Source organism: Kogia breviceps, chromosome 3 (assembly GCF_026419965.1).
Source record: "Kogia breviceps isolate mKogBre1 chromosome 3, mKogBre1 haplotype 1, whole genome shotgun sequence".
Lineage (NCBI taxonomy): Eukaryota > Metazoa > Chordata > Mammalia > Artiodactyla > Physeteridae > Kogia > Kogia breviceps.
In genome coordinates, this window is record NC_081312.1 from 31,947,147 (window position 1) to 32,165,870 (window position 218,724).

The window sequence follows — 218,724 nt, forward strand, 5'->3', positions numbered from 1 at the left end:
GTTATGAATAAGCCACCCAGTGTATGGTGTTCTGTAATAGCAGCCAGAATGGACTAAATCAATTACCAATTTTGAAAGTGATGGCTGAGATGCTGAGAGAGTACAGCACATATGACATTGTTGCAGGTATTGTATAAGAACAAAAAAGTTGAAATCCAGGGCCCACCAAAAGGAGAACCTAGTAAACTCTCATGGCTTTGGATTGGAAAGCCAGAGAGCTGCACTGACTGACACAGGAACTTCAGCCCAGAATCCATTCACTTCGAAAACAGGTTGGTAGTTCCTTAAAATATTAAACATAGAGTTGCCATATGACCCAGCAATTCGTATACCCAAGAGAAATTAAAACATAAAACCTAGTAGGCACATATTCATAGCAGCAATATTTATAATAACCAAAAAGTGGAGATAATCCAAATGGCCATCAACTGATGAATGGATAAACAAAAGTGGTATATCCATTCAATGGATATTCTTCAGCAATAAGAAAGAATGAAGTACTGACACATGCTACAACATGGATGAACTTCGAAAACATTATGCTAAATGAAAGAATCTAGTCACAAAAGACCACATACTGTGTGATTCTTTTTATGAAATGTCGAGAAAAAGCAAAGCTATGGAAAACAAAAGTGTATTAGTTGTTCCCTAGAGTTGGGCAAGGAATGAATAGTGAGTACTAATTGGTATAGTGTTCCATTTTGGCATGATAAGATTGTTCTAAAATTAGATTATGGTGAAGGTTGCAGAACTCTATGAGTATACTAAAGGCTCTTGAATTATATGTACACTTTAAACAAGTGAATTTTATGACATGTAATTATATCTCACTGTTTAAAAAAAATCCAGTTATCTCAATCCCTGAATTTGGATCAAGGTATTTTGGATTGCTGTTGCCTCTGGGCACTGGCAGAAGAAAAAAAAGTGAAATCCTCTCTGGAGAATGAAAATGTCCTCTTGGGCCACAAATTAATTCTGATTTTGCAAATACAGTGTTAAACAAAAACTTTTTAAATGGCTAGGCACACAAAGAAATAAGATAACATAAACAAGAACCAGCAGAAACAACAAATATTAGATCCATGAGGACTCCAGCTATTTGAGTTATCAATCACAGACTTAGAAAACTGTGCTTAATAGATTTATGATGATAAAAGACAAGATTTTAAGTTTTGGCAAAGAACTAGAAACTATAAAAGACATAGTAAGTTTGAAAAAGAACCAAATAGAATTCCAATATGAAAAATATACTAACCAGTGTTTAAAACTCAGTAGGTAAAAATAATAAGAAATGAAACACAACTGAATAGACAATTACTGTAACTGAAAGAAAGCTCTGAAAAAAAAATCCAGAATAGAACATGGAGACATGAAAGGATTAAAAACAGTGATGAGAGGGTAAAATAAAAAGAAGATGCTGTGAGAAGATCTAAGTTGCATATAATTGAAGTTCTAGAACACAGATAAAAAAATGAATGGAACAGAAGAAACATTTGAACAAAACAATGGTGAGAATTTGCCAAATCTCATGAAAGATAACAATCTGCAAATTCAAGAAATGTTACAAACCACATGCAGAATAGCCATAGCAGTAGTAATAACAACAACGACAGCAACAACAACAATAAATGCACATCATAGAAAATCTGCCAGAAAGCAATGACAAGGAAAATAACCATGAAAGCAGTCAGGGGGAAGTTTTTTAGGTCATCTAGCATAGCAATACTACTAAAAATGGAGGGGAAATTTTTTATTCTGATTCAAGAATATCTATAGAAAACCTACAAAAAACTGTCAGGCTTAATGGTGAAATGTTGAAATCATTCCCCTTGAGATCAGATTAAGGATTCCCACAGTATTCTCACTATTACTACTTTTATTCAACAGTGTACTAGAAATCCTAGCCAATCCAGTAAGGCAAGAAAGTGAAAACAATTGGTGAAAGATTGGGAAAAAAATTTTACATGTCATGTTTTGAATGTGATTGTTTGTCTGAAAAATCCAAAAAGCTTCACAGATGAGTTACCAGAATTAATAAATTAGTTTGACAAGTTTGTAAGATATAAGATCAATAGACAAAAGTCAGTTGTATTTCTCTATACCAGTGTAAAAAAATTGAAAGTTTCAGAAACAATACCATTTATAATAGCATAAAAGTACCCAATATTTTACATTGAATAAAGGTATTCACAAATATTTCACAGAAAAATAAAAAATATTACTGAGGTGAAACAGTGACCAAAAATAAACGAAATGATATTCCATGTCATGGGTTAGAGGATTCAAAATCATAAAGATATCCTCTTGCTCCAGCATGGTGTAAAAATTTAACACAATCCAATCAAAATTCCAACAGCTATTTTGTGAAACTTGAGGTGATTCTAAAGTTTATGTTGGAATTTTAAGGGCCAAGATTTGCCCAAGACTATAATTAAGGAATGTGTGCAAGGATAATAGCCAAAATTTTAAATAATAGAAAGTCCAGAAAAAAAGATGTATAGAGATCAACACCTAATTTACCCCCCCTAAAAACAAATAAATAAAATAGAAAGGCAGAGAGCACAAGGTAAATGAAGACCTTATAAATATGTAGTGCTGGGACAAAGAAATACTCACATGGCAAAAAAATAAAATCTTGACTCCTATCCCACACATACAAAATCAATATTTCATTAACTGTATGTCTACATGTAAAATACTTTTTATCGTTTTAGATAATTCAGAGCAGAAAAATAATTCTTAGGTGGGACATAAAAAATCATTAAATAAAGGAAAATATTGATAAATTGGACAGTATTAAAATTAAGAACCTATGTTCACTTAAGATAACATTAAGAAAGAGAAAAGACAAGCTTTAAACTAGGAGAAGATATTTGCCACACATAATGAAGGGCTTGTGTCCAAAATATAAAACAAACTTCTTATAAATCAGTAAGTAAAAGGGCAAAGCCTTCACAATGGAGGATATGAAAATGGCTAATACAAATGTGACAAGGGCTCAGCTTCATTAATCGGAGAAGGAAATGCAAAAATAAAACCACAATGAGATACTGTTGCACATCTAGCAGAATGACTGAAATTAAAATTTTTAAAAAATGAGAAGGAGAGCAATATCAGGAATTGGCAAGAATGTGGAACAATAAATCTCACACACTGCTGGTGGGGTACAAATTGGTACAATTAATTCAGAAACAGAAATGTGTGCCTGTGCATTAAGATACATGTATAAGATTTTTCATAGCCAGGAAATAGCATAATTCATAGTACTGAAATCAACCAAAGTATTCATTCTCAGTACTAGATTGAAAAAAATAAATTCATACAATGGAATACTCTACAACAATGAAAATCAACAAACTACAGCCATATGCAGTAACATGGATGAATTTCACAAATGTCATATTGAGTGAAAGAAGTCAAATATAAAAGAATACATAGTATAGACTTCCATTTATATAAATATCAAAAATAAGAAATTAAACTCCTCTGTTTAGGGATTCATGCTTAAATGGTAAAATTATGAAGAAGAGTAGAAATTACTATATATGTCACAATAGTGTTTATCTTTTGGGAGAGGTAGGAGATAGTCATTGACTATGGGTTATATGGGAATTAATCTAGGTCAGGGGTCCGTACGTCACAGCCTAGAGGCCAAATTCAGCTTCCTTCTGTTTTTGTCCATAAAGTTTTATTAGAACACATCTATATCCTTTTGTTTACAGTTGTCTATCAGTGCTTTCACTACAACAGATTTTAAGTAGTTGTGACAGAGTCCATATGTCTGCAAAGCCTGAAACGTTTACATCTGGCCCTCTACAGAAGGGGGAGTTTGCTAAACTTCGTTCTGGGTGATTGTTCCATGAGTGTGTTCATTGAGCTTTATGGTTTTTGCTTGTATTTTATATATGTATTACAGTTTTTAAGTTAAAAAGATAAGCAGTGGAATGTAGTAATTGTTCTAATGCAAACATTAACAAATCACTGGAAACCAGCAAGGGGTTCAGAACTCTTGAGTTGTGAGAGTATAAGAAGGAGTGTCATGGGGCTTCCCTGGTGGCGCAGTGGTTGAGAGTCCGCCTGCCGATGCAGGGGACACGGGTTTGTGCCCCGGTCCGGGAGGATCCCACATGCCGCAGAGCGGCTGGGCCCGTGAGCCATGGCCACTGAGCCTGCGCGTCTGGAGCCTGTGCTCCGCAACGGGAGAGGCCACGACAGTGAGAGCCTGCGTACCGAAAAAAAAAAAAAAAAAAAAAAAGGATTGTCAGAGTAAGTGATCTTGAATCTTGTTTCTTGAGTCAAGAAACACGAATAAGATTGTCCCAGCTGCCTGAAATGGAGAAGGACATTAGCAGCACAGGTACCAACGTGTGCGAAGGCAAGAGGTGTGAGAGAAGAGGGCACATTTGGGAGAACAGATATAGTTTGGTGAGGTGGCATGGGAAGAGTGCTAAGAAATGAGGCTGAGGAGGTAGCTGGGATCTTGACAAAAAATGATAGGGGATGTCATGGTTACAGCTTTAGAACTGACTTTGCAGAGGTGGTGACTAAAGGGCATCAAGCAGAGATGTGAAAAACTCAAACTTGCAAAATAAAATATTAAGATGATTTTGGCAACAGTACAGAGGATGAGTAGGAAGAGGACGAGACCTGAGGGGGGAAAAGACAGCTAGAAGACTGTTGTGTTGCCGGGAAAGGAGCAATTTCAGCAGGCCCCTGCAGCATATGCCAAGCTCATTTAAAAGCCATTTTTGCCTCCTGCGATTTCTGTGTTCACTGGTGCCGTCCTGAACTTATCTCAATCTGTCCCTCACATCTTGCTCAGTTTGCATCTTAACACATTCAGCAGGTAATCTTTACTTTGCCTCTCAGATTTGAGACATGATCTTGACTCTAAATAAAACACAGGAACAAGCTTGTGTTCCAAGCCAGGGTTACAGGGTAGCTGACAGGCAGTGCCCACTAGCCATCTGTATGATCAGGTCACCCAAGGTGGCTGTTCTCTTGTTCTCTGTACCTCCCCTGCTTGACCAGTCCCTGCCTCACCTACACCCTACTCACCTGAATGACCTTCTCTCTTAATCATAGAGCCTAATCAGTAAATGCCTATGTATTAATGCTTGCCTCTGGCCCCAGCTACTGATTGTTCTAATCTTTGGATCAGAACTGTCTCTACTATGACAGTTTACCAAAGGGGCAATGAGGGACATGCTCCTCTGCTGGTTTCCCTGGTAACCCATGAGCCAACCTGATGTCAATTCCCTCTGTAACTGGTAATCTCCCTCTTCCCCTGGGAGCAAAGACTGCTGCCACATCCTGCCCTCTGTCTGCCTCACACGGTGGAGTGTTGCTCCAGGACCTTGCTTCAGACATGTAAGACCCCTCATCTATTAAACCATTGATGTGTCTGTTGCCGACGCTGGTCTCTCTCTTTGGTCTTGAGGCTGGACAAGTGCCAGGCTTGCAGGCCTGCAGGGTGCAGCCCAACACCAGCTTTCCCTTTCCATGGCTGACTTCAGTAGCAGCCACCATCAACTTCTCATGCAGCTCCTCCTGGCCTAGTCCGTTCAAGCCTTCACTCGGCTATTTCCCATGTATTACTTGGATGGCTACTAAGTGGTGGACATTGAGCTTTGTGTCAGATCAGAAAAAGTCAGACACATTCTATGCCCTCCAGGAACTCTCATTCTTGTAGATAAAGACAGATATATCAGCCAGTGAGTGAAATGGAGGGTTTGGGGCTTTGAGAGACATAAAGACATGGCACAGGGGGCACAGAGGAGGAAGTGGTCCATTCTCTTGGGATTCAATTTTGAAAAGGGATGTTACTTTTAGAAGGACTGTTGAGCAGATATTCAGGAGAAGCAACAGCTTGAACCAAGCTACAGAGCCGAAAAAAGGTCTGTTGTGCTAGGGGAAACTTTCTGAGACCTTGCTGTTTGCATGGTTGTATTAGTAAGCAGCTGACCATGTTCATATAGAAGGCAAAATTAATATCTATTCTTAAGATGAAGATAGTCTGAAGAAGATATAAGAAAAGTGAATAGGTGCTCCAGAGGAGGCTAGGTACAAATCAAAGTAAAAACAAAAACAGAACCCAAAACCCACACAGACAGGTTTTGTCATGGAATGACATGGTACATGGGAGTTAAGGGAAGAATATTTTGCAAGAAGGAGAGAGTGTCCACATGTGTTAAATGCTTGAGACTTTGTGTGAGAATAGAGAACTGATTCTTGAGTTTGGCGACGTGAAGTTCATCTATGAAAGTCATTTCAGAGGAGGAGTAGGGATAAAGCCAAACTGGAGTGGATTGAAGAGAGAATGGCAAGGAAGTGAAAACAGCTAATACAGAAAACTTCTGAGGAATATTTTGCAGTTGAGGGAGGTACAGAAATGGAGTGGTAACTAACTGGAGAGAGAAGACTAAGTTGGTTAAAGTCATACTTTGGAGAACATTTTTCACATTGGCAGTGGGAACCCCTGAAGATTTCAGAATCAGAAAATTCGTTGACAGTGTAGGGTTGAGAAGAGGAATGGGGCAGTAATGACTGGAGGGAGGGGTGAAATTGAGAGACCGGTGAGCAGATAGTCCAGGAATAAGGGGGAAAAGATATGAACCTGGGGGGTGGCCAGCAGGATGGGAATTACCAAACAGAAATGAGGGCCGTTATAGAAGAATAGTGATCTTTGCTGAAAGATTTTCAGCAAAATACCCAAATCACTTACTCAGACAAAACAGTAGAGCTGAAAGGAATCAAAGTATGATCTGACTTTAAAGAAGAAGAAACTGAGACCCAAGAAAGGAAGGCATTAAAGCATATATCTTACATGGAAAGAAGTTATGTTATATGTACACACATACATGTGTGTGCATCCAGAACATAAATATACCTGAGGACATCCCAGTTAGGGGTCCTGGATATGATCATCTGAGCAGTTGGCTCCTTGGTCTTCAACAGCCCCCATCTGGCAAATGGCAGGATCATAGGCTTTCCTCATTCGTGTCTCTTAGGTGTTCCCCAAAGGGCAGGGCCATGGTACACATCATCAGAACTCGCCGTCTGCTCTGGAGGATGTCAGCTTAGAAGCTGGGTTCCTAGGGCCTCTTCTGCATTTCTGTTCTGTGGTCATCTTGAGTCTGTCAGCTCTCACTCTCTGTCCTCTGCACATCTACCATCCTGGGTTGACCAACTCTCCTGACACTCCCAGTGTGGCGGTGCTACCTTGCTGTGCTCCAACTCCAGTTAGGATTTGGGTACCTGCTCTCCATCTTGCTGCCACCCGGAGCTACTCACCTCTGAATCAGCTGTTGGTAAGGAGGCACTTCCTTTTGTATTCAACTGTTTTGGAAGGGGAGTTGCTTAGGCCCTGGTGGCACAGTGCTTTAATGTAGTGTCCACTCTTCCCCCTGGGTTTACACATGCTTGCTTAAAGGAGTGGGGGTTGCTGGCTGAAGGCATGTTCAAGGGTAGACTCATTGCCATTGCCATTCAGGCATCGCTGCTGACTCCAATGCAGGGTGTCTGGTTCCTTCATCACTTATGGGGTCCTTCTTTCCCTCCCAATGGCTTGGCTACCCCAACCACTAGGTAGGTATGGCTATATCCCAACTCCAAGTAGAAATCCCAATAAAGTTATTTCCTGTAGATCTTTAAGCTACACATGAAGCCAAGGATGTGGTTAAGCCTGTGTTATGTATCCTCATCTATTCCATGACAATAAAGGAAGCTTTGTTGGGAAGTCTCCTCTAACTTGACACTAGACTCCACCTAGGGCAAGTTACTAGACCAGTCTGGGTCTCATTTTCCTTATCTGGGAGGGTGAAAAATGTAAATATAGATAAGGCCCTTAGAATAACACATCTCATTCACAGCTGGCATCTCAGCTCTGATCCAAATAAGGGTTGTGTGTATAATCACATGTTTACATATCAACCATTTACATACATGCATAGCCACTTCAATTGCAGGAGACTTACAGAAGCGAAAGTAGAGTTTAAGTGAAAATGTTCCCAGATACTGCCTTTCCTTTCTTTTAGTTTTCTCTTCCTCGAAGCCCAGAGTATGACTGCTGCCTATAGGAAGATTCCACGCTCCTCTTAACCAGGAAAGAGAAAGCAAGGGACATTGAGAAGGAGAGGCAGGGGAAAGTTGAATGCTTAGAGCCTAGGATTGACCTGTTTGAGATCTCCATCTCCATTTTGACTTTATCTGCAAGGTTGCTTTGTGCACATGGACATGGTATGGTGGGAGTATTTAGGCCTTTGATAGGTGGGCTGATGTCTATGGCAGACAGCAAGAGACCCTATGAGGCAGAGACTGAGCAAAAAACATCAGTATGTAAAACAGCATCAAATAGACTCATCTGGAGCTTACTTAGCAGGAGGAAGATGGATACAGTCAGAGCTCTAGGTAGAATGGAGAAGTGTTTATAAAGTACAGACACTCAGCTTTGTATTTATTAACCCTCAGAGGGATGAAGATCAAGAAATTCAAAATTGGACCAGTTGTGTGTGTGTGTGTGTGTGTGTGTGAGAGAGAGAGAGAGAGAGAGAGAGAGAGAGAGAGAGAGAGGGAGAGAGGGGTGGGGGGCAGCGGAGACAAGCTGAACAAGCTGGGGTGATCCCATTCTTTAAGATATGGCTAAGACAGATAAAAAGCACCATATCTAATTGTGGATATTCTAAATCACTCCCTAAGATTTCTGTAAATTTCTAGAAGGGTGTGTGTCTCCCAGGACCCCCACTGACCACAGTTCTACTTCCACTGAATGCATTCAGTTTATAGATCTTCTCCATACCCTGTTTACCAACCTGCCTAAGCTGGAATTTGGTTTTGCCTCTTAGCTGCTGCATGACTTTGGACAAATTACTTAACCTCTCTGTGCTTTTGATGCCTCACTTACAAAATGGTGAAAACACTACTGCTTATCGGTTTGCCTTGAGTTTATTAAATTAATGCATTACCATAAAGCACGTAAATACATTAATGTATGTAAAGAGCTTAGAACACCACTTGGCATACAACAAGTATTTTTACAATATTGTAATTATGCTGACCTGATATTAGGCATCAACCCAGATTTTGAGCTCAGGGTCTCTTCTTTCTTTTTACCCAAAACAGCCCTACTCAAAAGGTTGTGTGTATGCATGTGTGTGCAGAAGACTTTACAAAAGACTGGGGAGATGAAGGAATTTGCATTTCATTTGTAACAACTTACAAACCAACAACTTACAAGTTCAGAGTATACAGTTCCGCTCCTCAAAGTTCCTCACACATTTCCAGTTTGATCTTATTCCTCTCAGTCTCCACTCATCCCACATTTCTAATCTTAATGAATGTGAGTAAGTTTGCTGTCTGTTTTTTCATCTTTAGCTCTACTGACCTATGCTCTCAGGGTCTCCTCATCCACCCTCAACCTGTTTATCAAGAATCTTCTTAAGCGTGAGTATTTCCTTCTTCTATAAGCATATATCAGGCAGTAGATACAGTTTCTAATGGTTCTCATGAATTCTTAGATATTGAAATATGTTGAAAGCAATCTGATTAATTATTTTATCATTTGAGGCATCAGTGGGGCTGTAGGTTTTCTGTAAATCTACATTTTCACACCTCAGGCTGCAAAACTAATACAAGAGACTCTGAGCTCCTAGAGAGAAGAGATTGAATCTGTCATCTTTTTATCTGCAGCAAACCCCAATAGGTGGCTCAAAAATTGATGGACACTTGTAATTCACTGTCTATATCTTTTCAGTAGGAATGAAATAACCTTCTTCTGGGAGAAGGCTTCAAGCCTGGTATTGCAGTTACTGGGTGTAAAGTTGTGGAATTTCTTCTCTACCATCATCGTAAATCAAATGGGCTCAGCTAGGTACCAAAGAGACCCAAATGATATTTATTCCATGGCATAATCCCAGGATCTTTTAAACACCATGAGTAATTCCCATTCTCCTCACTCCACAGAACTTGACATCTAACTTTCTGTTATTGCAATAATTCCTATTGGTATTCTGTTTCTTCTGTGGAATAGTAAATAATTTTAAATTGCTACCAAATTTAACAGTTTGACCACAGTTATTCCTCTAGTGGGATATTCCTAGCAGAAGAAAGGATTGGGAGAAGTGGTTTCTAAAAGGGAGAGGTGACATTCTTTTCTGTACAGACATTATCTTCCAAAAGACAGATATTCCTTCTGTTTCCTGTACAATTTTGTTTAAAGTATATTTGTAATAAAGACAGTTACTTTGTTTTTTTATGTTTGACTGATATCTTTTACGGTCCACCTCTCTCTTCCCTCTCTGTCCCATATATGGACAAGCTGGTAAGAAAGCCCAGGTAGTCTTTCTTTTGTGCCTGTGACAGTTCAAATCATGCACAGGAACCCTTGCTCTAGCCACCCTCCCTGAAGCAGGCTGGGCCTGGGACCCTTTGCTGCAGTGCTGCAATGCTTGCACGTGGACAAACATCTCCTCAAGCTACAAAATACAAAGAAACTATAAGGGACTAAAAATAACTGCATGAATGTGCAGTTGGGGCAAATTATGGACAACAAGATACAAAAGGACCAGAAAAACCCAACTGCCACTTCTGAAGAGCTGGAAGCAAAAACAGGGTGTCAGGAGCAAAAGCAGGGTACTGTGCAAGCCCCCTGCACTCAACACCACAAAGGGGTGGGCAGAACACTTAAGCCACCCTCCAGCCTGACCCCTGGACACACCCCTACGCTTACCCCATACATGGAATCAACTCGAGCCCTCCCTCCCCCCACCAGGGAGTGAGCAAGGGAACCTGTTACTTATTTTCCAGCCTTGCCTGAATTTATCTGGCCTCTGATCAATTTCTGTTGATTGAGGAAGACCAAGAACCCTGGTCAGTATCATCCCTAGTCACCATAAAAACCCCAAGTCAATCTTCTTTTCCTGCTCTCTCAAGCCATTTTGGGGCCTGCTTGGGAGCCACCCTGCTCTCCTCAGAAAGTCTCATTTTGTGAGTAATAAATCTTCTCATACTTTCTTGGGGTGTGTGTGCGCGCGCGCATGTGTGTGTACGTCCAAACCAGACTTTGAATAGGTGTCCATCCTACCCCTATAGTGTGTCTGCAGCAATTTTATTAAATATTTAATGCATATGAGAGAATATTTATATGTTTAAAGTATCAAAGCAGCAATTTAAAAAAGTTCTAGACCTGTCATTTAACCTCAAAAATAGAACATTATCCATATATTTGAAGTGCTTTTGTCTGATTTCATGCCTCACCCTCTAGAAACCAATCCCCACCCCAACTCACCAGGGTATTAATTATCCCGGATATTTGATTGTTTACCACTCCCCTTATTGTATTTTTACATTTTAACCACAGATATAAGTATTCCTAAATTATATATTTTTGTTTTACATGTTTATCTACTCAATATAGACAAAGTCATACTGTATATACTATTTAGGTATTTTTTTCCTCAATATTATATTTGAAAGTTTTATTTATATTGATTCATGTAGCTGTATGCATTCATTTTCTCTACTATGTTGCATGTCCATTGTATGACTATATTACAAGTGATTTATGGATTCTTCTTTCAGTGGACATTTGGATTTTTCCCCTATATTTTGAACTTATATGTAATATTGCTGTGAACATTCTTGTACATAAGCTCTGGTAAAAATGTGCAAGAGTTTCTGCAGCATGTATGCCCAGGAGTGGAATGTCTGGGTCATACAATATCCAGTTTTAACTCTGTTTGAGGATGACAAACTGATTTCCAAAGTGGCTGTAAAAATTTACCTTCCAATTTCAAATTTTCGTTCAATTTCCAAATATAACTATTTGGACAAACAATTTTCCCAGCAACATTTATTGGAAGGTTCTTAACCCACTGATCCATATTGTCACCTCTGTCATAAATCAAGTTTGCATATATAAGTTGTCTGTTTCTGAGTTCTCTATTCTGATCTATTTATTAGTCTCTTTTTGTCTGTTTCTGTATAATTTGGGCTTATGAATATAGCTTAGTCATAAGCCTTGATATCTAATAGAACAAGACTCCCACTTTATTCTTTTTCTTCAGGAGTTTCCAAACTATTCTTGCTCCTTTGTTCTTACATAGAAATTTTAGAAACAGCTTATTGAACCACCAACCAGAACAAAACAAACAAAACTTCTTAGGCTTTTGAGGATTGAATTGAATCTATAAATCAATTTGTGGAGAACTGACGTCTTTGCAGTATTGAGTCTACCTGTATATGCGCATGGCATAACTCCTCATTTACAGAAGTCTTCTTCAGCATCCTTTGAGAAACTATTACAGTTTTCCCCAGGAAGGGCTTGCCAGGAAGTACTTGGCCCAAGATTTCTCGTGTAGTTATGTAATTTCTCCCCTAATAAAAAACTTGATTATCTCCTTTCTGCTTTTGTAAAATTTATTCTGTATTTTTCCGCTAATGTCTAAAGTTAGAACGCTTAGTTCATTAATTTTGAGCCTCTTTTGTGCTTAGTTAGGAATATACAATTATCCATTTCCCTCAAAGTAAGACTTTAGCAGTATCTCACAAGTATTGAATATGAAATTCTTTATCATTCAGTTCTAAGAAATTTTCTGATTTCTATTATGACTTTTTTGGCCTGCATATACGTTTTTAAATTTCTAAACACATGGAAGTATTTCTATTTGTCTTTTTGTTATTGATTTTTAACTTAATTTTATGGTTGTCAAGTAAGTATTCTGTATACCAGTTTTTTGAAAGTTCAGGGGACCTGTTTTATGCAGTATCATAAAGATTTTGTGCTTGAAAAGAACGTATATGCTGTAGCTGTTGACTGCAGTGTCCTGTATATGTCCTTTTCACTGAGCTTGTTAATTGTGTCTCTCAGAGTTTTTATATCGCCCCTTTTTTTGGTCTGTTTAATTTACTCTGAAAAATTAGTTAAAATCCTCCCTTTTGCTGGTGGATTTGTCCATAGATTTTGAGGCTATGTTATCAAGTGCATAAAGTTTAGAATTATATTTTCCTGATGAATCGAAGCTTTTACCATTATGCATTGACCATCTTTATTTCTAGAAATGCTTTTTGCTTTGAAGTCTATTTTGTATAATATCAGTATGGCTCCATCAGATTTCTTTCTTTATTTTTTTTACCAAATTTATTTGTGTAGTGTTTTCCCTATACTTTGACTTTCACACTTTCTCTGTCCCTGTTTTTGATGAGGCACTTATGAAGAGCATAGAGTTGGATTGTTTTTGTTGTAGGCTGACAATATTTGACTACTAATTGCGTAGACAATTTCCATTTATTGGAATCAGTTTTTTTTAATTAATTAATTTATTTTTGGCTGCATTGGGTCTTTGTGGCTGCATGTGGGCTTCTCATTGTGCTGGCTTCTCTTGTTGCAGAGCACGGGCTCTAGGCACGCGGGCTTCAGTAGCTGTGGCACACGTGCTCAGTAGTTGTGGCTTGCGGGCTCTAGAGCACAGGCTCAGAAGTTGTGGCACACGGGCTTAGTTGCTCTGCGGCATGCGGGATCTTCCCGGACCAGGGATTGAACCCATGTCTGCTGCATTGGCAGGCAGATTCTTAACCACTGTGCCACCAGGGAAGCCCTGAATCAGTTTTATATTTGGTATGGTAGATTATTTTATTATCAAAATATTCACTGACCCTTCCTAACAGCTCCTCCTTACAAGGCCCCTCTCTTCCAGGCCTATCCCTGTTAAAGTATTATACTTCTAAGGCCATTAACATCTAAGCCCATTAACAGGCTTGACCATGTGATTTTATGTATTTATTTATTTATTTTAATTGTATTTATTTTTTATACAGCAGGTTCTTATTAGTTATCCATTTTATACCTATTAGTGTATGTATGTCAATCCTAATCTCCCAATTCATCCCATCACAAAGCGTCCCCGCCCCTTTCCCCCCTTGCTGTTGATATATTTGTTCTCCACATCTGTGTCTCTATTTCTGCCTTGCAAACCGGTTCATCTGTACCATTTTTCTAGATTCCACATATATGCGTTAATATTAGGGAATGTTCTAATTTCATTCTTTTACATGTAGCTGTCCAGTTTTCCCAGCACCACTTATTGAAGAGACTGTCTTTTCTCCATTGTATATCTTTGCTTCCTTTGTCATAGATTAGTTGACCATAGGTGTGTGGGTTTATCTCTTGGCTTTCTATCCTGTTCCATCAATCTATATTTCTGTTTTTGTGCCCATACCATACTGTCTTGATTACTGTAGCTTTGTAGTATAGTCTGAAGACAGGGAGTCTGATTTCTCCAGCTTCGTTTTTTTTCCTTCAAGACTGCTTTGGCTATTCAGGGTCTTTTGTGTCTCCATACAAATTTTAAGATGTTTTGTTCTACTTCTGTAAAAAATGCAGTTGGTAATTTGACAGAGATTGCACTGAATCTGTAGATTGCTTTGGGTAGTATAGTCATTTTCACAATATTGATTCTTCCAATCCAAGAACATGGTATATCTCTCCATCTGTTTGTGTCATCTTTGATTTCTTTCATTAGTGTCTTATAGCTTTCTGAGTACAGGTCTTTTACCTCCTTATGTTGGTTTATTCCTAGGTATTTTATTCTTTTTGTTGCAATGGTTAATGGGATTGTTTCCTTAATTTCTCTTTCTGATCTTTCATTGTTAGTGTATAGAAATGCAAGAGATTTCTGTGCATTAATTTTGTGTCCTGCAACTTTACCACATTCATTCATTAACTTTACTAGTTTTCTGGTGGCATCTTTAGGATTATCTATGTATAGTGCCATGTCATCTCAAACAGTGACAGTTTTACTTCTTATTTTCCAATTTGTATTCCTTTTATTTCTTTTTCTTCTCTGATTGCCATGGCTAGGACTTCCAAAAATATGTGGAATAATAGTGGCAAGAGTGGACATCCTTGTCTAGTTCCTGATCTTAGAGGAAATGCTTTCAGTTTTTCACCATTGAGAATGATATTTGCTGTGGGTTTGTCGTATATGGCCTTTATTATGTTGAGGTAGTTCCCCTCTGTGCCTCCTTTCTGGAGAGTTTTTAATCATGAATGGGTGGTGAATTTTGTCAAAAGCTTTTTCTGCATCTGTTGAGATGATCATATGGTTTTTATTCTTAATTTGTTAATATGGTGTATCACATTGATTGATTTTCATATATTGAAGAATCCTTGCATCCCTGAGATGAATCCCACTTGATCATGGTGTATGATCCTTTTAATGTGTTGTTGGTATTTTGTTGAGGGTTTTTGCATCTATATTCATCAGTGATATTGGTCTCTAATTTTCTTTTTTTGTAGTATCTTTGTCTTGTTTTGGTATCAGGGTGATGGTGGCCTCGTAGAATGAGTTTGGGAGTGTTCCTGACTCTGCAGTTTTTTGGAAGAGTTTGAGAAGGATGGGGGTTAGGTCTCCTCTAAATGTTTGATACAATTCACCTGTGAAGCCATCTGGTCCTGGACTTTTGTTTGTTGGGAGATTTTTAATCACAATTTCAATTTCATTACTTGTGATTGGTCTGTTCATGTTTTCTATTTGTTCCTGGTTCAATCTTGGAAGGTTATACCATTCTAAAAATTTGTCCATTTCTTCCAGGTTGTCCATTTTATTGGTATAGAGTTGCTTGTAGTAGTCTCTTAGGATGCTTTGTATTTCTGTGGTGTCTGTTGTAACTTCTCCTTTTTCATTTCTAATTTTATTGATTTGAGTCCTCTCCCTTTTTCTTTTTTTTTTTTTTTTTTTTTTGTGGTACGTGGGCCTCTCACTGTTGTGGCCTCTCCCGTTGCAGAGCACAGGCTCCGGACGCGCAGGCTCTGCGGCCATGGCTCACGGTCCCAGCCACTCCGCAGCATATGGGATCCTCCCAGACCGGGGCATGAACCCGTGTCCCCTGCATCGGCAGGCGGACTCTCAACCACTGCGCCACCAGGGAAGCCCCTCTCCCTTTTTCTTGATGAGTCTGGCTAAAGGTTTATCAATTTTGTTTATCTTCTCAAAGAACCAGCTTTTAGTTTTCTTGATCTTTGCTTTTGTTTTCTTTATTTCTATTTCATTTATTTCTGCTCTGATATTTTTGATTTCTTTCCTTCTACTAACTTTGGGTTTTGTTTGTTCTTCTTTCTCTAGTTCTTTTAGGTGTAAGGTTAGATTGTTTATTTGAGATTTTTCTTGTTTCTTGAGGTAGGATTTTATTGCTATAAACTTCCCTCTTAGACCTGCTTTTGCTGCATCCCATAGGTTTTGGATGGTCATGTTTTCATTGTCATTTGTCTCTAGGTATTTTTTTTAGCATCTTTATTGGAGTATATTTTTTTGAACTTTTGAAGTTTATTATATTTATTTTTTTATACAGCAGGTTCTTATTGGTTATCCATTTTATAGGTATTAGTGTATATTTGTCAATCCCAATCTCCCAATTCATCATACCAACCCCCCACCACTTCCCCCCTTGGTGTCCATATGTTTGTTCTCTGTATCTGTGGCTCTATTTCTGCCCTGCAAACCGTTTCTCTGTCCCATTTTTCTAGGTTCCACATATATGCATTAATATACGATATTTGTTTTTCTCTTTCTGACTTACTTCTCTGTATGACAGTCTCAAGATCCATCCACGTCTCTACAAATGACCCCATTTTTTTCCTTTTTATGGCTGAGTAATATTCCATGTATATATGTACCACATCTTCTTTATCCTTTCTTCTGTGGATGGGCATTTAGGTTGCTTCCGTGACCTGGCTATGGTAAATAGTGCTGCAGTGAACATTGGGGTGCATGTGTCTTTCTGAATTATGGTTTTCTCTGGATATATGCCCAGTAGTAGGATTGCTGGGTCATATGGTAATTCTGATTTTAGTTTTTTAAGGAACCTCCAAACTGTTCTCCATAGTGGCTGTATCAATTTACATTGCCACCAACAGTGCAAGAAAGTTCCCTTTTCTCCACACCCTCTCCAGCATTTGTTGTTTGTAGATTTTCTGATGATGCCCTTTCTAACTGGTGTGAGGTGATACCTCATTGTAGTTTTGATTTGCATTTCTCTAATAATTAGTGATGTTGAGTAGCTTTTCATGTGCTTCTTGGCCATCTGTATCTCTTCTTTGGAGAAATGTCTATTTAGGTCTTCTTCCCATTTTTTGATTGGGTTGTTTGTTTGTTTGTTTGTTTTCTGCAGTACACGGGCCTCTCTCTGTTGTGGCCTCTCCCATTGCGGAGCACAGGCTCTGGACGCACAGGCTCAGCGGCCATGGCTCACGGGCCCAGCCACTCCGTGGCATGTGGGATCTTCCTGGACTGGGGCATGAACCCATGTTCCCTGCATCGGCAGGTGGACTCTCAATCACTGTGCTGCCAGGGAAGCCCAACAGTCTTTATTTTAAAGTCTGTTTTATCTGATATGAGTTTTGCTACTCCAGCTTTCTTTTGATTTCCATTTGCATGGAAAATCTTTTTCCAACCCCTCACTTTCAGTCTGTATGTGTCCCCAGAATTGAAGTGGGTCTCTTGTCAACAGCATTTAGATGGGTCTTGGTTTTGTATCCATTCAGTGAGGCTGTGTCTTTTGGCTGGAGCATTTATTCCATTCACATTTAAGGTAATTATCGATATGTATGTTCCTATTACCATTTTCTTAATTGTTTGTGTTGTTTTTGTAGGTCCTTTTCTTCTCTTGTGCTTCCCACTTAGAGAAGTTCCTTTAGCATTTGTTGTACAGCTGGTTTGGTGGTGCTGAATTCTCTTAGCTTTTGCTTGTCTGTAAAGCTTTTGATTTCTCCATAGAATCTGAATGAGATCCTTGCTGGGTAGGGTAATCTTGGTTGTAGGTCCTTCCCTTTCATCACTTTAAATATATCGTGCCACTCCTTTCTGGCTTGTGGAGTTTCTGCTGAGAAATCAGCTGTTAACCTTATGGGAGTTCCCTTGTATGTTGTCGTTTTTCCCTTGTTGCTTTTAATAATTTTTCTTTGTCTTTAATTTTCATCAATTTGATTACTATGTGTCTCGGCATGTTTCTCCTTGGGTTTTTCCTACCTGGGACTCTCTGCACTTCCTGGACTTGGGTGGCTATTTCCTTTTCCATGTTAGGGAAATTTTCAACTATAATCTCTTCAAATATTTTCTCAGGTCCTTTCTCTCTTGTTCTTCTGGGACCCCTATAATGTGAATGTTGTTGCGTTTACTTTTGTCCCAGAGGTCTCATAGGCTGTCTTCATTTCTTTTCATTCTTTTTTCTTTATTCTGTTCCATGGCAGTGAATTTTTCTGCCTCCGTTACTCTGCTATTGATTCCTTCCAGTGTATTTTTCATTTCAATTATTGTCTGTTCATCTCTGTTTGTTTGTTCTTTAATTCTTCTAGGTATTTGTTCTTTAATTCTTCTAAGTGTTTGTTAAACATTTCTTGCATCTTCTCGATCTTTGCCTCCATTCTTTTCCCAAGGTCCTGGATCATCTTCACTATTATTCTGAATTCTATTTCTAGAAGGTTGCCTATCCCACTTCATTCAGTTGTTTTCTGGGGTTTTATCTTGTCCTTCATCTGGTACATAGTCCTCTGCCTTTTCATTTTTTCTATCTTTCTCTGAATGTGTTTTTTGCTCCAAAGGCTGCAGGATTGTAATTCTTGCTTCTGCTGTCTGCCATCTGGTCAATGAGGCTATCTAAGGGGCTTGTGCTAGCTTCCTGATGGGAGGGAATGGTGGTGGGTAGAGCTGGCTCTTGCTCTGGTGGGCAGAGCTCAGTAAAACTTTAATCTGCTTGTCTGCTGATGGGTGGGGCTGAGTTCCCTGCCTGTTGGTTGTTTTCCCTGAGGCAATCCAGCACTGGAGCCTACAGGCTCTTTGGTGGGGCTCATGTCGGACTTCGGCAGGGCTCATGCCAAGGAGTACTTCCCAGAACTTCTGCTGCCAGTGTCCTTGTCCATGCAATGAGCCACAGCCACCCTCTGCCTCTGCAGGAGACCCTCCAACACTAGGAGGTAAGTCTGGTTCAGGAGGTAGGTCTGGTTTAGTCTCCTGTGGGGTCACTGCTCCTTCCTCCTCAGTCCTGATATGCACACTACTTTTTGTGTGCCCTCCAAGAGTGGAGTGTCTGTTTCCCCCAGTCCTTTTGAAGTCCTGTAGTCAAATCCCCCTTGCCTTCAAAGTCTGATTCTTTGGGAATTCCTTCTCCTGTTGCTGGACCCGCAGGCTGGGAACCCTGATGTGGGGCTCAGAACCTTCACTCCATTGGGTGGACTTCTGTGGTATAAATGTTCTCCAGTTTGTGAGTCACCCACCCAGCAGTTATGGGATTTGATTTTATTGTGATTGCACCCCCTCCTACCCTCTCATTGTGGCTTCTCCTTTGTCTTTGGATGTGGGGTATATTTTTTGGTGAGTTCCAGTATCTTCCTGTTGATGATGTTTCAGCAATTAGTTGTGATTCCGGTGCTCTCGCATGAGGGAGTGAGCACGTGTCCTTCTACTTCGCCATCTTGAACCAGTCTCTTCCATGTGATTTTATTTATTTACTTATTTGCTTATTTATTTATACCAGTTAAAAGTGAGTGGAAGTAAATGTGCCACTTCTGAGTAGAAGGTTTTAGAGCCACCATGTTGTTCTGAGTTTTTCTCTGCCATAATACATGTGGTGTTTCAGAGTGAAGCTTTTCCTTCAGTCTGTGTCACAGATTGAATAGCTAAAGCCTTCTGAAGACTGGCATATAATATGAGTGAGAAATAAACCTTAGATTCTGTAAGTCACTGAGATTTGGGGGTGACTTATTAATGCAGGATAACCTTACAAGATCTGTTTAATACATTTAAATTTATTTCTACCATATTATTTTTGCCCACTGTTGCTCTCTCTCCATTCCTTTTTTCTTTCCTATTGTGCTTTCTTCTTGATTGATTTTAAAATTTTTTCATTCCTTTTCTCCCTTAACAGTTTGGAATTATATTATTTTATGTTAGGTCTCTATATATTTTAATTTATACATCAATATCCATTAAGATAGACTATATTATGTAGTAGGAATGAACAATTCCAAATTCTTAGTGGCTTAGAACAATAAATATTTTCATGCTTCCTCTGCAATGTAGGCTGACAGAGAATCCAGCATTTGGAAACATCAGTTGTAGTAACAAGGCAAGAGAATGGATAGTTTGCAGTGGTGCTTAAATGCATCTGCCTTGGATCCCTTCTCATATTCCATTGGACAACAGTCACATTACCATACCCAAATTCATGGGGACAGGGAAGTACAATCCTCCTATGAGAGGGGAAGGAGAGAAAAATTTGAAATATTGGTGAGGAGATATAATGCCTACTACAGTTTGCCCTCTGCTCACCAAATATTTGGGTCACTCTTTTTTCCATGTAGATTACACTTACTTCCACCTGAAAGGAGACAACTCAAAAAGTTGTCTCAGAGTTAGAAAGTTTACCTCAGAGTCTATGTTATGGGGTAGGGTGGATGCATAACAATCGCTACAAACAGATCTTGATGTGGTTACTCTTGATATAAACCCTTCAAGCCAAAAAGACAAATTGTGTTCATTACATGTTCCCAATATACAATGATGAGACAGGCACAGCATAACCAGAAAAGTACTTCTTCTTGGAAAAGAAAAATTCCATGTTATATAGCAATCACTGGTCCATAGCAGTTTTGAAATTCTAGTAGGCAAATATTAGTGAAGCCCTGTGTCTTTGGGGTGGGACATGTTCCTTGATTAAATTTACTCCTGAGAGAGTGGAGGGACTTTTTTTCCCATTGTTCTTTGTGGCCTTGACTCTACCTCTGGAAATCTCTTCCTTTTCAATTATCCTTCTGGAGCACATCTGAAATAGAGGGCAACAGAACTTCCTTGTGGACCATGCAGTTTTCTCAGCCCCTTTTTTCTCCCACTTCCTCTGACAGTAAAACTTCCCAAAACTTAATAGGCTTCCTATCTGTTTGATTCCAGTCAGTTATGTGTGCCAGTATTCATATCCACAGATCTTTATAAGGTGGGCTGTCTTAGAGTGTTATAGTTCTCTTTTCCCACACACATATATCCCTACATCCTCACTCTCTTTAATATCAGGTAACTTGAGTGGTTAGTTGTCACTGGGAAAGATGCGTACTTTAGCTCTTTACTCTGAGTTATTTTATCTAAATGAAGCGGTTGGTTGGATAGTACACCCTTAATTGGCCTTTTGCCCTGAAGTTAGTCCATCTAATGTTTTTCACAGAGTTATAATGGGCATACCTTTAATTTGACTGCTGTCTCAAAGCTAAGCTTTAATTAGCCTTTGTTGCTCAAATATTTTCTTGCATTGAACCTTTACATTTTAGGGTGGTGAGGTAGTTTTCTTTTTTATCTCTGAAAGTCCATGAACTTATATTCTCTCTACTCCCTTTATTTTATTATTAATTTTTATTAAGGTACAGTTGCTTTACAATGTTGTGTTAGTTTCTGCTGTACAGCAAAGTGAATCAGCTATACATATACATATATCCCCCCTTTTTTGGATTTCCTTTTCATCTAGGTCACCACAGAGCACTGAGTAGAGTTCCCTGTGCTATATATAGGTTCTATTAGTTATGTATTTTATACATAGTAGTGTATATATGTCAGTCCCAATCTCCCAATTCATCCTACCTCCCCTTCACCCCTTGGTATCCATATGTTTGTTCTCTACATCTGTGTCTTTATTTCTGCTTTGCAGATAAGTTCATTTGTACCATTTTTCTAGATTCCACATATAAGTGATATTATACAATATTTGTTTTTCTCTGTATGGTAGTCTGTAGGTCCTTCCATGTCTCTGCAAATGGCACAATTTCATTCCTTTTTGTGTCTGAGTAATATTCCATTGTATGTATGTACCACATCTTTATCCATTCCTTTGCTGATGGACATTTTATTCCTGTTGGGGAACATACAAATGCTTTCCTGAACTCAGGAAATGGTCAAATGCGGCTAACTATTACCAAGACTCACTGGTAAAGTTTTGTCTTCCAACTTCCTCCCCTAGAGCTACATTTAACTTTATGTTATATGATATGTCTCACAACTTATGGAGGATGGCATTTTACCAAATGTTTTGACGTTACATCTTTCTCACCTTCAATATGCATTTCCCTACTGCTTCCCATACCAGTGCTTGTTTCTGTTGGGATAAAATAATTTATACTATTATACAGACAACCTTGTGTAAGAAAATCTTCAGAAAGAAGCAAGATTTCATCCTTACTCTGGGTTATAGCCTGTTGAAGTTTCAACAGGAATAGTACTAGTCACTTGTCACAGTAGCAGAGGAAAGAGAGAATGGATACTCAAACTAATTCTTAAATACTTCCTCTTGGAAGTGATACCTTCATTCATATTTCATTGTTCAAACTACTTTTGTGGCCAAGGCTAACTTCCAATAGGCAAGGAGATCCAGGCCCCCAAAGTTCCCCAAAGGAGAGTAGAATGATAAATACTAAAGAGTAGCATTAATTTCTACAACAAAATACAAAGCTTATACCTTAAGCCTCTTCTAAAATAATATAAAGACATTAGAAAACTTTAAATCGAATTTCCCCCAAGCAATATAATATTTCCCAGTATATTAGTCTTTTTTAAATTTTTGGTTGCATCTCTATTAATTTATTAATTTAATTAATGATTGCATCTCTATTAATCCCCTCCCCCCTTTGTGGTTTAGGCAGCCAGCCTAGACCTTGACCTTCAGTACCTAACGCGTAGCTTCGCCACCAGTTCCCTATAAACTTAACAGTTTCTACTCCTTCCCCAGCCCAATTACATTTCTTGGGATCTTCTCTTCTCTAACTCACCATAAGGTACAGGAGGCCTAAGCAATGGTGAGTCTAAAGAAGAGAGACCAGGTGAAGCAGCAAGTTGATTAGTCCAAGCTGACCTTGATTCAGTTTACCAATCCTACCACATGGGGGCAGTAGGAAACAAGAGAGAGGGAGCTACACATGTGCCCTTTTAATGAACAGTGGCTGCCAGTCTGTAACTGTGGCCCAAACAGTATGCCAGAATTTGACAAAACTAAACGTTGTCTTACTGTACAACTCAACAATCACACTCCTTGTATTTACCCAAAGGAGATGAAAACTTCTGTTCATTAAAAAAACTGCCAATGAATGTTTATAGCAGCTTTATTCATAATTGCGAAAATATGGAAGCAAACAAGATGTTCTTCAGTAGGTGAATGGATAAATTAACTGTGGTATAGCCAGACAATAGAATTATGTTCAGTATAGAACATATAGAGCTATCAAGCCATGAAAAAACATGGAGGAAACTTAAATGCCTATTACTAAGTGAAAAAAGCCAATCTACAAAGGCTACATATCATATTAATCCAACTTTATGACATCTGGAAAAGGCAAATCTGTAAAGACAGTAGAATGATTAGTGATTGCCAGGGGCTAGGAGAGAGGGAGGGATGAATAGGTGGAAGGCAGAGGATTTTTAGGTAGTGAAACTATTCTATATGGCACTCTAACGTGGAAACATGTCATTTCACATTTGTCAAAGCCCACAGAGTATACAATACCAAGAGTGAAACCTAATGTAAACTACGGTCTTTGTGTAGTAATGATGTGTCAATGTAGGTTCATTGATGTTAACAATTATACTACCCTGGAGCCAGATATTCATAGTGGGGAAGCTGTGTGTGTGTGTTGGGAGTGGGGGTGGAACAGAGGGTATATGGGAACTCTGTACTTTATGTTCAATTTTACCATGAACCTAAAACTGCTCTAAAAAGTAAAAATAAAAATTTTAAATAAAGTCTATTGAAACAATTTTTTTAAGTCTTTCTGATAGGATCCACAGTTAAATGATAGGATCCACAGAGGCCAAAAACAATACTATAGGAGAAACTCCAAGAAGTAAGAGAGCACCCAAGTCTGCTTTCTCCCTAATGGTTTCTCCTGATCCCTGGAGACTGATTTTTGGGGACCTGATTGCCTATATTATGCAGGGGAACAGGGGGTAAAGTCCTTAGAAGTCTGGACCTTAGAAGTCTGACAGAAGACCTCTTTATAGACCTGGAACCCCAAAAGGAAAATGAGAAACAAACCTGCTACAAAAAGGAAGAGAGTGAGGAAAATTATTACTTGCCTCAAACTTGGCACAAAGGAGAGATGGGTAATCTCCCATGAGAAATTATAACAACAGGCATCCCCAAAGCAGGTTTGAGGTCAAATTCACACAATCTATGTGACCCAAAAACTTTCTATGGAGAATTTAAAGTCATCTAGGTTGGTAGTGCTCTTAGGCAACTAGTAGAAGCAAAAGCAAGATCTTCTTTGCAGGAATGCAAATTCAGCCAAATCCCAAAGCAATCCCAAAGGTTCCAAAGAAAATAAACAGCTCCGAGAAAACAAATTACAGAGCAGAAATAAGGCACCATAAGTGACAGCCAAAGAAACCCAGCAATATCAGGAACAAAAAGGCTTAAAATATTCAAATTATCAGACACAGATTATAAAATAACATATTTAATATATTTAAATAAATTTTTATAAGCTTAAAAAATGTTCAAAGAATAAAATAATTTGAAGAGAAACCACTAAAATTTAGAATATAATCAGCTAGAACTTCTAGAAATGAAAAATATAAATGATAAAACTCAATGGAGCAAGTTAGAACAGTTGGGAGAAAATTAGTGCATTGAACAATACATTCCAAAAAATTACCCAGAATGCAAATTATCCAGAAAATAGAAAAATGAAAGAAATATTAAGAGACAAGGAGGATAGAATGACAAGTCCTAACAAGTATCTATTCAGTCTATACAACAGAAATAACAGGGAAAAATGGGGAAGAGGCAATCTTCAAAGAGCTAATGGCAGAGAATTTTCCAGATTTTATGAGAAACACAAAGCCCAATACATTACAAATAAAAGAAAATTTATACCTTGACAAGTCATGGTGAAATTGTAGACAACAAAGAGATAAGCTTTACAACAAGCAGAGAGAAGCAACTCAAATATTTGAGCTCAAGGACATATATCAACCATTGCACTCAAATTTGGAGAATTCAAATTCCTTTCAAGTTCACATGAACTTAGATGAAAATTAGCCATACTGCACATTCCCTAACCACAATACAATTTAGTTAGAAGTTTTTAACATAGCAAGAAAAAAAAAACTATATATTTAAGTATTTGAAAATATACACACATACTTCTAAACAACTCATTAGTCAAAGACGAAGGCATAATGGTAAAAATATATATATTTAGAAATAAGCTATAATAATAGTATTATGTGCAATAAAGAGCCAATTTTTTATATTTGACCGCTGACAACTTTTAGGCCCCACCACTCTTTCTTCCCCTTCTTATCTGCTCCTGGGCAAGCTGATAAGAAAGATTGGCTGCTCCCTTCCTCCTCTGGTGCTGGTGAGAAGTTCAAACCATATAAACCCCAGCCTACAAGAGGGAACCCTAACCTCAGTCCTACCCCCTAACCACTGTGAAATCCCAAGCTGGTTGCCCCTTCCTGCTCTCTCCAGCCATCTTTGGAGTTGCTTTGAAGCTTGTCTTACTCCCCAGAAAGCCTCATTATGTGAGTAATAAACCTTTTCATACTCTCTTGGTGCACATGTGATGTCATGACTTAATATCCAAACCAAAATTTGGATGAGGGTTGCATCCCTCCTCTGTGGGGGCCACAATGTTACATATCAAAACTTTCTATTTTAGTATTGCTAGCTTACAGGGATATTTATAGTCTTAAATAAATGCATATATTAGAAAAAAAGAAAGGCTGAAAATTAATAAGCTAAGTATAATTTAAGATGTTATGAAAAAATTGCAGAACAAGCCCAAAGAAAGGCAGAATGGAGGAAGTTAATAAATGAATATAAAACTGAGACTCATCAAAGGTGAAAGTTAGTTATTCAAAAAGACATAAAATAGGTTAACTCTAGCAAAGCTTACCAAGGGAAAAAGAGAATAAACAAATTAAGAAATATGAGTTATAACTACAGGGATCAAAAAGACAATAAAATGAAAAATTTTTGACAACAAATTTGAAAACTTAGATGAAACTAATAAATTCCTAGAAAATTTAATTTACCAAAACTGACTGAAGAATAAAGAGAAAACCTGAATAGTCCCACAAATGATGATAAAACTTAATGAGTAAATAACTTCCAATTCAGATAAGATGATTAGACTTGTTTCTCCCTGTGCCTCCACACTAATATAAATATACCTTGGAAATAACAAAAGAGATAAGGAAAGGAGGACTCTGAAAGGTTGTAGAAAGAAGGCAAACTGGTTTGGGATCCCAATACACAGCAGCAGGGTACTTTCATAACATCTCACCCAAAGAAAGAAGGCAACTTAGATCCAGTGTTTTCTAACCCCAAAGCTAGTAACAGAAGGTCAGGCTTACTCCCTCCCACCCCCCGCCCAATCAAACAGGAAGAATCCACCAGAGGAGCCTGGCACTACTGGCAAGGAGAACTGCTAATGATTAGTGGGTAGGAATAGCACTTTTCTAGGCCTAAGATCCACTTCTCCCACCAAGAGATACTGAGACTGCCGGGCAGCACTGGACCACTGGCTCCCACCACAATAAGCATCTCAGGCAGGAAAGTCTCTGTCCTCATGGGCCTGAGACTCCCTTCTACTGAGAGACCATAGGGTGATCACATGATGTGAACAAGACACCATACACCACCACAACACCAGCAAGGCATGGCAGGCCACTTGGTCTCCATGGGCCTGAGATTTCCCTTCCCCATCCAGAGACACTATGGTGGCCAGGGTAGAAGGTGGGGAGAGATGTGATCAGCAAGAGGGACCCCATGACAACAAGCTGCCCAGCTAGGGAAGTTTCAATGTCCTTGCAGACCTAAGATTCCCCTCTTCACTGGGGGACACTGCATGGGCCAGTCTGCAGAAATCCTTCTGCTCCCTCAGGCAGCAACAGCAGGAACAAGTGGGAATCTCAGTGCCACCAGATAAATCAAGCAGACCAAAGTAATGCCAGAAAGAGAAAATTAGACTGTTGTTGGAAATACAGTCCACAAAAGTTGGCCAGGACTTGCATGCTTTATAAACCTAAACAAGATAAATGCCTGCTAAAATAAAGTAGACAAATAAATAGAGCCCAGAGTCTCCTAACATAATAGACAAAATATCCAAGATATAATAAAAAGTCATCCATAATGCCAAGAACCAAGAAAATCACAACTTGAGTGAGAAAAGTAGATCATCTAACACCAACATGGAAATGAATCAGATGTTGGAATTATCTGACAAGGATTTTTAAAGGAGCCATCAAAAATGCTTTAACAATTATTACAAATTCTCTTCAAACAAAAGAAAAAAACCCCCAAAAATCTCAGCAAAGAAATAGAAGTTATAAAAAAGAACCAAATTGAAATTATAGAACTGAAAAATACAGTAAAAGAATTCTTGTAAATTGCTGGATGGATTCAACAGCAGAAAGGAGATGACAGAGGTTGGAATCAGTGAACTTTAACACAAATCAATAGTATTTACCCAGCATAAACAACAGAGGTGAAATAGACAAGGAAAAAAAAAAAGCCTCAGGGACGCGGACCTGTGGGACAATGCAAACATTCATATCATCAGAGTCTCAGAAGAATGGGAAAGTGGAACTCACAGAGTAATCAAAGAAATAATAGCTGAAAATGTCCCAAACTTAGTGAAAGACACAAACCTACTTACTCAAGAAGCTAAGAAAACTCAAACAGGACAAACCTAAAGAAGTCTACTCCAACACACAACATAATTAAACTTCTGAAAACTAAATAAAAAGAAAAAGAAATCTTGAAAACAACCAGAGGGAAATGATGTATTACTATAAAGGACACAAATTCTAATGACAGCAGATTTTTCATAGAAAACATACAAGTCAGAAGGAAGTGGCACATTTTTCCAGTGGTGAAAGAAAAGAACTGTCAACCATCAATTCTATGCCCTGTGAAACTATCCTTCAGGAATGAAGAGGAAATAAAGACATTCCCAAAAGAAGGAAAACCAAGAATTTGTCTCTAGCAGATCTACCCTTAAAGATTAGCTAAAAGAAATTCTCAGAGAAAAGAAATGATAGAAGAAGGAATCTTGGAGCATCAGGAAGGAAGAAAGAACTGTGGAAAGAACAGAAATATGGATACATACAATAGACTATCCTTCTCTTCATGAGTTTTAGAAATAGTATTTGATGATTGAAATAAGAACTAACACTGTGTGATACTCAAGAAAATGATATTTAAAAGTGGGGAAGGCAAAAGGACTTAAATAGCAGTAAGGTTTTAAAATTTCACTAGAAGTGCTAAAATGTTGATACCAGTAAAGTATAATGTCACATATTTATACTTGTAATACTTAGATCAACCACTATGAAAATTATACAAAGATATTTACTCAAAAACACTATACATAAGTAAGATAGAATCCTTAAAAATGTTCAAATAATGCACAGAAAGGCAAAAAAAGGAAAAACATGAATGAGAGCTAGAGGAAAAATACAGAAATAAATAATAAAATGGCAGATTTAAGCAATAACAATAATCACCTTAAAAGTTAATGACCTAAATATACCAATTAAAAGACAGAGATAAGCAGAGTGAATAAACATGACTCAAAAAAATATGCTGTGTACAGGAAACTTACTTCAAATCCAATGAAATAGTTTGAAAATAAAATGATTGGAAAAGATTAACCATGCAAACATTGATCAGACACCAGGAGTGCTACATTAATGTCTGATAAAGTAGATTTCAAAGCAAAGAATATTACTAGAGACAGAGGAATATTACACAGTAATAAAGGATCAGTTCACTAGTAAGAAGTATTAGTTTCCTGGGATGGCTGTAACGAAGTACCACAAACTAGTGGCTTAAAACAATGTAAATTATCTCACAATTCTGGAGGGTGGAAGACTGAAATTAAGGTGTCATCAGGACTATGCTCTCTCTGAAAACTGTTGGGGAAAATCCTTGCTTTCTTCTTCTAGCTTCTGGTGTTTGCCAACAATCTTTGGTGCTCCTTGGCTTGTAGATGCATCACTCCAATCTCTGCCTCTGTCATCACATGGCTATCTTTTCCCTGTGCCTGTCTATGTCCAAATTTATCTCTTCTTGTAAGACCCACCCTAATCCAGCATGACCTCATTATCTTCTGATTGCATCTATTTCCAAATGAGGTAACATACACAGGTACCAGTGTTAGAATTTCAACATCCTTCCCCCGCACCCCGGGGGCACAATCTAGAGAAATCTTAGCTGAAGATATAATTATCCTAAATGTGTATGTACTCAACAACAGAGCCTCAAATTACATGAAGCAAAACTGATCTAGCTGAAAGGAGAAATAACAAACCAGATTACAATTGGGGACATCAACACCCCCCTCTTGGCAACTAATAGAACTACTAGACAGAAAATCAGCAAGATCCTATTGATTGATTGTGTTGAATTCAACCAAGCAATCAAGAAATAAATAAGATATTGGGCAGAATTCCCTATGCTGTAGAGTAAATCCTTGTTGCTTACCTATTTTATGTATAGTAGTTTGTATCTGTTAATCCTATACTCCTAATTTGTCCCTCCCCTCTCCCTCATCCCATTGGGAACCATAAATTTGTTTTCTATGTTTGTGGGTATGTTTCTGTTTTGTATATAGATTCATTTGTATTATTTTTTAGAGTCCACATATGAGAAAATAACACAATATTGTAAATCAACTCTACTTCAATAAAAAAAGAAGTAAATACTCCCAATCTTTACCCAATTTTTCCAGAAACTTACAGAAGAGAGAACACTCTCCAATTTAGCTTAAGAGATTGGTATAATCATAATACTTAAACCTAAAAAGGAGAATACAGGAAAGAAAATTATAGGTAATGTTCAATAATTAGCATGGATTTTAAAATCCTAAACAAAATATTAGCAAACTAAATTTAGCAACATATAAAAAAGATAGTATGTTATGACCAAGTTGAATTTATTCCAGTAAAGCAGCATTGGTTCCACATTTGAAAATAATTGATATAATTCACTACATTAACAGATTAAAGAAGAAAGACCATGTAACCGGGTTAAGTTCTAGAGTTACTTGGTTTAACTTCAACACCCATTCATGACTTTAAAAAAAAAACACTGTTAGCAAATGAAAAATAGAAAGAAATTTCCTTCTATAACAAAAATAAACTTACAACAAATGTCATACTTACCTCCAAAACAAGGAAGACTTCTCCTTAAGATTTATTACAAGTCACAGGTTATCTATGACCACTTCCATTAATCGTTGTTCTCGAGTCCCAGGCCAGCACAGTAAGGCAAAGAAAGAAATAAATGTGTAAGTATTGGAAAGAAGTAAATAAAACTGTTATAATTCATAAATGACATAATTTTTGTAAAAAATCCAAACTAAATTACTAGATTAAATGCACTTAGCAAGTCTTAGATAAAATGTAATTACACAAAATAATTACATTTTTATTTATCAAGAAGAAACAGTAGAAATTATAAAATAAAAATAATATTTACAGAAACTTCAAAAATACCTAAGAAAAGTTAACAAAATACACATGACACCTTCACTGAGGAAATTATAAATCTTTACTGAATTAAAGTTACCCAAATAAAAGAAGAGATACACCATGTTCATGGATTGGAAGACAATATCAAAATAGATGTCAGTTCTCTCCCAAATTGATGTATTTATTCAATGTAATTCCAATCAAAATTCTAATAAATGTTTTGCTGATCTTAAAAGCTAACTCTAAGATGTTTATGGAAGAGCAAAGGGCCAAGAATAGCCAAGACACTTGAAGAAAAACTTCACGATGGGGAGGCATACCTACCAGATATGAAGAGTCTTTTTCTTTTTTATAAATTTATTTATTTATTTTTGGCTGCATTGGGTCTTCGTTGCTCTTTGAGGTTTTCTCTAGTTGCGGCGAGTGGAGGCTACTCTTTGTTGTGACGCACAGGCTTCTCATTGTGGTGGCTTCTCTTGTTGTGGAGCATGGGCTCTTGGCTCGTGGGCTTCAGTAGTTGTGGTACACAGGCTCAGTAGTTGTGGCGCACAGGCTTAGTTGCTCCATGGCATCTTCCCGGACCAGGATTCGAACTCGTGTCCCCTGCATTGTCAGGCGGATTCTTAACCACTGTGCCACCAGGGAAGTCCATGAAGAGTCTTTATACAGCTCCAATAACATTTATGTAACAGATAATAATACAGAATTATATATAATTCCAATAAACACTTATTTTTCATATATTTCTTAAAGTAATAAAACAATTATGTTAATTATAATTATAAATGGTATATAATAAATGTATTACATACCTACAACATTGTATATTTATTTATTATTTATGTTTTAGTCTGGTATGGCTGTGTTCCAAGTTGACACTTTAAAAAGTTGGTTGCCTGAGTTAACCCCACATAAGCCCTACGTGATAATACTATTATCCCCACCAATTTATAGATGAGAAAAAAAGAGGTTCAGAGACATTAACTTACTTAAACCACAACATAAGAAACAATGGAGTTTTTTTCCTCCCTTCCATCTAAGGTTCATCTACTAGGTTATCTCCACTTTTTAGGACAATTGAACATAGAAATCCACCCCCCGCCCTTCTTTTTTTTTGGCTGTATCAGGCAGCATGCAGGATCTTAGTTCCCTGACCAGGGATCGAACCTGAGCCCTCTGCAGTGGAAGCCTGGAGTCTTAACCACTGGACCGCCAGGGAAGTCCCAAAATGTCCATTCTTTTTAATATAGGGTTCAGAAATTAGTCATCCATGGTAGTGTGTGTGTGTGTGTGCATATATGTGTGTGTGTGCATGTATGTGTGTGCTTTGGTCAGCAGTGTATTTTTAAATTAGGAATTTCACATAAAAATCCAGATTTCTGTTTTCTCTTGAAAACTCAGATGATCTGGAAACACTGGGCTTATATTCCTCCACAGCAGCAGTTGCTTGCTAATAGCTGTTTCTTTAGTCAGGACATTCATCTCTAGTTTGCCCAACTCCCCCTTCTCCCTTTTCTTTACATCCTGCCAGCTTCACTCAAGGACATTAGGCTTACTACAGAGGTAGCAGACCATAATCGTTAAGAATCAGGCTCTGCTGCCAGACTGGAGTTCAAATCCCATCTCTGCTACTTACTGGCTCTATAACTTTGGACAAGTTACTTAACCTCTCTGTGCATAGGTTTCTTCAGTTTGTAAAATTGGACTAATAAGAGTATCTTCTTCACAGGCCTTTTGAGGATTTAGGGTAATAATTCAAGTAAAAACCTTAGAATGTTCTTTAGCGTGTATAAGTGTTCCCTATGAGTATCATTACTACCTGTCACAGTGTAAGCACTTCAGTTTGCATCCCCTGTTGTAGATGAAACTCCACCTCTTCACCCTCAGAGGTATGGCTGTAGCCAGACAATGAGCTCAGACCACAACAGTCCAGCAACTGTGCTTTCTGGGTTATTCTGTCCTAAGTAATTCCACACATGGACTTCAATCATCCAGCCCATGTAGAGCTAAACCATGGCCAGTCCAATTACTTTTTATAGTCTCTGTTCTAAAGGGAATATACTGCTTCACATCCTTCATGCAGTTTTCAGTTTCCCAGCTTCAGATATCCTGCACATCATTAACCAAAAAACAACAAGCAACACTTGGCAAGTCAGCGCTCTCTAAATTCACAGGCAAGCAAGAGCATTTTTTCCACCTTTACTTTGAACCCTACCCCAAAGAAGTTACAGTCTCAGAGACAGCTCTGATTCAAACATACCTGAGAAGGCTTATTACCAAACAGAATTCTGGCCACTCAATATAAATCATCTGAATCAGGTTAAAGGTGACTCCCACCCCCCAAAAGCTGAAATTAACTCTCTACCTCTTTTAGGACTGAAAAAAGCGGGCAATTTATAAAAGATCCCAGAAGAATCTTAAGGGTCTGGCTTTAAATAATTATATCTAGATATAAATTTAGATTATACATATAATTTTAGCAAAATAGATTCTACTCTCCATAATATCTTAAAATCTGCTTTTTTCATTTAGTACTACATTACTAAAATATTTGATGTAAATACATTTACTTTTACAATATTATATTTAGTGGCTTTTTGGTATTCAGTTCTGTGGATGTAATAATTTCCTGTACTTGGACATCTGGATTATTTCCTGATGGTACTCAAGACAACAATGTTGTGATAAACACTCATGTAAATTAAATTTGGAGAGCGGATTTATTTGTTTACCCTTGGATTCCTTCTTAGAGGTGGTTCCCCTAAGTCCTGCCCACCTTTGGAAATAATCCATTTTTAAGGAAAAAAACCTTAAAATATCCTAATTTGAATATTCTATCTATTTCCTGTTAGACCTTAATTGACACAGAAGTTATTACTTATCAATATCTACTATGTGTCCAATAGTTTACATTCTTTACTTAAACCACCCAGTAGTCTTTTGTGATGGGCATTATTATCCTCTGTTAAGAAATGAGGCTCAAAGACATAAAGTAATATGTCCAAGGTCACGGCTAATTAATAGCAGGAAATTTTAATACTTGTTGGTCTGACTTCAAAGTTAAGGAACTTTCCTTAATAGTATGTTCCTGAAGAGATTCCATAATTCAGTTTTTAAATAGATCCAACAACATTTTAGATACTGTGAGGAAGATGACCATTTAAAGCTGTCAGTAATGATTTGCAAAACAAATAATCACTCACTAAAAATTGATGGAAATTAAAATGTTACCTTAGTTATAAGGTAGCTGAAATCAAGAGGTATTTCTAATTTCCCTTTTGTTCTGAAAACACATAATTAGTACCATCTGCTCTGAGATGGATGCACGTGCCAGCTAAACTCTCTTCCTTAGTGCCTTACAGAGCTCTCTATTCATGACACTTAACTCCCTTTTCTTATACTATATAGGTTAACTTTTCTCTGTTAGGTGTTGTCAAAACATACGTACTAATGACAACATGTTTTAGACTTAACAGAGAGCATGTTTAAAGAATATGCTACATACCTGTACTCAGAGTATTGTGGGATATAGATTCTGGTTGGTTCCTTTTTGCCCACTGGCTGATCTAAATCTACCCATCTTTTGTAAAGATCAGCTTCCACCAGTTAAAAGACAAATGCATCCTGTTCAAGCAGCTGGTCAACTCCTGAAATTGAAATTGAATTTGTTGGTTTGTAGTTTGCAGTTACTACAATATTAAAGGTGCCCTTCAGAAAAGCTTAACCTCTCACTCTTTGACCATTCTTTGTGTCAATTAGGATAGGTTCACTTGCAAGAAAAGTGTCTTAAACCATAAGACATTTTCTTGTTTCTTAAGAAAAATTCCCAAAGTGGGCAGTTCCAGAGTTGACTGGCAACTCAAACATGTCATCAGGGATCCAGCCACGTTTCATCCTTGAGTTTCAGCATCCTGAGCACGCTGCCTCACGCTTGTCACCTCACCATCACAAGGTGGCTACCGAAGCTCCAGGCATTAGGTCTTCACACGACATTCAAAGATGAGAAAAGAGGGCAAAGGAAAAACACTTTTTCTGTTCATCAAGAAGGAAATATTTTCCAGATTTTCTCCTATGCCCATGATGGGAACTGGATCACACAGCCATCTCTGACTGCAACACAGGCTGAAAAATGAGTATCTGGCAAAGGGGTTTAAAATTCCCCTGATTGGCTTAGACCAGTCACGATTTCATGCTTATTCAGCCTTTCTATTCCTACCTCTTCAGTGTGTTTTTTGATCTTTCACTCTCATTGTGGCCAAGGCTGAAGAAAGGGGAAATGAGCTAATTGTGGCTGCTGCTCATGTGATGTAGTGTGTCATGGGATCCTCTGTGCTCTGAAAAGAAAGGACAATAAAGTTACCTATATGCTATGATTAGAGCTGGTCAAGAAGTGGGTTTGGTTTATGTTTGGCTCCTGCTTTTAGCCTTGGCCACAATCAGAATAAAAAAAATAACAAAGACACCAAAATTGTAGGAAGACAAAAGCCAGCTAAAATCTTCCAGAGGCTGAATTGGGAGTATGGGATTAACAGATACACACCACTATATACAAAATAGGTAAACAGCAAGGGGTTATTGTATAGCACAGGGAACTATATTCAATGTCTTGTAATAACCTATAATGGAAAAGAATCTGAAAAAATATACGTATGTATAACTGAATCACTTTGCTATATACCTGAAACTAACACAATATTGTAAATCAACTATACTTCAATTTAAAAAAGTCTTCCGTAGGCTGAACTCATTATACATACCACTAAGATGCTCACCTGGGCCAAAAATAAGGAGGCAACTGTTATTTCCAAGTCAGGCAGAGAGCAGTTAATCTCTGATAGTATCTCTGCCGAAGACAGCGCCCCTTATCTCTTAAGACTAAGAATAAGCCAATTTCCCCGGTTAGAAAGGCCCCCTTTTTAGGGTAAAGGTCAGGATGTGTGTGCCATGGTAGGGGCAGTCAAAAAAATATATAATGCCATTTGTGTGGGTGTGTATGTGTATGTTCCTTAGCAGTGTACTGTGCATTGAAATGAGTCTTATTGACAGCTACACACTAAATAAAATAATTGGCTAGGGGCTTCCCTGGTGGCGCAGTGGTTGAGAATCCACCTGCCGATGCAGGGGACACGGTTTCGTGCCCCGGTCCGGGAAGATCCCACATGCCGCGGAGCGGCTGGGCCCGTGAGCCATGGCCGCTGAGCCTGCGCGTCCGGAGCCTGTGCTCCGCAACGGGAGAGGCCGCAACAGTGAGAGGCCCGCGTACCGAAAAAAAAAAAAAAAATTGGCCAAATAAAAACCAGTCCCCAGGTCTCTGAATCTCCTCTCTTCTCTTTGTATAGTACACACTTGTGAATTGTAGAGGAGAGTCAAAGAGTTGACAATGTTGTAGCACAATGATGTTTACCTCAGAAAACAACCACATGGGACATAATCTTGGCTTTCACCAACCTCAACCTCTCCCTGCACTAGTTCCCTTGGTATTGCTAGAGCCTAGAGCCCAGTTTGTGGAATTAAAAGGCAGTATCAATGGAAAGCTGATTACTAAATAATGCTTAATTTAAAATTAAGATACAAAATTGTAGCTACCAAATGCTCAGTTATATTCAAATACATATTAACTGTATAATTGTATGAAATTACATATGTTATAATACTTACGTCCAGGTGGTGACATTTGGATGATTTTTCTTTATACTTCTCTGCATGTCTAATTTCCCAACAATAAATATGCATTGCTTCATAATTAGGTAAATATTATTGTTTTCTTTTTTTCTCTCTTTAAAATCAGCATCACAGAGTAAGATACTGTTACAACAGCTGGTGCTGTTCACCACCTCGGGAAGAAGCAAACCTTTCAAGAGCTGTTTTCTTTTCATCAAGAAGTGCATTTCTCACTGGTGAAAGGGAGACTCATCAATAGATCAAGACCAGAAGTTTTGCGATGATTTCTCAGGGAAGAGACTGCCCAGGGTGCTTGGAGCTTGTGCTGTCTGGTTCCCTGTTGCCTCTGGCTCTCTGCAGAATTTAGCAGATTCATCACTGTGTTCCAGCGAGACTTTGTTATTTTTAGCTCTGTTGACTTCTAAACTGTAGCATATAGACATACAATAGACAAAGTACCTTGCAGATGGACAACCAAGCCATGCAGATGGGAAGCAGCCTTCCATTAGGAAGAGGACTACGTCCACCAAGAGGAAGAATGATATGATATCTTACGTAGAAAGAATTTAGGGATGAGGAAATCAAGCTAAAAACCTCAGAGATTTCAGGCTGTCTGACTTCAGCAGCAGCCAGAGCTGCAAGTCTCTCGTTGTCTCCTGCTGCCCCCGCCCCCAGCCCCCATCATTCACTAGGCTCTAGTGGATGCTGCCTACTCCTCAAACACAGCACTGGTCATCTGCCCCCAAATCTGCACATGCCTCACTCCTTCACTTCACTGCAGCTGCTGCTCAAACGTGACCTTTCCTGAGAGACCTTCTCTGAGCATTCAATCTAAATTGCCACCAAACTATCCTCACCACAGCCCCTCTCTAACCTTTCACCTGGCCTGAGTTTTCTTCATACCACTTATGTTCATCTGAAGCTTCATAAAAATGCACTCTAGTTTATTTGCTGAGAGAAACAGACCCAATATGGAGTCAGGTTTGTTCTTCCCTATTACAATTTCCCACTGTAAATGTCCATTGGACAAGCTTGTGGGAAAAGGGTGATGACTGCCCTGGCTACTTCCTGCTGAACGGGGGCAGTGAGGGGGTGATCGTGGGATGGAATTGGATCAACTTGGGACTGGAAGGATTCCTGAGTCCCTGGTTGGGCATACACGATTCCCCTGTTTATGGCCCTGTCACAATACTTGAACATATACATACATTCCAGCACTTGGAATAAGGATATCCAGCATGCTGTGCTCTGTGTTATCTTTAGATCCTGCCAAACATTTAGTAGAAGGGGTAGAGTCATTTCCCCTCTTTGGTCCTTTCCAACAAGAAGCAGTTACCGGTGTAAGGAAACAAAAGAGCAGAGCAAAACGTCATCATTACTTATCTGATAGGAAGCTTGGTTCAAAATAGTATCTTAAGCCCTTCTAACGGCTCATAAGACCCAGTCTCATTTTCTTCATTCCATCCAGTTTCTGGAAAAGTGAGTAATACTCAGGTGTGGTGAATCCATGGCCTTATCCCCACTAATTTTTTTTTTTTTTTTTTTTTTTCGGTACGCGGGCCTCTCACTGTTGTGGCCTCTCCCGTCGCGGAGCCCAGGCTCCGGACGCGCAGGCTCAGCGGCCACGGCTCACGGGCCCAGCCGCTCCGCGGCATGTGGGATCTTCCCGGACCGGGGCACGAACCCACGTCCCCTGCATCGGCAGGCGGACTCCCAACCACTGTGCCACCAGGGAAGCCCCCCCACTAATTTAAAGAGGAGTCAGTGTTCAACAGTACCCGTATGGTCCTCTCCACTTAGTGGCAAATTGATGTTCAGGTCCTTGTTCTCTCTGGGTTTTGGGGAAGACTCAATCCCCACGCAGGAAGGGGTGCAGGACTTCCTCATTTGGGAAGGCAGACCTATTGGAAGCAGACTCATGAATGGAAGTTAGTATAGTGATAAAGTGTTAACATAGTTGGTGACTGTCAAGTCCTTTAAGACATCTACAGATTCTCCTGCCCAGACAGACACCTGGAATGTCCTACCATACAATATTTCAAAAGGGTTTAATTTAAGCTTGCTTCTAGGAGCCACACTAATCCATAGCAGGGCAACTGGCAAGACCTTATCTCAAGTTAAATTAGTCTCTTGACATATTTTAGCAATGCTCCTTTTTAATGTATGATTCATTTTTTTGGTTTCTCCTGTGATTGTGGTCTCCAGGATGAAGACATTTCAAATTAAAGTGCAGTGTTTTAGACACTTCTTGGATTATGCTAGAGACAAAAGCAGGCCTGTTATCACTTTGAAGGGTGCTAGACCATCCAAATTGGAGAATAATTTCCTTAAGGAGGGCTTTAACCATTTTAGAGGCTTTTTTTCTGTCTGGGTGGGATATGCTTCTACCCATCCTGAAAAAGTGTCCACAGGCACTATCAGGTATCTGAAATTTCCTGCAGCTCGAGGAATTTGAGTGAAGTCTATTTGCCAGTTCTTGGTGGGGCAGGTTCCTCTGTGTTGAGGCCCTATCTGGAGAGGTCTAACAGCAGTCTTTGGGTTATATTTAGCACAAATTAAGCAGTTCTGAGTGACTCGCTGGATGGTCTTTTGTAGGTTAGGCCCCATAATATACTTTTGAATCCATTTAAGGTAGCATCTCTCCCATAATGAGTTCTATTATGAATGTGCTGCAGCACAGTGTCCACGAACACCTCAGGGATCAAAACAATTCCTTGTGCGCTACATTTCCAGCCACGCGATCAAGAGTGAAACCCTACTCTTTGACCCTTTCTCTGTCCCTTTCTGAATACAATGGCTTGTATTCTGACAAGTCAGTCTGTTGGAGAAGTGATCCTATCATGGCTTGATAATCGCCCTAACGAATTGTCCACAAATTGAGTAAAAGTCCTTCACCCAATATTAAGTTTCTAAGGTCCCTAGCCAACATTTCCCCAAACAAGTTAGGGGAATTTTTAAATCCTCTAGGCAGGACTGTCCAACAATGGTGTTGGACCACCTGTGTTTCTGGGTCCTGCCATTCAAAAGCAACTAGCTGCTGTGATTCTTCTGTAAATAGGAATGCAGAAAAAAAGTATCTTTTAAGTCCAAAAATTGAGAAACAGCTGTATTCTCCCAGAATAGTTGTGAGCAGAGCATACAAAGGGTGCAAATCTTGGACTGCTTCATTAATAGCCCTCAAATCTTGGACAAAGTGATCCTCTGCTGAGTTTGACTTTTTGACCAGGAGAATATGGGGTTTTATATGGGGACCTGCAGGGTTTAATCAGTCCTGTTTTCAAAAACTTTTTGAGAATTGGCTGAATTTCGTTTTGCCTCAGAGGATATTGTTTTAGATTAGGTGTCCCATCATCCCTTTTTAATGGGATCCGTATTGCTCATGCATTTTTGGCCTTCCCCGGGGTGCTGTCTGCCCACGCTTTTGGTCTTACCTTTCCATAGACCTCCATGCGGGAAGAGCTCTGTCTCCTTATCTGCGGTTTCTATGAGCATCATCTGTAGGTTTAAAGTGTGTTCTGGTGGGACTCTGATGTTAAGCTGTTCTGACAACAAAAAAAAGTTACCTGAGCATTTAACTTTACAAGGGAGATATCCACCCAGAAGAGGGATTGGACACTCTGGCATATGTAAGAAACTATGTTTCAGGGTGAGGTCCCCTAGTTGGCATTCTAGAGGTTGGAAGAACAAACGATTTTGTACTTCTCCAGAGACTTCCGTGACTGGGATGGACTGAGATGTTTTCTGTGCCACCTCGGTGTTTACCACAGAGTATGTTGTCCCCGTATCTATCAGAAAGTCAATCAGCTTATTCCCCACTGTTGAGGAGCTCCTGTGGTGAAATTGGAATTGGGTGCCTCAAGCCCTAGGGAGCCTCTGGGCCTCTTCATTTATCATCAGAATGTTGCTCTCTGTCTACCATATGAGAGGCTCTCATCTTTCTTTTATTGTTTTCCTTCTCATGTTTTAGCCTAGGGCAATCTTCTTTCCAAAGCCCCTCCTCCTTACAGTAGCTCATTTTTCCTCCCTTAATGGTGGCTTACCTCTCTTTGGGTTACTCTGGGAATCCAATGCCATGACAGAAGAGTGGCATTCCATTTTGCATCTTCTGTCATCGTTCCCCATTGTTGAACACTTTAAAAGCAACATCTACCGATTGAGAAGGGTTTGTTCCAAATGCACCATCTAATTTTTGCAATTTTCTCATATTTACCATTGCAGCATTTTCAGGGGGCTTGGGATCTGCTGTAGACCTGATAAATCCTTTCCAAAAATTCAGAGGGGTCTTCATTTGGTTTTTGCTGAATTTCGTTACCTGCTGGCTGTTTGCATGTAGGCCACCATGGAATAGTGGCATAGGGGAAATTGCCCTGCAAAGGGAGTGGCTTCTGGTCTGAACGGGGTGTCCTGTCAGGTCTTAGATGGCAATGCCAAACCAGGACCCTGTGCCCCAGGAACTAACACAGTATTTTCCAATTGATCTGTATAAGGAAGGGGAGCCAGTCCCATCACTACCCGAGCCCCAGCATTGGGAGTAGGGTGGGCTGAATAGAAGCAGGAAGTGGTGGAAGGGGTGGATACATTAGCATAGTGGCTGAGTGGCTGGGGCAGCCAGCTCAGCCAGAGAAGTTAAGGTTTGAAGCAATATATTGTCACTCTTGTTCCCTTGCTTTTCTTATTTTCCCTGATGTTATAGCACAAATGCTTGCACAAAGGGGATTTTATCATTCTTCCCCACTTTTTCAAAGAATAGCTCTAATGGTAGGATTATATAGAGCCATTTGAAGACCACCATTCCTCAGCGTTTTATTGTAAAACCGTAACTAGCAACTGATCCTCTCTAACCATTTTACCCTGGCATCAACCAACCCAGCTGAATTCTGGGCTGGGGCTTTTGGTGATTTTAGAAACCAAGTGCAACCTTTTCCTTCTCCCTGGAAGTGTCCCACTCTCAGACAAGAACAGACAGTGGTGTGTGTGTGTGTGTGTGTTTTCTGTTCCTTTCCTCCATTTGACATCAGTAAAAGTTTTAAATAGCACAAAACTGATTTGGCGGTAAATGGAGAAATGGTACCAAAACAAATTGAAGTGAAAAACCCAAAGAACAAACCCTCAAGTTTGGTCTTGTGGTTTTACACATCACAAGAACCATCAATTCAACCTCCATGCAATGTGACTTCCTGGCTAGACCAATGACACAGGAGACTGCAAACAACGATGTAATTAACAAAGCAAGGGTGATAGTACATGGTACTCAGGGTCCCAAGATAACCCTGCATAAACCCTTTGTGGAGATCCTAACAGGTACTGTGGCCACCACATTGCTACAATAAAATATTATCTTTCTCTTAATCATGGGTTCATAGCTATAATCAGACCACTTATCCAAAATGCACCCCGGAGGACTTTCTTTAGGGATAGTTGAAACATTCTGCAGTTTTTAAAGACAGCAAAACAAGACAAAACACAAATGGCACACACAAATGCTAGCATTCAGAGAAACAAACGAACTAGTTCACAGATCGGGTAAAAAAGTTCAGCAACTATTTCCTCTCTCCAACACGGTACCCACTCAAATACAAAATAAACTGGTTTATTCTGGAGGAAAAAAACCCAAATGGAAAGGAATAAAATTTCTGGCTCTATACACCAAAGCAACTTGCCCTACTGTATTGAGTCAGTCAGCGCCCAGATTTCGATTCCTTGCTCCCAACAGCCAAGCACTGGGGCAGCTGGTGCCACTTCAGGGAATTTTGAAGGGAAGATCCTGAGGACAAGTGCTCCCAGCAGCTGCTAGGGCCTTACCCGAAAATTCCTCAACCAGGCCAGCGAGCTGGCCACTAGCAGCAAGGCTGCTGGCTGCCTTTGCCAAAATTTGTTACCAAGACCAAGCTCGTACTACTCACTGCAGGACAGGCCAACAAATGGAGAGATGAGGTGTTGGGTCAAAATATAGCAATTTTATTTGGAAAACCAGCAGACCAAGAAGACGGTGCACTAGTGTCCCAAAGAACCATTTTAGGGCTTCCCTGGTGGGGCAGTGGTTGAGAGCCTGCCTGCCGATGTAGGGGACGCGGGTTCGTGCCCCGGTCTGGGAAGATCCTACGTGCCGCAGAGCGGCTGGGCCCATGAGCCGTGGCCGCTGAGCCTGCGCGTCCGGAGCCTGTGCTCCGCAACGGGAGAGACCACAGCACTGAGAGGCCAACGTACCACACACACACAAAAAAAAACCCCAAAACCCCCAAAACCAAAGAACCATTTTACACAAGTTAGAATTCAGGCTTTTGTTATATGAAAAAGGGATGGGGTGTGGTTGGTTGTTGCAAACTTCTTGATGTCCAAATCCTTTGTTCTTGCAGCCCTCCACATAGGTTGGGTAACAATATTCCCATAAACCTCCAACAAGACAAATGTTATTTTCTGTTCTGCAAATTTTTCTCTCTATATATATGGGAAAGTGATGTACCTTCAGAGGTCAGAGACTTGAGAATGGGCTATCTTGTATATTTCAGACTCTCGGCAACATTCTTAACTTGTAGCAAAAGCAATAGAATACAAAGGTTAAAGTAAAAGAAACAGACCCAGTATGGAGTCAGATTTTTCTTCCCTATCACAGTTAAGTAGAAATTACAGAAAGGTCTTGCATCCTTGATGACATTACTGAGCTGCTGAATTACCCTGAAATCACTTTCCTTTCGACTTCTTCTTATGGTTTAAACCGCTCTTGGTTGGGCACTCTATTACTTACAGAGGGAAGAAATCTTAACAGGGCTGTGGGATTGAGCAAAGATTTCTTTCTTTTCTTTTTTTTTTTTTTTTTTGCAGTACGTGGGCCTCTCACTGTTGTGGCCTCTCCCGTTGCGGAGCACAGGCTCCAGACGCGCAGGCTCAGCGGCCATGGCTCACGGGCCCAGCCGCTCCGCGGCATGTGAGATCCTCCCGGACCAGGGCACGAACCCATGTCCCCTGCATCAGCAGGCGGACTCTCAACCACTGCGCCACCAGGGAAGCCCGAGCAAGAATTTCTTTAAGGATGGAAGATACTTTCACAAATGGAAGATACTTGCACATATAAATCTCTTTATTTTTTCTTTGCTCCCTAATAATAATAATAATTGTTATTATTATTATATCATTATTTGAAAACATATAGTTCCTTATCAAATTACCAGGGTACATTTGGGTTTACCTATAATTTCTATTTATAATAGTTCTATTAAAATAAGAAAAAAAGACAAAAATGTGTATTATTTCTCCTGTTATTCAACATTGTTTTTCAAGTTTTAGCCAATACAATAAGATCAAAAAATTATCAGAAATATGGCTAAATAGTAGAATTTTCATTTTCAGATTAGAAGATTGTTTTCCAAGAAAGACTAAGAAATTCTACTTTATGTCTCAGTTTCCTCATCTATAGAACTGATATAATAGTATCTACCTTATAGAGATATTATGAGGATTAAATGAGTTAACGCATTAAAATGCTTGAAGCAATGTGTAACCCATTGTTAGTTCTCCATAAATGTTATTGTTTTTAAAATAATTGAATAAAGTGACTGGATACAAAATTAAAATACAAAAGTTAATAGTTTTAATAAACAGAAATTTAAATTTCTGGGGGAAGAAATCCCATTTATAATAAAACCTCAAACTATAAAATACCTAGAAATAAAGTTCACAAGAAAGGCAAAAGACCTAAATAAGTAGAACGATAAAACTCTTATTAAAATGTATAAAAAGATATCTAAATGGAGTGACAACTTCCTAAGATAGAATGAGATAATGTCATAACAATATCTACCCTTCCCAAAGGAATTTATATATTTAATGAAATTTCAACCAGAATCCTAGTTTGATATTTTTTACACTGGATATGATGATTTTAAAGGTCAATGGAGGAATAGCTGAGAATAGTCAAGTAAATTTTTACAGAAAGATGAAAGCCTTGGCTATGGGCTTGGCACAATAATAGACAAATAGATCAATGAAACAGAATCCAAAATTGGTTCAAGTAGAATATGAGTCTTAGTTTTTGACCAAGTGGGAAAGGGTAGTGTATTTAGTAAATTATGTTGATGAAGTTAGCATCTGAAGGAAAACAAGTTGACCCCATGCATCATACTACATACAAAAAAAATTAGATAAATTATATATATAAATATAAAATATAAAAATTTAGGAAATCAATTTTAGGAAAACATTTTTATAAGCTTGAAGTGAGAAAGCCTGTAAGAAAAACACAGAATCCAGAAGTCATAATGAAAAAATGGGCGTTTTATGCATATAAAATGTTTACATGAGAAAAGATACCATAAGTAACATCTTAAAAGGCAAATAGACTTTGGAAAAGTATTTACAACACACGTGGCAAATGAGGGGTTCCTATCATGAATTATATTGAAAACTCCTACAAATCGATAACATTAGAAATGGAAAATGGGCAAAGGATATAAACAAGAATTTTCAAAGGAGTATATGCAACAATTTTCAAAGGAGTATATGCAAATACTCAATAAACATTTTTAAAATTCTTTAAATATTTTGGGGTACATTGAAATACCATTTTTCACCTATTAGATTGGCAAGAATCGAGAAAGTAGTAATAACCTGCAGTATTTATGTGGTTGGAAAAAGAAAGAAACAATCTGAATGTCCTTCAACGGGAATGATTTAATAAATATGACATTATATGTGGAATATTAGGCAGTTATTTTTAAATACATTTTTATACATTGATAAAAATTTGTTGCAAATTACAACATCACGTGTATGTGTGATCCCATTTTTTAAAATGAACCCAAACTAATCGTCTTCAACAATCTCTACATTTACATATATGAGCATAAAGAAATGGAAGGATACTCATTAGACTTTAACATTAGTTACTTCAATAAAGGAGACATATTGGGGAAGGGGAATTATTAAACTCTTCCTTATATATATTTGTATTATTTGATTTGATAGAGCCAGCATACATTTCTTTTGTATTAAAAAAATGTGGGGCTTCCCTGGTGGCGCAGTGGTTGAGAGTCCGCCTGCCGATGCAGGGGACACGGGTTCGTGCCCTGGTCCGGGAGTATCCCACACGCCGTGGAGCGGCTGGGCCCGTGAGCCGTGGCTGCTGAGCCTGCGCATCCGGAGCCTGTGCTCCGCAACGGGAGAGGCCACAACAGTGAGAGGCCCGCATACCGCTAAAAAAAAAAAAGTGATTTCCACTTCTAGCTATGAGTTGAAGATCGTAGAGAGCTACTAAGGCGTTAAGGCCCTGAAGAGTCAAAAAAACATGAGGGAAGGGAGACACCGAGAAGAGAGCTAAAATTCTTTAGTGCTTTTCTTCATGAAGCGCTGCATAACCACAAAGCTGGTCTACTGAAAAGCTAAACAGAATGTGACAACTACAAGACTGAGAGATGAAGGAGAATTCTGAGCAGTCTAACCCATGTGGAGACAAAAACTTCCAAGTCCCTGGCTCACCATGGAAGTGACCCTTGAGCAATAAAAGTGACCAGAAATAGACCAATCCTCATGCAGTATGGAACTCAGCCTCAACTAAACTCAAATACAAACTGGATTGAGATGATTCATCCTGATCCTAACAGCCTACCCACAGCCCCCACACACCCTCAAATAAAGCGATACCTCTCTCAAAAAACTAACATAATCCAGAGACTCACCTTAACTCTATAATTTTTCACACATAATGTTAGCTTTCGGTCAAAAAATACCAGGCATGGGCTTCCCTGGTGGCGCAGTGGTTGAGAATCCGCCTGCCGATGTAGGAGACACGGGTTCGTGCCCTGGTCCGGGAAGATCCCACATGCCACGGAGCAACTAAGCCCGTGAGCCATGGCCGCTAGGCCTGCGCGTCCGGAGCCTGTGCTCCGCAACGGGAGAGGCCACAACAGTGAGAGGCCCGCATACCGCAAAAAAAAAAAAAAAAAAAAAAAAAAAAAAAAAAATACCAGGCATACCAGGAGACAAGAAAAACTGATAAATATGTCTATATATATCTATGTGTATATCTATATATACATATACATATAGATATCTCATTCTCTCTATATATGTACAGAGAGAGAGAGAGAGAGGAACAAAATCTAGAAATAGACTTAGAAGAAATCTAGGTGTTGGAGATATCATACAAAGACTTTAAAATAGCTGTGATTAATAGATAATAAGATGGAATCTATAAAAAATGGAAATTTAATTGAAAGATAAATCAGTATAAAATATCTAGACTAAAACATAGAGATAAAAAAGAACAGAAAAGAGTATAGGAGAAATATGGGGCATACTGAAAAAGTTTAACACACCTGTAATTGGACTTCTGAAAGAAGAGAAGAGAGACAATAGGACAGAAGAATTAAGAGGATAATAACTAAACATTCTCCAAGATCATTTAAAGACATTAAATTCAAGAAGTCCTATAAGATCCAAATAAGATAAATAAAGTGAAAGCTACACCCAGGCACACCCAGTTTTACTGTAAGGCACATCACAGTAAAACTTTTAGGAACCAAAGACAGAAAAACTTAAGAGCAACAAGGAGATCCATTTACTGCAAAAGAGCAGCAATAAACTTACGACTGGATTCTCAACGGCCTCATTTGTATTACATATAGTAAAGCAAGGGTGCTTGTTGTAGTCTCTAGGTCAGCAAACTTTTCTGTAAAAGGCTAGATAGTAAATATTTCCCACTTTGTAGGTCATATGGTCTCTGCTGCAGCTACTGGACTCTGCTGTTGTGATGTGAAGCAATCATAGACAAGACACAAACAAACAGGCAGGTGTTGCTGTGCTCCAGTTCAATTTTACTTACAAAAACAGCCACAGGCCATAGTTTGCTAATCCCTGCTCTGGGATAAGCACTAAAAATGGAGTAAAAGAGTGTGTAACTAACTCTACACACTCTTTCTGGGGGTCTCATCTGTTCCCATGGCCTCAATGACCACCTATATGCTGATGGTTCCCAAATCTGTGTCTGCAGCCAAACCTGTCTCCTGAGCTTGAGACACCCATCTCCAACTGCCTCTGAGATTGCCCATTTGAACATCACGCAGGTTCATCAGGTCCAAAATGACCCTTGTTCTCCAAACATGTTTTTCCTCCTTGTTCTCCAAACATGTTTTTCCTCCCATGTTTCCTAAGTCAGTGCTGCCATCCCTTGAGTTTCTCTCAAGCCAGACAGCTGGAAGTCATGCCAGACTGCTCCTTCCCCCTCATCCTTTAGCCATCAGCAAACAGATTGGGTTATTCTACTGTGGAAAGAGGTTCTCTCAAAGAACTCACAGTCTAGTGACAAAAATCTTCATAAACCAATGTAGAAATTGTGTGAGAGGTAAAAGGATGTGCTGAATGTTAGGTGAAGGGGCTTATATCTTTTAAAGAAGATCACTAAATATCAAGAAAATGATTGCAATCTATGATGAGAAAAGAAACTGTATGTGAGAGGGCCAAGAGGATGCTTTAATACTGACATGCCATTCATTCTTTTATTCCATGACAATCATCATCTACCTGCCATCGGCAGAAACACAGACTCCAAGAGCAGCCCTTTCCACCTAGCTGACATCTCCCATAGACATGTAGGGAGGCCCATTGGGGTTGGAAGAACACAGCAAGGAGAGTCTTCAAAGGCATGAAATTCAGGGGCTCCTCTTAAAGAGACCTGTTTGCTTCCATAGCAGATGAACAAAGTTCTATCCCTTCGAGTATTCTCAAGGTCACGGTGCACAGAGAGGGAAGGGAGAGGATGTGAGGGCTGAATTGAGACAAAGGAACCTGGATGAATAGGGAACCTAGTGACCAAGAATATTCTGTATATTTTGTGTGTATGTGGAAAAACAAATTTGTGAAAAAAAATTTTTGTGAACGAATTTGTGAAAAGACAAACCTTTTCATTGTTCCAAAATGGAGGCAAGCTTCTTTCTGATTTTGTGTGATTTTACTTAGAACATATATTAATTATTTGACATTTATATAGCATTTATGATTTTTAATTATACCCATAGATCTGATCACCTTAATATTTGACAGATAAGGAAACAGAGGCCCATAAATGATTAAGCAATTTACTTATGGGGATATTATAGTAGGAGTGTTGAGACCAGAACCCACAGCCTCTGAGTTTCAGCTCAGGGTCCTTTCTTCTATTATACGTTTCTTTCCGTAGAAGAGCTGTTAGGTTTCTGGTATTCTTTTTGGTTGACAAAAAAAAAAAGTAGTCCCATTAAAAAGACCATAAAAACACTAACCAACAGATGAAAGATATAGCTACAGTAATATCAGACAAACACTTTAAAAGGAAGGAGCATTACTAGCAATAAAAGGGAAGATAATAGCAATTCTAAATATGGGTACATTTTATAGTATAGTCTTAAAAACATACAATGCACAAATTGTCAGACCTCACCCACAATCTTAGTGAGAGATTTGAACATATTTCTCTTAGAAGCTAAGAGAACATGCAGATTAAACGTAAATAGAAAAATAGATTTGAACAATCTGAAAATTAACAAACTTGACCTAATTGAAACATAGAACACTGTAATCCAGTAGTTGCAGAATACATATTTTTTTCCCCAAAGGCATATGGAACATATGGACATATGCTGGGTTATAAAGCACGTTTCAATACAGTTGAAAGACTTAAGTCACACAGAGAATGTTTTTTAAACACAGTGGAATTAAGTTTGATATCAACAACAAGAAGATAAAATTTCTAGATATTAGACATTTAAAAGTACACTCCAAAATAACCCATGGGTTAAAGAAAAAAAAAAATCACAGTGGAAATTATAACATGTTTTAAACTGAATGATAAATAAAATTTCAACCTATAAAATGTTATGAAATAAAGCTAAAACTGCTTACAGTGAAATTTAAAGCTCTATAAGCATGGACTCAAAATGAAGAAAGATGGAAATTCAGTGGTAACGTATCTATCTGAAGAAATTAGGGAAAGACAAATTACCCATGACGTTTTTCATAGAACTAGGACAAATAATCCTAAAATGTATATGGAACCATAAAAGACCCAGAATTGCCAAAGCAATCCTTAGGAAAAAGAACAAAGCAGGAGGCATAACCCTCCCAGACTTCAGACAATACTACAAAGCTACAGTAATAAAAACAGTGTGGTACTGGCACAAAAACAGATATATGGATCAATGGAACAGAATAGAGATCCCAGAAATAAACCCACACACCTATGGACAATTAATCTTCGACAAAGGAGGCAAGAATATACAATGGGGAAAAGACAGTCTCTTCAGCAAGTGGTGCTGGGAAAGTTGGACAGCCACAGGTAAATCAGTGACATTAGAACACTCCCTCACACCATACACAAAAATAAACTCAAAATGGCTTAAAAATTTAAATATGACATGATACCATAAAACTCTTAGAAGAGAACATAGGCAAAACATTCTCTGACATAAATTTTACCAATGTTTCAGGTCAGTCTCCCAAGGCAATAAAAATAAAAGCAAAAATAAACAAATGGGACCTAATCAAACTTATAAGATTTTGCACAGCAAAGGGAACCATAAACAAAACGAAAAGACAACCTACTTACTAGGAGAAAATATTTGCAAATGATGTGACCAAAAGGGCTTAATTTCCAAAATATACAAACAGCTCATACAACTCAATAACCAAAAAACACCAACCCAATCAAAAAATGGGCAGAATAGACATTTCTCCAAAGAAGACATACAGATAGCCAGTGGACACATGAAAAGATGCTCAACATCACTAACTATCAGAGAAATGCAAGTCAAAACTACAATGAGGTACCATTTCACACTGGTCAGAATGGCCATCATCAAAAAGTCTACAAATAATAAATGCTGAAGAGGGTGTGGAGAAAAGGGAACCCTCTTACACTGTTGGTGGAGAATGTAAATTGGTGCAGTCATTATGGAAAACAGTATGGAGGCTCCCAAAAAACTAAAAATAGAGTTGCCATATGATCCAGTAATCCCACTCCTGGGCATATACTGAGATGGAACTATAATTCAAAAAGATACATGCACCCCTATGTTCATAGCAGCACTATTTACAATAGCCAAGACATGGAACCAACCTAAATGTCCATCAACAGAGGAATGGATAAAGAAGATGTGGCACATATATGCAATGGAATATTACTCAGCCATACAAAAGAATGAAATAATGCCATTTGCAGCAATATGGATGGACCTAGAGATTATCATACTAAGCGAAATAAGTCAGAAAGAAAAAGACAATTTCATATGATAGCACGTACATGTGGAATCTAAAATACGACACGAACATATTGACGAAACAGAAACAGACTCACAGACAACCCCCTTGTGGTTGCCAAGGGGGAAGGGGAGTGGTGAAGGACTGGGAGTCTGGGATTAGCAGATGCAAACTAGTATATATAGGATGAATAAACAACAAGGCCCTACTGTATGGCACAGGGATCTACACTCAATATCCTGTGATAAATCATAATGGAAAAGAATATGAAAAAGAATATATATATATAACTGAGTTGCTTTGCTGACAGCAGAATTAACACATTGTAAATCGACTATACTTCAATAAAATTTTTAAAAATGTATTCAAAGAAGAAAAATTGTGACACATTTTGGAAATACAAGTTATAAGAAGGTTAAAAATCACATAACCCATAAAGGAGAATTATGACTATAGGAAGGAGTTTATTATTACTATACTACCCCATTATCAAATATTGCTTATTAAACTTTTATCTCCCCTACAGAGCTGCTCCAGAACTTATTTGAAACTTCCACTTGGTTGTCTGCTTCTGACCCTCCTAGACTGTACAATCCTAGGGCCGGGGAATGCTGGTACCCGGGTACAGCGGGGCCTGTGACAACAACGCTATGGCTTGTGTGATGGAGAGCTAACGGCAGCCAAGGCAGGCAGGGCTGCTCCTTGTGAAGTACCTGAGGCCCCATGTTTGGAGAGGCACCAAGAGGCCCCGACTTGTGGAGTCCTGGGGCATGACGGTAAACAATGGGGCATTACTGAGAAGCCATATGTCCCCTTCTTACAATTCATCCCTTCTGCCCTATCGTGTTGCCAGCCTCTGGAGAAAGAAGGGGCAGTACCTGCTTTGTGTGACCTTGAAAGGAGTCAGTTCACCTGTCTGAGATTTCTTCTTCCCTAGATAAAGGGACAGTATGCACCTCTCAAGGTGGAGTTGAGGTCTAAATAAAGTAACTTTCCCCGAACAAGTCTGATACACTCCTACTTGATTCACGGCCTTGGCGTTAGCTGTTCTGGAACCTTCTTCCCTCAGGCATCAGCATGGCTTCCTCTCCCACTGCCCTCAGGTTCTTACTCAACTGTCACTTTCTCAGTGAAGCTTCCAGGACTCTCTTCAGTTAAAGAGTCTAGAAATTTCTCTCCCTCTCTCAGCCGTCCCTACGCCCCACACCCCCACCCTTGCTATATTTTTCTCCCACAGCACCTACCATTTGACATGCTCTATGTATTTTTTCCCTTTTTTTTAAAAAATCATCTGTCTCTTCCTTTAGAATGTAGATTCCATGAGAGCAGGGATTTTTGTCTTCATTGCTCACAGCTGTATGCCCAGCCCTTAGAATAGTATCTGGTACATAGAAGGTGTTCCACCAATTTTACTGAGTGAAATAATACATATAAAAATGCATAGCACAGTGTCGTAGCAGGTATTTAAATAAAAGTTGGATTCCTTGCTTCCTTTTTGATAAATTGTAAAATCCAGGACGTTTCAAGGTTCCAAATGACCCCAGGTAACTCCTTGAAGTTGGAATATAACAAGGACTCATAGAATCAGCCAGAATACTTGGATTCTGTATTAGTTTGCTTGGGCTGCCGTAACAAAATACCACAGGCTGGGTGGCTTACACAAAAGAAATTTATTTCCTTACTGTCTGGAGTCTGGTCAGCAAGTTTTGGTTTCTTCTGAAGCCTCTCTCCTGGGCTTGCAGATGGCAGCCTTCTTGCTGTGCCTTTGCGTGGTCTTCCCTCTGTCTTTGTCCTCTTCTTATAAGGATACCAGTGATTCCACTAAGGCCCACCCTAACGACCCCATTTTAACCTAATTACCTCTTTGCAGTCACACTGGAGGTCCTAGAGGTCACCACCTCAACATATGCCTTTGGGGGCGAGGAACACCATCCCCCCCAGAGCAGATGCTATCTATTCCTTGCGGAGCTCTGTGACTGGGTCAAATCCCCTCACTTCTTTGGGCCTCAGTTTCCTCCCAACTTGAAAATAAAATCTGTGGCTCTTGCTGCTAATATTGACAATAGACCACTGACCTGCTGTTTTTCCTGTGAAAATCCCCTTGAGTTCTAGCACAGCCAGAAATAAAGGAAGAAACAATGGCAGAAATTAAAGGCAGGTTGTCATCAAATTTACCCTTTTCCAACCCAGTATGCATGTTGGAGAGAGAGAGAGAAAAAAAAAGTGAAACCCTGTCCAGTGTTAAAGGAGAAATTTGGTTGCAGAACTTACAGTGGGAGAGAAGCAGGGCTGGAAGGAGAAAGAAAGAGAATTAAGCTTTACTCTATGCCAGAAACTGTAATCTCACTGAATCCTCAACAATCCCGTGAGAAGAATATTATTGTTATTAATGTTACTTCCATTTTACTGGTGAGGGCATGGAGGCTCAGAATGCAGATTTGGGTTTTGTTATTTCAGTCGACCTAGAACTCAGAGAGTCCACACATGTCACTCTGCCTATAGCAATGGTTGAACATGCTTTGGCACCTCCCTCACCTCCCCGCTTCCTACCCAGCAATGCCCTGCTCCAGGTGACAGGTGATGAAGCTCCGGTTGGTTTTGGGATAGTTCTAAAAAAAATGACAAGACCAATTCTATTTTTATTGTTTCTGATGTTTGTTTTAGTGAATGGGTGATGTTCATTGAAGAAATGTCAACAGATATAAATGACAAAAAGAAGAAAATTCTAGAACAAGCAAAAACGAACCTATAGTGACAGAAAGCAGATCAATGGTTACTTGAGGGGAGGTGGGGGGAAACTGCCAAGGGGCCCGAGAACTTTTGGGAGAGGTGAAAATGTTCTGTACCTTGATTTGGGTTGTTGTTATGTTTGTACGTACTTTTGTCACAACTCATCAACCTGTATATTTAAAACAGGTGAATTTTATTTTATGTAATTATGCCTCATAAAGTTGATTTAAATAGATAAAGAAATCACCAGTAATCTCACCATCCAAAGACAACCATCATTACCATTTTGGTATTTTTCTGCTGCCAGGTCATGCATATTCATTCACTCACACACACACAGTATCACACTCTATGTTCTGTTTTATTTTCCCTCTCTCAATAACATATCATGAAAATCTTTCCATGTCAATGCATAGAATACTGCTTCAGCATTTTTATGGTGGTTGAATACACCATTACGACAATGTAACATGATCTACTCAACCAATTCTCCCTGTTGGAAAATTAAGATGCTTCCAATTTTTCACTCTTATAAATTTCACTACCATGAATATCCTTGTAACTAATATTTGAGCACATCCTTAATTATTGCCACAGCATAAATTTTTACCAGTAAAATTACTGAGGCAAAAGAGGTTCACATTTTTTAAGGAATTTGATATGTCTTTAAAAACTGCCCTCCCTAAAAGCCATACCAATTTATGGGCCCACCAGCCATCTCTTGGTCTTGACTATAGACCTGTCAGCATCATGGGTCTCCACTGAAACAGACACAAGGTAAATCCCACCAGTTGACATAAGCTGAAATCCCACAATGTTAGAAGTTACTGAAGTCTTACAGAGTCAGTGTCTCAGCCCTTAACTGGATTCAAGGCCCCAAAATGCTCAGGGATCTGAGATCACAGTGCTCAGTTAGGACTGAGGATATCCAGGACTCAAACTCAGGACTGAAACCACCATGTGATTTGCTGAAGTAGCATTATTGTTCAAGGGACCAGGACACACACCATTCCAAACTCAGACGCTCTCTAACTCCTATGCCCACTTAATCTCTTTGGACCAAACCTTGTTCCAGAGCAGTTCTCAGGAGAGCCAAGGATCTGGGAATTTGCACATACTGTTGCAGTTATCAGTGAAACTCCAGTTGATTCCACCTTATTCCAATCCTTGGTTCTGCTGCTTGTGGCCTTGGGATGGTTATTTAACCTCTCTAAGGCTCAATTTCCTCAAGAGAAAATGGAGTTTGTAATTGTACCTATCTCGTAAGAGTTTTGTGAGGATGACATGAAATCGGCAATCAAATTCATTAGCAGGGTGCCTGGCCCTAAGGAGGTGCTGACACTTGCTAAGTATATTATTCTCACTTGTTGGCCCATCATATTCGGCTTCAGGCAGCAAAGGCCTGAGAGCAACAATTTCCCTCCCATATGTTCTGTCCCAGAATCTGCACTAGTGTCTCTACAAAAGGCCAGCCACCATGCTTATTTTAGATCTGCCTAATGCCATCCATACACTAAGGATGTGAAACCCCATTCTTAGGAGAGGCCTGCCCACCCCGCATGCCTCCAGGACCAAGCCTGACAAATATAGCAGAAATTATAGGCATCTGATTTAAGGCTACGTGTGTATGCTTTGCGTGGGCCAAGCCCCAAACCCCAGTTGTGTTGCTGCATCAAAGGACCATCTCTCTTCCAGACTCCAGGCCCAGAGGAATCAGCAATTTGGGAGACAGCCCCCTCTTATTTTTAGCCTTAAAAACCCAAAAACCAACATACCAGCGCTCACCCAAGCGTCTGTCACAGCTGTTGTTTGATTTGGGTTGAGAAAATGACAGACTGAGTTCTGCACCAAGTACAGATGAAAAAAAAAAAAAAAAAAGAGGGGAAAAAGGGAGTTTTATTTCCCCTCCACTTGCCACCCTCCATACCCCCTCAACTCCTCCCCTAGTCCTGGGTGGACCCTGCCTGGGTAATCGTCCCCTGCTATATTTAAAAACCACAGATGTGTTTGGTAGAGACTTAATTTCGGGATTGCAGGCGGCGTCTCCTGAGGACAAGGGGAAAGCCGGTGCTGCGCGCCCGCCTGCCCGCCCTCCCCGCTGCTGCCCGGAACTCTGGACTCCACGGAATCCAGGTCAGGACGCGCCGCCGTCCTGGAAGTGCCCCCGGCCGGTAGGCGCCGGGCGCCAGGCTCCAAAGATTGGGTGGGTGGCCGCGGGCTAGGGGTTCCGTCTGCACTCGGTCGTTGGGGCTCTCTGGACGCGAGAGGCGGACTCGGCTTCCTCGCTGCTGGTCGGGAAGCTCTCTGAAAATTACCCCCATCGGCGCGCGAGGATAAATATGCGCGGCTTGTGATTCCGTGCAGCTCTCTCGCTCCCAGCTGATAGGGTGACGTTGGGTTTGGAGGCTTGGAGATTGGCTTTTTGATTTGGCTGCTTCCTGCAGCTTAATGGGCAAAGCTCTCGGCTCGCCCAGAAACCAGACCCTCCGCGCGTTCCCTCCGCGCGACGAGGCCGAGACGAGTCCCGCGGTGACGGCGTGCAAGGCGGTGAGCCAGCGCGCTCCCAGCCCCGGGAAAGCCCCGGCGACGCGACTGCAAGCCCTGGGCCCTCGGAGACGCTAGGGCTCACCGAGCCGCTCGCCTTCTTGCCCCTCCCGGCAGGGATCCCCTCGCTGCCTGCGGCCGGGACTCCGGGCCTCTTCGGGGCTTAGTCCCGAGTCCGCCCCCGGGTCGGGGTTTTCCGGGGGGGTCTACGGAGCAGTTCTCCCTGCTCCTTAAAACAGCGCCGAGGGACCCCTCCCCAGGCCCCCTGCTTTGGCCCCAGCCCTCGCACTCCGAATGCGCTGCCCCGCAGCTCCCTGAAAGCCGCTAGCCCACGAGCCCGGCCGGTGGGCGGCGGCGGCGGACTGACATGCCCCGGACGCGGCTGCGGCCGGCGGGCAGCCCGCGGGGGCGATGAGCCGCTGCGGCCGGTGAGGAGCCCGGCGGCGGGGGCATCGCGCACCTTCCTCACCCCCCTCACTTGCCCACCCCGCACGGGAAATCGACAGGAAACGGTGAGTGACGGGATGAGCCTCCTGCCCTTCCCCCTCAACGGGCGGCCGAGGCTGGGGAGGCAGAAGTCGGGGGGTTGGGGATATGCCCGTGAGGGTTCCTGCTTGTGAATAATGGTGTTAATTAAGTTCTTTCTCAAGATCATTCCTATGAACTGCCCTCCTGCGGGTTGAGTGTCAGAAGAGGTGGGGGGGAGGGTACCCCGGAAAGTGCACTGGGCTGCCTGCGGTGCTGGGGGCGGGGGGGAGGTGGCGTTCTGGCGGAGTGAGCGTCTACCGGGGGTTGCGGGGGGCAGCGCCGAAAGAGATGCTTGGGCTTGTGCATGCAGTTGGGTCGCGGGTTTGTGGGGTTACCGGCGGGGGCGCGTCAGGGAGGCTGAGTGCTGTGCTGCATGAATGTGTGCATGTGTGTGCGGGCTGCGCTAGGGCGTGCTGTGCTCCCGGGGTGGTGAGCACCCGCCGGCTTTGGGGGCCAGGAGGGGAGCGCGTTACCCGCTCGGCGCGCGCCCGTGGTTGCAAACGCACGCGCGCACCCAGCCTCTGGACTCCACCGCCGCGGGTCGGGAGCTGCAGCCCCAAGAGCACCCGCCCGCGGCGGCCAAGGGGGCGGGGAGAAGGAGGGTTTCTCCCGGCCTCTGTTCTCCGGTACGCGGTGGTCTGGGCGGGCCGGGGCCGGGTGGAGAGCGGTGAAGTGTGTAACTACCTCCCCCTAACCCTTACCCCCCTCTCCCCGCCTACACACCCCTTACCACCACACAGACACACGCACGCACGCACACAGCCACAGGCCCTCATTCAGAGTCTAGCCTGCTCCTGCAGACCGTGCCTGACCTGCCCCTAGGACCCGAGCCATTGGAGAAGATGAAGAAAGCAATTTGTTCCGGGGGTGGGGTGGGGTGGGGAAAGCTATCTTTCCTCTTTATTCATTGCGTTTTATTTTTAACCGTGGAGGGAGGGGGTGGGGGCTTTAAATAGAACAAACGCCTTTAATGCAGTGCCATAAATTTCCCCGCTCCCTACCCGCCTGTCTCTCTCTGTCTCTCACTCTCTGGCTCTCTGTCTCCTGGTGATTAAAAGACAAACCCAGAAGGTTTGGTGGTTCGGTCCCCTGGGCAGAAAGACTGAAACTGGGGCTAGTTTAGCAGAAAGGCAGGCCGCAGCTGGGATCACGGCTCCAAGCTCTTAGGTGGTGGAGAAACACCCCAAGCGGAGGGAGTTGTGGGTAAGTGATAGGAGCACATCCGGCCTCCTGGTGAGACACGAAAGGGAAGCCTCTGGGCCTTGGGGCGACCTGGTGCCTCGCAGCCGTGTGTGATTAATCTCCGCAGCTGTTGTGCCCTGTCCACTTGAGCTGAGCTCTTGTTTACCTCGATTTTCAAATATAGCTGCTGCGCCCTGCTCTCCCTGACAGAGGTGATCAGCTCACTCTGTCTGGGCGCCTGTCCACCTGCCAGCCCTTCTTCTTGGTGGCCTCACTGGATCCAAGTTCGAGAGGAACCTGCCCCATCATGCCTTGCAGCTCTCCACCTGAGGATGGTTGAGCGTCAGAGCTGGGGTTGACCAGGTGTGGCCCACCAACCCGTCCCTGCAGTATGCAATTCCTGTCTGCAGTCTGCACGTACAAGGCCACTCCACAGCTTCCTTTTCCTTTAAATAATATACAGATATGGGGATGAAAAGAAGAAGGTGGGACCTGTAGAACTACTGAACTTAGTTGAAGTGGTCCTCGACCTTAATGAAGATGGGAAGGCTGTTCATGCGGTTTCCTCTACCTGGAATGCTTTTTTGCTCTTCCAACACTCCTAAATCCCAACTACATCCTTCTCTAGTGTACTCCTGTTCGTCCTTCAGCCCTTAGATTATTGGTGACTTTCTCAAGGAAGCCTTCCGTACCTTCCCTGACTAGGCCAGATCCCCTTATTTTACACACTCAAAACTTGAACCTAATATTTTGAAGTAATTTAAAGATGCACATTCAATTTATTTATGTGATTGAATAATACCAGTCACACCTCTGGACAGAAAGCTGCTTGAAGGGAGGAAAGCTAGCTGATGTTTATTCACACTGTATCCGCAGGGCCTGGCACTGTGCCTGGCATAGAGGAGCTACTCGGGTGAATGAATGGACTTGAAGGAATAAGTTACCTCTGCTCTCTGCTCCTGCCCTTCTGACCTCTACTTGGGCATCTCTTGCACTGCACCCCAGCGTCTCCTGGTCAGAGAAGGAAGAATAGGGTTAGCAAACTGACCCTGTAAAAAACACGCCCTTCCCCTGGGCTTCTCCCTGGGCTGGGACCCTGAAGCCGAGGGAGTGTCCTTTTGCCCCAGCCCTGCCCTGTCCCTGTGCAAGGCGGTCCCTTGTACAGTCCCTGGCATAGTTGATCCTTTTGTCCATGGGTAGTTATTGTGGGCATTGTTCCTCAGCCTGCATGGTCCAGTCACTGCACACAGTATGGATTTGGGGGGAATGTGTCACACATTTTGGCTTCTCTTCAAGCCACCGAGGTCAGATAAGAAGAGAGAATAACTCCCTTTGCGCTCAAGCCTGGTTGCTTTGCTTAGAAGTTCAAACATTTGATGAGGTTCAGAAATACATAAGACTCCAAAAGAGAAAGCCTTCATTTATTCATTCAATCAGTTATTTATTCAGTAAATATTCAACAACCTCCTCTGCCAGGCATTTGCTAGGTCCTGAGGCAAATAAAATAGAATGGTCCCTTTCCTCTTAAACATACATTCATTCCAGCAGGGATAACCAAGTGGTGAACACATAATTAACATATAAAGTGATTCCTTTCAGTGGAGGGTAAACCCCAGCCAGGTGCAGTCCCTAGGAGAACTTCTAGGGACAGTTAATTCCAGAAAGACAGGGTAGGAAGGAGTTGGCTTTGGTGAAAGCAGTGAGGGGGAGGTGGTAGAGAAAGCGCTTTGAGTGAAGGGATCAGTATGTAGAGGCCTCAAGTGGACAAGAGCTCTTCCAAATGACTGAAGATATTGAGGGTAGAATTCGGGGAGATGAGTTTAGAGAAGCGCTAGGGGCCAAACCTTGAAGGGCTTGTACTCGATGCTAAGGATTTCCACTGGATTTCCAGGGGGGTTAGGAAGGTTTTTAGTACTGTAGTGTGTGGTCAGATTTGCATTTTAGATAGTATGTTGAGACCAGAATGTACAGAGAGGGAGGTAGGGAGTTAGGGGGCTGTTGGAGAAACCGCAGTGCATTGTCATCCTGGTGGCCTGTGAGGGAGAGTTAGGGGGTTCCTCTTTCTGTTTTTTTTTTAAATTAATTAATTAATTTATTTATGACTGTGTTGGGTCTCGTTTCTGTGCGAGGGCTTTCTCTAGTTGTGGCAAGCGGGGGCCACTCTTCATCGCGGTGCGCGGGCCTCTCACTATCGTGGCCTCTCTTGTTGCGGAGCACAGGCTCCAGACGCGCAGGCTCAGTAGTTGTGGATCACGGGCCCAGTTGCCCCGCGGCATGTGGGATCTTTCCGGACCAGGGCTCGCCTCTCTTGTTGCAGAGCACAGGCTCCAGACGCGCAGGCTCAGTAATTGTGGCTCACGGGCCCAGTCGCTCCGCGCGGCACGTGGGATCCTCCCAGACCAGGGTTCAAACCCGTGTCCGCTGCATTGACAGGCAGATTCTCAACCACTGTGCCACCAGGGAAGCCCCCCTCTTTCTGTTTTAGCATACAAACCAGAGCTGTCCTTCTAGGAAGAAGTTTCCCTATTTTCTTTTTTTTTTTCTTTTTTTTTTTTTTTTTTGTGGTACGCGGGCCTCTCTCACTGTTGTGGCCTCTCCCATTGCGGAGCACAGGCTCCGGACGCGCAGGCTCAGTGGCCACGGCTCACGGGCCCAGCCGCTCCGCGGCATGTGGGATCCTCCCGGACCGGGGCACGAACCCGCGTCTCCTGCATCGGCAGGCGGACCCTCAACCACTGCGCCACCAGGGAAGCCCCCTATTTTCTTTAATGAGATTGGTTTATGTTTGGTTGTCTGTTTGTGTTTTGGATGGTACTCTAAACCCAACACTGGGCAGGGAGCCTCAGGGGAAAGGAAAAATGGCTCCAGTAGGTGTAAGTAAGGTGTAAGACACACTTCCTGGTCAACTGAGCTGCCCAGCAAGGCAGACCCCCAAAGATCTGAGGTCTCTGGGGGCTGGGAAAGGTCTCAAGCAGGTGGGTAATGGATTTAGATCCATATTGAAGTCCATAGAGACTATCGAACAAGGCATCTAGATAGGAAGAATCGCATGTGTATGTATATGTTTTATAATATGGAGAGGGAATAAAGGCTAATTCCCGAATCAAGTGTATTCAGATGTGGTGTACAGAGTTGTGTCTATTAAGAAAACAGCTCTTGGAATGGGCCAGGTAGCATTTACTGCCTTGATAGCTGAATGACAAATAGTGCTTTCCTGGTTGTGTACAGGAACGCTGGGTCATGTAGGGACTGGATCCAGAAGTGGGACTGGAAACTGTTTTCCTGCCCTGGCTTGCATGTGGCAATTTCCAAATCACTTGAGGAGAGGACCTCCCAGTCATGCACTGCTTTGTTCATCCTAGAGAATGAAGCCAAACAATATGAGCTTGGTCAACACTCTTCCGTTGCACCCTGATCTCCCAACTTTGTCCCTCATCCTTACTTGTCACTGGTCTCACAGTAAAAAAAAAAAGCTCTCCCTTCCCTTCCGGCACAGTGCCCCTCCTGCCCTACCTTCACAAACTTGCCCTGAGCTCTTTCTTTTTCAGCATTGAATCTCCTCCTTCTAACTGTAAGCATGCTCAACAAACCCCATCCTGACAAGAATATCACTTTGTTCAATTCCTCTCCTGTCATTTTCTCTTCCCACCTCGCTTTCAACAGACTCTTGAAATTTTAGAGTAGTCATCTGTCTCTATTTCCCCATCACTCATTCATTCATTCACTTAACCCCTTGCTTTCTCACTTTTTTCTACCTCCTGCCCAACTATCACCCACCAGGCACTTCTCATTCTCCCCAATATAATAACTTATTCCTGATTCCCCCCAGCCCCCATCAGATAAGAATGATCATTAGCTCCTTGAAACATTCCCCTCTTGGCTTCTATCAACACTGAACTCTCCACTTACTCTCTAGGTGGTCCCTCTTCCACCTCCTCTCCAAGATCCTCTCCTCCCTCCCAGTTTTTCCCTTCTACCTTACCCCTCAGCATCTTCCTTAGTGGTTTGCGCTGTTACTCCTGCGTGGAGAGTTCTCAGTCAAGGACTCTAGCTCTCCAAGCCCAGCAGCTTGTTTCCAGCCACTTGCACAATATCTCCCGCAGGATGTCCTGTCAGCCCCTCAAACTGAATCTTTACCAAACTGACATCTTTGTCCTTAGGAGTTGTTCTTCCTGACTTCCCGCTTTCTATTGATGGCATCAGACAACTTCCGGTCACCCTGGCTGGAAGTCCCTAGGTTTACCTATGACTCCGCCCCCTTGTTATCCGAGTACAGTAGTCCTCCCTTAACCACACTTTCACTCTTCGCGGTTTCAGTTACCCGTGGTCAACTTTGGTCCGAAAATATTGAGTGGAAAATTCCAGAAATAAACAATTCATAAGTCTTAAATTGTGCACTGTTTTGAGTGATGAAATCTGCTGCCATCCTGGGCCATCCTGCCCCGGATGTGAACCATCACTTTGTGCAGCGTGTCCCCGCCCGTTAGTCACCTTGTAGCCGGCTCAGTTATCACATCGACTGTCGCAGAATCGCAGTGCTTGTGTTCAAGGGACCCTTATTTTACTTAATCATGGCCCCAAAGCACAAGAATGGGGATGCTGGCAATTCGGATGTGCCAAAGAGAAGCCGCAAAGTGCTTCCTTTAAGTGAAAAAGCACAAGTTCACCACTTAATGAGGAAAGAAAAATATCCTATGCTGAGGTTGCTAAGATCTATGGTAAGAACCATGAAATTGGGAAGGAAAAAGAAATTCATGCCAGTTGTGCTGTCGCACCTCTGTCACACTACAGAAGTTACAGCCACAGTGAGTGATAAAGTGCTTTGTTAAGATGGAAAAAGCATTACATTTGTACTATAGGATATTCTGAGTGAGAGAGAAAAAGACTACATTCACATAACTTTTATTAAAGTGTATTGTTATAATTATTCTATTTTATTATTAGTTATTGTTAATCTCTTACTGGGCCTAATTTGTAAATTCAACTATAAGCATGTATGTACAGGAATAAAATGTACTATATGTAGAGTTAAGTACTATCTGCAGTTTCAGGCATCCACTGGGGGTCTTGGAATTTATCCCACAAAGATGAAGGGGGACTGTCGTATTGCTAATGTCAGTTAAGTCCATTCCTCTCTTCTCCATCCTTACTACCACTACTTCAGTACAGAATTGATAACCTCTTACATAATAATAATGATAATTATTATTATAGCAGCCAACATTTGTATGTTTGCAACAGAATCTGTTGCAAGGTGACTAACATTGATTTTTCCCATTCAATCCTTACCATACCTGTATGAAGTAACTATTATTATGATACTATAAACAATAACTTTCTAACATCTTCCCAACTTCATTCTCCTGGTCCTTCAAGTCATTTTAGCGACCGTTACGAGATTCCCCTCCTAAAACACCATTCTAGGCTTGTCATTTTCCCACACAAACAAATCCTGAAGGGCCTCCCATTTTTTGCAGCAGTCCATCTCCTGGTATTCAAGGGCCTCCGTGGCCTGGTTCACCACACCGCTTATAGTCTCACTTTTTACAATTCCCACGTAGGCACATAAGTACACTTCTCGTTTCTTCTTCTGTGCCCTTGTTCATGGTTTGCCTTTCACTAAGAATCCTACCCGTTCTTCAGTGTTCAGTTCAAATATCTCTTTCTGATGGGAAGGCTTTGTGGAGAAGCATTCTCTTATTCTGAATATTTATAACACAGCATCTGTTTTTTTTTTTTAACATCTTTATTGGAGTATAATTGTTTTACAATAGTGTGTTAGTTTTTCCTTTACAACAAACTGAATCAGTTATACATATACATATGTTCCCATATCTCTTCCCTCTTGCATCACCCTCTCTCCCACCCTCCCTACAGCATCTGTTTTTCATGAGACCCTTATATTTATTGAAATGCAGATATTTTTAATTATTAAAAAAATTTTTTTCTTTTGTCTTGTGACTTACTTTCCTTCCTGGACCAAGTCCTTTTTCTCTCTCCCATTCCTTGTCGCACGATGCCTGAAACACAGTGGGTGTTCAATGAAAAATGAAGAAGTGAAGAAATGAATAACCTGCCTCACTTTTGAGGCATGTGAAACAAGGTCAAGAAAGGAATCTGTGGTATCACAGAAGATGCGTTGAACGGGTAGCAAGAGCATTATATTCTAGTTATGATCGCTTCTGACAACCACAGGCAAGACCCACTTCTGCTCTCTGGGCCTCACATTCGTTACGCTTAAAAAATGGCCCGAGGTTGGCACTCCTGTGTGGAGTCCCTTCCCACTGCAACACTGGGGCATTCTCAGAATGACTAGTAATGCTCGGTCCCCAAATGCTCCAGACAATTCTGTCTCAATTCCTGTGCTTCTGCTTTTCCTTTTCCATCCAGGAAGGATGTATTGGAATCCGTGTAGACTCTGTTGAGAGTCTACGTGGAATCACTTTGTCCAGAGGCTTTCCAGAGGCTCTGCTCACTGCCTACCATACCACTGTACTCTCTCCCCTAGGATTCGGGAAGAGTCATCTTGAGTCTGTGCCTTCCAGCCTCTCAGAAGGAACTAATGGGGGAGTCAACTTCGGAGAGAATCCTTAGAGGGGTGGGGAGAGAGCACAGCTATCAAGACAGCATCTGGATCTGCTGGGAGTCCTAGGAGTCTGCTCCTAGCACCCTCTTGTGAAAGGAGGCCCCAGAACACCCCTGGAGTTGAGTGTATAAGAAAATCCCCCAGCCATGTGTCAGAGAGCGTACTTTGAGTGCTTGCCCAAGTCCATTTGCTCTTCATTTGGGCAATGAGATGACCTAATCCCATATTTTAACATTTAAAAATTAAGAGAAATTAAATGGCATTAAAATAAATCAGCCTCCTGGAGAATGTGCTGAGGAAAAGGTACATAAAAGCAGCTAATCACCAGCTTCCCCTTGATGGGTAGGCAACAGGGCAGAGGAATGTCAGCCCTCTCTCTGTGGATAATTCCAAAAGGTAGAGCCCCAGTGGTTTTCTCTGGGGAACAGGGAGGGGCAGGAACAATGCCCCCTCAGGCTGTCCTGGGCCCCTGGCCCAGCCCTGATTTCCTTTCAATGACAGGGGATGTTGTCTCTTGGTCTTGCCTGACATGATACTTTTTCAGGCTTGGCGGAAGGAGACCCCTGGCAGCCGGAGGACCAAGGTTTGGTTCTGGCTTCATTCTTTCTTGGCTTGGAAACTCTAAGCAGTGAACTGAGCCTCTGTTTCTTCATCTGTATGAACAACCTCACGAGGATTAAATGAGGTCATGTGAGTGAGAAGGCCTTTGTCAATTGTTGGTACAGACTATCACTGGAGATTTGTTGAGTGAATAGTGTACTATGAATGTTGGTTATCATGAGGCCACACACTCTGGAGGAAAAGTAAGGTGTCCATGAGAGGGCTAAGGTGGAGAGAATGAAATGTGCTTAGAAACATCCTCACAACCACCCTCCAGATACTACTGTGGTCCTGTTGGTGCTTTCAAATGAACAAAACTGGCTGTCCTCTGAGGTCATTGGCTTTAACCATTTACCCTTCTACCCCAAGGCTTCCCAGGAAGCTGGACATCTCCCCTCACGGGTGCATCTTTCCAAAAACACTTATTCCTGCAGAGTGAGCATTGATCTTCTCAAGAAATACTGACACTCACTCTGCCAGGGTCCAGTCAAGGCCCTGAGAATACTGTGGTGAACCAAAAGGCCAAGTTTTCTGCTCCCATGGAGTTTATGTTCTAAGATAAACCAGTGAACAAACAGGAAAAACAATGATGATTTCAGTCACTGTGTGTGCTCTAAAGAAAAGGAAGAGTGGGATTTCCTTGGCGGTCCAGTGGTTAAGATTCCACGCTTCCACTTCAGGGGGCACAGGTTCGATCCTGGTCGGGAAGCCAAGATCCTGCATGCCGCTCGGTGCGCCTCCCCCCCCCCAAAAAAAAAAAAAAAAAAACGAAAAGAGAGAAAAGGAAAAGTGGTGTGACAGAGTGCTGAGGGGGAAGGATAGGATAATATTTAGTTAAGATGAGGGCAGGAAGCCTCTGAGAAGGCGGCACCTGAGACCTGAATGAGACCAAAAAGTGATCTATAGAGGTCTTTAGGGTAGAGGTGTTGCCAGCAGAGGTAACAGTAAATGCGAAGGTCCTAGGGCAGGTGCATGCTTGATGTGTTCTAGAAACTTCAGGGAACTCCACCATAGCTGGAGTGGAGTATAGCGGCAGCAAAAAGAAGTGGTGGGAGGTGAGGGTGGGAAGTTAGAAGTCAGTAGTGGGTGGGGAGTTCTGCAGAAAGAGAAGGTTGCAAAGAATGGCATGATCTGCAGTAAGTCCCCTACATATGAACCTTCAAGTTGCGAACTTTCAAAGATTCGAACATGCGTTCTATCAGTGTCACGCGTGAGTGAAATTGCAGCTTGTCTCCTGTTGCTGACGATCCTTCAGTTCTACCATCTCCCGCCTCCTCTCCCTCCTCCTGTCAGTAACTCTTCTTGCCTGTTCACTCGATGGCAGCCCCTGTGTGCCAGCTGTTGTGCTGTACTACTGTACTTTTCAAGGTACTGCACCGTAAGATCAAAAATGTTGTCTTTATTTTTTGCGTTGTTTGTTTTTTATGCATTATTTGTGTGAAAAGTATTATAAACTTCTTACAGTACAGTGCTATATAGCCGACTGTGTCAGTTGGGTACCTAGGCTAACTTTGTTGGACTTACGAACAAATTGCACTTACGAATGCACTCTCGGAACGGAACTCATTCGTATGTCGGGGACTTACTGTATCTGATTTGCATTTTAAAAAGACACGGTGGCTGTTTTTCTGGAGCGTAGACTGTAAGAGATATGGCGAGACTGGCAGCTTTGCAGTAGTCCAGGTGAGGTAATATTGAACCTCCAGTAGCTAGAAAAGAGTGTGACACGCATTTGGCACCCAATAAACCTGAGAACACATCGAGGCAGAAATGCTCTTCAAAGAACCTACAACTGTGATGGGCACATAGTAAATGCTTGATAAATTTTTTCGTGAATCAATGAGTAGGATCAGGCTTTCTTGTAACCCATGCTAGGATTTGAGTTCATCTCAATATTTTGGATCTTTTAAAAATACTGGGCTTCCCTGGTGGCGCAGTGGTTGAGAGTCCGCCTGCCGATGCAGGGGACACGGGTTCGTGCCCCGGTCCGGGAGGATCCCGCGTGTCGCGGAGCGGCTGGGCCCGTGAGCCACGGCCACTGGGCCTGCGCGTCTGGAGCCTGTGCTCCGCATCGGGAGGAGGCCGCGGCAGTGAGAGTCCCGCGTACCGCAAAAAAAAAAAAAAAAAAAATCTTTTTACTTTTCTGGCTGGCAGTATTTTGGAGGGGCAGTGCATTTTATGAGTTCATTTTCTTCTGTGTAAAACTGCATTCTCCTTTGAAAGAGATGGGAGAAATCTGACTCCACCCCTTCCAGGGTGTTGTGGGGTGGCGGGATGGACATTCTCAGTCAGTGCTGGTAATTCCTAAAACCCTGTGCTCACATCTGGAAACCGATCTTGCGTATTTTTCTGTGCACTTCTCCACGGCAGGGACCAGACCTGTCTCATCACCGCGTCTCCTGAACTTCTCACAGTCAGGACTGTTGAGCCAGCACATGGTTATTACCTTGGCTAGCCTGAGGAGCATTCTGGTGCCTTGGTGGAGCTCTGGGGCCTTCTTGCTGGCTTCCTGGAGAGCCCAGAACTCTCCTGGCCTCATTTGTCTTACAGTCACAGGACATCCCGAAAGCTAAACAGGTATCTAAGTTCGATGGATTTGTGTTGAATTTTTCAGCTCCCCTTTCTTTGGGCCTGGAGGATCCCTGACTCAGGAGAACCCTTGCAGGACCAGTGGAAGGACGAAGGTGCCTGATGTGGTTTGGTCCTGCCTGTGGCTTTTCATCCCCTTTTTGCCACGATCTTCTATTTTCAATGAGTCCTCAACATGTATGGATTCTACTTCTGAAAAAATTCTAAACCCCCGCCTCTCCTCAGCGGGCCCGCTCTCCTTGCCTGTGCTCAGGTTCTGATCATGTCTCACTCACGTACCTCAGGAGTCTCTGAACCGGTCTTCTGGCCCGACTCTTGCCCCACTTTCGTTCACTTATCCCGTTTCCATATTGTTGTCAGTCTAGGGCTCCATACAAAGGAAAAACAATGATCTTGTCCCTCCCGTGATTAAAAAACTTTCAGTGGTTCCTTATTACCTCTAAGATAATGCCCCAACACCTTGGCTGGGCGTACAGGGCCTTTTACAAACTACTCCTCACTTATTTCTGCAGCTTCTCTCAAGTGCCCTGTCCTTCAGACACCCTGTTCACTGTTCTTTCAACAGACACTGCTTGTTGAGGCTGACGTGCTCTTTAGCATGGCTTTCTCTTACCTTTGTTTGAGGTGCACTGGCTTCGACCCATTTAACTCCTATTCATTCTTCAAATCCTAGATCTAAAGTTGCCTGGTCCATGAAGCCGGCCCTGATGATCCCAGGCAGCACTTGACCTTCCTTCCTCTGTACTCTCTTGGCACATTCCACGTGCTTCCAAATCTAGGACTCGTTTTGTTGTAATTTGGTTTTCTGTCACTGTTCTCCAGTGAAGTGTGTGCTCTTCAGGGGGGATTACATTTTGTTCATATAACTCGAATTGGAAAAACCTTGCTCACAGCATCCCTGACAGATGGGATGCTCCGTTTGAACACTGCCAAGAGTGGGAAAAATCACTGGCTATTATGCCTTCTATTTTTGCATATTTATTCATGGATCTATTCATTCACTAAGTATATACTGAACACCCACTCTATGCCAGGCACTGATATAGACACTGGGGATACAGAAATACCAAACAGATAAAAATTTCTACCCTCTAGGAACGTTTATTCTAATTTTTTTGAATGTGCCCCCCCCCCCCAAAAAAAAAGTTGGATACGAAGCAGAGTAACCCCCTCATCATAGCTCTGTGAAAGTTGACCTGTGCCACGGGGACTGGATTTCATACAAGTGCGTGCATGTATAAATGAATAAACAAATCACCAAACAAACAAAGATAGTGTGAGGAAAAAGGGAAAATACTTAGAAACATGTTTGCTGAAAATGGATGAATAGCATCATTTTCCTATGTAGGTAAGGGAACTCTGGGTCTTTTCTACTTCTTTAGTAAAAGTGTAAATTAAGCAGATAGCAAGTTTAGGGGGAGACAAAGGGAAAACCTACTTATATGAATAGGGAGTTGATGCTGACTCTCCTCGGCAAGGTATGAACGGAAGTGAGAGTCCAGGAGGGTGGGATGTTTGTCCAGTGTATAGAAAGGCTTTGTGGTACCCATTTATGAGTCAACTCATGATACACTAAGAGTCCTTTTTTTGGGTCCAAAGAAAGTCCCTAACGGTTGGAATCCCTGAGATGCAAATGTCTTAGTCACGCTATGTTCCTTTTCTCCTCTCCCTTGGCTGCACCTCAAAATCAACTAAGGAACTTTTAAAAAGCCTAAATCTCTAGTCTCCACTCGCAGAGAGTCCAAAACTTAGGTCTGGAGTAAGATCTAGATACCTGTATTTGTGAGAGCTCCACAGTTACTCTAAAGCACAGCCCTGTCTAGCACGTTATCCTAGTTCCATTACTGCCTCCGACGTGGGGAATGACTTACATGCAGATGTAGATCCAGCAGCAGGAGAAGCAGAACTTTAATTAGGTGGGCAAAGCCCTTTCTCTCTGGCCCCCTCTCATGGTTTGTGACTCTCCAGATCTGTCAAGGACTTATGGAGGGCAAAGTCCTCTGGCTTCCACAGAGTCTGGTAAACCTTCGAATAGAATCAACAAGCCTTGGAATCATAGAATTTTAGAGGCAGAGAGGATATTAGAGATCAGGTCCAACCTCTTAGCCCTATCAGCTAAGTGTGATCACTTGCTTAAAAAAAAAAAGTCCCTTAGAGAATCCTTCAGGGAATTTCTCTAAGAGTGTAGGAGATGGACATGTAGACAGATAAGCCCAGATTAACGTGACAATGTGTGACAAGTGCTTCAGTGGTCATCAAAGTGCTAGAGGAAGGCAGGGGAGAAAATGACTCATTTGGAAGGTAGAGGAAGAGGGCATTATCAGGGAAGGCTTCCCAGAGGAGGTAGAGTTTCCTAGGGCTGTAGGTTCTTGACCTAAGGGCTCCAGATTCCTACCCTGTTATTCCACCATCCCTTTTAGATTTGGGCATTTGACATACCAAGTTTCATAGCTCAGCTGTGCCACTTGCTCAGCTAGTGGACCTTCGGTGAATTATTAATCTTTGGGCCCAAGTCTCCTCATTTCTGAAACAGATAATACTACCTGAATCATTGTGGGATACTTAGGTATTAAGCAGCAGCTATAGAAGTACCTAATGCAGTGCCAGCCATAGAGTAAGTACTCAATGAGTAGACATGATGATTGTTGTTGTTGTCGTTATTTTTAGAGTCTTTGGTTTATACACAGCATGAGGAGAAGGAGGCCTGCTGGTGCTTCCTCTTCTTGTGTGGTAGTGCCTGGGAGAGAGCCAGCAGGGTTTTACGAAGTTATCATATGGCTTGGACGTCATTAAGGGTCTGGGGGCTTCAAGGAAGGCAAGATATGACAATTGCATGAGATCAGAGAAGCAAGAACAGTAAAATACCAACCATATCATGTGCTACTGCAACGTTCTTGATATTATAAAGCCGTGCTGCATTGCAGCCACTGTCCGCAAGGTTAGGGCCAGCTCTGCAGCGACCAACTTGAGAGCTTAGAGCAGAACAAGAAAAAGACAGTACTTCCCATGACATCATCGCAGACACTTATGCCCATAACTCCTTGTTTGTCTCTATTCCTCATCAGAAGGTAAATGCTATAAAGTTGGGGATGTATTGTAGCTTGCTCGTGGCAGTACACCCAAGCTCTAGGACAGTGCTTGGTCCAAATTGGGCATTCAAAGAGCAGTTGTTTAAAAAAATGGGTTTGGGCTTCCCTGGTGGCACATGGTTGAGAGTCCGCCTGCCGATGCAGGGGACACAGGTTCGTGCCCCTGTCCGGGAAGATCCCACATGCCGCGGAGCGGCTGGGCCCGTGAGCCATGGCCGCTGAGCCTGTGTGTCCGGGGCCTGTGCTCCACAACGGGAGAGGCCACGACAGTGAGAGGCCCGCGTACCGCAAAAAAAAAAAAAAAAAAAAAAAAAAAGGGATTTGAGCCAAGGTGCTTTTGGTAAATCCAGAATGTAGGCTCTCCTTGCCTTTTTGGGGCCCCCTTTTCCTACCACCCTCCCTTAACTTAATCTCTTATCCCCTGAGGTCTCCTTGGGCCAACCTAACTTCAATGTGTGCCTTCGCTTCTTTGCCTTTCGTGAGAGACGGCCCTGCCTGCCATCAAAGCATTTTTGACTCAGAGGAACTATGGAGATTATCCAACCCAACACAGATTTTCTGGATGAGGAAGCTGATGCCATAAAAGGTTCACTGACTCTTCAAAGTCTCATAGCTTGTTGAGGCAGAGCTGGGAAGAAAGTTCTTGCCTCCTGCTTTCAAATTTGGGGCTCTACCACTGCTCCGGGCTGCCTTGGAGTATGTAGAACCTCCAAGCTCGTAGCAAGGGCTCCATATCCAGAAAGACTCACCATCCCCTCCCCAGACCCTTGCTTTTCAAAGGGGTACCCAAACGTAGGGTATCTATCCGGCACAGTGGTTAATACCATGTGCTCTGGAGTCAGGCTGCCAGAATTCAAGAGCTTATTTTTCACCTTACTGTGATTTGACCTTTATGAACTCAAATTTGCTTATCTGTAAAATAGGCGTGACGATAATATTAACTTTTTCACTCTGAAGATTCAAAGAGATCCTAATGCATGAAAAGCAGCATCATTGTATTTTCCTCCTTGGATCCAAGTTCCAACTGTGGCAGACAAACTACCTAAGCAACCGAGGTCACATCTTTCCTACTCTTTGGGAGTGCTGGGAATTTTGTTCCTGTGTTTCTGGGAGAGCACTGCCACGGAGAGGACTCTGCAGACTCTTATCCCCTGTAGGCAGAGGAAGTACAGAAGACGCGGTGTTCCTGGACTCAGGTGACACTTCAGATCCACTGCAGCCAGGCTGCACTTAAAACTTTAATGTAAATTGGCTGTGAAGCCTTTGCAGGGGACCAGGTTTAGAAGCAGAGAAGGATGAGTCTACCCAGGCTGGTGACAAGCCCGGAGCAGTGTTCCCCATTGGAGAAAGTGGAGGGCGTAGCAGGAGGGAGAATTTGCTCAGTCTGGCCTGGTGGCACTGTTTTATTAATGATCTGGAAGAGCAGAGGAACAGGAACAGTGACTTTCATTAAATATGCCAGTGATATCAAAAGATGTCAGGAGCCACTGCTGAGGACACAGACACCTTGCAGACGGCCCCTGGGGGCATTAGGAAAATAATCCAGGAAAAAGATGACAGGCCATGGGCTGAGCTGAGGGGACAGAGGGTCATCATATGCAAAATATACCCTAGACCCACCCTCTTTATCTGTGTCTGTTCTGTTTCCAATAGATTTCAAACTGATCTTCCTGCTTTGGTTTTGTTCCTCCTACAGCCATCCGAAAACCCTTTAGCCAAATTGGTTTTTCTGAAATACAAATCAGACCATGTCATTCTCCTGTTCAGAATCCTATCGTTGGCTTTTCACTGCCCTTAGGATAAAAAAAATCCCATCGTCTCAGCCTGGCATATAAAACTTGCCATGAATTGGGTCCTCCCTCCGTAACCAGCCTCATCTTCTGCCCCTGCTGCCTTGCACTGAATTCCTTGTAATCCTGTGCACACAGCAGGCTTCTCCATGGCTTTGTGTCTTTGCTTGGGCTGTTCTCTTTGACTCAAGTGCCCTTCCCACTTTCTTTCTGTTTCTTTCTTTCTTCTTCTTCTTCTTCTTCTTTTTTTTTTTAAACTAAAGCTCACTCATGCTTGAAGCCTCATTCCAGGGATCACTTCCTTCAGAACGCCTCCCTGAAACCCCAAGCTGGCCCAGTGCCTTCCTCGCGTATGGCAACATTCTGCCCATACCTTCACTGACGATAGTAGAACTGCCTATGTGTGCAGCTCTCCACCCCTACTAGATGGTACCTTCGAGGGCAAACCCTGTATAATTTTTTATTTTGCCCACTGGCATCTAGTACCAGGCCTGGAGAATCATAGGCGTTTGTTAATGTTTGTCAAACTGAACCGATGGGAAGGAGAATATTCGGGTGGGAGATGGCCTCGGGCAACCGGGACACCCCCAGGAAACCTGAGGACCGGGCAACTCTACCAAATGGTTGGTCTCTCCTGTGAGGGTACGTGGGGCAGTCATATTGCTTCTAAGTCCACAGAAGGCTGGAAGCTGATGGGGGCTCGTGGACATTCTGCAACAAATTGGGACATCCTAGTAAAGTGGACTGGTTAAGACCATAAATTTTATGTCATCTGTGTGTCAGCTCTGGCTCTGCTACTCCTTTGCTTTATGCTTTGAGTAAATGACTCAAATGACTTAACTAAGATTCAGTTTCCCAAAATGTAAAAGAGGGATAAAAATAGTACTAATCTCATAGGGTTGTTATGAAGATGAAATGGGATTATACTTCATGCACACAATAAGCACTTTTAAGTGTTAGTTACAATCATTAATATTTTCCTTATTTGGGGTGGTTCTGGGTGGTCTCAAGCTGAGTCACCTCCCTGACTTAGGGCTGATTAAAAGCCTTCTGGAGCCACCAAATATCACTTGGGTCTCTGAAGGACTGCAGTGGACCCCCCAGGAGGCTGGGATCTGTCTCAGTTGGTGTCTGGGGCTGGGGCAACGGCACAAAAAGATGACTGTTGGCTTGTTCATCAGAGACGTCCCCTCTCCCTCTAACTTCTCAGGCAGGAACCATCTCCTGGCAGGGCCGGAAAGAACAACTGGGCATCCACGGCTCATTTTCCACCTTCAGTTCCAAAAACTTGATGCAGGCAATTCTTAGCCACCTTCTTGCCTTGTTTTCTTTATCCTTTCCTTCAGTTCATTTGTTTTCTCAGGGAACAGCTTGATTCTGACCACATGATAGCATAGTCCCCGTAAAAACCTATTGCCCCAGGTGTCTGTAGGACCAAGGGAAATAAAGACCATGATCCTGCTTAATTCTCCAGGTAGGTAAGATCAGTAGGAGTCCTCGTCCCCCTTTAATCAGGATAACTCTACTATCTCAATGTTACATGTCCCTTGACTGCAGCAGGCCAGCCCTCTTCCCTAACCTGTGGATAGCCCACCCCTGTGGGCTTGGCCAGCCATGCAGCTGCCACCGCCTGTCACCATGTTGGCTCTTGATCAAAGAGCTGCTCCAGCTGTGCCCACCTTTTGTCTCCTCATGTCTGGGGCTTATCAGAATTCATAAAGTGTTGTGTTTTCAGAGGTCAGGGCAAGGAGCCAAGATCTGTCTCTGTCCACATTTCTCTGGCTAGGTGAGTGCCAAACCTATGAATAGGGTCACTGTGTGCATCACAGATTATGAGGGCTTTGAATACGGATGCAGAACACCTTCAGCCTCTCTACTGTTCCATGGTCATTGTCATAGCCTCTTCTCCTCTGAGTGAGGTCAAAGCTCCAAGCACCTTCTGGGATGACCCCCACTACCTGGGCTAATGGGGAATGTGGTCCTCAGCAGTTGGCTCTGTGGATTAACGAAACCAAATTAATCCACAGAGCCCTTTGGGAGGAGGGCCTTCAGGATTACAGTATGCACCAGGGTGTACTGTGTCCCAAAGGGAATTTCTCTTTGACTACAAGCCTTGGGAATTTAAAGAGGTCCTACGTATCCTCTAAAATCTAGTCTGGATTTGTCTATGAGATCTTTTTTTTTTTTTTTTCTAAAACAAATGGCTACAATTCAGATTGTAAAGAAGGCTGATTTCTGAGTTTATTAGTCTTCTCAGGCTACCATAACAAAATACCATGGACTGAGTGGGTTAAACAATAGAAATTTATCAGGAGGCTGGGATTCCAAGATCAAGACACTGGCCAATTTGGTTTCTGGATAGAGGTCTCTTCCTGGCTTGCAGATGACCACTTTCTCCCTATGTCCTCACAAAATGGAGAGCCCTCTCCCTCTCCCTCTCCCTCTCCCTCTCCCTCTCCCTCTCCCTCTCCTTCTCCCTCTCCCTCTCCCTCTCCCTCTCCCTCTCTCTCATCTTCTTAAGGCCACCAGTCCTATTGGATTAGGACCCCACCCTTATGATTTCATTTCACCTTAATTACCTCCTAGAAGTCCTATCTCCAAATGAAGCCACAGTGTGGATTAGGGCTTCAACATAGGAATTTTGGGAGGGGCACAATTCAGTCCATAGCACTGAGGAAGCTTCCCTTAGGGCCATATGTGTTCCCAAACATATGTTTACTGAGCACCTAACTAACTACTTAGGATACCATGATAAACAGAATAGACATAATCTTTGCCTTTATGTCATTCATAGTTTAATGGATGAGTTAGTCATTAATCATATAATCCTACAAATACCTATGTAATTTCAAAATGTTATAAGTGCCACGAAGGAAAATTAAAGAGGGAGTTGACCATTTTTAGGGTGAACATAAGTTTTTCTGAGAGAGTGACACTCAAGCTGAGGTCTAAAGCATTGTTAACAGTGGGGGTACGAAGAAGGAACAGTCATTTTGGTCATGGGTGATGTTACGGGCAAAGGTCCCGAGGTGGAAAATAAGTTGGTGTACTCCAGGACCTGATATGACCATTATTGCAGAAATGCAGTGAGAGGGACAGTGGCAAGAGCTGAGGGGGAAGAGGAGGAAGAAAGTAGCTTGTGCGAGGCTTGGCGGGCCATAGTAAGGGTCCTGGTCTCTATATTAAGAGCGAGGGGAAAATACTGAAGGGCTTCAAATGGGGGAGTGAGAGCATAGGTTTGGGTTTTTTAGAAAAAGATGACTGTGGTTATATGAGAAGATGGAATAGAGAATGGACAGAGTTGGAGTGAGTTCAGTGAGGAGGTGACTGTAGTAGATTCACCTGGTGAGGAGTAAGGGGGCTTTGGCTGTGATGGTGGTGAGAGAGTTGGGGGAGAGTTGGTAGTGTTTAGTGCTGGACTGGAGAAAGAAAGGCTTGCAGACAGGCAGCGATTTTTGAGCATGAGAAACCGGGTGAATGGAAGTGCTATTTTCTGAAATGGGAAACAGCGGAGAAGAAGGAGGAGCAGGTAGGGAAGAGCAGCATTCCTCCATTACTAACAATACCCCTACATGGTTATAGCAGAGGTGGAAAAATGGGCAAATGGCTTTTTTTTAGGTATTGAGTATTTGCTTTCTCATTCCATCTGAATGAGGCAATGAGTAGAAAGATAAGTCTGTAGTTTCAGCTGAATTTCTTCCATTCTTCTGAACTCATGCTCACCTTTTAGTGCTTTGAGACCAGCAGAGGAGGCTGCGTTTCACCCCAAAATCTTGCCTACAGATGAAAGAAAACTTGTTTGAGAGCCACTTGCATGTTATTTATAGTGCTTTCTACCACCTGGCCCTTTCAGTGTTTGGGTTTGGAATTTGAGTGGCTGACTGATCTTCACCTTCCTGTAACTGGATCCCTAAACTCTTTCATAAGCATGTTTTGCTGGAGGGCTAAGGACTGCTGTGGACTGGTCTTGGGCACAGCTTACAGGGCCTCGGTTTAGCTATATGGCAGGTAATATTCACTACAGAACATCTCTTGTTTTCCCAAGTGATCTGAGAATTACAGCTTGCCTCCCTAAATTTTTCATATGGGGAAGGAGTTTTTCCCAACCAGGCTCAACTGCACACAGAGCAAGTTGTTCTATTTGGGGGGAGTAGCCCAGGAAAAAAGTTCAATATGTACTCCTGCAAACCTATGTTATGCAAGATTCTTGAGTATCTTAAGTATGATGACAGTGTGGTAAGGAAGGCTGAAAACTCTAGAAACAGTAGAAGTGAGGATGAAGGTTCATGTTATACTTGGCCAATTTTAAGTTGATTCTTGAGAACTCTCACAGATAACAAAGGGGTTGGGAGACAGGACTAAAAGGGTACCACTTAAGTTTCCAATACCAATATTCCCAGCTATTTTAAGCCATTTTTCAACAGAGTCTACCAGAGGGTCCTGAGGACAGAGCAGCTATTTGTACCTCCCAATGACATCTATTTTTCCAAGTGAGAGACTGCCCAATGTGTCAGTGCAACACGTCACTCAAGGTGAAGCATCAGTTTGTATTGGTGGGAACCTGCCATTTGCTGTCCTCCTTTTCTTCATGCCTTTTTCTGCCCCTCTGATCTCTTCTAGGTCTCTGGACTGTCAGGTGGACCATTGGTGCTGCAGTGGAAGCCAGCGGCTAAGTCTCGTGTATGGCGTGGTTAAGGTTGCAGCCTCTTACCTCTGCCTTCCTCCATTTTGGGCTGATTACCTTTGTGCTCTTCCTGAATGGTCTTCGGGCAGAGGCTGGCGGCTCAGGGGATGTGCCCAGCACAGGGCAGAACAATGAGTCCTGTACAGGGTCATCGGACTGCAAGGAGGGTGTCATCCTGCCAATCTGGTACCCGGAGAACCCTTCCCTTGGAGACAAGGTTGCCAGGGTCATTGTCTATTTTGTGGCCCTGATATACATGTTTCTCGGGGTGTCCATCATTGCTGATCGCTTCATGGCATCTATCGAAGTCATCACGTCTCAAGAGAGAGAGGTGACTATCAAAAAGCCCAATGGAGAGACCAGCACAACCACGATTAGGGTCTGGAACGAAACTGTCTCCAATCTGACCCTTATGGCCCTGGGTTCCTCTGCTCCTGAGATCCTCCTCTCTTTAATTGAGGTGTGTGGTCATGGGTTCATTGCTGGTGATCTGGGACCTTCTACCATTGTAGGCAGCGCAGCCTTCAACATGTTCATTATCATTGGTATCTGCATCTACGTGATCCCCGATGGAGAGACTCGCAAGATAAAGCACCTCCGAGTCTTCTTTGTCACCGCTGCTTGGAGCATCTTTGCCTACATCTGGCTCTATATGATCCTGGCCGTCTTCTCTCCTGGTGTGGTCCAGGTTTGGGAAGGCCTCCTCACTCTCTTCTTCTTTCCAGTGTGTGTCCTTCTCGCCTGGGTGGCAGATAAGCGACTGCTCTTCTACAAATACATGCACAAAAAGTACCGCACAGATAAACACCGAGGAATCATCATAGAGACAGAGGGTGACCACCCCAAGGGCATCGAGATGGATGGGAAAATGATGAATTCCCACTTCCTAGATGGGCATCTGGTGCCCCTGGAAGGGAAGGAAGTGGATGAGTCCCGCAGGGAGATGATCCGGATTCTCAAGGATCTGAAGCAAAAACACCCAGAGAAGGACTTAGATCAGCTGGTAGAGATGGCCAATTACTATGCTCTCTCCCATCAACAGAAGAGCCGCGCCTTCTACCGGATCCAGGCCACCCGTATGATGACTGGCGCAGGCAATATCCTGAAGAAGCATGCAGCAGAACAAGCCAAAAAGGCCTCTAGCATGAGCGAGTTGCACACTGATGAGCCGGAGGACTTTGTCTCCAAGGTCTTCTTTGACCCGTGCTCTTACCAGTGCCTGGAGAACTGTGGGGCTGTGCTCCTGACAGTGGTGAGGAAAGGGGGGGACATGTCCAAGACCCTGTACGTGGACTACAAAACAGAGGATGGTTCTGCCAATGCGGGGGCTGACTATGAGTTCACAGAGGGCACTGTGGTTCTGAAGCCAGGAGAGACCCACAAGGAGTTCTCTGTGGGCATCATTGATGATGACATTTTTGAGGAGGATGAACACTTCTTTGTGAGGTTGAGCAACGTTCGCCTAGAGGAGGAGCAGCCAGAGGAGGGGATGCCTCCCAGAGTACTCAATAGTCTTCCCTTGCCTCGGGCTGTCCTGGTGTCCCCTTGTGTGGCCACAGTCACCATCTTGGATGATGATCATGCGGGCATCTTCACTTTTGAATGTGACACTGTTCATGTCAGTGAAAGTATTGGTGTCATGGAGGTCAAGGTTCTGCGGACATCAGGTGCCCGGGGCACAGTCATCGTACCCTTTAGGACAGTCGAAGGGGCCGCCAAGGGTGGTGGTGAGGATTTTGAAGACGCATATGGGGAGATGGAGTTCAAGAACGATGAAACTATGTAAGTAACCTTTCCACAGTCCATCTGCCTCCGTCCCTTGCCCCCCCCTTCTCTCCTGCACCACGTTTTAAAACTTTCTTGTATTTGTGTTAATGTCAAACTTCGGTTCCATCACAGGTATGCAGGATCAGCAGACCCTCCTGCCAGGTTCTGCTTCCAAAATCTCCTTCAGCTTTCTCACTTTAAACTGTTTTCAGGCAAGGAATTCTGTGGCAGGCTCTAAGGACATAGAACATTTTGTCCACTGAAACTCAAAATGATGGCTGGTGGAGGTGTGGGATGACAGAAGTTCTGGTATCAGATTTGGGGGGTTGCTTGTGAATTCTCCTAGCAAGAGCTAGGAGACTGCTTGGGTCTCTCCTTCCTCCTCTTCTCAGGCCAAGGGCTTACATGAGCTTTGCAGCCAATCCTTTCCATTCTGAGACGGTGGTAGCCCAATCAGGACATCCTCAAGCAAGTGAGTGGCATTGGCTTTTTTTTTTTTTTCTCTGGTACCATATTGCAACTGTATTGTATAAGCAGATTTCAGGCACCTCTCCTTCAATTTGGCAATTGCAAAATTAACTGAAACTTAGCAGTCTCTTTAAACACCAATAGGCTATTTTATGGTGCGAGGCTTGCCCAGTTTAGGTGAAATGAATCAGAATGGCTTGGGTCCTGGAAGTATCTTGGAGAAGCAGAGCTTTCAGGGCAGCGGCCACCTGTCTTCCGTCACAGGTCTAAGCTCCAAAATCTGGCTAAGCAGTGGAGGAGAAGCCTCTTAGGAATTGTGGGGGGAAAAAATACATCTTCTGTGTGGTCGTCTCTTTTCATAGTCCAGAGTTTTCCTAAAATACTTCTCAGGTTACTGCCTCATTTAGTCCTTCAGACGCTGTGGGCCTTTTGCACTTCTATTGCCTTTGTCACTCTGAGGCCTCTCCCCATTGAAACATCTTGTACTGGGTATTCAGTCCTATTCTCGGATGGATATCTTTAAGGAAGATAGCAGACTGACTTGCCCCAGGATTTGCAGCTTATGAGAGGGCAGACTTTCCAAGGTGGCCAAGAAGAAAGGGGATGAGAAAGGGGAACATTGGTCTCCGAACTCCTGCTCACATCCACAAGCAATAAGCAGTAGAGGGGAAGGTGTGAAGAACGAAAGGAGCATATATAGACAGTGGGAGATGTCAAACTGCTCCAAGAACCTGCTAAAAACATTTTCAATGGGGAATGAAAACTCTCATCTGTAAAGTGGGAATAACAATACTTTCCTTGCCTCAAGCCTGGGCTCCTCTCTTTTTGCATTTCCTCCCAGCTGTAGGATTTTCTGAACTATAGACATAGGCTCTCATACCCACAGCAGTCAAAGATGGAAAGGGGGATGTCTTCTGAAGTGAAATGGCCATTGACAAATTGATTTATTGGAGCTCTGTATAGTCATTTTGCTGGGAAGGATAATAACTTGTTAACGTAAGTAAAAACCTGTGCCTTTTAGAGAATGCTATCCATTTATATGTGCTCTCGGGAGAATGCTTATACATACAAATGAAGGCCCTCGCTGGCAGGAAAAACTCCATGAAATTTCACGCGTATTTATGGCAATGTCAGTAGATAAGAAGTTATTGTCAGGCATTAAATGACATCAAGACCACAGCATTGGCCGTAATTGGACAGACTTGGGGTTCCTCCTATTCAGTACCTGTCGACCAAGGGAACTGAAGGGTAGCTTTTGAGAGATCAGAAGTTGAGCTCCCAATTTCTTCACCTCATTAATAATCAATTGTGCACCTAGGATCTCTAAATATGACTAAACCTTCCTCGGACCCGTGTGTATTTTCAGCTTGATTAGTGTCTTGGTGTAAAGGAGCCTCATGAATTATCGCTTCTGGGTGATATTTGTTCTAAATGTATATGCACTTCCACACGTTTGAGATGCCGGTCCAGGGTATTGTAGGGTTTCCCATCTATTCCTTTGCATTATTTTTTAGACTTCAGTAGACTTTAGACTACCCTCTTGGCCTTCTTCATTGCAGAAGAATAAGTCCAAAACCTGCTAGTCTCTTCTCACAAAAGGAGCCCTACCTTTGATAACTTGAAATTGTAATCTTACAACTAGAGGCAGTATGATACAGCCAAAAAACCCCATGGGCTCTAAGTATAGTACTCTGGGTTAGGATTCTGGCTCTACTACTGATTTAACTAGGTAGTTTGGAGAAATTTTATTAACTTAGATTATTTCCTCATTGAAAAAATTGGGATAATAATGTCTCTCGTGAAGGGCTGTTATAATGATTCAAGATAGTATGTGCAGTGTTCCTTGTACATGGTATGTGCTCAGTAAACAAGACCATTAATAGTAATATCAGTGAATTAACAATATTCTTCAGAAGACACCATTGATCCAATCAGGTTACCTGATTGGTTACCATGAAGATTACTAATCTAAACTCATAAAATACTGGAGCCAGAAGGGACCTCAGAATACCTTCTAGGTATCATAGAGTAGTGTTTCTCAAATTTTAATGTGCTAATGAGCCACTCAGGGATCTTGCTAAAATGCAGATTATTATTCCAAAGATCTAGAGTAGGGCTTGAGAGTCTGCATTTCTAACAAGCTCTTAATGCTCCTGGTGCCAAGTTAGAGTTGAAAGGCTCTAAAGCTCTTGACCAAACCATGAAACCCAGGAAGGAAAGTGGCTTTTCAGATGACTTTCATGATTGGATCATGAATGCTTGCTTTCCAGTTCCAATGTTCAACTTCATCTTATCTAGAATCTAGCTCTTACCCTGAGACCCTGCTAATCGCAATACCAATCTGGAAACTGAAATTCAAACCCTCGAGAGGACTTAGACAGAAGCTGTGTGATGCCTGGAACGATTTTACTTTCTAAAGACCTTTTCTCTTTGTGGAGCTTTTTTTGTCCACCAATCCTGGTAGCATTGTCACTTTTGCCCTCACCATACTCCTCTGAATCTATTCAGGGTGAAGCCAGGCCTATGCTCTATCAATAATGGTAGGTCCGTGAATTCACTCATTTGGTTTTGTGCTTTACTTCTTCAAAGGTGTCCTTAGCACCATGGTAGGATGAAAAAACATGAACTTTGGCGTCTGACAAACAGGTGTGAATCCATCACTCACCAGCTGTGTAACTTGTAATGAGTCACTTCAGCCGTCCGAGTCCCAGATATTTTGTTGGAATGATAGGAACAATAATATCTATCCTTCAGGATTGTGATAAGTACTGCATACAAATATGAAGAAAATGCACCTTTAGCACAGTGCCTGCTCATCAAAGGTGTTCATTCATTCAGCAGACAGTTATTAAATATCTGCTACATCCTAGGTACATTACTAGGTACCAGAGAGAAATAAGTGATTAAGATAAGCTGGCATTTCGGTTCCCAAGGATCTTATTCTCCAGTGGAGTGGACACAAGGTATACACACAAATCAAAACACATGGGAGAAGTATGGTTGAGATAAACTCAATAAAAGGGGAATGAAACTCCTCATCGTGTGTGTGACACCACTAAAGTTTTTTTTAAATTTATTTATTTACTTATTTTTGGCTGCGTTGGGTCTGTTGCTGCGTGCGGGCTTTCTCTAGTTGCGGCGAGCGGGGGCTACTCTTCGTTGCGGTGCGCGGGCTTCTCATTGCGGTGGCTTCTCTTGTTGTAGAGCATGGGCTCTAGGCACGTGGGCTTCAGTAGTTGTGGCTCGTGGGCTCTAGAGTGCAGGCTCAGTAGTTGTGGCGCACAGGCTTAGTTGCTCAACGACATGTGGGATCTTTCTGGACCAGGGCTCGAACCTATGTCCCCTGCATTGGCAGGTAGATTCTTAACCACTGTGCCACCAGGGAAGTCTGACTAAAGTTTTTAAAGTCACCTTCATTAAGGACATAGTAGTGAAGTAGATGAAGTGGGGCAGGGGGGTGGGTGGAAACATGATTACTTTAAACCCACGTTACAATAAACTCGTGATATTTGAGAGGGATACTACTGACATCTTCGTACTCCAGAAGAATCCATACCCTTGTGACTACCACTGCAGCACATCCTGGGAATAATAGCCTCTGAGCCTCCTGCGGATAATAATAAAGCCTCACCGAGATACGGGTGCTTGCCAGCACGTTAATCTCACTCACTGAACGTGTGACTGGCTCCTGTATCCCAGGCTCACAGCGCGCCTCTGCAAAAATAAGATTATTGCGGCTCATTGACCTTTGGGGTCTCTGGGAATAGTCAAAGCCACAGATGTCAAGATCTACTGTAATTACATAGCATAGGAGTCCTTCAAAGAAGAATGGAGTATTAGCTGTACCATGCATTTTCCAAGCAAATTAGGACGTTAAAACTGGAAGGTATCTGACCCCTCCCAGTTTTACAAATCACGAAGTTGAGAATCAGAGATGCAAAGTGACTTGTCCAGGATCACACAGGTAGATATGATAGAAAGTTAGACTTTTAGATAGAAAGGACTTTTCAGATGCTAATGATTTAATGTCTCCCCCTCCCGATTTGGACTTTTCCATTTTATTTTTATCCATCAAAATGTCAACTTTGGAAAGAATATGGAAATTCTTGGGTGACAGATGCTCTGGAAGTGCACATCTAGGAGTGTTATGTGACTAATGTCTTAACTAAGAATAATAATATATTATGGACTATTTTTAATCTCTTGGTTCACCTTAAAAGTGTTGAAGGAAAATAGTGAGCCCATAGAAAATTTTTAAAAAGCTTTGTCTTAGTGATCTCTTGCTGAGGGAGACACGCGTAGCTGAGACATCTTTTAGTGATGGTTAACTTCAGGCTAGACCTTGTTGCATGAAATAATGCAGGTTTTTGGGGGTTTTTTTTTTCAGAATGATGCAGGCCATTCTCTTCCAGAGGTGCTTTCTCTGTAAAGTTTCAGCCCAAGGCATCTTCCCATCAAAACCTCTACAAATCTGGAGTTATCCAGGACACAATTTTTACATTCTCCAAGTTGACTGAAACACAGTGGACTTTTCTCTTTTTCTTTGGCTCAGCAGGGTGATAGGATAGTCTATCTGGGCACGGAGGAAGATTATTTGCCTCTAGAATGCCCTTTCTGTGCTTGAGAAAAGTCACAAGCTGCACGCTTAGTGAGGGTGGGCGTGCAGTGGAGGTAGATGTATTTCCCCCTTAGCTGTCATCCCTCCCTTTCTCCTTTCTTCTCCCTGCAGTGCCTGATTTCCAGTAACAAGCTATCTCTGTGGCTTTAGGTAAACAGTCGGTCACCCGGGCCACGGCTTCATGGATCTCACAGTAGAGCTGTGTGTTTGGTTCAGAGTGGTCCTGAAGAAGGGAATCCATGTCTAAGCCAACTGTTTAATGGGGGGACTTAACAGTACAGTGGAACATTTCAGGTAGGGTCGTTCAACTACAATTCTGTCTCTTTTGGGCCCGAAGGAGTGATTAGAGGCTATGTGGACTCTTTAGCAGAAGCTTTGGATGTTGTGCCCTGAAAGGCCCCAGGTCCTGCTAATTTTTTTCGTTTCTTCTTAATTACTGAAATTGCCAAAGAATATGTCAAAGGGTGACATATTCCAACTTCAGGATTCATAAAGCACCCCAAGTATACTTAAGCCGTATATGTCTGTAAAGATCTCCAGGAAGTCCAGAGCCTTCCTGGTTAATTTGTTTTAGGGTCTAAGGGTACAGTATTCCTGGCCATACTGGATCAGGCAACACTCCCTCTACTTGACCTGGTCAGGAACCGTATACAGCAGAGCATTCAGTGTGCCTGCCCTGGGTCTTCTCACTTTGGTCTGCTGTCTGGTATGAGAAAGTTCAGGGTGCAGGGTTAGAGATTCTGCCAGGAAGAATGTCAGTTTGGTTTTGAGGAGAAAGGCACACTGCCATTGGAGATGATCACATGACCAGCCACTCAGAAGGTGAAACAGTCTCAGCCTCAAAGCAGGGTCTCCTGTGCACTGCTTGGAATGATACTAGTTGGGGCGTCAGGCAATAATAAAGGAATGACAGTGGAGATCCTGGTATGGGCCTTGCTTCCTTTGTCTCGACTCTTCTGGCTCTTAAGGTCGAAGTTTCCTCATTCACTCACAAGCACGATGGAAAGGGATACTTGGGCAAAGTGAGGTGGCTGAGTGGGGAGGACTCTTCCTTGTTGTCCAACTTTCCTCAACTTCCCAGGTGTATTTGGGTCATACGTGAGCACTCCTTCCTTCCCCATCCTTTGGCTGTGCCCCTGTCAACTCCACGAGGAATGGCGTAGAATTCAGAGCTGCAGTCTTCGGTTTATTCAAGACGTTGTTTTCTTGCTGTCTTTTTAAAAGAAAAACCAAGTTGTGCTTCCAGGACCCAATCAGGAGTCCTGGCATAGAGCCAGTAGTGTGTAACTGGTAGCTGGAGAGAGAGAACTCCTTGACCTGCAAACAGAGCAAAGTCCCCGTATTTAAATTCTGCACCGTCCAGAAACTCTTGCAGGAATCACATGCGTTGAGAATTTTGCTAAAAGGCCATGAAGGAAAGCACTAGGTAAACATTCTCAGGTGGAGTGATAATCATCATTCATAGGAATTACATTCCCACCCCTGCCGCCTACCACGCACCCAAGTAGGAAGTTACCTGGGTGAGGACAGAAGAAGATAAAATTGAAAGTAAAATTTATTCACTATGGAAAAATTTGTTTTTCTACAATTGAGTCATCACTAGGTGTGTGCATATATTTGAGTTTAGTTGTCAGTGTGGCGCCAACCTGACCCTCTCTAGCAAAGGGTCAGCGTGCATGGACACAGCCTTGTTAACCTCTCCTTGCCTGAGCCCAGTTCACTCACCACTTGGTGGCAAGGGTTCATGAAGAACCAGTTATAGTTATGATACAGACAACACTCTAGATTCTTCAGTTGGTGCTTTCAAAATGAGTGACATCTTGATAGTAACTTCCTACTCAGAATATGGCTGCGGAACAAATTATGGATTACAGATGACGAATTCTGCCATTTCTCCTTAGTAGTCCAGCTTTTTTCAGAGCTCTTGGTCTTGATTTGTCTCCCTTTTGGTTTCCTCCTCGTGTATCCCATGTGATTTCTCCTCAGGACCCCCACTACCACCCGATGCTCTCTTTCTGAGCTGTGGTGATGGAGAGTGTACCCTGAAACCATCCCTAGAGCAAGCCCTGGCCCTGGCTGCAAATCTTCTACGTGTTCACTTTATCTCCCCTCTTGTACCTTCCTTTCTGTTTGGATGCACTTTTCTTACACTTGCTCTCTCTTCTAAACGCCCTCGGCTGCATCCTTTCTTTCTCTACTGTGGATGCTCCAGGCACCGCTGACACTTACGCCGTGGTTTCTACTTCTGCCTGAGCTCAGTGCCTTCCTCCCCGTGTGCTTTAGGCCCATCTCCTCTCTTACTCTTACCCTATTCCCTATGTCCCGTTCCTTCACACTGTTGGCATCTCTATTTGCATTGCCTTCTCTCTACTGTGTGATCTCTGCTTTCTTTGGGGGACCAAGAGGGCACTGTGGGTATCCCTTAAGAAAGCCCGGCATTTGGACAGAAAGAACTAGCCTCCTGATAATACCAAGAAGACTGATATCTCCCAGGAAACAAACCACTTACTCCGGTGCTCTTTTTTTCCCTTCACCACAAAGTGTTTGACTGTTAAGACAAGAAAGTTGAATTGTAAGGATCCAGCATAGATTGGAACTGGTATTGGAAAGGCATCAGAGCTGCGGGAGCCCTAGGGACCACCTTCTCTTTCTGACGCTGTCTCTCTAGGCCATGGGGTCTCTGTCTCCTGGCATCTCTGCTTCTCTCTGTGGCCTTCTCCCTTATTGCTTTGATGATACCTCACAGCCCAACAGTCCTATCTCCTGCTTGGAAAGATCTTTCTGTTCTTCTGGCTCAGATTCTCAAGGGAGGAACTCTGTTGCCCCCTCCCCCTAACCCCCACCTTTTTTTCCACCTTAACTGTGTCAAAGGCCACTGGCCCAATATGTACTGGTTGCCCTGTGTCAAGCCAGGTTTCCACCCACCCCCAACTTGACAGTTCATCTGCCATAATTGGGTGGTGGGGTGGGAAAACAAAATTTCCCAGGGGTTCCCATGGTAAGCTACCTAAGCAGTTGTGTCTCTAAGTGGTGGACAGTGTCGCTTAGAAGGAAGTCCCAAGTGAGACAGTCATCTGTCACCTCAAAACTGACACAGTGTATAAAGGTTTTTTTTTGTTTGTTTGTTTGAAATTTATTTATTTATTTTTGGCTGTGTTGGGTCTTCGTTTCTGTGCGAGGGCTTTCTCCAGTTGTGGCAAGCGGGGGCCACTCTTCATCGCGGTGCGCGGGCCTCTCACTGTCGCGGCCTCTCTCGTTGCGCAGCACAGGCTCCAGATGCGCCGGCTCAGTAATTGTGGCTCACGGGCCCAGTTGCTCCGCGGCATGTGGGATCTTCCCGGATCGGGGCGCGAACCCGCGTCCCCTGCACTGGCAGGCAGACTCTCAACCACTGCGCCACCAGGGAAGCCCCATTACATAAGGTTTGCAGTGCCTCTGAGAGTGTTAATTTTACAGTGATCAGTGCTGGGGCGGTAGGCTGGAGAATGGGAGACATCGCCACCTCTGGAGCCCTCAGCCCTACCGTATTCATCAAGCTGGCCACAGACTCAGCAGCCAAGGTTCAAATGGCCTCTGCCCAGATCAACAGAAAACATTCCTAGTGGGTGATGCTCAGTGACACAAATCTCAAGGTCACTAGGGTCATTCCCCCTCCTTTGCCCTCTTCTGGTCCGTCCTCTCCAGGAGACTAACATCAGAAGATAATCTGCCATCATTTTCAGGTGCACTATTTGGGTACTGAGTCACTGTCAAAGCCTCTTCGTGGATTTGGGTTTCCAGAGCAGCCTGTGTTCCCAACCAGGACAGAAAGCTTCCCTGCCACTCAGGCTTGCCAGGGATAGAATGACAGCCTTTCCCTCCCCACCCCTCCCCCGCTAGACAGCTGGTCTGCTGGACTTAGCCCAAGTCAGCAGGCACCCCCCCCCCACCTCCCTTATCTTTGCAGCTGTAATTTGATGCCTTTCCAGGAACTCCCTGGAAGCCAGAGTATTCTCATCTCCAGGTGGCACAGTATGTGACTCTGTCAAGTGTCCACGTCCCAGGACACAGGGCTGGGTGTAAAATAGGACTCTTTCTGTGTCAGTTCCAGTCAGTCCATCGTGGCTGTCCAGGCAGCGATCTTGGAAAGGATTTTTGAGGCTGTTTCTGGACTCAGCTGTGGATGTGAGAAGAGCCAACTATCTGTCAACTCTAGTCCTGGGATGACAGATGGAAAGACCTTCATGGGATAAAGAAAGTAGGAGTCTCCATTTCACTGAGGTGCGTTAGCATGGAATTGTCACTATCTCTCCAATACTGCACCAGTCCAAATGCAAAAGACCTCATTGGATCACTCTCGTCTTCATCCTGCATAACACAGAACTTTCTTCTAATCCCTGGATGAATCCACAGGGACATAAATCCCCATTGGACGCATGATGCAGATAACTTTCTGATCAGACCAGAATCTTCCAGAAACCTTGCTAACCTAGTGGGCTTCATAAACTAGACCAGTGGTTCCCAACCAGCTCCCCGTCAAAGGCCATTTTAATTATCTACTCCTTCTCATGGATCCCAGGTGTTAGAAGATTCTTAGCTGAAAATTAATTAGATTTCCCTTTTCTCATAAAATATAGCAAAAGATAACTAGTGTTACGACAATGAGTTAATATAGTTCTAGCCAAAGTAGACAGAAGTGACATTTTAATTAACCTGTGTGCTGTTGGAAGAATACATGCTTTCTATTTGGGGGTCTGGGGAGAGAGTAGAATAAACACAGCCACGGGCTGACTTTCAAAGAACAAGTTGATGTAAAATGCTTTGAAAATATTAGGCACTAATTCTTTAAGTTGTTTTGAAGAGGGTGACCTCCTGGGGAGATCCAAATATTCTGGAGAATATATCAGAATACAGGACACAGTATTGGTTATTGAGGCTTCAGCATTGTTTAGACCTTGGAGAAAGATTACCATTGTTGTTGTTTTTCTTCTTACATAATAAAACTTCTAATATTTGTATGAAAATACAAAATTCCACTTTTAACAGTAAAGGATTTGTCATACCTCTAGAGCTAATGTTATCACTGTCTTCAGATGAGGTAACTGAAAGTAAGAAATATTAATTTACCTTAGAACCCAGAGCTTTTAAGGGTCAGTATCCAAACCTAGATCTTCTGCTTATAAATCACATATTCTTTCAACTACGTTACATATTTTGGCCTCAGAATAAGGTAATGAAGCTGAAAGCAGCAGGCTTGCTTCTCATATGGAAGGAGTTAAGAGGACATCTCTTCCTTAACAGCAAGAGTTGGCTGTCCTTTCATTCAGGGGCAACTGGGCCCAGGGAATTTGGCAAAAGGGCCAAATAGACTCCTTAATGCCCAGCTCAGACGCACCCTTGCCCAGGCCGGTACACAGAGGGGCCTCGTTTGTGTCACTTCACCATCAGGAACTATCATCAGATAATGCTTTGGCCTGCTGCCTGGGGAACAGGGCAAGGCTGGCTCAGGACCACGTGTTCAGATCGAGGGGCCTCCTTTGAGGCTGTGACCCTGATGTCGGAGGACATCCCGGACCAAGGGTTAGAGGAGGAGGATGGTAAGAGAGTGCTGGTGGGTTCTACCAGCAACCCCCAGAGAGCCTATGAGAGCCCTCCCCCCAGAGAGGAGGTGGGGAAGCAGGTGCCAGTCGCTCAGGGTACAGTCAGCAGACATTCATGGAGCTCATTTTGTGGGCCGAGCACAGTGAGAAGAGGCACTTTCCCTGTCTTCAGGAAGTTCCCAGGCTGATGGGGAAGGGAGTATGTGTGAGAGTTGCTGTGAAAGAGGGATCGCCGAGCCTCGGCCACACAGGCACTCCCTCCTGCCTTTTGCCGGGATTCCGTTTGGAGTGATTAAAGGTGACTTGTACACCCCCTCCTCCAGTCAACTCAGAAGGCCTTGTTAGAAGGAGGGCTGGTTGGCTTCAGCTTGTGAGACACGCACGGATAGAAGTAGAAGTTGACCTCAGGAGTAAACGGCCCCCGGGCACGGTGCGTCCTCAGATCAGAGCAGCACTTGGTTTATCTCCATCACGCGTCATAGGGACGCAAAAGAGGTCTGTTGAGTGAGTGAATGAATGAATGAACAGAGTGAATTCTTGGCCTGTCCTCTGGCCCTGTACTACCTCCCGGTTGCAGCAAGCTCGGGGGATATGGGATTTGAACACATCTCTTAGGTATGAGGTCCAGGGATGCCCGCCATCCCCCACTCTCCGTGCCTTCCTCCTCTTCTCTCCCAGTGTCAGTGACACCCACAGAGCCCTCTGGCTTCAGGCATCTGAGCTCCTCCCCAGCCTGACCCCTGCCCTGCACCAGCTCTGCAGAAGGTCTGTTCCCGGGGGCTCCCTCTGAGCACAGGCTGCCTTTGATGCTGAGGAGACACCCTGTAATTCAATTAGGAGCTCCCTCCAGGGAGCATGTCATTATGTCCTATCTGGGCCTTGTAATGACAGCCCCTTGCCACCGCGCAGGGAGCTGCCCTGCTCAGCTGCCCAGAACCTTTCCCTGGGAGGGAACTAATCTGCTTAGCCCAGATTGGATGCAGTTCTGCACAGCACCTCCCTGAAGGCCTCAGAAATGAGTCCCCACCTGCAGAAAGGGCTTCCTTAGGGGGACCTGAGGGTTCACTCTGTTCTGCTCTGCTCTTTGCGTGAGCCACCCCCCACCCCCGGGATTGTTGTTGGCTGAGTGGGAGTCATAGAGAGCTCCACTCCCCTCTCAGCCAGAGCCCCTGGGTGTCCCACAGCCCTCCTGGGGGTTAGAGGGGAGAGGAAAGGAGATTGAAGGAATTTGCCTGTTTTCCATGTCCGCTTGGGGAGAGGGGGTCACCCGGCATCCTACCTGGATAATTCTGTTGTTGCCCTTTGACGGGGAAGGGGCCTGGTCTGTTTTGAGCTATGGGGGAAGTTACCTTACTTCTCCGCATGACTTTCTTTGCTCCATTGGACTTGACTTCTGTGACATGTTTTAGATGCACGGGTGCTGCCTCAGTCTGACATGGACGCTGCTGAAGCTGGTTTCTCCCCTCCACCTCCCCGCCTGCATCGAGGTTTACCTGAGCCTTTCTCTTGAGGAACCCAAATCCTCTCTTTGCTCTTATGTGAGATTGGCCAGAAATGCCACTGGCAAGCTGTGTGGGGTTGAATAGAGTCCCCCCACTCCCCACTCCCAAATCCATGTCCACCCACAACCTCTGAACATGACCTTATTTGGAAATAGGGTCTTTGCCGATTTAATTAGTTGCAGTGAGGTTATACTCAATTAGGGTGGGCCTTCATAAGGAGGCCACGTGACAACAGAGGTGAAGTTGCAGAGTGATACAGCTGCAAACCTGGGGATGCCAAGGATCGCTGGCAAACACCAGAAGCTAGGAGAGAAGCATAGAATAGATTCCCCTCAGAACCTCTGAGGAAGGAATCAACTCTGCTGACCCCTTGACTTCAGGCTTCTAGCTTCCAGACCTGTGAAAGAATAAATTTCTGTTGTTTTAAGCCATCAAGTTTGTGGTAATTTGTCACAGCAGCTGCAGGACACTAATACCCAAGCCTTGAGTAATGCCTGCTCTGGATTTCAGTAACATGGTCAAAGGACTGGTGGTGAGAAGAGCATTGCCCATGGGGTTTACTGCCCTCAGGACACTGACACAGCTTCTGAGGTGGGAGGAGGCCAGAGCTCATGTAACAGCTTTGTTATATATGGACTGTAATTGTAAGCCTTTCCATTCCTGTTTGTAGGTTAGATGAGGGTTTAAAAAAATAATCTGGCCACTTTCTCTAAGCCATACTCCCCTATCAGTTTAGTTACTTTATGACAGCTATTTTAATGGCCTCCTTTTTTATCTTCCAGTCTCCTTAGTCCTGGTCCATTGATGGTTCTTTTATATATGTATAAAATATATATATATTTTTTCCCACTGTCAATAATTTTTATTTAAGTATAGTTGATTAAAAATGTTGTGTTAATTTCTGCTGTACAGCAAAGTGATTCAGTTATACATATATATATATATATATATATATACATTCTTTTTTAATATATTCTTTTCCATTATGGTTTATCATAGGATACTGAATATAATTCTTTGTGCTATACAGTAGAAACTTGTTGTTTATCCATTCTATACATAATAGCTTGGATCTGCTAATCCCAAACTCCCAATCCTTCCCTCCCCCAGCCTTCCTCCCTCTTGGCAACCACAAGTCTGTTCTCTATCTCTGTGAGTCTGTTTCCATTTCATTGACATGTTCATTTGTGTGTATTTTAGATTCCACATGTAAGTGATATCGTATGGCAGTTTTCTATCTCTGTCTGATTTACTTCACTTTGGAAGGATAATTTCTAGGTCCATCCATGTTGCTGCAAATGGCATTATTTCATTCTTTTTTATGGCTGAGTAGTATTCCATTGTATATACGTACCACCTCTTTTTTATCCATTTATCTGTCGATGGGCATTTAGATTGTTTCCATGTCTTGGCTATTGTGAATAGCGCTGCTATGAACATGGGGTGCACGTATCTTTTTGGATTAGAGTTTTATCTGGATATATGCCCAGTAGTGGGATTGCTGGATCATATGGCAATCCTATTTTTAGTTTTCTGATGAACCTCCACTGATGGTTCTTAAACAACAGCCTGGAGGTTCCAGCTAATGCTCCATGTACTGCATGCCCATTTCTCCTTTTCCACCCTTCCAATGGCTTACCTCCGGGCCACTGAAAACAGCACCCCACCGTGTAGTTAAGAGTCACTCATCTTGTGACTGGGGAGGCAAAAGAACTACCCATTCTCCAGGCCCTCTTTCCCACTGGTGTTCCCTGATGCTTTGCAGCTGGTCCTGAGATCCAGGCGTGTTACCTGCTCGTCCTGAAATGCAGATGTTACCCGCTTCCCTCTGCAGAGCAAGGTGGGCCTGGCTGGGGAACAAATGGGAAATGCCACGGGCAACCTAAGAGCAAGTGAGCCATGCCTGTCTGTGATGAAAGGAAGGCAGCCCTGATAGGTGAGAAGGGGGCACTGAATGAGTGTCAAGGAGCTGAAGACGGAATTTTGGTTTATTGTTTGCACCATGAATTGTCAATGACAGAAGTGGGAGAGCAGTGATGTAGGTAGAAGCCCATATAGACATGGGGGCGTGTAATAGAGCAGGGTGATGAAATGTGTGGACAAGGCGTCACACGGACCAAACTGGAATCCCAGCTCGGCTATTTATTGACGATGGGATCTAGGGAAAGTTACCTGGCCTTTAACTTTACTCATCTATATTATGTGCATAATAATGGCACCTACCTCCTAGGGTTGTTGTGAGGATTGAATAGGACTATAAAACATTTAACATGGTGCTGAGTCTCAATTACTCATCAGATGCGTTATGTGCCAGTTACTTGTTAAGGAGTTAAAGAATCTCTGCTGTTATCAAAGCCATTCTGACCTGTGGGCCAGCGTTTTGCTCAGCCAGCTTCCCCCATCAGTAATTATATTCCCCACCTGAGCCCAAGGTGAGCTTTTTGGGAAGAGACAGTTGATCTAAAGATAGAAAGTCAAAGAGTTTAGTCTGGAGGAAGGTGGAGGAAAATTTCGTTATCAAGGCTTTCTTTGACGATGTCAGGGAACATGACAGGGTTCTCTCCAGGGAGAGAGCAGCCCCAGGCAGGGGTAGAAAGTGACCTTGGGGTGGATTCCTCTGCATCCTGATGTGGACTTTATTGTGGACTTTATTTCTCTTGGGAGATGAAGAGAAAGAAAGAAAGGGATATGGAGAGAGAATGAAAATAAAAAGAGAGGGAGGAAGGGAGGAAGAAGGGCTGATGCATGTTCTTATCTGGAGGATAATTACATAGGAAATCACTTGCTGGTGGGGCTCTGGGGCTGGCACAACTCTAGTAATTATTGTACAGGCTCCCGAGGGCTCTTGGGCGTGTCTCTGAGCAGCAAGTAGGCGGTGTTGAGATTTCTCTAGTTCGACCCGCTTCCCACGCCACACGGTACACCGTCCCCCTTAGAGCCAACAGAACAGTTACTGTTTCAGAGCAGAGTCCCGTCTATGTGCTCGTGTGATGAAACCCACAAATCTGTCCATCCTGGATGCCTGCTATTGATGGCCACGTGTCTGGAGCAAGAAAGCAACTCTGCCGAAGTGCTGTCCCTTCCCTCACGCCACCCCGCAAGAGGAATTTCAGTGACTAAAGAATTAAATATTTTCCAGCCTGATTCTGGTGCTCCCAGTTGGGGCCTCCTACCTTTCATTTTTGTCCTTGTATTTAGAGGTGACTCGCCCTTACCTTCATCTTACATAATAAGCAAGGCAGTTTTCTGTCATCTGCCGAATACTGATGTTGCCGTTTATTTGGTCCTTACCACGTGACAGGTACTACGTCAGGTGTGTGGCATGTGTTCTTATGATCCTTACACTAATCCTGCAGTGGCATATAACCCCATCCCTGCCCTGGCCACTCTGCCCTGTGCTTCCCCTTTCATAGCACAGCATATCACTAGATCAAAGTCAGAGATCTGAAGATTAAGCTTGGGTTCCTTAGGTGTTCACCCTTCCCACAGTTGTGCAGAGCCCTTAGCTGAAATCTCCATGGTTGAGGCATGAGCGTGGTCACTGACCTTGTTCCTCCTGACTCCGAACACCAAGCTGTTCGATTCTTGCTTTGACAGTGTCCCCATTCACATCTCTTCCCACTCAAGAAGTCCTTCCCCGCAGAACTCCTGGCTTCTTTCTTGCTTCCGGTCTCTGACCTGGCATTTCCTAACGACCGGTTGAATCACGTGGAGTCGCCATCTGAGGATATCAAAAACAATCATATTGTCCTTTTCGTGTGGGTCATCCAACACTAGGGGCCCAGCGTTCTTCGCTTGCCCCTGTGCGAACGCTGCTACCCCCAATTACCTTTACCTAATTCCTGAGAAAGAGGAGAGAAACTGCTTGCCCACTCCCAACACTAAGAGGCTCCTCACTTTCTTACGGGTCACAGTGACTCCCGAGGCTGAAGAGACTCCCTTTGCGTTAAGGCTCAGACCTTAGCCATTGTAACCGAGTGTCTTTCATATCTCCTTCCGCCACCGTCTTCCCCCCATGGCAACCAAACAAGCAGGCAAGCAAACGAAATCCAAACACAGTGTGGTGTTACACAGTATAAAGGACAAAAACATCAGCTTTGGAGGCAGGTGGACCTGTGTTTCAACCCTGACTCTGCCACTTCTTAGCTGTGTGTATTTTCTTTTGCCGCGTAACTAATTACCACGAACAACACTGATTTATTATTGCTCAGTTTCCGTGGATCGAGAGTCTGGGCAAAAGTTAGCTGCAGTCAAGGTGTCATCTGGGACTGCCGTCTTATCTGAGGCTCAGGGTTCTTTTCCAAGTTCAGATGGTTGTTAGCAGAATTCATTTCCCTGCAGCTGTAGAGCTCATGGCTTCTTTCTTCAAGGCCAGCAGGAGAGAGATTCACGCTTTAAAGGACTCCTCTGTTTAGGAGGCGCACACCAGGATAATTTCCTTTGAAGTCATGACTTAAAAGTTAACTAATCAGGGACCCTAATTATATCTGCAAAATCGCTTCACCTCTGCCTTATAACATAATCATGGCATCTAATCATTGCCATGTTCACAGGTCCCATCACACTGTAGGGATGGCATTATATAGGGCATGTACAGTAAGGAGGGGAAAGAATCTTAGGGCCACATTAGAATTCTGCCTACCATGCTGCGTGACCTCAGGTAAATTACCTAATCTCTTTAAGGTTCAGTTTTCTTACCTGGAAAAAAGGGGCAATAAAAGCAGCCACGTAGAGTTATTACAAAGACTAAAGAGACATATTATGTTGAAAAGTCGGAAAGAGAAAAACAAATATCGTATATGAACGCATATATGTGGAACCTAGAAAAATGGTACAGATGAACCGGTTTTCAGGGAAGAAATAGAGACACAGATGTAGAGAACAAGCGTATGGACACCAAGTGGGGAAGGTGGCGGGGGTGTGTGTGCCACGTGATGAATTGGGCAATTGGGATTGACATTTTGTACACTGATGTGTACAAAATTATGACTAATAAGAACCTGCTGTATAAAAAAATAAATAAAATTCTAAAATTCAAAAAAAAAAAGGAAAAGAGTGGCAGACAGTAAGCACAAGTACATAATTTCCTACTTACCCTCCCTTTAGTTGTTCATCTATCCTTCAGTTTCTGTGATTTGAAATACCAAGGAAAACCATTCCAAGTAGTCAAAATTGTGCCCAAAAGTATGGTTGATTCTCATTATTTGTAGTAATGTTCCATAAAGTTGCTGCAAACAATGAATTAGTGAATACTGAAGCATTACTCATGGGGTAATGCAGAGTTAGGTTCCCGTGAGCCCCTGATCACATTTTCACCAAGTGACCCATACGCTATCTTATTTCATGTGTTTCTGTTTAATATATGCTTATTTAATGTATGCTGTTCCTTCCTTAACATTAAACTCAAAGGCAACAGCACTATAATCCGTGCCTGAACGAAGCTTATCTAATACGAGTATTTCCTCCATAACGTGTATATAGCCTTCCTGCACCTAGGAACACTGGACAGCACTTCTGCCCTAGGCTGGGGGCCATTTAAAAGAGAAAACGCCAACAAAACCCCACAAAAATGTAAAACAAAAGTGGCACCAAACAGACTGCAGAAAGGACACTTGTTTACAGCATGAGATGAAACCAGAAGGCAGAGCATCACCTTGTTGGACCACACCTGGGAACATGAAGTCAGGTGACCCAAATATTATATAACATTTTATATATTTTATATAAATATTAAATATGTATATGTATATATATATATACATATAAAACAGGCAGGTTATTTTAAACTTTTATTGAAATATAGTTGATTTACAATGTTGTGTTAATTTCTGCTGCACAGCAAAGTGATTCAGTTATACATATATATACATTCTTTTCCATATTCTTTTCCATTATGATTTATCATAGGATATTGAGTATAGTTCCCTGTGCTATACAGTAAGACCTTGTTGTTTATCCATTCTATATATACTAATTTATACCTGCTAATCCCAAACTCTCAATCCTTCTCTCCCCCACCTCTCTTCCCCTTTGACAGCCACAAGTCTGTTCTCTATGTCTGTGAGTCTGTTTCTGTTTCATTGATATGTTCATTTGTGTCATATTTTAGATTCCACATATAAATATCATATGGTATTTGTCTTTCTCTTTCTGACTTAACTTCGCTTAGCATGATAATCTCTAGGTCCATCCATGTTGCTGCAAATGGCATTATTTCATTCTTTTTTATGGCCGAGTAATATTCCATTGTATATACGTACCACATCTTCTTTATCCATTCATCTGTCGATGGACATTTAGCTTGCTTCTGTGTCTTGGCTGTTGTAAATAGTGCTGCAATGAACAGAGGGATGCATGTATCTTTTTGAATTAGAGTTTTGTCTGGATATATGCCCAGGAGTGGGACTGCTGGATCATATGGCAACTCTATTTTTAGTTTTTTGAGGAACTTCCATACTTAGGTAGGTTATTTTTTCCCCCAAATCTTATTCTAGTGTTTTTTCAATGACTAGAGGCAGGAGCTGGAGTGAGGGTCAGAAGCAAGGACACTCCTTCCTTTTCCCTTGCTGGGCCTCCTCAGAGAGGATTCATCTCCTCAGTACATTTTACAACTCTTCTAAGGCACCATTAAAAAAGAGGAACCAAGTCAATACTGATTTTTAAAAAGCCCATTTGCCCATCACTCCGCACTAAGAGGTGAAATGTTCTAGGGGGGCCTTCTGAAGACAGGGCCTCAGCCCCTGTGGCCTCATTGCAGACCCAGATTCCTGCTAGAGGTACTTCGGTTTGAACTTCCCGGCCATGGCATTGTGGACGTGACAGATCTGCTGCTCAGAGTGGGGAAGACGTGCACGGCAGGCGTTATATTTCAAAGAACGCTGAAGGGGTGATGCCCCAGTGGCTAGAGCTGGGTGTGAGTTGGCCAAACGAGATGCCTCTTCCTTTCTCTCTTCTGCCTGTGGTGACAGATTGCAACCAACTCCAGCGGGCGATGGCTTTGAGACACATTCTCAACGTTCCAGAAGACACCTTAACACCGAGTCTCTAATTCTGATGCTGTCAGACATGCTGTCTTCCAGCTCCACCTTCCTTCCTTAGACTCATCTGCTTTAAAACCGGCTTCGCTGAGCTCTTGTCTTCATGACTCCTCATCAGTGACATCAGAACCCTTCCCTTCCTACCCTGCTAACTGCAGCTCATTAGAACTCAGTAGCAACAGCTGTGTGTGCTGGGCAGCAGCAGCTGTGAGGCCAAAAATGGGGCTGGGGATTTGGTGCTGGGCAACAGGGTGGTGCAGTGATTTTCTGGGGCAGGTGAGCTTATTTGTTTCTTTTGTCCCCTTTCTCTCCCTTCCCCACCCACCTCCCCCAACACACACTTTTACTGCACCAAAAGAAAACAGAAAGCAATGATCTGGCAACGTGGCTGTCATGGATTCCAAGCCTGCCATCTGCGGGGAACACTTCTGTATCATCAGTCAGCAAAACAGAGCAGAACCCTGTGTTTTGTAGCCGGTGAAGCAGGGCAGCCTCTCCACTGAGGGGGCTGGGGCATCTGTTTGCTTCATTAAGAATGAAATAGCAGACCTGATTCCATATTTAGAAATCGCACTTAGGTGCAAGTGTGGCATGCGGGCCCGAATCGACACAGCTGGTACCACTGTCTTTTCTCTGCAGTGACTTGTTGAATTTAATAATGGAGATGTATGAAATCCAGAGTGATTTGAACTGAAGGTTTAGGGGCTTTGTATAAAATTGATATGTAAGGGATTTGGAAGGGGATGAGGGATTCCTCCTGATACTTCTCATTCAATTTTGGAGCCAAATAGCCAAGTATTTACAAAAAGTAAAAGAGAAATTGAAATAGGATTAATCTGGGAATTTCTGTGCCTCATATGTACCACACCTTATATAATAAGTATTATGTTTTTTTTCATTTCATGCCCAGTCAGCAAATATGATTAGTGGGTATCTAGCGAGTTCCGGGCACTGGGCTAAGAGGGGTTACCAAATGTCTTCACTTAACAAAGTCTTGCTGAGTTCCTAAGTTGTGCCAGCACTGTGCCTAGTGCTGCCACGTAAAGAGTAATGTCAGGGAGTGTCAGGCCTCAAGGAGCTTACAGTTTGTCAGGAGACATCAAACAAGTGAGCCAACAAAGTGATCTACCATCTTAGAGATAGTCCCCCAAAGTGTAAAAGAGTTTACACTTTTACAAGGAAAGTAAAACATAAACGTGTGAGCATTCAAAAAACAACCACTGAAGACAGTAACAGACGAATGCAATTGACAACTGAATTATACAGACTGTAAGGACTATAGAAATTCACTGAAAGAGATCATCATGACCTGGGGACAAGTCCAAGAGACTTCCTTTTGGAGGCAAGTTTTGAGCCAAATCTTGAAGGGTCAATTACTTTTGTTTTTTGCTTCCTATAAAAAAATGTCTTGGGCTTCCTTGGTGGTGCAGTGGTTGAGAGTCCGCGTGCCGATGCAGGGGACACGGGTTCGTGCCCCGGTCCGGGAAGATCCCACATGCCGCGGAACAGCTGGGCCGGTGAGCTATGGCCGCTGAGCCTGTGCGTCCGGAGCCTGTGCTCCGTAGCGGGAGAGGCCACAACAGTGAGAGGCCCGCGTACCGAAAAAAAAAAAAAAAAAAAGTCTTTGTGTCAAATGGAGGTGAATGGAAGGAGAGGTTGTGACAACAGAAGGAAAAAGATTTCTCTAAAGAGTTTGCTGATATCAGAATCTAGCTCTTCGGGTTTGAATGTATTCTTTCAACCAATGTTGTTTGAGTCCATCCTCTGTGCCAAGTGCTGCATCACACAGTGGGAATACAGGGTGTGAGATTCTAGAACAGCAGTAGCAAAACTGTTATTGAAGCTGTTAGAGCTCAGCTCAGCTCTGGGATCTCGAATCCAAGCACTCTTTTGGGCATGAGTTCAGTTCCTTCCTGTGGATGAGTGGTTCTCAGCCTGGCTTCTTGTTAAGAGTTACCCAGGGAGCTTAAAAAATACTGATGCCTGGGTCCTATCTCAGAGATTCTGATTTCATTGGGCTCAGGTGGGACCTGGGCATCAGTATATTTTAAAAGCATCCCAGGTGATTGTGATACATAGCTAGGGTTTGAGCCTCTGCTCTAGATTAGCTATCTGAACTCCAGAGGTGCTCCCAGACCCATCTCTCCATGAGTTAACAGGCTTTTTGCAGCAGCAAACGGAGAGAGTTCTGGCCAAGGCTCTGGAACCAAGCACACCTGGGTGTAAGACTTGATGCCACCACTTAGTGACCTTGGCAAGTCACTAAACAGCCTAAGCTTTACAAATTCTTAATTTGTAAAATGGGGACCATGCTAGTACCTCCTCTAGGATTATTGTGAGGTTTACATGGAATAATTCCCAGCTCATAAATAAGCACTCACAGAGGTCCCATGGGCTAGACCCTCAACACTTAATGTTTCAAACCACAGGGACTTATGCCACCAAATCAAAAATCTGTGACCGCTGTTCTGAAGTAAAAAACCTGTCTCCCACAGCTTGCATTCAGGGGACGTGTGAATTGTAGCAGGAAGAATGAGCCCCACGGGGTGACCTGGGAGTAGCTGGGAACAGGATGAAGCTCAGGAGAACACTTGAATGCCACTCTTATTTGTGCTCGATGATGACATAATGAAATGAGGACAGCTAAAACTGGAGTACAACTTTGCTGGTGAAGCAAAGGCAATGAGTTAATTTTGCATCCATTGAGGAACAATTCTAGAGCTGTGACTTCTTTGAAGGGAGGAGAAGAATCTAGATTATATTTAATCCAAGTCAATGCGTAGGACAGAGTCTTGCCCTCTCCACTTGATGGGAAAAAAGTCAAATGAGAGAAAGAACAAAAGGACCCTCCACCAAAATGCTAACAGATTACTGCTTTTGAGTGAGGTCTCCTGGAGTGAAGTTTCCACTCATAAAAGAATGGATTTCTATCCAGTTCAATCATCAGAAGGCAATACTGGACTTAGGTATGATTCCCAAGAGAATATCTAATGTCATTCCTGTGTTTGTCTTTGAGAGAAATCAACCACCCTATGCAAGATTGAGTCCAAGAATGCAACCTTATACTAATTCTAGCAGAGAACTACTCGATGCCTTATTTTACACATATCTGTGAATATTTGTATGGAAGCTCAATCATATTTTGAGGAGCTCTGTGGTCAAATAAAGAATCTTTCAGATAAACTAATGATCAGATGCACCACTGCCCTCATCTGCCCCATCCTACTTTTACACCAATCTGAATGGTCAGTCAGTCCGAGTTTCTGAAGGTTACTAGCTCCTTTTCTGGGATCTGCAAGACCAGGGTACAACATCTCCTAAAGCAAGCCCAGGGTTGACAGATTGGAAGCCTATCTGATCATGGTAATGTGAATCAGTTGAAATATCACCCTACATATCAGACCTTCTTTGAGTCAGCCCAACCGTGGTGACTAGCGCTTCCGATTTTTCTCTCCTGGCTCATGAGGGGCTGCGTTGACCATTAGGTGCTGACCTGGACTTTGTGGGGCTGGGTTCCATGGCAGGACTCTTGTCATTGTTGAGACAGAGGCCACTGGGGCCATTGGGATGGATCTCCAAGACGCAGGGGTAGCAGCTAGGTGAGCACCTTTTCAGAGCAAAGAATGGATTACAAGGTGAAAGAAGTCACACTGTGAGGTAAGCCAGGGAGTAAGAGAGCTGATCTGAGAAAGGTACCAAGTCCTTGGGGGTATAAGAGGAGGGTATCAGGGATGGGTCTCTGCAAGGTAATACCTCTAAAATTATAGCATCTAGCTTCTGGTGGTATATATTAATTGATTTATGACCCATTGAAACTAGGGGGGGTTTCCTTGTCTCATCCCAAGCCTCATTATTCTTTCCACTAAGCCTGGGGAGAGCTTGTTCTGTTGACAAGTACAAGTGGTTGGAAGAGGGACCTATGAACTCTTTTGTCCTATGGAGGAGGGCCACAGATTGAAACAAACAAATGCTGCATTTATGAACTGCTGCTTTGGAGCCTTGCTTCCGCTACCTTACTTTGAACTCACTGAGTTCTAGAACCAAGGGGTTCACATCTCCAAACTCTCATTTATTACCTGCATATACTTTGGCAAGTCACCTATCCTATTAGCACGATAGCACAGGGGTTAAGTCTGTGCTTTGGAGACATGTTTCAAGGACTTGAATCTTAAATCTTTCATTTTCTAGCTACGTGACTTTGAGCACTCTATTTAACCTGTCTTTACCTCTATTTTTCTACCTATAAAGTGGGCATACTAGTATCTATCATACAGCTTTTCAGTAAGGTCTAAGTGGGATAATACACTTTGAACAGTGTCTGTGCATATGGTAAGCTCTTGTTAAGTGTTAGCTGAAGCCAACCAACTGACCTACCAATAAGTAAAACCTTGTAGCCAGGGTTGGTGGAAGGAGTCCATAAGAGAATACATTCAAAGCACGCTCGTACCATGCCTGACACAGGGTCACTGCTCAATAAATTAGTTGTTCTTATTGTCAGTATTGTCATCCTCATCCTCTTTCTCTTCCATAGGCCTCAGGTTCTCCCAGCTTTTTCACAGAGTAATAGTTCAGCCGAAGCATGGATTTAACTGAGCCCCTAGTGTGTGTGTGCCTAGATGCCCTAAAAAAGAAGTGCAGACAGAGAAGTGTGAATTTGGTCCCCTCCCTGACCTTAAGTAGCTTATAGTGTAATTAGGAAGAGATGTAATCAGATGGAAAGGAAATAAGACATATGCAAAGGAGCTTATAGGAAGTGCCGAGTGCTGCAGGTAAAGGGTTCAGTGAGAATATCTAACTGATGCTATAAGACATCAAGGGAGAAGGGTGCACCTTAAACTAGGCTTTCAGGAAAAGGGCTGAAAGCAATGTTCATAGCAACATTATTTACAGTTGCCAAGATGTGGAAGCAACCTAAGTATCCATCAGCAGATGAGTGGATAAAGAAGATAGATCTACCTATCTATACTACATCTATTTTATATATATATATATATATATATATATTTATATTTATTTATGTATATATAATGGAATACTACCCAGCCATAAAGAAGACTGAGATTTTGCCATTTGCAGAAACATGGATGGACTTGGAGGGCATTAGGCTAACTGAAATAAAATCATGCAGAGAAAAACAAATACTATATTGATATCACCTAGAAGGGGAAATCTAAAAAATATAACAAACTAGTGAGTATAACAAGAAAGAAGCAGACTCAGATATAGAGAACAAACCAGTGGTTACCAGTGGGGAGAGGGAAGGGGGGAGGGGAACCATAAGGGTAGGGGGTTAAGAGGTACAAACTATTAGGTACAAAATAAGCTACAAGGATATATTGTACAACACAGGGAATATAGCCAATATTTTATAATAACTATAAATGGAGTATAACCTTTAAAAATTGTGAATCACTATATTGTACACCTGTAACTTATATAACATTGTACATCAACTATACTTCAATTCTTTAAAAAAAGGGGAAAAAAAGGGCTGAAAGAATTGGTTGTTAATGTACATCTGCATTATCTGCCAGGCCCTATGCAAAAGTGTCCTGATCAAATCCTCACAATATCCTGATGGCAGGTACTATATCCACTTTATAGAGGAGGAAGGTAAGGTTCAGACTCATTCAGTCATTTCCTCAGAATGCCAAGGTGTGAGGTGGCAGTGCCATGACATAAATCCACTGGGACCTTGCCCCTATTCCGTGGTCTAGATCCCCCATAGCATTTGCCTGTGAACAGATCTGGAGCTCAGTCCACAGGGAGGAATCAGGGAGGCCATGTCCTGTAAAAGTTCAGAGAACTGATACCTACTTTTGGCAAGTTTTTTTTTTTACCTCCATCACCCTCAGTTCCTCATCCATTCAATGAGGATTGTGTGATCGATCACACCTTACATGGCTGCTGTAAGTATGCAGTGGTATCTTGTATGTGTAACTAGTTTATTAGACAGTCTGAACTCAGAATGTGTAACATGGGACAGTTTTATTTTCCCCCAGTCATTGTCTCCAAAAGCCTTACGTTGAATTGCCCGCCCTCTCTGGGCATGTACCTTAAGCTCATACCTGACTGATGTCTTGGACAGCATCCACGATTTCCTGGCAACTCCTGTTAAAATTATTCCATCCATCTTGTTTAAAGCCATGTCAAATCTAACTTGAAGCTCCCTCCCCCAGGTTCGTGACTCGAGGGGGACTTCAAGTGTGATCCATTGCATGATTCCTCCCTCTCCCCTGGTCCTTGGAGTGGTACTGGGGCTGTGTGGTCTGCCGCTGGGAAGCCTCCACCCTGGCCCCCTTCTAGGCTCGAGCTCCTGTCTTGTTTTGAATCAGGCACAGGGAGTAAGAGAAACATCTGGGGTTGTCACTCACTCTTGCTTCCGCCCTCTATTGACATAGAGGCTATTTGAGGACAGAGTTCAGCTTCACCTTAGCCCCAGGTCACTGTGGACTCTCTAAGTCACTGTGGACTCTCTAAGAGTCAGACAACTATACTTGCCTTAGGTCCGGCCCTTCCCCCAACACCTCTCGTGTGGCGGCACCCCCCGGCTTGATCCAGCAGCTGCCAGGGCAGACTCACAGCTCCTCTTGACCTTCTAGCCTTTACACTCTGCTTTGCGGAGCCATGGGAACCTCTAGCCTCCTCTTTCATACCCTCTGAGACCAGAGGGAACTGGAGGAAGAGGAGGGACATTAGGATATTATAGTGGCTCCACTGGTCCAGCAGGCCTCCTGCGGGGCAAGAAGCAGCAGGCGTGAATCTCTGTGCTCTCGTATGATCCCAACCTCTTGGGATCTCACCCCAGCTCTCTGAAGAACTCTCAGTACTCTGCTTTGCTCATTTTAATGGCAGCACCAAAGAGGGCATGCAGATTATCAGCTGGGAGTGAAATATCCATGTTGTCTTCTTAGAGGCACCTCTAATATTCTGGACACTTTTCTTGGTGCCGCCTTCAGTTGGCTCGGTGGGAGCGAGAGAAAGCACTTCTTTCCTTCCCAAAAGGAGAGGAAGGAGCCCCAAATCTCCCCATTAGTCAGCAACTCAGGCACCCCCTCCTTTTCTCCTTCTCTGTTTCATAGGCTGGGAAGAGGGTTGCTAGAGTGATAGTAGGGGGACAGCGCGAGCAGAGCCAGTTCCGCGGCCTTTTACAGAGTCCTGAGGACGATGTCTGGCCTCAAGTGTTGGCTGCTCTCTTTAAGGCTGGGGAGACTTAAGGCCTCTTCGCCTCATCTCTGCACTCCAGCTGCCAACATTGGGACAGTGAGTCTGACATCCTGTTAAATATTTAATGCATATTAGCACAGTGCCTGGCACCGGGCAGGTGTTTTCTAAGTGAGAGCCGGCAGGAGACCTACTATATTATTTTCCTCTTTGTTTAACCTCCGAGGTAGCTAAGACCATTTGTTTGTCCACACGTAGCCAGATAAACAGAGCACTGAGACCATGGTACTCTTTGCCCTGTGTCCTCATCCCACCTGAGAGTCTGGAACACACTCATTTCACAAATGTTTATTGGAACCTGCTCTATGCAAAGCACTGGACTAGGCCGGAAAGACCATCTTTTCTGCACTCCACATCGGGACCAGTTGGCAAGTTGGATTACTTAAAGCATGGGGAGCGAGGGGGGAGATGGTTATCGTAAAAGCAGAGCTCCAAGTCCCCTGCCTTCCAGGAGCTTACAGCTGGTGCAGTGATGGGAGAGGTTTGAGCCAGAATTCAATCTGCTGGATCTAGGCGGGTGGTACAGTGGACAGAGCTTTGAGCTTAGAGCAGGAGGACACCACGGCTTCAAAGAAGGGTCTGTCACATCTAAGCTGCTTTATGTGGCTGGTGGAAGCATACATGATCATTCATCCTTTCTTTCCTTCAGTCAACAAAGATGTCTGAGTCCCTACTGTGTGCCAGGCACTAGTCTAGGTACTGAAGATGCTTCAGTGAACAAAATAGGTAAGATCCCTGCCCCTTGGAACTTACAGTGTAGAGATGAAAGCCTCTTTTTCAGTGGCCTCTCTCTTTATTTGAGAAACCACAGCCTGGGCTCCTGCAGTCCTGAGGCTGATAGCTCGCTAGAATCACGCAGGCCCTCAGGAAGTTCTGCCATCCACCTACCCCCTCAAGGGCAGGGGCTGCAACCACTGTCAGTGTGAGCAGAGCCACCTGCTGCCCTACCCGGCTGCCTCCCCTCTCCTGAAGGCAAGATCTCGGGGAACATGCCATCCTTTCTCCTTCCTGAAGAGCGCCAGGAAAGGTGTATGAAGGAACTGAGAGGGGTGATGGATCGAGGCACAGTGGACGTGAATCATTGCCCAGCATGGAGAGTGAGGAGACTTGCTTAAAGGACAGGTCATGCCAAGTCATCCATCTTTCTCCCCCCATTTTCCCCAGAGAGTCAAATTAACAAGGTTATGGGAGATTTCTGAATTAGCAAAAAAAAAGTCACCACCAGCTCTCAAATCAGAGAGACTGGTGGGTGGTTTCGTCGACTAGCTCTCATTGTACTTGGCATCCGACACTGCAATGGGGCTGAAGGCAAGGAGTTTGTATTGAAAAGTCATCCACCTCAGTGGATCTAGAGACTGTCATACAGAGTGAAGTAAGTCAGAAAGAGAAAAACAAATATCGTATATTAACGCACATACGTGGAACCTAGAAAAATGGTACAGATGAACCAGTTTGCAGAAATTGAGACACAGATGTAGAGAACAAACGTATGGACACCAAGGGGGGAAAGCGATGAGGGGTGGGGGGTGGGGGTGTGATGAATTGGGCGATTGGGATTGACATGTATACACTGATGTGTATAAAATGGGTGACTAATAAGAACCTGCTGTATAAATAAATAAATAAAATTCTAAAATTCAACAAAAAAATCCTGCAAAGTTTTTAGTGGCCTCTCTCCCCTGAACTAAAATGAATTATTAACAAGGTAAGAAAAAAAAAAGTCATACACCTCAGAGCAGGTGGTACAAATCAGCATCATTGTGTTTTCAGAGGCAGGAATCACGGTTGTGCCTCGATACCAACTACCTCAGTAGCCACAAAGCTGAATTTTCACAGATTAGGAGTTAGGAAATTGTCACTCATTTTACAAATTGGTTTACCTCAGGATTCCTTTTAGGTGTCCAGCTCCCTCACTACTTTAAAATATGACTTAATTTCTAAAAATTTGATATAGAAACAGATTTTCATGATATTCTCAGCGCGAGCTGGTAGAAAAAGCTTGAGTTACAGGTCTTGGAGGCCTGGTTTCCACTTTATTTCTGACTCCAACAAAAGCATGCTATTAGCTCCATTGATCAGCCCTTGCATGCTTCATGGCAGGTGTTCCTTCAGTAAAGAGAGACATAGCAGGATGAGCCTTAAATGTAGTATTCATTCATTTATTCATTCAGAAAATTCACTGAGTGCTTTATGTGTGCTGAGCCCTGTGCAAAATGCCAAGGATATATTAATGAACAAACTCTTTCAAGACACTGATCATGAAACTCAGCTTAGAACAGCAACTCCATTAATGGTCCAGGCACTCACGCGGCTTGTAGGCCAGTGGCAGAATAAATCAAACAAATGGCTGGAAAAATTAAGCAGCCTTAGGTGGAGATGGGTGCTGTGAAGGAAAGAAGCAGGGTGCTTCACACCTATGTAGATAGGATGGTCTGGGGAGGTTCCTCTGAAGTGGTGACATCTAAAGCAAAACCCCAAAATTAAGGAGATGCCAATTACATGAAGAGCTGGAGGAACAGTGTTATATGGAAAAGGACTAGTCCATGCAAAGGCCTTAAAGGCAATAACGAGCTTACTGTGTCCTAGAACGTGTGTTCTAGGACACGAAGAAAATGCCTTACTGGAGTACGGGTGAGATGGCATAAAAGGAGTTTAGTGAAGTAGGCAGAAACCTCACCATACAGGTTCTTAGAAGCTATGTGTATTAGCATCTTGGGACTGCTGTAACAAAGTGCCATAAACCAGATGGCTTCGAGCAGCCAAAATTTATTGTCTCACAGTTGCAGAGGCTAGCAGTCTAAAATTAAGGTGTCAGCAGAGCCACGATTCCACTGTAGGGGAATCCTTCTTTGCCTCTTTCTAGCTTCCGGTGGGTTGCTGGCAGTCTTTGGCATCCCTTGACTTGCAGCTGTGTCACTCCAACCTCCCTCCATCATCACATGGCATTCTCCCTGTGTGTCTGTGTCTTCACTTGGCCATCGTCTAAGGACACCAATCATATTGGATTCGGGGCCCATCCTACTCCACTGTGACCTCATCTTAGCCTAACTAATTACATCTGCAGCAAACCTATTTCCAAATAAGGTCACGTACAGTGGTACTAAGGGGTTAGGACTCCAACACGTAAATTTTAGTGGCACACAATTCAACTCATAACCCCATGGTAAGGAGGCTACCATGATTCTGCATACAAATCCAGAGCGACCTTAAGCAGGTGGATGGCATGATGTGATATATGTTCTAAAGGCTGCTGTGTAAGGATGGACTGGTGGTGGTTGAGAAAGGGTGGTGAGGATAGAAGTAGATGACTAGTAAATCACTTGTAAAGGGCTGGTTCTGGTGAGAGGTGATGGTGGCATGGATTAAGATGATTGTGGAAGTTGGAGAAGTGAGTGGAGTTTAAATACCAAAGAACAGGACGAATGACAAGACGTGTGTGGACTGGATGTGGGATGAGGGAAAGGAAGGACTTGGGGATGGTATCCAGTTTTTTACTTTAATTGTGAGGGGATGATGGTACCATTTACCATGGTACCATTTACAGACTTGGAGAAGACCAGATTTGGGGCTGGAAGTGGTTTAGGTGGAGATCAAGGAATGGTTAAAAATGCAGGGGATGAAAATTAGAAAACCCACCCTTTTCTAATCACCGCCATCTTGCTTTTGTCTGAAATATCATAAACAAAAAAAATTCTTTTGTCAGAAAGCTCAGTCCCCTGTTATAATGGAACGTCCCTGGAGAGGAAACATAATCCATCAGAGGATTTTTCCCAAAAGCAGTTGTTGATTGGGAGATCAGACAAAGCAGCAAACAAGACACCAGAAGAAAGCGTCAGGAAAGAAAGAGCCATGACGCTCCAAGGCAAAGTGCCTGGTGTCACAGTTTTTCCTTAGGCTGGCTGTAAGTGTGTGTGCTTAATTTAATTCTATTGCACTGCTCAAGCTGGACCAGGACCCAAAAGCAAATAGCCCAAAGTGCCAGCAAAATGGGATTGGGGTATAACAAGTTCTCTCCACAGGGACCAGCTGGAAGAAAGTAAGACAGAGGGGAATTTTAGGGGTAGGTTGGGGCATGAAGTAAGAAAAGCACAGAAAACAGAAACAGGGCTTGAAGTAAACAGTGGGCTAAAATCCAGGCTTTTAAAAGAAAACTGTTCCCTGAGCTTGACGCACCATCACCATGGCTTTCTCTTGACTCAGTCATTTTTGATACCCCATCTTCTTCTGCATTTCCAGCAATAGCTCTTCCAAACCCCAGAGTTTTGCTCCTACCAGAGCTGGCTTTTCATCACAGCATCCTCTTAAGCTTGTGTCTCCATTACCTTTTTTGTTAGAATTCCTGTCAGATCAGTTGAATGTGGGCATTCGGAACGATCACCATCAAGAGTGGCATCCTGGCTTTGGTACTTGACACAGCGTGACCTCATTGTTCCCCACCAATTGTGTACTGTCACCCTGTCCTGAGTTCTCCCCGCTGTGCATGGCTTTTGCCAAAAACATGCTCAGTGTAAGCTCCTCTCCAGCGTCGATGCACCTTGCTCTGAAGAGGAGAGTATTAGGACAGTTGCCTATGCTGGAAGGGGTCCCTGGCTCTCTTGTAGCCTTTTCTAGGAGACAGTGAAGAAAGGAGTGGCCACAGATCTACCATCTTTGGACAGACCACCTCCCAGCTTGGCATCAGGACCACCCATCCAATCTGTTGAGTGGAGGTTATTCTGCCCGAGCTGGGAACACAAGAGAGTTTAATCATCACTTATATCCTATTGTCTCTTTTGTCTTCCTTCAAGGCCTCACTTTTTGGCTTAAACAAATGGCAAAGGCTATTCCACTGCAGGTACCAGATGAACCTTGCCTTGGTTTTATTGCCGTGCTAGTGGGGAAGGAAGCTCCCCTTTATGTTGTATAACTTCAGAAGACATCTGTTTGGTTTGGGAGATGGGAGGAGGGGCTGCTTCTGGAGGAAGGAAAGATTTTTCATCCTCGCGTTTTCTCGGCTTTTCCTGAGTGTCAACCTTGGCAGTAAGTTAGAAGCAGAGGGGCCAAGGGGGATACAAGAGGCAGGCAGCGGAGAGAGGTGCATTGCTGGGCGATGCCTGAGGAGGACTGTGATGACCTGAGCTCCTGCCTGCACTGTCTTGTCCCGCCTCCCCTGGGACTGACAAGCAACACACGTTTGCTCACAGAGCCAGGTATTCAGCATCAAAGCAAAGAGCTGAATTTATCCGGTCAATCTAGATGGCCCTCTCTGTACACCACATTGCTAGAATCACTGCTTCCAAAGGCTGCCCTGAGATGCAGCTGGAGGATGGGACAAAGGGCCTCCTGTTTCCTCCACATTTTGCCTCCTGAGCTACTTATAGCAGCAAGTCAAAGCCCCCAGAGCCCCACTTGCTCGCCCACACTTCACACATAAAAGGGCGCTCCTGTGGCCGGAAGTCTGAACACCTCAATTCCAGTCTCAGCTCGGCCTCAGTTCCCTGTGTGCTTGGCAAACTGTTTCCTTCATCTGTAAAACGAGTTGGCTCTTCCATAACTGTGTTTTTTTGTTTTCTGTTTTGTTTTGTTTTAGCACAACCATACTAGGATTTTCACTAATAAACTAAAATAGTATATAAGGCAAGGGGCTGAGCCCCTACGCATTGCAGTGAAGCCTGCAGCATTTCCTGAATTTGCTACTTTCTTTGATGGAGGGTTTTCTTAGTTTCTTAGCTTGGTTTCCTCTTTCCCATCCCAATCCAACAAGAAGTGATCACCCAAACAAGGCAAGCTAACTGTTTCATTTTAATTCTTTTCAAGCAAACAAATGCCATGGAAAGAGCCAAGGCATCCAGGTTCTAGCCCCGAATCTGCTGTTAACTGTGTGTGTAACTTCTGTAAACCAGCTGTTCTGGCTCCAGCTCTTCCTTTGCCTGATGACCGGGCGATCTGGATGATCGCTAACTGCTCTTTCCCCTGCCAGGATGAGAATTTGATCTCTTGGAAACTTTCCCCTGAGGCCTCCTGTCCCTCCTATTTAAAGACAGCCCTTTTTCTATTTTGTAAATAAGTTCGTTTGTATCATTTTTTTTTCAGATTCTGCATATAAGCGATATCATATGATAATTGTCTTTCTCTGTCTGACTTACTTCACATAGTATGATAATCTCCAGGGCCATCCATGTTGCCACAAATGGCATCATTTCATTCTTTTTAATGGCTGAGAAATATTCCATTGTATATATGTACCACAGCCAGCGGGGATGTGTGATGCGGAAGGATAGATTGGTAACCACAGCCAGCAGGGACGTGTGACTGGGAAGGATAGATTGGTAACCACAGCCAGGGGGGATGTGTGCGGGGGAAGGATAGATTAGGAGTTTGGGATTGACACGTACACACTGCTGTATTTAAACTAGATAACCAACAAGGACCTACTATGTAGCACAGGGAACGCTGCTCAATATTCTGGGAAAAGAATTTGAAGAAGAATAGATACTTGTATATGTATAACTGAATCACTTTGCTGTGTCCCTGAAACTAGCACAACATTGTTAATCAACTGTGTTCCAATATAAAATAAATTTTTTTTTAAAAGACAGCCCTTGACCGCCCCCTCCTTCCTTCTCTGTGACCTTGTTTCCTCTGCAACCTCATTTCCATTTCTTCGCTTGTTCTCTCACTGTACTTATCACTTCTGAACTGTCACTGTGATCTTTACCTTCGACTGTCCCTGAACTTCAACCTGATTTTCACACAGACACAGTGCCTTCCTAAACTATGACAGACTCTGTCACATTCGGTTACTGACACATTTCCCAGCATCAAGGGCAATGATCTCGGAAACACCCAATTTCTCCCAGTTTCAGCAAGAAAAATCAGCAGCAATTGAATTATACAATTTGCCATTATGAGGGCCAGTGTCTGAATTTGCCTGTCTTTACCTATCACATCTGTTCTACCTGTCTTTTAAAAACCTCTCCTATGACCCTGTGTCATCCTCCAGCTCCACCGATTGAATAAGGTGGTCTCCATGAGTAGATGGACCCACCCAGGGTAGCCCTGCAGCTAGATTGCAGCCTGGATCCCTATCCCCCTGTGAACCCTGTGGTCTAGCGTTTATGATGTTCGCCTTACTGATGAAGAAACGGGCTTGTTATTTCCACTCGAGGCCACACAGTTGTATGGAAGCTGAGTGGCTCACTAAGCCCTGGTGGACCCCAAAACATTGCAGAAACTCCCCGGCCAACATCGTTTCAACTCCTTCCTTCTCCCACCTTCACTTCCCATCCAGACTTCTCAACCATCTCCCTGTCTCTGTGTCCCCCTTCCTGCCACCCCTCTGCCCCTGCAGTCTGACTTCCCTGAGATCATCAGGGCTTCTCTGCTGTGTATGACAGTGCTGATCACTGGCCTTTGGAAGCTCCCCACTCCCATGTACTCCAGAGCAGAGCATCCTCCTAGCTCTTCTCTTTCTGTCTCTGTCTCTTTCACTGCTAGCCTTTTCTCTATCATACATCAATATTGATGTTCCTCAGGGTTTCACTTTGCTTGGCAGTCTCCTTGATCTATTCATCCACTCAGGTTTTGTCCACAGCTTCTGTACTGACGTGACCCAAATCTCCACCTTCAGCCGTATATTCCATTGCCCGCAGGACATCTGTCCCTGTGAAGGTCTCATAGACGTTCATCACAGCTACGATCCTCACAGGACTGCCTCTTCCTCAGTTGGTAGCATCAGCCTTCACCTCGTCACTGGAGCTAGAGTAACCTGGGATTCTTGCAAGCCACCCTTGATTTGCTCTGCATCCAATTAAATACCACGTCCTTCTTCCTAACAACTGTTTCTCACAGACATATCTCAGGATGGACTCCATCTCCTTTCCATCTACCTATCACTACCTCTCTATCAAGACTTCATCATCTCCATCTTTTTATAGTGCAATAGTATAAATGGTCTCTGTGTCTTTTTGCTTCAAATACCCTCATCCCATTTTTTGCCCGTAAACTCCTACCTACCCTATAAAACTCAGATGTAGGTCACCTCCTCTGGGAAGTCTTCACACACACACACACACACACACACACACACACACACACACACACACTCCACATAACCCAGGCTGCTTTGGGTATCCTTTCTTAGTCTTCCCTAAACTACTTTGTACAGACCTTCAACCCCCCACTCAGACTATGTCAGAACTATCAGTTCATGTGTTTGTCACATCCCCATCCGAATGTGAGGACAATGCCTCATTCACCTACAGTGCCTGACCTGATGCCTGGAACACAGCAGGCACTAAATAAATGTTTAGAGGATAAATGAGTGGGTGCATCAAGTGCAGAGCAAATCTTAAGCTTAGATATCTAGACATAGTTTCCTTTTCCTCTCTCTTGCTACTGTTTAGTCTCTCATTCTAATTAACCAAAACACTTGACTGGACCATACAATCTAGAGATGAAGAGTGCTTTAAAACACATTAGGGCATGGGAAAATATGTCACCTGATTTCCGGACTACGCGAGTGACTTTTCTGCATTTTAGGTTTGCTCCTACTCATGTATAAACAGATGAGACACTCCCCGGGATACAACTTTTTCAAAGTGAGATTAGCCAAGGGTCAGAGAATAGTAACAATGGAGATAACCTTTATATCTAGTGTGGTTACATGTGCCAGGCACTGTTCCAAGCATGTTATATAGTTAATATCATTTGTTTAATCCCCACAACAACCAGATGAGTGAGGTCCCTTTACTCCCCCATTTTGCAGATGAGGAAACTGAGATACAGAGAGATTATGTAGCTTTCCCAAGGAAACATAACCAGTAAGTGGCACACATAGATATCCAAATGTTTAAATAGCATTAAGTGCTGATGAGACCAATTCTGCAGGCCACGTTCTCATGGGCCAGTTAGCCTCACTTCATTCAGAACCACATGGTATCTTGAGTGGGAAGAAAGGGAAAGAGAGGGTAAGAATTGCGATTTTTGAGCACCTATTAAGTGTCAAGAACTGCATCAGGGGTTTTGCAAAGATCGCCCGATTTGTCACAACAGCCTGACAAGATAGATGCTCCTGTTTTACAGATGGAGAAAATGAGACTCACAAAGACTAAGCAACCTGTCTGAAATTGCCTAGTGAGTGGTAGAGCTGGCCTGGAATGCAGGCCTGTCTCATTACATTGGCATTGCTCCACAGTCAGCCCTCAAGGCAGACAGGGCCAATGCATGAGAGCAGAATAGCAACGTGCTACCCAGTACCAGGAAACTCAAGTACGAGGAAGTGGTTTCATTGGTCAGGATAGGCTTGAGTGTACTGCAGTAACAAAGAAACCCTGAAATCTCTCTAGCTTAATAAAACAGTTTTATTTCTTGTTCACTAGAACACAGAGCCCAACGTAGAACACACTGCCTTCCTTCATCTCATGGCTACTCCACCAGGAATGGATGGCCTCCAAGAACACCATGGATGGGTAGAGAGAGAAAGAGATGGGGGGAGGCACACAGGCTTTTAACTGCCTTGACCTTGACATGATACATTTCACTTTCAACTACAGTCTTTTGGCCCAAACTGGTCACATGGCCCCATCCAATGGCAAGGGAGACTGGGAAATTTAGCGGAGGGTGTGGAATTGAGTGAGCGCTAGCTCTGCCACAGCGCTTCAGTGGCACCTACTTCTTATCCCCAATGGCTGTTAAAAGATGTGGAAGGTATGAGCTTGGAGGTCTCCTGGCATGCCTCTAAATCTTTCCAACACAGTTCTCAGGGCTCCTTCCTCCTGTGCAGAAGAGAGATCAGAACAAGTTAGCAGATACCTTTTGAACCCTGTGCCCTCTGGCTCTGGGTCTTGTGAAATTCAACTTGATCTTTTCTCACTCCCAGGAGAGAAAATGCAGTGCTGTGAAACTCACCTCTGAAGGGTACTGCCTTGTCTTCATTGACCGAGAGTCAGGAGGGAGCGGACCTGGAGATGGAGCAGGGAAGCTTTGGGAGGGGAGTGGAAGTGAGGATAGGGGACTCCAGTTGCCCTCACTCCATGGCTGAGTCCAGACTCTGCAGCAGAGAGAGCTCTCTTATTATTAAGGCGTAGCGCCTCTTTCAAAATAATTTACAGCACACGATGAAACCTGCTGTGCGCATTACAATTTGTCATTAAAACTCCATTCCTCTTGCCAGAGTAAATGAGCCATTTACAGCCAGGGCGCCAAGATGGACTGTTGTTATTTTTTCTCCCTTTGTTATTATGAATGTTTACAGGTCTTCTCAGACAAGCCCTTAGGGATTCCCAGAGGATGTGCCTTGACATTCAGGTCAGTTAGCCAGGCTTGGTGTGGTTTCCTGGATATAGGTAACATCCTTGCAGAGGACTGCAGGAAACCAGATGTGGGTTCCCCCAATATGGTTGGTGATCCTGAGAAGTATCACTTGTTCTTACATGTGCTAACACACACACACGAGCTCTCATATGTGTATACACAGGACACAAGCCAACACGGGGAACCCAGCATCTCTGTCGTACCTCCATTAAGGGTGAGAACGTGTGGATCAGCAGGTGAACTTTAGGTGAGTTATTAAGGAAGGTTAGCAAACCTCCTCTGACTTATGTTCATAGATGGGCTCAGAGAGTGACCTGCAAATGTCTTAGGGTGTGAAACTCTTTCCCATGGTCTTCCAGTCTCAGAATCCCAGCCCTACCTAGCTGCTATTCTTGACAGCAGCTCAAACTCTGACCTAGACGAAGCAGGGGGCAGTCAAGTAAACGAGTCCATCAAGTGTTCATTGAGGGAGAGAGAGTGAGGGGCTTCCTTGGGCGGCTGGAGGAGGAGATACTGCTAGTGACTAAGGAAGGAGTTTGTCCAGAGGCCTGAGGTCAACAACTCTGTCTTGTTTATCTTTATACCCCACCCATCCTCATACGCACAGTACCCTGGCAGGTGCATAGAAGATGCTTGATGAAAACCTCTTGCATCTATTGAGATGATCATATGATTTTTATACTTCAATTTGTTAATGTGGTGTATCGCTCTGATCGATTTGCAGATATTGAAAAATCCTTGCATCCCTGGGATAAATCCCGCTTGGTCATGGTGTATGATCCTTTTAATGTGTTGTTGGATTTGGTTTGCTAGTATTTTGTTGAGGATTTTTACATCTATGTTTGTCATTGGCCTGTAATTTTTCGTGTTATCTTTGTTTGGTTTTGGTATCAGGGTGATGCTGGCCTCATAGAATAAGTTCAGAAGTGTTCCCTTGTCTCCAATTTTTTGGAATAGTTTCAGAATGATAGGTGTTAACTCTCCTCTAAATGTTTGGTAGAATTCACCTGTGAAGCCCTCTATCTGGTCCTGGACTTTTGTTTGTTGGGAGTTTTTAAATTACTGATTCAATTTCAGTACTTGTAATTGGTCTGTTCATATTTTCTATTTCTTCCTGGTTCAGTCCTGGGAGATTGCACCTTTCTAAGAATTTTTCCATTTCTTCTAGGTTGCCCATGATAAAAACCTCTTGAATCGAACTATGCATAAAGGATTTGATTCTGCCCTCAAGGGGTTTCCAGTTTAGTTTCCCAGAAAACACATGCCTTCCTATCTCTGCCTTTGGAAGTCTGGTCTACCTTGCAATTCCACTGGCCCAAATCCTTTTCTTTAAGTAAGACCACTGAGTCAATACCACCCTCTCTCTTTCTAGAACAAAATCCGGCTTACTTGAATACTTAACTGTCTCCTCCACTGGCCCGTGAACATCCTGGGTCAGGGAGCATATCTGATTGATCCTTGAATCTCCCACAATATCTAGCACAGTAGCTGGAGTAAAATGTTCAATAAATGCATTAAAACATTAATAAAGCTCGCTAAGTTCTCTGTTTTATGAGTTACAAAATCCAAAGCTCTCTAAACTTTTTTTTCTCTTTAAAATAAGGATAATAATATTAATACCCACACAGAATTGCGAGGAGGGTGCGATGATGTGTATAAACGTCTTAGCACAGTAATATTAGTCACTATGTAATGGTAGCTTCTAGGACAAGTCTTCTCAGCATTATTTACCGCTCCTTTACATCCAGAAGTCCAGATGACAGTGGTCGAATTCCAGGACCCCACGTTTTCTGTAGGTTCTTCCCTAGGAGTATAAATAAGGTGATTTGGGTTCACGCTGTGTTCTGTTGAACTCTCTTTCCCCACTCCCAAGCACTGAGTGTGGCCTTTCCAAGCTTGATCTGAGATGGGCTTGAGTGTAGAGGGGATTTATATTTAGATCTACCCTATATAGGAAAATGTGCCTTCCCAAGGTTCGTCTGGCCTAATGCAGTTACAAGTGAGTATTTTGGCCCAGAGCCCAAGCCAATAATGGGAACCACTTCATACATGCAGCCACCTCCCACTCTCACGACCACCACCTCCTACTTGTACTCATAACTACAACAGAGGCTAATTAACCTTGTGATAACATTGACAAATGTCAAAGCACCATACTTTCAGACTCCTTTGGTGTTCTACATGAGCTTTTAAACCAGTAAGGAAGCAAAACTTTTATACCTACACCTGTCATGAAAGGCAGGTGGTAAGAGCTAAAATAAAGGTACAAAGTACAGTGACAGGGTAGGAGAATTTTAACAGCCTGAGGCCTGACCCATTAATCGGGAGAAAGAGAACACATTAAAAGAGGCCACCGTATGGCCACCTTCTCTGGGTTTCTCATGGTTTTGCTTTTGTACTACTTCTTCTAACATATTATTATCATAGTCTCAATAACCAGCATGTCACCAAATTAACTTTAAAATGATAAAAGTCACCACTCTGGGACAATGTGTAGGATGGGAGATGACTTCATTAAAGAAGTGAGTCTTGGGCTTCCCTGGTGGCACAGTGGTTAAGAGTCCGCCTGCCGATGCAGGGGACACGGTTTCGTGCCCTGGGAAGATCCCACATGCTGCGGAGCGGCTGGGCCCGTGAGCCATGGCCGCTGAGCCTGTGCGTCCGCAACGGGAGAGGCCACAACAGTGAGAGGCCCACATACCGCCAAAAAAAAATTAAAAAAAAAAAAAAATAGGGCTTTGTCAAAGTAATATGGAAGGAAGGACAAGAGAAGGAATTGCAGGGCCTATTGAAGAAAAAATGAGTAGTGAAACGTGGCTAGATCAGGTGCAGAGTGAAAGAACTTCAGAGTATGACCAAATTGTAGATAGTCTTGACAACAACTGGAGAGTTTGGACGATACTCTATAGAAAGCAAAGCAACCACAGAAGCTCATTTTGAGTAAGAGAATGACATAACAGATCTTTGTTTTAGAAAAGCTAATCTGGCAGCAATATTGAGGATGAATAAGGGGCAGATGGGGAGAATCCAGAAAGAGGGCCACCGATTAAGTAAATATCACAGAAATGCAGGTGAGGGGTAATGGGAGGCCTAGGTTATGTCTATTGAAATAGACAGGGAATGGGTAAGAAGGCATTCTATGATGAGAATCAGTAGATTTGGAGCCTGAGTGGCACTGAGTGGAAGGAAAATAAGAGGTCAGGGTCAAAGATGACTACCTAGTTTAATCTAGCAAAGCAGAATGGATAGAATTGCCTTTAGGTAAGATGGAGAATCTAAAAGTAGGGATCAAGTTTGTAAGGTGTTTGGGGGTCCATGATGAGTCCTATTTGGGGCATGTTGGTTTTGAGACAGTAATGGGGCATTATTTACTGCGCCTTTACATCCGGAAGTCCAGATCACGGTGGTCAAATTCCAGGACCCCACGTTTTCTGTAGATTCTTCCCTAGGAGTATAAATAAGGTGATTTGGGTTCACGCTGTGCTCTGTTGAACTCTCTTTCCCCACTCCCAAGCACTGAGTGTGGCCTTTCCAAGCTTGATCTGAGATGGGCTTGAGTGTAGAGGGGATTTATATTTAGATCTACCCTATATAGGAAAATGTGTACCTGCATACCCAAACTTTTTGGTCCAGTAGAAATATGGACCTGGCATTCAGGATAGTTTCAGAGAGAAGGTCATGAGAATGGAGGTGAGATTGAAGTTATGGGGGTAGATGAGATCACTGAATGGGGAGAATTTAGAATGATAAGAGGCCAAAGGCTAACTCTGTCTTTTCTTTACATGTACCCTTCGGACCATCAGAGTATCACGATGCTCACACCGCCTAGTGGGTGACCGTGGGCAAGTCCCTTCTCTAGAAGGGATCGATTTCCTCATCTGTAAAATCAGGGGTTGGATTAGATGATTCATATTCTGTGAAGCCAAATTTGGAGAGAACGTAGCAAACTGGCTGCTATCAGAGAAGGCCATTCTGAGGCAGAACTGAGCAAAGGAAGTCTAGCACAGGGAAGACAGTTTCTGGTGCCGGCCCCAGGGAGTCGGGACTCAGTTTAACCCATTGCCATCACTGTCAGAAGCCTTCAGCCACCACGGATCACACTCACAAGGAGAGAAACTGTTAGAATTGAGGGTTAACCCCTGGGAGATGACCGGAGAACACTGGTCTGCAAGACCTGTTGATAAAGTGCTGTGATGCCTGGGCAGGTTCAGAAAGTCTGCTTGCTCGGCACACAGTGTCCAGGTGTCTGACCTTTACCAAGTGCACATTCACCACGTTCTCTGGATGAACCTGGTCTCAGCACCATCCAGACTGTTTCCAAGGAACAGAACGTGTGGTTCTCAATTGTAAGTGTTTGGGATTCACTTTACTTTCTCTCCCCACCCCCATCCTTTCAGCGTCTTTCTAGTCGAAATTGCTTGTAAATTACTTGGGTATGAATTTGGGAGCCATTACTAGGGGACTAGAAGGCAGGGATGATGGGAAGTGTGGAGGATGTTTCCTGCTACTTCCTGCTATGCTCAGCAATTAGACGGCATCCTGGGAGCCCCTCCCCATGGCCAGGAATTGGTCATGGCATGAATAAGGCTGAAAGTAGGGTCAGGATGATACCAGCACTTTAAGGTTAAAAAGACCTAGCTGGAACTCATGGTAAGAGCATGGGTCTTTCCCTTCCCTGAGTGCTACCTGAACACTTACTGTCAGGGTCCTGTATTTAGTTCTAAATTGTGCGTGTGTGTGTGTGCGTGTGTGTGTGTGAATTTTCTTTCCTCAGTTATAGTCTAAGTTTCCCAGAACAAAATTTTGTGTTTCTTTGTATTCTCCACACAGTCCCTTGCATAATTCTAAACAACAATAAGGACTCATTCAAGTCCTGATTTTAGGCAGCTCCAAATTTCCTACATAAGAGTGGCTTAGAGGCAATAATGTGGTTGCAACAGAGGTTTAGGAACTTTTCTTAAAGCACCTTTTGCCTGTGAGAAAGGGTCAATTGTGCATATCTAAGAATGGGTGGGGCTTAATGACCCCTAAATTACCCTTACCATCATCAGTCGATTGATTGGTTGATTGATTGATTTAAGAAGTAATGTTTCCAATGGCTAGAGCAGGCTGTAATTAAAAGAAGAAAAAAGAAGAATGTACATTGGAAGCTTTTCATTTCTTCCAGTTCTGGGATCATCTGATGAAGGCCTTTAGACCCCTCAATGAGCCAGACTCTGCTGGCAGAGAAACTCTTTAGGAAATAGAAGAGAAAATTGTTAGAACTTAATACACCTTGGATCTAATGTAGTAAAACACTATTTTCTAACAGGTAAAATGGAGCCCCAGTGAAGTAAAGTGATTTGTTCATGATCACACAGCTATTCAGTAAAATCAGAACTTCTGAGATCCACTGCCCTTCTCTTAAACCAGTGGTTCTTGACCTTAGAGAGCTTAAAAAAACTGCTAGTGCTAGATCCTTCCCAGACTAATTAAATCAGAACCCATGGGGATGAGGCCCAGACATCAGCATTTTTTTTAAGTTCTCCAGGGTTGAGAGCCAGTGCTCTATACTACGGGCTTCTGCTTTATTGTAGCTCAAAATGAGTTTCGAAAAAGTTATGGATCAATATAAAAATATTTACTGAGTATCTACTGAGTGCAAGGCACTGTGTTAAATGGCTATAGGGAAATTCTACTGGGGAAGAAACGCAAGATCATGGCCTAGATGAGCTTTACACTAATAGAAAAGACAAGTGATCATGAAATGCCCCCTTCTTCCGTCCCTCCTCCCCGTCCTTTTGACAATGGAAGATATAGCTAATTGATTTTGGCACCCTTTATCTCTGACCCAGATATGGTCTCATAAGCCTTTCAGACCAGGGCTCTAGGCAGACATCACCTTTTGATCTCTCAGGACCTGGGAAGAGACTCATTTACTGTTCTTGGACAGGTCATATATGGCTAGAGCTGAGTGACGAAGTAGAGGAGTAATAAGAATTAAAGCAAGGATTAAAGGTTCAGGAGATAGAGAAGGGTTTTGCCTGTTAGGCAGTGATCTTGAACTTTATTAGTAGGAAATCAAAAGCTATTGAGGTTTTTGCACAAGAGACTATAAATAAGATTAACCTGGTTACCTTGAAGGACAAAGAGGTTGGAGCTAGTGAGTCTAATTGGAAGACAATTGCATAGTTGTGTCATCAGTATATATAGGAGGCAACAAGGGCCTGAACATTAGGGGTCATTGTGGAAACTGAGAAAAAGGGGCGATAGAAGAGACATTGAAAGAGAAGAGTTGACAGGACTTCATGATTGATAAAGTGGTAGAGAAGAGAGTGAGAGAAGTCAGATTCCTGCCAGGTCTGGGCACTGGGTGAGGGAGGAGATGATGATGCCATTACTGAAAAGAGAGAGGCTGGAAGAGTCACTAGATTCAGTGGAGGGGTAATCAACCTGGGGTGTCCAGACATTTTACCCTCTGGGAAGCCTGCTCTGAGGTGGCATCAGCATACTGGGTTCAAATTCCTAGTTCCATCATTTATCTACTGACTGAAGTGTACATGGAATAGGTAATGCCTTTTAATGTGCCTCAGTTGTTTCTTCTGTAAAATGGGGGAGATGATATTCATAATCATATCACAGGGTTATTTTGCAGATTAAGTAAGACAAGTGTGGCAGGGCTGTGTAAACAGTAATAAACCCTGAGCAATTGATTAATGATGGATTCTTCTGGCTCATCCACATGGATGTATGCTGCCCCAGGGGGACCAGAGTCTGGGAGGGAGGCCAGGCCCGGAGATGGAGACTTGGAAATACCCTCTGTGGAAAAAGACAATTAAAATTAGGCAATGTTTAAGACCCATTAAATAGATGTCAAAAAGAGAATAAAGATCACACAGAATGTTGGATAATAACCACTTTTTAAAATATTCTACTTTATTTCTATCGTAAGAGAGAAAAAATCACTCCACATGGTCTCCTACCACCAAACACATTGTTCACATTTTATTGTATTTCTTTCTTCCATGTTCTTTGTGTTTAGCATAAACAATTATTTATAAAGGAGAATAAGAAAAGGAGAGAGTGAATATGACATTAAAAATGGTTGAAATAATTCTAACCATGGAGAATAGTCATAATAAATTTTTTTTTGAAAAGTGGGGATAAAAATCACATACTCCTTTAATTGGGAAAACTGTAAAAGTCATTTAATCTAAACTTTTTTTTTTTTTTTGGTTAAGTCTTCATCCATTAAATACACATTATGATCCAGGTCCTTGGCTAAATGGTATTCATGTACTATATCACGTAATATTCCCAGTAATCCTATGAGGCAGATAGTATTACTATCCATTTTACAGATGAGGAAACTGAGACTGAGCCCTAGTATCCTGATCGAGGTCACAGAGCCAGACCTGTCTGGTGTCGGAGTGCATGCTTTTAACTGCTGTGCCATCAGAGCCCTCCTCACTGTGCTTGGCCTGGTAAAGCTGGAGTTTTCATGAGGGATGAGCTCAGACACGGCCCCCGGGGGCGTGTCTGAGTCAGAAACAGCTGGGAGTGGGCTGAGAAATGAGTCTTCTGTGAAACAGAGTAAAAGAGAAAACAGGTCAGGAGACAGCAATCGTTGTCAGTCTTTGTGGGAACATGTGGTGTGGGGGTGGGGGCCGTAAAGGTTTCCAGAGTCACGTAGAGGTGACGTGTGGCTGCTCACTCCCTCCATTCACACACCTGCCCCCTGCCTAATCTCTGCTGTGGCTCTCTCCTGGCTATCTCTGGCTTCTTTAGACAAGGGATGCCCAGTAATACTGTCCTCGTGGGGCAGGGATGCGGCTGTACCGGTGGAGATGAGGAAAGCTCTCCTCCTCGGTGAGTCTGAATCTTTAAACAGAGAGCCCTACTCCATCGTCGTTTGGAGTGAGCCTTGGGCCATAGCCTCTTTTCTTGCCAGCTGGGCAGTGCTATGAAAAAAAGATGCCTTAGGGCTAGAGGCCTGGGAATCACTCGCAGCCCCCTCAGGAATCAGAAGGGCTGACAGGATTGTTTTTCCACAAACAGCCTTCCTGCCTTATTGGAGAGAAAGCCCTCTCCCCAGCTCTGCTCTAAGGCAGCCTCCTGCAGAGCATCCATGGCAGTGCTGAGCTGTTCCCATGGCAACAGAGGAAGGGGCTTTTTGTTTCCTGCAGAAGGTTGAATCCTTTCAAACAGAAGGTTGGCTGTTGACTCTTCCCCACAATCCACACTCCACCCTCTACCCTTTTCTGGCTGCATGACTAGTTTTGCAGTTATGGAGTTTTAAACATAGTTAAAACAGGTATAATATGTGGAAACTGAGGCTGAAAGGCTTAAGGAGGCAACTAGTCTAGAAGTTTCTCAGCAACTGAATGTTAGAGCTGTGGATGTTAGACCTGATTAGAGCAACACTCACCAGAATCTGCAGGAGTGTCACAAAGAGACTTCGGTTACTTCAAAAGCATCTGCTAAAGAAATCTAGAAGTTTCGAAGCAAGGAATCTAGGTGGGATTGCAGTGGGAAACACTGACCTAGCCACTCTTTGGGGGCATAGAATGGGATGATTTTTCAAATTTCCCTTCCTTTCCCAAGGCCATGAGTCAAGATGACTGGCATAGAGGACCTGGACCTGTCCTCATCTTCAGGTAAGTGACCTCAGATGAGCTATCTAGTCTCTCTGGACCTTAGTTTCACTTGTAAAATGAGGGCATATGAGATAACAGTCTCCTTTTGGGTCCAAAATGCAGTGCTTTGAGTTGCTGGGGGAGTGCGGAAATAAGAGACTTTTCTGAATTGCTGCCATGTATTCTAGACTGTTCCAGAATGAACACCTTGCTTAGAGTTTTTGCCTTGTAAAGTACTCCTTACCTCCTTGGGCTTATATTATGCATCAAGGTATATGAGGCCTATAAGTGGCCATGTAGGAAGAGAACACTGCACTCAGACCGCCTCCATCACGCCTGAGTCCAGAACAGGCAAATCCCCTCTAGACTGTGAGCACCTTAAGGCCAGAGACCATATCTTAAAGATCTTTGTCCCTCCAGCACCCAGCGCAGTGCTCAATAAATGTCTGTTGAATGGAAGAACTTGTAAAAAACCCAGATCATTAGAGCTGAAAGAATCCTTTGAGCTCCTTCAGTCCCTCATTTCATAGATAAGGAAACTAAGGCTTAAGACATTATTTGGCTTGGCCAAGGTTATGCAGCAAGCTAAAGGCAGAGGGAAGACCAGGCCCAGGCTGTCTCAACACCGCACTGCCACCCTTCCTGCAACGTTTCTAATTCTTTTACCATTCTTGCAAGGGATTTTATAGGAGCATAGGACCAGGGCTTAAATCATTTAGAATCCTCTTACCATTCATCAGGAAAGCTATGTCAGCCTCTAGGGAGGACAGAGCTAGCCTGGGCTCTGCCTCTTTGCCCTCTGCTGTTTAATAGCAGGAGAATGTAGGCTTTAGAGCATGAGGATTAGTTTAAGTAGGGATGCTGCAAATACATACCTTTCCTACCTTCAAACCCAGAAGTTGTAGCTAAAGGTCATACCAGCTAAACACTCCAATTTTCCCTTTCATTTTCTCAACATACATCCTACTTTAGTAATAACAGCAATAGCATATTAGTCAGGGTACTTCATGCTAGCTCTCCTAACAACTCCCAGATGTCATTGGTTTCCATGATAACAGTTTACTTCTTACTCTTGCAAAGTCTAATGTCCTGTACAGGCAGTTCTCCACCAAGCCATTACTCGGGGACGCAGGCTGCTTCCATCTTGCAGCTCCACCAGTTTGGGGCTGCAGCGTTGCTCTGGCAAAATCTGATCAACAGAGGAGGGCAGACGTTGTACCTGTTACTTAACCACCTTGGTCCAACAGCAGCACACATCACTATACTTGCACTTCTCTGGTGAGCACTCAGTCATGTGACCCTACCTAGATGTAAGGGGAACTGAGAAATGTAGCCCCAGTCTGGTCAGCCATGTCCCAGTGGCAACTCAACTCTACATTGTGGAAGAGGAGCCCAGATCTGTATTGGTCTCCACCACAAGGAGCTAGCATTTAAGCAACACTAATTATTTGTCAGGCAGTGTGCTAGGTATTAGTTCATTTAATCTTCACAACACTCGTACAAGGTTATTATCATCCTCAGTGTACAGATGAAAAAACTGCTTGTTCTTTTGACAAAATTCAACACGTATTTATGATAAAAACCCTCCAGAAAGTAGGCATAGAGGGAATTTACCTCAACATAATAAAGGCCATATATGACAAACCCACAGCCAACATCGTTCTCAATGGTGTAAAACTGAAACCATTTCAGCTAAGATCAGGAACAAGACAAGATTGTCCACTCTCACCACAGTTATTCAACATTGTTTCAGAAGTTTTAGCCACAGCAATCAGAGAAGAAAAAGAAATAAAAGGAATCCAAACAGCAAAAGAAAAAGTAAAGCTGTCACTGTTTGCAGATGACATACTATACATAGAGAATCCTAAGATGCTACCTGAAAACTACTAGAGCTAATCAATGAATTTGGTAAAGTAGCAGGATACAAAATTAATGCACAGAAATCTCTTGCATTCCTATATCACCAATGATCAAAAATCTGAAAGAGAAAATAAGAAAACACTCCCATTTACCATTGCAACAAAAAGAATAAAATACCTAGGAATAAACCTACCTAAGGAGACAAAAGACCTGTATGCAGAAGACTATAAGACACTGATGAAAGAAATTAAAGATGATACAAACAGATGGAGAGATATACCATGTTCTTGGATTGGAAGAATCAATATTGTGAAAATGACTCTACTACCCAAAGCAAACTACAGATTCAATGCAATCCCTGTCAAATTACCAATGGCATTTTTTACAGAACTAGAACAAAAAATCTTAAAATTTGTATGGAAACACAAAAGACCCTGAATAGCCAATGTGGTCTTGAGGGAAAAAAATGGAGCTGACTCTGTTGAAGTCAGGCTCCCTGACTTCAGACTATACTACAAAGCTACAGTAATCAAGACAGTATGGTACTGGCACAAAAACAGAAATATGGATCAATGGAACAGGATAGAAAGTCCAGAGATAAACCCACACACCTATGGTCAACTAATCTATGACAAAGGAGGAAAGGATATACAATGAAGAAAAGACAGTCCCTTCAATAAGTGGTGCTGGGAAAACTGGACAGCTACATATAAAAGAATGAAATTAGAACACTCCCTGACACCATACACAAAAATAAACTCAAAATGGGTTAAAGACTTAAATGTAAGGCCAGACACTATAAAACTATTAGAGGAAAACATAGGCAGAACACTCTATGACATAAATCACAGCAAGATCCTTTTTGACCCACCTCCTAGAGAAATGGAAATAAAAACAAAAATAAATAAATGGGACCTAATGAAACTTAAAAGCTTTTGCACAGCAAAGGAAACCATAAACTAGACCAAAAGACAACCCACAGAATGGGAGAAAATATTAAAATGTTAAATATTAAATGAAGCAACTGACAAAGGATTAACCTCCAAAATTTACAAGCAGCTCATGCAACTCAATATCAAAAAAACACAACAGCCGAATCCAAAAATGGGCAGAAGACCTAAATAGACATTTCTCCAAAGAAGATATACGGATTGCCAACAAACACATGAAAGAATGCTCAACATCACTAATCATTAGAGAAATGCAAATCAAAACTACAATGAGGTATCACCTCACACTGGTCAGAATAGCCATCATCAAAAAATCTACAAACAGTAAATGCTGGAGCGGTGTGGAGAAAAGGGAACCCTCTTGCCCTGTTGGTGGGAATGTAAATTGATACAGCCACTATGGAGAACAGTATGGAGGTTCCTTAGAAAACTAAAAATAGAACTACCATATAACCCAGCAATCCCATTACTGGGCATATACCCTGAGAAAACCATAATTGAAAAAGAGTCATGTACCACAATGTTCATTGCAGCTCTATTTACAATAGCCAGGACTTGGAAGCAACCTAAGTGTCCATCAACAGATGAATGGATAAAGAAGATGTGGCACATATATACAGTGGAATATTACTCAGCCATAAAAAGAAATGAAACTGAGTTATTTGTAGTGAGCTGGATGGACCTACAGCCTGTCATACAGAGTGAAGTAAGTCAGAAAGAGAAAAACCAAATACTGTATGCTAACACATATATATGGAATCTTAAAAAAAATGGTTCTGAAGAACCTAGGGGCAGGACAGGAATAAAGACACAGATGTAGAGAATAGACTTGAGGACACGGGGAGCGGGAAGGGTAAACCAGGACAAAGTGAGAGAGTGGCATGGACTTATAAATACTACCAAGTGTAAAATAGATAGCTAGTGGGAAGCAGCCGCATAGCACAAGGAGATCAGTTCAGTCCTTTGTGACCATCTAGAGGGGTGGGATAGGGAGGGTGGGAGGGAGACACAAGAGGGAGGAGATATGGGGATATATGTATATGTATAGCTGATTCACTTTGTTATAAAGCAGAAACTAACGCACCAATGTAAAGCAATATACTCCAATAAAGGTGTTAATTTTAAAAAGTAACTGCTTATAGAGATGTAACATAACTAATGCAAGGTTAAGTAGTTTGTGGAAAATCCAAAATTCAAGACTTAACTCCAGAGCCCAGGGTCATAACTGCTCCATTACATCCTTTCGAGACTCTGGGCTGAGAAACTATATCAGCCACTAAGTAGTCTATATAGGCTTCAGCAGTTTACTTTTCCCCTTTGCACCTTGGGTTCATTCTCTGTAAACTGAGAATGTTAAGCTGAATAAGATCTGAGCTAGCCTGACAGCTGGGACTTATATGGTTCTTGAGGTGAACAGATCAGATGTGTGTGGCTCAGTGATCTTGGGCTGATGTAACAAAATACCATAGGCTCGGTGCTTAACAACAGGCATTTATTTTTCACATTTCTGGAGGCTGGGAAGTCCAAGATCAAGGTGCTAACAGATGTGTATCTGGAGAGGGTCTGTTTCCCAAGTTGCAGACAGCTATCTTCTCACTATACCCTCACTTGGTGGAGAGGGAAAACTCTGGTGTTTCCTCCTTTTCTTATAAGGGCACTAATCCCATCATAGGGGCTCCACCCTCATGACCTCATATAAACCTGTTTACCAACCTCTCACTTACTAATACCATCACGTTTGGAGTTAGGGCTTCAACATATGAATTTTGAGAGGGGACATAATTCATTCCATTACAATAAGATCCTCATGGTTGCTTGACTATAGCAAGGCCCTTCTAAAGGTTTCCTAATTCCCTATAGAAACATGAAAACTCAGTGTCCACATAGGGGAAAACAGGTCAAATTATTCCCCTTTCTCTAGTAAAAAAATTAATATACTGAAAAAGGAGTGCTTTTTCCCACAAGGTCTCAGAGTGACTTAGGGGTATCCTTAGAAATAGGACTTTTTATCTACTGCTCTTGTCATTAGAGTGAGGGAAAAAAACACTACTTCTGCACCCAAAATGCTGATTTCCTGAAATTAAAAGATGTCACATGGGCACAAATCATTCCCAACAACAAAAAATACTTGCATTTAAATGCAATTGTGAAGCTGCAGGACTGTAATGAGCAGGGTCCTGTAGGATCCCTGCATTGACATGCCCTTGAAGGGCTCGAGATGGATGAAATATTCAGAATGACTTCTCCTTAGAGATTTCATATAGTAGTGGAGTGAGTTCCAAACTCATTCCAGGTCCAAATATTTAAGGAAAGGACCATCTTTGAATGGCTGTGTACAGCAAAGCTATATTTCACTGTGTATGGAGAAGACCAATTTTATGTTTGTGTGTGTGGTTGTGTTTGTGTACACCTTCATGTGTCTTTTCTATGTCCATCCTCTGATGCTCCCACCCACAGCATTCTAAGCTTCTGGAGACTCCCAAACTTGGAGGTAGGAGAAGCTCCAAAGGCCTCTTACAATGTCTTTTGAAGGCTTTTTTTTTTTTTTGGTGACATGTTGGACAGGTCGTTAAGGAGCAAAGAGATGACCAACAGGATTTCTGTTTTTATGTGGGGATGTATGTGAGGAAGTTAAATGTGGACATCTCTAAGAGTCCATACTTGTGGAGGAAGTGAAGGGAGCATGACTGAGCAGAGGAGAAATTGGGCTGTGATGACAGTCACACAAAGACCTTGGCGATCTTGGTCCACGGGGAGCTTTGGAGCTCAGAGGGTCCTAAAGAGATGTCCTGTATTGGGACAAGGGGTCAGACCAGTCACTGGGTGCAGGCTCTGCATCATGCCCTCAGAGGGGTGTGGTCTTAAATGAGTGAGCTTTCTGTATACAGGTCACTCTAGTGGGGGTTCAGCCACCAACACCCCAGCAGCCAGAGGAGGGAATGCTTTGGTACTGAAGGGGAATCTGGGTGGCACACCTGGGCATCCATTAGAGTAAGGATAGAGAATCCATCTCAAAAATAGGGTAGGGGTTTCTGGGCAGGAATTCCCTGGAAGACAGGGGTCATATTTTATTTTAAATCAAGCTATGTGTCTGAAGCTATGTGGTGAGACATCTTAATTTGCTGCTGAGGGGAAGTCATCAAACTAAACTGGCTTATTCATGTTGAAAAGCTGAGAATAATCCTCAGATTTTGCTGATGATCCTGCTCAGGTAAAACTTATCTATTGGTATGCTTGTGGTATAGTGGTACCATTGCTAAAAATCCCATAAGGAGAATCTAACCCAGGGCATTTTCTTCCTCATGGATTTTTTTTTCAAACTTGTTAATAATATTTTATTTTATTTCTCCAATACTTTGGTATTTTATTTCTCCAAGAGACCTTTTCCCCATAGGAAATATTTCAGTATTTCAAACCCTTCACTTCTCACAAGCAAATGACATCAGAATGTTTCTGAACACTGGCATAGGGACTTCCCCGGTGGTCCAGTGGTTAAGACTTTGCACTTCCACTGCAGTGGGCATGGGTTCAAACCCTGGTCAGGGAACTAAGATCCCACATGCCACACGGTACAGCCAAAACAACAAAATAAAAGAAAACAGTGGCATAATAATAATAGTGAGTAGAAAATTATATTCCCATTATGAAACATAAGATTTAAAACTATAAAGAATACTCAATAATATCTTTCTTCAATTAGATCTATAACCAGCTATTCTAGAATTTGTGTATCAGATCTCAACTGCCTCTTTTTTGTTAGCTATCACTTAAAATCAGTTTATATCATCCACGTATTCAGTTTTTCATTCACCAAATATTTATGAGCACCTGCCATGTGCATGGATTTGTTTTTCAAGATGGAAGTTTACCTGGGGCCCCTCTGGGTCTTACATGGAATTGCTAGCTTTCTCTTTGAAATGCGGAAGAACCAACCCCGCCAGTAAACATGGCTGGAGTGCCCTTTGGGGAGAGGAAGAGTTAGTGGAAATTATTTGTTTTGAGAGCCACAGATGAAGGCACACCATGGCTTTTTCTTTTACCTTCCAGTCCCTGTAGATCACAGACTTACCAGTGTACCTGAGAATCAGGGATGAAGTGGGTACTGTACCTGTCTACCTTAAAGGCCTGGAGCTGTCAGGTAGCACAGCCCCACCGTAGTCATCTGGGTTTTGCTTGGCATGATAATGCGTTCAGTTGAGGGATTATATAATTGCAGAGTCAATGATGATCTCCAGACCAATTTCAAGTCAAAGCTATTTTTAATGGAATTGCCAAAGGAAAGTGGGGTTGGGGGCTGGGAGAAGAGATGTTTACAGAACGCTTTTTAAAGCCAGTACATCTCCCAGAATTTTAGCCTTTGCATTTCTGAACCTGAATTTTCAGGGTGGAGGGGATTGGGGAATGCAGATTAAATCATAGCAGATGTATGTGAGAGCAGGGTTCACTTACCTGCACCTACAGTTTTCTTTTGGATGCTGTTGCCTGTAGTGGGAAGATGACTGGGCTGAGAGTCAAGAGACCTGAGTCCATTCCCAGATGAGTTAAAAGCCCTTCATGTGTCCTTGAGCTGGTTACTTCTCCTATCAGTTGCTTCATCTGCAAAATGAGAAGGCTGAGCTGAAATGATTCTCATGTCCCTTCCAACTCTAAAATCCTAGATGATCCACAGACGTCAGCAGTGCTAAAGCCCCAGAGCTGTGAGATGTTATGTGATCCACGAGGGGTTAGATTCTTTCGGCTTAAATTCTTTCCTCCACCCAAGACTTCTCTCACTTACCTTTATTGATACAACCTGGCCTGTCCTCCTAAGTATCCAAGGACCCAGGGCTTTATTTTATAAGCTTTCTTGGGAAAGAAGGTAAAAGGCTTCTTGGGGTTCTGAACATCATCTAGGAAGAGCATAATCTGAGTTATTTATTCCAGCGCTGGAAGTTCATGAGGCTTAGTATCAAATCAGAGAAGAAATTTCCACCAACACCTAGCAATGTCAGGAAAAAAAAAAGTCCCCTCTGCCACAGTCAGGTTAGGCTGCTGAATTCTGATTTGACCTTGAACTTGAACTGAACTTAACTGAACAATATAGACAAGTGAACTAATGGAATGCTTTAGCATTCCTTTAGCACAGAGGTGGATTTCTGAACCAATTCTAAGCAATCCTGGCTCAATCTGTGCCTGTTGATTTAGCAGTGGTTATAGTCCTAACAGTTTAGTGATTCACCTCATCTTTAATCTCCCTTTCCCTTTAGCAGGATCATTTTCTCTGTCTTAAGGGATTAACATTGAGGTAAGAATGGCTAAATAACCCTTTCTGGAATACAAATGACTTTATAAATAAAGGAATATGAAAGGAAGACATAGGAAGAGTTCTTAGTGCTATTGCAGTTGGCAAATGCCATAGGCCTTCTCCCCTGTGCACTAGCCAGGCCAGGCATGGCATTAAGAGTTCAGTTCTAGACAGTCTCTTTCAAGACCATCCCCATGCTTGAGTCTCCACTGGGCACAAAGACCAGTGTACTTAGTTGAATCATGTGTTCCCCAAAATTTCATGTCCGCCTCCCAATGTAAGCTTAATTAGAAATAGGGTTTTTGCCGATGTAATAAGATGAGATCGTACTGGAGTGGGGTGGTTCTGAATCCAATATGACTTATGTCCTTACAAGAAGAGAAGAGACCCAGATACGCAGACAGATGGGGAGAAGGTCAAGCGATGACAGAGGCAGAGATTGGAGTGATGCTTCTACAAGCCAGGGCAAATGAAGGGTTACTGGCAACCATCAGAAACTGGGAAGAGTTAAGGAAGTATCCTTCCCTAGAGCCAACAGAGACAGGGGGCATCAGAGGGAGCCTGGCCCTCCTGGTACCTTTATTTCAAACTTGTAGCCTCTTGAACTGACAGGCAATAAATTTCTGTTGTTTCAAGCCACCCCGTGTGTAGTACGTTATTACGGCAGCCCTAGGAAACTAATGCAACCAGGCTGGAGAGGCGTCTGGGAGCCACAGGAGAACAAACTGTAAGAGCCAGAAGCCCCCCAGCCTTGGCTTGTCCACTGCCCGTTGCCTTCATTCCCGTTTCCAGGCTTCGAGATGGCAGGGAGTTGTGAGACTTGCTGATGGTCTCCCTGTGGGTCCTGTTCTCTAGTCCTATCCAGGCCACCATGGCTGCGTAGCCAGCCTTTCATCCCTCTCTTGCTGGCTGCCTGTCCCATCCCCTCAATGACCAGTCCAAACCATTTTTGTCTTTCTCAAGTCTCCAAACCCACCCCACCTGCCTCACCCTCAAGGGATGATTTACTCTGAGACAGTGATGAGAACACTCTTCACTTCACACCTCACCTTAGAACCCCTTTCTGTGTCCTATGTCTGAAGGAAGGTGTGCACTTCTTGCTTGCTAAGGAGACTCTCTTCACCCGTGCTCTTTTTTTTAGATATTAAAAATATTAACATTTTATTTATTCATATATTTTATTTGTAAACACAATGAACACTCTAATTTTTCTCAGATTTGTTGCTTAATGTGTTGAATCATCAAACTTCTGCAAGAACAACTTACTGTACATGACAAATGCAGGTTTGAGAAAGAGATTCTTTTAAAGTCTGCCCCTGTGCAGACTCAAAGCAAATAAAATATGTAAAGTTCAAAATAGGGTATATGTATTTAACATTATATGTAGAAATTTTATGTTCAATGTAAAAAAAATTATATGAATAAATGCTTCAAAATGCATATGACAGTCAAGAATCATAAATTAACCAGTTTGGGTTTCTTTTTTAAAAATTAATGAATGAATTAATTAATGTTTGGCTGCATTAGGTCTTGCTTGCTGTGCACGGGCTTTCTCTAGTTGTGGCGAGCAGAGGTTAATCTTCGTTGCAGTGCGTGGGCTTCTCATTGTGGTGGCTTCTCTTGTTGCAGAGCATGGGCTCTAGGCATGTGGGCTTCAGTAGTTGTGGCTCACAGGCTCTAGAGCACAGGCTCAGTAGTTGTGGCACACGGGCTTAGTTGCTCCGCGGCATGTGAGATCTTCGCCGACCAGGGCTCGAACTTGTGCCCCCTGTATTGGCGGGCAGATTCTTAACCACTGCGCCACCAGGGAAGTCCAGTTTGGTTTTCATGTGGTGCTTTCATATGCCTAGGGTGGAATGATCTTGGGGCAACCACACCCAACTGACATGTGGAAAATAGCATGCCTAAGCATTTTATAGAACATAGATGACCTTCTGGGGGTGGGCAAAGGGCCTCTGGGATGTTGGGAGAGATCACTGTGTTAGGATAATTAGGGTACACATAGACATAAGTGTATTGGACAGCCAGGGGTCCACAGAGACAGTCAGTATGCCTTTGTACAGTTCCTTTATTATTATTATTATTTTTGGTTTTTAGTTTATATTGGAGTATCGTTGATTAACAGTGTTGTCTTAGTTTCAGGAGTGATTCAGTTATACATATATAAGTATCTATTCTTTTTCAAATTCTTTTCCCATTTAGGTTATTACAGAATATTGAGCAGAGTTCCCTGGGCTATACAGTAGGTCCTTGCTGGTTATCTAGGGTTTTTTTTTTTTAAGTTTTATTTGATGCGGACCATTTTAAAAATCTTTATTGAATTTGTTACAATATTGCTTCTGTTTTATGTTTTGGGTTTTTGGCCGCAAGGCATGTGGGATCTTAGATCCCTGACAAGAGATCTAACCCACACCCCCTGCATTGGAAGGCGAAGTCTTAACCACTGGACTGCCAGGGAAGTCCCTGGTTATCTATTTTAAATCTAGCATTGTTGTACAGTTCCATTCTTTATAGGTTTTATTGGACTGAGATTGGGGCTCAAGAGCAGCCAAGACCACGGTAGCAGTGGGAGTCAAGATTTCACCTGTACTCTTTTTTTTTTTTTTAACATCTTTATTTGAGTATAACTGTTTTACAATAGTGTGTTAGTTTCTCCTTTACAACAAAGTGAATCAGTTATACATATACATATGTTCCCATAACTCTTCCCTCTTGTGTCACCCTCCCTCCCACCCTCCCTATCCCACCCCTCTAGGAGGTCACAAAGCACAGAGGTGAACTCCCTGTGCTATGCGGCAGCTTCCCACTAGCGATCTAATTTACATTTGGTAGTGTGTATATGTCCCTGCCACTCTCTCACATCGTCACAGCTTACCCTTCCCCCTCCCCATATCCTCAAGTCCATGCTCTAGTAGGTCTGTGTTTTATTCCCATCCTACCACTAATCTCTTCATGACATTTTTTTTTTAGATTCCATATATATGTGTTAGCATACGGTATTTGTTTTTATCTTTCTGACTTACTTCACTCTGTATGACAGACTCCAGGTCTATCCACCTCATTACAAAGAACTCAGTTTCATTGACCGCCTAGCTGCTGGTTTCAATCTCTCCCTCTCTGGTGCTCCCCTCCCTCCCCAGGCTCAGTGCTTTTCTACAAACAGGCCTAGAAGGGTAAGCGGTGACAATGTGAGAGAGTGGCAGGGACATATACACACTACCAGATGTAAATTAGATCGCTAGTGGGAAGCTGCAGCATAGCACAGGGAGATCACCTCTGTGCTTTGTGACCACCTAGAGGGGTGGGATAGGGAGGGTGGGAGGGAGGGTGACGCAAGAGGGAAGAGTTATGGGAACATATGTATATGTATAACTGATTCACTTTGTTGTAAAGGAGAAACTAACACACTATTGTAAAACAGTTATACTCAAATAAAGATGTTAAAAAAAAAAAAAAAAAACAAACCAAACCAACAAATACATTCCTCAGACCACTACTTGATCTTTTCCTTCAAGTTTCTTTATGGAGGTATTCATAGTCACCCTTCTATTTCATCAACCTCTTGTAGACAGACTACTGGCCTCACCCTCTAACATGAAGCCACTAGGGACTTTCCAAATCAATAAATCAAATGGTCATCTCTCTGTTAGCATTAAAGACAACTCAAATATTCATTTTTAAAGCATCACACATAGTCTCACACTGAAACAAAATGTTTTGGTTTTGCAATTTTCCTTTCACACACACACACATGTATTTTTATGTAGTTAACATGATTTGTATGCCCTCTGCAGCATTTCTCACTGTGGCCACTCTCTTCTTGAAGCTCGCAACTCACTTGGTCCCTGGTTTCTTCCTACCTCGCCAACTGTTCCTTCTCAGTATCTTTCTCTGACTCCTCTTCCTCTACCCACTTTCGTTCCTCAGTCTACAAGCTTTCCATGAATAATCTCGTTACTCCTGTCATTTCAATGACCACCTGCAAGCCAATGGTTCAGTTTCCTATCCTCAGCCCGGACCTCCCACTTATCTCCAGACCTTTCTTCAACTTCCTGCAAGGCAGCTCTGTCTTGATGTCTCACAGACACCTCATTTTCAACACATCTACAGCTGAACTCATTATCTTTTCCCAAACGCTGTTTTTCTGTGCTTTTTCTCTCTGCACATGGCAACTTCATCCACGCCGCCACTCTCCTGAGCAGCTGGGAACTATCTTAGGTCTCCTCCTCCTCCATCTCCACTGCAACCCTACTCCTTCTGTGCCCCCCTGCTTCTGTCCATGGTACCACTACTTTCTCTGAAGTCATTATAGAGTCTATCATCTCTAGTTGCTTCTCAAATCTAATCAGTGGTCTACTCCTCTGGATGGTCCTGCAAAATTTGCTGCTTTTTGTATTTTCCCCTCCATTCCTAATACCCCCAATGAGACTTTCATTGCAGTGGATTACTGACTAGTCCTTATGGCTCAGGTTTCTCCATGAGCCAACGCCAACTTAAATACTGCAAGAAAAAAAATGCTCAAAGTATTGTTTGAGGTCTGAGTTGGAGGGAGCCCGACTCCACCCTACTAAAAAAAATTCTTCCGTGGCAGAAGACTTAAGCTGGCCTCCAAATACCTGCACCATGTGGTTTTGTTTATATCTCTCACCATTTCCTGTAGTTACTCTCTTGCTTGCTTGGGATTCCCTGGTGCTTTTAAGCCTCTGTGTCTTGGCTCTGAGTGCCACACCCTCCATCGATATGATTCCGTTCCACCCCACCCTTGCACCATCAAGCACTACCCATCAAAATCCAGGACACACTTTAACATCTATCCCAAATCATCATTGCCATCATCATCACCGTCACCTTATGTTTGAACAGGATTTCACAGTTTACAAAATGTTTTCACATGCGTTTTTGCAGTTGAGCCTCACAAAATCCCTATAGCTCAGAAGGGTAAATATTTATTATTCTTTTGACCAGTGTGGAAACAGATCAGAAAAGGTAAATTGCTAGCTAATATGTCACTGTTTTGGAGGCTTCTATTTATATTTCTCTTGTCTCCCATCATATTCTTCCTCCTATTAGGATTATTTCTACTCTGATCATACCTTTCATTCTATGTTTTAAATCATTTATGATAGCAAATAGTAGTAAGAATGGTTTACTTTTATATCACACTTGATGGTTTGCAAAATGCTGCTTTCAAATTAAGCATGGTCCTTAATCCTCAAAATGTTCATCAGTTAAGAATGATTACCCCCATTTTAACATACAAGTTTGTCACTTGGGCCAAATTTCCTTTTTATAATAGTTGGTACAGGTCCTCATACATAGGATGAATGCAGTATTTGTGGATTGTCATGACAACTTGAAAATCTAGTACTCGAAAATCTGACCATGGAAGAGCAAGAGGTGACAATATATGTGTCCTCATATTGTAAAATTAAAACCGGCCAGTAGACTTCAGAGGAAGGGCATCATGGGCTTGATGTAAAAACAACTTTAAAACACTTGGAGCAGCCGAACACTGAAACTGTCACAAGATGTAGTGAGCTCTTTACCTCTGTGTCAGGCATATTACCGAGGTCATTTCTGCATTGAGAAGAAGGAGGGGAGATGGCCAGGTAGGATAGATTCTTTCTTTATTTATTAAGAAATTTTTTTAAAAATTGAAGAATAGTTGATTTACAATGTTTTGTTAGCTTCTGCTGTACAGCAAAGTGATTCAGTTATATATATATATATATATATGTATATATACACATATATATGTATATATATACTTTGTCAGTTTCTTCCATTAGAATTTATTGCAAAATATTGAATATAGTTCCCTGTGCTATACAGTAGGACCTTGTTGTTTATCTATTTTATATACAGTAGTTTGTATCTGCTAATCCCAAATTCTTTTTTTTGTTTTTTTTTTGTTTTCTTTTTTTCATTTTATTTAATTTTTAAAATTTTACTGTATTTTTTTATATCCAAATTCTTAATTTATCCCTCCCCTGCCCCCATCCCCTGTGGTAATCATAAGTTTACTTTTTTTTTAAACATCTTTATTGGACTATAATTGCTTTACAATGGTGTGTTAGTTTCTGCTTTACAACAAAGTGCATCAGTTATACGTATACATATGTTCCCATATCTCTTCCCTCTTGCGTCTCCCTCCCTCCCACCCTCCCTATCCCACCCCTCTAGGTGGTCACAAACCACCTAGCTGATCTCCCTGTGCCATGCGGCTGCTTCCCACTAGCTATCCACCCTACGATTGGTAGTGTATATATGTCCATGCCACTCTCTCACTTCGTCACAGCTTATCCTTCCCCTTCCCCATATCCTCGAGTCCATGCTCTAGTAGGTCTGTGTTTTATTCCCGTCCTACCCCTAGTCTCTTCATGAGATTTTTTTTTCTTAGATTCCATATATATGTGTTAGCGTATGGTATTTGTTTTTCTCCTTCTGACTTACTTCACTTTGTATGACAGACTCCAGGTCCATCCAGCTCACTACAAACAACTCAGTTTCATTTCTTTTTATGGCTGAGTAATATTCCACTGTATATATGTGCCACATCTTCTTTATCCATTCATCTGTTGATGGACACTTAGGTTGCTTCCATGTCCTGGCTATTGTAAATAGAGCTGCAATGAACATTGTGGTACATGACTCTTTTTCAATTATGGTTTTCTCAGGGTATATGCCCAGTAGTGGGATTGTGGGATCGTATGGTACTTCTATTTGTAGCTTTTTAAGGAACCTCCATACTGTTATCCATAGTGGCTGTATCAATTTACATTCCCACCAGCAGTGCAAGAGCATTCCCTTTTCTCCACACCCTCTCCATCATTTATTGTTTCTAGATTTTTTGATGATGGCCATTCTGACCAGTGTGAGATGATATCTCATTGTGGTTTTGATTTGCATTTCTCTAATGATTAATGATGTTGAGCATTCTTTCATGTGTTTGTTGGCAATCTGTATATCTTCTTTGGAGAAATGTCTATTTAGGTTTTCTGCCCATTTTTGGATTGGGTTGTTTGTTTTTTTGTTATTGAGCTGCATGAGTTGCTTATAAATTTTGGAGATTAATCCTTTGTCAGTTGCTTCATTTGCAAATATTTTCTCCCATTCTGCGGGTTGTCTTTTGGTCTAGTTTATGGTTTCCTTTGCTGTGCAAAAGCTTTTAAGTTTCATTAGGTCCCATTTGTTTATTTTTGTTTTTATTTCCATTTCTCTAGGTGGTGGGTCAAAAAGGATCTTTCTGTGATTTATGTCATAGAGTGTTCTGCCTATGTTTTCCTCTAAGAGTTTGATAGTGTCTGGCCTTACATTTAGGTCTTTAACCCATTTTGAGTTTATTTTTGTGTATGGTGTTAGGGAGTGTTCTAATTTCATACTTTTACATGTACCTGTCCAGTTTTCCCAGCACCACTTATTGAAGGGCTGTCTTTTCTCCACTGTATATTCTTGCCTCCTTTATCAAAGATAATGTGACCATATGTGTGTGGGTTTATCTCTGGGCTTTCTATCCTGTTCCAGTGGTATGTATTTCTGTTTTTGTGGCAGAACCCTACTGTCTTGATTACGGTAGCTTTTGTAGTATAGTCTGAAGTCAGGGAGCCTGATTCCTCCAGCTACATTTTTTGTTTTCAAGATTGCTTTGGCTATTTGGGGTCTTCTGTGTTTCCATACAAATTGTGAAATTTTTTGTTCTAGTTCTGTGAAAAATGCCAGTGGTAGTTTGATACGGATTGCATTGAATCTGTAGATTACTTTGGGTAGTAGAGTCATTTTCATAATGTTGATTCTTCCAATCCAAAAACATGGTATACCTCTCCATCTGTTTGTATCATCTTTAATTTCTTTCATCAGTGTCTTACAATTTTCTGCATACAGGTCTTTTGTCTCCTTAGGTAGGTTTATTCCTAGATATTTTATTCTTTTTGTTGCAATGGTAAATGGGAGTGTTTTCTTAATTTCACTCTCAGATTTTTCTTCATTAGTGTATAAGAATGCCAGAGATTTCTGTGCATTAATTTTGTATCCTGCTACTTTACCAAATTCATTGATTAGCTCTAGTAGTTTTCTGGTAGCATCTTTAGGATTCTTTATGTATAGTATCATGTCATCTGCAACAGTGACAGCTTTACTTCTTTTCTGATCTGGATTCCTTTTATTTCTTTTTCTTCTCTGATTGATGTGGCTAGAACTTCCAAAACTATGTTGAATAAGAGTGGTGAGAGTGGGCAACCTTGTCTTATTCCTGATCTTTGTGGAAATGGTTTCAGTTTTTCACCATTGAGGATGATGTTGGCTGTGGGTTTGTCATATATGGCCTTTATTATGTTGAGGAAAGTTCCCTCTATGCCTACTTTCTGCAGGGTTTTTATCATAAATGGATGTTGAATTTTGTCAAAAGCTTTCTGTGCATCTATTGAGATGGTCATATGGTTTTTCTCCTTCAGTTTGTTGATATGGTGTATCACGTTGATTGATTTGCATATATTGAAGCATCCTTGCATTCCTGGAATAAACCCCACCTGACCATGGTGTATGATCCTTTTAATGTGCTGTTGGATTCTGTTTGCTAGTATTTTGTTGAGGATTTTTGCATCTATGTTCATCAGTGATATTGGCCTGTAGTTTTCTTTCTTTGTGACGTCTTTGTCTGGTTTTGGTATCAGGGTGATGGTGGCCTCGTACAATGAGTTTGGGAGTGTTCCTTCCTCTGCAATGTTTTGGAAGAGTTTGAGAAGGATGGGTGTTAGCTCTTCTCTAAATGTTTGATAGAATTCACCTGTGAAGCAATTGGGTCCTGGACTTTTGTTTGTTGGAAGATTTTTAATCACAGTTTCAATTTCAGTGCTTGTGATTGGTCTGTTCATATTTTCTATTTCTTCCTGGTTCAGTCTCGGCAGGTTGTGCATTTCTAAGAATTTGTCCATTTCTTCCAGGTTGTCCATTTTATTGGCATACAGTTGCTTATAGTAATCTCTAATAATCTTTTGTATTTCTGCAGTGTCCATTGTTACTTCTCCTTTTTCATTTCTAATTCTATTGTTTTGAGTCTTCTCCCTTTTATTCTTGATGAGTCTGGCTAATGGTTTATCAATTTTGTTTATCTTCTCAAAGAACCAGCTTTTAGTTTTATTGATCTTTGCTATCATTTCCTTCATTTCTTTTTCATTTATTTCTGATTTGATCTTTATGATTTCTTTCCTTCTGCTAAATTTGGGGTTTTTTTGTTCTTCTTTCTCTAATCGCTTTAGGTGCAAGCTTAGGTTGTTTATTCGAGATGTTTCTTAAGGTAGTATTGTATTGCTATAAAATTCCCTCTTAGAACTACTTTTGCTGTATCCCATACGTTTCGGGTCATCGTGTCTCCATTGTCATTTGTTTCTAGGTATTTTTTGACTTCCTCTTTGATTTCTTCAGTGATCACTTCGTTATTAAGTAGTGCATTGTTTAGCCTCCATGTGTTTGTATTTTTTATAGATCTTTTCCTTTAATTGGTATCTAGTCTCATAGTGTTGTGGTCGGAAAAGATACTTGATACGATTTCAGTTTTCTTAAATTTACCAAGGCTAGATTTGTGACCCAAGATATGATCTATCCTGGAGAATGTTCCATGACCATTTGAGAAAAATGTGTATTCTGTTGTTTTTGGATGGAATGTCCTATAAATATCAATTAAGTCCATCTTCTGTAATGTATCATTTAAAGCTTGTGTTTCCTTATTTATTTTCACTTTGGATGATCTGTCCATTGGTGAAAGTGGGGTGTTAACAGTCCCCTGCTATGATTGTGTTACTGTCGATTTCCCCTTTTATGGCTGTTAGTATTTGCCTTATGTATTGAGGTGCTCCTATGTTGGGTGCATAAATATTTACAATTGTTATATCTTCTTCATGGATCGATCCCTTGATCATTATGTAGTGTCCTTCTTTGTCTCTTGTAATAGTCATTATTTTAAAGTCTATTTTGTCTGATATTAGAATTGCTACTCCAGCTTTCTTCTGATTTCCATTTGTATGGAATATCTTTTTCCATCCCCTCACTTTCAGTCTGTATGTGTCCCTAGGTCTGAAGTGGGTTTCTTGTAGACAGCATATATATGGGTCTTGTTTTTGTACCCATTCAGCCAGTCTGTGTCTTTTGGTAGGAGCATTTAATCCATTTACATTTAAGTTAATTATTGATATATATATTCCTATTCCCATTTTCTTAATTGTTTCGAGTTTGTTCTTGTAGGTCTTTTCCTTCTCTTGTGTTTCTTGCCTAGAGAAGTTCCTTTTGCATTTGTTGTAAAGCTGATTTGATGGTGCTGAACTCTCTCAGCTTTTGCTTGTCTGGACACAGACAAGCACAGCTTGTAGCTTGCTGGTCATTGAGTGAAGCTGGGTCTTGGTGTTGAGATGGAGATCTCTGGGAGATTTTCCCCATTTTATATTACATGGAGCTGGGAGGTCTCTTGTGGACCAGTGTCCTGAAGTCGGTTCTCCCACCTCAGAGACACAGCCCTGACGCCTGGCTGGAGCACCAAGAGCCTTTAATCCACACAGTTCAGAATAAAAGGGAGAAAAAATAGAAAGGAAAGGAAAGGAAAGAAAGAGAGAGAGAAAGAAAGAGAAAGAAAGAGAGGAAGAAATGGAGGAAGGAAGGGAGGAAGGAAGGAAGGATGAAAGGAAGGAAGGAAGGAAGAAAGAAGATAAAATAAAGTAGGATAAAATTAAGTTATTAAAATAAAAAATAATTATTAAGAAGAAAAATTTTAAAAAGTAAAAAAAAAAAAAAAGGGACGGTCAGAACCCTAGGACAAATGGTGAAAGCAAAGCTATACAGACAAAATCTCACACAGCAGCAAACACATATACACTCACAAAAAGAGAAAAAGGGGGGCTTCCCTGGTGGCGCAGTGGTTGAGAATCCGCCTGCCGATGCAGGGGACACGGGTTTGTGCCCCGGTCTGGGAAGATCCCACATGCCGCGGAGTGGCTGGGCCCGTGAGCCATGGCTGCTGAGCCTGCCCGTCCGGAGCGTGTGCTCCGCAACGGGAGAGGCCACAACAGTGAGAGGCCCGCGTACTGCAAAAAAAAAAAAAAAGAGAGAGAAAAAGGGGAAAATAATAATATATTGCTCCCAAGGTCCACCTCCTCAGCTTGGGATGATTCGCTGTCTATTCAGCTATTCCACAGATGCAGGGCACTTCAAGTTGATTGTGGAGATTTAATCCGCTGCTTCTGAGGCTGCTGGGAGAGACCTCCCCCTCTCCTCTTTGTTCGCACAGCTCCCGGGGTTCAGCTTTGGACTTGGTCCCGCCTCTGCGCGTAGGTCGCCCGAGGGCGTCTGCCCTTCGCTCAGATAGGACGGGGTTAAAGGAGCAGCTGATTCGGGGGCTCTGGCACAGGCCGGGGGGGGGAGGGGCACGGATGCGGGGCGAGCCCGTGGTGGCAGAGGCCGGCGTGATGCTGCACCGGCCCGAGGTGCGCTGCACGTTCTCCCGGGGAAGCTGTCCCTGGATCCCGGGACCCGGCAGTGGCGAGCTGCACAGGCTCCCGGGAGGGGCGATGTGGACAGTGACCTGTGCTCGCACACAGGCTTCTTGGTGGCGGCAGCAGCGGCCTTAGCGTCTCATGCTCGTCTCTGGGGTCCGCGCGGATAGCCGCGGCTCGCGCCCGTCTCTGGAGCTCCTTTAAGCGGCGCTCTTAATCCCCTCTCCTCGCGCACCAGGAAACAAAGAGGCAAGAAAAAGTCTCTTGTCCCTTCGACAGCTCCAGACTTCTCCCGGACTCCCTCCTGGCTAGCCATGGCGCACTAGCCCCTTAGGGCTGTGTTCACACTGCCAACCCCAGTCCTCTCCCTGGGATCCGACCTCCAAAGCCCGAGCCTCAGCTCCCAGCCCCCGCCGCCCCCGGCAGGTGAGCAGACAAGCCCCTCGGGCTGGTGAGTGCTGGTCGGCACCGATCCTCTGTGCGGGAATCTCTCCGCTTTGTCCTCCGCACCCTGTGGCTGCGCTCTCCTCCACGGCCCCGGAGCTTCCCCCCGTCCGTCCCCCGCAGTCTCCGCCCACGAAGGGGCTTCTAGCGTGTGGAAACCTTTCCTCCTTCACAGCTCCCTCCCACTGGTGCAGGTCCCGTCCCTATTCTTTTGTCTCTGTTTATTCTTTTTTCTTTCGCCCTACCCAGGTACGTGGGGTGTTTCTTGCCTTTTGGGAGGTCTGAGGTCTTGTGCCAGCGTTCAGTGGGTGTTCTATAGGAGCAGTTCCACGTGTAGATGTATTTCTGATGTCTCTGTGGGGAGGAAGGTGATCTCCGCGTCTTACTCTTCCGCCATCTTCTCTCGGTCCCCTCCATAAGTTTGCTTTTTATGTCTGTGAGTCTGTTTATGTTTTGTATATAAGTTCATTTGTATCATTTTTTAGATTCCACATATAAGTGATAAGATAGATTCTTTATATAAAAAAATAGTAAGAATCATCTATGTGCCAGTAGCTGTGCTTGGTGATGAGAGTGCAGTCGTAATTCAAAACAAAATCCTTTCCCTTGAGGAATTTTCAGCCCACTGGGAAAGACTGGTTTAAGTAATAAATAAATATAAAAATTACAGGGCTTCCCTGGTGGCACAGTGGTTAAGAATCCGCCTGCCAATGCAGGGTTCGATCCCTGGTCCGGGAAGATCCCACATGCCACAGAGCAACTAAGCCCATGTGCCACAACTACTGAGCCTGTGCTCTAGAGCCCGTGAGCCACAACTACTGAGTCCATGTGCCACAACTACTAAAGCCTGCATGCCTAGAGCCCGTGCTCTGCAACAAGAGAAGCCACCGCAATGAGAAGCCCACGCACCTCAATGAAGAGTAGCTCCCACTCACTGCAACTAGAGAAAGTCCGCGCACAGCAATGAAGACCCAACACAGCCATAAATAAATAAAAATGAATAAATTTTAAAAAATTACAACTTGTGACAGTGCTATAAAGAAAATAAAAGGGTGCTAAGATGAAAATAATGTGTATACTTTGTATTGAGAAGACCCCTTGAAAGCAGCATTTAAGGTGTAGAAGTTAAACAGGCAAGATACTGAGGAAAGAGCAATCCAGGCAGAGGAAGCATTAACTGCAAAGGCCCTGAGATGGAGAAGAGCCTGGAGAAGAAATGAAAATCAAGGAAGGCCAGTGTAGCAGGACCACGGTTATGGTACAGGGCCCCATGGGCCACAGTAAGTAAGTAGTTTAGATTTTCTTCTCAATGCACTAGGAAACTTTGGGAAGTTAGAAGGTAGTTTTGCATTCTAAAATAATATGATTGCTGTTTAAGTGGTAATTTATCTAAGGATGGCAGCTTCTTCAATAAACTCTCATATACTTGGACTACAGCACCAGCAGTGACAGCTGTTCTAATTCAGGGTAGGTCCTCCTGCCAAACACTGTGCGGGACGGGGCTCTGATTCCCAAAGGCGACATTTTTCTCTGGGAGGAACTTAACAGTCTGCCTAGGGAAGTACCTGAGTCTCAGAGAAGACGAGTCAGCAAGGGAAGACAATCAGTTGGGATAGAGATTTGTAAGGATGAGAAGAGAAAAGGAGACCCTGAGCCCTTTTCCCTAATCCACAGCCTTCAGTTGGATACACAGAGGAGCCTGTCTTCAGTGTTTTCATTCAATAGCTGGAGAGAACTTGGAAGAGAATCTCAGAAATAATGCAGGTCGCTCATTCAGTTGCTCAATGAATTTTTTTGAGCCTCTATTATGTGCCAGGCTGTACCAGCAACTGTGGCTATGACAATAAACTGGACAGGCAAAGCTCTTGCCATCAGAGGGCCTACATAGCAGTGGACACACCGGGTGGGAAGCAACCCTTTAGGAAGTCATTGTAAGCACATCCAAGAGAAGGAGGGCTAAGGGCAAACACATTCATTCATGCCAAACATCTATCAGAGGCAAGAGAGAGAGGAATTTTAAGACCTGACCTGAATGATAAAAGGAGACTTTTGGAAAGGAAAATAGAGAGGAAGGACAAGGGAAATTCACCGGGTGGCAGAATTTGTCTGCTCTACTGCCTCACCCTCTCTCTAATCCTTTTCTACCCCAGTCCCAAGTTTGAAAAGATGGCTGGGAGCTCCTGCTGGAGTCATTTCTTGGTTAAGTAAATGTGCAGAAATGAAGACTTCTGGACTGACTTTGCAGACTTCCCCATATTTCATCCCTATCATAGAAAGCAGCTTATATAAAAGGATGTGCTATGGCCCTTTGGACTGCTGTGATCATGTTATGACCCCACTGAAGGGCATTGGTATGAATTAATCTACTGCAGTATCTCTACAAATCAAGTTGTGACTTTTGGAAATGTTTCAAGGTACAGGGCAAGCCAAATGTCTCCCCATACTGAGACTGAAAATGTCTCGGGTACCCTTGCTGATAAGATCTGATGTATAGATGCATGTCTACAAGCACTCAGTGGCTGCTGGCAACATTTATTACAACTCGAGTGTGACATGTTCTATCCTATTCATGGATTCTGATAAAAGTTATCAGTCGTGGTAGATGTATAAGGAACCTGGCTTCACTGTGACTGATTAGAGTTACCTTATTTCCTATTTCCATACCACTTTTAGTATGGGAACTGAGCAGGAAGTTGCTTCCGAATGCTCTCCCTTCTTAGTTATGAAGGCGTGGTTATTTGGTTTTCTGTAGTAAGAGACATAAACCAATCACATTAAAGCATATTCTACTGATGTCAGAACAGTCGGTCCTAACCTACCTTTCCAGTCTCAGCTCCTACCTATTCTTTGTTACTTTTGCTCCTCCAAACTAAACTACTTGTGGGATCCTGAACTTGTCACCTTTATTCAGTCTGGTCATTTTGCCAGGAATGCTGCAGGGGAGATTTTTCTCATCCTTCGTGACCCAGCTGAAATCTGTGTCTCTGAAAATTATTCCTGCCCTGCTGGAGAGCTCCTTTCCTCTGCGTTCCCATAGGTCAGGTCCTGTGTTTAGCATGGGAGATGCAAAGTCAAGTAATATATGTCTGTGCCCTCAAGTCCTCATAACCTGGTGGGGAGGCAAACACCAATAAATACACCAAGTGTAAACTTCCTCTAACAAAGACATAAAAAGAGACACAAACTAAAGAATTAAATCAGATGGAACATGGGCTCCAATTCTGAGCTCTTCCATCATTATGAAATTACCAGTTTGCTCTAGCGATATCACAGTCTCATCCTGGCACTCTTCTGAGTACATTAGCCTCCTTCCTACAAAGGTGATAACCATTCTCATCACAATCAGCAGCAACCTGATAATCAGAAAATTATAAAAACAGAGTTAACAATATGTGAACTTTCCAAATCAACAATGTATGGGATGATTATTCATCTTATAAGGATGATTCTTCATTTTCTTTTTTTAAAATAAATTTATTTATTTTTATTTATTTATTTTTGGTTGTGTTGGGTCTTCATTGCTGCACGCAGGCTTTCTCTAGTTGTGGTGAGCGGGGGCTACTCTTCGTTGCGGTGCTTGGGATTCTCATTGCAGTGGCCTCTCCTTGTGGAGAATGGGCTCTAGGTGCGTGAGCCTCAATAGTTGTGGGCATACGGACTCAGTAGTTGTGGCACACAGGCTTACTCGTTCTGTGGCCTTTGGGATCTTCCCGGGCCGGGGATCAAACCAGTGTCCCCTGCACTGGCAGGTGGATTGCCAACCACTGCGCCACCAGGGAAGTCCCTCTTCATTTTCTGAAGCCATCTCTAAATACCAAGATTCCTGCTACAATAAAACTTACATTCAATTTACAGGTATTGAACATAGTCCATTTTTAAAGAATATTTATTTCATAAAATAAAATAAAAATGCATGTGAGAGTATTAGCACAAAGGAGTTGCAAAATAAATTTTTAGTCAGATATAAAATAAGACGCACATGCTTTGAGAATGGGAACAGTGATCATTGTCATATTCGTAACATTGATATATCTCTAATCAATGTGCCTGTTCTTTGTAGTACTTAGAGTTGCAATTATTGGACAGAGTACCAGTTGCTCAAATACCCTGTATTAGAGGTTTTCTTCTTGTACTTAGGGTAACCTAATTTTCTTTAAAAATTTTTAGGCATAATTTCTTATCTATCAATTTATCTTCCATGGAAATTAGAAACGCACTATTCTGTTACATTGCCAATGCCATACTGGCTTAATTATTGTGGCACTTTAGTAAGTAGTGTGAGTTCCCCAACTTTGTTCTTCTTGTTCAAATATTATTCTAGTTCCTTTGTATCTCCATATACATGTTAGAATCAGCTTATTAATTATAAAAAGCTAGTTGTGATTATCATTAGAAATGTAGTGTTGAATGTATAGGTCAATTTGGGGAGAGTTGAAATCCATATACTATTGAGGCTTCTAATCCATGAACAATCCATGAACATGATATATCTTTCTATTTGTTTATTCTTTAACTTTTCTCAGAAATGTTTTATAGTTTTCAGTGTTGATGTCTTCCATATAATTCCTTAAATTTATCTTAAAGTATCTTTTTTTTTTTTTTTGCGGTACGCGGGCCTCTCACTGCTGTGGCCTCTCCCGTTGCGGAGCACAGACGCGCAGGCTCAGCGGCCATGGCTCACGGGCCCAGCCGCTCCGCAGCATGTGGGATCCTCCTGGACCGGGGCACGAACCCGTGTCCCCTGCATTGGCAGGCAGACTGACTCCCAACCACTGCGCCACCAGGGAAGCCCTATGTTTTTGTTTTTGATGCTAAGTGAATTTTTAAAATATTTTTCAAAATTTCATTTCCAGTTGTTTGCTGTTAGTGTACAGAAATGCAATTGAGTTTTGTATATTAGCCTCTGTCCTATGACCTTGCTAAATTAACTTATTACCAACTAATAGTTGATTTATGTTTTTCTTAGGGTTTTTAATAAAAGCAATCTTGTTATCTACAGTTTTTACTTCTTTCTCTATGCTTTTTATTTCTTTTTTCTTATTTTATTGCACTGGTTATTGTAATGCTGAAGAGGAATGGAAAGAATGGGCATTCTTACTTTATTCCCAGTCTTCTTCAATATTATAACTTTTTCATTGGTGCCATTTATTAAATTGAAGAATTTCCTTCTATTTCTGTTCCCTGTTAATTTTTTATTTGTTTTTTTTTTATCATGAATGGGTTTTTTTTTCCTGTGTCTCTTTAGATAATCATATGGTTTTTCTTTTAAAGCTATTAATATGGTTTAATTACATTGATCAATTTTCAAATGTAAACCAGCTTTATATTACTGGCATAAATTTTACTAGGCCCCTTTTATATACTGAAGGATTCAAACTAATACTATTTTGTTAAGAATTTTTGTGTATGTGTCTACTTTCATGATGGAAATTTGTCTGCAGTTTTTTTCTTGGAAAGTTTTTGCAAGAGTTTAGAGTATCAAGGTTATGAGGTCTCACAAAATGAATTGTGAAGTACTCTCTCCTTCTTAATTTTTCTGAAAGAATTTGTGTGGCATTTGAATTATTTCTTCCTTAGATGGTCAGTAGAATATACCAGTGAAACCATTTGGACTTAACAGTTTCCTGTGGGGAACTTTTTGATAAAGAATTCAATTTCTCTAAAATATAGCACTTATATTTTCTATATCATCTTGTGACAGTTTTGGCGAATTGTGTTTTTCAAGGAATTTTTCCATGTCATCTATGTTGTAAATTTATTACTATAAAATTGTCCATAATAGTCTTTGAATGTCTGTAGGATCTGTAATGTTGTCCCTTCATTTTTTTTCAAGAATGCTTGCTAGAGGATTATCAGTTTTATTAATCTTTTCAAAGAACTACCTTTTGGTTGTTTATTTTTCCTCTTGTTTGTCTATTTTACATTAGACTGATTTCTGTTCTTATCTTTACTATTTTCTTTCTTCTACTTACTTTGGGTTTTAATTTGTTCATTTTTTTCTGGCTTCTTGAGATGGAAGCTAACATTATTGATTTTGAAACTTTCTCCTTTTCTAATATGTGCATTTAAACTTATGTTACCCTTTAAGCACTGCTTTAGCCATGTCTTACAGATTTTGATATTGTATTTTTATAATCATTAAATTCAAAATATTCTAATTTTCCTTAGAATTTCTTGTTTGACCCATGGGCTATTTAGAAATATGCTGTAATTTCCAACTATTTGGGGGCTTTCAAATATATCTTATTATTGTTGATTTCTAATTTAATTCTGTGGGGTCAGAGTACATACTCTATAAGGTTTTAGCCTTCTGAAATGTATTGAGAATTGATTTTTGACCTAGCAGATGGTTTATCTTGGTGAACATTTTATGTGCACTTGAAAAGAAAATATATTCTGTAATTATTGGGTGTAGAATGGGGTGATTGAGAATGTTGTTTAGATCAACTATATCCTCACAGAATTTTAATTGTTTCATGAATAACTAAGACAAGGGAGTTAAAAATCTGTATCTATGATTGTGGATTTGACAGTTTCTCTCCTTAGTGTTGTCAGTTTTGTTTCATGTAATTTAAAACTCTTATTAGACACATATACATTTACAATAGGTGTAGCTTCCTGATGAATTGACTCTTTTTAAAAATCATTTATGAAACGCCTTTCTTTATCTCAGGTAACATCCCTTGCCTTGAAGTCTTTTCCTGATATTAATATAGCCACTTAATCTTTCTTATGATTACTAAGCATAATTTATATTTTTTCTATTATTTTACTTTCACTCTCTGTCTTTATATTTAAAGTGCATGTCTTACAGACAGTATGTAGTTTATTGTATCTTGATTATTTTTACTCCTATCTGACAATTTCTTCCTTTTCATTTAATGTTTACTAGTATAGTTGGATTTAAGTCTACCATTTTGTTATTTTGTTGCATCTCCCATCTTTTGTTGTTGTTCCTTAATATTCCATTTTAATTCCTCTATTGGTTTTAAAGCTATAATTCTTTGCATTATTTTTTATTGATTGCTCTGGGGATAACAATATGCATCTTTGACTTATAGTTAACTTAGAGTTAATATTATACTACTTTACATAAAGAACTTTGCAGCAATCTATGCCTCTTTACACTCATCCATTTTTTGTGATATTGTTACCATACATATGATAGCTACATATGTTTTATATATATATATATATATATATATACCCATAGTACAGTGTTATAACTTTTGCTTGAAACCCTCATGTGAGTTATAACAATTTTATGAGTAGAAAAATATATATAGTATTTTGTTCTTACTTACATATTTACCAATTCTACTGTTTTTAATTATTATCCATAGACCTGTCTCCATTGGTATTATTTCTTTCAGTCTGAAAACTTCCATTAGCATTTCTAGTGCAGGACTGCTGGAAACATATTCTCTGTTTTCATTTCTCTTAAAAGGTGTTTATTTTGCCTTCATTTTTGAAATATATTTTTATTGGACATAGAAATCTAGGTTGACAGGTTTTTTTCCCCTTTCTCTTGGGTTCCGTTGTCTTCTGGCATCTGTTGTTTATGAAAAGAAGTTATCCATTATTTGTTGTTTCCCTGTATGTAATATGTTCTTTTTCTTTGGCTGCTTTTAAGATTTTTCTCCTTATCTATGGTTATCAACACTTTGAATATGATATGCCTAAGTGTTGTTTTTTTGTATTCATCCCACTTGGTGTTCATTGAGCTGCTAGGCTATGTAAGTTAATTTTTACAGCAAATTTGGGGAATTTTAAACCATTATTTTATGTTTCTTCTTTCCTGTTCTCTCTCCTCTCTTCCTGGCACTCCAGTTATACATAGGTTATACTGCTTGATGTTATCCCACAGGTCACTGAGGTTCTGCTTTCTTTCTTCCTTTCTTTTTCAATTTTTTTCCTCTCTGTTCTTCAGATTGGACAATTTATCTTGATCTATCTTAAAGTTAATTTATCTTTTCTTGTCCTGTTTCCAATCTGATATTAAGGCCATCCAGATCTATTGATAGAATTTCTATTAGGTTCTTTTTTATAGTTTCCATTTCTCTGCTGAGATTCTTCATTTGCTCATCACTAAGATACATTTTCCTTTAAGTTCTTAAACATATTTGTAATAGCTATTTTAAAGTTCTTGTCAGCTAATTTCAACATCTGAGTTATCTTGAAGTTATTTTCTATTGAGTGATTTTTCTCTTATCTGTTGGTTACATTTTCCTGTTTCTTTATATGTCTAGTAATAACTCATTGTCTGCTAGGCATTGAGATGAAATATTGTAAAAGGTCTCAATGATGTCATCTTCCTTTAAAGGGTATTGAATTTTGTTCAGAAAGTAACTGCATTGCTATAACTTTTGTTCCTGTCAAGCTTGGTCTTATTCTTTGTAAGGATAAGCCTATTTTTAGTTTTAACCAGTTCTAGAGCATAGTCCTTGCTCTGTGGCATGGTCCTTACTTCTACCAGGCTTATCCTTAATGCCTGAGGTGTGCAGTGAGATCTCACTACTCTGATTGGGCTGGAACTGCAGTATTTCCCATCATGGCCTGAACTCTATTTTCATCATTCAGCTCTCAGGCCTGCAGAAGGATATCTCTTCTGGGCCTTGTGGAATCTTGTCTGCACTTGTACCGTCCAACCCTGAACCGAAGACCTGCAGGGAACCTCTGTGCAGACTTCTGGCCCTCCCCTATATAGCTTCCTCTTCTCAGAGACTCTACTATGAAAATTTCAGCCACCCCAGCAATCCAGAACTCTAATATCTGCCTTCTCAGCTCAGCCAAACTACTACTTTCTTTCAGCTCCATCTTCCTGCTCCACAACAAGAAAAAGGAAAGTATCTCCAGGAAGGAAGGCTGGACAGTTGTGGAGTGACTATGGCTCTTGATTCATGTGTTTTCTTCCTCTCAGAGATCATAGTTCTGGGCTTCCCTGGTGGCGCAGTGGTTGAGAGTCCGCCTGCCGATGCAGGGGACGTGGGTTCATGCCCCGGTCCGGGAGGATCCCACATGCCGCGGAGCGGCTGGGCCCGTGAGCCATGGCCACTGAGTCTGTGCGTCTGGAGCCTGTGCTCCGCAACGGGAGAGGCCACAGCAGTGACAGGCCCACGTACCGCAAAAAAAAAAAAAAGATCACAGTTTTGTCCTGTGTGTTATTCAATACCTGAAGACAGTTTCTTCAAATAATTTTTATTTCAGTTTTATGGTTGTTTTCAATGGGAGGTCATGTCTAGTACCAGTTAACTCTGTCGTGACTAGAGACACAAGTTCAACTTATATCTTGTTTTTTTTTGTTGTTTTTTTTTTTTTTTTTTTGCGGTACGCGGGCCTCTCACTGTTGTGGCCTCTCCCTTTGCGGAGCACAGGCTCCGGACGCGCAGGCCCAGCGGCCATGGCTCACGGGCACAGCCTCTCCGCGGCATGTGGGATCTTCCCGGACCGGGGCACGAACCCATATCCCCTGCCTCGGCAGGCGGATTCTCAACCACTGTGCCACCAGGGAAGCCCTCAACTTATATGTTTTTGAAAATACAAATTGGGTCATATCTCTTCCTTCCTGAAACCCTTTGGTAGCTTTCCATTGCTCCTAGGATATGTTTGTGATCTATAACATCATCTTCAAGGCCCTATATGACATGGACTCTGGCGTACTTCTCTAGTTTCTTATGGCGCCACTTTTCCCCCTCATACACTACGCTCTTGTTAGTCTTCTCACTTTCCATGAACTTCTCCCACTGGGGGCTTCTCACGTGGCATTCCTTCCACCTTAAAAATGCTCCACCATCGCCTTGCCCCATCCACTGCTACTTATCCTCAAGTTTCAACCAAAATGTAATTTCTTGAGGAAGGCCATTCCAGACCCAGCCAGTCTTAGGTTCCATCCCCTGTTATATGCTTTCATTTCACCCTGTATTTTTTCCTTCAAAGCACTTATTAAAACTAAGTATGTGGTTATTTTTTTTCATATCCCTCTGCTCCTCTAGAATGCACAATCCAGCAGCACAGAGATCCTATCCCTTTATTTATTCCACATCCCCAGTATTTATCAGTGCCTGGCATCCAGTAGGTAGTTAATATGTACTTGTTGAATAAATGAATCTACCTCTGTCTTTTAGATCTTCTACTCACTTTATCATTGATAGTAAATATAATATCTTACATTTGTATAGTCTTTCTTACTTTTCAAAGAGGGATTTCCTGCATAACTCCTCTGAGCCTCACAAAACCCTGTAAGGAAGCTTTGTGCCTATTATCAGGTAAAGATTTTTGAGACACAGAAAAGCTGGATAATATGTCAAAGCTCATACTACCAGAAGTAGAAACATGGCTGGAACAGTCTCCTGGCATCTAATCAGAAATTCTCTCCTAAGACCCCCTGGCCTCCCATTCTCTTGGCTTCTTTCTACCCTTATAAGGAAACATGTGTACACCGTATAATCCTCTTTTTGAAACAGGTTTCTAGTTTTTCAGAATGGGATCATGTTGACATTTTAGGCTCTTAAAAAATATCAGTGAGCACAGAGGAGACGTTACGTGGGTTTACACTCATTTTGCTCCTATCCGTTCCCACACTGAGAGGTTTCCCCATTTCCATTCTTGGCCCTGTGGGGCTCTTTGCCATCTGGTTACAATTTTAAAATGCTTGGGCCTTTTTGTTGAAGAACTACATCTCAAACATTCTAATGCCTCTTTGGTTTTTTTAAGCTAATAAACACTGTGCCGAAAATCAGCCATCGGTCTAGAAAGCCTGCAGTCATCTGTGTGCTGTTGCCCCTAAGTAGACATGAATGTTCTGAGCTCTATCCCCTCCCTCTAGCTCCCTTCTGTAACCAGCGTGGATATTCACAGGACAACTGGCTGGGAACACCATCTGGATTTTTGACCACACAAAGCCGTATGACTGATCCAGGTTTAACCTTGACCTCATCAGCACGACCTTCTCAGCACCACTTTGGCTCAGCAGTTCAGTTATTTATTCCAAAGGATGAATAAATGCAGTGTCAGGGTCTCCTTTATCTGTTCAATCTTTTATAAAAGCTGAAGAGGAGAAAAGGTAGGCCAGAGTAGTTTTGTACTATAAAGGTGGTCTGATTTCTCACTACATGTTCTTTGCCACTTTTCTGCTGTTCCACAGTTCTGATGATGTTGATTTTAGTGGGTCTTGTGCGTAACGGGACTAATGATCGCACAAGATGTATATGGTTGTGATTTGGGTGAGCAGCAAATCCTGCCTTTAGGTGTTCATCATCAGAGCCTTTGTCAGACTCCTTGTGGCCCAGAATCCCTGTCTCCATGGAACGCCTTTGAATTCTGGGAATTCTAATTCCTGAACCAATTGTGAGGTGGTGTATCTGATGCTTATCCAAACCGAGGGGCAGAATATTTGCAATTGGCATAATTCTGGAAGAGAATCTAGATCATTATCCTACCATATTTCAAATGTACTTTTCCATCCTTCCCAATGGTAGTGCTAACTACCATTTGTAGAGCATTTATGCAGTGAACACTGTGCTAAGCTGCTATCTTCCTTCTCTATGAGATAGATACCTAGCCTAATTTTACAACTGGGAAAACTGAGATGCAAAGAGAGACAGTAAATTCCATAAATTCATTGAGTTAGTCCATGGAGGCCCTGGGATTTGAACCTCATTATGTCTGTCTGAGTCCGTAGTCTTTGCTCTTAACTAGGGGTTGGCAAACTATTTCTGTAAAGGGCAGGTGGTAAGTATCTCAATCTTTGCAGGGAATATGTGGTCACTGTCACATATTCTTTCCTTCTTTATAACCCTTTATAAAAGCGAAAGCCATTTTGAAATCAAAAGCCACACACACACACACACACACACAAAAAAAAAAACAGATTATGAGCCTGATATGGCCTGGATTTGTCCTGTGGGCTGTAGTTTGCTGACCTCTGCTTTTAATCGGTGCACACACCATTTCTCAGGGTGTGGAAACTCTGTGTTTCCAGTGGAAAATAGTGAGGAAAATGGTGAGTGCCTGGGAGAGGTAGCAGGATTACAGTAGGTGCTATCCCTGCTCTGGTGAGATGAGCCAGGGGTCACTTAACCACTGGCCGCTGTGCCTGGAAGCATTCAGCTTTCCCTCTGCAGTTCTGTCAGGAACCTCATGGCTCCAAAAGGCCAGAGGGAAAGGCCTCGTCGTGGGAGCGGGAAAGCTGCAGGGCAGAAATTGTCTTCACATTTGCCTGCCCCTTCTCAACCTTTCCCCTCTGAACCCTCTTGGTTATAATCAGCACGATCAGGAACCCTTGAGTCAGTGGCTCTTTATTTTTATGTTTTAATTTATTTCCCTTTTCAGTTGCCAAGCATTTGACTATTTAAGGGACTCCTGTGGTGAATATTTAGCTCCCTCCTGGAAGAAGCGAGGTTCCCTTTGCTGAGCTCATACAGTGGGGTTCTTAGGCTGCTGCTGACCAGGACCGCTGACCATCTCTAGGAGGTGAAGTCCCCAGCTGTGGGCTGAACCCTTTCCAGAAAAGGCTGGAGGGCCAAGAAGCTTCCTGTGACTCCCCACTGCCCCCATCTAACCAACATCTCCGTCTCCTCGCCACACACCTCCCTGCCTGCCCCCTTTCCCTGGTGCAGACACATTCTTCTGCCTGGGAAAAGGAACTGTGTTTCCATGGAAGCCTCATTAACTCTGCATCTTGTTCAGTTTGGGTGTGATCACGGCTGCCAGAAGTATTTTTAGCCCATGCAGTTGCGTAATGAGATGGGAATCGGGGAAGGGAGAGGGGACAGCATGGACAGAGAGAAGATTTTAAAAAAGAGGAAGGAAGGGAAGGAAAACCTCAGGAAGAGGGTCCCACCAAAGGAGGGAAGGATGGAGCACTTTTCGGGTGGTGAGGACCGCTGCTCCTGGCCAGCTCCATCCTCCTGGAAGCCTGCGGACATTTGCCATGACAACTGTCCTGGTCACCTGTCAGGGGCGCCTCTGATCTCCCTTTCCATGAGCTCAGTTGGCCCCAGCCAGGGTGTCACTTAAACCAGAGAGTGTGGTGGACTGATGCCTCTGCTCGTGGCTTTCCCTCCCGGGGTGGGGAGGGGGCAGGGAAGGAATAGTAGTGAAGCTGAGGGCTGGGCTTCTCAGGGTCTGCAGCCGTAACAGCCACAGGGTGATGGCAGGGGAGAGAGGGTGTCTTAACACATCGGAGGTTTATACCCAGAGACAGGATTTGGGGGATCCGAAAGGGCATGCCGTGTGATTGTGCCAGAACCTGATACCAAGGCCATCCCCTGGCTGCTGAGGTTCTCGGAACTTTCACGTTGGCCCTTCAGCCAGACTGTGCCCTCACCCTGCCCTTGCATGTGAGAGAGCTCTTGATAACTTGGTTGGTTGTTTGCATTGGAGTTGTTGGAGTGTGTGTGTAGCATACATGCACAGGACCGTGTATCACACCACATAAAAATATAAAAACACAGGCAGGGGGAATAGCTAACGTTCACTGAGCCCTCCCGGTGGCCACACAGCGTTTTAGGCATTGTATATGTGGTAACTCATTTTCCTTTTCCCTAATTCTCTGGACTAGACACTTACCATCCCCATTCTACAGACAGGGAAACTGAGGCACAGAGAAGTTCCGAAACATACTCAAGGCCACTGAGCTGATTAGCAGTGGAGCCAGGTTTTGTACCCAAGCAGCCTGACTTGAGAATCCGCAGTTTGAAATCAGTAACGTTAGCATAGGCCTGTCATACATTTGAAACGATTTTCTGCACAGAACCATTTATAGTAACTTTGGATTGATGAGCTGAAAGGAGTCTGCAGATGTGTGCTGCTGAGATTTCATTCATCCTTAAAGAGGTAGTGTGTTTTTTTTACCTGAAGGTGTTCTGAGGGTGTTATCCAAATTCATAAAAATCTTTACGATCAAGATTTTCGCGAGCGGACATAGAGAATGGACTTGAGGACACGGGGAGGGGGAAGGATAAGCTGGGACGAAGTGAGAGAGCGGCATGGACATATATACACTACCAAATGTAAAATAGGTAGCTAGTGGGAAGCGGCCGCATAGCACAGGGAGATCAGCTTGGTGCTTTGTGTCCACCTGAAGGGGTGGGATAGGGAGGGTGGGAGGGAGACGCAAGAGGGAAGAGATATGGGGATATATGTATACATATAGCTGGTTCAGTTTGTTATGCAGCAGAAACTGACACACCATTGTAAAGCAATTATGCTCCAATAAAGGTGTTAAAAAAAAAAAAGATTTTCACGAGCTTTATTCTGACTCTCCTGCATTGCCTTTCTTCCTGCATTTCCGACTGGTTTTTGTTGCCTCATCTCTCTTGAGCCCCCTTGCTCAGTGGTGGTGTCGGGGTGCGCTCCCCTTCTTATTCTCAGGCAGAGCGAGTTTCTCTCCTTGTTCAGCCTCACGGTCCGGCTTCTTCTTCCTCGGGACAGCGTTTCATTTCTCCAGTTGCATCCCGGAGCGATTGCCCTGAGGCCCTCCTTGAGCCTGGCAAGCTGTTCCTTTCTTTGCCCTTCAGTCTCTCTGATGACCTCTCTTTCAGTCTGCCCCTCTTCAAGGCCTTGGTTTTCTCTGAAGTTACCAGCTTCCCTCCTCAAAACCAAAGTGGAGAGGAAACCAAAATCCTTTCACAGCCCCGCTAGCCTCCTCTCTAAATGCTTTCTCTGTTCTGTTTAGGACATGAAAATCCTAGGGCGTGTGTATTGGGGATTTATTTATTATACCACACAGCTCAATCTTTACAATATCCCTAGGAGCTGAGTACCAGCGATACCTTCCATTTTACAGGTGAGCAAACCGAGGCACATAGAGAGAATAACTTGCTCCAGGTCACACGGCTAGAAAGTGTTTGGAAACGTGATGCAAAACAGGGCAGTCTGGCTCCAGAGCCTGGGCCCTTAATCAGCATTCTATCTCGCCTCCTACTTGAAAACAGCCAAGTAAAAGTTGGAGATAGATCGACGGCCATCTTCTTGCACAATAAAGCAGAGGCCGACTGTCTGGAGCTCACTGGCCTGATTGTTCTTTGCCAAGGCCTTGTGTTCAGCGATAGCCTCTGAAGTTCAAGGTCTTGCCTGGGTGCTGTGACAGCTGGGCACCAGCAAGAAAAACCAATGACTATGATTTCATCAGTGATAGAGCCCATCTAAGGGCGAGGTCGGAAGAGCACACATGTACAATCCGTGTCACTCTCTTTTGGTTACAAGAAGCAGGAACCCATGAAAGCCAGCTTATTTATATATTTTTAAGTTGAATGTATAAGATATAAGGGTATCTTACAGAGTTTGGTTTAGGGCAAACAGGCCTTCTGAGGTGCTGAAAGCAGGAACGGGGATGTTGCTGGTGCCTCCCTGCCTTTTCCTCTGGAACCCAGTGGTTTCTTAGCTGCTTCTCTCTACATCTTTGCCTCATTTCTCTCCATGTCCTCTGACTATCTTTTATTGCCTCATCATGCGTGTGGAAAAACCTGCATCAGCACTTCCAAGTTCACAGATCCTCATTCAGGGCAGCCATAGTATCCTTAAAACTCCACATTCCAGGGAGAAACTTTGGGTCAAGGGCCTGGCTGAAAGGCAGTGAAATGGAGAAAAAGATACAGCTGCCAGGCCCAGGGGCAACAGGGAGGCGGGCAGGCAGCTGTTGTCGTGGTCCACGAGATAGTTTAAAAGGTCAAGGCAGAAGTAAGTCACATCCTTTTCACAGATGGAGAAACTGAGGCACAGAACGAGCCTGGCTGGGGATCCAGATCTCTGGCTTTTGTGTCTATACTGGATCTACCAGACGTGGTATCTGATTCTGAGGGGAAGTGAGGTTTCTCTACTTTGTCTCTCTACCATCAGGAGGTCCTGGGGCCTTCCTAGGATAAATTCAGTTCAGGACCCCCAGGAAAAAAAGCATGCAAAATGAAGTTCTGGAACAACTCAGGTTCTGGAATTGTTACTGACCAGGGTTCTTGACCTCCTTAATCAATAGAAATTGATAAGAGGGCAGACAAGAAATTCAGGCAAGGCTTTATTGGGGCTCTTGCTGCAGCACAGGGGAGTGAAAACAAGTAACAGTTTCCCTTGCTCATTAATTCCCTGAGGTGGGGAGAGCTGTTTCCTTATATGGGGTGAGGGTAGGGGCGGGTATAGGCGTCGGGCCGGAGGCGTGGCTTAGGTGGTCTGCCCCTCCCTCTGGTGGTGGTGGTGGTGTGTGCAGGGGGCATGCGCAGTACCGTGCTTTTGCTCCCGGCTCTTCAGAAGTGGCAGTTAGGTTTTTGGTCTTTTTGTATCTTGTTTTTCATAATTTGCCCCAACTGACATGCATGCAGTTACTTTTAGTTCCTTAAAGTTTCTTTGCGGGCTTACCTGGTGGCGCAGTGGTTGAGAGTCCGCCTGCCGATGTAGGGGACACAGGTTCGTGCCCTGGTCCGGGAAGATCCCACATGCCGCGGAGCGGTTGGGCCCGTGAGCAATGGGTACTGAGCCTGTGCGTCTGGAGCCTGTGCTCCGCAACAGGAGAGGCCACAGCAGTGAGAGGCCCGCGTACCGAAAAAAAAAAAAAAAAAAAAAAAAAAAAATTTCTTTATATTTTGTTGCTTGAGGAGACATTTGTCCAGGTGCAAGCACTGCAGCAAAGGGACCCAGCTCCCAGGTCCCAGCCTGTCTCAGAATGAGGACCCCTGGGTCCTGGGACCAGCTCTTCGCTAATCTGTCATGTGGTGCCCTCATGGAGCTAAAACCTAGCACTCCTGGATTTAAATACAGGTCTTCAAAGCTTCTGTTCCTTCTACCATGTAACAAACCCTCATATACCTCACAACAGCCCACGGGACGGGTGCTTTCAGACCCATATCCCAGGAGAGCCAGTTGGGGCACTGAGGGTAAGCAGCTAGTTCAAGGTCACACAGCTGAGCCAGGGTGTGAGCACAGCCCCGTCTGATTCCCGAGAGCCACTTGCCATACTCCTCCACTCTCTGCTTCATTTCCTCGTCTGTCAGATGGGAACGATAATGCCCGTCTCACTTGGATATTGTGGAGGGAAACACAGACAAAAGAAGAGAAGGTGCTCTGAAAACTTAAGCAGCCCCTGCAGGTGGGAATTATTTTTGTTGGTGTCACATACCGCCAGCCCCCGGAGCTTTGCCGAGCTCTACCCAGCCCCGGGCTCCTCCCCACCAACAGCAGCGGGGGAGAGCCTGTCTTCACCCTGAGCGAGGCTAACAAATCGAGCCCCACTCCCCTCCCACCTCCCCAGGCCTGGAAGGAGTGTAGCTCATGCTGTGTCCTCCCTTGTTGCTGGGAGAATGCAAAACCTAGAACTTGGGTCTCAGCCGGTTGAAGAGATGAGGACCTAGATTTCCCCCTCCAAATTTATTTTTGAAATATTTTCATTTGTAGATGCACGTTTGCTTGCAAGTTTCTGCCAGAGATATAGAATATCCCAATAACGGGGGTTGTTTAATAATTGAGGGATGGGAAAGGAAACATCGGTTACTGAGCACCTGCTATATACTGGGTAACTGTGTGGCTCTTGGTCATCTCTGCAATGTAATATGGGCTTTATTCATCCCCATTTTACAGGTGGAAATATGCCCCAGCGAGGTTGCGTTCCACAGGCCAGTTCCACAGTGATGGCAGGGCTGGGATTTGAACCCAGGTCTCCAAAGCCTCTGTCTTTCTACCACTGCCTCCCATTGGAGGGGAGGCAGTGGAATAGGTGTCAGAGATATATTCCTTTTCAGTCACGCAGACTGGGAAGCTGCTGGAAGCTACTTATGCAAAGGTCAGCAAAGAAGGAAACAGGGGCTTCCCTGGTGGCACAGTGGTTGAGAATCCGCCTGCCGATGCAGGGGACACGGGTTCGTGCCCCGGTCCAGGAAGATCCCACATGCCGTGGAGCGGCTGGGCCCGTGACCCATGGCCGCTGAACCTGCATGTCCGGAGCCTGTGCTCCACAAAGGGAGAGGCCACGGCAGCAGTGAGAGGCCCACATAATGCAAAAAAAGAGAGAAGGAAACAGAGTCAGAACTGGATTGGGTCCCCAGGCAGCTTGCCCATGCCAACCCACACAGTGTGGCCAGCTGTTATCACCCCGGCCTGGCCGGGCTGGCTGTGTTCTACAGAGACATCCTGGACATTGCACAAGCCACGACAGTCTTTCAGGTTTCACCAAGCTTCAGCCCAACTCGTTAGCTAGGGAAGGTACCTGGGGGTGTGTCCCGGGGGATGGAACGGGTAAGCAGGAGATTCAGGATCCATTTTCATGAGCAAAGGCTGAGCTGAGAGGCTTTCTGAGTAGTGACAGAGTGGGAAGTGGCCAGAAGCTTAGTTTGACCATCCAACCAGGAGGAGAGGAAAGAAAGAAAGCAGGTGTTGGGCATGGGAAGGCTCACCTCAGCTCCTAGACGAAGGTGTGTTGGACCAGCTCTCGAAGCAGTGACCCTGCCTTTGGCCACCTGTTTATCAGAGCAGCCCTGTCAGCCCTGCAGTGGCCTCTGTGTTTAGAGAAGGGCCCGATATGATTGCCCTAGAAAGGATTTGACGACAACAAAGTGCCACCATGTGTGTTTTCTTTTCTCATCCTCTCAATCGTCCTGTGAGGTAAGCAGGGCCCAGAGAAGTTAAGTTGCTTTTCCAGAGCCACACAGCTGGTAAACAGTGTCGGTCTCAGCTGTCTTCTCTCCCACATCTGTGCACTGTGCAAATAAAAGCCAACCAGGCAGCCATACGGAGTATGTACACATGTTACAGTTCTCCCTCATTTTGTCTTTCAGGAACAGCTCATTATTCTTGGTTAGGCAAGAAATAATCAGATCAGCCAACACTTCTGCAGGATGGTTAATCAAATACACAGAATAAACTCAGACCCAAAGAGATGCTCGGAATGTGCGTGGAATCACTACTTCACTATACAGCGTTAAGGTGTGGCCCTCATACACCTATCATAGTGTGACATGTGTTCACGCTCTCACCTCAGTCCCTGATTCCACATTACAACAAACATGATTCCAGGCTTTGTTTACAGAGCCTCTAGTGAGTGCCAAGCCCTCAGTCAGCGATTGGGGGTAGAGACATGAAGAAGTAGGTCAATATCACTTGAGAGGATTCTTTGGTTGCAAACAGCAGAAACCCAAGTTGCATTTGCTTTGGAGAAAGGCTGCATTGGCTCTTATAAGCAAAGCATGAGAAGGCAGTTCCAGGGAAGACCACAACCTCCAGGATATACTTTCTGTCTTCTCCTTTCAGGCCAGATTTCTTCGCCCGGAATGGCTCCCCTCACCGGGCTGGAGACATAGCTGCAAGCAGCCAGCAGACTCACAGCTTAAGCTTAAACATTGGAGGTGACTGTCCCTCTGGTGTCAGATACCACTGACAGCATTCACTGTGCCAGGTAGGTAGAATATGTAAGAAGATGGCAGCTCCCGTTTCAACCACGTGGTCAGAATTAGAGCAGTGAACGTACCCCAAAGCAGGGGCTTGGAGGAAGGACACTCTAGGGGACAGACAATACCCAGTCCCTGTCCTGAAGGGCCTTTCAGTCTGGTGGGGATCGTGGGTGTAGACTAGAGCGTCAGCAGCTATAACACAGTCCCGTAAGCTCTATGACACAAGAGCCATGAAAGCCAGAGGAGGGACATCCATGTGGGTCCGCATTGGGGTGAGAAGAGTCATCCGGAAAGCATTACACGGAGCTGAGGGACACGTGATGACTAGAATCATCCAGGTGTACAAGGGAGGAAGGGCATTCCAGCCAGACACAACCACATTAGCAAAAATCCAGAAGAGTGAGCACTTGGGAAAGGCAAGTGACTCAGCATTGCTGGAGGCCAAGGTACAGAAGGGAGGCCGGTAAAGTCCTGATGTCAAGGATAGAAGGATAAAGGTTTCGAACATGTTTGTGGAGTTAGGCTCTTAAGAACCCTGCAAGGATTTGTTTAGAAGAGGATCAAAGAACAACCTGAAAAAGTATATAGGCTGGAAGGTATTGGATAGCAAGTAACGTGGTGAGGAATGTTGTTAGCTTGAAAACCATATCTGTAACGTGATGGTGTTCTAGAGGGTTTTCCTTTGGGAAGAGAGGGGAAAATCTCAAATTGTCTGAGAAAGTAATGTTTCCCTGTACATATAAAATCTTAGGAAGTATGATTATGGGGATGATGGTGAGACAGGCAAAACAGTGCAGTTTGTAATTAGTGGTTACTAAGTTGGCTTATCCTTCAGGTCATGCTTTTAACATGGTTTTCAAAAAATTAAAGGTCAGTTAAGTTTGTAAAAAAATCTTTGAAGGAGGGGGTTAGGTTGCCTTGAGTTAAAAAGGAACATAGGGGTTGGTGATACAAATGATCTAAAGCACCAAGCTGCCCCTTAGGATTCAAGGGAATAGTGTACAGCTCAGAAATCAGATACGTGCAAAGCAATATGGAATGAGATAAGTAAACACCAGACATTCGAAAGATTGGAACTGATATAGGATTTTCAGGCGCCAGCTTCAAGAAAATGAAATGAGACCTAATAAAGGCAAGTAGAAGTAAAGAGAGTGTAAGGTATTAGAGAAAGTGAGGAGCTAGGGTTTTTGTAGGAAGGGAGGGAGGAGTGGCAAAAATTGCATCTCTTTCTACACAGAAGCCTCCTCCTCCCCTCTCCTCCCTCTTGCTAAAAAGTGGGTTTGTTTTAGCCGAAATGACTCTAAGGCCAATTTGTGTTTAAAAAGAGGAGCTGACTTCCATCATAGAATCAGAGCTCTGCTGCCATAAAATAAGATCTCATAATAGGATAAGTAGAAAACTTGATATCATGCAGAAGGAAAGATGGCAGCCCACTCAGTGCCATGCTGGCTGGGCATGATTGTACACAAGCCATGCATCTCCTGCTGGGAGTTGTAGCTACTGTCCAGCAGTTCACGTTTTCTTTGAAGCTGTTTTCTCTTCATTCTGAGGTTACTGAAATCCATCACCCATCAACAATTGATCTTTAGCCCTTAGTCTAGGGGTTATTAACCCGGAGGAGCCCAGGGACATTTAGGGGGTCAGTGACTGGTTTTTCATGGGGTCTGTGAACCCTCTGAAATTACATACAAAATGTTGTGAGTGTGTACATTTTTCTGGTAAAAGGCATCTGAATTATCAAAACAGTTCATGACCACCCAGAAGATTAAGAACCATTCCCTAGAATAAAGAGGGTTTTTGCTGCACTTAGAGACTTCCAGATTTGACCAGGGCAGCTCACACAACTGGGATGCAGTTTCACACTTCAAAAGCAGGTCTATTTCCAGCTGTAGAAATTCATCAAGGACATGTAGTAGTAATTCTATAAGAATCAGAAACTTAGTGTATTGAATATATTTAGAGTAAGGGCCACTATGTACAAATTCTTTCAAAAGACCAAAGATTCTGCCCTTGGCAGGAAAGAACATATCAGATTCATGCAATGCTCTTATATTTATATTTCAACCCTGAAAAATAATTGTGGTTTCACTAACTAAAACCTTTATATTTCAATTAGGAAAATGTTGGCTGATTTTGGCTTCTAGGGGTAAAATGTAGCCCTTATGATGTGCCAATGCATTGTACTTTCACTAACAGGACTTTTGTAATTGACAGGTAGGCATAACAATATGCCCATATTATGTGATATGTTTAAGGACTCACAAATGTTCACTTGAAATTGAGGAGAATAAAATTTAAAACACAGAAATTTCTTATGGAAAATCAACTTAGAGGAGGCAAGAGGAAGAGTGAGCAAGAATATTTCTGATAAAACTTGGATGGATCAATAGCAGCCAATATGTTGATCAAAGAAATTATATTTGGGGAGAAAACAGTAGAATACAACTGAAAAATAAGCATCATACTGCAAAAAAAACAGGCAACACAAACCACAATGGCCTGGTTGTGTAATGAGGTAATTAACAGCTGGAGTTAGCAAAATATGCTCAAAAAAAAAAAAAAGTAAGAGTAGTTATGAAGACAGAAAACAAAAACAAAAGCAGAACAGCAGATCTTCCAGGTCAGAAACGATGGAGATAACTATTCAGAAAGTTAAGAAGCCTCACTTAGACCTGAATTATCTGGATAATTGGTAAAGCTTCCTACATGAAGCAGCCTCTGTCCTCTGCTCTTTTCTCTGTAAATTCTGTATTGAAGACACCTTCCATGGAGATGGCTTCAGAGAGATCTTCTTTGTGTATAAATCGCAAATCTGTGTCTCCTGGGCTTTGTCTAGCCGTCATTTGCCAGTCAGCCTGCCCAAATTGAAAGCATCGTTTACGTTCACCAAAAACAACTCTTTCTGCTCTTCTGGAAGTTCCTCTTTCTGTCTATTGCCCCATCATCACTACCTCCTTCATCAGGTGTGAAACCTTACACTTATCTTTTAATACTTCGCCTTACCTCCCATTTCTGCACTCAGACTGTTTTCCTCATACATCCCTTCATGCATTCATTCCCTCACTCATTCGTTTGTTCATTTCACAAGCATTTCTGAGCTCCTGCGATGTTCTGGAGACTGTGTTTCGTGCTGGAGACGTTCTTGTGAAAAAGCGATTTCAATTGAGCGTGATAAATGTCATCACAGAGGCAAGCAGAGCACTGTGGGAGGACAGGAGAGACTTACCAAACCAGTTCAGAGAGGTTGGGAAAAGCTTCTTGGAGAAGGTGATGTCCGAGGTCTGGAGGATGTGTGGGAACTGAGCGAGAAAGATGGCAAGCAACAGCATTCTGGAAGGGCCATTTACAGCATGCTAAGAAGTTTGGAGGAGAGTGAAGAACCATTAAAAGGGGATGGAGAGGCCTAGTGAGATTGGCAACTTGAACAGACGGTCCCAGCTGTGTTGGGAGAACGAAATTGAGTGGGCATGAAGCGGATCAGGGAGATGAGTTAGGAGACAGTTACCGGAATCTGGGCCAGAGGTGATGGAGGCCAATGAATAAGAGTTTTATAATGCCATTTGCAGCACCATAGATGGACCTAGAGATTAGCATACTAAGTGAAGTAAGTCAGACAGAGAAAGACAAAAACCGTATGATATCACTTATATGTGGAATCTAAAAAAATATCATACAAATGAACTTATTTCCAAAACAGAAAGGGACTCACAGACTTCAAAAACAAACTTATGGTTACCCAAGGGGAAACGTGGGGAGGAGGGATAAGTTAGGAGTTTGGGATTAGCATATACACACTGCTATATATGAAATAAATAATCAACAAGGACCTACTGTATAGCACAGGGAACTCTACTCAATATTCTGTAACACACTATACCATAGAATACTACATATTAGGCACATGTATTGCAATCTCTTGGTGGACCAGAATCCAACTTACACTTTGTCAGTTTCTAGCACGCTGAATATTTAGAAGACTGGTTAGTTAATTTCCTACTTGGAAGTTACATGAGTTGCAAAGTTCTGGCCCCTGTGTTTCTTGTATGAAGTAAGAATGACAGACAGTACATGGAGCTCAAATTCCATGAAGCAAAAGCCTATAAGGGATGGCACTGAATTATTTGTTTCCTTTTAGCTTTTGTAGCAATTGTTTTGAATTTGTTTGATTTGCCTGAGAGCTGGGATTGTGAATGGCAGTTCAAGTGATTTGTCTGTACATCCAGAAAATGAAATTGAGTACTTGATAGAGAGTAACTGCTTAAGACAGGAAAAAGAGGAGGTTGTAAGTGCTCAAAAAAAATTTTTATAGCAGAGCAATAAAAAATGAAAATAAATGAGGTCAAGTAGCAAGTATCCAAACCTGTTGGACACAAACCTCTGTGGCCATTAATGGACAGGGTTTATATGGCTGCTGGGCCATTGATAGATGTACATCAGTGGCCAGTATTCCAGGAAGTTTAAGGAGATGAATGGAAATTGCACAGCAACCCAAGCACTTTCTTAGGACGGCAGTACCCCTTCAGAGCACCATCTGCGTATTCTTTATTCTTCACATTAAACTGTCTTCCTTTCCTCATTTTAATGATGGTTATCCTAATAATACTCTAGCCTGGACTTTGGCCGGGACATCTGGAGATAGGAATGATCCTGAATTATTCTTCCCTTTAGATAATGATTTTTAAAACTTGTTAGATGGCTAGAGATCCTTGGAGAATCTCTGGTTTCTTGAATAATTGTCAAAGATAGTAAGGACTGTGCTTTGGATAATGGTCCCTATGGAAGGCGACGTCATTGGTAACCCCCAGACTCTAGACAAATGTGAGGACCTTTGGAACTTCAAGGGGTTCATTTACTGATCCCCCTGACTCTTTCCTCCAGTACTCCTACTTTGGCACTGGCTCTATGTAGTAGGGGGTCTGGTTTATGGAATCCGATTCTCTCAGCAAGAGGTGGACACAAGCACGTTCCCAGAGTGAAGGGCTTGGCATGGCTGATCTTAGGCTGAGGGAACTAGAAAAACTTATCCTACTTTCTTGAAACTCCAGAATTTTAGGGGGACACAAACATTCAGTCCATAACAGGGCACCGTGCTAGTACCTGGCTCATTGAGCTGTAATGAGGGTTAAATGAGATGTGTTGAAAGCACTTAGCACAGTGTCTGGCACATAAGGAACACTCAAGAAATTGATAAATGCTGGTCGAGAGTACCAGAGAGACCCAAAGGTGACAGTGGATGACAGAGGTCATAATCTCTTCTGTTTCACTGAAAAGCAATTTTTACCATCTCATTCGACAGTTGGTATAGTCTGGTGGTTAAGGGCAGGGACTGTAGGCCTAGACTACCTCAGTTCAAATTCTACCTGTCGTTTAAGCTGTGTGACCTTAGGCAAGTGACTTAACCTCCCTGTGCCTGAGTTTTATTGTCTCTGAAAGAAGATAATAAATAAGAACTCCAAAGTCTTTGAGGTATTTCCCAGTTTCATAAATCAGACTGAGTTTGAAGTGTAAATATCTGCCTATGTGTCTGCCTTCCCCATTGGACTGTGAATTCTTGAAGAGCAGAGAAACAGTTTTATTCATCTCCGTGTAGCATAGCATCTTACGATGATGCCTGATGTTTTCGAGGTGTCGACCACAGTACCAATCACGTTGTAGGGCCTCAGTCAATGTGGGTCGGTGCAGCCAGGGCGGTGGGTAGGTTAAAGGTGAGAGAAGGGCTTCAGGGGCACCAGACACACTAAATAGTCATCAATATAGACTGCAAACATTGTTATCCAGGAGAAATCAGATCAGTATTTCACCTTCAGTGTCAACACCAAAAGAGCCTGAGGAGAATACGTAGGAGAGAAAATGATGATTTGCTTGTACATGTCTTAATATTATCATTATTATCACTATATGGTTTTACGTATGTGTTGTGTGTTTTGTTTCGGTGTGCGTGGAAAATGAGGTGCCAATCCACTCCCCTTCCCAAGACTACAGCTCAAGAGAAATTGCCACAGACGTGAATCCGTAAGCTGGGAATTTGGCCATGAGAGTTTCTAGGTCACTATTTCTCAACATTTGTAATCTGTGTCATGCCAAGCTCCTTGAAGTAAAAAGCATCTTACTCTTGTAACTCCTTCAGCCCCTAATGCCTGTCACATACTTTGCCCATAGACACTCAATAACCATCAGAAATGGCATTGAATTTCTGAAGTCCAGGAAGGCACTCATATTTTCCCATCCCTCGTGTATGATACACTTTGTCTATCCTTCTCTTCCCTTCCCTCACACCTTGTAAACAGCACGTGATGATATCCTTGGCATCTTCTTCCTCCATCGTTGTACTTGACAGCTCCACTGCCCTGTGTCTCTCATGTCAAGAGTTTCAAGTGCCCTTTGGGAAACAGAATTCTAGAAATCAGGAGACTTAAGGCTCTTCAGACCCTGAAATCCAGTTTTTGCTTTTTTAATATAAATTTATTTATTTATTTTTGGCTGCGTTGGGTCTCCGTTGCTGCATGTGGGCTTTCTCTAGTTGCGGTGAGCGGGGGCTACTCTTCGTTGCAGTGCGTGGGCTTCTCATTGCGGTGGCTTCTCTTGTTGCTGAGCACGGGCTCTAGGTTCACAGGCTTCAGTAGTTGTGACACGTGGGCTCAGTAGTTGTGGCTTGCAGGCTCTAGAATGCAGGCTCCGTAGTTCTGGCACACGGGCTTAGTTGCTCTGAGACATGTGGGATCTTCCCGGACCAGGGCTCGAACCTGTGTCCCCTGCATTGGCAGGTGGATTCTTAACCACTGTGCCCCCAGGGAAGTCCCGCAATTCAGTTTCGTGACCTGAGGCAGGTCCCTAATTTCTCTCCCCAACTCTATTTCTCCGCTTCCTCAGTGAATATTTTCTGAGTCCCCATGAGGCATTAGCAATTCCAGAAATATTCCGTGTTCTCCTCTCTTAATACCACGCTCCTGGACACCACTTTCCCTCTAGACACTGAATGCTGGAGAGAAATGGAAAAGTACTTTGAAAGCATGTGTGTGTGAGAAAAATGCTAAGTGTTCTGTCTGATCACTTCAGTGACAAGTTTGCCTCTTCAAAAACTTGACTAGATAAGAGTGTGAGGGAAAAATGAAAAGGCAGAAGTGTGTTAAGCTTGGCTGAATAATGACCATCAGGGTGAAAAGATAAGATAACCACCCACCCACCGGGTTTCTATCCTCAAGACCCAGAAGGCTGACAACAACAGCATTGAAACTACTCTTAATGGAGGGGGTTTGGTTAAAAAAAAAAAAAAAAAAAAAAAGCAACTTTACAGCCACTTTTTCAAAACACGATAGGGAAAGTTTGTGAAATAGAGATGATGCCTAAACATGTGGGATCACACCTCCATCTTGGAAAATAACCACTATGATATGATCTTATTCAGGGTCATTTAGTTAAAACAGATGCAGTGATTAATGTCACTGTTCCTGTCAACAATCACAACAGCAGTGAGTATATATTGAGGAATTTGTGCTAAGCAATTTGCAGCAGGAGGTATCACTTAATCCTCATGCGGTCCTTTTACAGACAAGAAAATCACCTTTAAACAGGTGATTTCCCCACTGTTATCTGGCTATAAGTGGCAGAGGTGTGATTCAAACTTAGGTCAGTCTAACTGCAAGATCTCTGCTCTTCTTTCCTATGTGGTAATACGCCCAGTCCATGGAAATGGACCCTCTTCGTACACTGCTTCTTTTACCTTCAGAAGTGTAGGTAACTCAAGCCTAAGGGTGGCTTGAGTAAAACTCATAGGCTGGGAGGCAGAATAGAGTATTGAAAAGAGTACTGACGTTGTTTCTGAAGATGCGAGCCTAACCCAGGCAGTATCATTTACCAGCTGTGTAACCTCAGGCAGATCCTATCACTGCCCCAGGTCTCAGTAGCCACACCCAGGTCTCAGTAGCCACACCCCTCAAATGTGTGATTATAACTGCATGGACTTCCCTGGGCTTTTGTGAGGCTAAAATGAAATAACTCTCTAAACCGAAATGCCCAATGCAAATACAAAGGGTTATTGGCCTTCCCTACTTTCAGGTATTAGAAGTTGGTACTAGGCAACTAGGAACACAAAACATAGTCAATTGTCTGCTGGCTGGCGCTATAATTAATTTTGGTTCCTTTTTCTCCTCAAAAACTTAAGATGTTTGCCAGCTGCCTTTCCAATAGGATTTTCCCCCCCTTTGGAAAAGAGGAAATAGACCAAGATGCCCAATAGCTAATCCCATAATTCCATTCTCAGCAATAAACAGAATGGGATCCCTGATAACTGCCCCACCCACACCCCCATGTGTTTGGCAAACTCTTGAATGGTCATGTGTGGGAGAGCATTTCATAAACTGTAAAGGGCTATCCAGAGAGAAGAAATCTCAATCAGAGGGCCCCATATTTGATGGATGGATTCTTGGAAAACCATTTTAGTCTACATGTGGCCAGAATCTGAGAGAGATGCTGGGGAGAGGAGCCAGGTCAGTCTCCAAAATGGAACAGAGGAAACTAGTCATGTCAAATCTGAATTTAGGAAAGCTTTAGAACAAGATCAGCCAGCTTCCTTTGGACCATGGGCTGGCATCACGAATTATGGCTAGATCATGTCCCCTTCCTGCCCCTGTTCCCCTCTCCATCCCTACCTATTCTTCATGACCCCAGGACAAGTGATAAGCAGAGCAGGTTATGATCCAAGGGAAGTATAAAGAGGGAAAAGGGAGGAACGTACTCAAGAGTGTTTCTACCCATATTGAAATTGCACAGGAGGCTGGTAAATTCAGGCTGCCCATTCTCACCTCCCTCTGTGCCCACTATTCCTTGGCCTCCTTCAATTCTGGTTTCCCTCTGATTCAACTTTCTGCTCCTGTATGAATGCTCCATGGTTCAGGGTAAGTAACCTCACTCCGCCAAATGCTGGAGAAGCAGAGATATACAACATGGCTGTGCCCCCATGAGGCTCACAGGACAGTAAGGATGTGAGAAGGCAGAGGTTGTGTAGGTGCTGGGTGCCAAATGGTTGCTACAAAGTGGACATGGGACCAGATTTGAAGAGGGAGAGGCCCTGCAAGCTGAGTCACTGGGGAAGGTTGCTGGAGGAGATGGAACCTTGGCTCTACCTTAGAGGTGGGACTTACATAATAAATGTGTTGCAGCCTTTGGTGTTGGGTTTTTTTAAAAGAAATTTTTGTAGAGACAACTTTACAATGCAATCTGCTGAAAGCGCAGGAAACAGCAAGGGAGAAAATTGGGAAAAGAACCCTCTTGGAGATATTCCTTCATTTACCCAATACTGGATCACCCAGAAGCATCAGCTAGGTAGAGTCATCCCCCAAAAAATTAGGAAAAAAATGAAACAATTTGAGATTTTAAAAAATCCTATCACACTAAATAAAGAAAAAAAATAAAAAAATACAAAAAAAAAGAAAAAATCTTATGGAAACATAATTGAACTTCTTATGTTTATTTTATGGGTTAGTTTGGGGTTAGAGTACACATAGACCCTGGCATCAGACCACTTACTAGCTGGCTAATCTTGTGCAAAATTACTTAACTCCTAACAGTTTCAGTTTCCTCACCCATAAACTAGAAATGCTAATAGTATATACCTCATAGGGTTCTGGGAAGGATTGATGAGTTATTTGTATAAAGCATGGTGTCTGGCCCAGAGGAAGCTGTTACTTATAGGGGAGGGGGCATCATAAGGTCTTCAGAATGGAGGAGAGCTAAAAATCTTAATCCAACACTGACTACCCCCTCAACAGCATCATCAGAACCTCCATCCTTTGTCATGTAATTCTCTGAATGCTTCAATGACTGAGCAGTTGAGCATTATTTCCCTGTATATTTCTCCAGACTTTGTGCTTGGCCAATAAATGTATCTTCAGCCCAACTCTTACATACTCCTTTAGGATTTTTCCCCAGATCAACCTCTCTCCTGTGCTCTTGAGTACGGTACCCTTCTCCTCTGCCCCACCCAGAACTTCCTTGGGTGGCCTTCCGCTCTGTTAAACACAATGGTGACCCCACCAAGGTCAGGCAATGGCTGTGGCCTCATCTGGACCCTGATGACAAGTTCACAGACCAGAACCCAGGGTTCACCAACTGGCTGGAGTCCAGGTGGCCTCAGTTCAAATCCTTGCTCCGCCGTTTACCAGCTGTGTGACATTGGGCAAGTTGCCAACCTCTCTGTTTCCTTTCCTCATATAAAGATAATCCTACCTCACCAGGCCATTTTGAGGATCCAGTGAAATAACGTGTGAGTAACAGCTTTAGGAACACTGGATTGTTCTGCATTGTAGGTTTTTTTCATCGTCTGGGAGCCTACTGTGCCCACATTCAAATCCAGTAGGTATATGGAGTTCGTCACATGAATAAAGGAAACTTCTCTTCCTTTCTGCCCTTGTTCGACTTTGGTTTTCCTTATGTGCCGCATCCATGGTGTGTGAGCCTGGGCCATGATGTGGCTCCCCTGGATTCTGCTGTTTCTTCCTCCAAACCCTCAGAGCTGAGGACAAGAGTTTCCCCAGGTTCAGCAATAAGAGAGGGGACTTTCTTCTTGGGAAGGAGTCTGGTCTGAGCATCTTCCAAACTCCAACATCACTGATGTCACTCCTCCACCAACCCCATCTGCTGCCTCCTGACTCGATTGATAGAGAAATCATTTGAGGAAGGCGCCAGGAGCTGAGGCTGTGGCTGGGGCAGCGGGGTGGGCAGTTTTCAGCAGTTATTCCTCTTTATCTCCTCTTTTCTTAAGAGCCTTTCCTAGGCAGAGACTCCTCTCGTCTCCTTGCAGCACCTCCTGATGGAATGCGCAGGTAGGGGTCCTGAAGAGCATCAGCTCACGGGGAGAAATCCCCAACCAGAGCCACCGATCTTCGTGGCTGAGTTTCATCTTTCCTTTCGGGCTGTCCTCCCTGTTTCCTTCCTCACCATCACCATAGCAACACAGTGGTATAAAAAATAAAAGAGCTAAGGCATATAAATATAGTCGGAGTCCCAGCACCTCTAGCACGGAGCCTGAAACGTAGGGGGTGACAGCTAGAAGCCTCCGAAGGATACGCGGCAGCCAGGAGGGAGGATAAGTCAAGGAAGGGTGGAGGGTAGAAGGGAAGGAAAGGGAACAGCCATCCACTGAGGCTGCTGCCTATGTCTTCTCATTTTGACCCACACCCCCTGATGTGGATGGTATCACCTCCATGTTACTGCTGAAGACACAGAAGCTCAAAGACGTTAGGAACTTGTCCAAGGTCACACAGCTGTAGGCATTAGAGCTCAAATTTTCACTCATGTTCTTTGGGACCCCAAAGTTTATGTGTTTTTCCCACCATACCATATATTAGATGCAGGCGAGAGATTTTGCTGGGGACTTGGGCTTTTTGAGACGATCACATAAATAAGTTGAGGCTAGAGTTCAACTAAATCAATGGACGAGATTCAGCCTCGTAGGGTGAGGGATAAGGAGAAGAGAGCAAATATATGCCTTCTACCTAAGCAGCCGCTGTGTGTTCCTTGAAGACAGGGGAGAATGAAGAGGGGAGTGTTGGTGAGAGTTTCCCAGGGTGCATGATGATGTGGTATGGGAGCGGAAGCTGTTTTGATGCCCTAAAAGGAAAGTAAACCTGTTAAAAAAGGGCATGATTAGAAGCTTTAAACCCAAGAATGCTTGGGTTTATAAAAATAAATATTTTTATTAAGCATCTGACGTGTGCTCAACTCTGGAGATATGGAAATGATTAGAAAAATACAGCCCCAGCCCTCATAGAGCATAGGACAGGGGAAAAGACAAATCAGGAAATAATTACACACTTGATTGATTCTTTACAACGTGTGACATGTATAAGTACAGAACAGAAGTACATCAGCCCCCTCCTGGTATCAGTGTAAGGGAAATACGGATGCTGTTACAAATGAAAGAAATCCACTTAGTCAGTCTTCAAGATGATGTCCCTTTTCAAGGTGAGGCACTAATAACTTAGCTGCAACCATGAGCCTATGTGGCCAGTGTACCCTGCAGACCCATTCCCTGCCCTGTCTCTTCATAATAATCACGAGGTCCATCTGATAGCCAGACAGATGAGGCTTTCAAAACCCAGCAACCAAGACCCGGTTGAAAGCTGACAGTAAGGCAATGTATTGTTTCTTCTTCTTACAACCCTTGGCATCACTGGCATAAAACCAAGTGTGTGTTACTGTAAACAAGGTGAGTCAAGCTGTGGTATTGGGTTACCAGCCGCAGCATTGGGAAGTGCCTTGAATTAAGCAGGAGCAGGAGGGGAGGGAGGAGGCATTAGAAAGTTGTAAGTTTCTGTGGATCCAAAGCTTTTCCAAACTACCTGCAAGGCAGCAAATATGGGGGATGCTGTATGAATGAGTTAGAATTAGATAACATAATGTGTGCGGAGCCCTTTAGCTCTTCAGAGTAATGCTGTCTAAATACGTAGTGCTCGCATCAAAGGTAATGATACAGTACTTTATTTATAGCGCTCGGCTACCTACCTGCCAGCTCTTTCCCAGGAATGTGGTACAGAAGAATGGGCAAGATCTGGGAAATGTGCTTTGAAGTCTTGATTAAACGCCCTCCAGGCAGATGTAGAATTTCAAATGTATTACATTACTGTCATTGTCGTTAGGTTTTCTTTTATCACCCCCGGAGTGTCACTGCCTTCAGGTGAACGACTCCGCCTGACTGTTGCGCACCCTGAATGTCATCAGCCCACAGATGTGCAGTACAAACAAACATGTTTTTAACTGAGGGCTCCAGGGGCATGCAGGGCTGACTCATTTGCTCCTCCCCGCCTCTGTGAACCCAGGTTCTCCCAAGCTCATTTTATTTCCACCACTAGGACAGGAAGATGCAAATGTCGTGCTGGAAATGAGTATTGCCTGCAAACCTTCTGGTCCGGAACAGGGGGGAGAGGTGGCAGTTGGGGAAAGGGCAGATAGATGTGTCAGGAAAGGGAAACGGACTCTCTTCCCCCACCTCGCCCAGTTAGGCCAACAGAGAAAGGGAGCACCGCTCAGGAGAAGTCACGGAAGTGGGGGCAGGCCGGGAAAGCAGCTCGGGGAATTGGCACTAATTGCAACCATGAAATCAGATTCTTGCATCTCTGGGAACAGAAAAAGGTGTGGATGAGGGGAGAGTTGGGGGGCATATCTGTCAACAGGAGCAGCCAGGATTGGGCTGGAAGGAAGTGAATTCAAATGCTGCCTCCACCTACTTGACCTCCCATGGAGAACTTCTCCTCTTCCAAGGTCAAGAAGCCTTCAGTAGGACAAACTGGTACCATTGCTTCTTCCTAACATTCCCCCGTGGACATCAGACAGGACCCCTCAAGGCCCTTCTCTAACCAGTGGGATTAAAATATGCAAATGAACCCCCTCTGCAATCACTCTCCCAACTCCTGTCCCAGGAGAGAACCAAGAGCAGGGTTGGATAATAGGGAAGGTTACATTCTGAGAGGCATGCGGCTAAAACTGGGGCAGCAAGTGCAGAGGAAAGATGAACCTCGTTTCCAAACAGACTTCCTAAGACAGGCTAAGGTGCATATGCGGTGATAGGAAAGTGAGGAATGATGTTGAGGAAACACAAGCCCTCTCCAGGCATACACACCCCTTTGTAATTCTTCCTCAGGCCAGACCATGGAGTTCAGAAAATGCTCCACCTGGTCCCAAACCACCACTTGTCAAACTCCCAGTCATCTCACCCTCTTCTTACGCTGCCCTGGAAACTAGGGAAGGAATAATGCCTTCACTGGTTGTTTTGTTCATAACAATAGAACATCATCAAATTAATCAAAATTTACGGCTGCTTATCACATGCCAATTACTATACTATGAGTTTTACTTGCATCGCCTCATTTTACCCTCTCAGAACCCCTATGAGGTAGGTTTTATTATTGCACCCATCTTCAGATAAGGAAACCAAAGCTCACAGAGATTAAGCCATTTGCCAAAAGTCCTAAATCTCTTTTTCTCCCATATGTTAACTTTGCTTTATCTTATTTATTTTAATTATGTATTTTTAAATTTTTATTGAAGTCTATTTACAATGTTGTGTTAGTTTCTGGTGTACAGCAAAGTGATTCAGATATATATAGAGAGAGACATAGACATATATACATGTGTGTATATGTTCTTTTTCATATTTTTTTCCATTATGATTTATTACAGGATATTGAATATAGTTGCCTTTGCTATACAGTAGGACCTTGTTGTTTATCTATTTTATATATAATAGTTTGTATCCACTAATCCCAAACTCCTAATTTATCCCTCCCTTACCACCTCTGTTTCTGTTTCATAAATAAGTTCATTTGTGTCATATTTTAGATTATATGTGATATCATATGGTATATATCTTTCTCTTTCTGACTGACTTCACTTAGTATGATCATCTCTAGGACCATCCATGTGGCTGCAAATGGCATTATTTCATTCTTTTTATGGTTCAGTAATATTCCATTGTATATATATATATATATATACCACATCTTCTTTATCGATTCATCTGTCAATGGACATTTAGATTGCTTCTGTGTCTTGGCTATTGTAAATAGTGCTGCTATAAACATTCGGGTGCATGTATCTTTTTTTGAACATTTATTTATTTAGGCTGCGCCAGATCTTAGTTGCCACATGCGAACTTCTTAGTTGTGGCATGCATGCAGGATCTAGCCCCTCCACCAGGGATCAAACGCCAGCCCCCTGCATTGGGGGTGAGGAGTCTTACCCACTGGACCACCAGGGAAGTCCCTGCATGTATCTTTTTGAATTATAGTTTTGTCTGGATATATGCCCAGCGATGGGGTTGCTGGATCATATGACAACTCTATTTTTAGTTTTTTGAAAAATCTCCATATTGCTTTCCATAGTGGCTGCACCAATTTACATTCTCACCAACAGTGTAGGGTGGTTCCCTTTTCTCCACACCCTCTTCAGCATTTATTGTTTGTAGACTTTTTTAACGATGGCCGTTCTTACCAGTGTGAAATGGTACCTCATTGTTGTTTTGATTTGCGTTTCTCTGATAATTAGCGATGTTGAGCGTCTTTTCATGTGCCTGTTGGCCATCTGTATGTCTTCTTTGGAGAAATGTCTATTTAAGTCTTCTGCCCATTTTTTGATTGGGTTGTTTGTTTTTTGGTTATTGAGTTGTATGAGCTGTTTGTATATTTTGGAAATTAAGCCCTTGTCGGTCCCATCATTTGAAAATATTTTCTCTCAGTCCATAGGTCGTCTTTTCATTTTGTTTATAGTTTCCTTTCCTGTGCAAAAGCTTATAAGTTTGATTAGGTCCCATTTGTTTATTTTTGCTTTTATTTCTATTGCCTTGGGAGAAAAGTCCTCAAACTCTTAAGTACTGAGTCCAGGTATCTCTGACCCTAGGGCTCACGCTCTTAACCACTAAATGACAGAACAGAACATTGTTTTCCTGGCATGGGTCACAGGAAGGAACAATGGAGCATATTAACACTTCACTAAAGTCATGACTGAATTACTGAAGTGACAGCAGAGTCAGGTTCCAGCCAAAGGGGACTCCATTCATGCATGTTTTGAAGGCCAAAGGAGTTTAGATTTGTTTGGGAAGGGAAAGGGAAGCAATTAAAGTGATCTTTTCTTTCTTTCTTTTTTTTTTTTTTTTTTTTTTTTGCGGTACGCGGGCCTCTCACCGCTGTGGCCTCTCCCGTTGCGGAGCACAGGCTCCGGACGCGCAGGCTCAGCGGCCATGGCTCACGGGCCCAGCCGCTCCGCGGTATGTGGGATCTTCCCGGACCGGGGCACGAACCCGTGTCCCCTGCATCGGCAGGCGGACTCTCAACCACTGCGCCACCAGGGAAGCCCAAAGTGATCTTTTCATAAGTGTAGCCCAATAACAATGCTCTGAAGGCAGTAAGATGGGCAGGAATGGAGTCAGGGAGGCCAGCACCCGTCTGCCCCGGCACTGCTTCCAGTATAATCACTTGTGAAGAGTTAAGTGTAGGCTCTGCAGTCAGTCCCCAGCTCAAATCCTCGCTCTGTCACTCAGTAGTTTTCATTAATCATTCATTCATTCATTGAACAAATATATATGGGGGGTACCTCCTATGTGCCCGAGACTGTTCAGGCACTGGTAAATGAGACAGTCATGGTTTCTGCTCTCATGGAGCTTATACTCTGCTGGGGAAAACAGGCGGTACATAGATAAAACAAATATGTAAAGAAGATAAAAACGAAACAGGGTGATTGGATGAGAGTAGTTGCAGAGCCAATTGGATTGGGTGGACAAAGAAGTAACAGGTAAACTGAGACATTTAAAAAGGCCCTGGGGCTTCCCTGGTGGTGCAGTGGTTAGGACTCTGCACTTCCACTGCAGGGGGCACGGGTTCGATCACTGGTAGGGGAACTGAGATCCCGCATGCTGCACGGCCAAAGTAAAATAAAATAAAGTCAGCTAGTCTTTTTTTAAAAAAAAAAAAGTCTTATAGGCAGAAATTTCTGACAACCCTTTTGGGACGCACACCGCAATGCACCAAAAATGGTGACAATGGTTGACAGGTAACCTGGATGCTCTCCTCTCATCCAGGGCCACTGCATCGCACAACCCCAGGGCCAGCATTCCTGTGGACATCTACATCTACGCAGCTCTGCCTTAGCTTAGTACTGGATTGATTCAGTCAACAAAACGCTTGTAGTTAAGTCACGAACTGACGGAGTTCCTCTACCCAGACCTGGGACAGTAATCTTTCCTGGACTTGCTATTCACTGGGATCTCTAGAAATTATCCACCAGAAGGATGGGCTTTATAAGTGCTCGAGTGGACAGCAATGTGAGGTGGAAGGCGGAGCTTTGACTGTTTGACTCAGGTCCCGAGGGGCCAGCTCCTCTCTCTTTCTAATTTTTAGAAGCTTTTTCTTGGACCTGAATTTTCACATCTTTACAGTACACACTTCTCTCCTTTCTGCTTGGATCAAAATCATTCTGAAAAAAATGAGATTCCCCAGCAGAGAGAGAAAACAAGAGAGAGAGAGACTCAGTATCTCCAAAGCCATGAATCAGATAATCAGTCACTTGTTCTCTTCGGAGCTGGAGCAGACACATTGTTAAATAAAATGATTTTATAGATTATCCTCACTAGCTTTCCAAGAAAGGGATTTATCAATTGCAAGGCGCAGAAGTGGTTTATTCACAGATCATTGGTGGGTTTTTTTTTTTTTTTACTCCCCCTGTTGACTTAGAAGAGGAAGAGAATTGGAGCTGTGAGTTGTCCTCTCTCTCCACCCCACTCTCTTGGGGTGAGGCAGGGCCCACTTAGAACCCAAATAGGCCTGTAGATAACTGAGTCACATATGGAACTGAGACCCACACATGTCCACCGCCATGGGGATTGGAAATCTAATTCCCCTTTGAGGATAACTAAGCAAGGCCCCTACAGAGATTACTTTCAAGAAGACCCGATTCTCCCTCTAATGTACAGTGGAACGTTTCTTACCCTCACCCCACCCCGTCATAGCCCCACTCATATGCACACACACACCATCAGGAATATGGCACTCCCCACCATAGGGCAGCAAAGTGGGGGGGGAGAAATCTTTATTGTGATTTGAAGAGCACTCTTCTCCTAGCAGAGACATTGTAGTTAGACGATGGAGGAACACACCCTTTCCCATGTGTGTGAGCATGTGCACACACAGAGACTTTATCTTTGCATGCTGGCCGTGAGAAATAGTCAAGCTTAAGAGCCTCCTTGAGGTTTGCGGTATGCTCAGAGCAAGACGGACTTGAGCTGGCTGAGGAATGTAAGCTGATGCCCTCCACTGAGGCACTAAATTTCTTAATATTACCTCCTATGCCATGGAAAGGCCATAAAAGCAAAGGTCAGGGCCGAAAGGGTACTTCCTGTAAATGTTCATACCACTAGACTATAAGCTTCATGAGAGCAGGAACAGGCTTTTGATCGATAGTGAGTGGGTGGGTGGGTGGATGTATGGATGGACATTACAGAGAGCATCTAATTCCTGGAATGAAGGGTCCAGTCTTTATCCTCTAAGACAAGGTAGAGAGATGAAAACTTGTGATTTCAGGAATCAGTCATGAGTTACAGTGCCCAGTGATGAGCCCAGACATTCCCAAATGAACAGAATGCACATCAAGTCCTCAAATATGTGGGTGTGCACCCATCGACTTGCCCAGCAGTCGGGTCTTAATTTTGTCAGTGGAGACAGAATGTTCCTACATTTTGCCTAGGGGAAGCCACATCCTTGTGGGTTTTCCCTGATCAGCACTGCTAGTCATAGGTATGGAGAAGTTGCAAGCAGCAGTGGGCTCATCAGAAGGGTCCAGAATAGATGCCAAAGCAGCAAAGGTCATTTGTGCACACTCCTCCTTACAGACCCGAATATCCTTCCCTCCCACTCTGTACCTCCCTGCCTGCTCATCCTCCCACCCTCCTGGCCCCTCCCACAGGTTGCAGAAAGTTCTTCAATGAAATCCATGTCTCTGCCTCCACCTGTCCCATATTCTTGTTGGTTCAGGCACATGTGTGGCATAATGGATCAGGCAAAAGTCTGCCAAGCAGGACTGCCATGTACAGTTGTGCAGGTTGTGCACTGCATAAAGACCCTTAAGTGGAGGTCCTTACAGACCCGAATATCCTTCCCTCCCACTCTGTACCTCCCTGCCTGCTCATCCTCCCACCCTCCTGGCCCCTCCCACAGGTTGCAGAAAGTTCTTCAATGAAATCCATGTCTCTGCCTCCACCTGTCCCATATTCTTGTTGGTTCAGGCACATGTGTGGCATAATGGATCAGGCAAAAGTCTGCCAAGCAGGACTGCCATGTACAGTTGTGCAGGTTGTGCACTGCATAAAGACCCTTAAGTGGAGGCTGAAAATCTAGCCAGCACTCTCCACACCAAGCCCAGTGCCCTGACATGCTGCTCTGCAAGCCGGAGGAAGGCGCTCTCTCCTCACCAAGCTGTGTATCTCCAGGGCTGTATCTTTTCTCAGTTTTGCACAAAGGTGCCGTAGAGCCGAACAGTGGCCCTGCCATCAGGACGACATAGTCTGATTACAAAGATTATTAACTGAGATTATCTGGCTCAGTTCCCGACTTTATAAAATTTTTAAAGCCTTTCATATTAGTTGCCTATTGCTGTGAAACAATGTGTCATAAACTTAGAGATGTAACACAATACCTATCTCACAGTTCTATATAGCTCAGAAGTCCAGGCATGGCCATGGCTGAGTTCTCTGCTCAGGGTCTGGTGAGGCTGAAATCAAAGTTTGGGTGGCTGGGCTCTTATCTGGAAACTCTGGGGAAGTGTCCGCTTCCAAGCTCATTCAGGGTGTTGGCAGAATCCAATTTCTTGTGGCTTTAGGTCTAAGGGCCCCCATCCTTGCTGTCTGTTATCCAGGGACCACTCTGCTCCTTGAGGCTGCCTGCATTCCTGCTCATGTGATGCCCTCCATCTTGAAACCAGAAACAGCATGTTGAGTCCTTCTCATGCTTCAAAGGGATTCATGCATAAACCCCTCTGGCTTCCTCTTCTTCAGCCAGAATAAAAGCTCTCTGCTTTTAAGGACCCCTGTGATTAGGTCAGGCCCACCTGGATAATCTCCCTATTTTAAGGTCAACTGTATCGTATAACATAACATATCATATAACATTATGGAGGTGGTATCATATTCACAGGCTCCAGGGATTAGGGCAGAACATCTTTGATGGGACATTTAATTTTATTTATTCTTTTACTGAAGTATAGTTGATTTACAATGTTGTGTAAGATGGGACATTTTTTTTTGGTTTTGAACCTATGATAAAAGTAAAAAATGAATGCAGAAGAACACAATTCTAAAATCTTAGTATGAATGTGAATCTCACTAGATGTTCAAATCTGGAATAGTGCAAATTTTGTTCATACTATTTTGCATTTTTACAAACTCAAATCACTTTGTTTCCTATACTTGCTATAAAGTATTGGCAACAAAATTCTTCAGATTCACATCTTTTGGCTACATTGTTTCTAACAGATATAGATTTATTTCCAGTTTAAGAGAAAAAATACTTACAGTTTGTGCATGATCAAGTATATTTGAAAGATTCAACAACTGCTTTCCTCTAATAACTTCTGGCTTTTCATAAAATGCAGACATCCTCATTGAAAAATCTTTTCACATGGCTGATCATTTTCGTTTTCAGAAAATGTATAAGGGGTCATTGCAAAGTTCAGAATGATCCTTTTCTTTTAAACAAAATTCCTCTAAAACAAATTAGCTACAGTCGACTAAAATTTACCCCAGGATACTTTCCTCAAAACAAAACCAAACCGCAACAAGGACCATCATGCAAGTGGAGCTGAGAGCGCAGTCCACAGCCAATGGCAGTGGCTTCACCTAAGAGGGGACATTTTAGAAATTCAATCTACCACAGCCTCGTCACCCACCCACATTCCTTTTAAAAGCCAAATCTTTGAGCCTGTTTTTTTTTCCAAAGGCCTCTTTGAATAAGCTCATTCAGATAGCTACCCATTTTGAGCAAACACTAGCATGTGGTAAAATAATTTGTAAATCGATCAGAACCAGCTTTTCTCAACATAACCTCTCTTGAACATGTTGGCAGGAGCTGACACTGTCAGCGGTCAGCTGGAACTGGCTCCTAACAGTTCATAAGAGCTGATTGTTAAGTGTTAAGATTTTTGCAAGCTGGTTGTTCAAACAATTAGTACCTTAAAATTGACTATAATGGGAGTATTTACCCCATGGAAGCCATCACCCCAAATCAGGGCTCCTTTTTTTTTTTTTTTCCAATGAGCAGGTTTACCAGCATACCACTGGGTGTCGACCTTTCTTTACAGGTCATCTCCTTGAGCTCCTGTAGCACGCAGAATCCTTTCCACGGCCTTTTTCGTTTTTTTTGTTTGTTTGTTTGTTTGTTTTTTGTGGTACGCGGGCCTCTCACTGTTGTGGCCTCTCCCGTTGCGGAGCACAGGCTCTGGACGCGCAGGCTCAGCGGCCATGGCCCACGGGCCCAGCTGCTCCGCGGCATGTGGGATCTTCCCGGACCGGGGCACGAACCCGTGTCCCCTGCATCAGCAGGCGGACTCTCAACCACTGAGCCACCAGGGAAGCCCTCCACGGCCTTTTTCATGCATGGTCATAACCCTAGCCACCAGGAAAGGGGCAACAACTCCCTTTTAAATCAGTTCATCTCTTTGATGTAATGGTATGTGGTAGAGTTGAATTCTGCCTCCCCTCCAATGGACTCAGTCCTTTGGACGAACCACTTGTGACAGCCCCAGAACCATTTGGAGTGGGTGCCATCTCCCCCAGGAGACATCTCTCCTCCGAATTCACATATCAGATCCCAGCTAGAAGCTCAGTCTTTAGAGCCACACTGTCTGAGTTCAAATTCCAGCCCTGCTGCTCATCTAACTGTGACCTTGGGCTAGTCTCTTAACTTTTCTGGGCCTCTGGTTCCTCATCTGTAAAATGGGTATAAAAACAGTACCTACCTACATGGGTTACGGTGAAGACTAACTAAATGAGATGATGTATGCACCTTGACTGACATGTACCTACCCTATGGGTTTGTTGTGAAGATTGAATTATTTAATATAACTAAAGTGCCAGAATAGAACAGTGCCTGGCATAAAGTAAGCACTATTAAATATTAGTCAATTAATTTGAAACATGGTTTCTAGACTCTTCCCCGTCTTAGTCTCCCTGTTCTGGGTGCACTCCAATTTCCCTCTCAAAATGTAGTGTCAGAATGGACCTAACTCCAGCCTTTGGCTGAAATGCCACACTTTGATTCCAGTCCCCCTCTCCCTGACTAGCAGTAGTTTCTGAGTAGCTGCCTCCTTTTCCCTACGTTTTTAGTAGAGTCAGAGAGAATAACCCCGAAAGTACTGGGCCCTGGACCAGCAGCATAGGAATACCCAGGTTACTTGTTAGAAATGCAGATTCTCAGGCCCCACACCAGACCTACCTAATCAGAATTTGCATTTTAACAAGATTCCCATGGAAAACATATGCACACCAAAGTTTGAGAAGCGCTGTTTTCGGGGACCCTATGCCACACCTATTTTCAAGAGAAAAATCAGTGAAAGCGTCCTAAGCCTTCTCATGAGATGAGGAACTTTCACCCCAGACCTTGGTAGGGGTCGGGGGAGTGTCAGTGTTGGATTGCCAGGCTGTGATTGGACTGGTTCAAAGCCAGAAACTTGGCAAAGAAAGAGATGGGGGCTGCTGGCACCAACTAGAGAGATAAAAAGGACTAAAAGAAGAACCCAACACGGATGTGAGCCTTCTGAAAGCTCCCACAGAAAGGCTAACAGTTCTTCTGCCAGCTCTGTCCTGCAGCCCCAGGTCAAGGAAGCTTTGTGAGCATTAGGTGGCCTGGAGAACTCAGGATAAATTTAGAAATGATGAAAAGGAACCCTTGTTGATGTGCTGAAGAGTCATTTACTGGAAATCAGGAGGGAAGAGGTCACCAAGTCAGAGATTCTTTAGAGATTATTTCCAGCAAGGAAGGGCCAAAGGGTTAAGAAGCCAGCTACTCACATCGCAAAGCAGAGGCAGATCCCTTTATTACCTGCCTATGCTGCCTGAATTTAAATGGGAGAATTCTAGGGTTCTTACTGTGGCCACAGCTTGGGAATGGCAGCCAGAGTTTACCCACCTGCTTGTACAAAATAAGCTATAGGAGTAATGGGGGACATATACCAAAATCCCAACTCTGCTGTTTACTAGCTGTGTGACTCTGGGCAAGTTACTTAACCTCTCTGAGCATGTGTTTTCTCATCTTTATTTATTTATCTCTTTTAAACATCTTTATTGGAGTATAATTGCTTTACAATGGTGTGTTAGTTTCTGTTTTCTCATCTTGAAAGTGGAAGGAATAAAACCTAGTTTACATGGCCGAAGTAAGGATGAAGTAAGAAAGTTCTCATGGCACTGAAGGCAATGTAAATGTATCTATTGCATTCGATTCCTTCCTTGTGTAAAGTGAAATTCACAAGGTCCTGATTTGGAATTGGGTGTCCTCATACAAAGGAATGTGCTGAGAGGCCAGCCAGGAAGCCCAGAAATGTGTTTCCTAATCCGTTCCAGGTTGCTGGGGGGCGAGCTCCTGGGGGCATCTTTTCCAGGCAGCACAGTTAGGTCTTAGCTGGGAGTGCTGCATGCTTTGGAACCTCCTTCCCCAGAAGGCTCAGAGGAGAGGCAGGTGCAGGCCTAGAGCCTCTGAAAGCATTACTGGCTCTTAGGAGCAGCTGCTTAGGCTGATCTGACCCCATGACCATTTAGTAACTGGACAGAAGGAGGAATTGGGAATAGGAGAGATACGGGGCTCAAAAGCCCTAGCCTAAACCCCTGAGTTAGATCCTGGCTTGTTGTTGGAGAGAGCTCCTGAAGGCTGGACAAATAGAGCAGGTTAAGTACGCTGAGGGTGTAGTTCAATGACATTTGGGCTTCTGGCCTCTTTGTGCCACTGAGAATGCTTAGTCATTCCATCAAAGTAGCCTTCAGTACATTTTTTTGTTCCTAATGAGTTACATTTTTACTGCGAAAAGGCAGAGTAGAGTTATTTCATGAAGTTTCAGCTTCATGATTAATTTCATGAATTTCAGATTAATTTCATGAAATTAGAAATTTTGTGAATTTCTAATGTGTTAGAAATTCTCCACTAGCAAGTCACTTGCGAAGACATGATTGAGGGCCTCCTCTACACCAGGCACTAGGACTACAGTGGCAAGTAAGAAAGACATGCTCCCTGTCCTCAGGGAGCTTGCACTCTAATGTGGACAGATAGGCTGTAAACAAGCATGTTAGTAACCTACCCAGCTGACTTTGGGCTGTGATCGGTGCACTGAAGGGAGTGAGCCGAGGAAATAACATGATGGAACATGATAGAAGGTGACCCAGGTTGGAGAGGTGAACGTGGTAGGGAGGGAGACCCAAAGAGATAACGTGGCCATGGGAGGCCATGGAATATTTATGAGACAACCAAAAGGACAAGGATAAGCATGGACCCAGGCACAGGGAACAGCAAAGATGATGCCCTAAGTGGGAAAGGACTTGATCTGAGGAACAGAAAGACCAGTCTGTCTGGGACTCATGAGCAAAAAGACAACGTGATGAATTAAGTTGGGTTATACAAGATCCTATAGGCAGCGGTAAAGACTTTGCATGTATTCCAATTAATGAGGCATGATAGGACCTGGATTTTATTTTCAATAGATAACCCTGGTTGTCATTTAGGGAAGGGATTTAAGGAAGAGGGCAAGGTCAAGAGCAGGAAAACCTCTTAGGAGGCTGTTGTAAAGTCCAAGGGAGAGGTAATGGTGCTTTGATCTAGGTCTTGATAGCAGAATAGGAGAATTAAATGTTTTAGGGTCAGAGATGGGCGTCAGGCTGGTGATGGGGAGGGATGAGGGAGAGGAAGGACTTGGGTGATTCTGGGTTTGGATAGATGATGGTGCCATCGGCTTGAAATGGGGGAGAACAAGTTTGGAAAGAGAACGCGAGACCTGGCTGGTGACTCTTAATAAATTTAAATGTTCTTGTGGCCTCATGCATGGCTTGAGCAGAACTGCAAACTTTCTCGGTTTTCCCCGGGCAAGGTAACACCTTAAGCCCAAACAGATGTGGTGCCTTCCGCACAAGCCATCTCAGGGAGGGAGGCTTACACCGTGCCTCCTCCACGCATGATACCCTCCAGCTGGGGGTTCCACCTAGCTCACCTAGGTTTCTCTGGCCACTGCTTAATGCCTGGCCTCATTTCCCTGTCTTCAACTAAGTTGTCAGTGGCTTCTCTCCCTCTGTGCATCTGTGCACTAAAAATCAAACAAGCACAAGCCGTGCTGTGTCTGACGTGGGGTGTGTCCAACCCAGAGCTTGTCACCGACGGGGGCACAAAGCCAGATCTGGGGAGAATATAAGAGTCTGTCTCCATGCTACCACCTTTAACATGCCAACCCCCTCTAAGAACCCATTTGGGACCTGTCATCCTGTTTTATCCCATTCTTTCTTGACCTGACATCTATTTCCAGCCTGTACCACCTCTTGGGTCACCAGTTCTATTGCTTGATTTCCTTTTATTCCCTGACTCAGTGACTGGAGATGAAAAGATTTCTTTACATGTTACTCTCAAACCACCAGACTGGGGTCATATTACTCTTAGTAATGATAGCTGCTATTTATTAAATATTTACGAGGGAACAGACACCTTGCCAAGTGCTTTGCGTGCATGTTCTCAATTAAGAACGCTATGAAGAGGTACTAGTATTCCACTTTACAAATGAGGCTTGGTGAGCTTTAGCAAGCTGCCCGAGGCCCAGCTCGTGAGAGAAGGGGGCTGGGTTTGATCCCAGGTCGCAGTCTCCCATCCCAATGCCACGGCCCTGGAGGAGGGAAGGCCAAAGTATTGTGGCCTTTCAGAGGCGGGACACTCACACGATCTCTGGTGGCCAGCCAGGTTTTCCTGTCACTGGGGGTGAGTGTAGCAAGTGAGGAGGGTTTGGAGTCTGTTTTTGAAGCACTGGGGTGGCAGGAGCTGGGTGGGTTAGTAACTGCTCTTACATTCACTTCAGGAGCGACGGACCCACATCTGGTTCTCCAGGATCAACAGTGTGGCTGACAGAAGCTCTGTAGACATGCAAAGCTCTCACGGTGACTTGAGAAACACGGGCGAGCTGAGAGTTTGTTCCAAGTCAGAATGTAGCAATATTCCTACTTTATACAAAAGAACAAAAGCTGGAGCGGAAGGCCTCAGTCTCCTCAACAAAGGGCAGGCCTCACTCGGGGCACCCGTGTGCGAACGGGTGCATCGTGGGCGGCTGAGCAGGGCTTCTGCGTGGCCCCTTCTTTCCCACCGCTGAGGGGAGACTCAGCTCCATGCCCACCCCCGTCTGGCAACGTCTCACACCCTCTGGGAGAGACCTTAAACATCTTGTCCGGGGTCTGATCCGGAAACAGGCTCCGGACGCGCAGGCCTAGCGGCCATGGCTCACGGGCTTAGTTGCTCCGCGGCATGTGGGATCTTCCCGGACCAGGGCATGAACCCGTGTCTCCTGCATCGGCAGGCGGATTCTCAACCACTGCGCCACCAGGGAAGCCCAGGTCCACCTCTTTTTAAAGCTCCTAGTAATACATTTTTCTAAAGTAAAGAAATGCAAAACAGGGTTCCTGGCTTGGCTTATAATTTGCAATGTGTAAATTAACAAAACAACTCCTTTTAACATAAAAAAACAACATAATTGTGCTAGTCACGAGATCATTGTTAGGATTTATGAACTAATCATAATTCGGAGAGCCCTGGAGTTCCTGTGATCCAGCCAGTGCATTCCTCTGAATGCAGAAGCTCATTTGGAGATCAGGTCGGTCGTGTTGTGAATTACCAGAAGGTGTGACTTGAGCCAAATGGCCCTCCGGGCTTCCCTGTGATAGCCACGCCCACAGAGAAAGGGACAGGCTCCAACTGCAGCCCCCCACATGCTGCCCTTTCTATAAAATAAAATTTTCAAGTCGATATCAGCTAATTTCAAAAGAAAAAAAATTATTTTAAATTCCCCCTTGCCCCAGAAGCAAGAGAGAGTAAGGAAGCAAATACTTTAGGAGAACCTGAATGCCTGAGCCTTTATATGTATATTATTCCATAGCTCTCACGACTGCCCTGAGGTGGTGTAATTTACGCATCATTCAACCCGTTTGTGTATCAGGGAAATACTTTGTCCAAGGTCACCTAGCATAACCAGGATTAGAACCTAGATCCTTTGACTTCAAAGCCTGAGCTCCTCTAGTCTTCCAGTCTGATCAGGCCATGAAGCCACACGAAGCCCAGGAGGAGCCCAGTGGGGCTGGAAGGGGGCCTGGGGTGGCCACTCTCCTCCGTGTCCCTACCATGCTGGGGCAAACTCTGACTTTTCTGGATCTTTTCACGGTTTCTTTCTCTTTCCGTTTCTTATCCTGGCTGGCTGGCCCCACACTCTGCTCCTTGTTTATGATACTTATTTTTCCATCCACAGCAAAATAATTCACATCAAGGTAATTGATCATGAGGCGTATGAGAAAAACAAGAATTACTTCATTGAGATGATGGGCCCCCGCATGGTGGATATGAGTTTTCAGAAAGGTGTAGTACCCTGTCCACACTAACGTTAATACTCTCCTCTCCTCTTCTGTTTCCTCCTTTCTCCAATCCATTTGTCTCCTTCTCTTCCCCTTTCTTCTGCCTCTCTGGTTCACTGTCCCTTGTTTCTTTGCTGTTTCTCTCTTTTCCCCTCTCCCTCTCCCTCTATGCTCTCTGCACCCAGCTCTGTCCTAACACCTGCCAGCCTGTCACATGGTATTGTAAGAGGGAGGCTCAAGAGCCCATGGCAATTTTTGTGGGATGGGGAAATGGATATGGGGAGAAAACTGCAGGAGAGAGAAAGAGAGAGAGAAAAAAAAAACACCAGCCACAGCCCTGAGAGTATCATATATGAGGCTCTCTGCTTCTCCTGAGTGGTGTAGGATACAAGGAAGAAAAAGATAATGCAATCCCAGGCAGAAGGGCAGCCCTGGGAAACTGGCCCAGCTCTCAGCATAGAGATCCGTGGGGCAGCTCTTCTCAGGGCTAAGCTGATAGTCTCTGGATGTTGACAATCAATGTATTTGTATTTGGGTTCTGTTTGTGGTTCATCCCCAAGACAGGCCTTAGGAGCCATCTTATCTGCCCTATCCCTGCTAGCAAGTGTGTTTTTCTCTCCCTGACCTTGATTGAGCTGAAAGTACAGGTTTGAGTTCTAGGTTAGGTCTAGGTCAAAGACCTACCTGCTGTCTTCTGTCTTCCCTATGCAGGGCATCTAGGTGTGAAGGCAGTTAGACGAGTGGGAGAGAGGATTCTGACCTGAGGCGAGGCTTCCCCAGGAAGTCACAGGACTTCTCAGAGTGGACGCAGCTTTCTCCTTTGATTTGAATGGCCCCATACACCCCAGCCTCTAATAGACAGTCAGAAAATCCTCTTCTGGATGGATCATACTGTGGAAGAGGGAGATGTCAATCGTGCTCCTCCAGACCAGGCCCACGGCCACAGAGCAAGCACTCCCTCCCATCCCACAGCAGAGTCCCTGCAGTGGAAAGACAGCCAGACTCACATCCCTTAGACAGCCCTAGAGTACCATATCTAGGGCAAGAGAGATTCCCAGAAAATGCTTCTCGACAATCAGTGAGCTTTGTCTTTTGTCCAATGAGCAAGGTGTGGAAAGGTGTCCAAAAAGTGCCCAAAAGGTCACACACACACACACACACACACACACACACACACACACACACACACCACAAATGCACTGTGCCCAAACAAAGCACCTTAGATCAGCCTACCACTTTGCAGATAACAAAAGCTGAGCCTGTCTTCAGAATGGAACAGGAACATCAGAGGCTCTGATGAGACTTTTTAGGCTATAGTTTGTTAGCATCTTTTTGCCCTTTAGAGAGCATTTAGGTCCCAGGCCAAAAAAGAAGAAAAAAAAAGAGAGAGAGAGAGAGAGAAAGAGAAAAAGAAAAGAAAAAACCCCACAAAAATAAAACAAACAAAACCAAAAAAAAAAAAGCAGAAAATAACAATTAGGGCTCACTATTAGGACCCGTTGACACCACTGTGGTCCCATGAAGGAACAGAAGAAGCCACAAAGGGAGACCCAGGCCCACATGGCAACTTCACCAAAGACAATGGACCTGAGCCAGCCTCAGGCCAGTCTCTGGAAGAAAGTGATTTTCAAGAAAACTTTGCTTCCCTGTATGATTTGGTTTTATTAAAAGACACTGTGCTTTGTTGAGATACCCAGAAATGAACAGAAGCCTCCATTATCATGTCCACCAGACCCTTGGTAATCAGCATTTAAGCCAGCTTTGGTACACATCACTGCTATACGATAGAAGTCCAAAGATGATTTAGAATTGATGATTTACATCATTTTTAGCACATTTTTCAGGAGTGCATCAGCTGTAGATATTAAAGGAATACTACATCCTATAGTGGTTAATACATATTTATTTTACTTACCACCACCGAAGCCCTGTGAGATAAAGAATGAGAAAGATAATAGAATTCTGCCTTCTTTCCTTCCCTTCTCTCTCTCTCTCTCTCTGGTTTCCCTGCCTCATAAACACTTTCCTTTTAAGATTTTCTTTCTGAGGCCCACATAAGAAGTGGGAATAGACACAAGGAAGGGAAACGAGCCCCTAGATAGATCCTGTTGACATATTTCCTGTTGTAGAAGAGCCCTGGGTCACCCCCGATGGGCCAGTAGTTCACCTACTGCCCAAAGAAATGCCAGTTACCATGTGACACCCAATGGAATGTGCTGCCCAACTCACTTCCTACTAACCATCAGCAGGATCGAAAATGACTCCTCCCCACCATCAGCCCCCTTTTTCCTTCCCATTTCCCTCCTGTCCTCCTGGATCCCTTCCTTTGCCAACCTCTCCTTGCCTCCTGTCTCCCTTTCCCTCTCACCTGTAAGGACAACTATGACCAAGGAGATAAGAGAAGCTGGAGATAAGAAAAGCTAAGACCATTTTTGACACAAGAGCAATACAGTCCACCAAGTCCTGTCAAAAGCCACCATGGCAGCACTGGGCTGCATGTGCCAGGAGTGATGGGGGATGATTTTAAAGGCTGGGCTCCGGGTGACCAACCAATCTACCGACCCAGTCGTCACTCTCTCTCTTGTTGTCCCTACAGGAAAACCGTAAGGGTTAAAATAGTAGATGAGGAGGAATACGAAAGGCAAGAGAATTTCTTCATTGTCCTTGGTGAACCGAAATGGATGGAACGTGGACTATCAGGTGTGAGATTCTTTAAAAACAAACAAAACAAAACAACAAAAAGAAAGAAAAACTTTAAACAAGTTGAAAAGCAACAACAACAAAGAGAAACTGTTTTTTTCTCCCCCCTTTTTCTTTCCTTTTCCTCCTTCCTCCTTTTGACCAATGGACTTTTAAATTTCTTTTCCCTCCTGTATTCTCGTTCTTACCCTGTTTCGGTATCATCTCTGCCTTCTTAGCCATAGCTTATTTCCACGTCCTCCTTTTTCACCTTTTGGACACACTGCAGCCTCAACCCCTCATGACCCTGATGAGTTACCTCTGCCCTGTGCTCCAATGATCCAATTACCAAAGTCCCCTGCACTCCCCATCCTCACAGCCCCCCACCATACACACAGAGTCACCTGTAAATGTGCAAACTCCTTGGTGGGTGGGGAGAAGAAGAGAAAGAAAGGAATGCAATGCGATGCATGCCTCCGCCCCTTCCCTGCCTTGTTCCCCTTCCGCCCCTCACTCTCTAGCCTGGATGGAATGAGGGAGGGTCTGGGATGGGGTCCGGAGCCCGTGTTGCCATGACGCTTTGAGTCTTCTGCTGCATCTCCCAACCTCCGTTGAGTGCTTGGCAGGTTATTCACTTGCAGAGGGGCCCATGGGCCCCATTGTCCTTCATGGAGGTAAGTGTTTTATCTGGCTATTTCACAGTTGGGTAGAGCAAAACATGGAAAGGTATACCAACTGTCAGAGGCCACGCCTCTGAGAGCTCTCTGAGAGAAAGCTGCCTTCTGAGCTAGTCATGCTATCTGGAATCCTGAGCTGTTCATCCTTCCCTTGACATCCCACCCCATCCCACTCTACCTCTGTTCTAGCCCAAGGTTGGGTACTTTATTCAGACTACTTTAGGATAATGCAGTCCCGAAAGCAGAAAATTGAGTCTGCAAAAGGAAAGTGGTTAACTCCAGGTATGGAAATCTCCTTAGCCAGAGGGTCCTGGAAAAGGATTGACATTGGGCAGGCCCGGAGTATGGTCTTACAGGTTTTCCAAAGGAAGGGACTCCAATAGAAGGGCTTGCTTGGTGTTGATCTCTGAGAAACAGGTGTTGGACGGTTCACAGAAGTCTGCCTTGGCTTGACATCTGCAAATGAGCATATCACCCAGGTCTCGAGATAACCCTCATCCCACACCAGAGACGTGGCCTCATCTCCTCCTTTCCTCAGGCCCTGCATCTTGGGATACCTGCCTAAGGGACTGATTATATTGCAACCAAGGTAGTAGTAAGGAAAGATTTCTTCCTTTGAAGAAAATGACTAGAAGCTACGACTTTGAAAGTGTTGGAGGAATATATGTGGGTAAGAGTCCTCTTGGGAAATACCAAGAGGAGGTCATTCACATTCCCCTTCAGGAGAGATGTGCTGCTGGAGCCTCAGGAAAGATAGAATGGTGAGACCTACTTGTTTGTCAAAAAAGGTGATGATTCTGCAGCTACTTCATAGTCACGTGACAAAGAGCAGCATGAAGCCTTTCACTCAAGGACAAATCTAAGAGATTCGGCCACTATGCTCCCAAAGGCTCATGCCCAGGTCTTCTTCTCAGACACGAATGATTGTTCAGTTCTCCTTGTCTTCTGGGGACTCTCTCTGCAGACCTGACTGGTTCTGTGCCCACACTGGTTTTACACCTGGTGTTGGAGAGGCAGAAGCCCTCTCTGCCTTCCATGATTCATCCTCTTGTTGGCCACCTAATAAGATGTTCCCATGAGTCTGATTGCCAAAGAGTGCTGGAAGAAAAGAGAAAATCTCCAGTTCCCTTGCTTCCCAGATTGTGTTCCCGCCACCCAGAATATTTTCAGAAATGGTCTCAACACCTGCCCTACTTCATTCTCATCTCCCTTGTGCATTTAATGCACATCTTCATGATTGGATGGACGTAGCAGAAACCTAAGGCCATTGTAAACTAGCGTCATCAATTTCCACAATCCCAGCTACTTATGTGCAAATGAAAGCAGGACAAAGGATCGCACAGGGTAGCTGAAAAGAAGGCAGTCTTCTCCAGACAAGAAGAATGGGTTGGAAGTCCATCCATGACTTTATTCTACCAGTAAAGAGACTCTTCTTTTCTGCCTTCCCAATAAACCCCATTCAACAGCTGGACAGAGAGTGACCTAAGATAAACCTTGCAGTCTTCAAGAGACTTGGCCAAACATGAATGCCTATGGCTACTCCTCATCTGAGGACCCCTTTTTACCGCATTGGATTTTCTGTCCAAGGAGATGTCAGCAGAGTCCTGGTGGAGCCCAGTCCTGGGGGAGGGAGTAGGTGAGAAGATAAGGATTTTATCGAGCTATCGGTGTGATATGCCTCCAGATCTCCCCAGTGACCAAGATGCCAAGATGGAAGGTGCCAATAGGAAAGGGGTCAGTATTCTGTCAGTTTCTATTGTCTATAGGGTTCATTTTCAGTTTCTTCAGATCCTCTTATATTTTGGCATTAGAGCACAAGTTGAAAGGTCATAAAACTTGATTGTCTAGATTCAGAGTCAAATGAAACGCCATCCTGATTTCCAGAATGCCCTGCTGTTCTCAGAGTAGGAGTGAGAAACAACACAGCAGAAATTGCTTTTCATTATCACTGCTGCCTGGGAGAGTCTTAGGCATTCAGAACAGCATAGTATAGTGTGTGCATGGTCAAAATGACAATTGCATTACAAAAAAAAGTAAAGGACTATATTTGAAATAGGAGATTCTATTCTTGGCGAACAAAACAGACTTCAGAGGTGAGATTAAATGCTCTGGACAAGTTGGGGGAGGGAATAGGGAGGATAAATAGGAAAGACAGTTGCCTTGGAGTAGAGGAAGCCCTAGGGTCTAGCAGTGGACAGCTGAGAGCAACTCTGAGCAGCATGGTCAAGGCTGTCAGTCCTGGGCCTGGACACTGGAAGCCTCAGGTGGGAAAGGAAAGCTCTCTCCACCAGGAATGAGGCCTGTTTGCTCCCCCTCTTACCACATCCATGGGCTCACCCTAACGAGCTGCCCAAATGCTTCCAAGTACTCAGAGCTATGCTGTTTCCTGCTTGTCCCTGGGATGTCTGAGCAGGGATAAATGACTCTCACCTGGCCCTGGGGATCAATGCAGGGGAAAGTTCAGCTCCAGTTTCTCTCATCAGCAACAGCAGGAAAAACACCCTGGAGACATCATGTCACTCAGAGTTGGTCTACCTGGATCTCACTGACCCATCCGTGACTGCTAAGTGGAAAGACTCAGATTCGTGTAGACATGACCAGCAAATGGTGCAGGTCAGCTGACTTAAAGCCCTCTCATAGTGCTAAAGATGATCCTGGTGTTGGGAGGGATGTCTGAGTGAAAACCAGGGCAGCAGCGATCTTTCTGGAAAAGCTGCCCCTTGTCTGGCCTCCCTAGATACACTAATGTGTTTGGATCTCTAGTTTCCACTGGAACCTGGGGGGCAGGATGGGTTCTTCTGTCCAGATCCATAGAAGGAGCAGAATGAACAAGCTCTCTTGCTATCTATCTATCATCTGTCTATCTATCATCTATCTATCTATCATCTATCTATCTATCATCTATCTATCATCTATCTATCATCTATCTATCATCTGTCTATCATCTATCATCTATCATCTATCTATCTATCATCTATCTATCATCTATCTATCATCTATCTATCATCTATCATCTATCTATCATCTATCATCTATCTATCATGTCTATCATCTATCTATCATCTATCTATCTATCTGTCATCTATCTATCTACCTATCTATCTACCATCTATCATCTATCTATCTATCTCTATCTATCTATCTATCATCTATCTATCTATCATCTCAGTGTAGTAAGGAGATCCATTGATCCATTATCCCTTGGAATTCCATATGGGAGAAACCAGAAAAAGTCAACTGCTGTTCTCCCTGCTTATGTACCATAAAGATTCTGGATCCATATGTGTTTTCAGTGGCTGTGAATATGGGATTACAGACCTGAGTGGCATTCTTAGAGACTTTTAGAAAAAACAGTCTACAGACACTTTCCCCCACCCCCTGCCCCACTCCTTCCTCAGCAATCTCCCTCTGTCACCAGCTGCACCAGGAGTATGTAACAGGATGTTCCCAGGCTTTTATTTGACAAGAGGCAGGGAGTGAGGTGCCACACTAAGACACCATCAAGGTGAAAATGTGGTATGTTACAAGAATTTTTAAATTTTGGGGTCTTGAAATCTAAGAGAGTTTAGCATAAGTGAAAACTCAGGGGCTAGGGATGACTGTGCTGTGTACATCTTTAAGCAAACCATGGTTTTCCCAGGCCATGCAGGGACCTTGTATTTGTCATCTCCATCTACCAATAGCTTTCAGTATGACAGTCTCCCTGGTCCAGAATATCTGGACTCTGACTTAGCCTGTCCTTTCTGAAACAAAACACTATCCAGAGATGCAGCTCCACAGGATCTATGAAAAATACAATTGCCAAAATAGGTGACCAACAGTAAATCTCTAATGAGCATCTACTAATTACAATGACTTTGCAATTGACTCTGCAGTGACTTTGTAGGCACAGGTGATACAAAAAGGGAGGAGTCCATGGCCTCCAACCTCCAGGCTATCTCTCTAAAATGACACACTATTCAAGGAAAACATTTTGCAGGATTTACCTTCTCACAAGGTCATTCTTTTAGGGGTACTCAAAGCTGGGTCAGGGTTGCAACCTATACAGTTTTTAAGTTAACTGGATTCTCCCTCCTTTACAGAATGGATGTGATAACCTGATCCCTTAGAAGACCACCAATGACCAACTCTGTCTCTTCTCCACCTGCTCGGTTCCCCCATCCTCATTCCTCTATCCCTGGCGCTCAGAGTTGCAGGGAAGGTGTGGGGAAATTTTGCACCTGCAGGCCCCTGGTGCCCAGCGGTCTCTCTAGTAGTTCACACCCCTTGCTGCGGTTGCTGCTGCTGTACATGCTCCAATTGCTGCCTTTTGCATGTGGCTGCAGAGTTCTCGTCTACTAAGCTCACTGCTTTCCTTGTGCTACTGCAACCACAAAGCCTGGGGACACTTTTAAGATGGGACCTTAATGCTCTTTCCTTTTCTTTCTTCCCCTGTCTGGTACCCATTTGCAAACAGCGCTCCTGTTGTCTCCAGGTAAGGGGAGTCTTCCCCCCTTTTTCTGCTTCTTGCCAGTGCCATTATTTAGCTTAAGACCAATGTCCTTTGATTTATTTACTAGGAACTGTGGGCCCAACTTAACCTAACAAGTTCTCCGTGGATGTGGGTAAAGGCATAGCTGGTCTTCTCTGAGACCAGGAAGAGAATTGAAACTTACCAAAGAAATGGTGGGTCATAGACTTCTCCTGAGTCTTAATTCCTCTGTCGTCTCATGTTGTGGGGTAAGAGAGGATGAGAGTCAGAGCTGACTCTCCTAATAGGATCATGATGGGATAAGAAAGAAAATACTTTGATCTTGAGGGGTACAGGGAGAAATAATCAGGAGCTGCTGTGAGAGCATGAAAAGCAATTTTTAAGGAATCTGGTATTTTATTGATCCTGAAGATCTTCCATTTCATCACAGCAGAGACCTAAATTTCTAGAACTTTGGTTCATTTGTCATTGATCCTTGAAGTCACATGTGCCATGAACAACAAGAAGAATTAGAATATTATGGCGGGGTGGGGGGGCAGTGATCTGGTTGTATATAGAAATTCGGGGGAATTTATGTTGGAGATATTCTCATGCAGAGTCTAGAGCCTGTTGTAGGAAACACATCTACTTTGAGAGTATGCTTGCATCAGTGGAATCAAATCATAGACAATGTCCAACTTTGTGAGCAGTTAGGAAAGCATTTCCAGCATATCGGCAATACTGTAACTCTTGCTGCAGGCAGAGTAAGCTATACAAGATGTCTCAACATATGTTAAAATAAGTTTTTATACTTCATCAGTTCTTTGAATGTATAAAAATTTTTAAGGTCATTTGAGAGGCAAACCATCTTACAGAATTCATTGGTACTCAGTCACCATAGGCTGTACGCTGAGTTTGAGGAAGGGGCAGTGTACATAGTAAGGACATTTACCTCCTTGGAGTCTCAAACCAAAATAAAAAATATATTTAGGTAAACCCCTACATTTTCCCTTTATGGAAAAAAAATTACTCCAGCTTCCCTGGCCTCTTGCTTCCTCTTATATCAATAGGATAACGACTATCTCCGACCCCATATATTCCACTCTTCTCCCAGGGTTTCAATGTCAGAGCATTGGGTGTTCTCCACTTCATTCACCTTCTCGCCTGAGGAGGCATTTGGGCTTTTTTGTTCCAATGCTTGCCTCTACCCCCCCCCCCCCCCGCCACCAGCCACACACATATGCACACACCAAAGGTTGTGGCTTAATTTAAGCTTCATTATACTTTTTAACACATTGGCACAGATACCAGTAGAAGCTAAAACAGGAAAAGAAGGTGTCATTTCCTAGATCTTTCAATCTGTAAACCTGCAATTTAGGAGCCCTTGGTTAGACTTTAAATTCACTAGAAATCTCAACTCCTTGTTTGGATTTTCCCAGGTGGCCAAGCAAACACGATTCACAATGCCTGGTGATGAAAGATGGAGAGAAAAATATGTTCAATCTGAACTACATTACCAAGCTCAGGGACCTGGGAGCTAGAGCACTGGCTGCATCGCCCCATTTCTTTCTGAGGATGTCTGTAGAACATTCATGGCAATCTATTCCAGTCTTACCTGGCAAGCTCTTTTTCTCTTCCAATATCTGTTTAGTCTTCCATCCTATTAATAGTCTCATTCTCTCTTTTTCACCTTCCTCCTCCTTCTCCTAGACCTGAGAGTTTGTTTAGTCAGTCTGAATATCAAGATCACCTGTCATTTGTTCTCTACACTTGAAATTCGGAGGAGTTACATAAACAAGTGATCAGAATAATTATGGTCTTTTAGGTTTGAGACTTATGACTCTCTCAAGAAATTAACTATTTGAATGTAAAGGAATGATAATTACAGAAGTAGAAAAAGGCAGGAATTGATACCAAATCCAGATACTAAATCAGAGTTGATTTAAAGGCATGTGAATCAATCCATTTATATATATATATATATATATATATATATATATATAGAGAGAGAGAGAGAGAGAGAGAGAGAGAGAGAGAGAACCTCTGTGGGGTACTGTGGGGCTGTGGGAGATCCAAAGATAGAGGATTGGTTATTTGTCAAAGAGATTTCTGCAGAGAGCTAGAAGGAAAAACTGACTGTCACCACAGGGGTGGACAGGTCAGTAGCTAGATCAATATCCTGCCAGATGGATATAGTGCTAGATTGATAGCTAGACAAGGGGTTAGACAGGTACATTTATAAGTCACTGGAGAGCTCATTACGTTGGTGTAAAGTTCTTATGGCACATGTAAAATATGACAAGGGGGAATTGGGGAGGGAGGAGTGGAATAATACTGTCACTACTAGGATAGGCACTGTGATTTGGTGCCAAAAGCTACAAGTAGAGGAAAAGAGTACCCATGCTTTTAAAGAATCTACGTATACATCTTTTTCCAAAGACTTTTATTCAGAGCGGCTTTTGCAGTCTGGCTTCTAGGATCACTGACTTCATAGCCAGACTTATATTCACAATTAACTAATAAGAGGCTCATATGGACTAAATGAAGTCAGGCTGCTAGGGGGTGTCTGCATAGAAATGTACAGGAGGACATTGATCGTTGAGAAATAATTGTTTCCTAAAGTGGTCGCCAGCACTAAAGGGAAGACAGCACCACGGACAGCTCCCCAGCGTTTTGGGATTGCCTTCTGTGTTTGGTGCCAGAAGCACTGAGCAAAAACAGCCAGCTCAGGAATCCTCTGCGTACTCTCTTACTAGTTTCATTCAAGACAATTCAGAAATTCTTATATAAAACAGACTCTCTGCTTGGCTTATAATCTTTCCAGTGAATTCTTTTCCTTGCAACCTTGAGAGCTCAAGTCTCACCCCTCTCCATGCTTCACAAATTCCCAAGATAAAAAGAAGAGAAGACCTTCTTGGCCTCTGACCCATCTTGTCCTTAAGATTATTCAAGGACTAGAGAGTTCCCCCAGGAGATTCACTGTGTGGAATGAAAGCAATTAAAGAGCCAAATAAAAGAATTAATTGCATGTAAGAATGTGGACTCGGCTGAAAAGATGTTTAAAGGAGCTCTGAAAGAAACAGGGTGCCAAGAGCAATTTTCTAATCAAAGGGGAATAAAAAGACTCAATCTCTATTCCACTTTAATCTAGAAGACGCGTCTTCATGGTGAAGTGGTCTTAAAATGGACTCACCAGCTGAAGTGCAAAAACTTTCTAACTGTTCAGCATGAGAAAGGACCACCACCGGTAAATGAGTTAAGATGCTGAGGGGTGACAGGGAATGCCTCAAAAGGAAATAGAGGAAGAGCTTTCTTTTGTTTTGTTTTTGAACAAGTATTTGTGTTTCAGAAGAAATGTGCCTGGTTCCTTAGAAATCCTGGGGATCTTTCATTTGGAAATCATGAAGTTTGGGGGGAAATCTTCCAAGTTTCTCATGGTGAGGATAATAGTCACTAGTATGAAATGTAGATATTCCTGGAAACATCCCTTCTTCCTCCTTTATAGAGGAGAACACTCCCAAGAGTGTTGGAGACAGATGTTAATGGGAACCAGTGGACATTCCCTTTGGGTGAAAATGTGCTTCTGACCCCGAAGAACTCTTACATGAAGTAGTTGACCAGTCATGCCCAACAGTTCCAAACTGTTAAAGGTCAAGAGATTTTGCTTTTGTTCCCAGCTCTTCAATATCTCACCAAATGTCTTGGGACTTCACTTGGTGCTATTTCTCAGAAGATCCTTGGGTCAGATCGCTCACCCAGGTATAAAATCCAAAGAGGAATGTGTAGCCCAGGCCTGCAAGGAACACTCTCATGGTCTGATGATCATAAAGTGTTTAGCACCTTATAGAAAAAGGCACTAAAAAGTACACAAAATCCTCGTCCTCAAGAGCTATTTGCGGTATGCCCACTGCCCATGCCTAATACCCTGAGCTTTAGACTTCCAGGGAACGGCAAATGGGCTAAAGCTAGTCTGATTTTGCTTTGTTGCAGAGGTGACAGACAGGAAGCTGACTGTGGAGGAAGAGGAAGCCAAGAGGATAGCAGAAATGGGAAAGCCAATATTGGGTGAACACCCCAAACTAGAGGTCATCATTGAAGAGTCCTATGAGTTCAAGGTCAGGACACAAGTGAGGTGTAATTGAATAATTGTAATGAGGTGGGAGGTAGAAGATCTGGAGTCTTGCTCCAATGTCACCACTGAATACGTGAAGTTGAAACTGAACAACTGAACAACTCACTCAGTCTCAGTTTTCCCATTTGTAAAGCAGAACAAACAGTGCTGGCCAGTTGTATCTTAGGAATATTGTGAGGAAACATAACATAGCCTATGGAATAAATGAGCTATAAAGCTCCTAAATGTATTGTATTTTTAAAACAAATATACTAAAATTCACTACCCCAGGCTAGGTTTACTGACATCATTAGTGTTATTCTCTGTTGTATTGCTCTAAATATCCAATGTCAGCAGTCACAACTGAAGAAAAGGACAATATAAGGACTATGCCAGGAGATACCCCCTAAGGCCATTCCATGCATAACTTTCAGAACTCACGCGGAGCCCCCTGGAGTACAGGGTATCTTTCATTCCCACGAAGTGCCAGACTCTACAATGGTTCTGAGCATTCTAACCTCATGGTTCCAAGTTTTAATCTTCCTGACAGACCACCGTGGACAAGCTGATCAGGAAGACAAACCTGGCCTTGGTTGTGGGGACCCATTCCTGGAGGGACCAGTTCATGGAGGCCATCACTGTCAGTGCAGGTAAGAGGGTCTCAAGATGGGCACAGGCAGCTCCAGGGAAGCAAGAACGCAGCCATGCCAACGACTCACCGGTCTCTGGGAGGGCCCTGTGGTCAGTCTTCCCAGCTCTAACCCTAGATGTTTGCCTTTTCACTGAGTCACTTTGGAAGAGAACTATGGGGTAACTAGAAGAGCATGGCTATCTCTGGTTTCAAACCCTGGTTCTACTGTGTGAACTGGGACAAGCTATCCTCTCTGTGCTTCGATTTCCTCATCCAAAAAGGGAACTATTGCTACCTTTCTCAGCAAAGAGAGTAGAAAGCTACAGAGTCTGGTACTGAACAGGAACTTAAGAAATTCTGTTTTTCGTCACTCCGTCCTCTTGTGAATTTGGTCTTCCTTTTCTGTAAAATGCGGGACTATTCTGATTTAGAGATGTGGGGGTCTGGGGTTTGTAAAAACTTTGCATTGACTGACAAACCCCTGCCCTGGATGATTTTCAGACCTCTCCTCGGCATTTAGCGACAGGTTTCCGCAGTGGGGACCCACAGCACAGCTGGCATCCCAGAGGCCTGCATGCGGGTTGGCATGGGGATGGGAGGGGTCTTGCCACCACTCACAGTATTGCCTCAGCACCACGGAGGCCTCCTGTACTGCCCCGCACTCCTGGCCTTGTCTCTCCTCATGAAGCTTTGTTGTCATAGCAACCCACAGGGTCACATCCCTGAGGTCCCGGCACCAGAGCCCAAGTACAGCCAGGAAGAGAGGGCCACTGCTGCTGCGCTCGCTGCCCCTCTTTTCCTATCCCCTGCTTCAGATACTCCCAGTCCCCCCTCTGATGACCTTTCTTTGCCCCTATAGAGACAATAAGCGGAATATCAGCCACATAATCTAACTCCCTCCTTTTTCAAATGAGGGAGCCGAGATTCAGAAACCAAAGATGATTTACCCCAGGTTCCAGATTCTCTTCGTAGCAAAGCTGCAATTGGAACCCAAGTGTCCTGACTCGTGCTTCCACCGGTTATGTCAAAACATGACAGAGGTGGCCTCTGACAGGGCGCCAGTGCATCCTCTCCTCCTGGACTGCTGAATGGGCAACTCTGCCCACATTTCCTGGCAAGGGCAAACTGGCCCCATCCCTGCTCCACCCACGGGATATTTGGAGGATGGCACTGTCTCCCCAGGATGCCCACATGATCTGGAATGAAAGCTGTCCCGCTGGGGATGGATAATGACCAGAACCACGAGGTTATAGCAGCAGTCACGGCAGGAAGATTAGAGAGGAGCCCCACGGGTGTCCGGTGAAGAGTGGAAACACAGCTGATTTCGCTTTCCTTCACCTAGGCAGCCCCGCGCCTGCTCCGTCCTCCTCCCTCTCTCCCCCACTGCCCTGTCCCTCTCAGGTTCTCACATCCTTTCTCTTCATCTCTTTCTCTTCCCTTTCCTACTCCCCTGTCCTCTCTCGCCCACTCCCCCTGGGTGCCCCGCATTCAAATTGACCATTGGGGCACCCCAACTCGTTTTCTATTTCCCGCCTGTTTTCTGGTGCCCGCACCAGCTGCCCAGGAGAGAGCCGGAGTCTCCGTGCAGCCAGTGATGCTCGTGATGTGGGTTGGACTTGACCTTCTCGTGAATGGGGATCTGACCCCGCTGTCCTTTCCCGGGCCTGTTTGTCTTGCCTGCAGCAGGGGACGAGGATGAGGATGAGTCAGGCGAGGAGAGGCTGCCCTCCTGCTTTGACTACGTCATGCACTTCCTAACGGTCTTCTGGAAGGTGCTGTTTGCCTGCGTGCCCCCCACAGAGTACTGCCACGGCTGGGCCTGCTTTGTCGTCTCCATTCTCATCATCGGCATGCTCACTGCCGTCATCGGGGACCTGGCCTCCCACTTCGGCTGCACCATTGGCCTCAAGGACTCGGTCACGGCTGTTGTTTTCGTGGCGTTTGGCACCTCTGTGCCAGGTGAGAGGGAGGGGTGCTTGGATTTGCAAAGAGGGTATTACCTGGTTCACCTGACCCCTACACACTTTGCCTCATTATCTTCCTTACCATCTCAGATCTGAGCTTAACGGAGCCTCTGCCCCTAAGGTGCACAGAAGTCGGTCAGAGGGGTTACTGACACTATTAAGAATGATAGCTAACATTTCCTGAGCACTTTTGATGTGTCAGGAAGTATGTATGCTAAGCAGCTCACCTGTTTTCACCCTGTAATGCTCACCCAAACCTTATTCAATAAGGACAGTTATTATCCTCGTCTGTCAAGTGGGGCCCACAGGGGTTAAGTTACCTGCTCAAGTAAGTGGCCAATCTCTTAATCTCCACATCAGATGAATAGGCCATTTCCCTCCGGCTGCAGATTAGCCCTGCTTGAAGATGTGCTGGAGAAATGCCCACCAGTCTCCCCTGCTTAGGACACCCGTGAGTACGAAGTGTCTCCCAGCAGGATAGGTGAAGGAAGCTTCACAAACTCTTGTCCTTTCATATGATGAATTACATATTCTTTTTTTTTTTTCTTATAAACGCCTAAAGATGAACAGGAACAGGCATGCCTTTAATTTATTCATTAGACAAATGTCTACTGAGCCTGATACAGTCTTGTGCTGGTTGCTGGGACAATAATGGGAAAGAAGACAGACATGCTTCCCTTTCCATGTGGAGTTTATAAATCTCCATGTGCGATTTATTTCTGTGCTCTAGGGCCTCGCGGGACTGGAGCTATCAGAGGGGAAGGAGCAGATATGGGAAGTAAAAGGAACCGATGTGGGAAGAAGTTGCAGAGAATCAAAGGTTAAAAAAACATTTAAAAAGCAAGGTCAGAGGCAAGAAAAGGCAAGAGGTTTTCTCCGGGAGAAAACTGGCAACAAGGAGGCAAGCCAGGACAAGCCGGGCAAGGGAGCATTTGGGGCACATCCAAGTCCTTGCAGTGTATCCAGAGAACAGCTGGCAGCATTCGGGGCTTGAAGGTTATCCTGTGGTCCACTCAGCTGATGTGTGGCTTTGGCTGAAGCTCCCCAGATTTAGGGTGACGCTACGGAAAGGGCTCTTAACATGAGGGTTTTCAGGTCAAATCTCCCGATAACTTACCTTGAGTAGATTCCTTGAACCTTATTTTTCCTAACTTGTCAAATAAAAGGGTGGCTGGCAGTCCTTCCAGTGCTTATAATTCATGCTGACATCTAAAGTCAAACAGCCTGCAAGGCCCTGTGCTCTGTAGATTAACTGCAAAGGCAGAGCCCCGTCTTCCTTGAGTCCACAGCTCCCCTTGTATCTCCCCATCATGTCCTCTGTCCCCATAAATCCAGCACCTCGCGCAATGCTGAGCCCATGGGCTCAATCACAGTCTGTTAGGTAAGTAATGCCCCGTGTGACAGGTGCAATCAGGCACTTAACTGTAAGAAGCTTCCCTGAACGTCAAAGTTCCCCGGGGAGATATTATGGGAAAGCAAACTCCCCTTACTGAAAAAGTAGTCAGAAGAGAACAATAAACCCATTCAGTAAATACCAGGACCAGAAAAAAAAAAAAACAAACAAACCTTGGGAATCTTTCAGACGCAGGCAGATGCGGAACAGGAAGCCCAGAGAAGTAAGGTGACCCATCCAAGGCCACGCAGCTTATTAATGGCGGAGCTGGGGGTAGCCCACAACCCCCCACCTGTCATTCCCAGGCTCAGCCTGATGGCCCCAGCTGCCTTACTGGACACACTCGAAGGTAGGCCCTCCATACCTCACCTCCCACCGGCTCTCGTTTGTCTCTGCCTCTTTCCAGATACGTTTGCCAGCAAAGCAGCCGCCATCCAGGACGTGTACGCAGATGCTTCCATTGGCAATGTCACGGGCAGCAACGCCGTCAACGTCTTCCTGGGCATTGGCCTGGCCTGGTCCGTGGCCGCCATCTACTGGGCCCTGCAGGGACAGGAGTTCCACGTGTCAGCGGGCACGCTGGCCTTCTCCGTCACCCTCTTCACCATCTTTGCGTTTGTGTGTATCAGCGTGCTCTTGTACCGCCGGCGGCCCCACCTGGGCGGGGAGCTGGGCGGCCCTCGTGGCTGCAAGCTGGCCACGACTTGGCTCTTTGTGAGCCTGTGGCTTCTCTACATACTCTTTGCCACGCTGGAAGCCTACTGCTACATCCAGGGGTTCTGAGCCGCAGCAGCCCTGGAGAGGCAGCATCAGGACCCGAGCCCCAGGAACTTCACCCGACTAGGCCCTGCCAGTGAACTGAAAGGGCGGAGTCTTAATCAATCCAACAGAATGGAGGAAATACCCATTTTACAAAGTATTTAATTCAATACAAACCAACAACAGCGACAAATCCAACTCCGGCCCATCTTCCCGCGATGTCCCTGACCCATCACATAGACCCCTTCGCCACCTTCTATTCCACCTTCTTCTGATTTTTCCTTTGCTTCTCCTTTCCTCAGGGGCAGGGTTTCTCCTGTCTGTCCAATTTGATACGTCCCCGTTCTCTCACTCCACTGGAGAGGCTCGAAAATGAGTTCTATCCACGTGGATGGCTTGGGGTTCTCTTTTCATTGCCATCATTGTCGTGGTGGCTTTCATTCTCCCATCAGGTTTTGCTCATCATTTGTTTGTTCATCTTGTCTTTTCTTTCTGAGGTTAGTGACAACGGTGCTGTGAAGGAACTCAAGGTCTGAGCCGATGGGTACAAGCACGAACTTTCAGACACACCCTCTCCCGCTTGCACTGGGTTAACAGCTGTCTCTTGCTCCATTGAGGTCCTTTCCCCCTTCTCCTTTTATGCTCTTCATTCTTGAATGGACTGGTGGCATTTGGGTGGCAGTAAGTTTGCACACCCAGGCAGGGCACTAAAGAACTGGGGCTGTGGCTGGAGCACAGCTTTCTATCAAGCTTCTGTTGAAATCCAATTTAAAACAAGAAGTCATTTTTCTCTTCCCTGCCTGAGCCTTTCAAATTCTGTCTCTTTGTGCCAATGTCTAGATGTTTACCCTTCTGCAGGAAGACCCACCAAGCGGGAGCTAGGGGACAAAAATAGGAATGGAATATGATGACACAGGGCAGCTAGGGAAACAGAAGGGCTATATGCCTTCTAGAACATCTTTGGCTTCGTCTCTGAGGCAGGAGAGACGCGGTGTCTGGCTAGTGAGATCTTTAAGGGAAAAGATTGTATGTAAAATGTCAGTGCTTCTGAGAAATGTCAGCTTTACCGCACCCTCACTTCCTAATGCACCAGACTAAGAGCTCTGACTGTGTCTCTTGATTTAATGCAAAAACTTAGAGTTTTATAAGAAAATGAAGGCCTCCTTCCACCTCTCCTGGACTCTCCGGTCACATTTGAAAGCATTTTCACAAGACAGGAACTGGAATTCCTCATCTCTCCCACATTCCTGCTTGTTTTTAAACCTCTTGAAGCTCTTTTTCCAGCCTGTGGGCTATTTCTTGTCCCAGTAGGAGGAATCTAAGCTGCCATAATCCCAAGGAGCCTGGGTTTATAGAGAGATTGGCGTGCCCTACAGACCTTTTCCCAACAAATTTTGAAAGGACCTGGCTTTAAAACACACACACACATGCACACACCTACATGCGTGTGTGCACGCACACACACACAAATAACCACACGTATGAAATCACCAAAAGACTGCCCACAGATCTTTAGGCTTTCTGCATTGACATAAATACATTTTTTAAGGGAAAAGAAGAAATTAAAAAACAGCTGTGTAATTTTAAACGCATTTTTTAAGAAAAAATAGCTGAAAAAGAAACAGTGTTCATGTCATAAGCTATGTTGACAGTTACCAGTGGAAATGTTGGGTTGGTTTAAAAAAAAATAAAATAAAAGCTATACTTATATCTCTCTAAAGACAGCTTGCTTCTCCCCATGTTGCCTCAGGAAAAGGTCTAGGGGGTCACCTTGTGTTCCTTCTGGAGCTGAAGTGGTTGAGGTGAAAGTGTCGTCTCCTGTTTGTGTCTCCTGTTTGTATCTGTCATCTCCTCAGATGCCAATGTGCCAGACCCAGGCTTTTGAAAGCGAAAAATGCTTCAGGACAATGCCACCTGTCAAAGTCTGGACTTTAAGACGCTGGAGGACGTAAGAGGTGGAGCTGTGATGATTAAAGGGGAAAGAGCTCTTTGTATTCGAAAGGCCTGGTAGGGCAGGATTCCAGCTGGACAAACAGCGCCCTGTATTAATTACCAATAGGCACATCCATTCATTCATTTATTCATGACTCTTTCAACAAATGTATTTCGAGCACCCTGTGTGCCTTGAGCTACATTCTGGTGCTACCATGAAGAGTAAGATAGAGTTCCTGACCTCAAGAAACTCACAGTCCAGAGAGGCAGGGAGCACTTCTTTTAACCAAGGCTCTTTTGGTTACAAGAAGCAGAAACCCATTAAGCTAGTTCAAGAAATGAAGGGGGCGGGGGCGATACTGTGAAGGCCTGGTTGGGGGGCGGTGCTCTTGTGGAACCCAAGGCAGGAGCACGGCAGGCTACGGGGGCCTGAAAGCCCTCAGGGACCAAGGCCACGTTCCACCTCCCCGAAACCGCAAGGTGTCCCCCGTCCTTCCTTCTTCTCCCTGTCAGGCCCATCCACTTCCTCTCCCTCCGAACGTCCTCTTGCTTTGTTTATCTTGCACGTGGCCGGCACTGCCACCAGCCCTGACACTCTGCCATGACCTCACAGCTCTGTTCCCCACAACGAACTAGAACGTCCCTTTTTAAATCTGAGTGCGGGTTCCGTGGAGAAAATGTGGCCAATTTTCCATCCTCAAAGGGCCAGTCCCCAAAGGCAGAAGCCTTGTAGAAGGCTGTGTCAAAGGGGTTGGGGTAGGGCTTCCCTGGTGGCGCAGTGGTTGAGAGTCCGCCTGCCGATGCAGGGGACGCGGGTTCGTGCCCCGGTCCGGGAAGATCCCACGTGCCGCGGAGCGGCTGGGCCCGTGAGCCGTGGCCGCTGAGCCTGCGCGTCCGGAGCCTGTGCTCCGCAACGGGAGAGGCCACAACAGTGAGAGGCCCGCCTACCACACACACACACACACACACACACACACACACACACACACACACACAAAAGCATTCCGGGAGAAGGACTTGGCTGGAAGACTCTTTCAGTTTTTTGCCAGCCACAAAGTTGATAATGAAAAATGCCCTTCAGCCGATGCAATGGTAGATGCAGAATCATGAAATCAATTCCTCCCCATCTCTCCCCTTTTGTGAGTCATTTCTGGGTTATCCAGATGTTAGGCTTTATCAAGAGAGAAGCTGAGATGAACCACAGAGAATGAGGAAGAGAAATCTCGGGACCTGGTACTGGTCGAGGTGCCACCACTGACTAGGTCTGTGGACTTGAGCCAATCCACCTCCTCTCAGTTTCCTGAACTACAAATAAGGTTTCAATAGATGGCCTCTGAAGCCCATTACTGCTACCTTTAACACTGAGATTCTAGAATATCTATACAAGAGCAGTGTGTGTGTGTGTGTGTGTGTGCGCGCGCGCACGTGTGTGATCAAACCGCCCGTCAACCTCATCTGACAGAGCATAGCGGATGTCCATTCACAATCCCTTGCCTCCACGGCCTGTTAGTGTGAAAAAGACCCGGCCAGCCGTTGTGCACATGTCATTTTCAGCATTTTTTCCTGGCAGAGCCGCAGCATTCCCATCCCCTCGACTCATTTATTACTTAGAGTAATGTTAGCGCTATAATAAAGAAACCCCAGTATGTCGGGGCTGAGCGAAATGAAAGTGCATTTCTCACTCACTTAATAATCCAGTGAGAATGGTCTCAGTCAGCAGGTGGCTTTCTTCTACGCGAGGCAGCAGGCTTGTCAGTGTTTTAAAACAAACATTTTGGGTAAAAATCTGGATTTGGGGCTTCTCTGGCCACACTGCGTGGGCATTCCCTCATGGCAGCACTCCAATGGAGCTGATCAGTGGTTACCCCATGTAGACAGGCTTTATGTTCTCGATTCACCAGAGTCCCTACCCAGCCTGCCACTTTCATTCACAGGGCCTCCTGGTCCCTGGAGCCATTTATGCATGTGACACCTGCTATGAGGTCAAGGTCTGGGTTTTGCATTTTGGCCTTCCACGTGTTGGTGCTAACCTCCAGTATTCTGTGAGGTTTGAATCCCAGTTATACCATTTTTACCTTTCGTGGGATTTTTTTTTTTTTTTTTTTTTTTTTTTTTTGCGGTTCGTGGGCCTCTCACTGTTGTGGCCTCTCCCGTTGCGGAGCGCAGGCTCCGGACGCGCAGGCCTAGCAGGCATGGCTCACGAGCTTAGTTGCTCCGCGGCATATGGGATCTTCCCGGACCAGGGCACGAACCCGTGTTCCCTGCATCGGCAGGCGGATTCTCAACCACTGCGCCACCAGGGAAGCCCTCGTGGGATTTTTAAGCAAGTGACTTTCACCTCCCTTAGCCTCAGTGTCTCCAATCCAGACATACAGTTGTTGCAAAGGTTAAATGAACGACTTTTCAAGGCAGTTACCATAATGCCCTATACCTAGCATGTACCCTGGAGATATTCCTTTCATCTCACATTAATGGTTTGTGGTAAAATCCCTTACAGCTGGTGCCATCAGGGTCTGACATGTTCCAGGGGACTGTCAGTGTTCGGGGTTGGGGGGGGGGTGGAAGATGGATGGCCTCAGGCCACTTCATCCAACATACCGTCCCTCTATATGTTGGTCCAGGCGGGCTCCATGGAAGTGGAGAAAAGCTCTCCATGGTCTTGCTTCTGTAGCACGAGCAGGTATCTAGCTCCTCGGCCTGCATGGGGCACAGAGATTAAGATTTAGAGGGATGCAAGGGGCACCAAGACCCCCAGGTCAGGCAAGCCCCTTGGCACATTGGAGAAGTGGGGCAGATATGTTTGGCATCAAAGAAAGAGCGATAAAGAAAGGGACAACAGCCCATATAGAGTCTCTCATGCTAATAGTAAAGTGGCCCATGGTGGACAGAAATACCTGCGGGCTTGCAGAAGGAGGTGAAGCCTTGGGAGAAGCCATGTAGTCTGGCCAAGGTCATCTTGCAAGTGAGTGGCAGAGCCAGACTTAACTACATAGGTCTACCAGATTTCAAAGTCACTGCTTATTATCTGCACATGCCCCTGTTGGGTGTGTAGGACAAGCATTGTTTACTTTCATAGTGTTGAAGAAGAAAGGAGCATGAATAGGGTGACTTGTCTTGGTTTCTCCAGGACTTTCCTGGGTTTAGCACTGAAATTCACATATTTTAGGAAACCCCTCAGTCCTGGGAAATAGGGATGGTTGGTCACCAAAAAATACGACAACTGTCTTACAGAGTAAGACTTAGTACAGAATCGCTGCTACTAGTAAATGGTAGTCCCTGCACACACACCTTCTACTATGTCATGCTGTCATCTTTTCCCAAACATTCCATGTCCCATTACTCTCAGCTAGCACTTCAGCTGGATGAAGTTCTTTACCTGGTGTGAATACTCAGAACTTCATCCCACAGAATTTGAATTTTTGGTGCATTGCTCCAGTTTTTCATTGATCAGTACCCTCAGGAAATGGAGTATGAAAAGGCACCCCCAATGAATCCCGAGGTTCCGAACACAGGCCTTACTCTCATTGTGTAGCAGCCCAGTTCCCCCTAAGTAACTGGGATAATCACCCCACCCAGCTCAGTGGTCTCTTCTGCCTGTTAGTTTCTTGGCATAAATAATCCGATATGGCTAGAGACTAGGTTCAGCTTCTAAATCATCAGAACCATAACTGTGTTCCCTGGTGGAGGCATTTCTCCGTCAGGCATTAGGACCTCCAGACCTACTGAGCCCAAGGTTGTAGGGGCAAAAAGTTAAATTCTTCAAGAGGGTTATTGGGCATAATGATGAGAGGGGTCACCCCACCTCCACTCCTTGATCCTCAGGCCTATGCATCCTGTCCAGAAGAAGTCAGCACTGTGTACTGGCCCCCAATTTAAAGCATACACTGCATTCAGTGGGAGAGCATCCCAACCTCACAAGGTATTATCTCCTAGCTGGTGCTATAATTGAGCCTGCAACAGGTCATTCCAATATTATGTCAAGACAGCCACCTTTGAGTGAAAAGAAATGTGCTAAGACTAGTGCCTCTGATTAAAGGCTGTGTTCAAAAGATATCATGGCAATAGCTAAGGCATTCTGAGTCCCTGAAAGATGTTAGCAGAAACACTATGGCCAAATCCCTTAAGTTTGTTTTCTATGTCTGTGAGTCTATTTCTGTTTTGTAAATAAGTTCATTTGTATCATTTTTTAAGATTCCACATATAAGTGATAGCATACGATATTCGTCTTTGTCTGACTTACTGCACTTAGTAGGATAATCTCTAGGTCCATCCACGTTGCTGCAAATGGCATTATTTCATTCTTTTTTATGGCTGAGTAATATTCCATCGTGCATACATACCGCATCATCTCTACCCATTCATCTGTCGATGGATACTTAGGTTGCTTCCATGTCTTGGCTATTGTAAATAGTGCTGCTATGAACATAGGGGTGCGTATGTCTTTTCAAATTATAGTTTTGTCCAGACATATGCCCAGGAGTGGGATTGCTGGATCACACGATAACTCTATTTTCAGTTTTTTAACGAATTGCCATACTGTTCTCCATAGTGGCTGCACCAGTTTAATTCCCACTGACAGGGTAGGAGGGTTCCCTTTTCTCCACACCCTCTCCAGCATTTATTATTCGTAGACTTTTTGATGATGGCCATTCTGATCAGTGTGAGGTAATACCTCATTGTAGTTTTAAAATATCAAACACACAAAATCTTGTCACCAACTCAAGGATTTTCACTGACCACTCCCCAGTGACACATTAAGAAAAGGTGCTAAAATAGTGACCGCAATTTTCACTGTATTCCTCCTGAAAGCTCAGGGGCATAGCTAGGGTACGATCAGGGTGGTTTAGGAGAATTCAGGAGGAAGCGCCAAGAGTCAGACTGGGTGAGCCAAGTTTAGAAGGACAAAAGACATCATTAGCTATACAAGGAAGACAGGTGAGGACACACATCCCAGGCAGTTTGGCAACGCTGTATGGAGAAGGGATGGAGAGAAGAGAGTGGCTCATTTGTGGAGACCTGGGTTCAAGTTCTGCTGTCATATCACTGGCAAAGTGACCCTGGCTATGTCACCTAAGGTGCTGAAGTCTCATGGTTTTCAGTCCATTACATAATTAAAGTGCTTTTACCTCCTCTAGCGTTTTGGGGGGATTAAAAGATATAATAACTGATATAATTTATGCATCTCACTGCCTAGTTGATTTCTCATAATTTGGGGGGGGGGGTTGGAGAGGAGGTCCCAAGGGAGAGAGAATTAAGAGGGGGAATTCACAGGACACGGCAACGGACTGGATGGACAAGGAGGGAAGGACATTGCAGTGAGGAAGCAAGCAGGGCTCTGGGGTCCCAGGCTTGGGGGAGAGTGGCTGGCTGGTGTGCCCAGCACGGAGGAGAGGTGGGTGGAGATGGCGTGTCCAGTTTTAGTTATATTGAGTTTTCGGGGCTCGTGGGTCACCCAGGGGGAAGTGTCCAGGAGCCTGGATTCAGCAGAGACCTGGGCTGAGTCTGGAACAATCTCCAGAGCAGATTTCCAGCGCGGTTGCCACTCTCCTGAGAGTCTATTCTGAAATGACTTAAAATAGCCACCCGCTGCCCTGCAGCCCTGCAACCCTCCTTAGTCACCAGTGTGAAAACCTCAAACACCAGCAGCCCAGCAGAGACACCTCAGTCAATTTCTAGTTTGTTTTTCCAGTTGGAGGTGTCTCATTCCTCCCAAACCCTCTTCCTCCACCCCTCCCCCAGGCCTTTCATTCCTCTCATATGTCCCCCCCCCCACCATAGTTCTTTCCCCTGAACTCAGCCTATCTTGGCTCTTGATCAGCCTTGACCCTTCCTCACGGCTCTCTCAGCCGCTCCTGATTGCCTTCTTGCCTCTCTTCTCCCTCCCCCTGCACACAGCCTTACCTCTTGCTCTGTCTGCATTTTATTTCCTCTCTGAAGCATACACACCTTCTCATTTTTTTTCTTCCTTTACTGTCAATCACAGCCCCATAATGTGGATCCCCTCCAAGGAGGCTTTCTAACTCCTGTCCCGCTCCCTAAAGGTGCATTTGGTTCATCTCTCCATCCTGCACCGGCCCCGCTTCACGCTGTGGACCCTCAGCTTGTCTTCCCATTGGGTGTGCCTCCCCATCCCCTGAACCGCACAAACCTCCTGCAGTGCAAGACCTGTTGAGCTGTGCGCAGAAGAGCAAAGAGCCCAGACAGAAAGAATCTGTCTGTGAAAACTGAAGGGAGTTACCTGAAGCCAAAGGTAGTCCAATGGCTGAACCAGGATGAAAAGCTGACCTTCTGACTCTAAGTCCAGGACCCTGGGAAATTAACACCACCAGGTGCACTAGGGTCTACATAGACCCTGACATCTCGCCTCAGCTGGGCTTCTGCTGCTGCCCGGGGGTCCTCCCCACCATCTCCCGCTGACTCCCCACTACCCTCCCCAAGGAGAATGCTGCAAAGCTTTCCCAAACCTCCTGCCTCAAGTCAGTAGACCTCCTCTGGTCTCTGAGCTCTGCTGGGTCCTGGTCTCCACCAGGCCATTCCACACCGGGTCAAGGGTTTTAAAGGGACCTCAGTTCAATGGGGTCAAATTAAATACTCTGGAGTCAGCTCTGCCCCGCATGGCTCGACCTGGGGGGTCTCAAGGGTGACCCCTCCGAAAGCAGAGTTCGCATCTTTAACGGGGAGGAGGGATGCCTAGAGAAGAGAGTTGCTAAACGCTGGGCGGTGGAGAGGATGGGGGACTGAGAAACCTGAGGTTTCTGTTTGCAGCTACATAGCACATCTCTAAAAGGACTCCCCTTAAAAAGCTCCAACTCCTTCCTCTGGGCCAGTATCACAGGGGGTTAAAGAAAAACAGAAATGGGTCACTCATGGGAATTTAGGAGATGTATTTATACAGCACAGAGGTCTGTGGGAGGAGTGGAGGTGAGTGGGTCACCTGGAGTCTTACCTGGTCCTGGGGTCGACGCCCCGAGGGCAAAGTCATCTAGGACAGCAGGCCCATTAGGGCTCTGAGATGGTGGGAGCCTGAAGGCCCGTGGGCCTGGAGTTGGAGCTACTGGGAGATTCTCTCTGGGATCATCCTCCCTTGACTCTATCACTAAACCCCCCATAATAGGACTTTGAGGGGGGGAACATTTTCTACTTTCCCAGAACTGGTGATAAGGGCCCAACATGAAGAAAAAAGAGACGCAAAGTATCCCATATCATAAAGAACAACAGTTAGGGCCTGATACCCTCCCCAAAGCGAGCATGATACTTGAAACAGCTGTGTAACTAACCACCCTTCCCCATCCCATGCTATAAAAGAAGGTTGGGGGGAGAGAGCGGAAGGAGATAGACAAGAAACTCTGGGTTGCTTCCTCCCCCTCCTTGAAGCTGAAAAAGCAGGGAGGCTCTGAGAGGATTGTTTGCGGGGATTTAAGCCGGCTGCTGGCCTGACATCTCCTTTCCCAATTGGACATCCGTGACGCAGCGGACTTGCTTGATCAGTCTCCTCTACCTGGTGAAGCAGGGAGGGGAGACGTGGGAGAGATGCAGAGCCGAGAGAGGAGGCATTGAGGACCGACCTGCACGCCATCAATTGGTACAGGAAGCATGTGTAAGTTTCCCGCGGGTGAATGGACACCCCAGAAGGGAGCCAGGTGCGAGCCATAATTCAGGTACAAAACCCAAGGCAGGGTCCTCAGAGCAAATTGGACATGGGGTATATTGCTGTAGGGAAGTGTGGAAAAGGTCAAGCCCGAGCTGGACTTCCCACATAAAGGCCCTGTGCAGTGGGGGGCCCTACCCAGACCCGGCGTGGGCTCCACACGAGGACCAGTATTTCAGCATATCTGCTACAGAGAGGGCAAGCAGCGCTAATCTGAGAAGCGGCTACAATGAACGGAGAGGGCTACAACTGTTGTGTTAGGAGGCCTCCACGGTGTTTCTTTCCCTCTTCCTTACCTCATCTCAGGAGAGCTGCATCAGGATAAAGTGGAGGACGAATCGTCTCAGAGCCTGCCCGAAGCCCCACTGCTCGCCTCCAAGCTGTCGGCGGCCGCCGGTTAACGACTGTGACGCCAGGGCAAGGAGGGGAGGAGGATCTAAATCAAGCCGGAGATTGAAGCTTTGTCATTGGCTGGAACTGAGCTTGTAAATAACCTGAAGTAACCAGGAAGTTACGGGAACTGCCCAAGTTGTCCTGAAGGAGGACGCAGAGGAGCCCAGCTGAAAGCGATGACTGCAGAGGGAAAGTTTCCCATCTGTACCCCCAGGGTGCTGCTATCCCCCAATTGCTTTCACCCAGAGTTACTTGACGCCCCACCAAGTTCTCAAGCACTGGGGGCATGGCTAGTTACTCCACTGGCCTCAGTTACCTGAGATTTAGCTCCCAGGTGGGGTGGGGGGAGCTCACAGGAGGGAAGGTGCACTCACCCTCTGCTTTACCAACGATGAGGAGAACGTTAATTACCGTAAATGAGATAGACCTGTCAGAAATAATAGACGTAAAATGCACCATGTAAACTGTGAAAAGCAAGTCTTTTTATTCTTGGACAACGTAAAAATTGCAGATTTTTTCATCAATATGGAAAACACAAAGATAATCTACATTGTGATAGGAACCAGAGCTGTTCACCAGATATTTCTGATTCCACTTCTGGGCACTTACCAACTGCCTTTGAGCTAGATGGGACCATGTGATTTGCTGTAGTCATTGAGATGTGAACAAAGTGACAAGTCACTTGCAGGTGGAAAGCTTTAAGAACCAGGGTACAGTTTAGCATGTTCCCCCTCCCCCCTCCCCCCCCCCCTTTTTTTGCCTCCAAGAGCGTGGAGAATGGAGTCTCCCTCAAGCTGGGCCCCTGATGAAGAGCGGCGCCCCCTGCTGACGTATGATGGATATGTTCCAGGAGGGAGAAGAACAGCTTTGTGATTTAAGGGTGCGGGGCACGTGTGTTACTGCATCTCACCCTGGTCTCTCCTGATTCTTATGAGTAATTCACCAATGTGCCCACCGTCCAGTGAAGACACCACATCCGAGTATTCAGTGCCCCTCCACCACCGAGCGTGTGGATGATCAAGGTTGCCCTGGTTGGGTGTGTCACATACAGGATGGTGCACCATTCGCTGTAGTACAGTCAAAGCTTTGCTACGAAGACCCCAGGCAAAAGGACCTTCACAGAGCAGCTGAGGGAAGAAGGGAAGCAATGCAGACTGTAGGAGAGATGAGGCTACACCGATGAGGTGTTGGCTGGGGTGACACAGAAGAGTATAAGGGACGAGTCAGATTTGACAAGAAATGACAAGAGATGCCTGCGTCACACACCTAGCACACGCATTCATTGGCAGGCATATAACCAAGGTCATGACCCCTCCCTGTATTAATTCAGGAGAGTCACACAAAGGAGAGTAGCGATCCAGGCCATAGGAATGAGGGCTGGATTTGGTGGTACTGCATGAAAAAGGTCAAGTTTCACCTGTCACCCCTTGTACAATTAAAAAAAAAAAAAGTCAGATGCCACAGACCAGAAGATCAGGTTGCCAGGAAGCTCTTCAACCTCCTTGGTGGGCACACCTGTGGCCCTGTGGGTCATTCAGGAACTTGGGAGTAAATGGCCAAATGAGCAGGCTAGCTCTCTCTCTGGGTTTTTTCTACAAGGGCTCTGGTGCTGCCAGCTTCCCATCCCACCCAGATCCCCTGAGGAACCAGGGATGAGTACCAGCCTGGAAACCCCTCCTCTGATGGCATCTGAGGGGCCCTGGCAAGATGCCTGGCCCCGGAAGCAGTAGGCATCTCTCTTTTTTTTTCTTCTTTCTGATCGTGCTGTGCAGCATTTCGGA

At 43.7% G+C, this 218,724-nt stretch overlaps 1 protein-coding gene across 13 annotated transcripts; it reads left to right on the top strand.

The window, feature by feature from the left end:
* Window positions 1–9,424: 9,424 nt before the first annotated feature.
* SLC8A3 (solute carrier family 8 member A3) lies at window positions 9,425–208,690 on the top strand. Of its 13 annotated transcripts, none has more exons than XM_067028279.1 (9): window positions 9,425–9,441; window positions 76,646–78,491; window positions 190,204–190,310; window positions 198,119–198,136; window positions 202,103–202,227; window positions 202,774–202,873; window positions 204,538–204,813; window positions 205,549–205,638; window positions 206,618–208,690. In XM_067028279.1, the coding sequence occupies exons 2-9, from the start codon at window positions 76,708–76,710 to the stop codon at window positions 206,992–206,994; spliced, it is 2,877 nt and encodes a 958-aa protein (XP_066884380.1). In that variant the 5' UTR covers window positions 9,425–9,441; window positions 76,646–76,707; the 3' UTR covers window positions 206,995–208,690. The 13 variants fall into 13 exon arrangements, with proteins under 13 accessions (XP_066884380.1, XP_066884379.1, XP_066884385.1 ...); XM_067028278.1 differs by lacking the exon at window positions 9,425–9,441 and adding an exon at window positions 36,645–37,145; XM_067028276.1 differs by lacking the exon at window positions 9,425–9,441 and adding an exon at window positions 55,163–55,250.
* Window positions 208,691–218,724: the final 10,034 nt, after the last annotated feature.

Excerpts from the sequence above, each read along its gene's own strand:
- SLC8A3 (XM_067028279.1), top strand. The coding sequence starts at position 76,708 with ATGGCGTGGTTAAGGTTGCAGCCTCTTACCTCTGCCTTCCTCCATTTT. Across the intron at positions 78,492-190,203 it reads TTCAAGAACGATGAAACTAT|CAAAATAATTCACATCAAGG; the intron begins GTAAGTAACCTT and ends TTCCATCCACAG. Across the intron at positions 205,639-206,617 it reads GAAGTTGCAGAGAATCAAAG|ATACGTTTGCCAGCAAAGCA; the intron begins GTTAAAAAAACA and ends GCCTCTTTCCAG.